General features: G+C 51.9%; 10 protein-coding genes and 2 long non-coding RNA genes across 65 annotated transcripts; 7 read left to right on the top strand and 5 right to left on the bottom strand.

Annotated features, from left to right (window-relative positions):
- Positions 1–34,214: 34,214 nt before the first annotated feature.
- LOC127035135 (nuclear receptor subfamily 1 group D member 1-like) lies at positions 34,215–67,405 on the top strand. Of its 3 annotated transcripts, none has more exons than XM_050924621.1 (9): positions 34,215–34,328; positions 38,450–38,714; positions 54,533–54,823; positions 55,385–55,473; positions 55,697–55,841; positions 61,298–61,806; positions 63,462–63,647; positions 64,602–64,812; positions 65,502–67,405. In XM_050924621.1, the coding sequence occupies exons 2-9, from the start codon at positions 38,699–38,701 to the stop codon at positions 65,696–65,698; spliced, it is 1,644 nt and encodes a 547-aa protein (XP_050780578.1). In that variant the 5' UTR covers positions 34,215–34,328; positions 38,450–38,698; the 3' UTR covers positions 65,699–67,405. The 3 variants fall into 3 exon arrangements, with proteins under 3 accessions (XP_050780578.1, XP_050780576.1, XP_050780577.1); XM_050924619.1 differs by having other exon boundaries at positions 34,215–34,390; XM_050924620.1 differs by lacking the exon at positions 34,215–34,328 and having other exon boundaries at positions 38,273–38,714.
- A 6,742-nt stretch (positions 67,406–74,147) lies between these two features.
- On the top strand, positions 74,148–76,115 carry MFSD5 (major facilitator superfamily domain containing 5). Its single transcript, XM_050924599.1, has one exon. The coding sequence runs from the start codon at positions 74,196–74,198 to the stop codon at positions 75,552–75,554; it is 1,359 nt and encodes a 452-aa protein (XP_050780556.1). The 5' UTR covers positions 74,148–74,195; the 3' UTR covers positions 75,555–76,115.
- A 919-nt stretch (positions 76,116–77,034) lies between these two features.
- On the top strand, positions 77,035–107,229 carry ESPL1 (extra spindle pole bodies like 1, separase). Of its 3 annotated transcripts, none has more exons than XM_050924623.1 (31): positions 77,035–77,118; positions 81,042–81,134; positions 81,575–82,690; positions 83,562–83,666; positions 84,754–84,874; positions 86,556–86,692; positions 87,046–87,239; positions 88,634–88,876; positions 89,646–89,790; positions 90,329–90,473; positions 90,950–91,089; positions 92,105–92,239; positions 92,879–92,998; positions 94,109–94,280; positions 95,093–95,221; positions 95,880–96,036; positions 96,379–96,488; positions 97,225–98,375; positions 99,474–99,900; positions 100,597–100,767; positions 101,304–101,517; positions 102,209–102,396; positions 102,909–103,036; positions 103,322–103,444; positions 103,673–103,828; positions 104,147–104,317; positions 104,401–104,505; positions 104,997–105,112; positions 105,352–105,435; positions 105,985–106,149; positions 106,665–107,229. In XM_050924623.1, the coding sequence occupies exons 1-31, from the start codon at positions 77,116–77,118 to the stop codon at positions 106,864–106,866; spliced, it is 6,666 nt and encodes a 2,221-aa protein (XP_050780580.1). In that variant the 5' UTR covers positions 77,035–77,115; the 3' UTR covers positions 106,867–107,229. The 3 variants fall into 3 exon arrangements, with proteins under 3 accessions (XP_050780580.1, XP_050780581.1, XP_050780582.1); XM_050924624.1 differs by lacking the exon at positions 77,035–77,118 and adding an exon at positions 78,931–78,979; XM_050924625.1 differs by lacking the exon at positions 77,035–77,118 and adding an exon at positions 78,994–79,045.
- Positions 107,230–113,445: 6,216 nt separating this feature from the next.
- On the top strand, positions 113,446–117,707 carry PFDN5 (prefoldin subunit 5). Its single transcript, XM_050925728.1, has 6 exons — positions 113,446–113,705; positions 114,158–114,260; positions 114,857–114,888; positions 116,118–116,192; positions 117,143–117,248; positions 117,368–117,707. The coding sequence occupies exons 1-6, from the start codon at positions 113,634–113,636 to the stop codon at positions 117,445–117,447; spliced, it is 468 nt and encodes a 155-aa protein (XP_050781685.1). The 5' UTR covers positions 113,446–113,633; the 3' UTR covers positions 117,448–117,707.
- Positions 117,708–119,840: 2,133 nt separating this feature from the next.
- LOC127035637 (zinc finger protein 629-like) lies at positions 119,841–132,652 on the bottom strand. Of its 9 annotated transcripts, none has more exons than XM_050925720.1 (5): positions 132,473–132,606; positions 124,968–125,215; positions 123,774–123,908; positions 122,580–122,693; positions 119,841–121,355 (listed from the first exon to the last, which is right to left on the bottom strand). In XM_050925720.1, the coding sequence occupies exons 2-5, from the start codon at positions 124,990–124,992 to the stop codon at positions 120,496–120,498; spliced, it is 1,134 nt and encodes a 377-aa protein (XP_050781677.1). In that variant the 5' UTR covers positions 124,993–125,215; positions 132,473–132,606; the 3' UTR covers positions 119,841–120,495. The 9 variants fall into 9 exon arrangements, with proteins under 9 accessions (XP_050781677.1, XP_050781676.1, XP_050781679.1 ...); XM_050925719.1 differs by lacking the exon at positions 132,473–132,606 and adding an exon at positions 127,709–127,763; XM_050925722.1 differs by lacking the exon at positions 132,473–132,606 and adding an exon at positions 127,709–127,763 and having other exon boundaries at positions 122,580–122,690.
- Positions 132,653–134,657: 2,005 nt separating this feature from the next.
- Positions 134,658–144,453, top strand: LOC127035781 (zinc finger protein 501-like). Of its 2 annotated transcripts, none has more exons than XM_050926049.1 (4): positions 134,658–134,816; positions 136,378–136,481; positions 138,222–139,365; positions 142,770–144,453. In XM_050926049.1, the coding sequence occupies exons 2-4, from the start codon at positions 136,412–136,414 to the stop codon at positions 142,822–142,824; spliced, it is 1,269 nt and encodes a 422-aa protein (XP_050782006.1). In that variant the 5' UTR covers positions 134,658–134,816; positions 136,378–136,411; the 3' UTR covers positions 142,825–144,453. The 2 variants fall into 2 exon arrangements, with proteins under 2 accessions (XP_050782006.1, XP_050782005.1); XM_050926048.1 differs by having other exon boundaries at positions 138,219–139,365.
- Positions 144,454–147,410: 2,957 nt separating this feature from the next.
- Positions 147,411–159,954, bottom strand: LOC127035510 (zinc finger protein 774-like). Of its 3 annotated transcripts, XM_050925478.1 has the most exons (5): positions 159,823–159,954; positions 157,420–157,522; positions 156,973–157,138; positions 154,348–154,462; positions 147,411–152,988 (listed from the first exon to the last, which is right to left on the bottom strand). In XM_050925478.1, the coding sequence occupies exons 3-5, from the start codon at positions 156,988–156,990 to the stop codon at positions 152,306–152,308; spliced, it is 816 nt and encodes a 271-aa protein (XP_050781435.1). In that variant the 5' UTR covers positions 156,991–157,138; positions 157,420–157,522; positions 159,823–159,954; the 3' UTR covers positions 147,411–152,305. The 3 variants fall into 3 exon arrangements, with proteins under 3 accessions (XP_050781435.1, XP_050781436.1, XP_050781437.1); XM_050925479.1 differs by lacking the exon at positions 159,823–159,954 and having other exon boundaries at positions 157,420–157,532; XM_050925480.1 differs by lacking the exons at positions 156,973–157,138; positions 157,420–157,522; positions 159,823–159,954 and adding an exon at positions 156,028–156,151.
- A 2,125-nt stretch (positions 159,955–162,079) lies between these two features.
- LOC127035513 (uncharacterized) lies at positions 162,080–163,087 on the bottom strand. The gene is made up of 2 exons (XR_007769867.1): positions 163,019–163,087; positions 162,080–162,752 (listed from the first exon to the last, which is right to left on the bottom strand). It is a non-coding gene; the product is annotated as an uncharacterized LOC127035513 (long non-coding RNA).
- Positions 163,088–163,638: 551 nt separating this feature from the next.
- ASB8 (ankyrin repeat and SOCS box containing 8) lies at positions 163,639–173,080 on the top strand. Its single transcript, XM_050925477.1, has 4 exons — positions 163,639–163,754; positions 164,970–165,131; positions 169,447–169,551; positions 170,318–173,080. The coding sequence occupies exons 2-4, from the start codon at positions 165,015–165,017 to the stop codon at positions 170,948–170,950; spliced, it is 855 nt and encodes a 284-aa protein (XP_050781434.1). The 5' UTR covers positions 163,639–163,754; positions 164,970–165,014; the 3' UTR covers positions 170,951–173,080.
- A 3,548-nt stretch (positions 173,081–176,628) lies between these two features.
- PFKM (phosphofructokinase, muscle) lies at positions 176,629–222,675 on the bottom strand. Its single transcript, XM_050925472.1, has 23 exons — positions 222,550–222,675; positions 213,801–213,899; positions 207,403–207,476; positions 204,689–204,766; positions 201,903–202,092; positions 200,375–200,540; positions 199,765–199,809; positions 198,300–198,408; positions 197,016–197,111; positions 196,350–196,442; positions 194,462–194,587; positions 193,705–193,769; positions 192,970–193,033; positions 192,084–192,230; positions 191,006–191,076; positions 189,827–189,914; positions 188,570–188,722; positions 185,206–185,370; positions 183,440–183,501; positions 182,496–182,607; positions 181,406–181,505; positions 177,831–177,936; positions 176,629–177,249 (listed from the first exon to the last, which is right to left on the bottom strand). The coding sequence occupies exons 1-23, from the start codon at positions 222,671–222,673 to the stop codon at positions 177,102–177,104; spliced, it is 2,481 nt and encodes an 826-aa protein (XP_050781429.1). The 5' UTR covers positions 222,674–222,675; the 3' UTR covers positions 176,629–177,101.
- Positions 222,676–227,131: 4,456 nt separating this feature from the next.
- Positions 227,132–264,468, top strand: SENP1 (SUMO specific peptidase 1). 6 transcript variants are annotated; one of them, XR_007769829.1, is made up of 19 exons: positions 227,132–227,238; positions 235,153–235,297; positions 235,680–235,729; positions 237,129–237,259; positions 238,404–238,488; positions 238,987–239,146; positions 241,241–241,400; positions 241,966–242,069; positions 242,162–242,412; positions 243,829–243,883; positions 245,481–245,519; positions 247,075–247,159; positions 248,490–248,642; positions 249,336–249,467; positions 250,331–250,534; positions 251,057–251,136; positions 254,615–254,681; positions 261,052–261,136; positions 261,868–261,963. XR_007769829.1 is itself a non-coding variant. In XM_050925474.1 (19 exons), the coding sequence occupies exons 2-19, from the start codon at positions 235,284–235,286 to the stop codon at positions 262,804–262,806; spliced, it is 1,947 nt and encodes a 648-aa protein (XP_050781431.1). In that variant the 5' UTR covers positions 227,132–227,238; positions 235,153–235,283; the 3' UTR covers positions 262,807–264,468. The 6 variants fall into 6 exon arrangements, 3 of the variants coding, with proteins under 3 accessions (XP_050781431.1, XP_050781432.1, XP_050781433.1); XM_050925474.1 differs by lacking the exon at positions 254,615–254,681 and adding an exon at positions 262,744–264,468; XM_050925475.1 differs by lacking the exon at positions 261,052–261,136 and adding an exon at positions 262,744–264,468.
- Positions 227,584–235,146, bottom strand: LOC127035512 (uncharacterized). 34 transcript variants are annotated; one of them, XR_007769841.1, is made up of 10 exons: positions 233,902–235,146; positions 233,436–233,525; positions 233,178–233,267; positions 232,227–232,268; positions 231,680–231,768; positions 230,815–230,862; positions 230,683–230,724; positions 230,080–230,127; positions 229,851–229,892; positions 228,512–228,569 (listed from the first exon to the last, which is right to left on the bottom strand). It is a non-coding gene; the product is annotated as an uncharacterized LOC127035512 (long non-coding RNA). The 34 variants fall into 34 exon arrangements; XR_007769842.1 differs by lacking the exon at positions 229,851–229,892 and adding an exon at positions 229,566–229,607; XR_007769846.1 differs by lacking the exon at positions 229,851–229,892 and adding an exon at positions 229,297–229,338.
- Positions 264,469–276,684: the final 12,216 nt, after the last annotated feature.

Genomic DNA, 276,684 nt, shown 5'->3' with positions numbered 1-276,684 from the left:
ATGTGGAGAAACTGAGGCACAGGGCCAGCCCCTGACTGGCTTGAGGTCACAGGCGGAGCCTGCGCTGGAAATGGCACCCAGGTTGCTCAGGTCCCAGGTTCACAACTCACCACAGCCCTCCCCACTGACACTTGGGCAAAGGTGTGATCTCTTCTCTTCCACCAGCACACTGCCCCTTTTCCCCTGCCCCTCCACCAGTGGGAGACTAGACAGGCCCACATCAGAGCAATCCTCCAAAGCCTAGAGGATTTCCAGGGCAGGTTGGGAGTCAGGACTCCTGGATTTTAGTCCTAGAGTCCCAGTGGGACCTTTGGCTTGGCTTGTCTGGTAGCTGGAGCAGGCTAGGGGACGAAGTCAGGACTCCTGGGCTCTGGTCCCCACTGTTTCAATCTTCCCCAATCCTCAGAGCTAGGTAACAGAGTGCGACTCGAACGGGGACATGGAGACCCCCAGGTTTGGCCAACAGCTCATGAGAGACGCACGGAGGCTGCTCCAGGCAGCAGGAGCTGCAGAGGCGATGACTCTCAATCTGCTTTGCAAGGACAGGAGACCAAGTCCCTGTGATCCCTGAATGGAACCTTTGAGCTGGCCCCTCAGAGGAATGGGGAGCATGTGGGGCTGTGAGCAGCCCCCTTGAGGGGCAGCATGGCCTAGCTGATGGGGCCTAGGCACCAGGACACCTGGGTTCTAGCCCCAGTTCTGCCTCTTCCCCCGTAATAGCACGGAGCACCCCAGTGCACTGCCTAAGCAGGGGCCCTGCATGCCAGGCTCTCCCCAGAGCAACAGGAAACAGCTGGGTGGCTGCTCATCGCACACCTGGGGAGCGGGTTCCCCCCACCCCACTCACACAGGCTGTGCTTTGTAGTCAAGATGGAGGGGGGAGGCCCAGCTGCAACAAATAAAAGCAGATGGGAAGACAGCAGAGTGAGATTGTGCAACACACAAACCACCCCCCCTGCCCCCTCCCCTCACGGATGTTACAAGGGACGGGCGCGGTCCCTCAGTCACAGCACAGAAGGGTGAGCCCAGGAGCCCTGGGCTCTGCCCCTGACTCGCTGCGTGGCCTCCGGGCAGCCACTTCCTCCCCCACCACCTCTGTACCATGGGAGATAAAAGCACTGAGCTGGGGGAGCAGAGGGTGAGGCTGAATATTAACGAAGCTGGGAGGAAAGGTGCTAGCAGGCGGCACATGGGGCTGTTGGGGTGAGGGTGAGTATGTCACTGCCCTCTGCTGGAGGCACTCAGAATGGCTCAGCTGTGTGCACTAGACCCTGCACTGCTAAGAGCAAAGGAGGAGTCTCTGTTAGCTCACTTGGGAGGGGTAAGAGGATCACTGTTCTAGACCAGCTGCTGATGATAGCGATGAAGCTCCCAGCTGGCTGCAGGTCTGATACAATATTTGAGAACGCAGCTGTGCTGGGTGAAGAATCCCTGTATAAACAGCCCCCACCCCAGAGGCAGCTGCATCTCACTGCTATGTGAAGGATCCCTGTATAAATCACTCCTGCATCCCACCCCAGAGGTGGTTGCATCTCAGCACCAACCGAGGGATCCCTGTACAACCATCTCTTCCCCCCCGACCCCCAGAGGTGGCTGCATCTCAGTTCCGGGGGAGATGACTCTTCTGCTGAGCCTGAGAGTCTGTGAAGTGGGGTTGCTATGGAAACACAAATTGCCACTAAGGTGGTGTGGAGAGGGGAGGGGGGGGAACAGAGCACTCCCAAGAGGGGCTGGGGAGCGAGACCCTTGCCCAAAGGCCAGGCCTTTTAACCTGCCATCCATCTCCATCAGGGCTAGGATCTCCCCGCCTTTAATGGGGCATCATAAATCGCGGGGCTGTCACAGGCACACGGCGGCCTCCCATGGAAAGACAAACACTGCTGCCACCTTTAACCCTTGACACTCCATCTCTCCGGCAGGGCCGCTGTCTCACCCTGCATGGGGCCGGTGACCAGGAAAGCCCCGGTGAGCCCAGAGCCTGTGGGAAGGGGGATGCTGGACGCACTGGGGGCCTTGGATGGGCTGAGATGGGGGGTGACACACAGACAAAGGCCAGTCTGGATCAGCCCAGTGGGCCCATCTAGCCCGGTGTCCTGCCTGCTGCAGTGGCTGAGAGCAATGGAGCTGCTGGGCCCCTGCTAACCCCCAGCCCTGAGTGATCTGCTAATGCCAGGCAGCCGGCCGGGATTGGCGGGCTCCCCATGCTTGCCCCACTAGCCCGTGCTGCCTCAGACATGGAAGCCAGTGCTCCCTGGCCTCAGGCATGATTTCTGATTAGCCACGGCCCAGCAGCTGACCTGAGCACGCTGGTCTGCGGCCATGCAAGGAAGGGCAGAGGCTCTGGTGGTAAGAGCATGGGACTCCGAGCTGGCAGCTATGGGCTCTGCTGCTGACTCCATGCCTTGCTGTGTGTCTCAGTTTCCCCCAGGGTCTGTACAGTGGTAGGCAGCTGCCTCCTAGGAAAGCTTTGAGAGCCCACCTCCACGCCAAAGGGCTGGAGGATCCTGAGTGTGAATCCTGGCGCTAGTGCCTGGTGCGTGTCTCCTGGTGGGCCAGGCACATGAACCCTGATGCTGGTCCCCAGCACCTAGGCCACGCAAGAGGATCCTAATAGTACAACAGGACCTTGAGCCCCCACCCCAGAGGCAGGCCTCCAATCCCTGCAGTGCACCCCCTTCCATGTGTGCGGACTTCAGGACAGGACTTAGGGAGACTCTACGCAATGACACGAGGCAGCCCAGCAGGGGGAGCTAGGGAGCCAGGGGGAACCACCCTGGGGTCCCCTGTGTCCACCAGCACAGAACCCCCTTGGTATTCACTGCAGCTGCTCCCTGCTGTTAGGGGACACTGCAGCCAGGGCCAGGGTAGGGTCTGCACAGGAGAACAGGACCCCCCACCCCACACATTGCACAAGAGCTCTGTGCTGAGACGCTGGCACATGCATTAATGCTCCTCACGCACAGCCTAGAGCTTTCCCTTCAGCCCTATGGACTACCACAATAGCTGGCCCCGTGGGCCAGTTAACCCTTGACACAGGGGGGAGAGACCCAGTCACCCAAGGGGGAGAAGGGGTTAAGCAGGAGGCTTCTGTCTAACCACCCCGCTCCCTCTATTCTGGCATCCAGAATTAGCCCCCTGCTGGGGTCTGTCCCAATGCCACACCAGGTCAAGCATACTATTATGGAGCCCCCCAACCATAAAACACATGCCGCTCACTCCCCCCGTCTAGCAACCGGCTCACTAGCAGCAAACACCCTACTATAGCTACTAGCTGGTGGAGCTGCTCCTTTAGCTGGAAGTGGTAGAGATGTGTGCAGCAGGGCTGAATACCCTGAGTCCCAGTCCTACTGCAGAGGGTACTGGGGGTCATTGCATTAGCAAGACCAGGATGTGCATGGAAAGCAAGGCTGGTTGGGGGGGGCAGTTTAGGGAGGAAAGAGACCCCAGATGAGGCTAAAGTAGTCACAGACCCCATGCGCTAAGCAATATGGAAAATCCAGCCTGTATCAATCCACCTTCCTGTCCCCCCACATCACACCCCCACTTCTCTAGGGCCAGCCCAGTGTCACTCTTACCCACACTAGGCAATCACTGAGAACTAGGACATAAACACACTAACCATTGCATCAAGCAGCGGTGTCAGCCAGGGGATGCTCAGTGTTTGCCCAGGAAGTGTTTCCGGGGGGCCCTGGGACTCTGCTAGAACCTCAGCATCTATTGTGTCTGTAGAGAACTGGAAAAACCATGACCCAGATGCACCCTACCAGCTCCCAAACCAGAAGAGAAAGAAAACAGAACCCAACAGTGGTGTGTTTTTTTTATAGGACCCACCCAAATCCCCATGCTTACCTCAGCGAAGAGGCACTTGCTAGGGTACAAAGCTACAGCTTCCAAATTCTGCACAGCCCCTTTTACTTTAGGAGCCAGGGGGCCGCTGGTTTATATAGAGGGAGGCGGAGCTTGGGCACCCCGCAGATCCCGCCCACTCCTGGAGAGATGGTATAAAAAGACCCACCCCACATTGGCTCACCTTTTTGCCTGCAGGTAGGGTGGGAGAAGGAAGAGGAGGCAGTGGTTAGCTGCTGTGGCTGGGGATGCAGGGTGTGTTTGAGGGGGAGGGAAGGGCTTTTTCTGAAGCTGCTTTCAGGAGACAGGTTGTGCTAGGCAGGTTTAGTGAGGGAAGCAGGGGAGAGGGCTGTTTTGAGCCTGGATCAGTAAGGGTTTTTTCAGGAGATCGAGCGGGGCAAGGAATTGAGGAGGGGCAGGGATGGGTGACTAGAAAGGGGGGGGTGCTTTGCATGGGTCACACACACTCCCCACCTCCATCTGTTGAGTTCATGGTAGTTATTGCAGCCAGGCTGGTGCTCAGGTGGGCACCTGCTCAGAGACGTAAAGGCTGGTTGGGACCATCATGATTGTCCAGTCTGATGTTCTGCATGGGCAGGCCACTGAGCCTCCATGCCCCCCATACCTCCATCATAGGCCCAGAACCTCTGGCTGAGCTGCCACTGAAGTGCTGTATTAGCACCTGGGAGCTTTCCTGGGGTGCTGTGAGGGGACCCTGATGCCTGGTGATGTCTCCTTAAGTCATGACTGGGTTAATGACTGGTGAAGCCCTTCCCCTCCCCCAGACAGCCCTGTGTTGGGGTGCTGCCTGTCCCCCGCTGCTGTACGGTGCCTGTGGCAGGGAGGGATTGATTGCCCGACTGCTGTCTGCACTGCATGAGGCCCTGAGCCCTCCCAGGTAATGGGTAATAGCATTACCTGGCAGTTCCTGGGGGAGGCACCTGCCTATTGATCTCCATTAGCTCCCACATTCAGGTTGCCCTGGGGTCATGGGCCCAAGCCTAACCCAATCAATGCAGTGCTTCAGAGGGGAAGGGGTCTCTGGCAGGGAGCGGGCTAGGGGGTGTCAGCCACCCTCTGTAGGCGAAAGGGGAATCACAGTCCCTGTCTGATTCAGGTGGAGGGAATTGTATCTAGGGCTTTATAATTCTTGGCCTGGTCCCCCACAATGGCTGACGCCCCCCCCCACTAAGCTGACAGAAGTGGGGTGGGTCGTGGAAGGGCAAAGAGGATGAGGGGTGAGCTGTGCTGGCAAGGTGGGGAGGATTGGGCAGGGAACAGGCCTGCTGCTGTCTGAGAATCAGAGTGGCTGTGTCCTATCCCCCTTACTGCTGAGCACTAAGGGGGGTTCTCTAGCTGTGGAGGCAGGAGCAGCTGGGCTTTTGGTGTGGTGGCTGCATGAGTCTGAATCCCTGCCAGGGTCCTGAGTGCCCCCTGCTGATGCCCCTGAGCTGGACACGAGCAGCAACATCATGGGGGATGGCCTGGGACTTGGACCTAGAGTTTAGCCTTTTATAACCAGCAGGGTCCCTTTGCCAAAGGGATTCCAAACACGGTGCCCCCCCAGGCGGAGTAGGAGCAGCATCTGGGCATGGTGCAGCTGAAGGAGAGGTATTTGTCTGGGGCATTGAGTGAGAGGAGCCTGGGGTTCTCCTGGGCTGGCCCAGCTCCTAGCCTGGCTGAAGTCTGGAGAGGGGTTTGGCCCCTATGACTCTGAGGGTGTTACTGTGGATTTACCCCAGGGTGCGCGAGAGGAATTGGAGACACTGCTCAAGCTAACACCCCACCCCATCGGTAACCGGCTGCCCCCCCTTTCCCAGAAGCCAGCCTCTCCACCTCCAGGAAGAGCTCCCTTCCGACTTTCTTCATTTCTCCCAATTGAATTTATTTCAGGCGCGTGTGAAGTCATTGGGCCGCCTCCTGATTTCATTAGCCGGCCCCATGGCCCGCGGGGCGGCTGGGGCTGTCGGCTGGATGGAGATCTATAGGCCAATATCGGGTGCGAGAACTAGCCAGGCCGGTTCCCGGCAGACACATTACGGATGGGACAAACGCCTCGCGGTCTCGGCGCACCTGACAGATTAGCGTATAAATCCTCCGACAGGCTGCTGAATGTGTGTGTCGGGAGGGGGGTGTTATCTGGGGTGGGGAAGGAGGCTTGGAGCATCTTTGTCTGCAGTGCCCAGGCCTGGCCGCAGAGCAGGGTGGCTGGAAACTTGTCACCCAGGGCCTGATCCTGCCCCCAGTATGGCAGTGCCACCGTGCCCACTTCAAGGGTGTAGGAGCAACCCCCTGCTCCCACCATGCTGGCTGCATCCACTGTGTCTCCCAAGTTAGCCAGCAAGTAGGAGGGGAAACTGAGGCAGGAAGCGGCAAAGGGACTTGCCTGAGGTCACCCAGCAGCCAAGGCAGGAAGAGAACCCAGGCGTCTTGCTGCCCAGCCCAATGTTGTACCCATGAGACAATGCTGCCTCTGCCTAGTCCCCATTTGTCTGGGCATGGCCCATGTCTTGTTAGTGCCCTAAAGTCCCTCAGGCTGCTGCATTGCTGTGCTCGGCATCAGCCCCAAGGAGGTGGCATCCCTGCAGGTGAGGGCTGGCACGAGGGGGAAACATGCCAGGAAAGATCTGATCCTAAGCAAAAACTCCACACCCCAATAACCAGCCAGCCAGGCTAGGCATGCACAGGCGAGGCAGAGGGGGGCTGGGAGGTGGGAAAAACCGGGCAGGGGGTGGGTGGTCTAGTGGTCAAGGAGGGACTTGCCATCAGGACTCCTGGGTTCCATTAGTAGCCCTGGGGTGCGGTGGGGTGTAGTAGTTATGACAGGGAGTCAGGACTCCTGGCCAGGGTACTAGGACCCCTGTATTCGATGTCTGGGTCTGCTGGTCATGTAGTCTTATAGCTAATGTGAGGTCAGGCTGCCAGGACTCCTGGGTCCCATCACCAAGGAGGCCCTGGGGGCACAGAGTTGACTCGCCCCAAGAAAGGGAAGAAGCCAGGTCCAATTTTCTCGTTACAAATCTCTGGACCCCATGGCTTAGATCTATCCAGGTCTCTGTCTGTCTGTCCCTTCCCCCTATGGAGAGGTGACATGCCCCTGGGAAGCCCTGTCACCTTGCACACCCCTGAGGGGCCCATCTCTCCCTGGCCTTGGCTGCCCAGCACCAGCCCCGCAAGCTGGGACAGGGCTGTGTCTGGAGCAGTCAGCTGCCGTGTCATGGGATGGGGAGATGAGATGAGCAACAGCAAGCAGGAGCCTGCGCCAGGAACGTGGCCTCCTCAGCCCCACTCTCAAGGAGGAGGAGGCTCCCCCTCTCAGTGCTTTGCTGGCATGAGCCCATTGACCCCCCACAGGGAGCTGTCCGGAGCCTTATCCCTCATTGGCCTCTGGGGAAACCGAGGCATGGAGAAGGAAAGCGTCTCATCTAAGGCACGCCTGCTTGTCAGCGAAGGAGCAGGGCTAGAACCCCAGAGTCCTGGCTCCCAGCAACCCCTGCCTCCTTAATGCACTAGACCCCACTCCCTTCCCAGAGCTGGGGATAAAACCCAGCAGTCCTGCCTCTTGCCCTGCTCCCTTTCCCCAGTGTAGATGCAGGGTAATGCTTTTCAGTGGATTTTAGCTGGCTGGGACCCAGGCTGGGCAGGAGCCCGGGATGCTGGAAGCCGGGGAGGTGCCAAGAGAAGCTCTCTGCCCCAGGGACTGCTGCTGTGTGCACTAGGGTTCTGACCCCAATCTCCCTGGCTGTCACCCCGAGGAGGAACTGGAACAGTGGAGTACACACATCACTCTTTATAGTGTGGTAGCACCGAGATCGGGGCCTTGTTGTGCCAGGCGCTGCGTGGACCCCACTCAGACCCCTAAGAGATAACTACTGGGCTAGCAGGGGGCTGTGGTTGGGATTGAGGGGCACTGGGAGAGCTGTGGGGGGGAGCCCAGGGCTGGGAGCACAGGGGGCTGTGGGTCAGGAGTGAGGGGCACTGGCAGAGGGGCTGTGGGGAGCTCAGGGCTGGGAGAGCAGGGGGCTGTGGGTGGGGAGTGAGGGGCACTGGCAGAGCTGGGGGGGAGCCTGGGGATGGAAGTGCAGGGGGCTGTGGGTCAGGAGTGAGGGACACCGGCAGAGGGGCTGTAGGGAGCCAGGGCCTGTGAGAGCAGGGGGCTGTGGGGAGCCCAAGGCTGGGAGAGCTGGGGGCTGCGGGTCGGGAGTGAGGGGCACTGGCAGAGCTGGTGGGGAGCCTGGGGCTGTGAGAGCAGGGGGCTGTGGGTCGGGAGTGAGGGGCACCGGCAGAGCTGGTGGGGAGCCTGGGGCTGGGAGCACAGAGGGCTGCGGGTCGGGAGGGAGGGGCACTGGCAGAGGGGCTGTAGGGAGCCAGGGGCTGTGAGAGCTGGGGGCTGTGGGGAGCCCAGGGCTGTGAGAGCTGGGGGCTCTGGGGAGCGCAGTGCTGGGAGAGCAGGGGGCTGTGGGTCGGGAGTGAGGGGCACCGACAGAGCTGGTGGGGAGCCTGGGGCTGGGAGCACGGGGGGCTGTGGGTTGGGAGTGAGGGGCACTGGCAGAGCTCGTGGAGGAGCCCGGAGCTGTGAGAGCAGGGAGCTGTGGGTTGGGAGTGAGGGGCACCGGCAGAGGGGCTGTAGCGAGCCAGGGCCTGTGAGAGCAGGGGGCTGTGGGGAGCCCAGGGCTGGGAGAGCTGGGGACTGCGGGTCGGGAGTGAGGGGCACTGGCAGAGCTAGGGGGGGAGCCCAGGGCTGTGAGAGCAGGGGGCTGTGGGTCGGGAGTGAGGGGCACTGGCAGAACTAGGGGGGGAGCCCGGGGCTGGGAGCACAGGGGGCTGTGGGTCGGGAGTGAGGGGCACTGGCAGAACTAGGGGGGGAGCCCGGGGCTGGGAGCACAGGGGGCTGTGGGTCGGGAGTGAGGGGCACTGGCAGAGCTCGGGGAGGAGCCTGGGACTGGGAGCACAGGGGGCTGTGGGTCGGGAGTGAGGGGCACTGGCAGAGCTGGTGGGGAGCCTGGGGCTGGGAGCACGGGGGGCTGTGGGTCAGAAGTGAGGGGCACTGGCAGAGCTAGGGGGGGAGCCCAGGGCTGTGAGAGCAGGGAGCTGTGGGTCGGGAGTGAGGGGCACTGGCAGAGCTGGTGGGGAGCCTGGGGCTGGGAGCACAGGGGGCTGTGGATCAGGAGTGAGGGGCACTGGCAGAGCTGTGTCTGTACGATGGGGAGGAAGCCCAAGACTGCAACAGTGGGAGGGGGCTGCAGGCCAGCGAGGGAGGAGAAGGGGGGGTGGTTTCCTGCTCAACACGAGGGGGGGGCCGCTCCAGTGGGCTCCCTGCCCCGTTGCCATCCAGCCGCAGCAGACGCTGAGCTCCCCGGCACATCTGCAATCGGTTTAGAGTGAAAAGAGGATCTGTGCAGCCCTGGCATGCAGGCTCCCCCCCTTCCCCTCTGGGCCCCCCCCTTCCCATCCACAGCCAGGGGCTTCCAAGATGTTAAGCAAACAGAGCTCTCTGGGGGAAGCTGGGTCCATGTCCCGTGGCCTGATTCTCCCTGTCAGTGCCCGGGGGGGGAGGGAGCAACCCGGGCACGTTCCCCACATGGGGACTTCCTCCCGGCTGGCCAAGGGCCCGGTGCTTTGATTCACGGCAGGCACTCTTAGACCAGGCCCCATGTGGCACAGGCATGGCACCCGGGTGGCACAGAAACCCTGCTCAGGCGCCAGGCAGCGCAGTGATGTCATGCCGCCCACTGGAAAATAACCACGGGCCTCGGCCAGACCCCCAGCCTGGGGGCCGGGACGCTGGCCCCAGCTACAGGCCCCAGCCCTCCCGCGCTTACCGGGATCCCCACCCCAGGGTGCCAGGATTCTCACATCTCAGCTTCTCCCTTCACCAGGGCAGCCGGAGTCTCTCCCCTGAGTGCCCAGATGCCGGGGGAGGGCTGGGGTCCTTTGGTCAATGTCCTCAGCTGAACCCGGGCAGGGACCCCGGGCTCTGCCCAGACAAGCGAGGGGCGAAGCAGCCCGGGAGAGGACCCCTTTCAGAGCTTTGCAGTAGGTCCCCACCTCCCTCTGGCCCAGCCAGGCCCCCTCTCCCGGCTCCGCTTCCAGGTGGTTTCTGTTTCCTGTCGGCAGGTTGGGGGGAGAGCCCTGGGGAGAGAGTGGGGGTGACTGGTTAGCTCAGAGGCTATAGCAGGTTCAGACGCGGTGCAGCCACTAGAAGGAGGCGGAGAGCAGCAGGGGTGGAGCGCCAGGTTGGCGCAATGGGCTCAGGTGCTGACATGGGGCATTGGGTGCCCCCTGGTGGTAGCCCTGGGTAACTACGCCACCCAGCATCCTTAGGGAGGCCTGTGTTTCGGGAGTGAAGGAAAACCTGGGGATTGCTGGCTGCAGAAAGCAAGGTCTCGATTTCCATCCTTTCTGTGTGCCACAGCCCGGACGCCTGGGTTCCATGTCCAGTGTGGGGAGGGGAGTGGGCTCTGGTGGTTAGAGCCGGCAGCCAGGGTGTCAGGACTCCCTGATGCTGACCATGGATGAGTCCCCTCCCCCACTCCCTGACTCAGTTTCCCCACCTGTACATCTAGGTCCCAGATGTCCTTTGGGGCTGGATGGGGACACGTGCCCCATTCTTCCCAGGGGATGTGTTTTGTGGGGTGCAGAAGTGGAGTTCTTGGGGAGCTCACACCCAAGGGCGGGGAGGCAAGCCCCCCCGCCCCAAGCTCCCCATGCCCCAGCCCTGCCCTAGGCAGCCGCCATGTGAGGCAGAGAGGGGCATTCAGTTGCAGAGGAGGGAGAACTCCCTTCTTGCTAGAGAACAGGCTGAGACCTGCTAACTCTCCCCACGCCCCTGAGAAGGGAACTTTGGGCCACTCCACTGGGGGGCACCCTAGAGCTCACGGACTCCCTCCTCTGCTCCTGATTGCCCCACCATGTCCCAAAGGCCAGTGAACCAAGGGGCTGGGAGGAGGCCTAGGGACCTGCAGACTCCAAAGCCCAGTTCATCCCTACCCTGGCACAGCGTCCCCAACTGGGTGCACGGCAGGAGAGAGGGATGGTGAAAGCGGAGCCGATGGAGGGGTCAGAAAGAGGGATGGTGAAAGCAGAGCTGATGGAGAGAGGGATGGTGAAAGCAGAGCTGATGGAGGGGCAGAAGGAGGGGGGAGCTGACGGAGGGGCAGAGAGAGGGATGGTGAAAGCAGAACCGATGGAGGGGCAGAAGGAGGGGGGAGCTGACGGAGGAGATAGAGGGATGGTGAAAGGAGAACCGATGGAGGTGCAGAAGGAGAGGTACTGCCATCCCAGCCCCTGCTAGCCTGGGGTGGGGGGGCTGGGGTCTCTCTGGGTTGAGGGGAGAGGAAACAAAGGGCCCCATTAATGTTTCCCCTTTGCTAGGAGTGAGTCAATATTTTTCTGCCACCCCCAGCCCCCCGCCCCTAGCCCTGGAGCACAGCCCAGCTGCCTCTGGGCTGAAATAACCACTTCAGAGCCGTGACTGGGGGGGCGGGGGTTTCCCATGGAATGAAACCCAGGCTTTGTGCTGCCCTTTCGGAGGGCTGGGCCTGGCGAGCCCAGCCTCGGCTGGGGGCTAATTACAGCAAACCACGCGGGGGAGGGGGCTGCGGCATGTTTGGGCCACATGTAGGAGGTAGGCGTGGGGGATGGGGGGAGAGAGTGTGTGCACTAGTGTATGTGGGGGGTGTGCTTGCAGCAGGGTTGACCTGCTGTGACAGCCAGCAGGACAGTACGGGGTGTTGGGGGGGAAGTGAGAGCCTGGGGACTGGAGTCTGCACTCACACTGGTGTCAATCTGGAGTCACTCCACTGTGCTGGGGGGCAGTGTCCTGATTTACACCAGGGAGATCACAGTCCAGCCCCTGCCCAATGTATGTGTGAGTGTGTGTGTGTCTGTGCACGCGTGTGCTTGTGCGTGTGTGTGTGTCTGTGTACGTGTCTGTGTCTGTGTGTGTTTGTGCACTTGTGTGTGTCTGTGCATGTGTGTTTCTGTGTGTGTGTCAGTATCTGTGTGTGTGTGTGTTTGTATCATGTATGTGTGTGTGTCTGTGTTGGAGGCGGCATGGCTGTGAGGCGGTTGAGGGTGCCCAGACACTGCTGTGAGCGAGGGTGATGGGATTGGCTGTGTGTGCAGATAAGGTGCAGGAAAGTACCGGGGGGGGAGGTGCACATGACGGTGCGAGGTGTATGTGCACGAATGGCCGTGCAAGACTAGGTGTGTTAAAGGGGCACATGTCAGGGCAGGACAGATGACACCCCACCGACCAGCCCAGCTCCCCTATCGCAGTCTCCCCTAGGGGGCCGGTCCAATGGCACCTCCACCCCACCCCTGTCCTGGGGCAGAGCAGGACCCTGGGCAGGCAGGGGTTAACACTCAGCATTCTCAGCCCTGGCACCCTCCCTGGGACTTTCCATTTTAATTAACTTCTCTTTTAAAGAACCTCCTGAGGGCCAAAGCATGAGCGGCTCCTCCTGTGAAGCATAGGGACCCCCTCCCCCACTGCCAGCCCAGCTCGGGGAGGATGGAGGGGTAGTAAAGTCAGATTGGTGCCCCCCACAAGGAGGGGGGGTGTCTGGCACAGAGTCCTGAGCCCGGGGCAGCTGATGGCTGAGGAGTCAGACCTGTGAATTGAACTGGCATTAGCCAGGGAATCTCCATTAGCTGTTAGTCATGTGGAGACTAGGACACACAGATGAGCACTTCTCATTCAGGCCTGGAGAGGGCAATGGTGCATATGTCCATTGGAAGCACAGGAGGGCATGCACACGTATGTATGAATGCACATGAATGCGCACAAATGCACACACATCCACACACACAGACCTCATACATATCCACACATACGTACACACAAATACCTGCATGCAGATACACACACCGATGTATGTGTGCGCGCACACACAGAGGAACCAACTCGACTTTCTGCAGCTCCCTGTTGGGTGAGGTGCCTTGAAGCAGCCCCAGCCCAGAGATGTTGCTGTATTGACACAGGACCATGCCAGCAGGAGACCCTGGGGGGTGCAATGGAGTGGGGGGGGGGCCTAGTCTACACCTTGCAAGAAATTTGTCTGGGCTCTTTTTAGAGCTAGAACGTGCCCAGGGCAGACCCAGCTTGGCCCATGCATCCCGAGTGCCAGCTGGGCTGGCAGCCCCAAGGGCTCATGATTCTGTGCACTCTGGCCAAGTTCCCCAGCACAGCTCTGCCAGGGGTGCCCCTCAATCCCAACCCACAGCCCCCTGCTATCCTAGTCCTGGGCTCCCCCTCCCCACCAACTATTCAGGTTTCACAACCTGGGCAAACCATCTACTAGGTCCAGGCATGGGGCCAAAGCTCAGAGACCCAGGGTCACCCCTCTGCTTCACTGCCCCCCCAGTGATGCAGAGAGGGGAGTTTTGGATAAGGGGGACACTTACAAACCAATTTTTGGGGGGTATCCCCCAGATCCCCCCACTCCAGGAGTCTCTCCTTTGTTCCCTGGCAGCACGTACCCTCTAGAGAAGCTGTGATGGATGTAGGGCCTAGCTCATTGCTGTTGGAGATCCCCCCCATCCCATGGGAATAGGCCTTATGCAGGGAACGCCCAGTTCCAGATGCCCAGGGACATGTGCCAGGGTGAAACTGCCCCCCATGATTCTGCCAGCCCAGCTGTCTGTGCCAGATCCTGCAGGCATGCGCCAATGTGGAGAAGCAGGACTAGAACCCACATCCTCGAGCTCTGGAGACACCTGGGTCTGCTGACACTGCCCCATGGGCCTAGCCACTGCAGCAGCTTCACTCCCACCAAAAGCTGGCCTGTCACATGGCTGTGGGTCTGTCTGTTTAGGGCAGCTTCAGAGAGGAACCGGGGGAGAGCCTGGTTCCTGCGGGCTGGTTATAGATTCATAGATTCATAGATTCTAGGGTCAGAAAGGACCAATGTGATCATCTAGTCCGACCCCCTGCACAAAGCAGGCCACAGAACCCTACCCATCCACTTCTATAACAAACCCCTAACCTATGCCTGAGTTATTGAAGTCTTCAAATTGTGGTTTGAAGACCTCAAGCTGCAGAGAATCCATCAGCAAGTGACCCATGCCCCATGCTGCAGAGGAAGGCGAAAAACCTCCAGGGCCTCTGCCAATCTGCCCCAGAGGAAAATTCCCTCCCGACCCCAAATATGGCGATCAGCTAAACCCTGAGCATGTGGGCAAGACTCACCAGCCAGCACTCAGAAAAGAATTCTCTGCAGTAACTCAGATCTCATCCCATCCAACATCCCATCACCAACCACTGGGCATACTTATCTGCCGATAATCAAAGATCAATTGCCAAAATTAGGCTCTCCTGTCATACCATCCCTTCCATAAACTTATCAAGCTTAATCTTAAAGCCAGATATGTCTTTTGCCCCCACTACTCCCCTTGGAAGGCTGTTCCAGAACTTCACTCCTCTAATGGTTAGAAACCTTCGTCTAATTTCCAGTCTAAACTTCCTAATGTCCAGTTTATACCCATTCGTTCTTGTATATCTACATTGGTACTAAACTTAAATAATTCGTGGGGGGAGATCCGGAGCCACCAATCCTCCCCGTAGGGCCCAGTGGTTTGATGCCAAGGGAGTTTGTTGCACAGAACTGGTGGGCAGCACTGCTTTGCAATGTGTTGTGGCACACAACATACACACACACACACTAACCCACAGAGCTGGGCACAGGACCCAGAAGTCCTGACTCCTAGTCCTACCTCCTCACTCTAACCACTAGACCCTCACAACCCTCCCCAAGATGGGACTAGAACCCAGGAGCCCTGATTCCCAGCCCCGCCCCACTCTAACCAGTAGACCCCACACCCCTCCCCGAGCTGGGACTAGAACCCAGGAGCCCTGATTCCCAGCCCTGCCCCTCGCTCTAACCACTAGACCTCACACCCCTCTCAGGAGCCCTGGCTCCCAGCCCCTGCCCTCTCTAAGCACAAGCTCCCTCTTTCAAGTAGCAAGAGAGCAGCTGGGGAATGAGGTCAGCTGGCTGCAGGGGGCCCCAAGTCCAGCATCCAGGGGAAAAGCACCTCCTGCCTCCACCTCGCGCCCCTCCCTCTGGAGACCACTGCTCCCCAAACAGCAGCGCCTGGCTACCTACTCCAGAGCCGACTACAATCCGGGCCTTGTGCTGCTCTCTTGGCCACGGCTCAAGTCAAACACCAGGGTTGATTTGTTGCCGTCAGTGGCAGGGGATGGAAAGGCGCGCACAGGTCTGAGGGGCCGCGGCCGCCACTCCGGGCGGTGCGGGAACAAGGGGGGCATTGAGGGAAGAGGTGATTCCCCCAGGCTGTTTCCCGGCAAGCTCTCCCAATATAGAGATTTGGGGGGGAGGGGTCTGACACAGAGCCCCGCAGGGAGTGATGGCTGGTGGAGGAGGCCGGAGCTGGAATGAACTGGAGCTCGTGTGCCGTGCCCACCGGGATGCCCCCTCTTGGAAAATTTGCAAGGGGTGCCCTGACCTCAGGCTGGCTTGTTCCCCAACCCCCACCCAGGGCGCTGTGCAGAGAGGGGGCAGCCCTGCGTTTCCCCCTCCCCACAACCTCCCAGCCTAAGGGATGGCATAATGGAGTTTGCACACCCCCCTCCCCCCCCCGCTCACTACTGGCCCCTTGTGGTGAGTTGTGGCTCTGTAGCTGGAGAGTGCCCCCTATGTTCACCAGCGGATCCTGCCGCTCCCGGCCCTGAGTTAACACAGAATCTTCTTGTGTTGATTCCAAGGCCAAGGGACCGTTGTTATCATCTCGTCTGACCTCCTGGGTAGCCCAGGCTTGCAAATCTCCCTCCAAGAGCCCTTCCTTTCCCGTGGATCCTCCCCGGGCCAGCCCCTGAGAACATTCACTAGCCTCCCATTCGGCACAGGCTCCATTAGCAAGTAAGCCTGAGAAGCCCAGATGGGCCATCAGTCCCCCTCCCTGGTTTACCTGGGCTACTCAGGGGTTGACTGGAGCCAGGCGCCCTGGGGCAGCTGGTCTGCCAGTGCAAACCGGTGCCTCCATTCTTGTGCGGCATAAAGCGAGTGAGTCTGGGGAGTGTCTCTCCCTCCCGCCCTGGTTCATGAGGATACAAAAGGCTTCTCCTGCCTGAGGGGTCCCAACAGCCCCCTTCACTGTTCGGCTCCAGCATGGGGTTGTTTATCACCAGCTCCTGCCTCCCTTCTCCCCCTCCCGCCCCAGCTCTGTTGTTCCCCCACTCACATCTCTGCAGCAGACTCCAGGGTACTAGCCAAGTGTTACCAACCGGATGGTGGGGAGGGGAGTCCCCAGGGGTGGGGAGTCCCCAGACCAGTGGCTTGGATATGGGCTGAAGCATTGAAAAAGGAGAGAAGACTGGGGATCAGGACTCCTGGGTTCTCTGCCTAACCCCAAGACTGTGATCCAGGCATTAGAGCAGGAAGATTAGTAGACGGGACCTCGGGGCTCTCTTGTCACCTGTGTGTAGCCTAGTGTAAATCAGCACTACTAGTTGTTTGAGCAGGATGTGGGAGTCAGGACACCTGGGTTCTGTCCCTGGCTCGGGGCGGGAGTGAGGTCTGGTGGGTTAAAGCAGGTGGGCTGGGAATCAGGACTCTTGGGTTCTATTCCTAACTCTGAGAGGGGGATGCTGGCCAGCAGTTAGAGCAGAGAATCAGGACGCCTGGGTTCAGGAACTCTGCACCCCAGGACGTTGGGCAAGACACTTCCCCTCTTTGTGCCTCAGTTTCCCCCATCTGTACCACAAGGATAACATTCGTCTTGCCCAAAGCAGGGCCTGCAGGGCGGGAGGCTCCATCCTGACAGCCCTTCAAGGTCCCTGGAGGACAGAGCTAGAGAAGGGCCCAAGGTTCCCCTGGAGTCCCAAGCCCCAGTGACTGCATCTCACTGCAAGGCAGCGCATCCCCCACACAGGCAAGCAGTGAGGGCCTGAGTGGCCAGTGCTGCTCCCAGCAACTCCCCAGCCCCAGAGGAGCAGGAGGCCATGGGATCCAGCCACACTTTCCCCAACGAAGAGCTCCAGGGACTGGCGTGAAACCCCAGTTTCTTATGGAGACATGGGGCAGCTCCTAATGGAGAGTAGGGTAAACAGCAGCACAACCATCGTTCGGAGCTCTCAGCTGTGTGGTCAGGGACCTGATGCAGTTCAAATGGATCAGGGCTGTCTTGGAGAGGTAGCGTTCTCTAGTGGGTATGGCCGGTACTCAGGACACCAGGATTCTACTGCCACCCCGGCTGGGTGACCTTGGGCATGTCACTTCCCACCTCCGGGCCTCAGTTTCCCCTCCTGACCCTGGTCTATTCCAATTGGGCTTTTTTGCTCTGTGTCTGTGCAGTGCCTGGCCTAATGGGGCCCTGACCTCCAATGGTGCCTCTCGGCATAACTAGTCACTTCGGTGACTGCATACTGCCAACCGAGGGACTTCATGCTTCAAGTCGTTTCCCAGCTGTGCAACTGTTAAAGCACTGCTGTGTTCTGCACCAGAGGTGGCTGCTCTTCAGTGCTGGGTGAAGCCAGTTCAATTTCTCTATGAGAGATACAGGAGCCTGGGGCTTTTGGAGCAATTGGGATCTGACTTTTAGCCTTGAGCAAGAATCTGGGAGTCAGGACTCCTGGGTTCCATTCCCTGATCTAGTCAGGAGTGCGGCTTGGTGGTTAGCCCAGGGACTGGGGATCGGGGCTCCTGGGTTCTGCTGACACCCTGTCTGATGTTCAGCAAGTCACAGCCTGTGCCTCTGCCTCAGTTTCCCCATTTGCAAAAAGAGGACAAAGACCAAATTTGGCAAATGCTCAGAGATGCTTGGATGGCACAAACGTGCCAGCGAGAGGGGGGAAACCTGTGTCCTGTTGAGCCCCGGGTTTCCTGTGAGCAGAGCCAAGAGCCCATGTCCAGCCACCTCTGTGTGGTAGGAGGGAGGCCAGTGTTTCTGCAGGCTCGGCGCACGGGGATGCTGCAAGCACCTTACGTGTGGGGAGCAGAGATTTCCTGTTTCTAGGCCTCGGGGATGGCAGCCGCAGACCAGCAAGCTTCCGACGGCTTAAAATACCCTTGCCCCAGCAGCAGCGTTTCCTGCCAGCAGCTGCCTCTCGCCCTTTCGAGGTAGCAGCAGCTGGGGCTGGGCGCTGGGCGGAGGCGGGGGAAGGAGATCAAGCAGCACCCCCACTGGGGACGGAAGGAAGCCCCCCCCTTGCTCAGCAGCAGCCCCTCCAGCCAAGGCACTGAAATGGGTCCCAACTAGGCCATCAGGGAGGGAGCAACAAGATGGTGCCTCCCAGCCAGCAGGGCGGGGTAGGGGTGGGGGTTGCCCTAGATCCCCAAGCATGGGGGCTGGGGACTGTAGATAACTCCCCCCTCCAGAACCAAGAGACCCCCGCCTCCAGCAGGGCAGACGCCATGGCAGAGCCAGCCTCAACACCCTCTGTTTCATTCAGCCTCGGGGGTTCAAAGGCCCTTCAGCCCCGCTCCAGGGCAAAGCCTCCTGGCCTTCCTGCCAAGCGCTGGATGGGTGCGGGGTACGGGTGGAGGAAAGAGAGATGGAGGGGCGCAAAGGGAGAAAGCAAGTGTAGCAGATAGGAGATATATGGGGGGGAGTGTAGGAGGATAGATAGATAGATAGATGGGATATGTCTGGGGACAGAGAGAGAAGATTACATGGAAAGGGGAGATGGATGGATGGATGGATGGATGGTTGGATGGATGGGTGGGTGGACGGATGGACAGGGCACACACCCATCAACCCTCGCTCAGTCTGTCTCCCCTTGACCTCCCCCCCAAGTTTCAGCCCTGGCCACACTGGGGGCGGCGATGGCATCTTATGCCCCCCACCCATCCCCTGTTCAGTGAGTCCCCAGGGCTCTCGGGTGACCCCCATCTCTCGGGTCGGGAGTACGTTTAGCTGAGCTGGGTCCCTCCCTTGTGGTGCTTTTCAGCCCCCGGGGTAACCCGCCAGGGGTGTCTCCAGGCCTGATGCCAGCACGTGGGGGAGGGGAATGGCCTTAACGGAGTGGGGGGCGGGGGAGGTGGCAGCACCGAAGTGTTTCCCATGTGTCCCTTCTGTGCCTGAAGCTGAACTCCGGGGCGGCTGGGTTTGGAGTGAGCCACGGCGCCCCGCCTGCCCACAGCACCCCCTGGGGGGCAAAGGAGAATCAGGTCATGATGAGTGGCCAAGGGACTCTATTGAGGGTGCTGGGCACAGACAGGACCATGGGGTTTGCCAGCTCCCAGCCTGCACGGCCTGCTATCACCAGGAGGGGTCTCTCTAAGCACCAACCTGAAGGTGACCCCATGTTCGCATCGCCTTCCCCATGGGGGGCAGAGACCCATGGGCTCTGGGCACCACCTCAGGGAGACACCTAGGGAGCTGGCACCCCTTAGAGTGAGAACCAGCCCTGCCCATCTCCCCACCCGGCCCCAGGGCAGCGCTTGACCTGTCCATGTGTCTGTCTCTGCGAGTCTGCCTGGGTCCCTGTGATCAGGGGTGTGTCTATATGTCTGTTGCCGTGTGACTTTGTCCCCCTGTGTGGCTGTTCCTCACTCTGTCACTGGGCAGGTGTCAGGGTGTGTGTGTGTGTGTGTGCATGTGTCTGTGTACGTCTGTGTGCGTATGCATATCTGTGTGTGTGTGCATGTATGCCTGCCTGTCTCTGTGTCTGATTGTCTGTGTATGTCTGCATGTCTACATGTGTCTGTGACTGCCTGTCTCTATCTGTGTCTGTCGGCATCTCTGCATCTCTGCATGTGTGTGTCTATGTCTGCCTGTCTCTGTGTCCACATCTGCCTGTCTCTGTGTCCACATCTGCCTGTCTCTGCATGTCTTTAAGTGTCTATGTCTTCCTGTCTCTGCATGTCTGTGTGTCTGTGTGTTTGTATCGCTGTCTGCCTGTCTCTGCATGTCTTTCTGTGTGTCTGTATGTCCATGTCTGCCTGTCTCTGTGTCTACATCAGCATGTCTCTGTGTGGCTATGTCTGCCTGTCTCTGAAAGTCTCTGTGTCTATGTGTTTGTGTCTATGTCTGCCTGTCTCTGCATGTCTCTCTCTGTGTCTATATTTTCAATGTGCCCCTAGTTGCCACAGCAACCCCCTGGCGTGTGACGAACCCTGCACTGATGTAATTCACCAGGGACGATGCAGCCAGCGGCCACGGTGCCAAAAAGCTACATGAGCCCCGCAACGCTGTCCCTCCCCGGCTGCCCCCCAGAGATGGTGGCCCATGCCAGGGCAGCCATCGCCAGAGTGGGGGAGGGGGCCTTGGGGGCTCTGCCCTGCTCCATCTCCTCCCCCCGCCACTCTGCTGGCAGAGACAACTCGGGCTGGCACTGGGAGCGGAGCCCCTGGCCTGGGCCTGCGCGGCTCGGGGAGGCACTGATGGGGCTGCTGGCTCTAAAGGAGAGAGGGGCCTGAGACACGTGGGCCCAGATCCCAGTGCAGTGTGGCCCATTTCTCCCATAAGCCATGTCAGCTTTCCTCCCCTGGCTGCCACACATACCCGGACATGATCCCCGTTTTACAGGCAGGGAAACTGAGGCACGAAGAGGGGCATAGACACAGAGTCCATAATACAGCCCAGGATTCCTGGCCCCCAGCCCTTCCTTGCACTAACCACTAGGACTTACTCCCCTCCCAGAGCCAGGAATACAACCCAGGAGTCCTGATTCCCAGCCTTTTCCTGCACTAACCACTAGATCCCACTCTCTCAACGTAAACATTTCCCAGAAACGATGGCCCATTTCTCACAGCCACTTCCCGTACTGCCCAAGACACCCACCCCACCCGCTGCTCCATCCCTGGCCCTTTCCCGGTGTTCCCCATCCTCCAGCACTGTACCTGTCGTACTCCTCCTGTATCACTCAGTTTCTCAGCCAGGCACTGGCAAGTGCTTTCAATGAGCACATGAAAGGTTAGGACTTTAGGTCAAATCCCTGCCATGCTATAGTACAATGGCAAAGGGCACCCCGTGACACAAAAAGGCAGGGGTGCCTGGTTCTCAGGGCAATACGCCCCGTTTGCATCACCCTAGCTCTACCTAGGGCCATCGACGTGGGGGTGAATATCACCTCGAGGCCCCTGTGCACTGCTAGAGCAGTGCACAGGGGCCTCAGCATGAATCCGATCCAGGCCTGGGGTGCGCCAAATGGCGACGCAGCTCAAATGCAGCATTAACCTGCGGAACTCACTGCCACAGGTTATTAGCCAAGCTAACGGCTCTGTGAGACTAGACCTCAGTGCCTCTCACCTACAATGCTACCAGGGATTCTCTTTTGGCTCTGGGGGTTCTGGGTTCTAGCCCGCCTGGTGCCAGCTAATAGGGCTCAGTCCCAGGGCCCTTTCTTTTGATGGCAATATGGCTCATGTGCTTTAGCCATGAGTGGCTAATGGTCCAACATCCCGATGACTCTTCTTGGCTTGATGGGGCCCACCTTCGACCCCGGAGGGCAAATGGTCATTCCCAACTGCATGGGCTCTCTTTGATGGAGGAGGGGGTGACAGCAGAGGGGCTGAGCGATGCTGGGGTCACCCCTACCTCGAGTGCCCAGCCACGGCATCTCTCTGGGGGACAGAGATACAAGCCATGCCAGACTCAACTGCCAGGTGTTGATGCCGTGGGTCAGGTCAGATCTCCTGCCCCATAGCGGGCAGCTCATGGGCTACCAGCTCCTACAATGAGCAAATCATGCCATATCTAGCCCCATAGCTGCCCAGAGCCGGATGGGAAGGGGAGGAGTGCCCCCTGCTGGCAATCCCAGGCTGGAGCAGGTATGGATTGCTGATCTCATAACATTATGGAGAGTAAAGAGGGGGCATATCTGTCCTTCAGTTCACCCCACCTGGTGCTGAGGGTTCCCACCCGGTTCCTTCTATTTAAACCATAGGGCATGAATACACAGCTCCCCCCCAAGCCGCATCCCAAGGGAACTAGCTGTTGATGCAGGTGAGAGTAGCCCTGGATTTAAGTGTGTCACCTCAGGGCCTGGTATTTGCAAAACCCACAAGGCTTCCAGTTTCAGAGGCGCTGAGTGCCCCCAGCTGGAGTCAGGAGGAACTGCAGGGCCTTAGGGCTTGCTCAACCAGGCAGGTGGGTAGCCAGAATCAGTGGCTGCCTCCGAGCATTGGGTGCGCTGGCCCTGTGCCCATCGCGGCATCCGTCGCTCGCATCCAGCGCCCTGTGAACTTCTGTATTTGTCCTGCCGGGAGAGCAAACGCCGAACGTTTCTGTGAGTTCCTGGGGACCGGGGCCACACCTGGGGTTCCTGACTGTGACAGCAATACAAATACTGCATGGACTTTGTACCTGGGCGCCTTGTTTTAACCCCCAGCAGAGCACCCCTCAGAAACGCCCGCTGGATTTGCAAAGGGACCAAGGGGCTGCAGCAATCGGAGCTGGGTGTCTCAGTCCCAGCCCGTAGTCGGGGAAAAGGAGCAGGGAAAGGCAGCTGCTTTCCCTCCCAGCCCTGTTGAATGGTGAGCTTTTCACAGCGGACCTGGTAAGATGACACGGCGGGACAAGGCACGTGCTGGCTCCGGGACTTGATCCTGGGCGATAGAGCCTTGGCTGGACGCTGTTGGCATCTCGCTGGTGAGCAATGAGTTGGCTGGGCCTCAGCTCACTGGCAGCCGAATGGGTCTGAAGATGCCACCTCATTGCTCAGCACTAGGTGGCAGCAGGAAGCCACCAGCTCAGCCCCTCCAGTGCTTCTTAACCCAGCCCTGGGCCCACGGGTGCCCTAGACGGTGGGATTAGCTAAAACCCCATCAATGCACAATGGGCTCCCACCCGCTCCCCTGCGGTGCCCAGCCCCCCCAGCAGTGCTCTCTCCTCCTGGACGGGAACCCCTCGCCCAGCAGCTCTTCTGCCAGGGTTTGGGGGAAGGCACATTCTCCGGACACCGGGGATTCCACCTCGTCCACTCCCAGCGCCTGGCCCTGAATGCTGCCCCACCCTGCAGGAAGAGCCACTGGAAAGCAGGAGCTAGGGCTGTGTGGTCTAGTGGATAGAACGCTGGCCTGGGCATCAGGACGCCTGGGTTCTGGCCGTGGCCCAGCTATGCGATCTTGGGTAAGTCAGTCCCTGATCCCGTTGTTCCTCAGTTTCCCCTCCTATCCTTTGTGTGCTTTTTCAGGGCAGAGGCTGGCTGTCCCTGTGTGTTTGGGCAGCGCCCGGAGGAGTGGAGCCCTGTGGGATGCTGCTGTGACAGATACTAATGAAGATGGGGCTGGCTGAGTGGTGTGGGAGGGATCCAGGAGCTTTCTGCCCTCATGAGGAATCCTGTGCCACAGAAAGTTAAGGGGAGAAGGGGGACAGCAGCTCCTGCTTTTGCCCAGAACCGGGCCAAGGGGAGCAGACAGGCTGGTCTCTGCAGCCTGTTGGGTGAGATGAGTTGAGGGGGGGCTCAACCCATGTCCTACGGGTTGGGGTTGTTTACAAAGCTTCCACCCCGTGTCAGCACTCGGCAGACAGGCTGTGCGCTCCTCTCTGCCCCTGCCACAGCAGGACTGGACACGCCAGCAGGGGGCAGGTGGGCCCGGGCAGCACTGCTTCCAGAGATGGATGGCGGCTGGCTGGGTCCCTCGAGGCACCGCTCACGTCAAACAAGACAGGAAGGGGTTAGGTTCCCACCACAGCCTGCTTTGCAGCCGCCTCTGCTGTTCCTGCCTGACCCAGATTCATGCTCTGCCCCAGATATATTTAGACTCCTCCAGCGGAGTGTGGCGACGTGATGCACGTGCCAAAGCCCAGGCTCCCACGGTGCCCTCAGCAGGGGTCCCACACACGCCACCAGCTCTGTGCTGAGTCCCGGGGGGTGCAGATGGAGCCATGCTGGCATAAAGTCCCTAGTGGAGAGGCACCCGGATGGTGCAATGCAGGGCGTGCGATGGTGTAATATGGGCAGAGTAGCCTGTCTGGGTGAGTCACAATGGTGCAAGCCCCATTTTGCACTAGTACAGTGTGTTTGCACGCCAGCCCAGAAAACCTTCCCCCTTCCCCTCCCCTAACCTCCTCATCACAGGAGCCTGAGAGCTGCTCTGTCCTGCAGCCTTGATTGGTGGGTGCGAATCACCTTTCGTTGGTGTCCCCCCGTCACAAACACACAGACATGCGCACAGCCCTTAGCATCTCACCCAGAGCAGAGAGCTACATTTGAAGACCGCCTCATAGGTCAGGCTTGTCCTAAGGCTGCTCTCAGCAGCTTTTACCCCACGTGCTGCAATTCCTGCTAGAGAGGGAGAGAGAATGGGCTGGAGCAGGGGGCTGCAGAGTCAAGACTCCTGGGATCTATTCTCATCTCTGAGAGGGGAGTGGGGTCTAGTGGTTAGAGCAGGAGGCTGGGGAGATAGAACTCCTGGGTTCTATTCCTTGCCCTGTTGCATACTCACTCTGTGACCTTGGCCACGTTGTTTTTTCCTTGCCTCAGTTTCCTTGGGAGGGGTGAGGGTTTAATTCATTCAGGTTTGTAAAGTGCTTTGAGATCCTTGAATGGCAGGTTCTAGAGATGGGCAAAGTCACTGCCAGGAGTTCCCCTAGGTGCTGGCTCAGCCACCCGCAGTTAACAGTGCGGGCAGCCGCGGGGCTGGACTTCAGATCTTTCGGCTCCAAAAGCCCAGCCCCGCCGCCCACTTGAGCTAAACCTCCAACAGCTTTCAGCAGTAGAGGGGCCATGACACACAGCTGAGCTGCCATTCACAGGGGGCAGGGTTGGGACGCACACACAAAGCAGGGCTCATCCCCACTATCTGAGGGTAGCAGGGACACACACCCAAGAGGGCAGTCCTGGGATACACACATGCACATACTCTGAGTATGTGGTCTCCTCCAGCAGGACGGACTGTCATAAACAGATAGCTAAGGGTTAATGTCTCTTTCACCTGAAGCACCTGACCAGAGGACCAATCAGGAAACCGGATTTTTTCAACTTTGGGTGGAGGGAATTGAGTGTCTAAGGTCTTTGTTTTCTGGCTGCCTGCCTTCTCTGAGCTTTGGAGAAGTAGCTCTACTTTCTAGTCTTCTGTTTCTAAGTGTAAGGACAAAGAAATCAGATAGTAAGTTCTATGGTTTTCTTTTCTTTGGTATTTGCATGAATATAAGTGCTGGAGTGCTTTGATTTGTATTCTTTTTGAATAAGGCTGTTTATTCAATATTCTTTTAAGAAATTGCCCTGTGTTGTATCATCTTAATACAGAGAGAATATTTGTACTTATTTTTCTTTCTTTTTATATAAAGCTTTCTTTTAAGACCTGTTGGAGTTTTTCTTTACTTCAGGGAAATTGAGTCTGTACTCACCAGGGAATTGGTGGGAGGAAGAAATCAAGGGGAGATTTGTGTGTTGGATTGCTAGCCTGACTTTGCATTATTCGTATCATGGCCCCCAAAGTTCCATTGAACCTTTCAACCAGGCCATTGGTTTGATGGTGGTACGGGGTGGCAACCAAGTGATTCACCCCATGAGTTTCCCACAGTTTTTCCATGGTCCCTGCCAGGAAATTAGACCCTGAATCTGTAAGGATGTCGGAGGGCCAACCTACCCTGGCAAAGATGTCTGTTAGGGCCAGGCACACAGTGTTAGCCCTGGTGTTGCCTAGAGCGACTGCTTCTGGCCATCGGGTAGCAAAGTCCACTAAAGTCAGTACGTACTGCTTTCCTCTGGGCGTCTTTTTTGGGAAAGGGCCCAGAATATCCACAGCGACTCGCTGAAATGGGACCTCAATTATGGGGAGTGGCTGGAGAGGGGCCTTGACCTGGTCTTGAGGCTTTCCCACTCTTTGGCATACCTCACAAGACCGGACATACTTGGCAACATCCTTGCCCATCCCCTCCCAGTGGAAGGACTTCCCCAACCGGTCCTTGGTTCTGTTCACCCCAGCATGGCTACTGGGATGATCATGGGCTAAGCTTAAGAGCTTCCCCCGGTACTTAGTTGGAACCACCAACTGTTTTTTGCGGCTGCCATTCTTCCCGGTGTCCACCAGAAAGAATTTCCTTGTACAAAAGTCCTTGGTCTATAACAAACCGGGATCGATTAGAAGAGCTGAGAGGCGGTGGGGTGCTCCGTGCCGCTGCCCAAGCTTTCTGAAGGCTGTCATCTGCTTCCTGCTCAGTCTGGAACTGTTCCCTTGAGGCTGGGGTCACCAGTTCTTCCTCAGACTGTGGACTTGGGCTTGGTCCCTCTGGAAGCGATGTAGGTGATGGGGTTGTTTCCGTTGCTGGTGAACCGCTTTCCGCTGGTGCACCTGAGGGTATTTCAGGCTCTGGCTGAGCCTTTTGGGTATGGCTGTCTTGTGCTTCTGCCAGTTTTGGCTCGCTGGCGCCCTCTGGCGTTGAGTTTGAAGATGGGGTTGCAATGGCTGGTGCTGGTTGCTGTTCCAGTTCCGGGCCTGGGACTGGAGATGCTGTGGCTGTTTCAGTGGTAGGCATGGAATCCGGGTCCACTACCTCTGTCTGGGTCTCTGGTAACACAGACGGGGCCTCTGTGGACGGTTCAGGAACAGAAATGGGTCTGGAAGCTTGCCTGGTTTGGCTACGTGTAACCATTCCCACTCTCTTGGCCCGCCTCACCTGGTTGGCCAAGTCTTCCCCCAGTAGCATGGGGATAGGATAATTGTCATAGACTGCAAAAGTCCACATTCCTGACCAGCCTTTGTACTGGACAGGCAGTTGAGCTGTAGGCAAGTCTACAGCTTGTGACATGAAGGGGTAAATTGTAACTTTGGCCTTTGGGTTGATGAATTTGGGGTCAACGAAGGATTGGTGGATAGCTGACACTTGTGCCCCCGTGTCTCTCCACGCAGTAACCTTCTTTCCGCCCACTCTCAAATTTTCCCTTCGCTCCAAGGGTATTTGAGAGGCATCCGGGCCTGGGGATCTTTGGTGTGATGGTGGTGTAATGAATTGCACTCGCATGGTGTTCTTGGGACACTTGGCCTTGATATGTCCCAGTTCATTACACTTAAAGCATCTTCCATCTGATGGGTCACTGGGCCGAGGTGAGTTACTGGAGACTGGTGAGGTTGAAGGGTAGGGTATCTGTGGCTTTACTTGGGTGGTATGTGGGGTCTTTGGCTGTCCTCGGTTGTAGGGTTTATGGTCTGTGTGCCCCCTGGGGTAATCGTTCCCCTTGACAGTAGCTTTCTTGCTTTCTGCCAGTTCCATCCATTTGGCTCCAATCTCCCCCGCCTCAGCGATATTCTTGGGGTTTCCATCTTGTATGTACCGCGTGATGTCTTCAGGAACACCATCCAAGAACTGCTCCATTTGTATGAGGAGGTTCAGTTCTTCCAAGGTTTGAATGTTGTTTCCTGTTAGCCAGGCCTCATAGTTTTTTGCAATGTAGTAGGCGTGTTTGGGAAATGACTCCTCTGGTTTCCACTTTTGGTTTCTGAAACGCCGACGGGCATGATCTGGGGTTATCCCCATCCTGTATCTGGCCTTGGTTAGAAAAAGTTTATAGTCATTCATTTGGTGCTTAGGCATTTCAGCTGCCACCTCTGCTAAAGGTCCACTGAGCTGTGACCTCAATTCTACCATGTACTGGTCTTCGGGAATGCTGTACCCAAGACAGGCTCTTTCAAAATTTTCCAAGAAGGCCTCGGTGTCATCACCTGCCTTGTAGGTGGGAAATTTCCTGGGCTGTGGAGCAATATTTGGCGCCGGGTTGTTAGGGTTGGCTGGCACAGGCAGCCCAGCTTTTGCCAATTCCAGTTCATGTTTTCTCTGTTTTTCCTTCTCTTCATTCTCTTTTTGTTGTTTTTCCATTTCTTTTTGGTGCTTTTCCATTTCTCGGCGGTGGGCCACCTCTTCTTCTTCTAGTTTTCTTCGGTGGGCGAACTCTTCTTCTTCTAGTTTTCTTTTGTGTGCTGCCTGTTTGATTTGTTCTTCTCTTTCTTTCATCTCCATCTGTCGCCTGTGTTCAGCTTCTTTGATTTGTTCTTCGGCCGCAATTTTTGCCTTAGAAGTCATGATTCCTGTTTTCTGGTGTTGGGGTGCCCTCCGGTGTTTATCTTCTGAACTGCAGGTTCTCTGTTGCCTCCTGAAGTCTGCCTAGCAACAGTGTTTTTTGTCCTTTTCTCTCTCTAGCTAATGTTCAATGAAGGAAACCTGAAAAACCACTTTATTTGCATTCATATAGTGCTGGTATGACTCTCAATGGGAGTGCTATTGTGTGACAAAAGACTGTTAATAGTCCTTAACGACTCCTGCTTAACATGCAAGCCACAAACTGCCAGAGAGAGCAGAAAAAAAAATTTCTCTCTGGTTCCCTTTTAAAACCAACTGCTTCTCTCTGCTAAAAAGCCCTTAGCAGAGAAAAGAAAAATACAATATTTCTACTGGCTTCTGGATTCTGTCTATATCCCACCGCTGCCACCATGTAATAACCTTAGTCCCAGATTTGGACCTTAGCGTCCAAAATATGGGGGTTAGCATGAAAACCTCCAAGCTTAGTTACCAGCTTGGACCTGGTACCTGCTGCCACCACCCAAAAAATTAGAGTGTTTTGGGGCACTCTGGTCCCTCTGAAAAACCTTCCCTGGGGACCCCAAGACCCAAATCCCTTGAGTCTCACAACAAAGGGAAATAATCCTTTTTCCCTTCCCCCCTCCAGGTGCTTCTGGAGAGATACACAGACACAAGCTCTGTGAATCCAAACAGAGTGAATCTCCCTCTCTGTTCCCAATCCTGGAAACAAAAAGTACTTTCCTATTCCCCCAGAGGGAATGCAAAGTCAGGCTAGCAATCCAACACACAAATCTCCCCTTGATTTCTTCCTCCCACCAATTCCCTGGTGAGTACAGACTCAATTTCCCTGAAGTAAAGAAAAACTCCAACAGGTCTTAAAAGAAAGCTTTATATAAAAAGAAAGAAAAATAAGTACAAATATTCTCTCTGTATTAAGATGATACAACACAGGGCAATTTCTTAAAAGAATATTGAATAAACAGCCTTATTCAAAAAGAATACAAATCAAAGCACTCCAGCACTTATATTCATGCAAATACCAAAGAAAAGAAAACCATAGAACTTACTATCTGATTTCTTTGTCCTTACACTTAGAAACAGAAGACTAGAAAGTAGAGCTACTTCTCCAAAGCTCAGAGAAGGCAGGCAGCCAGAAAACAAAGACCTTAGACACTCAATTCCCTCCACCCAAAGTTGAAAAAATCCGGTTTCCTGATTGGTCCTCTGGTCAGGTGCTTCAGGTGAAAGAGACATTAACCCTTAGCTATCTGTTTATGACACGGACGCACACACACGCAAGCCCATTTCAACACTTCCTTAACTCACGTCTGGCAGGAGAGGGGAGTTTGAGGCTTAAGCCAGTCGTGCTGCTAAAGCGCTTGGGGATAGTGGTGGTGTGTGGATGGGGCTAGTGGGTGATCAGAGTGAGTATTATCATGTGTCTTTAAATATTCCCTGCCCTGCTCCCCGGGCCCATATGAGACAGCTGATGTGATTTGTGAGCTGCTGAGGGAGGAAGAGGAGCCTGCCCAAAAAACAGCCCGAAGGTGAGACGGGACATGTGGAACTAAATGGTGACTTTTAAAAAACAAATCCGAAGTCGTGGCCAGAGTTCTTGGTGTCCCCCCAGTCTCAGCACAATCTCCAGCCTGGCCATATTTAGTGGGGGTTGATCCTGCTTTGAGCAGGGGGTTGGACCAGATGACCTCCTGAGGTCTCTTCCGATCCTAATCTTCTTGATTCTCTGATAACACGCTGGAAAATGCTGACACCCCGGGAACTGGAACCGTAATAAATCCCCATCAGCATTGATTTTATGGTGCTTCAGAGCTGTGCCCAAGGGGGGTGTGTGTGTGTGTGTGTGTGTGTGTGTGTGTGTGTGTGTGTGTGTACACACAAGCCCAGCTCTATGTGCATTTACGGTCCCCTGGTGATGGCCCACAGCTTTCTGCTGCGGCAAACCTAACCCCCTGTAACATTTGATTCTAGGTTTGTGGGGTCTGCTCACTATGGCTGTCTTGAGCGGGCATTGTGGGGGCAGCTTGACCTGGTGGACTCTGTGCCGAGCTCTCTGCCATGCCAACCTTTGCAGCTCACCTACGGAGCGTGCCAGCAGGAATCGCAGGCCGGGACCCCCTGGTCACGTTTGCCCATGGAGCAGTTAGGGGATGATTATTTCTGGGACATCTCTGTACTGGCCAAAGCTCTAGTGTAGACACAGCTACGCCGGCAAAGCAGTGCTCTTGCTGGGGTAACTTATTCCACTTGGGAAGCTGGTATAAGCTGTGTCCACACTCGGAGGGCTTGCTGGGATAGCTGTACTGGAGAACCCCTCCTAGTGTAGCCCTAGCCTTTTTAATGGAGCTGTGGCCACCTGGCACTATAACTCAGCTCCTCCCAGTCCACAAGCCCCTCCCGCTGAGCTGAAGGGGAATCACCACTGGCTATTAGTAGCATAGGGGGCTATGCCACAGAAAAGCAGGTCGTATAAATTCCATCCAATAGGGGGCAGCGATGGCACATCTGCACGTGTGCGCACACACGCACCCCATCCAATAGCTCCCCCCATTCCACATGCCACACACACGTGAACCATATCTGGTATTTCTCTCTTTCTTTCAGCCCCCCATCCCCGCTCCAATAACACCCCACCCCCGGATCGGTATGCCTGAGCTGCTGCCTGGGGGTACCATGTCTCACTAGCAATGGGACTGAGAGCCCCCCTACATTTAATTCCCAATCCCCTGGGGCCCTCACAGCTCTGCACTCTGAGCCGATGGAGCAGTGGGTGCTGGGACCTGTCCCATGCTGTGGGGGCTCTGTGGATCCCGGAGGTCTCCACCCGCCGTGCTCAGAGCCGTGACTGGAAAATTGCCTGGCGCGAGCAGGCTCAGAGCACAGATCTAGCACTCTACCTCCAGGGACCTCAAAGCCCAGTGTAAATGGAAATGGGGAACACCGTCCTCATCTTACAGAAGGGGAAACTGAGGCACAGAGCAGGGCCCTGACTTGCTCAGGGTCACCTAGTAAATCAGTAACAGAACTCCATCGAACCCAGGAGTCCTAGCTATCTCCTTGTCCCTGTAATGTAACCCACTACCCCACCCTCTTCCCAGAGCTAGCAACAGAAGAATATTGTCTTCTCCACCCCCGCTCTAACCACTGGTCCAAACTCCCTTTCCAGCACCAGTCTGACCTATAGCCTTTCAAAGTGTCCAGCTCCCAGGTTGCCATCATGCTCCTGGAAATCAATTTCCAAGCTCCTATGGGGGGCGGGGGTCTACGTGCCACTCCCTTGGGCCAAGGTCTGCCTTGCAGGGGGCGGGGGGATTTCCCCTGCCCCACAGCTGGGTTCCTTGGAGACTGAGTGTGGGCACAGAGCAGCCTGGTGAGCCCAGGCCCCGTGCAGGGCTCAGCTGGCTTTAGGAGCCAAGCGTGCTTGGCCTTATGGAGCTATAAATACAGCCAAGGCCACTTTGCGGCAGGACCCGTGACCTGGAATATGGTGAGAGGGGGCAGGGCCCGTGAACCACGGGGCTTTCTTGCCGGGTGCAGCTATTCGGTTGCAGAGCTTGGTTGGGCAGCCCAGGAGCATCTTCCCCAGGATCTCTGCTGTCTCCCTTCCCTGCAATTACCCCAAGTGCTCTGTGCCCTCTCTTCCCCCATGTGCAGCTCTGCCTGCTGCCCCCCCTCCCTGCCCTATGTATTGCCCCATCTGTTACCGCTGCCCCACCTGTTACCCGCCCCCTTGCTGCCGCCCCTGCTGCCCCTCTCCCTGCCCCGCCTGCTGCCGCGCCTCCTGTTGTGTGAGCTGTTGCCACCCTCCCTACCTCCCCTGCTGCCACCCTTGCCCCCCCTGCAGGTGCCTGGCCTGTTGCCCCCCTCCCTGCCACGGGTGCCACCCCCTTTCCTGCTCCACTTGTCGGAGGCCTGGAACCCGGCTCACCACCAAGTGACCAGCGCTCGGGTCTCTCCAGATGCTGCTGGATTCGCAGACCCGGGGGGACCGCCCCATCTCCGCTGCAACCGCGGCTCTGCTGCGGTAAGTTACCGGGGTCCCCCCCACACCGTGACTTACCTGCCATGAGCAGGGCCGAAGGGACTGTGCAGGCCAGGACACCAGCACTTTGGACACATCCCTGCAGCCTGGCTGGCCTCTCACCCTGCTCCCACCAGCTGATGTGCCCACAGAGCTGGGGAACATTCACTGGGAGGGTCGGAGACCACAGGGGCTCACACCAAGGCCTGGGACAAGGGAAAGTGAGGGAGCTGTGTCCCCAGAAATCCCTGAAGCTCTGCAGTGGGGTCCATTTGCAGGACTAGTAGCCAATGCTGTGAGCTTCCCCAAAGCAGTGCCCAGCCAGGACACCAGTGCTGTGAGCTTCCCTGAAGCAGTGCCCAGCCAGGACACCAGTGCTGTGAGCTTCCCTGAAGCAATGCCCAGCCAGGACACTAGCGCTGTGAGCTTCCCTGAAGCAGTGCCCAACCATGAACCCCAGCGCTGTGAGCTTCCCTGAAGCAGTGCCCAGCCAGGACACCAGTGCTGTGAGCTTCCCCAAAGCAGTGCCCAGCCATGAACCCCAGTGCTGTGAGCTTCCCCACAGCAGTGCCCAGCCAGGACACCAGCGCTGTGAGCTTCCCAGCAGCAGTGCCGCACTGGGGCATTGCTGTCAGCCTGACACAACCCGTGGAGTTTCAGCTGGTCCCCAAGGCTTCAGTAGGAGCTATATCCCCTAGCTGCCTCTTGAATGAGGAGAGTGGTAAAGTCTAGTGGTTAGAGCACAGACCTGGGTGTCCAGTTCTGGGCTCTTTTCCCAGCTTGGTCCCATTACCCAGCCCTTGTATGCTGGACCAGAACCAGTATTCTGATTATACAGGGGAAATTGTGGGACCTGAGCCCAGAGGTCCCAGCCCCTGTCACGCAGATACCCAGAGCTGCTGAGTGCTGGAGTAAGGACCTAGGGCCCCGGTTTGCTGCTGCTCAAGCCTCCCAAACAGGAGCCTGGGCTGAGAGCTGCCCCAACGATGCCAGCACAGCAGCGAAGGTGGCAGGATGAGGAGCAGGGAGCTGAATCAGGGCCGGGGGCACAGTGCGTAGGTTGCTGGGGCTGACTCCCAGGAAGCAGGGACGAGGTGAGACTCTGGGCATTGACTCCCCTGGTTCTCTGAGGACAGGTGATAACGCAACCACTCCAGAGGCACTCAGAGGACGGTGGGGTAGCCCCTGAGACAGGAGGTAAGGGAGCAAGCCATTTGTGCAGAGACAGAGATAATCCCAATGGGCCGTGCCACTTGCCTGAGGCGGTGGACCAGCATAGTGGCAGAGGTATTTGCACGAGCACAGGGGTATTTGCACGGGTGCTGGGTATTTGCACAAGCACAGGGGTAGTTGCATGGGTGTTGGAGTAGTTGCACAGGGACAGATGCATATTCTTGAGCATGAGGGTGGTTGCACAGGGTGGGGTATTTGCACACATGGAGGGATATTTGCCTGGAGGAATAGGTACATTCTTGAGCACAGGGGTATCTGCACATGCACATGGGTATTTGCACAGGTGCTGGGTATTTGCACAAGTACAGGGGTAGTTGCATGGGGGTTGTGGTAGTTGCACAGGGACAGAGGCATATTCTTGAGCACAGGGGTGGTTGCAGTGGGTGAGATATTTGCCCACGTGGAGGGGTATTTGCCTGGAGGAAGAGGCATATTCTTGAGCACAGGAGTATCGGCATGAGCACACAGGTATTTGCACAAGTGTGTGTGGGGGGGTATTTTCATGACCACAGGGGTAGCTGCACGTGGGCTAGGGCATTTGCACAGGCACAGAGATAGTTGCACAAAGGCCTAAGACAATTGCATGAGCACAGGGGTAGTTACACAGGGGCTGGGGTAGTTGCACAAGCAGAGGGGCAACTTGCACAGGGGCTTATGTAACCCATGCCTGCCTGGTGTGGCGCTCTGTCTGGCTACAGTGGCACTTCGACCGTCCGGCGATTGAGGCGTCTGCTACAGCTTTGGCTAAGAGCCGCCTGGCTTTTGGCTCTTGCCCTAAGGCTCATGGATCCCCGGTTCAATCCTGACGACCAGCATCTGTCAGCGTTACGCTTGCACTGAAGTAGTGATACGGCTCGGGAGAGTGTGGGAACATGGATGGCTGAACCGCGGGGGAAGGTCCCCAGATTAGCTCATGCCTCCCCACCCCCGGCTTTTTCTTCCCTTGCACTGTGGGATGTCTTGGGAGTGCTTTACAGCTGGCCCGTGTGTTTCCCCACTTACCCCCTAGCCACACCCCCGCTGCCCACCCCCTTTATCTGGGGTGAGCCATGCTCACATTGTCCCGGTCCATGTGCTACCAGGAAGTCACGCTGTGCCCCTCCCCCTCTGCACATGCCTTAATCGCATTAATCTTCGCCTCACAGAACCGTGCCAGGGCCTCCAGGAATTAGCGGGGGCCTGGGTTGTCCCGAGGGGCAGGAACAGCTGGTGCCCGGCTCCTGTCGCTGGGCCGGGCGATCCCACGAGGAGGCCGGGCAGCTGGGTCTCCGGTGCACTTCACGTGACGCTCCTAAGGTCGATTCGGGCAGCGACGGAGGGTGAACCGGGCCCCCCTGTGCGACGGTGAGCCCCCAAAGTGCAGTTCAGTCCTGTGCTGGGGCCTCCATGGGGGGGCCATGGACCTGATCTTGGGGAGAAGAGCCCTGTGTGCAACCCCCACATCTCCCACTCACCTGCAGGGAGAGGGTTGGCAGGCAGCCTGCGGTGTAACAGATCGGGGCTGGAATCTGGGTCAGCGTGGGCCTGCGGGAGCGGCACACCCAGACTGCCAAGGGCGATTAGAGATGAATCTCCCAGGATGGATCGGATCAGCACCTGCTGGGTGACCCCCTCACCCCACTGGGAAGTGGGGGGGCACCAGGCACCCATCTGTTGCCCGGGTCACATATGTTTGATACTGATCTTTAACAATACTCGATGGATCTGTGGCTCGGGAGGCTGAGGGGTTCTGCTGCATGTGTGTGTGGGGGAAGGGACAGGGCTGATGAGAAGGGGGCTCTGGGGGCCCAAGCTTATGGGATCTCCCATAATGTCTGTGACTGAGGCGAAATGTGTGGGGCCCCAGTGAACAAGACGTACCAGTGCCCCAAATTTCTCTCGACTGGCCTGGGAGAGATATGGAGCTGGGGAATCCCCCAGTTGCCTCCCTCCTGTGCTCTGGGCAGGGTTCAGGGGGTTCCACTGTGTAGGGGGACAGGGATCTGGATTGTGGGGACCCCCCCTTAGCCCCTGTGTGCCAAAAATCACATCTCCGTGGGGGTCATTGTGCCCTGGTGGGATTCAGGGGGTTCCACTGAGTAGGGGGAGGGATCTGGATTGTGGGGACACCCCCACTTTGTCCTCATGTGCCAAGGATCACATCTCTATGGTGGCTTGCTGTCCTCCTGACTGGGTTCTGGGCGGCACAGTGCGAGAGGATCAGTTGCAAGATCGCCAGCTGTTCTTTGCGCAGAAGGGGAGCCCCCAGGGCTACTGTGGCTTGGAAGGCAGTAGCCGCAGTGTCTCTGCTGGTTCCACGCAGCGTTAGGCGGAGGAATCCGCCCCCCCCAATCATTGAGAGCACTGCAGGACATAGCCCTCATTAACTCAGCCTCACACCCTGCCCCCCTTCCCGAGGAGCTCACACCCCTTAGCATCACTGTCTTATTGCTGCAATGCTGGACAGGCAGGGATTAAAGCAGGTTGAGTGGGGAGAGGGAAGGAAGCCACTCAGCAGACCCCCTCCTCCTCAAACTATGCCACAGCATTGCAATGCCAGGGGGACTTTCACTGGGCAGAGACCAGCCCCACCTCCTGAGTTACCCTGTAGCGTGGGGAATGTGCACTGAGTTGGGAACCCGGTGCTGATGAGGTCTAAGCTCTTGGCTTCCACTCAGCGCTGTCTATATCTGTGAGCCCCAAATCTCTTCCCATAAAGCAAGATCTCAGACCCCCCCAACATTGGTCCCAAGCAAGTATAATTCAATTCTACCCACTCCTTGCTACAGATCTGTTAACTGAGCTTGCTTAAATAGAACCCTGATCTCTAATACAAGACAGCCACGCTGCCTTTGCGAAGAGACGGGCCAAATTTCTGCAGCGGGCTTGTCTGTAGCCACTAGCCCACACTCCCCTCCTAGAGGCAGGGATGAGACCTCACATTCTAGTGCTGCCTAGTGGAGAGCTGGGTAACCCACTGGCAAGGTGTGTGTCTTACCCGTAGGGTTTGTGCTGGGGAGCTGAAGACGTGGGCCCCAGATCTTGGGGACCCCTCGCAGTTGCACGTGAGGGAATTTCTACCATCCCAGCTTTTTTTTAAACAGATGGTGTCAGGGTTCCCTCCACACTCTGAACTCTGGGGTAATCCTCTGCTCCTATACAGCCCCCCTCCAGCCACAGAGCTCCCTTTGCTAGCCAGACTGGGAGGTGGCTGCTCCTTCAGCTCAAAGGCTTTTTTGCTGCATAAGGTCCGGGGTTCAAGTCAGGCTCTGGTTGGGTCCATTTGGGCACCTGTAACCTGAGGCTACTTTACAATCGTGGTGTTGGCCCAGTGAGGGGCAGTGCTCTGGAGCTTCCTGGCCAGGGCATGTGGCTCATTAGGGTCCCTGAGCCTCCCTCTCCTGTCCTATCTGTTGGGGTCTCTAAGCCCCGCCTCCATGGCCCATCTTTGTCGGGGTCTCTAAGTTCCACTCCTTGTGTCCTGTCTTTGTTGGGATCTCTAAGCCGCACCCCCTGTGATCCAACTTCATTGGGGGTCTCTAAGCCCCGCCCCTCATGTCCCTTTGTTGGGGGTCTGTAGGCCCCGCCCCTCATGACCCATCTGCATTGGGGTCTCTATGCCCCGCCCCTCATGTCCTGTCTTTGCTCAGGTGAGGCCAGGGGGCGACAGAGAAGAGACGCTCTCCCCCCACATCCTTGCCCCTGGCACACCCCCGATTCATTCCGGGTTCCGCTCCCGCGTCTCGTTCCATCAGTTTCCCAGTTCCCCACACTTCAGAAATGTCCTCCCTTTCCCATAGCCTTTCTCTTTTCTGATTGCCCTCTTCTCACATTCAGTAGCCCCTTCCCCACCCCCCACCCTACCTCTCCCCTCCCCCTCATTTCTAACCCTCCCCACCCTCGGGTCCTCCTCTTCCATTCCCCCAACACACGGGCTCCATTTCTGCCTCTCTCCATTTCTCCTTCCTTCTCTCCATCCCCTCTTTCTTCCACTCTCCCCACCCCACCCTCCGGGGGTGCTTGGCACAGGACACTCCTGCCCCCTTTGGAAAACGCCTGGGTGAGATGCCAAGGGAGGAGAGGGGAGAACAGAGGGGAGAGGTAAACATGAGGAGGGAGAGGGGCGCAGGGGGGGGAGGGGTGAATTGGGGGGGAGGGGACGAATCGGTAGGGGAGGGGAAATGAATTGGGGATAAGTGAATAGCTGGGGAGAGGGGATCATGGAGGAAGGGGGTGAATCAGTGGGCGAGGGTGATAACTGGGGGGAGGGGTGAATAGTTTGGGGAAGGGAATCAATCTGCTAGGGAGGGGGTGACTTGGCAGGGGAGTGGTGAATTGATGGGGGAGGGGAATGAATTGAGGGGAGGTGTGAATAGGTGGAGGGAGAGGGAAGAAGGGGGAGGGGTGAATCAGCAGGGGAGGGGGATGAACTGGGGGGAGGGGGAGAGCAGGGGAAGGGGTGAATAGGTGGGGGATTAGGGAGGACAGAAGGAGGGTGAATCGGCAGGGGAGGGAGATGAACTGGGGGGAGAGTGAATGGGTGGGGGAGGGGGATGAATTGGGGAGGGGCGAATCGGAGGGGAGGGGAAGAACAGGGGCAGGGGGATGAATTGGGGGGAGGGGCGAATCTAGTTGCCAGCTTTGGGGCTGGTGCTCCAAATGGGGCTGGGCCAGTGGGAGGATGACGAGGGGGTGTAGCCTGTAGACACACAAATGGGAACCTGGCAGAGATGGGGGAGCGGGGCGGGGGTAATCCCCTCCCCCAGCCATCATTGCTTCCGATCGGCCGGCTTTTCCCGGAGTGGGTAATTAACCACAGGCCAGGAGCGGCCTAGCTGGCAGGGCTGGATTCGGTTCACCGCAGGGTCGTGAAGATTCGCCCTCCCGTGGTGTCCTTCGGTCAAGTTTTCCCTCCAGCTCACCCAGAAGTTCGGTGCCGGAGGCAGGGCTGGCCGGGGACCCTCCCCAACCTGTGCCAGGCTAAGCCGATCCTTCTTCTGAAATCTAGTCACCCCTGGATCCCCCGCCAGACCTGCCCCGGGAGGGGGAAGCCAGGGGACATGGGAGGTGACCCAGGCCGGGAAAGGCCGCCTCTCCGCGCCCCAGCTGGGCCTGAGCCAACAAGGCCGGCTGGCGAGCCTGGCGCGGGGTGTGCTGCAGCGTGAGCTCACTCCGCGCTCCGGGGAGACATGTTTACTCGCCCCCAGCTCCTCCCCTTACCCATGTGCTCCGCAGAGCTGAGCTCACCCCTTTCTCCTTGTCTGAAATGTGTGTCAGTGGGGCATGGCTGGGGCTGTGTCACATGCCGTCAGCACATGAGCTGTCTGCGAAGGCATGCCAGCGCCCGACTCCTCCGCTCCCCTCCTGGCTAGGAACCAAGCGCTCGCTAATCCCTGAGTGAACAAGCAACCCTCACCCACATAGATACAGAGAAATCGCCAACCTGAGCAGCCCCACTTAGAAACACGTGGAAGCAAAGACCATCACCGGGGCTGCCTTCTGGAATCTAAAGGCATTTGGGCAGCTGGCGGCTCAGGAGTGAATACACCCGAAGGAGCAGCGGAGGAGAAAGCTGGGTGGCCAAAGACAACCCCCCCTCCACACACAGCCCCCGACACTCCTGCCTGCCTCTCCGAAAGGGTGAAATTAAGGACAAGCAAGACAGAGATCACCATGGATAACAGTCCTGGTAAGAGAACAGCTTTCTGATCTGCAAACTCTTAAGCATCACGGGCATGGATTGCCGTAGGGAGCCGGGATTTGTTTGGCATTGGGGTGGGGGGGAGTGTTGCAGACAAAAGCTGACGCACCTGGGGAGCTCATCGGTGCTGTATTTATTTCAAGGAGTCTCTTGCAGCTTCCAGAATGGGCTAGCTGACAAATAAGCTACTTTATCTCTGCTGCAGCTCAGGGGTGGGGAACAGGACAGACAAATAAATCAGAATCCCCCACCACCTTTGCTTTATTTCCCTTCTCCCCACAAAACCCACTTGCGAGGGGGGTGGGGGGAAGAGGCAGGTGGAGTTTTCAGAGGCTGGAATTTGTAAACTGGCAATATCTTTCTTTTTTTTTCCTTTTGCACAGCTGAAAAGCACAAAAGGTTAAACGTGGGGGGGAGGCTTCGTTTGGGGGGGGCCCTGAGGGTGGGTTCCAGGGGAGGTGCTGAGCCTGGGGAGGGGGGTGAATGGTTCCATAGATGGATGGAGGCGGAGGGAGGATGGGGATCGGCGGTGCATTCTGTTTGATGGGAGAGAGCCTGCAATCCTCTTCTAACCGGTCTCCAGTGATTTCCCACCATGGGATCAGCACCAGCCAAGGTGTGTGATGCCAGGTCCCTCCAGACATGGCCCGGCTCTCGGGAGGGTGGCAAGAGATGCTGGCTAGCTGGGAATTGGGTGAGTGACGTGGGAGGTATGGCATTGACCTATTAATGGGGAGTTTGGGGTCGACTGAGGTTCGGGTTGGGATTTCAAGCGGGTGCTTGAGATAGTGGGGGGGGGCTGTCACCACTCTCATTTCCATGACTGATGTGGGTGGCGCGACTCCAGATTGGCACTGGCATTGATCGAGGGCAGGATATGCCCATGGGAAGTGGGGATAATACAATGCAGTTCTACCCCTGCCCCACCACTAGCCCCTTAGCGAACGCTTCTGCCCTGTGGCTTGTAAACAGAGTTCACATGGGGGCTTTTCTCCCTGTGTGCCAGAGGCACAGGAACTCCCTCCCCTCTGGGACAGGGAACCCCTCTTCCTGTGTTTGATCCTCCTGTGTAAATCACTTCTAAGCCGCTTGCAGCACTGGGGGGTGGGGGGACGAGGGAAGCAATTGAGGTAATTAAGGTATAATGGGCCCCTCTGAAACTCAAAATCTCTCCCATTAAGGCCCCCAACCCAGATGCCATGTTACCAGCCGCGGGCACCTCATGCTCATTTCTGGGATCGCCCAGGGCTGGCTCTAGGTTTTTTTCCGCCCCAAGCAAAAAAAGCCAAACCCCTCCGAGAGCGCACTGCCAAAGGAAAAATAAAAAATACCTCAGGGAGCGCAACTGCCGAAGTGTCCGGAATGCCACCCCTGAAATTGTGCCACCCCAAGTGTGTGCTTGGTTTGTTGGTGCCTAGCGCCGCAGCCTTTGCGGGTCTTGGCATTGCTTCAGTGGGCTGAGGGGGATCCACGCGATGGCATTTGGACATTATGCCATTGTGGCATCTTGCAACGTCACCATGCGGTGTGGCGATATCACGATGGGTCACACTGGTGTCTTGATGTCACGCCAGGGTGCGTTGGCATCTTGAGGATGTCACCGTGCTGCCCAGTGATGTCACACTCAGGTCGTGTCGGTGTTTCGAGGCAGTGCTTTGAGACCACTGTGCCATGGGTGACAACACACCAGCTCACGTTGGCATCTTGATGATGTCACACCAGTGCTTGTCATGATGTCACATTTGGGTCACATTGGTCCTTTGAGGTCACTGTGCCATGTGGTGACATCACGCTGGGTTGTTTTGCGTTTTGACGTCATCTTAGTAACATCCTGTCCTATCGAAGGCCCCTCGTGGCTGTCAAATAGGGGTATGCAGGGAACTGCACACATCCAGCGACTGAGCCGGTGCCAGGTGGGCAACAAGTGGGAGAAAGTGGGAGAGGAGGGAAAAGTCTGCAGCCACTGGAGTAAATCGAAGCAGCGCAGGGGGATACGACAGCAGATTTATGTGAAGGAATGCGGCCATGAATTTTCCCCCCAAAAATCACAATTTTCTCCGGCCCCTCCCCATATCTATCTGTCCATCCATCCCCCATCCCTGCTCATATCCATCCCCTTATCCATCCCCCTCTCTGCCCATATCTACCTGCCGATCCATCCCCCCTGCCTGCCCATATCCATCCCCTTATCCATCCCCCTCCCTGCCCATATCTATCTGTCCATCCATCCCCCCTCTCTGCCCATATCCATCCCCTTGTCCATCCCCCTCCCTGCCCATATCTACCTCTCCATCCATCCCCCCTCCCTGCCAATATCCATCCCCTTATCCATCCCCCTCCCTGCCCATATCTACCTGTCCATCCATCTCCTTATCCATCCCCCTCCCTGCCCATATCTATCTGTCCATCCGTCCCCCCTCTCTGCCCATATACATCCCCTTATCCATCCCCCTCCCTGCCCATATCTACCTGTACATCCATCCCCTTGTCCATCCCCCTCCCTGCCCATATTTATCTCCCAATCCATCCCCCCTCCCTGCCCATATCTACCTGTCCATCCATCTCCTTATACATCCCTCTCCCTCCCTCCCTTCTATCTATCTCTCTCTGAGGCACCCTCTGTGTCCCATAGGATCCTAGCTGTCTCCTTTTGCTGTCCACGTGTCGCTCTGTCTGTCTGTCCAGTCCATCCCAGGGCAATGGGACTCACACCACCTGGTTTGAAGTGGTTTCCCTCCTATCCAGGGTTTACAGTTTGGTTCAATGGCTCTCAGCGCCCCTGCTCTCCAGTGGCCCCTTGGGCCACGAGGCAGCTCACAAACATGCCCGTGTGCTATTCTTGCCTCTTTCCCCCTTCCCCCGGCGGTCAGGGCGCAGTGCTGGCGGCTGTGTCTTCTGACTGTAATTCACTCCAGCTGAGCTGTACATGCCCGAGGCTTCCCCGGTAAATCACGCATCGGGGAAGATTGCCGGTGACTCATGCAGGAGGGTGGGTGTGCGGGTGTGAGTGTGTGCGCACCCAGCCCCCAGCCAGGTCATTAAACTTTGGTGAGCTGGAACGTGAGTGTTGAACTCACCAGCCTGTCTTAGGCAGATCTTGTTTAGGAGGCTAAGGGCCTCAATCTTCTCCTTGGGGTCACGTGAAGTTCAAGGTGTTGGACAGGTTCCACAGCAGCCGGGGAGGTGCTTATCCAACCGGTCACAGCTGTTGCACCCACCGGGGTCACAGTACTGTTTTCCCAGGAGGCTCCGCTTGTCAGGAGATAGGATGGTCTTGGAGTGGCACTTGAGAGAGTTGGTAGGGGTGCTATGCACAGCTCTGCCACCGATTTTCCAGATGAGCTTGGGCGCGTCATTTAATCCTCCCCCCGTGCCTCAGTTTCCCCCATCTGTAGAACGGGGATGGCCCAGCCCTTCTTCGTGGGGGGCATTAAATCCGTTAAGAATTGTAAAGTGCTCAGACAGTACAGTAGGGACAGTTCAGTGATGGGGACCTAGAGAAGGTGGGATGGGAGATGCCCATTCGCCCACTGGCAGCGAGAGCTCATGGAAGATGGCAGCTGAAAGCTACTGAGATACTTGTCTGTACCTGGTGCACTCTGAACAAGACAGAGAGACCCTGCCCCAAATCTAAATAGACAAAGAGTGGGAGGGGAAACTGAGGCACAGAGAAAGGCAGTGACTATCCCAGGGCAGGACCTGATCTGTGTTACAGTAAGACCAGACTTGTGATTGGCCCTTCCTAATAGGGATTGTTTACCAAGGCAGCTGATTTGTAGTGGGTCAAGACAGTTGGTTTATAGTGGCACCAGATGCCTTGGTGATGGGCACTGCTCTATGCGGCTAAGTAAAATCCCAGGGCCGTGCTCATTACTGGGGTGACTGCATCCCTCACAGGTGCAAACTGGGAGCAGCAGTTCTGAGTGCCTCCTAGTGGCAGTCCTCATTATCGCACCGCTTGGTGCAAGGTGAGCTCATTGGACTGCACTGCCCTGTGACCTGCATGAAAAATGGCAGGCTGGAGGTTAGCTGCAAACCTCGCCGTCTGCTGCCTCTTGGTCCAAATCTCCCTGTGCTGCAGCACCTCTTGCTCTCTGTCTCCTCTCTACACCTCCCTTCCGGGACCTACATGCACGGTGCCTCACGGGCGAGCAGCCCCTGGGGTTTTAAGGAAGGATCGCACCGGGCCTCTGACAATTCACAGGCAAGCGGGCATGCCCAGTTCCCAGACATTGTCCATCTCCCTGCAGGCAAGGGTGCCCACACAGCCTATTCCTCGCCCAGAATCTGGATTTGGGATTCTTACAGGGCACAGCTGAGGGTTAATCCCAGGGCTTTGATTATTTGGCTTGACAGTGCTCCTCTCCCTGGGATGAGGCTGCTGCAGCCTGTCATGGGACATCACATGACAGCGAGGGGGGTATTTCTGCAGCAGGGGGTGATATCACGGGCATGCCTGAGCCGGCCTTTGGAAGAACCAAAGCAACAGCTTCTGGGTTATCCATCCAATACTGTTTTCTGATGCTGCTGAGAGCCTGGGCTGGGATTCTTAGAAGTGCCTAAGGGTGTTAGGCTCCTACATCCAGTGGGATTTAAGCACACGTGAGGCACATGGGCTGAATAGGGCCGGATTGCAGGATCAGATGCATCCTTGGGCATGATCCAAAAAGACCCATTTCTGTTCCCCAATAGCCAGATGTTTATGTCCCCAGGGTGTGCTCTCTGCTCAGCTCTGCATTGTTATTACAGGCAGCTCCCCAGGTTAGTGGCTTTGTTCTTTGTCCAGCACCTAGAGAAGGTGGGAGATGCCCATTCTCCCTCTGGCAGCGGAAGCTCATGGAGGACGGGATCTGAAATCTACTGGCAGGTCTGTCCGTACCTGGCACACTCTAAGCAAGACGCAGAGCCCCTGCCCCAGATCTACATAGACAAAGAGACGGCGGGGAAACTGAGGCACGGAGAAAGGCCATAGCAAAGCTGGGACTAGAAGCCAGGTCTCCTGCGTCCCAGCAAGGCCCTAGATCCACGTGCTCCCCTCGGCGCTGATGAATTGCACACCGGTGGCCACTAGCCCAATCCCTTTGCCTCCTGCATACCAATCACCCGGGGTTGTAGACACCAGGGCTGCCCCTCCCTGCTCATAGCTGAATGGAGGAGTGCCTTATCCTCCCAGGCACCGAAAAAGAAGCGAGGTAGCTTGGCAGTTCTCCCTTGAAGCACCCAGGACGTTCTCCTCGTTCACTAATCAGCACGTTAATTAGGGGAAAAGGGAGGTGGGGGGAGTGGGAGCCAGTGCTCAAAACAAATATCTCCAGGGGGGCACTGAATGTTGCCTGGGCGGCAGGGTGATTTTTTCCCCCAAAGCTGAGCTGGGACCGGAGGAAAGCAGATGGCTTGATTGTTATCTCGGCCAGGATTTCTGCACACTCTTTGTTTCAGGGCTCTTTCATTGTGCCAGAGCGTGCTGGGCTTGTCTCCCCTCCTGGAGCTATCCAGCTAGTGGGGAGGTGCGAGGGTGTATGCGCAAGGATGGGGGGTTAGTTCTGGGCTGCCCTAAACCCCCCAGTCTCTGATCCAGAGGCTGCGTCACCACATATATCTCTTCCACTGTCACGGTGACACTGACCTAAGTTGCTCTCTCTGCTGCTTGTCTGCAGGCGTCAATGGGACACCCAGGTGTCAGGGAGGCTGAAACCGGCTTGAAAATGAATTGCGGTGGGCAGGGAAGCTGGCCCTAGAGAAAAAGAGGGGGTCGCAGTTGGTTAGGCTGTCTCGTTTGCATGGCAACTGGAAAAGCCCTCTTGTCTCCAAGGCGAAAGGGAGGGGTTGTCTCTTGCTTGGTTCCTGCTGGCCAAGGAGAAGCACCTGGCTCTGGCCTGGGCATCAGAACATATGACCCAGCTCATCCCCAAGATATGGGCTGGACACAGGGATCACCGAGGGAGGGTCTCTGGCTGAGGCCATGCAGGCGTTGTGGGAGTGGATCTCTGGCCTGGGCCAGGCAGGGAGCTTTGGGAGGGGGTCTCTTGCCCGGGCCATGCAGGGGTGGCTGGACAGTCTCTGGGTTGGACTACACAGGGGATCAGATTAGATTATCGAAATGGCACCTTCTGGCCTCAAAATCTGCACCTCTGAAAAGAGCTTTTGCTAGAGAACAAATTCCAGAGACTGAGTGACTCTGTCTCTCCAGGGAGAGCTGCCTGGTTCTCTGTTGCTTCCATACCTTCCCCTGTGGGCCCAGCAGGCTTTAAAACAGCCCCTCCAAACAGCTTTTTCTTTCGTTGCTATGGCTGCAAACTACAAAAATCTAGAGCCAAAATTGGGAGCATCAGGGCCCATTGCACAGAGCACTGGACTGGGATGCTGGATCCTCTTGCCAGCTTTGCTAGTGGCTCTCTCTGTGCCTCAGTTTCCCTCTCCATACAAGCAGGGATAAGGCTACTCACCTGGGGACCTGGGTAAAGCGCTTTGAGGGCCCCAGATGGGATTATGTTTGCAGCCCCTTCCCCAAAGTGTGGGGTGGGAGTAGTGGTGGAGGGGATGGGATCAGATCTCTCTCTGCTTGGAAGGGATCCCCCATCCTGACTTTCATGACAGGCAGAACCAGAACGCAGATCTTGGTCCAAAATGGGGAACTCTGCTCCCCCATTTATTGCTACCCCCCTCTGCTCATGTGCAAGGGGGTCGCTCTGAACGGTGACTCCCCACTCAACTTTCCAGAGACCCCCCTATCCTGTCCTTGCCCCCCCTCTCCCACACGCCAACCTCTCCCATCCCCTTGTAAATCCAGCGCAGTCAGGCACCCCTACAGCGTGGGCTCCCCAGTTGCTCAAAGGAAAGAGGCCTTTCCTTTTGTGGCAGGGGGCTGCTGAACACGGGAGGGGGTCCTCGAAGCCAAGGCAGGGTGGTCAGCTCAGCTGCTGGCTTTTGCTGCTCCCCCCCTTGGTAAAGCAGGGTTTTCCACTCATCTGTCTTGGAAGGAAAGTCTCCCCAAAAGCAAGAAATGGACTGGTTGAAATCCACCTGCGTCTCAGCTGGGAGCGAGAGGATGCAGGCTGCTTTGGGTTTTGCCCAGGACTCCTGGAGCTCTATGCTGGGGGGAGGGGAAGCCCCCCCCAGCATCAAGCAAGCCAGAGGCCAGGAGGCCAGAATATCAGCTCCGATGTAGGCACTGATGCAAGTAGCTGCAATTTGGATGTGTTGGATGCTGGAGAATCTGGCCCTGATTTTGTCCCAGTGTGAGTTGCTGGGTGAGGGGCTCTCTGGAAAAAAAATCAGTGCCCCTGTGCGAACTGAGCCCATGGGAACCCTGGCCTTGGGCTGTCTTAGAAAGTCCAGCCCTAGATGGTTGGAGATTTTGGTGATGGGACTGTGGAAGTAGTTAGACTGGGGGTCAGGGGGGAGTCGTTGAAATATGGTGCTCCTGATTATTATTATTCGTTATTGTAGTGCAGATGTGCTCAAGAGTCCCAGGCACAGAGCAGGACCTCATACCAAGAGAACATCGCTCCCCTACTGCTAAGATGCAGCCACCTCTGGGCTAGGGCATGGCAGCTGATTCTTTCTCCCAGATCTAAGCCAGCCCCAGCCCCTGAGAGCTGGCGATCCTTGCTGCCTGCCCTTGTCCCCTGACGCCGGACACTCGAGCTCTGCGGGGCTCGCTTGCCCTGCTGTCTGTGTTCCCAGACTCGCTCCTGTTCGGAAGCTCCAGCCAGCCTGCAGATGCACTCTGATTTGCTTAACCTACTTAAGCCAAAAAAAGCGCGAGGCAGTTTCCTCCCCCCGCCCCTCGCTCCACTGGTGAAGGAACGTGCTGGAAGATTAACGTGCTGCACGAGTAGCTAGTGTCTCCTGGCAGCGTAGCTAGACGCGTGTTCCCTTTCTGGGTAATCTCATTTATTTACACTTTGCCATAGGCAGGGACACAGCATCCCATCTTGCGGGGCTGTCCCCCCCCGGGGGGGCCAGCTTCTCCTCTTTTTGCAGGAAGTTGCTTAGAGCTCAGGTACCTGAGACAGTTGCAAATGGAGATTTGTGCTGGGCAAGAAATTTGGAGCTGGATTTTCAATGCCCTTAAATGCATCTGACGAAGTGGGTATTCACCCACGAAAGCTTATGCTCCAATACTTCTGTTAGTCTGTAAGGTGCCACAGGACCTAGGGCGGCAGGATTTGGGGGGCAGCATTTTGCCGCCCTTGGCGGAAATTCGTTGGCTGGGAGGCCTTCCGCTCTGGGTCTTCGGCGGAAATTCAGCGGCGGGTCCTTCACTCGCTCCGGGACCCGCCGTCGAAGTGCCCCGAAGACGCGGAGCGGAAGGACCTCTGCCGCCGAATGCTCAGAGGAGGAGCGTTGCTGCCTAGGGTGGCAAAAACCGTGGTGCCGCTCCTGGCTACCCCTCTGATACTGAAATTCAGGGTTGTTCTGGTCTGGGCCCAGTACGATGGGGCCTGAATTGACAAAGGCTTCTGGGCACTGTCCCAGTGGAAAGGGACAGATTGAACTGAAGAACCAGGTTGTATCTTGGCTTCTGCTGGGGGTCAGGAACCCCAGATTCAACCCACGCCCCCAACAAACTCCAGGGCACTGGAGATACAGCTCCAAATGTCTCGTCTTGCTCCAGCGAGGAGTCCTGAGCCGGGAACCCGAGATCTGACCTTCAGTTGCCCGATGCGACAAGTTATTTTACTGTGGGTGAAACTGACCCACTTTCTTGCTCCAGATCAGTGACAGATATCAAGATCTCGCAGAGTCACGGGTATGTGTGTGAAACCCCCACACGCTGGCATGAAGAATAGGCCTGCAGTCCAAGGCTTCCCCAGTGTGGAAAACACAAAGGCAGAAGGGACACTGTGGGGAGGGGGGTCTGATTTTCAGGGCTGCCCACCCCCTTGACTTCAGCTGGAATTGTGGGATCCTCAGCACCTCTAAAATCTTAAGCAGTCTGCAACATTGGGGTACCCAGAGTCAGCGAAGCCAGGATCAGAAAGGGGTCAGCAGGACCTTCCCCCCCCATCTTTGTTTACCCATGAACCTAAATTTGTTTCTGAGGGGTTTTTTGTTTGGTTTGGTTGGTTGGTTTTTTTGGGTATTTGGCTGCAGTTCTGGACAGATTGCAGGGGGAGGCGGGGAGAGTTTAAGAGACACGTGTGGGACTGCAAAGGCCAGCTTGGAATCAGCCTCTAAATAACTCCGAAAGCCAGGCGCGCACACAACACACACACACACGAATGTGCTTCCCGTGTCTGGCGAGAGAGGATAATGGGGTTTAAATGCTGCAAACGGATGGCGGCGAGCCGGCCCAGACTGTGAAATGTTGCAAGGACTCCCCCAGCTGCCGGGAGCCGGGGAAGCTGCGGAGTGTGACATGCCTTATAAATATGTTTGAGTGCGCAGTGGGATCTGCCTTTGTCAGGAGAATTCAGGTCACCAGGTACAGGAGGCAGCAGCTGCCTCCAGCCCAGCGCGAAGGAGAAGGTGTCTTTATGATTGATTTCCCCCCTCTCCCCCGCCCCCCCAGTGCCGATGAAACACACACTGCGGCATCTTAACCTCTGCTGCATTCCCAGCTCCGGTAGCTCCATTGAAATCAGTCCCCCGGTAGTGATGGGGTTTTTTTTATTTGTTTTCCCTGACACCCCTTTTCTGAAAGCAGCGGGTCCCCTTGTCAGATTGTCAAGTCAGCAAGGCTGGGACAGCGCTGTTGTGTTAATCACCGCTCTGGGGCGGCAGGTGCCAACCGGGCTGCAAATGGCTGCAGCAAAACAGAGCCGGGGAAACTCAGAGGCCCTCGTGTCCATGGCTAGAGTATTGAACTAGGGCTCAGGATAGCTGGGCTCTTCTTCAACTCTGCCACTGCTCACCTGGGTGACCTTGGCCAAGTCACTTCCTCTCTCTTGGCATCTGTTTCCTCTGCCACCCTTTGTCTGTTTAGACTGGGCACTTTGAGGGGCAGGGAGCCGCTCACTCTGTCTGTGCAGCGCCCAGCACAACAGGGCCCTGATCTCCACTGCTGTGCTAATGTGAACAGTGGCTCATTTATCAAAGAGAAATGGACTGAGGAGTCTAAGGGGAAATGGCTCTAAATCTGAAGGGGGGATGTGCCATTGGGGGCTTCCCTTGCATTCCCAGCGCTTGAAATCCACAGGAGTTGTGGGTTGCAGGACTGGGTCAGTGTCTGGTTTGGGATCCTGCAGTGTAAGGTCCTGCAGTTGGATGGGGCCAGGGCTGTGGGCTGTGCAGTATTGCAATCTGCCCTTTGGGGATCCCAATCCCTCAACATCCCCTGCCCAGCCACCGTTCCTGTAAGATGCCAACAGCATCAGAACAGAAAAGCAGGCCCCTGTCTGTATCGGACCTCAAACCCAAACCACTGAGGCTAGTTCAGATCCAGGGTTGTCGAATCCAGACCTCGCCTTCAAGGGGATCCAGAGCCAGGGGGCAAGTTTTGGCCCCGAGAGGAGAGAGCTGAATTATAGGCTGCTTCTGCATTGTGGGGCTCTAACCCCCTTTGGAAGGGGCCATGATAGGGAAGCAGGAAGCACCAGGCCTGGGGCTATTTGCTGATCTGCCGGCTGCAACAGCAAGGCCCTGGGGGGGCGGGTGCCCTCGCAATGGGACGGCCCGTTCTGTTAAAGGCCATCAGACGAGTCCAGGGTACCCAGCAGTCGATGGGCCATGGGAGTGAGGGCCCCAGCAGTCCCCCTCTCCCCTCCAGCAGCCCATTAACACTTCCAAACCCTGGCACACACCAGTAGCTCCACTGTTGGGAGAGCAAGGCCTTAGAAAAAGTCCTGGGGAGAGTCCTCGGGGCAGCATGGAACCCTGAACGGAACCGCTGGATCCAGATCTAATCCCAGAACCCAACATCTGCATCCCAACCTGGATCCAGAGCCAAACTCAGAACCCGACAGCTGGTTCTGGTTCCAGATCCAGCGCTGAACCCCAGCAAGTGGGTCTGGAGCCAAACCCAGCATTGGCTTTAAGATGTAAGAAACCCACCATCCAGCTTTGCAGAAGGAGTTAACTCCAGCAGGCTGACAGTCCCAGCTCCTGTCCCTCGCCCAGACATAGACTGGACCCACTGCCGTGTACCAAGCGGCGGACAGACCCGAGCCGAAGGGGAGCAGGGGAATTTACACCTGGCTCAAAAATAAATGTTTAAAGCGTTTTCAAGATTTTGGATGAATGTCAAGGCCAGGCATGGGCAGGAGCATCTGCCTGGCTGCAAACCCTCAGCATGGTAATGGTTAACCGCTGGCACTGCAGTGTGGGGGCAGACCTGCCCCCCACCCCCAACTGTTTGCATTAGTGCCACTAGAAAGCCTAAAGGGTTTTATTTATGTATTTTAAGAGGTGTTAATTTCTCCCTCCTGTCTGGGAATGGACATCTGGGTACTGGTCCCAGAACTGGGAGGGGAGTGGGGACTAGTGGTTAGCGTGGGGGGGGGGAAGGGGGAGGGTCTGGGAGCCAGGACTCCTGGGTTCAGTTCACAGTTCTGGGAGTAGGGGCAGTGGTTAGGGCAGCCAGGACTCCTGGGTTCAGTTCAGAGGTCCAGGAGGGGGAGTGGGGTCTAGTGGTTGGGGGATGGGCTGGCAGCTAGGACTCCTGGGTTCTATTCCCTCCCCCCTCTGGGCACAAGGGGAGGGAGAGGGTGGGTAGCTTTGAGATGCAGCCCCCTGGGGTGGGTGGATCGGTCGGTCGGTCTGTCCATCCATCCCTTTGCAAGCGGGCACTTTTGCTGCTAATCCCCCTCCCCCCATTCGGGGGTTAGGGGCGTCTGAAGGAGGCAGCTTTGGGTGCCCCCCCTCCATCGCATTGCACCGAGCCGGAGCGATCGCCCGCCGCAGCCATGTGAGCAGCCGGTCAGGTGTCCCCGGGGCTGGCGCGGAGCCCGCCCGCCCGCTGCTGTTCCCGGCTCCGCGCCCCGGGCGGACACGTGCGCGCCGTGACCTGATTGTGGGTGGCGCGGGGGGGGGGCGGCCGTGTCCTCTCCTGCCCCTATGGCCGCATCGTCTGCTGCCCCCTCCCCCCCGGCGTGCCCACTCCTGCCCCTGCCCCTCCCTTGTGTCCCTTCGCCCCCCGGTGTCCCCTCCCCTGCCCCACCCCTCCCTTGTGCCCCCTCGCCCCCCTGCGTGCCCTCTCCTGCCCGTGCCCTCCCCGCCCCCCGATGTGCCCTCCCCTGCCCCACCCCTCCCTTGTGCCCCCCCGCACCCCGGCGTGCCCACTCCTGCCCCTGCCCCTCCCTTGTGTCCCCCCGCCCCCCGGTGTGCCCTCTCCTGCCCGTGCCCTCCCCGCCCCCCGGTGTCCCGTCCCCTGCCCCACCCCTCCCTTGTGTCCCCTCGCCCCCGGTGTACCCTCTCCTGCCCGTGCCCTCCCCGCCCCCGGTGTCCCCTCCCCTGCCCCACCCCTCCCTTGTGCCCCCTGCTCCTCCCTTGTACCCTCTCCTGCCCCACCCCTCCCTTGTGCCCCCCGCTCCCCAGTGTGCCCTCTCCTGCCCCACTCCTCCTTTGTGCCCCCCCGCCCCCCAGCGTGCCCTCTCCTGCCCCTGCTCCTCCTTTGTGCCCCCCGCCCCCCGGCGTGCCCTCTCCTGCCCCACCCCTCTCTTGTGCCCCCATGCCTCCCCTCCCCCACGGCATGTCCTCTCCTGCCCCTGCCCCTCCCTTGTGCCCCCTCTGCCCCCCTTATGCCCTCTCTAACCCCTGCCCCTCCCTTGTGCCCCGACCCCTGTTGTGCCTTTTCCTGCCCTCTGCCCTGTGCTGATCCCTTCTGCCTCCCTCCTGTTGTGCCCACTCCTACCCCAGACCCCCCACCCCCCGTCGTGCTCTCTCTCCTACCCTTTGCAAACTCCGGCATGCAAAGCGGGACGTACTGGTGTGTCTGCATCCCAGGCATCCTCTCTGTCTGCGCATCCCTCTGTTAGCTGGATAGAGGGGTGTCAATCCTCTCATTTCTGCTGCCAGCTTGGATTTTAATCAACTGCACATGAGGAAGGGGGGGGAATTAAAAATTGCACTGGGCTACTCCAGGGACAGCCCCTCCCAGCAGGGGGCGCTGTGGGGAGCGGGGCAGGAGCGCAGGCTTGGGGGCAGAGCACCCAGGTACTCCAGTCCCAACCCCTCCCAGCAGGGGGCGCTGTGGGGAGCAGGGCAGGAGCGCTGGCTGGGGGGGAGCTCCCAGGTGCTCCAGTCCCAGCCCCTCCCAGCAGGGGGCGCTGTGGGGAGCAGGGCAGGAGCGCTGGCTGTGGGGGGAGCTCCCGGGTACTCCAGTCCCAGCCCCTCCCAGCAGGGGGCGCTGTGGGGAGCAGGGCAGGAGCGCTGGCTGTGGGGGGAGCTCCCGGATACTCCAGTCCCAGCCCCTCCCAGCAGGGGGCGCTGGCTGGGGGGGAGCTCCCAGGTGCTCCAGTCCCAGCCCCTCCCAGCAGGAGGCGCTGTGGGTGTCAGGCTAGGAGATAACTATTCCCGGGCTGTCTGTGTTTTCCGCACACTGAGCCCTGTGGGCAGAGAATTTGTTGGGACTCTCCTGCCCTGGGAGCTGGGGAACCCAGGGGCAGGCCAGGAGGGTGGAGATGAGCCTTTGGTCTGGGGAACTTGCTAGGAACAGGGCTGGGTGGAGAGGTGACTAGGAGGGCACCTGTGCTTACGTGGGGGCAGGCCACACTGGGATGCAGGGGGGCTCTTGCACGGAGAGGGCATGGTGCAGTATTCCTCGCCAAGGGCAGGGGGCTCATTTAGGGGGCAGCAGGCCACCCAGAGGAGGGGGGCAAGTGGGGCAAATTGCCCCGGGCTCCACAGGGGCCCCGCGAGCCCTGGCCCGGCGGCAGTCCAGCTCTTCGGCGACATTTCAGAGGCGGGGGGCCCTTCAGTGCTACCAAAGACGCGGAGCGACTGAAGGGCCCCCTGCTGCCAAAGACCCGGACCGCCGCCGGGTGAATACAAGCGCCACAGCTCCCTCGCTTTGCCCCAGGCCCCCTGAAGCCTCTGGCAGCCCTGGGGAACAAGATCTACCTGCTTTCAGCTCTAATGAGGACACCCCAGGTCTGGTACCTAGGCAGAACCCAGCAGTGGCTACCAAAAGTACTGGGCTGGAGTCTTGTTTTGCAGTGGTGGGCATTGGCAGGCTGAGCTGGGGGAGAGAAAGAGGCTGGCGTGTGGCTGTTATGCACATCGCCCCCGGGGCTGGGTTACCTCGGGCGCCAGGGCACACAGCTCCCCAGGGGCAAGGTGGGAGCAGACCCTGACTGCAGCCCGATCTCTCTCTGCCCCCCAGGCCAAATGGAGCTGATGGCAGGAAAGGGACAAATCCCTAGATGGCTTAGGCTAGCGCCTCCTCCCATCTCACATCTGATTTCACCCCATAATTTTCAGGGTGCAGACAGCAGGAGTGGGGCTTGGCTACAAGTATTTGCTCTGAGCTGGAATTTGGGCGGCGGCGGTTGAGTCCGGGCAGCACCTGCTAGGTTAAAAGACTGGATCTGGCCTTCTTAAAATCACAGGCACAATTCCAGAAAATCCCAAGGGAGGGAAGTATTTATTTTGGGTGCTGGTGGGTTTAAACGCCCTGGACTATTGCGGAGGGGAACGTATGTCAGTTCCGACTGCGGAAGAACCAGTTCCTGCCGTTTGCAGGTAATAATAATGAGCTAAGATCTTTGAGTCAGAAGAGCAGCTCTCTTCCTGATATAGGTCACCAGGACCGTGCGCGCGTGTGGGTGCCCACGTGCCCAAGGGGGCGAGGTCTCCTCCCCGCCTCTGTGGGCTCCCTCCACAAAATCTTCACGCAGTTTGCAGAGGGGCCTCTGCTAATGGAAAAGGCAGAACTGGGATGGCAGGAGGGGGCTTGTGGGTGGGGACTGAGGGGCATGGACAGAGGCTGAGTGTACGACCTGGATTTGGCTCAAAGCTCTCGCCCAGAATGGGCCTGCGGGGACATGGAATCTAGGCAGCTGGTGCCCCCCCCCAGCCAGGGCAGGTCCACACTCCAGGTGTCCCTGGGAATCTTGGCACGACCCCTGTCGTACCCTTGGACCCCTGGGCCGGCTGCCAGCGGGATGACCCGGGTTTGGCATTTTGTCCTCTGTTTGTTTGCCCTACTTTCCGCAGCACGTGCCTCACTGCCCCACATTCCCCGCAGCCTCGTCTCAGGGCTGCCCGGCGGCTGTGTGTGTACGTGTGTGTGTATGCATGTGTGTGCGAGCGTGTGTGTGTGCATGCGCATACGCAGGCTGACACTGTGTTCCTCCCCCACACCCCCATGCTGCAGCTCCATGTGAGACACTGGGATAGCTCCAGGGGACTCCGATTTCCCCGGCTCCCAGCCAGGTGGGCTGTAGCGGCTCCCTGGTCCCGTCCCCTCCAGCTGCCTGTGGCCAGGGGAAGGGCAGACCCTGAGTCTGTGCAGGGGTTCGGAGGCTGCATCTGCCCTCCCACGGGTGATGGGGTTCGTCAGTTGCACAGATTTCACCCTGCCCTTTGTCTCCATGTCTTTCAATGTTCAGCCTCCCATTTCCTTTGCCCTGCCCCCTGTTCTTTTGTTCCCCCAGGAACACACCCTTGTGCCCCCCAAGATCACTCCCCCATCTCCATCCCAAACATCCAACCCTGCCCTGATAGTATTAAAGCCTGGCAGGCCAGAGCCCTGGGGGATGGATGCCAGCCTGGGTCCCCCATATGCAGCTCCCCTGCCCCTACAGGAGGCTGCAGACCCTGAGCACCCTCAATCCCAGCTGTTGCTTCCAGCTGTTTTCTGCAGCAGGACTCAAGCCAAGATCCCCATCTGACCTCCTCTCCCACTGCTCTCTGTCCCCAAGGCGGCGTGATCCTCTACGTGGGCTCTACGGCCGGCTCCAGCCCCACCCCGGGCAGCCCACCCGGCAGCTACCTGGTGCCCTCCCCACAGCACTCCCTGCCCTCATCGCTGGAGGAGCTGACGCTGACTGAGATCGGGGCCATCAAGCCGCAGGGCTCAAGCTCGCCATCCTCACCTAAGGTGGCCTTCCAGTTCCCGGAAGGGGTCAGGTACCCCAGCAAGGGCCAGTCGCCCCCCACCCAGAGCAGAGTTGCCACGGCCAAGCAGAACGGCGTGACCAGCACCTTCACTAGTAAGTGAATCATCCTCCTCCTGCTCCAGCTGGGGAAACTGAGGCACAGAGCGAGGCAAGGACAGCAACTCAGCAATAGAACCCGGGAGTCCTGACTCCCAGCCCCTCTGCTCTAACCATTAGACACCGCTCCTCTCTCAGAGCTGTGGATAGAACCCAGGAGTCCTGACTCCCAGCCCCCCTGCTCTAACCACTAGACCATCCAAAGCAACAGGAATATTGGGGGGGTAGGGTACTCTCACATGAAGTCACAAGGGGCCAACCTGACACACAGCTGGGACCATGCACCCCCTCTTTGGGGGGTCCCCAGTCCTGTGGGGCTGGCAACCTAGTCTGGCTGGAAATGGGCGTCTCCGAGAGGCTAGTTAGTGAGTCTGGTCAGCAGTGGGGAGGGGGATGCGTCTTAGGGGGCCCGGTGGGACCCTGGGGCTGGGCAGATGGTTGAAGGGAGGGGGTGGCACTCCCATCGGTCGGCCCCTCGCTCTCCATTGGGGAGGCTGTAGTGGGTTGGGCAGGAGGGGACCGAACGAGTGTGATGCTCACCCCCCCCCCTCCTTGCAGAGACGGGCGGGATGGTGCTGCTGTGCAAGGTGTGCGGGGACATCGCCTCCGGCTTCCACTACGGCGTCCATGCCTGCGAGGGCTGCAAGGTGAGGCGGCGGGGCCCAGCGCAGGGCTTTGGGGGGACCCAGCTGAGGCGCGGAGCCTCCTAGCAAGCCGCGGCGTCGCCATGGCGCCGTTCCCCGGGGCGCCCCAGCTCCGACGGGAGCTGATGGCCAGCATGAACAGCGGGGGGCTGGCGGGCAGGGCGGGGGGGCACAGAAGGGGCAGGGTTTGCCTGGCACTGACTCCTCGCCTGTTGGCCCCCTCCAGGGCTTCTTCCGGCGCAGCATCCAGCAGAACATCAACTACAAGATGTGTGTGAAGAACGAGCACTGCATGATCATGCGCATGAATCGCAACCGCTGCCAGCACTGCCGCTTCAAGAAGTGCCTGGCCGTCGGCATGTCCCGCGACGGTGAGCGCAGGGATCCCGCCCCCGCCCCTGCTCCTCCCCCGGCCTGCTCTGCCCCTGGGTCTGCCCCCAGCCTGCTCCCTGCCAGTGCCCCTCAATCCCGACCCGCAGCCCCTCTGCCAGTGCCCCTCAATCCCGACCCGCAGCCCCTCTGCCAGTGCCCCTCAATCCCGACCCTACACCCCTCTGCCAGTGCCCCTCAATCCCAACCCTACCCCCCCGCCAGTGCCCCTCAATCCCGACCCGCAGCCCCTCTGCCAGTGCCCCTCAATCCCGACCCGCAGCCCCTCTGCCAGTGCCCCTCAATCCCGACCCACAGCCCCTCTGCCAGTGCCCCTCAATCCCGACCCGCAGCCCCTCTGCCAGTGCCCCTTAATCCCGACCCTACACCCCCTCTGCCAGTGCCCCTCAATCCCAACCCTACCCCCCCGCCAGTGCCCCTCAATCCCGACCCGCAGCCCCTCTGCCAGTGCCCCTCAATCCCGACCCGACACCCCCTCTGCCAGTGCCCCTCAATCCCGACCCGACACCCCCTCTGCCAGTGCCCCTCAATCCCGACCCGCAGCCCCTCTGCCAGTGCCCCTCAATCCCGACCCACAGCCCCTCTGCCAGTGCCCCTCAATCCCGACCCGCAGCCCCTCTGCCAGTGCCCCTTAATCCCGACCCTACACCCCCTCTGCCAGTGCCCCTCAATCCCAACCCTACCCCCCCGCCAGTGCCCCTCAATCCCGACCCGCAGCCCCTCTGCCAGTGCCCCTCAATCCCGACCCGACACCCCCTCTGCCAGTGCCCCTCAATCCCGACCCGCAGCCCCTCTGCCAGTGCCCCTCAATCCCGACCCGACCCCCCCTCTGCCAGTGCCCCTCAATCCCGACCCTACCCCCCTCTGCCAGTGCCCCTCAATCCCGACCCTACACCCCCTCTGCCAGTGCCCCTCAATCCCGACCCACAGCCCCACCTGGGCTCCCCCGACACCCCCTCTGCCAGTGCCCCTCAATCCCGACTCACAGTCCCACCTGCTATCCCAGCCCTGGGCTCCCCCCACACCCTTCTGCCAGTGCCCCTCAATCCCGACCCACAGCCCCACCTGGGCTCCCCCTACACCCTCTCTGCCAGTGCCCCTCAATCCCGACTCGCAGCCCCACCTGCTGTCCCAGCCCTGGGCTCCCCCTACACCCCTCTGCCAGTGCCCCTCAATCCCGACCTACAGCCCCACCGGGGCTCCCCCTACACCCCCTATGCCAGTGCCCCTCAGTCCCAACCCACAGTCCCACCTGCTGTCCCAGCCCTGGGCTCCCCCTACACCGCCTATACCAGTGCCCCTCAATCCCAACCCACAACCCCACCTGCTATCCCAGCCCTGGGCTCCCCCCACACCCTTCTGCCAGTGCCCCTCAATCCCGACCCACAGCCCCACCTGGGCTCCCCTTACACCCCCTCTGCCAGTGCCCCTCAATCCCGACTCGCAGCCCCACCTGCTGTCCCAGCCCTGGGCTCCCCCTACACCCCCTCTGCCAGTGCCCCTCAATCCCGACCTACAGCCCCACCGGGGCTCCCCCTACACTCCCTATGCCAGTGCCCCTCAGTCCCAACCCACAGTCCCACCTGCTGTCCCAGCCCTGGGCTCCCCCTACACCCCCTATGCCAGTGCCCCTCAATCCCAACCCACAACCCCACCTGCTATCCCAGCCCTGGGCTCCCCCCACACCCTTCTGCCAGTGCCCCTCAATCCCGACCCACAGCCTCACCTGGGCTCCCCCTACACCCCCTCTGTCAGTGCCCCTCAATCCCGACTCGCAGCCCCGCCTGCTGTCCCAGCCCTGGGCTCCCCCTACATCCCCTCTGCCAGTGCCCCTCAATCCCGACTCGCAGCCCCACCTGCTGTCCCAGCCCTGGACTCCCCCCACACCCCTCTGCCAGTGCCCCTCAATCCCGACCCACAGCCCCAGCTGGGCTCCCCCTACACCCCCTCTGCCAGTGCTCCTCAATCCTGACCTGCAGCCCCACCTGCTGTCCCAGCCCTGGGATCCCCCTACACCCCCTCTGCCAGTGCCCCTCAATCCCGACCTGCAGCCCCACCTGTTATCCCAGCCCTGGGATCCCCCCACACCCCGTCTGCCAGTGCCCCTCAATCTCAACCTGCAGCCCCACCTGCTATCCCAGCCCTGGGCTTCCCCTCACACCCTCTAGTCTGGTGCCCCTCAATCCTGACCTGCAGCCCCACCTGCTTTCCCAGCCCTGGGCTCCCCCCACACCTTTTCTGCCGGTGCCCCTCAATCCTGACCCGCAGCCCCCCGCCCCTCTATCCCAGCCCTGGTTCTCTCTTGTGCAGACTGTCTGGACTGTGCTGACTGTTTCTAATCTGCCACCAGGAGACCCACCTCGGAATTTAGCTGGGGATGGGGGAGGCGGCTTGGGGTGAAAGACCAGTGCCCTGCCCCCCTGCGACAGGACCCCACATCCCCCTGAGGCCCCCCTGTTCTGCCCAGTCAGCAGCTGCCCCAGCTGATAAATGGGAGCTCGGTGCTGGGGGCTGATTTATGGCTCTGAGCATGGATGTGGGGAGGGGGGGAGGTGCAGTGGCGTGGGGGGATGCCAGGGCCAGGCTGTGATGAACTGCTGGAGATTCTCCCCCTGCTCATGATGGATTTGTTAGACTTTGAAATGTCTTGTCAGCATTAGCGTGCCAAGAATGGCCGGGAGGGGGGAGGGGCGCGGTGCGAGGGGGTGGCAGAGAGACCTAGAGGTGGGCTGAGACCGGACCCAGATCCGTGGAGGTGGGCTTGGATCAGCACCAGAACCATGGAGAAGGATCAGGATTGGGGCTGGGACCACACCCAGGTCTGTGGAGGTGGGCTTAGATCAGCACCAGAACCATGGAGAAGGATCAGGATTGGGGCTGGGACCACACCCAGGTCTGTGGAGGTGGGCTTGGATCAGCACCAGAACCATGGAGAAGGATCAGGATTGGGGCTGGAACCACACCCAGGTCCGTGGAGGTGGGCTTGGATCAGCACCAGAACTGCAGAGATGGGCCGGACTGTGATTAGGACTGGAACTTGAGCCGTCGAGATGGGTCGGGACTGGGACCAGAATCAGAACCAGGGGGGTGGACTGGAGCTGGGACCAGAGGTTCCCCACCTGGACCTCTTCACTGGGACTCTTGGCTCCCCTGGCTTCCCTCCTCCCTGCCCCGATGGTTCTGGCTCTTTGCTGGTTTGGGCCAGGGATGTGTGAGAACCAGCTCCTTGGATCTCAGCACCACTGACACCCATGGGTCCCACACACCCATCCAACCACGAGCCAGGGGGTGGGGGCAGCAGGGGCCAGGCTCCTGGGTCCCGCCCATCGCGTTGTGCCGGGTAAAGCTCGCTCACTGGCCCAGAGTGCAGGGTGGAGGGGCACACAGAGGCAAAGTAGATCCTAAGGGTGAGCAAACAGCCCAGGGATCTTGCCTCCCTTGGGCCGGATACTCACGGGCAGGAGGGGGGAATCAGGAAGGGAACTAAACCCCAGGACTGAGCAGCAGCCTCATGGGCTCCCCAAAGCCCCAGCTGCCAGAGGCTGTAGGGCAGGAAAGGCCACGGGCATTATCCAGGCTCACAGCTGCTGTGTTAACAGGGGTGGGGTGCAGAGAGGGACGAGGGGGGGGAATAGGGAGAGATGTGGTATAGAGTGGGGGAGGAAAGGGACAGGGATGGGGAGTTGGGGGTACGGGAGAAGGGGAGGAATCCCAGGGCGCTCTCGCCCCCCACAACTGCCAGTTCCAGGCCCATCTGGGGCTTTGCGGGGACAGCGGGATCCTGTGTGCGGGAAAGGAGGTTTCTAGGTCACGGCTGCCACGTGCAGCCCCCGCTCCAGCTCAGGTTATGGCAGCAGCTCCCAGAGCAGGCGTCAGCCTCCAGACTCTCGCCCCCTCCCCCACCCCGCACGCTGCTCCCCACAAAGCCCCGGGTGGGCGTGAGAACCAGGCTCTGTCCTGCCCAGCACGGGGCTCATTCACCTCCCACACGTGTCCCCTCGCGTGAGGCTGCAGCACTGGGTCCCGATCCTGCTTCCGTTGCCATGTTACCGTGCAGAATCGGGCCCCTCTGTGCTATACCCGCTGGGGGCACAGTGTGGGGAGGGGGGCATCCCTGGGGATGCTCCTCCCCCTCCCCTGTGATACACCCCTTCCCCACCCAGCACAGCCAGAGCTGGAAATCCACTGCCGGGAAAGTCTCTGATTGCATCAGAGTTATTCTGCTGTCAGGCCTCAGTGGGACAGGCGGGGGAGGAACCAGTGGCTGAGGAGAAGGAAGATACTTGTTATCATCAGCACCAAGGTCTCCAAACACTTGGCAAAGGTGGAGCAGTATCACTCTCCCCATCTTAACAGATGGGGAAACTGAGGCACAGAGCAGGCAAGTGTCTTGCATAGCAAATCGGAGTTGGTATGAGAACCCAGGAGTCCTGGTCCCCTTCCCTTCCCCTGCCCCAAACCACTAGATCCTCACTTCTTAGGGCTGGGAATAGACCCCAGGAGTCCTGACTTCCCTTCCCCCTGCTCTAACCCTCTAGTCCCATGCTGCTCTCAGAGCTGAGGATAGAACCCAGGAGTCCTGACTCCCAGCCCCACTACTCTAACCACCACCCCACTACCCTCCTCCACCCAGGAATAGAACCTAGGGCCAGAGATCTGATCTGACACCAGTGCAGCCACATTGACTTTAGCGAGTTTCTCCTGATTTACACCAGCCTACGTCTGGCCTCTGGTCGGGACTTGGGGGGAACCCCTGGGTGGTGAGACCTGTGGGCAGGAGCAGAGGGAGCCACGCGGTCTGTCTGTCTCAAGTGGCCTTGATAAAATCTCATACTGCCCTCCCACCTCGTCTTGGCCTCGGCAGAGGTGCTGGACGGTCCTATAGCAGTAGATTGCCCCCGCCCCAGCCCCTCTGTGTGTCTCCTATGGGCCTTGGTGCTGCTTCTGACCCACTGACCTAGTTACGGAGAGAAGTGGAGCAGAGACGTGCCAGGCAGGGGGTGATCTGGGCGGGGGAAGGGGGGTAGGCAAAGGTGCCTGTGGGGCCACTGGGGGGGGAGAGGGAGACATCAGCCAGTGGTGTGGGAGGGGCGCATGGGGGCTTATATAGGGGGTATGGCGTGCAAGGGGGGCTGGCTGAGCCGTGCCAGTCTAGACACACAGACACACAGGGAAACAGCTGCATCATGGGAGGCAGCGCTGCAATGCAGTGTGCTCTGGGGTGGAGTGCAGCAGTCAGCGCGGCCATGTAGAACAGGACATTTCTGTTACTACCTGCCACGAGTGGGGCCCTGCTGCATGCGCCACAACGGGAACTGTGGGTGGTGACAAGCCCCTCGTGCCACCTCCTCCTGCCTGTGCTGCTGGTTCGGGGGTGCTCACGAGTGCACGCCTAGTGTTTGCCCAGCTCACGGTCTCTCTCTTCCCCACCCTGCAGCAGTGCGCTTCGGGCGCATCCCCAAGCGGGAGAAGCAGCGCCTACTGGACGAGATGCAGAGTTACATGAACAGCCTCAATGAGGCCCCCATGGACATGGGGCTGGGGCCCGAGGGGGAGGCACCCCCCAGCCCCGATGCCCAGGAGGAGGAGGCCATCGGCGCCATCTCGCGGGCCTATCATGACATCTTTGTCAGCGGGCAGGACCGACTGGGCAAGCAGGCTGAGCCTTACCCCTCGCTCAGCTACGCCGACCAGCAACTCAATAACGGCTACGCCTACGGGCAGTACGACTCAGCTGGCCTGCCCCTCTCTGGCTACGGCACCTGCCCCCAGGAGGCCCCCAGCTACGTGGACAACGGGCCCCGCCGCTTCGGCAACGACATCTACCAGGCCCAGCAGGCCGGGTACCTGGCCAACGCCGGGCACTACCCCACCTTTGAGTACGGCTACTCGGAGGGCAGCCCCCAGAGGGCATGCCCCTGGCGCTCCACCACCAGCAGAGGCATTGTAAGTAGCTAGGCAGGACCCCCGATGGCAGGGGTTATGGGGGAGGGCATAGGCCCTCACCTGGGGGGAAGCAGGACTGGCTCAGCCGGGTGTCCAGAGGGGAAAGTGAGGCCTAGAGACAGGGAGTGACTGGCCCAGGCTCACTCAGCCAAGTCAGAGTTGGGATGAGAACCCAGGAGTCCTGGATCCCAATCTTCTCACCTTGTCCTAACTACTAGACCCCACTCCCTTCCCAGAGCTGGGAATAAAACCAAAGAGTCCTGACACCCGCATCCCCCTGCTCTAACCACTAGACCCTACTGTGATGCAGTAGGGAGCAGGGCAGATTGACCTGGAAATGGCTCTAGTTTTACTGGGACTGTCTGCATGGAGGATGGGAGAGCCTGTAACCTGAGCTGGGAGGGGGATGGGGCCAGGTGACACCTTTGCCCAGGAAACTGGACCAAGGCTGGGTGGGGTTTCACTTTGGAGTGGGCGAGGGAAGAGGAGGGAGCCCCCAAGTTTGGGGTTTAATCTCCCTGCCCCCCAGAAGGACCTGGCTGTGGGGTCCTGTTTGTGCCTACAAGCTCTGGTTTGGTGTGTGTTCCTGTCGTCTAATAAACCTTCTGGTCTACTGGCTGGCTGAGAGTCCCGGTGAACTGCAGGAACTGGGGGTGCAGGGCCCTGACTCCCCATCACTCCATGTCACTACCCGCCACAAAGGACCAGGAACAGAACCCAGGAGTCCTGCCTCTCAGACCCCACTCCCCTCCCAGAGCCAGGAATAGAACCCAGGAGTCTTGACTCCCAGACCCCCCCCCACTCTAACCATTAAACCCCACCCTCCCCTAGCCAGGAATAGAACCCAGGAATCCTGATTCCCAGACCCCCCGCGCACGCACGCACACGCACACACTAACCATTAGACCCCTCTCCCCTTCCCTAGCCAGGAATAGAACCCAGGAGTCCTGATTCCCAGACCCCCCGCGCACGCACACACACACACACACACACTAACCATTAGACCCCTCTCCCCTTCCCTAGCCAGGAATAGAACCTAGGAGTCCTGGCTCTCTCTAATTCCTAAACTGTTGCCATCTGATTGTATTCAAATCCCTCCACCTCTCCCTGCCCCGGAGTACATTCGGGTTCCCAGTGGAGTGAAGGGTGCTCTGCACCCCTCCGGATTGGGCCCCAGAGCCCCAGACCTGCGGCTGGATTGACACCAAGAAGCAACTTGGTTCTTAAGGGTTGGCTCCCCCTGCTGGGCAGCAGCGACGCGGCAGCACCCTCCAGGGCGGGTCTATCTCTTCAACCCCATATGTTGCCCCTCGGGCTCCCATACAATCTCCTTTGGGGAGACTCCCCCCACCCCAACAGTCTGAGAGGCCAGATCCGGCCAGCGGCAATCCAGAGTCACTGAGCCCCGCAAATGTGGACCCCCTTCCAAATCTGGATCTCATTCCTCCTACTCCCCCAAATTTCAGTCTGATTCTCCTGCCCCCCAGATCTGGCTCCAAGCCCCCCCAAATCTGGATCTGATTCCCCCATCCCCAACGTTTTCAGGGTGTTTCCATTCTGGAGTCCCAATCCAGGCCCACCCTGCCCAGGTTAGGAGGCTGGTGCTCCTCTTGCCCCTCCCTGTGTTGGTGACCCGCCTCGCTCTCCCCACCCAGGCGTGCCCGCTGAATGCCAGCCCATACAGCAGCAATGGGAACAGCAGCCAGCAGGTGTGGGAGGAGTTCTCCCAGTGCTTCACGCCCGCCGTCAAGGAGGTGGTGGAGTTCGCCAAGAGCATCCCAGGCTTCCAGTCACTCTGCCAGCAGGACCAGGTCATGCTCCTCAAGGCGGGCACCTTCCAGGTCAGTCAGATGCCCCGCCAGCCTGAATCTGGGCCTCTCCTGCCTGGAGCGTGGCCTTGGGTTGCACCTGTAGCTGTGGCCCCTGTGGTGTCGGGTCTGGTCTGTTCCCTTCACCCTGAGCTGATGCACACTGACTTGCTGGGGATATCAGAGGGAGCTGGGCGGCCATAAAGCCCGCAGGGAGAGAAACGCAGCTCCACCCAAGACTGGTGATGTCTGGGAGCCAGAAAGTGGGTGCCCCAGAGAGACCCCAGAGGAGAAACACAGGCTCAGTTACCCAGAAACTGTGACCTAAACTAGACAAATGAAGACTTGAAATAAAGCACAGATTGTTATGTGAGTGTAATTAACCATCGGCACAACTTTTACAGTCAATAAGTCCCAACATGGGGAGCAAATATTTTGTAGCGGGCGCTTCAGTCTAGCAGAGAAAGGTCTGACACCGGCCAATGGCTAGAAGTTGAAACTAGACAAGTTTAAACTGGAAATCAGGTGTAAATTTTTAACAGTGAGAGTAATTAACCGTTGGAACAATCTCCCAAGGGTCATGGTGGATTCTCCATCACTGGCAATTTTAAAATCAAGACTGGATGTTTCTCTAAAAGATCTGCCCTAGGAATTATTTGGGGGAAGTTCTCTGGCCTGGATTATCCAGGAGGTCAGACTAGATGATCACAATGTTCCCTTCTGGCCGTGGAATCTATGTGTGTGTCCCTGCTGCTCTCTGCTGGAGGGAGAAAGCCCTCATTTTGTGTGTGTGCGCCCCCTGCAGTCTGGAATCAGAACTATTGACCTGTGTGTCATAGTTCCCATACTGCTAACAACCATGGGGGAGTCGCCTCTAGCTCAGGGCTTTTGCAGCAGGAGGATTCAGCCAGGTTCTGCCCCTGCTGTCTAAGTGGCCATGATATGCTGAGCACTCAGGCTCAGCTCTGACCTCCTCCCCTCCCGCAGGTGCTGATGGTGCGGTTCTCCTCCCTCTTCAACCCCAAGGAGAAGGTGGTGACATTCCTGAGCGGCGAGACCTACTCGCTCTGCAGCCTGCGCTCCATGGGCATGGGCTGCCTGCTGGACGCCATGTTCGAGTTCAGCGAGAAGCTCGGCTCCCTCGGGCTGGATGCCCAGGAGATGGCGCTCTTCATGGCCGTCGTCCTTGTCTCAGCAGGTGGGTGCGTGCCCTGGGGCCAGTGAGGGGATCTCTGAGGCCGTGTCTCTCTCTCTCTCTCTCTCTGCAGACCACAGTGGGGAGAAGGCCGGCCCAGCCACAGCCACGAGCCACGTCAGCTACAATCCCCCTGCAAAGCCCGTCCCCAGTGTTTTGGGCCAGGTGTTCTGCACTAGGCAGGCTGGACCGCTGCTAAATGCCCTGCTGCCTGTTCTCTATGCTTGGTCCTGGGGGCAAAGACAATGACAGAGCGGGAATGCCCCATGCCCCTCGGGGATCCCACGTCCCAGTGCATGCAGCATGCTGATGTACATGGAGCTCAGCCTGCCTGGGACCTTCCAGATCCCACAGTGAACAGAACTGACTGTGGCAGCTCCCTGGGCTAGAGCTTTACCCAGGGAATCTTCTCCAGGTGTTCCACAGCCTGTGGGTGTTAGAGGTGGGGAAAGACCAAACTGGGCATCACTTTGTCCAGCCTGGTTTTAAATGCCCCATCCCTTCCCTCTGGAGACTTTTCCCCAGGCTGAGATCTGGGCATTAGGAAGCTTCCCCTCACAGTTTGTGAGCAGTTGTGTGTGTGTCATATGCTCTATACCGTTGTCATGGAGGGAGAGTCCCCTGCAGGGGGGACCGGTTTCTTTTTTTGGAAGCAGGTTGGGTATTAATGTCATGGCTCATCTGATTCATAGATCGCTCTGGCATCTCAGATGTGGATGCCGTGGAAATCCTTCAGGAGACCCTCATCCGGGCCCTGCGGACTCTGGTGACAAAGAAGCACCCCGACGACTCCACCCTCTTCCCCAAACTCCTCCTGCGCCTTCCCGACCTGCGGACCCTCAACAACCAGCACTCGGAGAAGCTCCTGGCCTTCCGGATCGATCCTTAAGCCAACCGGAGACGCCCGCCCTCCGAGCCTAGGGGGAAAAGGATCAAGAACAGTCACCGGACCCAGCGCCTCAGGCTGCATTTAGCTCTTTCGAAGATGAGGAAGGAGGGCTCTGGCGCTGCCAGGCAGCACGTGGCCTGTCGGAGCCGGGCTCTGCCAGCGCACGTCCCCCGACCCGGGGCGAGCGGGTTCAGGAGAAGAGTTCACACCTCCCGCGTGGCGCTCTCTGCAGCACAGCAAGGCCTGGAGAGCGAAGCAAACATGCGTCCGAACTGACCGCACCAACAAAGACAGAGTGTATATATGTGTATAGAATTCTCTCTCTGTATTGTCTTGAGGTTCTAGTCTGTATATAAGAACCTGGATATGTTGTACATACAGCGCATCAGTAGATCTTGGGGGGACGGCTCACCGCACTCATGTTTCATTTGATGACCTGGTTCCTTCTTCGGGTGCACGCTGTTTTATCCCATTCCTCTCCGCCTCCACCCTCCATCCGTACCAGCCCTCTCCTATGGAGAAAACAGCACAGATGGCTTGTGGAGCTGCGCTCTGTGGATGGCATAAGATAGACTGGATCAGGAAGTGATATGCAAGGAGCCTTTTTGTCAGGGATGGTAGGAGCACTCGTCTGGTCCCCAAATCCCGACCTGAGGCCAGACATAGGATGGTGTAAATCAGGAGAGACTCACTAAAGTCAATGCTGTGCTTTTTCCTGGCTGGTATTTTTTTAAAATGTCTCTTGCCATCAGGGCTTCCAGGGTGTTTTTGGAAGAGGCTTGGCTGGGCGGTGCTGTCTCTCAGAGGGGAGAGGTTGAAGGAGGCAGCTCTTGAGTGCAAGCACACTTCCATTAAATAAACAAATGGCTCTGTTTTGCTCCCATTCAGCCCTGCCCTAACCACTAGACCCCATCCCCAGGCCAGGAGTACTGGCTCCCATTCCTCACCCCATGGTCTAACCAGAATCATAGATTACTAGGGTTGGAAGGGATCTCAGGAGGTCATCTAGTCCAACCCCCTGCTCAAAGCAGGGCCAATCCCCAAATGGCCCCCTCAAGGATTGAGCTCACAAGCCTGGGTTTAACAGCCCAATGCTCAAACCACTGAGCTATCCCTCCCCTCCACTCCTCTCTCAGAGCCACAGTTACAACCCAAACATCCTAAATCCCATTTCCCTCATCCCAGCCACTAGACAATTCCCTCACCGCAGAAGAGAATGGCTCTGGTTTTGTGGGAGAGGTGGCACTTTAGACTGTTACAAGATGGAGACAAGTCTGGGGACCAAAAGTGGGGCCAAAGCTCCCCGGCATTGCATTTCGATACATATCAAATCCTGAAGGTCCACAGGGAGAGGGAACCCGCACATCAGAAGGGAGCACTTTATAGTTTGTGTTTGGTTCTTTGCCGAGCTCAGAACATCTGCAGGACGAGGGGGAGCCGGGTCGCGCCTCGGCTCCTGGCCCCACCGCTCTGTTCTTTGTTTTTTTTAAAAAAGAGCAACAAAACTTTGCACTTTTCTGAAAAATATAAATGTACAGAAAAAAATCAACTATCCCCTATCCCAACTCAGAGCATATCAGCAAAGGGATGCCCCCTGGGGCACGGCTGCTAAAAGCCCTAGTGCCTGGCAGTGGAAGAAGAGAAACGGTTTATTTTTGGTCTAATATTGAAGTGCAATAAATAAAATAAAGACTTGCTTAACGTTGAGCTGAGTGTCTACAGTTTGGTATTGTTGCTATTCCAGGTGCACCCCTCGCCGAGACCAGATCCACCTTGCACTAGGTGCTGTCCATCCATAGCCCCAAGTCCCCAGCTCCTGGAGTCATGGGAATCTATGACAATTTCAATTTTTCACAGTTTCTAGCTCTTGTGGTTGGGGAAAATATGACCTCCTAAGGGTCTGAATGCCTTACTGGCGAGGGCCTTATTATTTATGTTCCCACATACACAGGTGTAAATCTGGACTCACTCCAAATATTCACTGAGGTCGTTCAGATTAGCATTGGGCTTAGAGTGCAATTTTACCCTGTCGTGGTGATTTCTCTTTTCTCCCTTCTGTTCATTCCCTTACTGATTGGCCTACAGAGCCACCTGCTGGATGGCTGGCCATCAATCTATCCTCATGCACCCCCTCCTATCTATCTAGCCCATGGTATGGTATCTAAGCATATCAGTTATTCACTTTTGGGCTCAGTCTCTCTCCATTCCAGGGGGACAGAGTGCACTGAGTGATCCCCATTTTAAGAAAAGACAATCGATTGTGCAGCAGTGTGAATCTGGCAGTGTGGCCAACCCCAGCCATTCAAGCATCAAAGAGTCCAGCCCTGCCAAAATCATGCAATCGGCTTAAAATGCCTGAGGTTTTAAAAATACAATCATTTGGGGATCCTTTAGTTACTTTCAGGTTTTGTAGCCTTCAGGGATCCTGTTTTCCAGCTTTTCTCCTCAGCCACAAGGTGTTAGATATTGTCCAACAGCTCCGTCTTTGGAGGACACTGGCAGACATGGGGATTCCAAAGCCTCTCATTGAACTCATCGCAAGTTTCTACCACCAACAGGCCAAAGTGCAACCAGCAGGTTTTCCACCTGGTGCAGGTGAGACAAGGGTGTATTTTGCCCCTAAGGGTACGTCTACACTACAGGATAAATTTGAATTAGCTTAAACCGATTTTATAAAACAGATATTATAAAGTCGATTGTGCGCGTCCACACTAGGCACATTAATTCGGTGGTGTGCGTCCGTGGTCCGACGCTAGCGTCAATTTCTGGAGCGGTGGACTGTGGGTAGCTACTGTAAAATAATGAGGCCAATAACGTTGATTTGCGTCCACACTAACCCTAAATCGATATAGTAATATCGATTTTAGCGTTACTCCTCTCGTTTTGTAGGAGTACAGAAGTCGATTTAAAGAGCCCTTTAAATCGATATAAAGAGCAGTGTAGTGTGGACAGGTGCAGCGTTAAATCGATTTAACGCTGTTAAAATCGGTTTAACAGCGTAGTGTGGACCAGGCCTAAGACCCTTTAACATATATGCAGAATTTGTGATGATAGAAATGTACTTTTTTTTTTTTTTAATGAAGGCTGAATTCTCTCGTATTCACATGACTTCAGGAGCTGAGACTTTAAGAAAACACAAGAGTTGGTAACACTGCCATGAAGTCAATGGAGCTATGCTAGTGTCAAACCAGTGTTGGTGTGAACAGAATCAGGAGCAGAGATGGGTCAAAACCAGAGCCTCAAAGCTGGATCCCTCTGAATTTTGTGGGAGCGGGTTCTGATTCCAATACTTTCATCTGACCTTACCTTCGTGGCTTTGGTTCCAGGATGGGAATACTCCCAGTGCAGGCGCAATCTAGGACTGGGGTTGGCTGCCCTCCTTTGCAAGCTAAAATCCCAGGTGGGATGGTGGTGAAAATTCACCTTTGTTACCCCTCCCATGCCACACAGCAGAGGATCCAACCCTCCCACTCTGCAATGTCTCTTTGTCCAACACCCAGTCTGCAGGGCCAGCTCCAGGCACCAGCTTAGCAAGCAGGTGCTTGGGGCAGCCACTCCGGAGAGGAGCAGCAGGTACAGCTATTCGGCGGCAATTTGGTGGAGGGTCCCTCACTCCCGGTCGGAGCGAAGGACCTCCCGCTGACTTGCCGCAGATCGTGGCTTTTTTTTTTTTTGGCTACTTGGTGCGGCAAAACCCCTGGAGCCTGAAACCTTCACTGTCCTACTGTAGCGTCAGGGATCATTCTGCTGAGGAGGAAAACCAGGTGGTTTGGGAACATCTGCTCAGCTGTGAATGTTGCCCAGGAAGTGATTATCTGATGAGAGTACGTAAGCCCTGGTGGAGCCCACCCTGCAGACAAACATAGCAGCAATGGAGCCACTGACACACACAGCCAAATTCTGCTCTCACACTGGTGTAAATCTAGGTTAACTAGGCAAATCTAGGCTCACAATGAGGCATGCAAGGAGCCTCTGCTTCCTGAAAAAATGTCCCTTAATCTCTTTAGCTGGTTTTAGCCCAGTTTTGCGTGCCACTGCTGCCAATGCACTAAAACGGGTTGCTCTCTCCCATTTCTTGCGATTCTTAATGACATCTCATTTCCTGGCTCCAAAGAAGGGAGCATGATGCCACACCCGCCCTTTGAGTTGCAGCATTTGACCCCAGGGCAAAGAGACAGGCAGCCCCAATGGAGCTGGAGTCAAGTGCCCTAGCACACAGCAGCCAAATGGGGCTGTGCTGAGGGGAAAGCGCTTCGGAAGAACAAAGAGGAAAGACACTGTATGGTCCAGCAGCACGGCAGAGCAGGGATGGTGGGCCACAGGGTTCGATGTTCGCTGTCTGTATCACGGCCGAGCTGTTTGGATCTGAGGAGTCTGTGCTACTCCCAGGGGAAAGGAATCGATGGGACACTATTTAAGCTACATTTTTTAAATCTATTTCTTTACAAACGTGCTGGGTGAAGCCCTGGGGTCATACAGGGATCCTGATCTCTGCAGCACTGGGCTAGCAGGGGCTGGGAACGCTGTGGAAATATCTTCAGTCCCAGGAAGAGCAAGGGGCAGGCCTGGTGGTAGGCTGGAGAAGGAAAAGGATGAATGACGAGGTCCAGTGGTTATTATGGGACTAGCCCTGGAGATTCAGATTCAAGTTCTGGCTGTGTCGCTCGCTGGCTTCCTGTGTGACCTTGGGCAACTCACACAGAGCTTGTCTCTATGACCACGTACTGTGCGGCAAGCTGAGGTATAACTCTACAGATCTCTAGTCTTTAGCCTCTCTGTGCCTCAGTGTCCCATCTTTAACATGGGGGTAATAATACTTCTCAACCTCTTGGAGGGGGCAAGGTGGTTGTGAAGATAAATCCATTAATGATTGCGATGTGCTCAAAGGCTGCAGGAATGGGAGCCACGGAAGTACCTCAGGCAGATAAAAGGGGAGCACTCCCTGGCGGATCTTCCTGCTGACAAAATGCCGGCCTTGTTGCTATGCATGAGTAGGGTGACGTCATGACTCCAGGAGGCTGCGTGCTGCGATGGGAGGTGGTGCTTTGCTCCCTAGCCACTTATGTGCACCACACGGGCATTTTAAGGCCTCCCGGCCCTGCCACGTCACTGGGCTGCATCACGTGGCCACATTTTGATGGGGTCCTCGCTGGGCCAGGTCATCCCATTTCGGCGTCACATGACCACAGCTGTGGTGCCAGATCTGCACCCTGCTTTGCCCCTGCCCATGTTTGGACCGGGCCATACGGTGATGTCCTGCACCAGCAGCACCACGGCGACACTAGGATGTTGTGCGCCGTCACCACAGCGACGTGAGGATGTCATGAGCCATCACCATGGCAACGGTAGGACGTCATGCACCAGCACCATGGCAACGCTAGGCCAGCCTCATGGGCCCAACCCCCCACTCAGGCCCTGCAGGGGGGCGGGGCTCCTTGGGGAAGGGGTCACGGGTGGAAGCAGCAATGCTCGCCCTGTGGGCGGGGCCAAAGCCTCTCCCCCATCACGTGACCGCTCTCCAATATGGCGGCGCCCTGGGCTGCCTCGGACGGAGGCCGGTGGGGTGTCGCGGAAGCGGGTCGATCGGGGCCGGGCGCGTGTGAACGAGGCGGGAGGGCGCTGGCGAGGAGCCCCCCCCCCCCCCGAACGACCGGGGCAGGTGAGGGGCTGAGCGGGGAGCTGAACGCAGGAGAGACTGTGGGGAGGGGCTCGGAGCCCCTGGGAGGAGAGGAGGGGGAGTGGGGCCTCTGCGAGGAGTGGGGGGCTGGAGGGGGTTCTGGGGGGAGGCTCTGTGAGGAGTGGGGGGCTGGAGGGGGCTTTAGGGGGAGGCTCTCCAAGGAGTGGGGGGCTGGAGGGGGCTCTGGGGGGAGGCTCTGTGAGGAGTGGGGGACTGGAGAGGGTTCTGGGGGGAGGCTCTGTGAGAAGTGGGGGGGCTGGAGGTGGCTCTGTGAGGAGTGGGGGGCTGGAGAGGGTTCTAGGGGGAGGCTCTGCGAGGAGTAGGGGGCTGGCGGAGGGCTCTGTGGGAGGGAGAAGCTGTGAGGAGTGGGGGGGAGGGGAAGACTGGGAGGTGTGGGGAGCTGGAGTGGGATCTGTGGGAGAGTAGGCGGGCTGGAGGGAGCTCTGTGGAGGAGGGGAAGGCTCGAGGGTGCTCTCAGGGAAGAGAGAGACTGAGACTTTGGGGGGAGTGGGGAACTCGAGAGGGAGCGGAGCTGGGGTGTACGTTTTGTGTGGGAATGGAGAGTTAATTGGGGGTTCTGAGACGAGTCCTTGTGGGGGATCCTGGAATGCTGTGAGTGGAGGGGTTGGAATGGGAGGGATATGCTATGAGGAGTTCTGGGGATCCCTCTGAGCTGGGTGGAGCTGCCTGCCAGTGGGGGCTGTGGCCCCCAAGTGCTCTTGATGGGATTGAGACCATAACTCCACATGGTTCCCTGGCTCAGCTTTGCCCTTTTCCCAGGCTGGCTTGGGGAGATGCTGAGGTAGCTCCTCCTCTCCCTTCCCAAGCCCCCGTGTAAAGTGCTCTCTTCTGTTCAAATGTTTCCTGATGCTAACAGGGTTGCTCTTGGCACTTTGACCATGTTTTCAGCAGACTGTTTTTCTATTCTAGTGAGTTCCTCCAGAGCACAGGAGTCAATGTGGTGATGAACTGAACACACTGGCCCCCTAGCAACTGTACTAAGAGCAATCTCAAGCTCTTTCACATTTGATCTGTCCTCTGGCTTATCTTTGAGCTCAGCTGGGAGAGTGTTGGTCAGAGGAAAGCTTTGATGTCCTGTATGAATTTGCAGGGGGTTCTGAGACCAGAGCATAGACATCATCATTACAAGTTGCAGGTCTCAGCCCATAGGCTTAAAATTGAACAAAGTATGCAGGCTAACCTGCTCTTTCACTCCTTGAACAGAAGAATCCCTTCAGGTCAGTTTGGAGGCATGTGGGCAGAGGAACGCGGGTGATGCTAACTCTGCCCCAGCCTACGCTGTTCTTCCTCTATGACTAAACTGGACTTTTGCCTCCAGAGTTTTCAGTCTGGCACCTTTCACCATTGCTTTACGCGCCCCCCCCCAAAAAAAAGTCTCTTTAAAGAGCTACAAAGAAACTCAACAAGGGCATTTGAAGCACGGTTTAGAATAACATGAAGGAATGCAGATGCAAGGGGAGGCTTTATCGTGCCATACTCAGATTAAAGGAGTGGATGGTTCCAGGCACTTTCTGGCTATCTTGTAACATACAGGAGACCTAAAGGAAGCCACTCTATGGTAATCTCTGTGAGGGTTGGCTGTGGAACTGGTGCCAGTTATTGTAGTTTTTCTTTAAAAATGTGCCAAGTTGAGAGTTAAAATCTCTGATTTAAGTGTCTCCAGTGGATCTTTCTTTCAGGAACCCAGTCGTAGAGCTACAAATATCACACAGCAGATTACATGTTGTTGTTGTTGTTTTCCTCACTGTAACTGTTATCCTCCCATGTGACTTGAGGCTAGGAAAACAGAATGTGATTTTTTCCTGGCATTGATTTGTGGCTTTAGCTACTCTGTCCAACAGTCTGTTGGTACCAAGACCGTTACATCCATTCACAGTGAAGAAGTATCAAAGATCATTAAACCAATTGTACCATCTGTGGCCTTGTCTCCACTACCGTATGTTATTGTGTTACTACATAATTGCATAGAGTCAAGTTAGCTGACAGTGTAAGTCCCATGATTTTGAGATCAGTGTAGATAAGGACAAGTTGGAGTCAATGTTGTTGCTAGATGAGGTTAAACCCCGGGGGTACAATGGGGGGAAGGTCTTTATCACACAGAGTAAGAAGGCTGATCTAGTCATGTGTGGTGAGGCCACTGGCCTGGGATTCAGGAGACCTGGTTTCAATTCCAGCTCAGACACAGACTTCTCGTGTGACCTTGGGCAAGTCACTTAACTTACATCAAAGAGATCTGAACTGCTGTTGGGATTTGAGGGCCCTTATCGAGAGAGGGATGACAGAATACAGCAAGTTCAGATGATGGTTCATATTTTGAATATTTGCAAATATGCGGTTGAAGGGAGGCAGATGAAACAGCCAGAGGGAATCCTAGGAATTACCCCTGTAGGATGGTCTAAGTGCCTAAATCACCTAGTCAATATCTCTCAGTCCTTGGCTCATGCAGGATAGCTCCCTGCAATGTATTCACTGGGTTTTATCCTGTCTAGTTCTAAACATCCTAAGCAATGAGGCTTCCAGTACTTCCCTTGGGGAGATTCTTCCACAGCCTGAGAGATCGCAGTCCCAGAAAGGTTTCCCTAATTCCCAGCCCAAGTTTCATGGGAGCCTGAGGTTAATCTCCAAGCAAAAAGCCTGTTCGACAGCAGCGCAAACTTTGCGCTCAGGGCTGCTGCTCCTGCTGACAGTCATAAATCCAGTAAAGGTGGCTCTCCCGTCTGTGTCTCACTGCATGTTATTCTCTTCTTTCAGGTGCTCTGGAGTAGACCCCAGGGGATGCACATGATGTTTTGAGGCACCATGCTATTCACTGCATATGTCGCCTTTGCTGTCCTGCTGGCAATATGCATGGGTTTGGAGTTCTCCGCCTGCCGCGCCAAGCTCGCTGGCAGCACCTGTACCAACCCTGCCTTCCTGCAGTTCCAGCTGGACTATTACCAAGTGTATTTCCTGGCCCTGGTGGCTGACTGGCTACAGGGCCCCTACCTCTATAAACTCTACCAGCACTATCACTTCCTGGAAGGCCAGATCGCCATAATATATGTCTGCGGCTTTGCCTCCAGTGTGCTCTTTGGACTGGTCTCCACTTCCTTGGTTGACTGGCTGGGCCGCAAGAAATCCTGCATCCTCTTCTCCCTGACCTACTCAATCTGCTGCCTCACCAAGCTCTCTTGGGATTACTTTGTGCTGGTAGTGGGGAGGATATTAGGGGGGTTGTCCACAGCCCTGCTGTTCTCCGCCTTCGAGGCGTGGTACGTGCACGAGCATGTGGAACGGCATGACTTCCCAGCAGAGTGGATCCCGGCCACCTTCTCGAGGGCTGCTTTCTGGAACAATGTCATTGCGATCGGAGCGGGGGTGACGGCCAACTTCTTTGCTGAGTGGTTGGGCTTGGGCCCCGTGGCCCCATTCATGGTCTCCATCCCCTTCCTCATGCTGACAGGCATCTTCGCCATGAAGAACTGGGATGAGAACTATGGCAAGAAGCGGGCACTGTCCAAGACTTGCGTCAATGGTTTGAAGTGTCTCCTGTCTGACCGGCGTGTCTTGCTCTTGGGCACTATCCAGGCCTTGTTTGAAAGCGTCATCTACATCTTCATCTTCCTCTGGACACCCGTCCTCGATCCCTACAACCCATCTCTGGGCATTGTCTTCTCCAGCTTCATGGCTGCCAGCATGGTGGGGTCATCGCTGTACCGTATTGCCACCTCCAAGAGGTACCACCTCCAGCCCATGCACATTCTCTCACTCTCTGTCTTGATGGTATTCTTCTCCCTCTTCATGCTGACCTTCTCCACCAACCCTGGGCAGGAGAACCCTTCTGAGTCCTTCCTGGCCTTTTTGCTGATTGAACTCTCCTGTGGGCTGTATTTCCCTGCCATGGGCTTCCTCCGGCGGAAGGTGATTCCAGAGAAGGACCAGGTGGGTGTCATGAACTGGTTCCGCATGCCCCTGAACCTGCTGGCTTGCCTCGGCATGCTCATCCTCCATGACAGCGACTACAAGACGGGTACCAGGAACATGTTCACTATATGCTCTGTGATGATGTTGATGGCATTGCTGGCCGTTGTTAGCCTCTTCACCGTGGTCCGGAACAACGCAGAGCTCAGGGTGCCTAGCCCACAGGGGCATAATGAGCTGTCCTCCCCGGAGCTCTGATCACGTGCCCAGCACGACTGCCCCCCTATCTCCCCCCCAGTACAGTCTCCAAAAGCTTAACACTTCAAATACCATGACTCTGGGCTAGAGGGGAGGACTCTGTAAGTGAGAGAGAGACTGTGGAAAGGACAGCTGCTCTGAGGACTGGTCTTTGGGTATTGGGGGCGGTCCTCTGTTTTAACTTTCACTTGGGAAAAACGTATTGTTTCAAACAAAACTTGTATAAATCACAAGCAGCCTGGTGATCCCCCAGCAAGTATCGTTTGTTCCTTCCCACCCTGGAGTGCCTGCATCCAAAACTTCTTAACCCAGGCCTGCAAACCCTGGGAGTCTCCTGCATCCTCTATTCTGTAGCTGCCACGTTTGGAGGTGGCGAGGAGAGGCCAGGTGGGAGCACATGTCATAGCTGCTTGGCTCCTCGCTTTTGCCGGTGGGAAAACAAGGAAAGAGACTCTCTTCACATGTTGGAGGTATTGACCCCAGTTACTGCATGAGCCAAACTCCTTCATTCTATTTTTTTTTTTAAATAAAAAAGAAATAAAACTCCTTGGAGAAAAACTCTCCTGCGATTTTATTCCTTTGTGTCCTGAACGGAATGGAAATTTAATTATTCTTAAGGTTGTTGGTTCAAGGGCTGCAGATCCACCTTCGCTTCACTTGGATTTGTTGGGGCCAAGTGATGACGCGTGGGGGGGGGGTAGGGGGCTGCTATTGATTAGGATTTTACTTCAGGCGGATATTAACCCCCCTTTCCCAACACCCTGTTAGATAGGAATTGAGAACTGAGTTTGCCGATGCCTACGTTCTGTATGCAGCTGGCTGTGATGGAGTACCTGGTTCAGGAAGCATCTAGCTCTCTGCCACAGCATGAATATTGAATAGACAGTTCCTCTCAGCAACTGCGACCTCAAACCCAATCTGGAGTCCTGAGCACGCTACATCTTAGAACAGCGAGTCTGACGTGTGTGGTGGCATGGTTGTCTCTGAACATGCCTGGGTTCCCATGGAATGTGGTTAAGACTTGATCAAGAGCCAAGGCAGCTGATGACAAAGTTGCCCTTGCCAGTCAGGCAGGCGTATACTTGTCTGCCTGTATCCAGTTCAGTAGTTTCAGGTGAAACTAGTTTGGCCAGTCCTCCATGGCCGAATGCGTTGCCCTGTGGGTTGCTGGTGCTGCTCTTTGCCTGTCCTCTGGGCACTCTGCCCCCTTCTGCGTTAGTTTGGGATAGATGCCCATCTATTCCCAGAATGCGCTAATGCAAATAGGCTTTGGCGGGGTGGTAGGTGTGGCCACCTAAACAAGGTTGAAGTTGTGTTGGGGACATGGGGGGAGGGGCAAGAAAGATGCCAGGACTCCCGATTAAACCATGTTTGTAAGTGGACTGGAGGAGTGTCAGGAACTGATTACAGAAACATGACTGTACTCAGAGCCTTAAGGGTGCAGCGTGCTGGTCCATCTTAGTTAAAGGGGCACTGTAGTCTTGGGTCTATCAAGAGTAAAAAGTGAAGCCTTGCTCCAGCAGCTTGCTTTCCCCTACAGGGAGCGCCCCCTTCCTGTTTCATGGTGAGTGACAAGTTAATGATCTGTGTCACCCTGAAGTGCTGTGCACAGAACGACTCTTGCTAATTTAAAACTCCCATTGCAGCTCCCCCTACCGGGATGCGTCACCATGCGCTTTTCAGTGCCCCCCTGCCTCTGAAGGCGACCCCTGTATGATGAAGGGGAAGGGTGGCTAGGACAGTTCAGTTCCCTGCTGTGCCACAGACTTCCTGTGAGACCTTGCCGGCCCGTAGAATGGGGATAAGAGCCCTGCCCTGCCTCACAGGGGGATTGGGATGTGTCCTGGATCCCCAGGAGCTGTGCTACGCCCCAGTGTTTAAACAGTCCCTTGAAGGAGCCCCTTCAGTTAGCCAGACCCCCAAGGGGTCCCATTCTTCCTTAAGGATTGGCCATGTGGCCTCAACACCTCTGTGTAAGTATATCTTAGCGGTGGTGGATTTTTCCACTAGATACCCTAAGGCAGCTGCTCTGTCTGATATAGAAGCTGAGACAGTGGCAAGAACCCCGCTCACTATAGTCAGCAGAGTTGATTTCCGTAAGGAGATTTTGTCTGATCAGGGGGCAAACATTGTGTCACAGTTATGGAAGGTATGAGGCATAAAACAACTTAAGACTGTCCCCTATCGCCTCCAGGCCAATGGGTTGGTGGAAAGGTTCAATGGGACCTTAAAATCCATGCTGGGAATCTATGCCAAGAAAAGAAGCCAAAGTTGTGATGAGTGGTTGCCATTCCTGCTGTAGGCTTACAGGGAGGTACCCCAAGAATCCATAGAATTTTCTCCCTTTGACCTTCTATATGGAAGAAAAGTGAGGGGACTCCTCAATCTCATTAAAGACATACGGAAAGGGTGCCCAGATTGGCATAATAGGCAGGCTCAGTGGTATCTCAGCACATCAGGCGGCATCCCGTCACTGTCTGTATTACAAAACTTGTGCTATGCTTCTGGGTGACACGCCCAGATAGTTTGGCATCAGCACAGCCTAGCCTGCTTGATGGCCCATTAAGGACCATGAGCTATACAATTGACCCATTGAGAGAAAGCAAGAGATATGCCTTATGACTCAACAAGGCATATGATGGGGTATGCCCTGACCTTGGCATTTCCAGTGAGGACTGCTCCAGGCATCCCGGTCACAGTGGGGAGATGGGAAAGGGACGGGGGAATTTGGTGGAGGAGGGAATGGGTGTGTGTGCACAGATCCTCTGGCATGCGGGTAATGGAGGGATCACAGTGACCCAAGCATGGGGAGGAGGGTTTGGAGTTGTACAGAGCCCCTGGCATGGGGGAAAGGGGAAATGTGGGACATATAGAGCACAGGGCACAAAGTGGAGAGATTCCCTGAAGTAGAAGTGGTTGGGAGATTGGCAGGCAGGGAGTTTATGGGGGCCGGAGGGAGGGATGCAAGGAGCCCCATGTGTGCAATCAACTCGGCTTGCAGGAGTGACAAACTGTGTCCCCTCTAGTGCTATGTATGAAATATGGACCAGTCCCTACAGCTCCTATCCCAAGCCTAGCGGAGATCTGGGGGGAAGGGGACACATTGCACACTCAGGTTTGCACAGTGGTAGGCCCGGCTGATGGTGCTGGTGCACACGATGAGTTTGCGCACTCGAGCTTTGCACGGGGCACACACTGGAAGGAGTTTAACTGCAAAACGCAACCCGCCCCTCCCCCCGAACTGCTAACTCTCCGCCACAGCGACCCTGAACTACGATCCCCAGCATGCAGCGAGGCAGGAAGGGGCGGGGCACGGGGCGCCGCGGGCTGCTGATTGGCTGGGGCGGAGATTTGAACCGGCCGGGCGCGGGGGTAGGGAGGCTGCGGCTTCGGTTGCTCTTACCCTCAGCCCCTCCCGGCTCGCTGTGGGCGGGGGCCCTCGAGAGGGAGCGCGCACCGTGGGGCCAGCGGGCGCTGGGAGGAGCCCCGTGGTAGGGCAGGAAGGGCCAGGGAGCTGGCTGGGGGAGGGTGGGAGTGGGGGGAGGTAAGTGGGGGGGCTGGAGACTGGGGAGGGGTGGGAGTGGAGGGGCTGGAAATTGGGGGAGGGGTGGGAGTGGAGGTAGTGGGGGGAGGGAGGCTGGAGACTGGGGGAGGGGTATCAAGAGTATGTGGGGAGGGGTTGGGGTGGGGGTAGGTAAGTGGGGGGGGCTGGAGCCTGGGGAGGGGTGGGAGTGGGGGTAGGTAAGTAGGAGGGGGGCTGGAGACTGGGGGAGGGGTGGGAGTGGAGGTAGTGGGGGGGGAGGGGGGCTGGAGACTGGGGAAGGGGCTGGAGACTGGGGGAGGGGTATCAAGAGTATGTGGGGGAGGAGGGCTGGAGACTGAGGGAGGGGTATCAAGAGTATGTGGGGGAGGAGGGCTGGAGACTGGGGGAGGGGTATCAAGAGTATGTGGGGAGGGGTTGGGGTGGGGGTAGGTAAGTGGGGGGGCTGGAGCCTGGGGAGGGGTGGGAGTGGGGGTAGGTAAGCGGGGGGCTGGAGACTGGGGAGGGGTGGGAGTGGGGGGGCTGGAGACTGGGGAGGGGTGGGAGTGGGGGTAGGTAAGTAGGAGGGGGGCTGGAGACTGGGGAGGGGTGGGAGTGGGGGTAGGTAAGTAGGAGGGGGGCTGGAGACTGGGGGAGGGGTATCAAGAGTATGTGGGGAGGGGTTGGGGTGGGGGTAGGTAAGTGGGGGGGCTGGAGCCTGGGGAGGGGTGGGAGTGGGGGGGCTGGAGACTGGGGAGGGGTGGGAGTGGGGGTAGGTAAGTAGGAGGGGGGCTGGAGACTGGGGGAGGGATGGGAGTGGAGGTAGTGGGGGAGGGAGGCTGGAGACTGGGGGAGGGGTATCAAGAGTATGTGGGGGAGGAGGGCTGGAGACTGGGGGAGGGGTATCAAGAGTATGTGGGGAGGGGTTGGGGTGGTGGTAGGTAGGCGGGGGAGGGGGTATTGGGGTCGGTAGGTGTGGGGGAAGGGGTGGGGTGAGGGGGTACTGGGGGTAGGTAGGTGGAGGAGCGGCATCTGGGAGCGAGGGGAAGGATGTGGGGGGGCTTTGGGAGGGAGCTGTATAGGAAGGGATCTCAAGGAGCTGGGTCTGAGTGTATGGGGGTATTGGGAGAAGGTGTAGGGTGAGGAAGACCCCACTGGCTCTCAGCAGGCAGTGCAGAGCCAGGCAGGATTTTGCTCTGGTGGTTCTCAAAGTGGGCCGGGATCCCATTTTAATGTAGTTGCCAGGGCTGGCTTAGATGTTCTGGGGCCAAAGCTGAAGCCTGAGGGCTTCAGCCCTGGGTGTCAGGCCTCCGGTTCAGGCTCCCTATCTGGGGCTGAAGCTCTTTGGGCTTTTATGGTGAGGCCCAGGCTTTGCGCCCCCTCCCCCACAGGCGGCAGGGCTCAGGCAGGCTTAGGCTTTGGTCCTCTCTCCTGGGGTTTGTGCAGTAATTTTTGTTGTCAGAAGGAGGTCTCGGTGCAATGAAGTTTGAGAACCCCTGAGCTAGGCTGCTGGCGGCTTAACAAGGGTCAGTCACAAGGGATAGTTGAGAAGGATCTCCCTGGGCCCACTCATAAGTGGGTCTCAGGGGAACTAGGGTGATGGTGGGGAGGTGGGAGCAGGATGGTACTTGGCAGGGTCAGTGAAACGGCCTGATGAGACAAGCATCGTCATTCAACACTATAGAAGTTCTGATCTAGCTTGCTGCGTACTGGAGTGTGGGAAGATGAGAGGGCAGTGAGGGATAAGAATCTCTGAGTATAGAGAACTGGGTTGGATGTGTTGTTTTCACCCACATTAGGCCAGCATAGGAAACCTAGAGAGGCTCTCTGTGCAATGGGTCTTTACACACACTGGCGTTTACAGAATTAAGTGGCTCACAGAGTTCAAGGCCAAAAAGCATGACTAGATCTTTTAGAGAATGCGATCCAATTACTCCAGTATTATGGTTCATTCTTCCTTGCTACAGGCCAGAAGTAGGATGAAGCGCCTAAAAGGAACCGATTTTATGGCACGAATCAGCAATTGGGAGGAGACACGGATGCTGCTGTTGGAACTGAAGGTGAGACTGCAAGAGAAGACCTCTGAAACCTCTCTCTGTGGGAGAAGTGGACATCTAAACTGTTCTCTGGGTCAGACCCTTAGTGAGAAGTGTGGGCAGGGGAAATGTTTGGCATTAACTACCAGAACCAGAGGAGGCATTGTACATGGATGCACAGTTGAGGAATGCGGCGTGTTCCATACTCCCTTGTTGTAGGAGTGCTTGGGGTCACAGCAGTGGACTGGGGGTCAGGACTCCTGGGTGCTATCCCCAGCTCCACTGCTGACTCAGTGTAACTTCTCAATGGAAGCTGCTTTCCTTCTGTGCCCCAGACTCTCCATCTGAAGAACAGGACCAATATTGTCCTGGGACGGGGGTTGGAAGGCCTAATATGAAAATGCTCTGAGATCATCCAATAAAAGGTGCATATCAGTTGCACTAACCATCTTGTTTCCTTTCAGGAAAGCCTTGCCTGTGCCCCAGAAGACCCAGCCAGCACAAGCAAGCTCTCCTGGCAGAGCACGGTGTGTGATAAAATCCTGCGGGCTTGCATCCACTGGCTGGGACTAAGCAGGAATTGCCTGGCACACTTTGAAAGCCTCTTGGACCTGGCTGAGCTGGCATGCCAGGGTTATATAGCAGCCGGCCCCCAGCATGTTCCCCTTTACCTGGAGAAAATCCTCTACCACCTGCTGAGGAACATTGCCACCCAGGGAGCCTATGATGCCTGCTTAAGGTTTGCTGGTCTGCTCTATGCCAACCTGGCAAGGTGCCGGCCCCCAGAGGTGCCTGCTGAAGACTTTGAGGCCATTGCCAAGAGCAGTTTCAGCGTGCTGTGGAAGAGTGCAGATGCTCTTGCTAAATCGGGCCAGGCACCAAGGGAGAGCAAGGTGGTGCTTTCAGGCCGGCTGCAGGCCGTGCGCTTTCTGGTCTTTCTGGAGGAAGACTGCTCAGCCCAGCTGCCCTTGGAGCCCCCATTCTTTACCTCCCAAGTAGCTCGTCAAGCTGCAGCTGCTGCTGTGATGTTTGAGGCCCAAAGGACCCCCCTGACCAAAGAAGATGCCTGCTTCTTCAGCAAGCAGCTTGCTTGCCACCTGATCGCAGCCCTACTGGATGGGAGGAGTGCAGGGGAGCCCTTACCCCTGCAGCGGTCCCTGTGCCTGTTCGAGCTCACCTTGGAGCGATGCCGGCGTCTCTGCAAGAGCAGCTGCTTTGGGGAAGGCAAAGAAGCAATAGACCAAGCCCAGGGCTTCCTAGAAGGAGCTGGTGACATCAGGAGGGGCTTTGGTGCTGCTCTGGGTCTCGTTCGTGCCGGAGTCCAGCTGAACCAGGTGTTAGCACTGGGTGAGAGTCGGGCTGGGCTGCCCCTCTCCCAAGCTGCTGCAGCTCTGAGCTGTGCGTCTGGAGTCCCTGAGCCCCTGCCCAGGGTGCTGGGTGAAAGCTGCCAGTTCATTGTCTCCTCCCTAAATGGGTACGTGAAGAAGAGCAAGCGGAGGCTGTTCAGCCTGGAGGACATCCTTGGCCTTTCCACTTTCATGGAGGGTTATTCCTGGCTTCTCCATAGGCTGCTGGATAGCGTGAGTAAAGCTTGTGATTTAGGGGCTTCCCTAGGTGGGGTGGGGCCTGAGACACAAAGGGTTGTGCCAGGGTTTCATCTGGGTTTTGTACACAGCCTGGGAGTGCAGCAAAGATTAGGCCCATTGGCAGCTGGGATCTTTCGAGCTCCAGGGCTCTAAAGCCCAAGCTGGCATTAGGCTGGGGATTGCGTGTGACTGAGGTGCCACTTCTGCAGTACACTAGCATTGCACCGCAGAAAGGAAGCGTGCTCTTTGGGTAAGTCTACGCTGCAGCCAGAGGTTTAAGTTTGAGCTCAGGTAGATGTACCTGCACTTGCTTTGATCGAACTAGTGCACTAAAAATACCAGTGTAGCCACAGTCAAGCTGCCTCAGCACAATCCTGCCCGAGGCCCTAAGAAGTATGTATCTGAGCTGCTAATGTCTGCTGCTGCCCATGCTGCAGCAACGCTGTTTTTAATGTGTCGATCAAAGCTAGCGTGTGTCGGTCTCCCCAAGATGGAAATTACACCTCCAGTTGCAGTGTAGATGTCTCCTCTGTCTGGGAATCTGCCTTCCAAAATCTAACCTGCTAGGGTGCACAGGGCTGTCTCCATCTGCTGACAAATGCAAACTTCCCTCCTCCGTGAGCTAGCTGAGGACTAATAAGGATGCCCCACAGGTGAGTGGGGTGGGCCTGCATCCACATACTAGCCAGTTGCTGCTGCTATTTAGTAGCTCATCTGTCTGCCAATTAAATGACAATGCAACCTTTTGTATTGTTTCTGTGGGGCCCGATCCATGTGTGCTGAGCTGGAACGGATGCTCCTTGGGGATGCCAGTGTGAGTTCTCCATGCTGATCTGCCTATTGCATTTTTGTTTTCCCTCTTCAGATTCCCCCTGACAATGTGAAACAGCAGCAATCCGTGAAACAACTACACTATCACAGCCTGCAGCTCTACACCACAGTGGCATATGATGCCTTCCTGGGTTCCCAGGTACTGGCAGTGGAGGGAATAGCGCATGCCACTAGGAGCTGAGAGTGGGCAAGGGAGATCTCCAAGAAGCGTGGGTGCAAAAAAACCGTTAAGCTTCTCATTGCTGGACTGGTTCCAGTTTGAGGCCAGTGGACTCCCATGAGGAGCCTGGTTCACTGACCTGACTCAGCAGGGCTCCGAGTGCTGTAACGGCAACAACACTCCCCCTCTCTGAAATTGCTCAGTCTCATCCAGCCTACCCCAGAACAATATGATGGATGCTTTATGCAGCCTTCCTTTGTTACAAGTTCTCCGATTAGACTGGGCTGAATGTGCCACAGAGCATCACTGAATGGTCAGTGGGAGATATCCTCTGGGAGCCATGGTACTTGCAGGTTGCTATTAGCATAAACTACATTTATTACTCCAAGGTTCCCTCTTGCCAGTTGCTTTCTGCTCCCACCCAAATGAAGGAAGTGTGGTCATGTGGTTAGTGTTAGGAAATCTGGATTCTGTTCCTGAATCTTCCCTTGACTCCCTGTAAACCCTCAGCTAGTAACTCTGGGCTGCACCATCAGAGTGGCCTAGTGGCTAGGGCAGTGGACTGGGACTCAGGAGACATGGGTGCAGTTCCTGACTGTGACTGCTTTGCTGGGTGACCTTGGGCAAGTCACTCTGCCTCCCTGTACTTTAGTTTTCCAAGCTACAAAATGGAGATATTTATCTTTGTAAAGTGCTGTGAGATCTACAGGTGAGAAGTATTCTGCAACAGCTAGGTAGTGATGTTCCTCTTTATGTGGTGTGAGACTTTTAACCAGTATTTTGAGAGACCAGTACTTGGTATATTTATCTGCAAGTCACACTGCTTTGCAAAGGCAAGTCAATTACCACAATCACCACTCAATAGCGCTAACCAGCAATAGCCACTCCAGGTGTGGTGGTGACCCTCTTAGTTCTGAGCATAGCTGGCAGATGAAGTCTGTGTAACAGTGGAAGAATGCTGCCTCATGCTGTTAATCCCTGATTATTTCTTTCCCGTGCAACTGCTCAAATGTCCTATCACTCCTGCTGCATCTCCCTTGCTCCCCAAACCTCTGACTTTCCACAGGTGGCAGGGGCGGCTGGACTGGAGCAGCTGGTGGGCTCTTGCCAAAGTGTCATTACCTGGATGCTTGATGCACTAGAGGGCCTCTCCGAACAAGACCAAGTGGAATACCTTGATGTCACAGGTCAGTCCCTGAGCCTCTGAGCAGGGTCCCGCTCCATTGTTGGTTACAAGGCCTGCTGTCGGTGGGCTGGGAATGGCCTCCCCAATGTTTAACTGCTCTGGGCTGCTGTGTGAGAGGATCTGGTCCGTTACCTTGAATGCAGAACAAACTCAGTGTGAAAAAAGTGCAACATTCACCAATGCCCCACAAATATGCTAAGCACCACTGGGCTGCCAGGGAGAGAAACTGACCGATTTCTCCACTGAGATCCCTGTGCCAGGTCTGACTGAGACCTTTCCCTTCCAGGCAGGGAAGCATTGCTGTTGCTCTGGTGCTCCTCCCTGTCCTGCAAAAGCTCTAACCTGTAGTAGCTGGAACAGGTGTGGCTTGTGACCAGATAGCCCTGGTTCTTTGGATTACAAAGTCCTTCCCAAAGTAACCCGTGCTGCTGCTGGACTGGAGCTAACTATGGAATGTGGTACTGCAAAGTCTTGCCACTTAATGGTGCTAAGACTCCCATGTGAACGGAACAAGAGCATCATGATTGATGCTTCTACTCCTGTCTCTTGCCCCAAGCCCCTCCAAAGTTCTGCTTCTTGGCTCCAGTTTGTCCTGGTAATCACTGCTACTAGAGAGCAGTGGCTCCACTGCAGTCTTTCCTGATGAGACCCTAAAGAAAATGTTCTTCCTAGACCCCGTGAACCATTCTTTTCCTCCTACCTCAGTATCACTATCAACTGTTCTGTTCAAATCACCTGTCACTGTATCTTCCTCCTCTTCCCCCTGACGCAGTCCCAGGCAATGCTTGTCCTGCTTCTGCATCTGACTCCTCCCACTTTCCTCTTCCTTAAATCTGCACTGCAGGGAAATGACTGAGCATCTTGTGGCCCAAAGAGCGGTGAAGGATCAGAGAGTGTGGGCTTGAGACCTCACAAAGCCCAGCCTGGGATTGAAGGGGCAGGGGTGTTGCTGGTATCAAGTATCCATTGGAGGAATCGATAGCCATGCCTTGCACATCACAAGTCCTAGGATTAGGGGGATGGTCAAATGGGAATGAGGAGAGAGTGGGCCCCAGAATGGTGACGTGAGGCTGGAGGCTTTTATACAGCCCTTCCAGTCTAGAGGGAATGGTCTCCTTCCTTAACTCAACTCCTGGGGCCTGATCACTTGTGCAAATCTCCAGCAATTCAGCTGAAGTCAGTGGAGTAGCACCTGGGTAAGTGAGGAGACTTGGATGCACCAGTTTGATACTGACTGGTGGGTCTCCTCCTGCCAGTGTTTACACTTCCTCTGTAGACTGATGCTTTCGTCCAATGGGATGGCTGTGGGGAGTTTGCAACTGTAGCTCTCTAACAGAAAGTGCCCAAGGCAAACCCTTCCTTTTGAGACCAAATATGGTGCCTCCGTGACATGCTCGCCTTGCTGGAGTATCGGGGACAGTGTCTGAGTGGTTACACATGGCTGGAACTAGGCCAGTGAGATTCTTGATGCTCTACTGGAAAATCCAGATCTCTCCATACAAGGTCTTTGCTGTTGCTCCCACAGCTCATGGAGACAGATTCTCTTGCAAGGATATTGGTAACAAGGCTTTCAGAATGAGGGTGGTAGGCCCCCTATCCTCCATAGGGGAGCGGAGAGTGAGAGTACTGTAATCTCGTAACGAGGCAGCCTTTAATATTCATGCTTTTGTTTGCTGTGGTAGCCTCGTGTGCATTCAAGCTGGCCTATGGCTTCTACAGCCAGAAGCTGTATGTGGAGGCCAGCTCAGTGACTGAGGTGTTCTGCCGGAAGCTGGGGATGGCAGAGTCCTGTAAATATCCAGAGATGTCCACAGAAAGGGTGAGTAGCTGCCTAAGATTCTGGGTAGCTCACTGGGGACTCGGGGGTCTGGTGTAAGGGAGCCATGAGCTTGAGTCCCTGGGCTGTAGGAACCAGACTTCCATGAAGGCAGCATACTCAGGCCCTGAGTGTTGGGAGATGTAAGGCACTTCCTCTCCATCCTCTAGCTGATGTGGAGTCCTGACAGGCCCTCCACCAGGATGGGGGCTGCAACGTGGGGCTGGGGGCTCTAGGGCCCAGGAAACGGGGAAGCTTTTGCTGATGGTGCCTCTTTGCAGGGATTAGGTGGAAGTGACTCTCGTTCATCCTGTTCCAAACGGCTCCGTCAAGTTATGCTCTCTGTCTCTCTGCAGTTGCACAAATGCTTTAAGCTGCAGGTGGAAAGCTACAGGAAGCTGTGCTGGTTTGAGAAGGGCCTTGAGTCTGTGTCACTCTGGCTGGCCGCACTGCATAGCAAGATCACGGAGCAGATGGCAGAGCCAGTCTTGCTCTGGGTCAGAGTCAAAATGGATGCAACAAAAAATGGAGATGAAGACTTGAGACTAAAGTAAGGAAGGGGCTGAAATCAGGGGTGGGAGCCTTTCTTTTGGCCTGTCATTTCATGGAGCATGGGACTGGGAGTCAGATTCCTGGGGTCTATCCTGGTTTGGCCACTCATCTTGTGGCCAGACTGCTCTCTGCCTCAGTTTTCCTATCTGTAAAATGGATGGATATTTCTCCTAGTACCCCAAGACAGATCTGTTGTCACACACAACCTGGTCACTATCATAGCATAGACCAGGGGTCGGCAACCTTTCAGAAGTGCTGGGCCGAGTCTTCATTTATTCACTCTAATTTAAGGTTTCGTGTGCCAGTAATACATTTTAATGTTTTTTAGAAGGTCTTTTTCTATAAGTCTATAATATATAACTAAACTATTGTTGTATATAAAGTAAATAAGTTTTTTAAAATGTTTAAGAAGCTTCATTTAAAATTAAATTAAAATACAGAGCCCCCCAGACCAGTGGCCAGGACCCAGGCAGTGGGAGTGCCACTGAAAATCAGCTCGTGTGTCAACTTCGGCACACGTGCCATAGGTTGCCTACCCCTGGCATAGACAAAGCTGTGTAATTAATTATTAGGGCCCTACCAAATTCATAGTCCATTTTGGTCAATTTCATGGTCAAAGGATTTTTAAATTGCAAATTTCATGATTTCAGCTATTTAAATCTGAAATTTCATGGAGTTGTAATACTAGGGGTTCTGACCCAAAAAGCAGTTGGTGGGTGTGGGGGTCACAAGGTTATTGTGGGGGGGGGGAGATAGTGGTACTGCTACCCTTACTTCTGCACTGCTGCTGGCAGCAGCGCTGCCTTCAGAGCTGGGCAGCTGGAAAGCGGTGGCTGCTGGCCAGGAGCCCAGCTCGGAAAACTAAGCTGCCGTCATCAGCAGCGCAAAAGTAAGGGTGGCATGGTGTGGTATTGCCACCCTTCTGCACTGCTGGTGGTACTGCCCTCAGAGCTGGGTGCCCAGCCAACATCTGCTGCTCTCTGGCCGCCCCGCTCCGAAGGCAGTGCAGAACTAAGGGTGGCAATACTGTGACCCCCCACCCCCCAAAATAACCTTGTGCCCCGTACAATTCCCTTTTGGGTCAGGCCCCCTTATATGAGAAACGCTGGTCTCGCCAATGAAATCTGTGTAATATAGGGTAAAAGCACGCACAAGACCAGATTTCATGGTCTGTGACGCACTTTTCATGGCCGTGAATTTGGTAGGGCCCTACTAATGATCAAAGCTACTGAAATACCTAAAGACTAACCTGATGCTTCCCAGAAGAAATGCTACCCTGGCTAGAAAACTGGGTCTGTGCTGTAGTGCCCAGCTATGGTGGGGCTATCGGGAGCCCTAGCAGCCATTTTGAGTGGCCCACCTCCAAGTGTTGCTCCTGCGTGTTTGCTGCAGGACTCTGAAGGATGGCTTGGAGGGGCATGACCTGGATGTAGGGACCCTGGTGTCTGTGCTCTCTGAAGAACTGAAAGCCTACAAGGCTACGCGGGCTGACACAGGGCAGGAGCGCTTCAACGTGATCTGCGACCTGCTTGAGATCTGCTCAGAGGAGAGCGGCCGAGATCACGAGCGGGCGGTGAACCTGGTGGAGCTGGCCCAGGTGCTGTGTTATCACGACTACGCGGAGCAGACGGCCTGGTGAGTGGTGGGTGGGGTGGGCCTCATCACCCTCCTATCTGCCTGTTCCTCTACTACCTGCTTCCTGCAGTGGTTCTGATTGGCTGCCCTTCCCCCAGGAGGCAGCCACAAGGGGAAAGCAGCCAGTTGTGGGGGTTCCCCAACAGTACTGAAAATGTGGGGTCCCTTAGTGACCCAGCTTGTGTCTTACAAATGTTGTTTCCAGCTCTGCAGCCCCTTGCAACCTGGCACCCTGTAAGCACTGGGGATTGCTCCAGGCATGTGCAGGGCAGGAGATGTCTCTGTTACACTAATGATCCCTATAGGAGAGCTACTGAATAAAAGGGGCCATGTCCTTTTCTATTGTGCCTACCACCTGGGAGGTTCATCTTCTGCTGCCCTGTAGGGGCGTTCCATAGAGTTCCTCTAGAAGACTAGAGGTGCTAAGACTCCAGAACTGTCGGCCTGCCCCTGCTGTGAATTGTCATGGGGTTTGGCCTCACATGACGCCTCTTCCCTGGTTTGAATCTCATGGTGCCAGACGATAGCCCTGGGGACTGAAGGCCTCTCTGTACAGTACATGCCTTATGGAGATAGTAGTGGTGAGAAAAGGGACCGGAATATGGGAGACCTGGGTTTTGTACCCAGCTCTGTCACTTAATTGCTGACCTTTGCCCATTTCCCTTCACAAAAGGTGGGAAAATATCATCCCCATTTAAGAGAAGTGCTGTGAGATCCTTGGGAGTGAGATGCTGTTAGTCTGGCTTATAACCAGTCTCCTCTCCTGCAGCTCCTCCTTGGACTCCGTGCGGGAGGCCCTGCGACTGTTGGACGCTGTACCTGTTAGTGCTGAGAACCAGGAGCAGCTCCTGGATGACAAAGCACAGGCCTTGCTCTGGCTCTACATCTGCACCCTCGAAGCCAAAATGCAGGAGGTAGGTGGTGGCAGCAGTGTGATGCAGTGCTGGTGATTCTGATCATACCTCCCTGCCCCATGGGAGGTCTAAGCTCTGGAGCCACCTCAGCATTGCAGTGGGGTGAGGACAGGGTTCTGGGTGGCAGGGGTAGGTGAGAGGCTGTGGCACAACAGTCATGGTGCCGTCTTTGGGGAGTTGTTCCTGGGTACCCCCCATATCAATGGGGCCAATGAAAAGCTCTCCAGCTGCCTGATCTGCACCAGGATATACCAGGTGTCTTTCTAGCAGCACATCAATGGCCCGCCTGTAGAGAATGGCTGCAAAGCACCAGCACCTGAAGCAGTGAAATGGCTGTGCAGGAAGGACAGGGAAGTGCCCATGCAGTTGTCTGGGATGCTGTCTTTGGGAGCCTTCCCTGTGTCTGGCCCATCAGACTGTCTGCCTTCCCCCAAGGGTGAAAACCCAATGGTGATGGAGCAGACCCACACTCTCCTCCCATCGGACATACCATCAACAATGTGCTGTAACTGCCTTGGCTTCTTTCAACCTGCTGCAGAGCATTGAGAGGGACCAGAGAGCTGGAGACGAGGGGCACAAGAACCTGGAGGATTTTGAACCCAATGACCTCAACTATGAAGACAAGCTCCAAGATGACAAGTTCCTGTACAACGGCATTTCCTTCAACCTGGTGGCAGATTCTGGTGAGGACCCTCTTAGAGGTGGGACAATTAAATGCCAACAGTATCTTGGAGCAATGCCTAACTCTTCTCGTATGGGTTAAACCGACCCATTGGGCCCAGGAAAGAGAATCCCTGAAGTGGGGGTGAGGCACATGGTCTCCCATTCAGTTTTCCAGGGTGCGAGGGGGTGGGGAATGCTCCCATTGGGAGCAAGGAGAATGTATCCCAGAACTCTGCTGCTGCAGTGGGGGTGAGATTGGTCTCTCCATCATTTAGTTGAGCACATTGGGCCTGTCTGGATACTGTCACCTGCAAACTTACAACACCCCTGTTTGCATGTGGTGGGGGTCATTGACTCATTCCCTCTGCCTTCTCTCAAGAACCGTTCGGTCACCACTGCTCTAGAGGTGGATTTTATCCATGTCTGATGCTCTGGCCCTGGAGGAGAGGGATCAGACCCCTGGTGGCTAAGTGACACTGCATGCCTTGGTTTTTAGCACAGGCCAAGTGCCTGGATGATGCCCGTGCCTTGTGGAAGAAGCTCCTGGCCAAGAAGGGCGTCCCAGCAGTGCGCAGTGTCGAGCAGACCATGGTCTCCCTGCACATCATAGCAGCACTTTACAGAATGATGGCAAAGGTATTGGGAGCCTTGGGCTCTGATGGGCTGGGGAGGTGGCTTCGTCATAGCCTTGTGGCGTTGAGAGGGTTATCTAAGTGCAAGAGGGCTTCAGGCTAGTACTAACCATAGGTCATCTCAGGAGCTACCTACGTTAAAGTTACCTGTGTCTGAACCAGTGGGTAAAAGTGAGCCAGTGTGTTGTCTTATGTGACCCTTCACATTTTAGTCGAGCGCCTGTGCTGCTCTAGCCAAGGGGTGGCTTGTGGGCACTGCAGCCCCAGCAGTTGGTGCTCCCTGACATGATCAGTGATCAGCTTCTGTTGATCCTTCTTCCTCCCTAGATTAGGACCATAACCTGACCTACAGCAGCACTTCCTATCAGGCCGTATAATTGGGTATCCTGTCTCAACAGTAGCCTGTTCCATATGTTTCTGAGGAAAGTGTCACACCATTATGGAAATCTCTTCAGTACTTGGCCATGGGGGTTTCATTCCTGACCCTTGGCCATTGGCAGTGGGTTTATGCCCTGAAGCATGAGGATTTATGTCCTTGCACTTTTATCTACTGTAACAGAGGGGTGTGTGTGGGCAGTGTTCATATAAACATTCAACTCATGAAGCCGATTAAAATCTTGTCTTTGATACCTTGAGGCAGGGAGTTCACAGGCTAATTATACGATGTCAGTTTCCTGTGTCGCCTTTTCTGATCTAATTGTGAGGGTCAATAGGAGCCTCCTGGTTGACCTCTGTAACAATCCCTGTTTGTATCTAGTTCTTGTGTCTCCTCTTTAAACAGTCCTAATCTCTTCTACTGTGGCTTCCTGTGGTCCCCTCTCTATTTGGGTACTTGCACAGCCCTCATTGCTGTAGGAGTGTTTGTCCTGTCCCCGTCCCTCCCTCCTCCACTTGCTGCCCTGAAGAGTCGTGTAACTATTAAATGGCTACAATACCTCATCCTGAGGTGGGTGAAGTGATGGCTTTAAAGTATGTGTGGCATATCTAGGATGGGTGTATTTGTTTTCCTTGTCCCACAGCCGCTGCAGTCCATGGAAAGCTATCTCCTGATCAGAACCCTCTCCAGTGCCCTTGGTGACTGGCTTGGGACAGCCAGCGCTTTGTGTCAAGTGACTAAACTACTGTTCCTGCTGGAGAGTCCCAGTGAGGCCAAGGTAAGTATCAGGGGGAGGGTGGTGGTAAAAAGGTGACTTATAGCAGTGGTTCCCAAGGTGGGGTCTGTCTGGGCTTACGTGAGGGTCAGTCCTTTGAGCCAGAGCCAGGCCAGAAGAGCATTCTAGCACTCTTGCTGCATGGAGGACGGCATTTTGTTCTCAATGGCGTCCTTCACACACCATGCGTGAGGGGTCACGCTGGTGGGGTTTGTTTTCAGTACTACTGGAAACAAAAGGGGTTTGGGACAATTGGGCAGACTCCAAAAGGGTTGTTGGCGGAAAGGATTTTGGGAGCCACTGATGCACAGGCCGATAGTGCCATTCTCTGCTAGGGTGGGGACACTTGATCTAACTTTCGTGGTCTGAACTGTCAAGTCTGGAGAGTCGTACACTGGGTAGGTCTTTCAGCTTTTCTGTGTAGTGTTGCTGTCTTCTAGAATTGTGAAGGGGAGGTGAAGAATCTGCCCAGTACGTAGGAGTTCAGTGGAGGAGCTGGTTTCTAATGTGATCCTAATCTTCCAGCTTTTGTGGTGCTTTGTGCCTCTTAAGATTTTACCATGACCGTGGCTGAGCTGAATTCAACTATCACTCTGTGGCAATCCCTGGACTGCACATGCTTCATTTGGCTTCTCTTTTCAGATCTTCCTGGAAGAAGCAGAGTCCTGCTTGCAAAAGGCTGACTGCAGCAGTGACTCCTATCTGCTGCTGAAGCAAACGTGCCTTATACTCCATAGCCAGCTGTGCTGTGCAAACCATAAGGTAACCAGCCCTTTGAGATGTAGCTCCTGTGACTTTCTAGTCCCTTTGTTTCAGGCTTCAGCTCTGCAGAAATCATTAATCTGACCTTTAAATATGGGTCTACTAGAGCTAGTTGGAAAATGGGGCTTTCCCCACCCACAGAAAACTCTGCATTTTTTTGGTTGTAATAGTTTGATTCTGAAATACGCTGTTATGCCTCATGGGACATGTAGTCTGGGTATCTTTAGTTCCCATTGTGCTATAGACTGGGCCTTGGTTGGACTCATCTCCCATGGTGCACCATCACGATGCACCTCCCCTCTCCATTCCTCCTATGCATGGTAGTCACATGGCCCTGGAGCATCATAGGAGATGGAGTCTGGTCAATAGAAGAAAGTAGAAGCATGAAGTGCCTCAGTGACATTTCAGAATTGACATTATTCATTTTTCAGGCAGAAAATGTCTTTGACAAAAAAGCAAAACTCCCCATGGAATGCAGATACTCCTTTTATGAAAAGCTCCATTTAGTTGAAACCCTTACATGTTTAATAGAAAACTTTTTTGATTTGCCCAATATCCACCTTGTTTAGGATTTGAGTCAAAGCCCACCCTGGCACCAGTGGGAAAGGAAACTTTGAAGATCGGATGCCAGCATGGAAACCTTTCTGCTCAGCTGTGAGAGGACTTAGAGCAATGAGTCCTCTTCAAGCCAGACTGTTAGCTTAAATTCTCCTGGGGGAAGGTGCCAGGTGGAGATTTCTGGATTTGCCCTCTCCAGGAAAGGGTGAGCAGAGGCAGTGTAAATACCTTGCACACTGCCCCCTGCCAGTCTAAGGTTTTTCCATAGTGTTCCTGACTAGCAGGATCTTAAACTCATTCTGCAGTGTCTCAGTCAACTGATCTTGCATGGAGGAAATCCCGTCCTCAAAAGGAATGAAAGAAGTGATTGTTTCAATGACCTTGTTGTTCTTGAAACTACTTCCTTGTATTTCTAATCTTTCCCTCCAGTCTGTTCCATGGACTACAGTTACTTGAATCAAGCTGTAACGCTGAATTGATAGGTCTTGGTTCATATGGAGAACTGTTTTCCAGGTCACTGTACCCCTCAGTCCTCATCTCTATCACATACAGGTTGAAGAAGGCCTCACTCTGTTGCTGGAGGTCCTCCAACACCCAGCCCTGCAGAAGATCTCAAAGGTTTGGTACCTGCTCCGAGCCCATGTCCTCCAGTTGATGGCAGTTTATCTCAACCTTCCTTCAACCAGCCTTTCACCTGAGCTCAGGCAACAGCTCTGGGCTCAAGGTGAGCATGGTGACATGGCAAAACCCTGACTGCAGTCCAGAGTGTCTCAGCAGCATGGGAGATATTCTGATGGCAGCGGGGTTGTGGGCCTATACTGGGTGGCATATGCTACCTTGGCAGACTGTGGGGTGGCTTGGGAGTTCACAGATACCTAGATCTGGCTTTCTCTTGGCCTGCCAGTGATGACCACCTGGCCCACAACGTTAGTGACATGCTAAACTTGGGTACCTTCTACCTTTCTTATCACAAATGTGGCAAATGCCTTTCTCCACCCCTCCTGTGTGGGAAGAAGCAGAGCAGCCTACCAATCTGGAGCTGTCCTCCAGAGGTCTGAGAGCATGGACTCTAATGTACCAGTGGTGGATCTAGTCCTGTGTCCATCTGCAATGACAACCGGTGCCAAATCTATTAGTGATATAGAGCTCCCATAGCATACTTTGTTGTATAAGGCTAGACAGGGAGAAGGATTGTTTCCTGACCCAGGCTGGGGATCAGCATGTGACCTGGAATAGGAGGGCAGTGGTCCAAGTAACTTCTATCTGAGTTTCATTGCAGACGCTCCTCTTCCTAAAAATGTCCCTCAGTTGCCTGAGGGCTGCCTGCTTTGATCTCCCTGTCTTGTGACACCACCCTTCCAACTGAGATGGGCAGAGAGCAAATGCTGGAATTTGCATGCTTTATAAGTTCTGCTGGAGTTTCTGCAAATAACTGGAGTCATGCCAAGCATGCTGCTATTAATGGCACTGGGGGAATTAACTGCTTTCTGCATGGGTAGGCAGATGGTGCTAATGTTCATACGCTCCCTTGTACAGGATGGAAGACCCCTGAGACTGCTCTTGCTGATGCTCACAAACTCTTCCGCAGCATCATCCTCCTCCTGATGGGCGGTGACTTGCTGTCCTCTCCTAAAACTGTCACAGAAACTCAGTTTGTGGATCACGGTAAGCTGCATTTGTGCATAGACGGTATTGTTAACAGCCCTGACTAAGAGGACTTGGCTGTCTTAACTGGATCTTGCTTTTGTGCACAGAAGGAAATGAAGAGGCTGATTCTCTAAATTGTGTTGTTTGAAGTCTGCGCCGGGATTAGCTGCCACGTGGAAAACTTCAGGCTGATCTGATTTTTGGGTGGATGGAAACGCATCTTCCTGTTTTTTTAATCTAACTTCATCCTTGATGTCAGCAGGCCTAGTGTCTCCTCATAGAACTAGGAAAGTCTTATGCCTCCATATACAACAGTCTAGCTTCCATGATCAAGTGTCCACAGAGAGCAATAAAGGGGCTGGGAGCAAAATACCAGTGAACGCTGAGTTGAGGAAATTTTAACTGTTGTGCTAGGGATACAGAGCCTGTCACCATGGTATCTGGCTGCCTGCCTGCTGATCCAGTCCCTTCAATATCAACTAGAATGACTTTACATTGCAGCATAAACTTCTGTGTGACCTACCCTGACCAGCCTCTCCAGTAAAGAGCTGGATGATGTTAATGGTCTGGAGTAGTGCAGTGTCTTGTAGACGTTTAATTACCAAGTGGCTTCCCCTTAACTTTGTAGGTACAGTGCAAAAGAGGATCCCTATTCACCTGTTCTCTTCTCATGCAGGGGAGAATCTCCTGCAGAAATGGCAGGTGCTAGCGGACATGCTGGTCTGCTCGGAGAAGCTCATTGCCCTCTTCAGCCAAGTGGAGATGGTGTGTGAAGCTAAAGCTTTCTGCTTGGAAGCCCTCAAACTCACCATGAAGCTGCAGGCCATTCGGTGGTAAGGGGCTTTCGGTGGGAAAGACTCTGTCACGGGGCACAGCATGCCCATTTCAATGTGAAGCAACTCTGTCAGTGTCATGTCTCAATGCCTGTGAAGGACCTCCATGTTTCTGGGAGCTGTTCAGCTCTGCTTTCAGGCCAGCCCTAGGGGACAACTTCCTCATCACAGATGGGGAGGCCAGGTGTTGGGTCTTGTCCAAGCTGCTGCCAGTGCAGGAAGCAGCATTGGCAGTGGGGTTTGCTGATCCTTCCCTAGAGAAAATTTGGTCTTCGTGGACTGCTAATCAAGCTGCCATCTTACCTCATGGGATCCAGGTTGTTGATGGGTTTCTCTTCCTAGGTGTGCTGGGTTTCTGGTCTTGAAGGCCAAGCTGGAGCTGCAGCGAAGTGAGCTGGAGCTGTGTCACTCAGACCTCCAACAAGCCCTGTTCCTGCTAGAATCTGGCACTGGTGAGGTTTTTTCCTTCTGATTTAAAGGAGAGCAGCGGGGAGGGGAAGAGGACTTTATGCCTCCTGAAAAGGAAATGTGACCAGTTCTTCCCATGGCATTGTCCATTGGTGGCAGTGGCCGTACAGCTTGCGCTTCAAAGACAGATGGTTAGGGATAGAGAAGGGTCTGCAGACACCAGGGTTCTGCTTTTCCTTCTCTGCAGGGTGTCTCTTACAATAGTTTTAATGACACAACTGAGGACACCCTGAAATCCATGAACCAGAGGGGCTGGAGGAAGGGGGAGGTCTTGAGACTTGGCACTCATAATTGCAAACCAAATCCAGTTTAGCTCACTGAGAGCGACTCCCAGTGGCCAGTAAAGAAAGGAGTGTGTCTAGTAGCTTATTTATTTTATTTTTTTAGCTGCTTCCTGGAAAGAGGAAATGTTAATATAGGAATAAAACTAGATTATTTTGGGGGAGGGGGGGAGGGGAGTGTCCCATGGTTACAAGTCTGACTCTACAACCCAAGATCAGTACTGTCTTGAGGCTGTGTAACTACTTTCCACTTTCTAGGGTGGGGTGGTGGTGGTGGTGGTGGTGGTAAGCATTCTGTCCTATTGAGGGGAAAAGGCCTCCTACAAAGGACAGTAATAATTGTCTTGAGTCTACCGTGTGTTCAGTATAGCACAGCAATGGTTGACCGCAAGTGGCGACACTCAGATAAGTAACCACACTCCCTCTCTTCCACCTCCAGACTTTGAAACGAAAGAGAAGCAGAAAAGCAAAGTGAAGATCAAACCCAAGAAGGGCAGGTCCAAGGGTAGCAAGTGCCAAGGCCCCAGTGCCGAGCCTGCCGGGGAAGAAGACGGCTTCCTGAAGGGCCCATTGCTTGAGTTTGTGGACACAGTAAGCAGACAGGAGACTGAGAGTGTCCTTACCACCTCCCCAGTGCTGAAACCCAAGAAAAAGAGATGTTTGAACTTCCTGAGCCACTCTGCCCTGTGCTCCTGCTCCCTTTGTTCTGACGTGACCCTTTCGGCTGTCTGCCTCCACTGGGCGGTCTCCTATGCCCAGTGGGAGCTGGCATCAGGGAACAGAGCAGAAGGGTTAGGTCTTCTCCGGGCTAGTCTGGAGCGCTGTATGGTCATGACTTCACGCATCTCCACCATGGTGCAGGAGGCATCCCAGCACAGTGGCAAGAAGGCTGCTGTTCGGGACCGATCCGTGCTTGGGCTGCTGGACGATCTGGTCGCCAACATCTATGCCACCGTGGCGGCTCAAAGCATGGGTGACCACCGGCCAGAGAAGAGGCTATGGGAGCTCCTGGAGGCCGGTCTGACATTCCTGTCTTCCAGAGTGCCCTGTCTGCCAGGTCTGGAGTACCACAAAGCCAGCTTGCTGCTCACCAAAGCTGTGGCTACCATCTATAGCCTGGTGTCCAAGCACAACAGCTGCATGGCCCACATCTTCTCCAGCGCCTGGGCCTGGAAACCCCCAACTGTCTCCTCTGAGACCAAAGAATCAGCAGTGACCAAGGCAATCAAGAGAGAGGAGAGAGTGCCCTTGAAGAGTAGAAGCAAGAAGATTCCAGTGGCAGCCTCTGGCCCAAAACCCAAAGCCAAGAGAGGTCAGGGAGTCAAACCTCTGCCTCTGATAAAGTCCAGTGATGTCTTTGCCCTGGGTGACTCAGATGGAGAGGTGCCCCCGATCGTTATTAGACCTGTAATGGATCCCTGCACCCCAGTGCAGAAATCCTTCCCTCCCACCAAGGGTCGTTCACACACTAAGCCAACCCCTGGTCCCAAGGCTCCATTTATGGTGTTCAATGAGATCTCCCCTCCAGGGACGAAGTCCCAGCTGCTAAAGGCTCCCAAAGCCTCCAAGAGAGTCAGATCTCGCCTGAAGGTAAGTGCGGGGGGTGCAGCACTCATTGATGGATGGTATCTTTGGGGTGGAAGGTATATTGGGGATCCCGGGACTACTTTGTGCCTGGGCAACTTCCAGAGCACCACCTGCTGGTCAGACCCGAACAGCTTCTGATCCCTTGGGATAGGGAGATGGCCTACTGGGTGGTGTCCACTCCATCTGTCCCCTCTCGCACTCCTCTGATCAGTGCAGATTGCTCTCTAGGGCATTGTCCTGGCTAGTTCTGCCATGTCCCTGGTGATAGGGCTTGTACTCCTTCCCTGGGGAAGACCAGGCCGCGGCCTGTCCCAGCTCACTGTTGCAGAATTCTTCAGTAATCCAACCTAACTTGGGTCTCTCTTTGCTCTGTTACACCCCCCTGCTGCTAGTGACATGAGTTAAATACAAGCAACTGGCCATCCTCTGCTCCAGGAACCTGATCCCTTCATGAGAACTCTGGTCTTACCACCTCTTTGCAGGGACTGAAAGGGTTAATTGTAAGCCAAAGCTGAAATTGTCCCAAGGCCAGGTGGAGACTCATCCAGATTTGTAGGCAGTTAACCCTTCCATTGCTAGTTCTCTGGTGCGTAAGATGCCCCTGAAACTCCTGTTGGCTCACAAGATCCACAGAGCCTTTCGCTTTTAGGTTAGTTGGCCCAGTTCTATAAGGACTGGAAATCACTAGTGTCTAAGAGCCAGGCTTGTGAGCAGAGTTGAGCGACACAAGCCAGTTCTAATGGGGATGTCAGTCCTCCTAGACCTTTCAGCCGAGAATGTCATCAACTGCATACTGGAATTGTCCTCCCGCTCCTCCTCCCCTTGGGCATGGCCCAGAGCTTGGGCTAGAGGGGAGGAGAAGCTGAAGTTGGTGCTGCTGGTGTTGGAGACAAACTCAGGCCGTAAGATTCCAGGGCTACTGATCCCCTGCTTAAAAAAAAAAAAAAGGCCGTTCCCTGCAGTCCCATCCTGGTGCCAAGAAGAGCTTGATAAATCTCTCTCCACATGCGTTCTGGGCACTGCCCAGAGGGGGTCACTAGACTAGACTGGAGAGCAAGGAGCTGGAATCCACCCTGGAGAAAACTGTCTCCCTGTTCCCAGGTGGTCTTCAGCGATGACAGTGATGTGGAGGATCCTGCTGCAGCAGCCCAGGGGCCAGAGAACAAGGGGCTGGCTGCTCACAAAGAGCCAGGGCCTGCCAGCCACAAGACAACACGGGCATCGGCCTATGGCAGGAAAGCTTCACGGCCGAAGGCCTTGGTTGCTGATGCAGAGGGGGCCCAAACCAGTTCTTCAGATAACTGCCCCCAGAACAGCAAAGCCAAGCCCCGGAGAACACGAGCGGGCAACAGGAAAGCTGCTGGGCAAGAAGAAAAGGAGGGAGCAGCCCCAAGAGGCCCCTCTGGACAGGTGCAGGAGGAGGAAAGGGAGCTCCTAAGAACCATCAAGGAAGAGAAGGTGATGGAAGAGGGATTTGAGATCAGCTTTGAGGTCTTGCGAGGATCTGATGAGGAAGAGCCAGCGACAGGTAAGTCTGGCTTTCTGGGGTGGAGGAGTCAGCAAGAAGGGCTTGACTACTAGACAGCTTTGTCCTGCGTAATGTGTCGTGGGCAAGCTGTATTCTGGATCATGTTAGATCAAGGGGCATAGAAACCAGGGAGGTCTCAAACTGAGAATATAGGCAAAGGAGAGAGTGCTTGCTAAAGTCTGGTCTGAGCCCAGATTTGGGAGGTACCCAAGGTCTAACCTTGACTTGCCCATGGTTTGCAGGTGCAAGTCCCTTCACTCTTTGCATCCTCTGTCTGTAAGACTGGCCTTGCTCCCAGGAGTGGAGTGAAAGTGCTCTGGACACTCTAGCCATGTGTCCTGGTTGGCTGGTGTAAGCCCATATAGGGCCTTGCAGATGAGGGGAGGCCTGTGGAGCTGGGTCCTGAAATGGATAGGGAAGCCTCTGGGGGTTAGACAGCAGAGGCAAGGGGGAGAGCTCACTGAGGAAGTGGGAGGGGGGGCGGATCTGAGGATGCTGCTTTTCTCACTTGTTCAGCATTGTGACAACTGAATCCTGCCACGTTCTGGATCCAACTTCTCCCGCAGAAGTGTATCTTTCCAAGTTCTGTCTGCAGAGACTGGGCTTGAGCAGACCCTGATGGAAGCCAGAGCCCTGGTGTGGTCTGAGGGAAGGTCTGAGGCGAGGTTTGAGGGAAGTGTCTGCTTTTGTCTGCAGGGAGGAAGAGGCTCTTGGCCTACAGGCAGGATGGTGTCGAAGGGGAGCACGAGGTTCTCCGGCGAGATGCCAGTGCTGATCTGGAGGAGAACTTCCTGGTGGCAGAGAGGAAAGGCAGCCATGACCCATTCAGCCTGCAGGCACTCTCCTCCTCCCTGGCTGCCGCTGTCAGTAAGTGCCCTAGGAACCCCACAATACCTGGGTCTCCCTTTGTTGCTTCCCCTCCTCATTGAAACATCAGGGCCTTGTGGCAGTGGCAGGGGACAGAGAGGTGAGCTCCTGTGGGAATTCAGGGACCATTGTATAAGGAAGGTATAGTTGCACTCTGCCTGGTCTGTCCTTAACCCTGTCGTTCCAACAAGCCACAGTAGCAGTGTGGTGGGCCTGGATCGGACACTGGCAGTCCTCCTCCTGTCTCTGCTATGATGCTTCAGCAGCTAAGCCTGCTGGAGGTTGCCTCCACTCTTCCCTGGGACAGCCAAGGCACTCCACTCCACCCTGCCTGCCAGCTCCCCAAACTTGCCAACTCCTCTGAAAACATGCTCGCTGCCACTCCAACCCCCTTCCAATCCACTCTACCCTTCACACCCCACCTGCTCCCCTCTGCTCTGATCTCCACCTTCACGCGGGGCAGGAGGGAGGGCCGAATGAAGATGCTCTTATCACGCCCTGTCTGACCACAGGGTTATCTGCTCTGACTGTTCCAGGCGTCTCCTCTCTGGACTCTGTCAGCAACTCCCTGAAAGCTGCCTTCCAGGCCATCAGCCACTGCCCTCCAGGCACCCTCTACTGCCAGCTCTGCCGGCTCTTAGCACTGTGCATCGGCAGTTGGGACCCCATCACTACTGCCTACCTGGTTTCAGAGTCTGTCTCTATCACTGTCCGCCATCAGCTGATGAGCAACGTTCACAGGAGACTCTAGTAAGAGCTGCTCGCCCTCGACTGGCGGGTTCATACAGTAAAGGGGAAACCCTTGTAGATCCTGCAAAGGCTGCCTTTATAGCTTCTGTTTACATGGGGCATAACAAGCCTGTGGAACCCACTGCCACAAGGTGAGACAGCGTTAAAACTGTCTGTGAGCTGTACAAAGCCTCCGAAAGTGAGACCAAGCAAAATAACTTTAATGCTGAATTGGAGGTGGGAAGGGAAGATGGGCTGGTGGCTGATTGACCAAGCTAGGAGCCAGCTCTGCCCCACCTCTCCTGGTGCTGCCAGAAGACCAGTGTGTGACCTTAGGCTGTTTACCCCATCTATAATGTGGGGATAATGCCTCGCTCGGGCATGGGGGCTTAATAATCCTCAGGAGCTCCTGAAATGGAAGCTACTGTGAGGGTGGTAACATCAAACTAGAAGAAGCATTATCAGGACACTCGTCCTAGTTTAAACGCTCCCCACTCAGAGCTCTAGCTCCCTTTTGTTGCTGCCCTGTAGCCTCGTGCCTCGCTCCTCCACCACCTGGCGCTCAGCTCACTGCTCTGGGAACTTGCCTGTTCCATCACCCTCGGTTCAGAACAGCCTTTCTGAACCCGGCCCCCGTCTATGCCTCTCTCCTTTCTGGGTCCTGTGGGTCTCTGCTGTACTGACCCTCCCTGCACGCTGCTTCCGTCTCCAGCAAAATGAAGAAAAAGTCAGCGGCCGACGTTGCTGAACAGCTACAGGAGCTCACCCTGCAGGGAGGGGATGCCGATTTGCAGCTCCAGCACTTCTTGCAGCTCCAGAGCTTGTTCGAATTCAGCTCGGCAGGGCTGGGCCAGGGGGAGACCGAGAGCTTCAGGGAGCAGCTGCAAAAAATCCCCACTGGTATGTGCTGGGAGGGAGGGTCCCCTTCAGCTGGTGGTAGCGGGTGGCTTTTGGCTTTCCCTCTGGGAAAGGGCATCTCGCAGCTAGGTGCCCGGTCTGGACCCGCTGGGTCTGTGGTGGCTGAATGTTGTTACACCACATGGCCATAGAGCAGTGCCTTTGCTAAATGAGTTGTCCTTGGTCCAGTTCCTAGTGGGCAGGCATCCCTGTGGCAAACAGCCATCCCAGCTGGGGGACCTTGTTTGCAACCTGAGGCCCGAAACAAGGAGTGAATGGGCTTGGGGAACCAAAATCTCCTCCTCCCCCATGGAGGGGCAGGGCTTTTGGCATATAGGAGGCTTGCACTGTTCTCAGTCCATGCCACAGCGCAGGTGGGGCTCTCCTGCAGGCTGCCTGCTCTCTTCCACTGGGGTGGATTCAGAATGCATCCTCTGACACCAAAGAAGGGCTCTTAGCTGGGTTCGGCTCACTGATTGACTCCCCTAACTGCTCCGTTGCTGTGCTCATCCCAGGTGTAACCGTATGCCTGCTGACCCTGGTGAGCCTTCAGCCTGGCACCCTTGGGGACACCTTACTGATAACGCGGCTGGAGAAGGACAGCACCCCAGTGACCATCCACATCCCAACTGCACAGAGCAAGGTGAGGAGCAGGGTCGATGGGGCACCTGGACAGCGGCAACTACACCTCTACCTCCATATAATGCTAGCCTTGGGAGCCAAAAAATCTTACCACGTTATAGGTGAAACAGTGTTATATTGAACTTGCTTTGATCCACTGGAGTGCACAACCCACCCCCCTACCCTCGCCCCAAGAACACTGCTTTACCGCCTTATATCCAAATTTGTGTTATATCGGGTGGCGTTCTATTGAGGTAGCAGTGTATGTGAGCTCAGGGCAGGGGTCATGGCGCTGTGTCTCATGCAGGCGCCCCTAAGCTCGGTACTTGGCGAGTTTGACGCCATCCAGAAGGAGCAGAAGGAATTCAGCAACTGCACGGACAAGAGGGACTGGTGGCTGGGCCGGACGGAGCTGGACAGGAGGATGAAGGTGGGTGGGCACGCGGGAACAGCTGCTGACTTGGCCAAGTTGGAGACTTGGGCTTTCTGGCATCCCACACCTTCACCCCACTCTGCTGACATGCCTCCCCTGGCCCTAAGGGGGAGCTCCATCCTCAGGAGCCAGCCCTTGGCCTTTCCACCGAGGGGGCCAGTGGTTGCCTATGGTGGCTAGTTCTTCAGTGCCCAGGGACTTTAGACTCCCTCTTCCATTCTGCAGGTCCTGACCGAGACCCTGGAGAAGGAGGTGCTGAGCTGCTGGAAGGGAGCCTTGCTGCCGGCCAGCCAGGACTCTGGTGTGGCCAAGGAGGCCTCCAGCCTGCAGGAACAGCTCAGGGAGTGCGGCTGGGAAAATTCAGATCTGGCTCTGCTGAAGGTGAGAGGTGGTCCTGGGAGAACCAGCTGAGAAGCCCCTAGCATGACTGGGCTTTTTGCTGAGCCTGGGCGGGACAGATGTGGATTGGTCTAGCTTTAGGCTGCTGAGCTGTTGTTGTGACTGTGGTAGGAAAGGAGCCAGGTCCCTCGTGCTCTCAAGGGGTTAGGAAGTCCCTTGTACACGCATGGAGGAGGCATTTCAGTTGAAGCCATTCCCCTGGGGCATGGATGGGGATTTGCTGTGCCCATCACCTTGCTGGTCCCTGCATGGGGACACTGGCACAGTCACGCGTGCCTCAGTCTTCCTTTCTTCCCTCAGCTCGTGTTGAACAGCTCTCATCTCCTCACCCCTCAAGATGTGCAGTGCCTGGCGTCTGGGCTGTGCCCAGCGCAGCCAGATGCCGCCCAGGCCTTCCTGCAGGAGGCGGTGGACAAGCAGAGATCCCGCAGTGGGCAGACGAGCGGTCACTTGGTTCTTGTGCTGGACAAGGTTAGTGGTCCTCTCCCTGAAACATGCCCCTGCCAGCCTAGCGTCTGCCTCTCCAGATAATTCCTCCTCCTCCTCCTCTCTAGCACCTGCAGAAGCTCCCCTGGGAGAACATCCCCTGCCTGAGAACCCTGCCAGTGACCCGGTTACCCTCCCTGCGCTTCCTGCTCAGCTACTCCCTTGCTCAGAGGGTAAGTCGGGGAGGGGGGGGGGAAGGGGAGGGCGGAAGGAGGCGACTGTCCTGGGATGGCTCTCCTGTGCCTTGGGGAAGAATTCCCCTGCCTGTGTGAGAGCGAGGCTGGTAGGTAGCTCCTATGCTCTCAGATCAGCTGGGCCCTTCCTTCGGTGGAGGAAGAACCCACTTCCCCCCTGCATGACCTGCTCAAGTGACACTGAGCTTGAAAGGGTCAGCCAAGAAGTGCTGTCCCCTCTTCCTGCTAGCTGGAGGGGCTCTGAGCACCCCTAGCCTGGCAAATGGGTGCGATGGGGCAGGTGGAATGATCTCGCAGGCCAGCCAGGGGCTTCTAGCTGTAGCATGGACTCTCAGTTCACATGGCTGGACTGGATGGTGCCCAGCACCCATAGCTCCCAGTGAGATTGTGGCTGCCCTCATGGGTGCCAGGGACTCTGCAGGATGCTGCACTTAAGGGTGGGAGCAACATGTTTTGTGTCCTCGTTTCAGTATCGGCGAGGGTCCATCCTCACCTGCGGAGTGAATCCCAGCAGTGCCTTCTACGTCCTCAACCCACATGACAATCTGCCTGGGACAGAGGAGCGCTTCCGAGCCTGGTTTGAGAGGTGGGTGCATCTCCCTGCCCCCACATGCCCATGGGGGTGGGGTTCTGCAGGGCGTGGTTGCCTGTATCCCTGCATGGCTTGGCTTTAATCAGCCTCCCTCAGTAGAGTGGGAGATGTGTCCTGCTGCTGCCTCCTGCCTGGAGCCATGGGAGCGTTGCTGAGCAATGCCGTTGGGGTTTGCCCTTCATTGTGGGAGTGGTGGGTGTTCCACTCTGTTCTCACCCAGTGTCGTCTCACAGCGAACCCGGCTGGACGGGGGTGACAGGAGAAGTCCCAAGCCAGGGGCAGATGCAGTTGGCTCTCACACAGCGTGATCTCTATATGTAAGTGATTCTGGCATGAGCCAGCTAGTGTCTGAGGGTGGGTGGCACTGGCAAGCAGGACTGACTACGTCTCCCTAGAAGATGGGCGCCTCAGACCTCCTGGGATCTGTTCCCAGCGCTCTGCCTGATTTGGGGTGTGACCTTGGACAAGCTACCTCCCCTTCTCGTTCCTGTACAGTGAGGATACCTGCCTCACTAGGAGATCCCTCTTACAGGATGCTGATAAGTGCACATTTTCAGTAATCGTCAGGTCCATAGCAGGTGGCTCTTTCCTGTGGCTAAAGACCAACGCGTAACAGTCCTGGGGAGAGACGTTTCCGCTGCTCAGGGATGGGAGTGCAGCTAGATTCAAGCATTGGGGACCTGGGGGGAACAATGGCAGGGTATTGGATCAGTCCATGGAAGCGCAGAGCATTTGCCCTGCAAGTCAGCCTCATTAGAGGCCAGGGAGCTGAGTGAGGGAGCAATGACCAAGATAGCTGCAGCCACCCGTAAGCTGTCACAGAGTCCCCTGCAGTGCTGTGAGCTTACCCACAAACTCTGCCTTAGCTACGCCGGGCATGGAGCCGGTGCCCGCTTCCTGGATGGACCATCAATCCTAAAGTTGGACTGCCGTGCTGTGGCCCTGCTCTTTGGCTGCAGCAGCGCCGCCCTGGCTGTCCGCGGCAACCTGGAGGGAACGGGTATCCTCCTCAAGTACATCATGGCAGGATGGTGAGTCTGCTGGGGATGAGATCTCGAGTGTGGGAAATCTGTGCTCTGGCTACTATCAACCCACTGGCCCATGCACCCCCACCCCCCCATTCTGCTTTAGAGGAAGGGAGATGCCAGCATTGTAGGTTTCCTTCCTGACTCATTTAGAGGCTCTGTGCCCTTAAGCATGAGGTCTAGTCACCCCTGGCTTAGCCCATAGAGCTTCAAACACTAATGGCCATAAATCACATCGTTTCAAATCCCAGCCACGGCATTCAGCTCTGCTGTGGGGAAGCCCGATGCCCACACAGGCAGAGTTCTATGGCTCTGGTACTTGCCTGATGCCAGTCCAAGCTATACACACTTTCTCAACCAGATCTAATTAATAGTGGGAGGGGGTTGGGGGACTGAATCTCCCCACCACCTGAACCCAGGCTAGGCTTGATCCAGGCATGGCTGTGCTGGGTTAAGGTACTGGCTAGAGCCCTGTGTCTGCTGGAGGGGAGACAAGTGTCTGTCTGTTTTTCCCTTTGCAGCCCTCTGGTGTTGGGAAACCTCTGGGACGTGACTGACCGAGACATCGACCGCTATATGGAGGCGCTCCTCCAGAGCTGGCTCAAGGCAGGGTCAGGCGCTCCTCTCCTCCAGCATGTCGCCCAGTCCCGCCAGGCCCCCAAACTCAAATACCTCATCGGCGCAGCCCCCATAGCCTATGGCCTACCTGTGTTTCTGCAGTGAGGGCCCTGCCCACTGGGCTCCCAGGGGTCATGGGACTTGGATCATGAAAGGGATCCAGCACCTCATCCCTCCAGGCTCTTGTATGAAACACTTGACCTGAAAACTTCCTCCCAGCCAAACTTTTTCCTCTGGACCACAGTTTCTCTGAAAGTGCCTTGCACTCAGGCGCTGCTTTCAGCCTTGTCTGTCTGACTCTCAGCAGAAGGCCCCTGGGTGGCTTCTCATTAGGACTCATGGATGGATTTTTGTTTTTTTAATCTTCACTGTGACATGTCTGAACAGCTGCAGTGACTTGCAGAGGGGCTGGTCCAGGACAAGAATCGTATACATGTAAATTGTCAAATCTCTATGAATATAACTTATTTTAATTAAAATAAATCTGAGTTTTTATATTGCACATGCTTGCTGAATATGTAACGCTTGTACAGCTATAGTAAAGCTGGTGGAGCCATAGACTTGGACCATATGGATCTCCTGGGTCCTTGAAATAAGAGGACCATGCACTCCCCCACTCCTAACCCTGTTACCTGCTCTGCTAGGCTTTCCTTTTGGGGCAGTGCCACTCCGACTGTTGCCTAGGCTGGAGGGTGTAACTTGAACCATTCTCTAGACCGGGGTGGGCAAACTTTTTGGCCTCAGGGCCACATCGGGTTTCTGAAATTGTGTGGAGGGCCAGTTAGGGGAGGCTGTGCCTCCCCAAACAGCCAAGTGTGGCCTGGCCCCTGCCCCCATCCAACCCCCCCCGCGCTTCTCACCCCTTGGGACCCCTGCCCCATCCAACCCCCCCATCCTCTGACCGCACCAGAACCCCTGCCCCATCCAACCCTCCTTTCCTTCCTGACTGAACCCTCAGAACCCCTGCCCCCTGACCACCACCCTGAACTTTCCTGCCCTCTATCCACCCCCCCGCTCCCTTACCGCACTGCCTGGAGCACCAGTGGCTGGCAGCGCTACAGCTGTGCCACCCAGAGCACTAGGAGAGGCAGCCGTGCTGCCCAGCTGGAACCAACCACGCCACAGCACAGTGCACTGGGTCAGGCTGCGGCTGCGCTGCCCGGCAAGAGCTCCTAGCCTTGCTGCCCAGAGCACTGTGCCGGCAGCGCAGTGAGCTGAGGCTGCGGGGGAGAGGGAACAGCGAGCCTCCCAGGCCGGGAGCTCAGGCGAGGCAGGAGGGTCCCGCAAGCCAGATGTGGCCCGCGAGCCGTAGTTTGCCCACTTCTGATCTAGAGCAATCTCTTCTGGGTAAACTGACGCAGTGATTATTTGGAAGGTTAGATGCCACTGTTGCCTCTCATCAAAGGGCCATCTTCCTACACCCCATGTGCTGGTAGGGGGCCTGCATTGGACAAAACACCTTACGAGACTTGGCTTTTTTTCCTTCAGTCGCTTCCATTCTATCCTCCGACTGGGGGTGGGATGTCTTTTTGCCAGTATCAGTCAGGATGAGAGAGGGAGGATCTCTTAGTCTTGGGTGCAGTTTTGCTGGTAATGGTGGGGGTGGAGTGGGGGAGAGCTGTTTTATGGTATTAAAAAACCACCATGGGCCTCAGAGTTGGTTGGGGAAGGGGGTTGTTACAGCAGCATAGCTGACTAAAGACCTCAGGTGGAGGCCTCTGCACCAGGAGGGTTTTACTGGTACAGCCATTCCAGTAAACACTGGCAAAACCCTCCTGGTGTAGAACCAGAGAAATGCAGGGCTGGAAGGGATGGCAAGAGGTTATGTAGCCCATTCCCCATCCTTCATGCTGAGGCAGGGTGACCTAGATCTGATGGGTGTTTGGGGGCTTTTAAGATTAGATTTCCTGAGTAGACCAGTACAAAGCCCAGACTGGGCGGGGGGCAAGCCCATCAAGGCCTCAAGTGTGTTGGAGTCCTGTTGTAGCATTTAACTGCAGCTTTGTTGCCCTAGATTTGCAGAGGTCCCTGCTTCTTTGCTGGACCAGTGGAGCCACTGGACCATTGAGATGCTAAAGGAGCACTCAAGGACAACAAGGCCATTGTGGAGAAACTAAATGAATTCTTTGCATCAGTCTTCGCAGCCAAGGATGTGAGGGAGATTCCTATGTCTGATACATTCTTTTTAGGTGACAAATCTGAGGAACTGTCCCAGATTGAAGTGTCAATAGAGGTGGTTTTGGAACAAATAGATAAACTAAACAGTAATAAGTCACCACGACCAGATGGGACTCACCCAAGAGCTCTGAAAGAATTCAAATGTGAAACAGCAGAACTACCATCTGTAGTCTATAACCTATTATTTAAATCCGCTTCTGTCCCAAATGACTGGAGGATAGCTAATGTGATGCCAATTTTTAAAAAGGGCTCCATAGGTGACCCTGGGAATTACAGGCAGGTAAGCCTGACTTCAGTACCAGGCAAACTGGTTGAGACGACAGTAAAGAACAATCTTGTCGGACAAATAGCTGAACATAATTTGTTGGGGAAGAGTCAATAGGGTTTTTGTAAAGGGAAATCATGCCTCACCAATCTCCTAGAGTTCTTTCAGGGGGTCAATAAGCATATGGATATGGGGGATCCAGTGGATATAGTGTACTTAGATTTTTCAGAAAGCCTTTGCCAATGTCCCTCACCAAAGGCTCTTAAGCAAAGTAAGCTTTCATAGGATAAGAGGGAAGGTCCTCTCATGGATTGGTAACTGGTAAAAGATAGGAAACAAAGGGTAGGAATAGATAGGTAAATAGTGGTTTCCCTCAGGGGTCTGACTAGTCCTATTCAACATATTCATATATTATCTGGAAAAAGGAGTAAACAGTGAGGTGGCAAAATTTATAGATACAAAAGTTCTCAAAATAATTCAGTTCCCAGCAGGCTGCAAAGAGCTACACAAAGATCTCACAAAACTGGATGACTGGGTACCAAAATGGCAGATGAAATTCAATGTTGATAAATGCAAAGTAATGCACATTGGAAAACATAATCCCCACTATACATATAAAATGATGATGAGGTCAAAATTAGCTGTTGTCACTCAAGGAAAAGATCTTGGCCTCACTGAATAGTTCTCTGAAAACATCCACGCAGTGGCAGTCAAAAAAGCAAACAATGTTGGGAATCATTAAGAAAGGGATAGATGAGACACAAAATATCATATTGCCCCTATATAAATCTATGGGATGCCCACATCTTGAATACTGGGTGAAGATGTGGTTGCCCCATCTCAAAAAAGATGTATTGGAAAAGGTTCAGAAAAGGGCAACAAACGTTATTAGGGGTAAGGAATGGCTTCTGTCTGAGGAGAGATTAAATAAAATGGGAGCTTTTCAGCTTGGAAAAGAGACTAAGGGCTATAAACTCATGATTGATGTGGAGAATGTGAATAAGGAAGTGTTAGTTACTCCTCATAACACAAGAAGTGTAGGGGTCCCCAAAAGAAATTAATAGGTGGCAGGTTTAAAACAAAAGGAAGTATTTCTTCACACAACACAGTCAGTCTGTGGAACTCTTTGCCAGAGGATGTGGTGAAGGCCAAGAGTGTATAATAGGGTTCAAAAAGGAACTAGATAAGTTCAGGGAGGATAGATCCATCAATGGCTATTGGCCAGGATGGGCAGAGATGGTGTCCCTGGTCTCTGTTTGCCAGAAGCTGGGCATAGGTGACAGGGAATGGATCACTTGATGATTACCTGTTCTGTTCATTCCCTCTGGGGCACCTGGCATTGGCCACTATCGGAAAACAGGATACTGGGCTAGATGGACCTTTGGTTTGACCCAGTATGGCTGTTCTTATGTCTCAGGGGAGGCTCTGGCTATGTCACATGCAATGCCAGCTGCACGCTTCCGGCAGGAGGGTTTTCAGGAGATTTAACTTTCAGAACTGTTAACAGTGGCTTGGGTTTCACTCTTTGCTTGGTAGTTTGGATTGTGTCAATACACAAAGTCAAGGAGGGAGAGTAGCATGAAGCATGCCCATCAGGAGAGCTGGAAGTGGATCTAGAAGCTGCTGTAGACACCTCCAGGAACAAAGTGTGGGGGTGGTGATGGAGGAATTCTCTCCTATCCCCAGAAAACTTGATAGGGCTGTGGGACACCTAATGTTTCGTAAAAGGAGGCCATGACCTTACTTTGTCTAGAGGGGAAACAGAGTCAGGGCAGATTAAGTGACTTGGTTGATGGTTCCACAGACTGAGTGGAAATGCTGGTCCTAGAATCCAAATCTCTGGCCTCAGCATCCTGTGCCCTATTGCAACAACTTATTCTGCCTTGCTTGGGAGTAGCCCCCACACTACAGGGGGGCTTGGCTGTAGTTCTGCCTCTAGTTGACTGAGTTATTTTAGTGGCCAAATGCTGCCTAATAACTGTCTTCAGCACCAGCCCCCTCATTTTCCCTCTATGTAGGATGGTCTCTAGAGGGTAGGTGTGCCTCTCCCTTCTAACCTGCACCTTAACACCAGCGTGTATGTGTGTGTGTCTGTTGCTTTAGTAGGTAGTGCTATCACATCAGAGTCTGCCTCTGTGCTTGGAGAGTCCCAGCTTAAAGCCCGTTACTGCCTCTATGAAAAGCATCACGCTGAGGTCCTCTAAGCACCCCAAGGAGCAACTTGGATGTAAAATGACTACTCATGGAGCTGTGTAAAACCCAAAGAGCTGAGGCTGTCCCCTCTATCTGATGTTCATCCAACCTGCTGTCACTGATTACTGGACTGGCTTCTTTATTTGATTTGTATTGTGAGCAGTGCCTAGGAGCAGGTCCCCATTGTGCTAGGGGCTGTACAAACTGAATGAAAAGACCACCCGTCCAAAAAAGCTTACATTGCACATTTATTTTAATGTGAGTTTATTACATTGGTAAGGTGACAGCCTCTCTCGGCGAACACGCTGTGGGTAAAAAGGGGCTGGGGTCTCTGTGTTAGGTTGTTCTCAAGTTTCCCTCTGTCCCCCATGATTTTCTGTGCCCTGAGTAAACTTAGAGCAGTCCAATAACCTTGACTGACTTGTCTTGCTACTAAACTAAGAGTCAGGCATGATAGCAGGGGATCTGTAGTAGAAATGCCATCTTTCACTGAACTCCCAAAAGCAAGGTCCTGAACCCATCTTGGAAAATCTTATTAAAAATTAGAGCCATTAGCACCCATGACCTTGGCCTTAATTCCCATTCTGTCTAACTCTGCCAGGTTAATGTCCACTGATACACTGCTCTAGCCTGCTCCACAAATGACTAAAGTGACCCTTGTGGAGCTGATTTAGAGGAAAATTGGATCTTGCAGAAATATTCAGGATAGGGGTTAAATAGTATGGAACTATTTAACCTGTATGCAAATCAATCTTAGCTGTTCATTTACATGAATTAGTTTTGACCTGCAGTTACTATGTGCAGGTCTTTCTGTACATATGAAAATAGCTTACAGTGACTTTATGCTGCTAATAGCAATTTATCTGCTTTAATTATATTTATTTGCCTCTCCTCTGAAGCCTGGGAGGTCAGCATCAGGTGATTCCAGTTCATAGATTCCAAGGGCAGAAGGGACAATTGTGATCATCTAGTCTCACCCTCCATATGACGTAGGCCATAGAACTTCCGTGCAATAATTCCTAGAGCAGATCTTGAAGAAAAACAGCCGATCTTGATTTGAAAACTGCCAGTGATGGAGAATCCATCATGCCTCTTGATAAGTTGCTTCTATAGTTACTCTCTGATAAAAATTGACACCTTATTTCCACTCTAAATTTATCTAGTTTCAGCTTCCAGACCGTGGATCATGTTCTTCCTTTCTCTGATAGACTGAGGAACCCATGGTGTGCTGATGGGTAAGGAGGGGGAGGCAGGGGGATTCCGGCATCAGTCTAGGACAGTCATTCTCAAGCTTATTTGATCGTGCCCCCTTCTTTGTGCCTCTAGTAGTTTACACACCTACCCCCGCCTCTTGCCACACAAGTACAGATACCGCTTTAACAAAAATCAACCTGCAGCTCTCCCTAGATATTAAGAACAGTAAGGCGTTGATTCAAACAGAGCCAACGATCCATTGTAATAAGAGCAAAAGCCCAAAACTGATTGTAGTTGCTGCTTACAATTAAATATGCACAAAGGGATTAATGCACAGAAGGCACCGACTTTATATAATGGTATGCAAGCTCAACAGAACTCCAGCAGGCTGCCCGCTGAGGACCTGATACCTCTGGAGGAATCAGCTTTGCTAGTTATTCAGTGCTGTGGGTAAAATGGGTGCAGGACAGTTTTTTTCCTTAAATTTCTCCACCCCCTCTGCCTCCTGATACATTCCGCCCCCCACCCCATCCCCCGTTTGAGAATGTCTGGTCTAGGAGTTCAGTGCTGTTAGGACCATCCCCCTGGGGTATAAGAACGAGACAGACAGTGGTGGACTGACTTTGTAACCTTGTAGGCCACCTTGACCTTGAAACTGAGCAAGGCCTCGCTTCTGAACTCCTCAGCATAGGCTCTAATGGGGATTGATCCCCACAGAGCAATGGCGACCGGAAGTAGAGGATAACCCCCACGGAGCAATGGCAGCCGGAAGTAGGCTTGACGTTTATCCCCACAGAGCAATGGTGACCGGAAGTAGGCCAGACGTTTATCCCCACAGAGCAATGGCGGCCGGAAGTATTCTAGACGTTTCTCCCCACAGAGCAATGGCGACCGGAAGCAGGGCAAGGCTTAGCCCTACAGAGCCATGGCTGGCCGAAGGAAACCATAGAGACTGGAGTCCAGAGGAGGTGTCGCGTACCATAGAGTGGCTCCGTGTCCGGCCCAGAGCGCCCCCCGGCCCGCTCATTGACTCTCCCCCAAGATGGCGCAGCAGGTGAACATCACGGAGCTGACGCTGCCGCAGCTCGAGGTGCTGAAGAACCAGCTGGACCAGGTCAGGGCCCAGCCCCGAGAGAGACACCCCCCCAGCCCTGTCTGAGGGGCCCCGCCCCCCCCGCGAGACCCCCCCCCACCGCAGCGCGCTCCAAGCCTCATCTGAGGGGCCCCGCCACCCCGGACTCCCACCGCAACCCCCCCCAGCCCTGTCTGAGGGGCCCCGCCCCCCCCGCGACACCCCCCCCAGCCTCATCTGAGGGGCCCCGCCCCCCCGGACTCCCACCGCAACCCCCCCCAGCCCTGTCTGAGGGGCGGGGCCCCGCCCCCCCCGCGACACCCCCCCAGCCCCGTCTGAGGGGCCCCCGCCCCCCCAGCGAGACCCCCCCAGCCCTGTCTGAGGGGCCCCGCCCCCCCAGCGAGGCCCCCCGCCCCGAGGCTCTGTTCCCCTGCCCCCCCAGTGATGCCGGGTTCTGCCCCGCCCCGGGGGCGCTGGGCTGTGCTCTCCCCCAGGAAGTGGAGTTCCTCTCCTCCTCCATCGCCCAGCTCAAGGTGGTGCAGACCAAGTACGTGGAAGCCAAGGACTGTCTGAATGTGCTCAGCAAAAGCAATGAAGGTGGGTGCAGACCCCCCTGCACCTCAGCCCCCTTTCCACCCCATTCCCCCCAGGCCCGTCTGGGAAGGGTGCAGTCGCAGAGGGCCCCCCTTGGCGTTTGCATGCGGTTGTTAAGCCCCTCGAGCTGCTCGTATCCTCCAGCTTTGTGCATCTGTCTTGGCCACCTGGAATGGCCTCCCTCATCCCAGGGACCAGGTCCCGAGGGGAGGGAGGTTTCACTAGTGGTTAGAGCAAACCACTGGGAGCCAGGACTTCTTGATCCTGATCCTGGTTCTGCCACTGACTTGCTGCGTGGCCTTATGCAGGCCACGGTCCTGGTTGGTGCCTCAGTTTCCTTACAGGGTCTGTATGTGTAATTAATTCAAGAGCTCTGAGATCTGGATGAAGGATGCTATGGAGGGGCCAAGCGTTACTATTAACTTGACCCAACTGTGCAAAGCCTCTGAATGCTGATGAGCACCCCATAGTCATGGGTGTCCCAGGCAGCTTTGGCACCCCCCACTCCCACACTGCTGTTTGGAGCCCTCCTCCACCCCCCATACTGTGCGGTAGCGGGTAGTGTCTGGGTAATAACAGGCATTTGTTTCTGTCTCCAGGGAAGGAGCTGCTAGTCCCGCTAACCAGCTCTGTATCCTTTACCCACCACCTCGAAGATGCTGCTGACATTGTGCTCTGGCTCCTTGCTACCCTGGCATTTTGATTCTCACCCCAACGGGGAACTTAACCCTCCGGGCCCAAGGATGCAGCCTGCTCTGCCTTGTATGCAGCCGGCAGCTAGCAGGCTAGAGCTGAACATTTCCAGTCAGGGGACTGGAGGCTGGGAACAGTCACAGGGATCCTTTTTGTCACTAGTCTAAATCCTGCCTGGATTGAGGGTGACCAAAGCTGCTCCCATTGGACAGCTGTTTCAGTGTCCTCTCTGTTAAATGATCTGTGCTGTTCCATGTGGCCTGCCATCCACATCCCAAACCCACACCCCAGCTGGCCCGTTAGCGCCCTCCTTGCCAGAGGGGCCAAGAACCAAGGAGGCTGGTAGAGCACGAGCTCCCCTCTAACTCCGTGGTAGGGCTGAGGCTTGTTGGCCAAGATGCACTGGGGGCACTTGCCCTGCAGCTGCTTGGGTTGCCCCTGCTCTGGGAATGAACAGGGGCTTCTAGTTCCATGCTCAGTCCCTGCTGCCTCCTCTGCCAATTGATTTTTCCAGCAATACTGGGATATTGCAATGCTCTTGGTATCTCTCTGCAACCTCCTCCCATTAATCCTGGCTTGGGTTTCTCCTCTGGCCAAGCATCACCTAGGGGCTTTGGGACTGATCTGATCTTTTGATTCCTGTTGAAATTGGTTCTAGTTGTTCCCATGGGGCCTGCCCAGTTCATATCTAGCAACATGGTCCAGTGGTTAGGGCACTGGCCTGTGACCTGGATTCTATTCCCAGCTGTAGCACTGACCTGCTGTGTGACCGTGCGTGAATCACATCCTTTCTCTTTGCCAGTTTCCCATCCCACCTTCTCTGTCTTGTCTGTTTGGACTGTGAGCTCTCCAGGACAGAGACTCACTCTCTCTCTACGTTTGTGCAGCACCCGGTTCAGTGGGGCCCTGAGTTTGGTCAAGCCTTCAACCTGCAACCACAATATAATCTAGTAAAACACTGCTTTATTAAACTGAAGCTGTGGGCAGATTGCACTCTCAGATCTGCCTGTGCTCAAAGGCACTCTGTTGCTTTATAGCAGCTCAGGATCTGCCCCCTTCCAGGAGGTTTGGAGCTAAGATGCTTTGCCCAGGACCTATCACCATAACCTCGTTGCTCTCTTATGGTTCCCCTGCTGGTCTGGTGTTTTCCCTTGACCTCCCTGGCAGATGTACGTCCCCGGAAAGCTTTCCGACGTCGGCCACGTGCTGGTAGACGTGGGGACAGGCTACTACGTAGAAAAGGTAGGAGGCATTCGTGAGCCAACCCACCGTGACAGCATTAGACTTGGTGTGCTCCAGGGAGCGGCAGGATGCGCTTTACCTGCACATAAAATGACTTAAAGCCATCTCTTCCCCACCCCAACCTCTGTACAAAACGCACTCACTCTTTGAGCACAGAATTCCTGTTGTACACCCTGCAGGTCCTCCCCTGGGAGTGGCAGGCTGTGTGTGACAGCAGGCTAGGTAAATGGCCAGCGAGGTTAGTGCACTGCACTTCTCTGCTTGGGGATTGGGTTGCATTCCCTTAGCCAGACCTCCTTGGTCTACGCTGCAGTTGGGTCTTGCAAGCTAAGCAGGTGGGTTCTTTGATGAGAAACCTTCAAAATCCAAGCAGGTACCGCAGGCATTGGTGGTGCACTCTTCCCCTTGAAGCAGTGCCTCAGCCTGCTGGGCGACTCTGCTTCTGGGTGCTACCATCTGTCAGGGCAGATGTAAAACCAGCCTGCTGACCATTAACACTCCAGTGACCCTTTCCCCAAGTATCAGGGGTTTAGCCCTGGCCAAAGATGCATGGTTATGTGCTGTCGCCTCTTGCTGCTTCAGTCAGAGACAGTGCCATCAATTTCTATCTCGTTTTGTGGCATTGGGATGCGCCGTTGGACAGCTGTCATGTTCCACCCCAGAGGTGGCTGCATTTCAGTAGCAGATGAGGTGATATATAGGTACACCTACAACTAAGGCATGCTGTGAGGCTTCATTACTTAGTGCTTTGAGGTGCTCTGATGAAAGGTGCCGTAGAAAGGCTAAGCATGTTACTGCCTGAGCAGCCAAATATTGGAGCAATTCAAGTATTTACCCTCTGTCCTGTGCATCGCTTCATTGTCACTGCACTTCAGGCAGGGGGTGAGCCCCCTCCCCAGGTGCCTGCCTCTCCTTAGGGTGGGCATATCATGCCACCTTTCCTCTTGCAGACAGCAGACAATGCCCGAGATTTCTTCAAAAGGAAGATCGACTTCCTGACCAAACAGATGGAGAAAATTCAGCCGGCACTGCAGGAAAAACATGCCATGAAACAAGGTACACATGTTGGCCTTTTTCTGGCAGGGCAGTGCCCACAGCTGGGACCCACCTATTAACAGCTAGGACAGCCCCTGGCCAACTCCCTTCAGTGTGTGTGCGTGTTCTCTCCCTTGCAGCTGTGATGGAAATGATGAGCCAGAAGATCCAGCAGCTAACGGCCATGGGGGCTTCACAGGCTGCAGCAACGAAGGCGTAGCCTGTGGCATCGGTCCCCCGGGCCCCGCACGCCGCGGCGTGACTGAGGCATTTTGTTCTGTTACGAGCAGCGTCTTAAAATCACCGAGGAAACAGCTGGGGCCGAAACCCTTCCGGCCGTCGGGAAGCATCTGCTCTTTGTGCTGGTGGCTGTTACGTGCGTGCAGTGTCTTAAATGCAAACCTGTGGGAAGCTTGTCCCCTTTTGAATGTGGCAGGTGATATCAATGTGTGAGATAAATTAAAACAGTGCTGAATGGTACTCGGCCACCTCTGGTGAGAGCTACATGAGGGGTGGGGCTAGGACGCCTTCCAGCTGTCAGTGTGGCCGTGAATCCACTGGAAGTTGTTGCCAGCTGATGTGTGGGGTGGATCTGTCTGTCTAAAGGTTCTGTCCATTGCCCTATTCTGAGCCCCTTCCACACAACAGCAAAGGCCCTACTGGAATGGTGGCTCTGGCTCCAGAAGAGGAGGGGGGGCAGGGGATGGAGGTGGGGGGTGCCTCTTCAGGGAGCCCTAGTCTGTAATTGGCAGGTCTGGGCTGGAGTGCTATAGGGAAACAAGGTGGTTCCTGTGTGAGGTGGTGTAAAGATTCCCTCATGGCATCTGGTGATCACCTGACACAAGGCAAGTCACTGGCACCTACCAGCACCCTTAACCCCTGGCTGGATTTCAAGCTGTGGGTATGTCTCTTGTCAGATACATGTACCTTCTGGTCCTACCTGGGGCCCCTGCCTGCCCTTCTCTTACCCCCCCGTTTCCTCTCCAGCCACTGAGCACTACAAGCAGGGACCCAGTTTCCTGCTAGGGGGAGGAGGAAGGGCTATGAGGAGCAGTGGCCATTCCCTGCTGCCCCCAAGTGCCCGTTTACCATTCTGAGAGGCAGCAGAGGCCAGGCCTTGATGTGATGGGTTTTTGATGGGCTGGATGTGACGTGGTTGGGGGTGGGGTAATACTGGCCAGGCTTCAAGCTGCATGTAGACCTTGAGCAGAGGGTTGCCATGGAAATTAAGCCCAAGCTGGAAGCAGGCATCTGGTCAGCATCTTATGCCACTGGCTCTTTCCCTACAGCTGCTCAGAGGCAGGAGAGTTCCCTCCCTCTTTGTCTCCAGCTGCTGAGAGGGGCAGGAAGGGAGATTGGTTCACCTCTGTTGTCCCTGGATGCAGTCCTTAGAGTTAACATTTTTAATGCTCCCCCTAGGATTCAGACACCTGGATTCCCTTTATGGTGTGTCCAAATCCCTTAGGTAACTAACAATCTCAGTCTCTGTTTGTGCACAGCTCCTCTGTCCATCACTTCAAAGGGATTCACACACAACATCCTCACAACCTAAAATAATGTACCTGCCTCTAGCTCACAGCCACCTGCTGCCAGGGATGGAGAATGATGGTGAACAGAGCTAGAGGAGAAAACCTCTATGACCAGCACGTCTACTGAGCATCAACACAGCTGGCCAGAGACATGCCAGCTGATGGTTCCTGCTGAGTTTCATTCCCAAAATAGACAGCCCTCATAGCTGAGCTGCTACTGGTTTCTATTCCCCTTGGCGGAAGCAGCCTGTCTGAAACTCCTGCAGGAGCTGGGGGCTACTGGCCTAGTGAAAACCAGGCCCTGAGGTCTTAACCCCATGTAGCAAGACACAGCTCATGTCAAGTCACCCAGAGGGGGAAAATGCCCTGTCTCCTTTTGCCAGTCATGCCCAAGAACTCCAGGTGTTGGAGAGAAGTGACCTGCAGTTTGGGATCAAGATCCTGGGGCCTGTGTTTCACCAAGTGCTGAGTGCCCAGGCTCTTTAAGGGGGGGGCAGTGTCCTCTTGAGTTGGATACTAATCAATCACTTGTGAAAACCTCAGGCAAAGGAAAACAGCTCTTCCTATCACTTGTATGCACTGGGTGCAGCCCCCATTTGGAGCAGCCAATGCAACTAGGCCAGGCCTCAGTACTGCATGGATGGCCAATGCCCTGGAGGGAGCCCTCAGGGGATTCCCTGCCAGCCAGGTGCCTTGCATTACGTCACCGAAGGGGCTTTCTCAGACCAGAGGGAACACAGACAGGCTGGGGGTTGGGTTCTGAGCTTCTGTTCTGCTTCACTCTTTCACTTCCACTGCTGATTCCTTATTTCAGTCTCCAACCGGCCCACGCCCTCGAAAGGGCAAGTCCTGTCCCACGCTAGCCCACTGGGGTATGTCCACAGAAAGCTGCCAGCTTGGCGGTGGGTGGGGGGATACGAGGTTCTTAAGAGTGACAAAGAACCTTTGATTAATTCATGCAATTTTCCCCTGCCCCCATTATCGTTATTAGCACAATATCTGGGGCCCCCCCACTATGAGCAGGACCCCAAATACGGAACCAAGGTGCCATTTCCTTCCCAACAAGCCCAAGCCACACAGAATCTACACCCCCAAAACAGCAGAATTTTATTCTACACACGAGGCACCTCCTCATCCACAATCCAGCTTTTAACATCACCCCCCAGGAGAGGATGCCCTCCCCTGCACCTAGATGCTGGCTTCCCTAGGATGGGCAGTTGCCTTGTTGAGTATTATGGCTTCTACCTTAAACATCCCCCACCCCCACACTCGGTCCCCGCCCCCCACCTTATGTACATCTGTAGCTCTGTCTCCTGTGAGTTTTTTTGAGGTCTGCTTTCCAAGGCTTTGACCACAACGTTGACACTGTGCTGGTGTGGGTCGCGTGTGGCCAATGTAGCAGCTGGCCATGTGACACCATAGACAGCCAGGTGCCTTGCCAACGCTAAGTTGCTTGTTGAGATCATGGAAGGTCACATGACGGGCCAGGGGCATGCTCAGCAACGTCATGGATGGCACAGGCATGCTCAACATGCGTCGATACAGTGGAGGGCCCCGCTCAGCACACACCAATACCGTGGACAGCCACGTCCCGCGATGCTGGGGCTAGTCACGTGACTGTTGTAGTCATGCTTTGGAGGCATCAACGCTGCGGCCAGCCACGCGCTGAACCACACGGAGCGCATCTTGATGCCACGCGTGGTCACGTGCCGGGCACGGCCCCACTCCACACCCGTCGCTCAGCGCACAAAAAGGGGCTTGTGGACCCTCTTGTGCCGGTTGAGCGTGGCGCTCTTGGCAAAGCTCTCCCCGCATTCCACGCAGATGTAGGGCTCATGCCCATGGGCTTCGGCCCGGTGGCGCTCCAGCTCGGCGCTCTCGCGGAAGGCCTGGCCACACTCGGGGCAGGCCTGGCTCTGGCGGGCGGCATGGAGCCGCTGGTGCTTGAGGAGGTTGGTGCTCTGGGTGAAGCCACGGCCGCATTCGGTGCAGCGGTGGGGGCGGGCGCCCGAGTGGGTCCGCTGGTGCTTGATGAGGTTCTTGCTCTGGGTGAAGCTCTTGCCGCACTCCCCACACTGGTAGGGCTTCTCGCCGGTGTGGATGCGCTGGTGCTGGATGAGGTTGGAGCTCCAGCTGAAGCTCTTGCCGCAGTCGCCGCAGCGGTAGGGCTTCTCGCCTGTGTGAGTGCGCCGGTGCTGCACCAGGTGCGAGTTCTGGCTGAAGCTTTTGCCACACTCGCTGCAGGTGCTGGGCCGCTCGCCGGTGTGAGTCCGCTGGTGCCGCAGCAGCTTCGACCAGTGGCTGAAGCTCTTGCCGCACTCGTTACAGATGAAGGGCCGTTGCCGGCCGGTGGCCCCACGGTGCCGCACCACCATCCCCCCCTCCTCCTCCTGCCCGCCAGCCAATTCAACCAACTCGCTGCCATAGTCAGGGGGTGGCCCTGCCGGGCTCTCTGGCCCTCGGGCTTTGGCGCTGTTCCCATCGGCTCTCTGGGAAGCCTTCTTCTTGGGCTTCTTGGCCAGCGGGCTGTGGGGTATGACAGTCTGGATGATCTCATGCTGAAGCTCCTCCTCGCTCTCGCTCACGATGCCGTCGTCAGCTGGAAAGCAAAGGGGAGCCAGGGTTGGCACAAGTGCACAGCCCTGGGGCTCCGTCTGGGAAGCCAGAGCTGAGCGCTGCAGAGCAGCCCAAGGGATTGGAGGTCCTGTTGCCATTAAAATTCACAGCAACCGGGTACTTGGATTCTCCAGGCAGCTTTGAAAGTCTCCCCCATAGTCCTCAGGGTGGGAGAGACAGCAGAGGCCAGTTCTCATTTCAAACCCTGCCCCTCCTGGCAGAGGCCCCAAGCTTCCCCTCAGCCCCACCCCTCCATGAGCTAGGCTGAGGTGAGAAGAGTGACCCACAAACCCCATGAGAACTGGATGGGGAAGCCTTTGGCTGGAAGTGTAGTTACAGCCCAGGACCCATGAGACATGGGAGCCAGCCATCCACCCTGTATGGAAGAGAATGGGCACGGGGGGGGGTGGGGGGGGGAGAGCCCAGCTGCCTCGCACCCTGAAGACAACCCTTTCTTATTCCCTGCAAAACTGGAGCACGCAGGGACCCCCCTCCTTAGCCAGCGGCACAGCACGACGCCCCCACCCATTGCAGGTGGGATGAGGCCCTCGCCAGAGAGAGGAATCTGCACAATGCAGGGAGGACAGGAGGAGGAGAGATCCCAAGGGGAGGGCACAGAGGGATGGGGCTAGACACCCTTTGGACGCTAGCAGTTTAATGGAGGAATTAAAGCCACCCAAGGGACCTGGGGTTCACCCTGAAGGTGGCTCCTTGAGGCACCAGCCTGCAGAGGATTCTGCACTCAGTAACCCCCGGGCACCCTCTTCCCTTCAAATGAAAGCCACCTGGTAAGTGAAAAAGCAGGTCGCTCTGAGAGGAGGGGCCTCCCAGGAGTCTCATGAGTGACACCTGCATCCACGTGGGAAGAATGGCCCAGTGGTCAGGCCACTAGCCTAGGACTTGGCAGACCCAGGGGGTTTGAGTCCTTGCTCTGCCACAGCCTTCCTGTGTGACCCTGGGCCTCAGTTCCCCCTCTGAACAATGGGGATGCCTGGCCCTGCCTCAGAGGGATGTGTGAGGAGAACGCCATTGACAAATGGAAGGTGCTTAGATACAATGCGAACGGGGCCAGATAAGTACCATCCATAACACGAGGCGCGCTAGGCTAGGACAGGTGGAACTAAGAGTCCCCTCTGCCCCTTGAGTCTCAGCTCCCTCCACCCACGCTTCACCGATCAGTGGCTCCTGGCTTTGTATCCGTCCTCACCTATGTAGACTCGTCTAACCATATCGGGGTCATCAGAGTCATGGAGCTCCACTACGCACGGCTCTTCTTGCTCCATTTGGAGGGGGAAGGAGACGTGAGGAGTCAGGAATCCTGCTAACGGGTGAGAGAAGAGAACGCAGCCTATTAACTCTCTGCCCCACGGCAGCGTCACCATTTCTCACACCCTACACAGCCCGTTCCCCACACATACAGCCCTTGAATCTGACAGGAGATGGAGTTAAGCAGTAAGGCCAGGAGGGACCACTGTGGTCTCACAGCCTGATCTCCTGCAGAGCACAGGCCAGAGAACCTCAGCTAGCGAGTCCTGCCCTGAGCCCAACGACAAGTGGGTGAGTTAGAGGACACCCGAGTCTTGATTTAGAGAGACCAACTGATGAAGACCTCACCATCCCGATGAAGCTGATCCAGGGGCTCACTACCCTCTCGTGTTGAAAATCCGCATCCTATTTTGACTTTGCCTTGCAGCCATCAGATTGCTGTGAATGGGAGGTGGGCATTGACCAACTGAGGCACTTCTTAGCCATCAGGTTTCCTGGAAAAATCTGCCCCTAAGTGACTTTGCCCACAGTCAGTGGCAAAGCAGGGAACTGAGCCCAGATCAGGCTGCTGCCCTGACCACTGGGCCATCCTTCCTCCCTTAAAGGGGCTACGACTTAAACCCAGTGCAAATCTAGCTCTTCCAAGAGCTTCTCCTGAGAGCTCAGGTTAATAGAACTGCTTCGGCAGAAGTCTAGGAAACACCCAACCCTTTGGTAAGGAGCCCGGGCAAAGGGTATCACATGGGCTAGTGAGAGACAAACTAACTAACCGCACTGTGGGCTAGCTCAGCTCCCATTTAGGCATCATTGTTTTCAGAGTTCAGGAACGCTCTTGGAGAACCCAGCCTCACTTTTGGGTGCTGAACCCCCGAAAACCCAGCCCTGTGTGCCTAGTTTCGAGTGCTGCTTCATCCCTGTTCTAAGAAGTAGGCATTGCTAGCCACAGGTAGAGTGCCTAGGCAGTGGCGATCTAGGTGCCAAGGCTGCAATTGCTCCCCAGAGCTGCCTAGGGGATTCAGACACCTCAATTCCCATTTGTTTTAGCCTAGCCTGACACTCCCATTCAGGTCCTGCCAGGGTTCCTCTAACAGGCATGTGCTGTACATGGCATACTGGGACATCTCTGCACCATTACCTGCACTCTGAGATGTGTGGGTCAGGGTTTCCTGCGCAGGCAACACCTTGGCAATCCAAAGGCTATTTTCCCAGCTTGCCCCTGCAGCCCCCGTCTCTCTGAACAGCGTTACTGTGGCTGGATGCACTTGAAGACCTAATGGAGAAAGCAAAGCAAGTAAGAACTCATTATTATCTTGTCATTGGCAGCACAGCAGCTTATATCCTTATCACACCCCTTTGGAGTAGGGAAGCATTAGTCTCATTGCAACTGGGGCATAGGGAGATAATACTTAGCTCTTATACAGCTCAGTGGGCTTTGCAAATGAGGTCACACCATCTTTAGCCTCATTTTACAGATGGGAAAACTGAGGCATGTAGCAGCTAAGTAACTGGCCTGAGGGGGTCAGACAGGAAGTCTGTGGCAGAGCAAGGATCTGAACCCTTATGTTTGGCGACCCTTCCTCTCCTAGTCATCTACACAAGGTGAGTCAGGAGGGACTGCACTGAAGTTTCTAGAGATACAGCAGCAGAAAACTGGGCGGGGGGGGGGGAAGAGGAGAATCCAGCCCAGAGTTTTCACTCCCTGCTCCTAAGAACTGAAGTCAACATCTTCCACAAAGCAGCTACTGATTTTGAGGGGCCTTGGTCTTTGGGAGTCCAGCTTGAGGCCTCCCCGCTCTGTTCCAGGGGGTACAGAATATTCTGACATGAGGCTTTTTCAGTAAGGTTAGATCTAGTCACTTCTCTTTGGAACACAAGACTGGAAGGAACCTCCTGAGTCACAGAGGCCAGTCCCTTGATACCGCAGGCAGCCCAGTCATACAATCCTGTCCATAAATGTATCAAGCTCCAGCTTTTAAGCTAGTTAAGGTGTGTCATGGAGTCTGGGGGAGTCAGGGCCCTATACCCCCCACTTCCTGCAATTCGCCGTGACTCTCAGCCAGCCAGTAAAACAGAAGGTTTATTAGACGACAGGATCACAGTCCCAAGCAGGGCTTGTAGGTACAAACCAGGACCCCTCAGCCAGGTCCCTCTGGGAGGCAAGGATCTTAAACCCCAGACTTGGGGTTCCCTGCCTCTTCCCAGCCAGCCCAAAACTGAAACCAAAAATCCCTCCAGCCAGCTCTCTCCTTCTCTCTCCCTTTGTCCAGTTTCCGTCGCAAAGGTGTGGACTGGTCCCACCCCCGTTCCTGGCTCAGGTACCGTCCCTCACCTAAAGTCATCCCCTGCTCTCCCATTCTCCCATGCAGACAGTCCCAGTAAAACTAAAACGACATTCCCAGGTCAATCCACCCCGCTCCCTACTGGGTCACAAGGTGTTAGCCTCCCGCTACGAGTCATGGAGGGCCAATTCCAGAACCTCCCTCCTCCGACGGTTAGAAACCTTTTTCGGATCTCCAGCCAGAAGTTATTTCTGACTACTTTCTCCCCACAAGTTGTCTTTTAAACTGAAGATTCAACCTGAAAAAAAAAAAAAAAAAGACAATCCCACTAATGTACGGCCATTCTTATGTTCTAATGCATCCAGGGAGAGGGAGGGGGGACAAAAGAATCCAAAACACAGTCTCTAGGGCTAAGACCAACCTTCTTTGTACAGCACCTAGCACATTGCGGTCCTGATTTGTAACTACAGCTCCTAGGTTCTACTGCAATACCAATATTAAGTTCTTACAAGGGAAGTAGTATGTGGGGGTGGATGAGTCCTTCAGGAAATGGGGCCTGTTTTCACAGCTTTTTAAAAAAATTATTAAGAAAGTAGAAAAAATTCTTACAAAGTCACAATTTTTGTTTTAACATAACTAATGCTTTAGTTTTCCGTTGTTCTGGTTTGCACTGCTGGACTGTCCAGAGACCTCTCCTCCCCAACCGAGATCATATGTCCCTATGCTCGTGGCCTGTTCCTTTGCATTGTAAGGGAATGCCTGAAGGCTGAAATATACCTGTTCCTGGCAGCTTTAAGTTCCAATTTCAGCTGGGAGGTGGCAGGGACAATCCTGGTAAAGAGTAAATGTCACTTGGGACAGATCTGCTGGGTTTGAGGGAGGAAAGGAGCCTGGTTTTTAGAGACTGTGAAACCAAAGGCTCACCCGGAGTGTCGCAATTGCCGACAGTTGTGCACCCAACAGAACAATTTCTTCCCCCTCCGGTAATTGATGGCAAAGTTCATAAAGGAGAACAAAGCGGTGGTGAATCACCCCCGGCAGGCAGGGAGACAGCTGGCAGGTCCCAGCTGATGTTAGCCACCCACTGCTCTCAAACTCGGGGGAGTGGGAACCCCAAGTCCCATCGGCGCTCAGGGGTCAGGATGGGCAGCGGGCCAGGCAGCCATGGATCACACCCACCCTCGATCACTCTCCCCCCCCCCCAAAACTGCCCAAATCAGGGCTCCCCCTCCAGCTGGCCTGATCTCGGCCCCCCTCATTGCCCTCCAGCTGTCCGGATCTCACCCCTCTCCCCCGAGGTGCCAGGATCAGCCCCCTCATTACCTCCCCCCCCCGCTGCCAGATCTCGCCCCCCCACCCCAAGGTACCAGGATCAGCCTCTCCCCCAATCACCCTCCAGCTGCCCGGATCTCGCCCTCCCCAGGTGCCAGGATCAGCATTCCCCCATCACCTCCCCAACTGCCTGGATCTCGCCCCCCTCCAGGTGCCAGGATCAGCCCCCCCCATAACCGCCCCGGACCTCACCCTCCCCAGGTGCCAGGATCAGCCCCCCCAATCACCTCCCAACTGCCCAGATCTCACCCCCCCATCACTCTCCAGCTGCCCGGATCTCACCCCTCCCCCCCCAAGGTGCCAGGATCAGCCTCCCCCTCAATCACCCTCCAGCTGCTCGGACCTTGCCCCCCCAGGGGCCAGGATCAGCCTCCCCTATCACCCCCAGCTGTCCGGGTCTCGCCCACCCCGGAGGTGCCAGGATCAGCCCCCCCCATCACTCCCCGCCACCCGGATCTAGCCCAACCCCATGGTGCCAGGATCAGCCCCCCCAATCACCCTCCAGCTGCCTGGATCTCGCCCCTCCCCCCCCGAGATGCCAGGATCAGCCCCCCCCCCCATCACCGCCTCGCTGCCCGGGTCTCGCCCAACCCCGAGGTGCCAGGATCAGCCCCCCCATCACCCCCCAGCTGCCTGGATCTCGCCCCCCCCCCGAGGTGCCAGGATCAGCCCCATCACCCCCTGCCGCCGGGGTCTAGCCCACCCCCACGGTGCCAGGATCAGCCCCCCCCATATCACCCTCCAGCTGCCCGGATCTCGCCCCCCCCCCCGAGGTGCCAGGATCAGCCCCCCCATCACCCCCCAGCTGCCCGGATCCCGCCCCCGCCCCCAGCTGCGCGGATCTCGCCCCCCCATCACCCCCTCGCTGCCCGGGTCTCGCCCAACCCTGAGGTGCCAGGATCAGCCCCCCTCCACCACCCCCCAGCTGCCTGGATCTCGCCCCCCCCCCCCGAGGTGCCAGGATCAGCCCCCCCATCACCTCCCAGCTGCCCGGATCTCGCCCCCCCCCCCCGAGGTGCCAGGATCAGCCCCCCCCATATCACCCTCCAGCTGCCCAGATCTCGCCCCCCCCCCCGAGGTGCCAGGATCAGCCCCCCCATCACCCCCTGCCGCCCGGGTCTAGCCCCCCCCCCGAGGTGCCAGGATCAGCCCCCCCCATATATCACCCTCCAGCTGTCCGGATCTCGCCCCCCCCCGAGGTGCCAGGATCAGCCGCCCCCCCCATCACCCCCCAGCTGCGCGGATCTCGCCCCCCCATCACCCTCCAGCTGCGCGGATCAGCCCCCCCCCTCCATCAGCCCCCAGCTGCCCGGATCTCGCCCCCCCCCGAGGTGCCAGGATCAGCCCCCCCATCACCCCCTGCCGCCCGGATCACCCCCCCCCCCGCTGCCCGGATCAGGACCCCCCCACTGCCCGCCCCCTGCTCGGCTCGCTCCCCGGATCGGGCCCCCCCGCTCACCGCTCGGCCCGGGGTCTCCAGCGCAGCCGGGCTCGGGCGCCGCCAGGTGCGGGGGCTGCTGGGAACAGGAAGGTCCCTGCGCGGCCCCCCGCCCCCGCGTTTCCTGGAGAGCTCTAGGCGCGGGCGGAGCCGCGGCTCTATGGTGGGGGGAGGGGTCAGGAGCCGCTCCGCTCCATGGCGGGGGGGGGGTCAAGCTCCGCTCTATGGCGGGGGGGGGGTCAGGCTCCGCTCTATGGCGGGGGGAGGGGGGGCGATCAGGCTCGGCTGTTGGCGGGGGGGTCACTCACAGAAGACACAAAGAGGCATTAAGGACCCAGCCCCCATCTCACAATGACTCGCACCCCTCCCCCAACTGGCCCCCAACTCCCCCGCCTCTCCTGCCCCCCCCAACTCCCAATCACGCCCCAACTCCTCTTGAAAAAACAATCAATCAATTTCCACCCCTAATATATGGGCCTGGACAACCCCAGCCCAGCTCCCTAGGAAGTGCCAGGCCGAATCGGCCCATCTAGCCCAGTGTCCTAACCTTGGCCAGTGCCAGGTGCCCCAGAGGACGGTGTATGTGGGATTATCTGCCCCCCAGTTTTAGGTCTCTTCCTGGCCTCTAATTAAGCTCTGGGTTTAATTTGCTCACCACAATTTCAATCGTCAACTCTTCTTAGTCCCAGAAATGTTCCAGCCCTTTCAGCATCTTGCTAATTTCTTGTGGCGATGAGTTCTGCAGGCTAACGAGGTGGCATGTGGGGAAAGTATTTCCTCTGCTTAGTCCTGAATTCATCCCTCTTTTGTATTGCTAAAAGTGTCCCCTTGTTTATGTGTCATGAGACAGGGAGAACAAAAGCGCCGGATCTACCTCCCAGTGACAATCATGCGATGTTTGCACAAAGATTGGGATCTGGCCCAACTCGAGGGTCACTATAAAGTGCTCAGTGCTTTACAGTCACATGCAGGACTCCTCAGTGGGGGGAAATCTGCTCCCTTGGCTGCTATTCCGACCTTTTGCTTCTCTTCCTTCTCCATTGTCCTTCCTCTTTTTCTTTCTCTCCTTTCCCTGTCTAATTCCTTTCTTCCCTCTGGATCTTCCTCTCTGCAGCAAATCTCAATCCTCCCACTGGGATTAACCCCACCCCCCCTTTGACATCCCATCTGGTCTAATACTCAGCAATGAAGCGTTAACATTGACATTTTAAATGAGTCATCATTAGGCACCAGTGTCAACACCCAAACGTTATGAATGGAGGATGGGAGGGTTACACTCTTCAGAGCCAATGTTTCAGGCTGTCTACAGACATCACGACATTGGGTTAAATTTCTAATCTTGAACAAAGTGTATCTTCACACTCACCAGAGCTAGAAACTTAATGTTTGTGGTTAACACAAAAACTGAGATCCTTAACATGTCTCACATGAACATAAGCACACCAGGCTAGCCTGGCCTGGACCATGGGGCAGGTGTCCAACACCATTACCTTAAATCACTACAGAGAAATTTTTGATAGTGAAAGCAATTAGGGTGTTGGGTTGCAAATTTCTGGGTGGGGGTGCTTCTCAGCCTCCTCCCACCTTAAAATCAGGTTGCACATAAGTTGTGTGATGTTATGAGTGTAATATAATATCTCACTGAAAGGTGACAGGGCCAGAAAGAGTTAATTACCTCACAGACCAACCTGACCCATGGCCCAACTTTAGAAACTGGTTAGGAAGATCTGTAAATGAACAGAGCTTTGAAATGCAAGTCTGCGTTGTTCGAGGTAGGTGTTTGCTCAGGTTTTGGGATGTCAGCAAACAAGTCTTGTCTAATGCTATAGCTTTGATTCAAAGATCAAAAAGGAATATTAACATTTAGGAAGATACTTGAGTGAAATAGTATTATTGTCTCTATGTCTCTTTGAAGGTTGTGGTAACCTGTATCTGAACTGTTTCATGGATAAGTTACCCTGTGCTAAGTGCCAGGATGTTTGGGAGAAGGAGAGTTAAGCCTATTGTTTTCTCAGGCCGAAAGGTTGCTGGAAATGTATAAGAACCCTGGGACACAATCCTGCTTCATCTCAGATCTGCTTTGGGTTTCAAGAAGGGGAAACCTTAAGCCACAAGGATTGGGATCCCCAGTCACTGACTGGAGAATATGGACGAAGTGGGTATTCGCCCACGAAAGCTCATGCTCCAGAATGTCTGTTAGTCTATAAGGTGCCACAGGATTCTTTGCTGCTTTTACAGATCCAGACAAATGAAATTAATAGGCAGCAGGTTTAAAACAAACAGAAGGAAGTTTGTTTGTTGTGTTTTGTTTTTTTCCCCTCACACAACACACAGTCAAGCTGTGGAATTCTTTGCCAGAGGATGTTGTGAAGGGCAAGATTACAACAGGGTTCAAAAAAGAACATGATGTATGATGTACCTGTATAAGAACATAAGAACGGCCATACTGGGTCAGACCAAAGGTACATCTAGCCCAGTACCCTGTCTTCTGACAGTGGCCAGTACCAGGTACCACAAAGGAAATGAACAGAATAGGGAATCATCGAATGATCCATCCCCTGGCACGCATTCCCAGCTGCTGGCAAACAGAGGCTCGGGACACCATCCCTGCCCATCCTGGCTAATAGCCATTGATGGACTGATCCTCCATGAACTCATCTACATAATTGTATTGGTACAAAAAAACAGTGTAGACCAGGCTCATGTTTGCATGATAATCACCATTTTCCAGTTGCTCAGACCTTTAAGCTGAAATCATCCCGGTCCAATTAATTTTTTTTTTTAGGAACAGTTTAGCAAAGCCAGTTCAGGCATTTGTGAAGAGGATGAGAAGGGACAATAAGGTACTTTTCCCACTAGGAAAAAAGAAAGTACTCCTTCGTTATTTAGTTTTGGAAGCATTAATACTTTGGGGCAGAAATTTGCACTGCAGTTGTTTTCTGAGATGCACAACATGAGAAGATCCAGGATTTGTGGGCTCGATACAGAAATGACTGGGAAGGTTTCAGCGTTGCCATGATGTTACCTGCAGCTCTCGCTGTCTCAGGTTGGAGTCGAACGCTGAGCGCTAGAGATCTGCGGCCTGACCCAAACTTCATGGGAAAAGTGTCAGGTTCAGGATGTCTCTAAAAACAACCCTACCCTCTCGGGGTCAGGTCAGGTCTTCTCTGATCACCTCCTTCTGCTGGTAGGGTTGACACAGCAGTGGCCCTGTGCCCTACTCCTGCCGGCCAACACCACCTTGCTGAGCACTGCAGAGGGAGCGTGCCAACTACCCTCCCTGGGCTGGCTGCCACTGCGGACAGATGGTGGGTGCTGGGCATGGGGAATGAGAAGCTCCCACTGTCCCAACCCCAGGGATGACGCAGCAGCGGTGCTGACATAGGTTTTGGGGGGGAAGTATCAGGTTTGGGTCGGTTTGGTTCTCGGTTCAGATCAGGCTTTAAAATTAGGCTCAAGCAGACTCAGAATCAGAGGTGGTTGGAAAAGGTTTGGGCAGGAGATTTCTAATACTTCTGGGTTTTCCTCCAAACTTTCTAACAATATTTTTGGTTTTAAAAAGCTGCATATTTTGTGGGGGGGGAGGGAGAAGAATCTGGTTGCGGGGAAGAGAATTCAGTTTTCAAAATCCAAATATTTTAACCAAAAAAAGGTCAATTCCTGTTTTTTTTGTTTTGATTCCTCTTACACAACAAAGAGCCAGAAACATTTGATCCAAGATCACTTTTTGGCAGTGAAAATTTACATTTCAGTCCTAAAAAGTTTTTTTTAAAAAGTTCTGATGATTAAAAAAAAAATTCAGCCAGCTCAACGCAGCACCTGTGAATGATTCCTTCTGAAAGTCACACTCATTTTCAAGACGGATCAGCACCAACTCTAAGGGCCAGATTCTCAGAGGAACATGATACGTGGGTTACCACGTACCCTTGCCATAAGAATACTTAGCACGTTACATCAGTAGATTTCAAAGCACTCTACAAAAGAGAGATTCCCCATTGATAGGTGGGCAAACTGAGGCACAGAGCAATGAAATGAGTTGCCAAAGGTCATTCAGCAGCCCAAGGGCAGAGCTGAGAATGCAACCCCACCTTTCCTCAGGCCACCTTTATGCACGATGGGAGCAATTAAAATAAAGAAGTACCAGCCCATATATTTTAAGCCCTTTATAGGTCACTTGCAAGCAGCCAGGGCTTTGCACTCGCATACAATCAGCATCCAAGACACTGGAGATACAGGCTCTAGCCCCCTCCCTGCCACTGACCTCCTGCTTGACCTTGGGCAAGTCACCCTCCCCCTGTGCCTCGATTTCCCCTCCACCCTTGCTCTGTTTAGGGCTCTTTGGGGCAGGGACTGCCCATGCGGGGCCCACCCAGCCCTGCTCTCCGTTGGGCCCGCTAAGCGTTACCGCAACGCGTTTAAACAATCACTGTGAGTTTTATAAGACCAAAAAATTTCTTCCGCCTGCAGTAACTGATTGCAAGGTTTGCAAGGCGAACAACGCTACGGTGAATCATCCCCAGCAAGGTGCGGCTGGGCCTGGTTGGTCCCAGGTGACAGCCACCCACTGATCTCAAAGCCAGGGGGGCTGGTGAGCCGGGGTATCTGCAGCCACAGCCCCCCCTCCCCGATCGTCCCCTCTCTCCATCCCCAGCAACGCGCTAGGCTCCCGCTCCCCGTTCTTGGCTCCGATCCCCCCCTTCACTCTCATCCCAGCCACGCCTCGCCTCTGCTGTTAGTTTCTGCCCTTCCCCGGGGGCTGCCTCTCCCTGCGCCTTCCCAACTCACCGCTCCAGCTGGGGAGAACAATCGATTCAGGGTGTCTCCACTGGGGCTGGGGATCCAGGAGCTCCCAGCAGACCGCAGGGTTAAATGGGTGGCTGGGAACAGGAAGGTCCCTCCTCAATCCAATCCCCCCGGCTGTGCTGCCTCTGATCGCTGGGACTGGCAGCTCTCTGGGGCAGATCCCTTAAGTCACTGGTTGGGGGAATTAACTATTTACTGTGGGATAAAGCGGGGCTGGGGCGCGCCTAAGGTGGGGCGTGAAATCTGCAGAGCAGCTTACATCATCGCTGGATCGTGAAGCAACCCCCTAGCGTTAAAACTCCTGCCTGTTTCCCCTGAAAGTCCCTCTTCCGGTTGCATAGAATTTGCACACTCCTTGGGTTGACATTTGCCAGGGCCGGGCTTGGCCCACGGGTGAATTTCTTAGGGAAGATTTAGCGAAGGTGGGGCAGGGGGTTGTTAGCGGCGAGGGAGCGGAGGTAAAACACTTTTCTAGCCAGGAAAAAATGCCACCACTCCAAACACTGGGGATTTAAAAAAAAAAAAAAAGGTTTGAAATCTGACCTAATAATTTCCACGTGCAAATGCAATAACGCTTTAAACACCTTATCCCGGAACTATATTATGGTGCAGGTGGGAGCAATAGGCTAGTTAAGGCCCTGAATCTGCAAAGAATTTCTTTTAATTGAGTTGTTCTTTTGTATTTGTATTACCATAGGGTGCAGGAGCCCCAGTCATAGGCCAGGACTGAACTAGCTATTAAGTGCATTATGGCAGCACCTAGGAGTCCTGGTCAGGTACCAAGGCCACATTATGCTGGGCACTGTACGTTATTTATTAGGGGTATTATGGTAAGGAGTAGAAGGCCCAGTCGTGGACCACGACCCCACCGTGCAAGGTGCTGTACAAACACAAAACAAAGAGATGGTCCCTGTCCATCTAAGTATTAAGATAAGAGGCACCAGATGAGGGAATGCAGCAGCCTAACTGTGGTTGAATTTAATACCGTGACTCATTGTTATAAAGTTAAGCACAAGCCTAAGGGCTTGTGAGATCAGTTTCTGACTCAGGTATTGGTATTGGCCCCCATTGGCGTAGTACTGGGGCACGGCACACTCTGCAATGATCTTCCCACCTCTTCTGGAATGCATGGCTATTGTTGGTGTTTTACAGGTGGGGAACTGGAGGCACAGAGAGGCTAAGGGACTTGCTCAAGGTCATACAGGGAGTCTATGGCAGAGTGGGGAATTGATCGCAGGTTTTCTCAGGCCTAAGCTACTGCTCTAACCACTACACCATCCTTCCTTTCAAGCTGGAAGTAGAGGGTTCTACTTCACAGGAGCATTGAAAACAGTGGTTAAAGTAGGTGCGTGGGTAGGGGAGGGTTTGCCAGGGGTCACAAACCCCAAACCAGGTCACTAAGGGGCACACTTTAAGCACTGTCTGACCAGTCAACTTCTCGTAGGTCCTGATAGAATTCCCTATCCTTTTTTTCCTGGTCACTTTAAGCACAGGATAAACCTCTGTTTTGTGAAATCAGCACTGCCAAATCCACGTGTTCAAAAATCATGGTTCAGGCCTGAAAAACCATGAGATTACAATTTTTTTACAGGTTCTTTTATTTGCCTTCTGGATTCAAGCCTTTAGGCATCATTTTTCCAGCTTTTCTCTGCAACCCTCAGGCCTAGGAACGTACCTTTAAAAAAAAAAAAAGCAGAGAGTCTCCCAAAATAACAGGACTCCAGGAGCTGGGGCTTTAAGAAAACCAGCAAATAGCATGTGGCCTGGGACGAAATTGCAGGAGCTGATAATGCCCTAAAAATCCCATCAAAATGCCAATACAGGAAAGATTGTGGGTAAAAACAAAAGTAACAATATTTGTTTTTTTCACAGTGGGGTTTCTAGAACTGCCACTTAAACAGTTTCCCCTGATATTTAGCCTCCATCTCCCGTGCTGTACGTCAAGGGCTTTCTCTTTAACTTCCGGTTTCTATGCTTTTTAAAGTTTCCGACTGGCAAACAGAAACAGGGGCCTGGCTTGGGAGGCTGGCACAGACCCTGACCCCCTTCCCCCAACGGATCCAGCTTAAAGGCAGCAGGGACCATTAGATCACCCAGTCTGGCCATTGTATTTCATCCAGTTCCCCCACCACCACTCCGCCCTAGAAGGATTAACCCCCCAGAGGAAATGTATTGCAGGGCAGGCGGGGATTTAATTCAGCAAGGACCTTCCTGTTGCCTGGATCCTGGTGGTGCCTGAGCTCTGCTGCCTGCATCCTCCAGCTCCGGTCGGGACGCCCCTCTGCCCGGGGAGCCCAAGACACTCAAGCATCCCCCAGCAGGAGCGGTGAGTGGGGCGGAGAGGATCCGATCCAGGGGGAGGCAGCCCTAGGGGAGGGCTGCTGCCTGGAGGAAGCAGCCAGAGAGAAACGGGATATGGCGCCTGGGTGGCAGCGAGGGGAAGGAGAAAGGAGGAAGAAATGAGAACACGTGGGGGCGGGCTGCGCAGCCTGCAGCCCCGTCGTTCCCTCCAGCCAGTCTTTCCGTGCCTCAGTTTCCCCGCCAGCCACGCAGGGATGGTAACGTCGCCCTCACACTGGGTGGTGGTGTGGGATTGGTAAAGGCTCTGAGATGCCCCGGTGGAAGACGCTGCAGCTGCAGAAACTGCAGGATCCTGGTGAAAAAGGACGTAGGCAGAAATGATTGTGTATTACAATACGGCCCTGAGCTCAGGGTCTTGGTCCCAAAAAGAGCACCTTCTAAAGTGACAAGACAGGCAAAGGGTGGGAAGGGAAACTGAGGCACGAGCAGGGAAGTGACTTGCCTAAGGTCACGCACAACAGTTCGGTAGCAGGGCTGGGAGTGGAACTCAGGATGCCTGGGATTCAGCCACTAGACCATGCTGCCTCCCAGAAGTGCAAAAAGCAGCCATGGCAAATATGTTGTTATAGCAACTCCTCTCCTTGCTTATTAGCAGGATTTGAACATATGATCATGTGCATCACAGGACTGAACTGCAGTCACTCAAGCTGAAGGTGTAACTCTGCTAATTGTTATTAATAGCAGGGAGTTATCCTCTGTGGACCATTCACAGAGCCAAACACATCATACATTGTTATTAGGGCTACATGCACCCTGGAGCAACTGCTCATGGCCTGACAGCTCCTTATGGAGCAGCAGCTGTGCTCAACCCCAGAGGGGATGCAATCAGAACAGAGAGACTCATGACTACCCTGTATGGCTAGATGGTGGCGGTGGTAATGTGGGTTGCAGTATTGCAAAGCCTGAGAGCCAATAGATAGATCTGGATCACAAAGGGGGAAGGTGACTGGCTGGCCCAGTTTCTGTAGAATCGATTATTTAAACACTGGTGAGGTTTTAATTTCACTGTTCTTATTATACAATTAATTATATTAGGGCGCCTAGAGCCTTCTGGTAGAGTTGGGTGAATTTTTCAGCCGATTTCTAGTGAAAAATGCAGAATTGGCAACACCAAAACTTTTCACAATTTTGTGTCGATTTTACCAAATTGTTTGTCAAAAAAAAAATTAAAAACAAAATTTCCTTTCGACCTTTTCAAAACAAAAGGTTTCAATTTATCAACATTTTCTTGAATTTAATTCAAGCAATCAAAAACATTAAAAAATGCTTGAAAAAACCCCCACTTTGGTCAACCTGCAGTGATCATATTTTCAGTTTGTCAAAAATTTAGAAAAAAGTGTCCAACCAAAACTGAATTGATTGATTGATTAGAATGGCCAGAGAACCAAAAAATCTATTTTGTCAGCCAGCTCTGCCTTCAATAGGCGTCTTTGTTATCTTCAGTCTAAATAAATATATAAGCCGCTGCTCTGCAGATATTTAACAAGTCACAGCGTCTCCTATTTTCTCCCACCCTCCTTTTGCAGGTTGTGTGATCCTAATCCTGACACCATCTCTCACATGGAATGCAAGAAAGAACCCTGTGTCCCGGACCCCAGCGAATGGCTGAATCAAAGAGATGCCTGCAAAGGTAATGAATAATCAGAACTAGAGGGAGTGGGGGTAAAGTGTTTGGATTGTTTCTGGAGGATCCCAAGTGGCAGTTAGGCTTCATCTACCATCATTTGCTTTTCTGGAGCTCTTGTGTGCGCGAGGCGGCCAGCACTGGGTCTATGGACTACTTAATTCCCCCTTCAGCCCTAGTAGCTCAATGGGTCTTGAGTGAGCCTCTGGATTGCAGTGAATTTCACCCACTGTGAATAATGAATGCTTGTCTGAGTATTTGCAGGAAGTTCACAAGTAACAGTGATTTGAGGGCTGGAAAAATTGCTTTGGAGTAGGGAGTTGGTAGGAAGGTAAATTTACCTGCGTATATGGCATTGGGGAGACTGGTATTGGAATACTGCATCCAGTGCTGGTGTCCACATTTTAACAGACTTTGGACGATTGGAGAGGGTGCAGAGAAGAGTCACAAAAATGATTTGCTGGCTGGATAAAATGCTTTACTGTGAGAGACTGACGGAGCTGGTCTGTTCAGCTTAACAAACAGAAGAGCCATATGTGACTTGATTACAGTGTCTAAAGTACCATCCCAGGGAGAAAATGCAGTATACTCAAGGTCTCTTTAATCTAGCAGTGAAAGGCAGTGGTCTGTGGTCCAGTGGCTCCATTCTTCGCTATCTCCTGGTGGGCGTGGGCATTCCTGGTGCTCTTACTAAAACCGAACCGTATGCTCGCCTTGCACCAGAGATTTTCCAAAATCTGGCTGTGTTCCTGGGAGCAGCACACTTGGCAAAGCATTTATTCTGCTTGGTGGTGATTGCAAACGCAGGAGGCGGTCCATGGAGTTTGCCGCTCAGGGGTCAGAATGAAATGGAAGCGTTCAGTGCTGAGCTGCTGTATTTGAACCAGAGGATTGCTTCCATTTCCTGGGAGTCAATTGGCTACTCTTAGGATAGCAAGGTCAAAGAGCCCTGGCCCGTGGGATTGTGGGATAGGATTGACCGACTCAGGGTCTGAGGGTCTAGCTGCGTCCTCACTGCGAAATGATGGAGTTTGGGCCAGAGTCCCAGCTGGACCCACAGGCTCAAACCCATCCCTCAGTGGGGTCCTGGGGCCCAGGCTTGAGTCTGACAGAATTGTGTGTAGATGGAAGTGGGGGTTCAGCTCAAGCCTGAGTATGCACTCAAGATTACATTGCAGAATAAATGTACCCTTGACAATAAAATATCCATTCCACCGAGTCTCAGAGCCTGGGTCAATTGTCTCGGGCTTGCTGGGCTCAGGCTGCAGGGCTAAAAATTGTAATGTAGACGTTCGAACTCAGGCTGGAGTCTGAGCACCGAGAGCCAACCTCCTTGTGGGGATTCAGAGTCAGGCTGCAACCAACCCATGTCTGACCATCTACACTGCAGTTTTTAGCCCCACAGCCTGAGTGCCGCAAGCCCAAGTCCAGCCGTAGCTGTGCCGTGGGTCTTTTATTGCTCTGCAGATATACCCTTAGTCTCGGTGCCTCAGTTTCCCTATCTGTACAATGCTGTAATAGCGCTGCCCTGCCTCACCAGGGGTTGTGAGGATAAATGCATTAAAGAGTGTGAGGTGCTCAGATACAGAGGTGATGGGGACCATAGTAAATACCTTAGGTAGGCTGGGGTGGGGAAGTTACCCTGGGGTCATCAGGAGTGGGGGGGGGGGTTGTAGTTTCAGGGAACATGTCAGTACTTTAAAGAGCAATGTAGCCATGTCTGGAGTCTCCTTTTCATGCCAGCAGATCAACAGATCCTGAGCCAAATTAAAGAGGAGACCCCACTGCAGGAGGGCGCTGGGAAAGCAGAGTCGTGCGAGGCGTCAGCAGAGAGAGCTGGAGGGGACGTCTCACAGCAGATCCAGCCTGGGACAGGGGGAAACCCTGTGGAGCACGATCACCCTACCTCCACCACCCGACTGAGGGCCAGGCGACCCAGACGGGCTGTCACCCAGCAGAGTCGGCGGGCGGCTGGGGAAAACCTCACTGAGCGGGATGTCCTAGACCCACCGGCATCCCGGCGTCCCAGCACCTGCACCGCCTGCGGGAAAACCTTCAGGCTGAGCTCGAGCTTGCTGCGTCACCGTTGCATCCCGCTGGGTCAGAAGCCTTACCGGTGTGATGAATGCGGCAAGGCCTTTGCCCAGAGCCAGAACTTCCTGGCCCACCAGCGGGTCCACACGGGCGAGCGTCCCTTCCTCTGCACCCAGTGTGGGAAGAGCTTCTCCCAGAGCCAGAACCTGCGCACCCACTGGAAGATCCACGGGGGCCAGCGGCCCCACCAGTGCCCCGAGTGCGGGAAGAGGTTCAACAAGACCTGCAACCTCCTCAAACACCGCAGAGGCCACCAGGGCCACAAACCTTTCCGGTGCGCCCAGTGCGGCAAAGGCTTCGCGGAGAGCTCCTCCCTGATCCGCCACCAGCGCACCCACACCGGCGAGCGGCCCTTCCGCTGCCTGGACTGTGGCCACGCTTTCACCCAGAGATCCAACCTCGTCAAGCACCAGCGCGCTCACACCGGCGAGCGGCCCTACCGCTGCGAGCAGTGCGGCAAAACCTTCGGCAAGAGCTGCTCCGTCATCCTGCACCAGCGCATCCACACCGGCGAGCGGCCCTACCGCTGCGAGGAGTGCGGCAGGCGCTTCAGTCAGCAGGGCCACCTGGCTGCCCACTGCCGCATCCACACCGGCGAGAAGCCCTTCGCCTGCATCGAGTGCGGCAGCATCTTCAGCCAGAGCGCCACGCTGATCCGGCACCGCCGCCTGCACCAGCGGGAGAGGGAGCAGGCAGGGCAGGCGCCGCGGTCGGGAGAAGATGGGGGTTCGGAGAAGGAGGCACCGGGCAAGAGCAGTGCCCGGCGGGGGAGCGCGCGGCCGGGGAGCACCAATACGTAAGCATTGGGGTGGGGGGCGACGACCACAGCAGTTGTTGAGCCTTGATCCAGGGTAAAATGTGTGGACAGCGCTGGGGGGGTGGGGGGAGAGGACAGAGAAGCTCTGGCATGGGGGCGGAGCTAATGGGGGGCATAACAGAGACCCTGGTGGGGGGAGAGGTAAATAGGGAACTGTCATAAACAGAATGTTAAGGGTTAATGTCTCTTATACCTGTAAAGGGTTACAAGCAGGAAACTGGACACCTGACCAGAAGACCAATCAGAAGACAAGATACTTTAAATTCGGGTGGAGGGAAGTTTGGGTGTGACTTCTTTGTTCTTCTCTGGGGGGGGGGGGGGGGGGGGGGGGGGGGGGGGGATGGTCTGAGAGAGACCAGACAATACTACAGCCTCTCTAAGTTTCTTTTCAAATAGAAGGTAAAAACCAGGCGGCTTAGGCTTTTTAATTGTTTTACTCTATTTGCAATTGTGGATCTGGCTGGTTAACTTTTATATGTGTAGTTGCTGGGAATATTTTGATTTGTATTGGTACTGGGGGGAAAGTCTCTTTCTGGTATCTGTAAGCTATAGGACCCTGTATATTGACATCTTGAAGTTACAGAGATAATTCTTTACTTTTTCCCTTCTTTTATTAAAAGATTTCTTTTTAGAGAACCTGATTGATTTTTTTCTTCTGTTTCCCTTGTGTTATTCCAGGGGATTGGGATAACTCACCAGGACGGGTGGGGGAGACAGAAGGAGGGAGAGAGAAAATCTCTCTCTGTTTTCCTTAAATCTGTTTGCCTCTTTGTGGAAGGGAAGGGAGATGCTTCTCTGTATGGTGATTTAAGAGGTTAGATCAGTATCTCTCAGAATAGCCCAGGGAGGGAAATTCTGGGAGGGGAGAGGTGGGGGAATGGCTTATTTCTCCTTGTTTTAAGAACCCAAGGGATCTGGGTTCTTGGGGTCCCCAGGGAAGGTTTTGGGGGGACCAAAGGGTATCAGGCCCTGGAAAATTCCTGATTGGTGGCAGCATATCAGACCTAAGCTGGTAATTAAGCTTTAGGAAACTCATGCTAGTACCCATATTTTGGACACTAAGGTCCAGAACTGGGAAGGAATGCTATGACAGGAACACACAGAGCTCCTGACGGCAGGGAGGTTAATGGAGAACATCCATTAACCCAGAGCCCCTGGCATGGGGGAGAGGGGGAAATAGGGGGCACATGGAGCCCCTGGCATGGGGGTGTCATGAGGGATGCTTAGAGCCCCTGGCCTGGGGGAGGATGTGAAGGGGGGTGTTGCAGGGAGTCCCTGAAACAGAGATAATGGAGTGGCTGATATGGGACTAGATTAACAAGTTAAAGGAGGGTCATATAATTAATGCCCATCAACATGGATTTATGGACAATAGATCCTGTCAAACTAATGTGTTGTATTACACGTCTGATTGATGAAGGTAACAGAGATAATGTAAGTGACGTAGACCTCTGGAAGGTGTCTGAGTTGGCAGTGCATGACATTTTGATTAGAAAAAATTGAATGCTATAAAACAGGAGTTCTCAAACTTGGGGTTGGGACCCCTGAGGGGGTTGCGAGCTGTCAGCCTCCACCCCAAACCTTGCTTCACCTCCAGCAATAGGTTTATTATAGTGTTAATTAAAAACACTTTTCAATATATTTTATAAGGGGAGGGGGTCACACTCAGTGGCTTGCTGTGAAAGGGGTCACCAGTACAAAAGTTTGAGACCCCCTGCTATAAAATGACCATGGCCCACATTACATGGATTAAACACTGGGTAATTGATCGGTCTGCAAATGCAGCTGTAAACAGAGAATCATCATCATCAGCTGAGTCTAGTTCCAATGGCGTCCCACAGGGATCGAGTCTTGGCCCTAAGCTGTGTCATGTTTTTACCAATGCCTTGGAAGAAAACGTAAAAGCATCACTGATGATATCTGCAGATGACACACACTCTGCGGGGAATGGCAAATAATGAAGGAGACAGGTTACTGATACAGAGGGAGCTGGGTTGCTTGGTAAGCTGAATGCCAGCAGACAATGTGCATTATAGTAGGGCTATATGTAAACGTGTGAACAAAGACCGTTGGCCATAGTTACAGGATGGGGGACTCATTTCCGGGAAGCAGTGAGTCTGAAAAGCCTTCGGGGATTGTGGTGGATAATGCAGTGCTGTGACCAAAAGGGCTAATACAATCCTTGGATGCACAAACAGAGGAATCCTCAGTAGGAACAGTCGTGGTGTTTTACCTCTGTGTTTGGCACTGGTGCGAGAGGGCGGCCAGATGTCTGGTTTTTCAACCGGAAAGTCCAGTCAAAAAGGGCCCTGACAGTGTCCAGTCAGAGCTACTGACCGGACACCTAAAGTCCAGTTACTGCAGGCAGGGACCTGCGGCCAGGGTGACCAGACAGCAAGTGTGAAAAATAGGGACTAGGGTGGGGGGTAATAGGAGCCTATATAAGAAAAAGACCCCCCAAATCAGAACTGTCCCTATAAAATCAGGACATCTGGTCACCCTACCCGCGTCAGCCCCTACTCAGCTGGGGCCACCTCCTACCTGTTTTGGGCAGCTGCAACTCCCAGCCTCGGCTCTGCAGGGAAGTCCCACCCGGGCTGAGGGAGAGAAGAGGGGAAAAGCCGTGAGTGAGGGGGGGCTTGGGGAAGAGGAGTGAATGGGGGCAGGGCCTTGGAGGAGGAGGCGGGGCAGGGGTGGGACCTCCGGGGAAGAGGCAGGGGAGGTTCCAGCACTCCTGATGGAGTGTCCGTTTTTTAAATATTACAAAGTTGTCAACCCTCTGGTGCATGCTGCTGGAATCCTGGGTCCAGTTCTGCTGTCCACAGTTCAAGACGGCAGTTGATAAATTGGAGCTGGTTTAGAGATGAGCTGTGAGAAGACTTAAAGGTTTAGAAAACATGCCTTATGGTGAAGACTCAAGGAGCTTGATCTGGTTAGCTTAACAGATTGATGACAGTCCGGCTGTACCTACCCGGGAAACAAAATCTGACAATAGCCAGCTATTCAATCGAGCAAACTACATAAAAGGGCCAGTGGCTGGAAGTTGAAGTGAAACAAATTCAGACTAGAAATAAGGCAGTTTTTTTTAACAGTGCGGGTAAGTAACCATTGGCTCATCTTAGCAGCTCGGGAAATTTCAGCTCGCAAGGTTTAAGTCTGGTAAAGTTATAAGCAACTGAAAACAGGTTCTTATAATGAGAAGCATCAGGCAACCTTAACTAGACGTCGCTGACTGATGTGGCTGAAGAATACAGGTCAAAATCCTGCCAAGGAAATAGGAGGGTCTTGTGGAAAATGATGTATTCCAGATCATTACTAATTATACCTGCAGGCTGAATTTTTAAACATCTAAAGAATTGTTACTCTTGTCTGTATCTCTGCAGGGCTACTCCGGCCTGTGACATACCTTGGGCTGCGGAAACAGAGTCGCAGATGTAAAGACCATGTAACCTCCCAGTTACCCCTAGAAGGCACCAGCCCACACTTTGAGTGTGGGTTAAATCAGCTTCTCTTCTAATGATTGATTTAAAGCAGCAGGCCACAGGGACTTAAACAGAAAGACTGTGTTAGGTAATATTCCTGGCATTAAAAAAAAAAAAAATCAACTACAGGGCTGGACTGACTGATCGCCCAACACCTCTGCAAGCTGCTGCCACCTGCAGAGATGGCGGAGGCGAGGGGTGAAAAGCAAAGGAAACAGACCCAGCGTGAAAACTGGCCCAGTTCTTCGTCTTTCCTCTTGCATGCGTGGGTCTGCGGTGTGGCACTAAGAGAGGAGGGTTACGGGGCAGCACCATGACACCCCCAGTGGGGTCGTCATCGGGGCTGGGATCCAGCATCCTGATGTTAAATGGGCCGGTGTCTGCTCCCGAGCGTAGCTGGCCCTGCCGCTAACTGGAGACGCAGCCGCACTGCCTGCCAGGGTGGGCTGCGACAGGGATCACAGACGGCGTTTCATTTACTGACCAAATGAGCTGCAGTTTTGGCCGCCCAATCAGCTGTGCCCCAGAAAGCTACCGGCCGCCCCAGCTTTTAAGCTAATAAAACACGTCCAATTATCACCAACCAGACCCTGTTTATTTGATTGACATAACCGGTCTCTGCTTTTCTACTGCCCCTCCCCCTGCTCCCCAGACAGAGCAGTAACGGTGGGGGCCTGCCTGGGCGCAGCACGTTGCCCATGGCATTGCATTAATTCTGTTCATGTCACAGGGATGGTCAGGGGGACAGCACCTGCTCCCAGCTCAACCTCCAGAGTTGCTGCAGGGGAAACAGCAGGATCCTTAGCTACCCCTCCACGGGCACGCTTCACTCACCTCTTTAAAAATCCCAGGGTCCAGATTGGGGCAAACATTGGAAATTCCTAATCAAATACAAATTTCTTAGGGGCACTGGTTGGATGCCATTGGCAACAGCCACCCTTTGAACCCACTGATCTGAGCCAGGTGCGGCACGCCTGGCTTTTGTGGCCTGTCGTGCTGGCAGATTGCAGTAGGTTTTAAGTGGAACGCTCACTTTTAAGGCTGTCCCATGGCGGGAAGCAGCTAAACCAGATCTGCAGCCTGTAAAGGGTTAATTGGGCTGGGGAACTTGGAATAAGGTGTGTCATAAACAGATGTTAAGGGTTAATGTCTCTCTTACCTGTAAAGGGTTAACAAACAGGGACCCCAAACACCTGACCAGAGGACCAATCAGAAGACAAGATACTTTCAAATCTCATGGGAGGGAAGCCTTTGTTTGTGGGGTTTGGGTTTGGCTTTGGCTTTGTTCTCTCTGGGTCCTGGATGGGACTAGAGGTGTAACCAGGTTTCTGCCAATCTCCCTGCTACAGTCTCTTATCTATTCAGAATTGTAAGTAAGAAAAGGCGGTCATAGTCTTTTTAATTTGTTTTTTTTTTCATTTACATATGTGTACCTGCCGGAAGTAGCTTAAATTGTGTTTCTGCTGGAGAAAGTTTCTTTCTATTGTGTATAAGTTGAAAGACCCTGTAACTTTTTACCATCTAAAGTGCAGAGATAAACCTTTTACTTTTTCTTTCTTTTTTTATTAAAAGTTTTGATTTTTAAGACCTGTTTGATTTTTTTTTCTCCTAGTTAAGGTTCAAGGGAATTGTGTCTGTACTCACCAGGAAATTGGTGGGGGAGAAGGGAAGGATAACTTTTCTCTTTGTGTTAGATTCACGCAGCTTGAATCTGTATGGCCTCTGGGTGAGAGGGAAGAAGGGAGGGGGAAGGTAACACTCCTCTCGGTGTGGTGATTCAAGAAGTTGAATCAGGCGACCTCCTAGTGTTCCCAGGGCGGGAAGGAGCTGGGAGGGAGAAGGGAGGAGGAAAGGGAATGGTTTATTTCCCTTTGTTGTGAGACTCAAGGAATTTGGGTCTTGGGACCCCCAGAGAAGGTTTTTGGGGGAGACCAGAGTCTATCAGGCGCTCTACTCTAAGTCCTGATTGGTGACAGCCTACCAGATCTAAGCTGGTAATTAAGCTTAGAGGAATTCATGCTAGTACCCATATTTTGGATGCTAAGGTCCAGAATTGGGAATTATACTATGATAAGGTGACCCCAGGAGCTGGAGGAAAACAGCAACGACTGCACGTCTGTTCCTGTGAGCCCTAAGCTTCCCCAAGCTTGCCCTGTCAGCCAGTGGTTCTCAAGCAGGGACCCCCTGGGGGAGCCATCAGCAGGTTTTAGGGGGCTCGCCAAGCAGGGCCCAGTGTCAGACCATTGGCCCAAGCAGTTGCCCTGCTTGCTATCCCCTAATGCCAGCCCTGGCTTTTAGATGCACAAACCAGGGATTGTAGCCCAGGTGGGCCATGGAGTTTTTACAGCTTGTTGTGGGGGGGAGGTGGGGGGGAGAAAACGGTTGAAAGCCCCTGCACTAGGCAAACACCCTCCCGTCCCCGTCGGCTGCCTGGCCCGCTATGCAGCCTCGGGAGCTACTCCCACGTGCAGGGGGAGGCTGACAAGGTGCTGCCAAACCCTCTAGCAAAGAGCTGCCTGTGAGATGTGTGGGTGGGGAGGGAAGGGGGCCGAGAGCCTCCCCAGCCTCCAGCACCAAAGGGGCCTCGGTGGGCCTGACGTGTGTGGCAACTGGGCTCGCCCAGTTCCCACCCAAATCACTAGGGCCATCGCTCAGCCCATAAATATAAAGCCTGGAGCTGCGTCTTGCGCTGGCCTGCAGCTGGCAAACGCTGCGCAGGTGAGTGTGCTGGTACCGTGCTGCTCATTTCCCACCTACGTGGTATAAGGCGAGACGTGCCGCGATGGAGAACTGAGCTGATACGGGGGTTCTTTCTCCCTCTTTCCTGTTTTTTTCCCTTTGCACGTTTTCCACTAACTACGTCCAGTCCTGCCCCTCCTCCCCCCCCCGTGCTCTTTGTGGCAGGTTCCGGCAAGAGCCCTGCGTGACAGGGACAGGAAGAAAAGGGCTGAACTCCAAATCCCCCTCTCCGGGAGAGAGGAGGAAGGTGCTTGACTTTGTAATATGTGAGGGCAGCAGATAACGGCAGAGGTGTAACTCCCTGAAGTGTGTTCAGGGCCGGCTCTAACTTTTTTGCCGCCCCAAGCAAAAAAAAAAAAATGCGCCACTTCGCCGTAACACCCCCTCCTGCGAGCGCTGCACCTCCGAACCCCCACTTCCCCGAGTGACGCACCGCACCACTGAAACCCCCGCCCCCCCTTAGCGCTGTGCCGCCAAAACCCCCGAATGCCACGTTGCTGAAACCCCCGCCCCTCCCGAGTGCCGCACCGCCAAAACCCCTGCCCCCCGAGCGCCACACCGCACCGCTGAAACCCCGGTCCCCCTGAAACTCCTGTGCTCCCTTAGCACCACGCCAAAACCCCCGAGCACCGCTCTGCCAAAACCCCTGCCCCTCTCGAGTGTAGCGCCACCGAAGCCCCCGCCTCCCCAAACGCTGTGGTACCCAAGCCCCTGCCTCCCCAAGCACCTCCAAAACACCCCCTCCCTCCGAGCGCTGCCCGGCTGAAACAAAAACCAAAAAAAATCCCTCCAGCGCCGCCCCACCGAACCAAAAAACCAAACAAACCACGAGCACCGCCCCGCCCCAAGAACATACTTCGTCGGCTGGTGCCTGGAGCTGGCCCTGAGTATGTTGCACGTCTCACCCAGTCTCTGCTCCACAGAGGATGCGTGTCCATTACAGAGCTAGGCAGAGACTCGCAACTCTTTAGCTCACGCCAGAGCAGCTCCTGCTTTTCGCGCTGGCGTCCCTGGTTCAATCCCCCGTGTGGCAGCTCTCACAGAAGCTATAATGCAGAGGAACAGGGAAAGCAAAACCCAAACTTCTCTGTGATCTGGTGGATGGGAGCGTACAGGTGCTGCTGCAGCGCTGGCTTCCAGCCACACAGTCGGGGTGAGGGCTTCTCTACACTTAAAATGTTACAGCTGCACTGCTGTAGCGGTTCAGTGTAGACACTACCTACTCTGAGGGGAGGGTTCCCCCACTGGCGTACGTAATCCCCCTCCCTGAGAATTCTTTCCATTGACCTAATGCTGTCTACACAGGACTTAGGTTGGCTTAACTATGCCACTCAGAAGGGTGAATTTTTCACCTGTCTGAGGAACACATTTATGCTGACCTGTCTAGTGTAGACCAGACCTGAGATTTTGAAGTCATATGAATGGATCTGGAGACCCCACTCCTATAAGAATGAAGGGGAACTTGGACTCAAATCCTCACAGCCTTTTCTGCAAAATCTCATCCCAAGAGAGCTCAGTGGCACCTAGTCTCACAAGAGTTATTTTCCTTAAAGCCCCACCTCCACAAGTCATGAGGGTCAGTCTCCATTTCAAAAGTCAGTGTCTAGCTCTTGTGGTTGTGGAGAAAAGCTGGTAAGCAGGACCCCATATGCCCTGACAGCAAATTAAAAGTACAGGTACAATTTATTATTGGTTTTTATATCTCAAAATTTTTAGGCCAATCTGATGCTTTTTTGGGGGAAGGGAGGCTCATGATTTGTGATCACTCGGGGCAAAGACAAGAATGAAACCAGACCCCATGGAACAGATTTTGTTTTGTTTTTAATTAAAAAAAACAGTAGCCACTAGTTTATTGAAGTGAAATCCTACAAGTTATTCAACATCTACCAGCAGCCGTTTTTCTGCAGTTTTATCCCGGCTTCTAGGGCAACACTCAGGCACAGGATGGTGCAATGGATGTTACTGAGCGGCATGCCAACTGCCCTGCTCACAACAGCAGCAAACTCTCCACAAGAGAGTTTTAAACTGACCCCAGCTGCCGGCTGGGAGCAATGGAAATGGAGGCTGCTCTTTCTCCAGCCGTGGCCAGGCGATTGCTCTTGAAGACCACAGATGCGAGTAACCTACTGCTCATTGAAAACAAAAGAAAAAAAGAAAAAAAAAAAAAAGAGATACCGAGATGCTGCAGAAGTGCCTAGCATATAAATGCGACTACGCTTGTCTTAGTTTTCCTCTCTCATTAAAGAACAGGTCGGCTTCTGCTGCTCCATCCCCTCCACAAAACATCTTGAAATTAGAGGAGTATGGAGTGGAGATGGGGGTTGGCTGCCTATACATAGACTGACACGGTGCAATCCCATGTGGACACTCTTAATTCAATTTTGTCCAGAGCATGGTTAGTGGGAACCAGATTAATTATGGGTTTCGGGAGGAAGGATCATGGGAGTTTGACCCCATGCCCCATGATCGCATTAGCCACTGGCAAGTATCCCACAATCTATTGCAAAAATTCCCAGAATGCCCAGCTGCAGCTTGGCACCCTGGGATGCTCCGTTACACACTTACATCAGTACAGGGCGGACGCAACACTTTGCGAGCAATGTAGCTCAAAGCAAGGTATGTACATAAGGTCTAATCAGCTTAAACCAAACCCAAACCTATTCTAGCCTCTGCTGCAGTCATTCCTCATCAGATGCTGGGATTGGCAGTAAGTGCATAAGGGAGTTGGGGCCTGATTCTCATTGGAATCAGGCCTCTCACTCAGCTTCCCGGCCTTAAACTAACTGGCTCTACTCTGAACTGGAGATGAGTCTTTGGATAGTTTGGATTGGGATTTGAACCTCCAGAGTTCAGGGTTTCCACTGAAGAACTTCTCATCCCCATGTTACTTTGTATCTACCTATGAACCTATTCTACCCTAGCTATATAGTTAACCATGCTACTCTTAAATCCTATGTACACTGACACTGTATTTTATAGTTCTCTAAGCTAAATTTGCCTCAGACATTAAAAAAATCTGTCTCTATTACAGTGATATACATATGTGCATGTGGGAAATACCCTCGTTCAAGATCACGATCTCGGTCTTTCACCAAACAGGTACCAGTTCGACACAGCGTCGGTATCCCTTGCCATCAGAATTCGAATCTCTTCTGCTAGTGATTTTGTCCATCCTCCAAAGTTTCAGCTAGAGTCTCCATTTCAGAACTTTGGTTCACGACGCAATTGATGTTTTGTTGGGTTTTTGGACAGTTAAAATCTTGGGATTCCGGTGGTTGTTTTCATGATCAAATTCCAGTTTTCTCCAGGGCATGTGGCCATGACAGTAGTCATCAAAGGCTGATGTTTAAGGACCGCACCGTTCTCTACTTATGCAGTCTTGTTTCACGAGTTTCCTAGAGTTGGGGTTTTCCCCTGCCTGTGTCTTCTTCTAAATCTCCAAGAAACTCTTTTACTTTTATCCCCCAGGAGCTTCTCAACTTGCTTGTCATTTTGTGCTTGGATCCTATGGATTTCTTTTTGCTTTGACAGATGCCACTGAGTTTGGATGTGAGCTAGTTCAGACTGAGTAGCTATCCTGAGTAGCTCAGTGAGATCCAAGAACCTTTGAAGGTTCCTCTTCACTCACTGTGATGGTCTCCAGATTTCCCAGAGACCATCTTAAGAACATTCATCTCATGAAAAGACTCTACCTTTTATTTAAAAAAAAAAAAAGGAAAAAAAATGTTTTTTCTTCAGTTCCAGCCCTTTTTCAAAGGAGTTGTCCTTGTTTAAATATTTACAGCAGGTCTCAGCATTCCTGGCGATCTTCCTTGACTTGTCCCATCACTCGGACCACTTTGGTTTTGCTGCGGGCACTGCATGTTCCTGCACCCAGATCCTCATTTGTTTGGAATTTCTCTGGCCTGTGTCATGCAGAAGGTCAGACAGGAGGTTCAGGTTGGTCCCTTCTGACTTTAAAATCGGAATCTATGACTTCCCAGCCTTCTGCTCTGCAAAGTCCATAATCAGATCGGTGCCTTTGCTGCTACTCTTCCTCGGATTTCTTATGGCTCCCTTTACACCAGAGGGTCTCAAACTGGGGGTTGGGACCCCTCAGGGGGTCATGAGCTTATTACATGGGGGGTCACGAGGTGTCAGCCTCCACTCCAAACACCGCTTTGTAACCAGCATTTCTAATGGTGTTAAATATATATATATATAAAATGTTTTTAATTTATAAAGGGGGGGTCACACTCAGAGGCTTGCTATGTGAAAGGGGTTACCAGTACAAAACTTTGAGAACTACTGCTTTACTGGAGAGAATCTTACTAAAAATTTGGTCTTTGCTCCTTGCTCCGCAGTCCTCTTTGCTTCTCTGCCTTCCAGGACTGCTCTCCCTATCCTCTGTTTGCAGCTGGGGGCCCTGATTCTGCCACTTTTCGTCCACTGGATTGAAGTGACGTTCAAGGACCCTTCATCCCTGGCATCAGCTCCTGCTCTCTCCACTTGCAATCTCTCTCCATCAGCTAATCCTCCATTCCACTTCCTTCAGCCTCATCTCAGCAGGTGGACCTACTTTTCTGCTCTAATGATGGCAGGTCTTTATTAAGCTGAAGATCATCACCATTCACCTGAACAGAGGTGTGGTGGAGACAACCACGTGCAGTTTTATGAGCTTCTGCTTCCATCTTGGGTAAGATCTATTTTCACCTCATTCACATGTTCATCGACCTTCCTTTTCAGCCTGGATTTTACCTCCATAGAGAATCCAGCCTATCAGTGTTTCCCAAAGAGTGAAGTGTATGTCCCAAATGGGACGTGTGAAGAATTAGTAGGCGGAAAGGGCGGGTGGACCTTGTAACTCTTCTCTAGATTCTCAGCTTTCACCTGGTCATTAGCTGTTATGGTTGCGAAGAAAATCTTGGAAGCTGATGCAGCAGCAACACCTACCTGAGTTTGAAGAGAGCCTGAAACAAAAGCTCCACGCCCAGTTCATTTCAACAGGCACTAGCTCAGAGGCCAATGGCGATGCTTTAAATACCAGTGTTGTGAGCTATTTCGATGCTCACTGAAGTATGTGAGGCAAGGCTGGGTCAGATGATGAAGATCAACAATTCACTGCTCATCTTGGGTACAGCTTCTAACAACACATAGTGGTGGTGGTGGGCAGGGGGGCACAACTGATTTCATTTTGCTAATATAGGGGCTCAACTTTCACGTGTTTTGGAAACACTGCACTATACAATGGTGATTGCTCTTGGCTTGTGCTGTTTCCGTCATTCTCCATCAGCTTCCTCTCTATGTTCACGTGGACCTTCAGCTCTGGTCAAGAGAGATCTCTGTCCGTTCTCCAAGCCATATTCAAAACCTCAGTCTCCAGCTGCTTCCTGCTCTTTTCAGGCCACAGATACACCTTCCATTCTTTGGAATGGCTTCAGAAGAGGAGAGAACCTTTGAAGGTTTCTCTTCACTAGGTGGATCTTGAGAACGTCTTTGGATATTACTTCAAGAGCATTTGCCTTATGCAAAGTTTTGTCTTTCCGAAAAAGAAAAAAAAAAAAACCATACCAAAAAACATCTTTCTTTCTTGGATTTCAGATCTTGTTTGAAACGCCTCTCTCAAAACACGTTCTTTTCCCTTGCTCTGCTGTTCCTTCAGAGCCATACTCATCAGCCTGCCTCTGCTCAGTGACGTTTTGGGACAGTGCGTGGACCATCTGAGAAGGCTGGCATTAGAACAGAGCCATTACATGCACCTCGAGAGAGAGGAGATGTGACAATAGCCTGTACATGCCTGAATCAGGGCTGTTAAACTGTTAGGAGGCTGGGACGGCGGCTTCTCTCTCACTTCAGTGGGACTTAAAACACAGCTGAGCATATGCCAGGACCTAGTGCTATGTGGTGCTAATGCTAGAATGTATCTAAATAAACACTATGCACAGCTGCTCAATATGCTACATAGACACTCATGTGCTCCTGATCCAGCCATGGCTCTGACTTAAGCCTGGTGATTGACTCTCTAGTCTTACATTGAATTCCCACCTTTGGATGGATGCTAGGAATCTCCATCATGGATCCCAGGATCCTGGCGTTCTTTGCAATGTCAGCATACCCCTCTCCTTCGGGTCTGCTGCTCACCGCTGCCGGGTGCTCCCGATGCCCTCTCGCTGCTGCTTTGTCGGTGCAGTTTGCGCCGCCTTGTTGATTTCATTCTCGGGACGGCTCGGCATTGTTCAGTTTCACCAATAAGGCAGTGACAGCCCCTGGGTGGGGAGTCTCTCTGGGGAAACTGAGGCTTAGATTTTTCAAAGGCGCCAAAGGGAATTAAGCACCCCTCCAGGCTGTGATTTTCAAAGTCATCTGAGGGATTTAGGAGCAAAGTCGATGAGGCTTAAAGAGCCATAAGCTCCACTGTCATTCAACCAGATGTAAGCTCCTAAATCCTTTTGGCATTTTCAGAATTCTCTGACAATATAACAGGAATCACGCACCCAACTCACCTAGGCCTCCAGCCTTGGTCAAAAGAGCATAAGTAAATAGGAACTGTCTCCCATCTAATCCCACCGCCAGCTGTCCCTAAGCAACAGAGCATCCCCCAAGCCATCCATGCCACCCCCCATCCCCTCCCTGCAAGGAATCCCCCATCTCACAACCCCCCCACACCCTACCCTACCACCTCTTCTGTATCCGATCTATCCCCCTCTCCCCGCCGCCTTCTATGCCACATGCAGCTTCTGGTGCCGTCTCAGTTGCGACTTGTGGCGGAAGCTCTCGCCGCATTCGATGCATATGTAGGGCTTCTCGTCGGTGTGGGTCCGGCGGTGGCGGATGAGGTTGGAGCTGACGCTGAAGCGCTTCCCGCACTCCCCGCACTTGTAGGGTTTCTCACCAGTGTGGGTGCGCTGGTGCTGGATGAGGGCGGAGCTCTCGCTGAAGCGTTTCTCGCAGTCCCTGCACTGGTAGGGCTTCTCACCGGTGTGGATGCGCTGGTGGGTCACCAGATTGGAGTTCTGGCTGAAGCCTTTGCCGCAGTCAGCACAGGTGTAGGGTTTTTCGCCCGTGTGGGTGATCTGGTGCCGGATGAGGTCGGAGCTCCGGCTGAAGCCTTTGCCGCACTCGCTGCAGATGGTGGGTCTCAGCCGGGAATGGGACCGCCGCAGCACCAGGATGTCCTTGAGTTTCCGGAAGCCTTTCTCGCACTGGGTGGCGGATTTAACCAACCTCTTGCCTGGGGTCTTTCTCCGCTGCCTTTCCGGCCGGCCCTGACTCTCGCAAGCTTTCTCCAGATTGGGACTCTGCGAGACAGCCTCCCTGAGGCTTTCAGAGACGGGCCCCTGCGGTTCAGCGCCTCCCTCTTGGGGCGTTTCCCCCTCGTTCTCACTCGCACTTCCATCGGCGGCTGGAACAAAGAGAGAGAATCCAGTCCCAGGCTGAACACAGAGAAGGCTGTGCAGACTAGTGGGCAGTGCTGGACCGACACTTGGAGACATGGCTTCTATTAGTGCCTCTGCCACCACTTTGGGCAAGGCACTTTCCCCCTCTGTGTTTCTGTTTCTCCTCCCACCTTTTGTCTAATTGGACCCAGATCCTCACATGTATTTAGGTGCCTAATTCTCACCGGATACCAGGAGGCAATGGGCCATTATAAACTCTTCAGGGGAGGGGGGTGCTGGAGAAGGAAGGTGGCCCAATGGTTAGCGCATTTGCTAGCATGCAGGAAACCTCAGTACAACTTCCTCCTCCACTACCCGTGTACAAGTCCTCAGGCTCTCTGTTCCCATGTGTACGCTGGGGGGGGGACGGCCCTGCTCTGCCTGGGAGGATGACTGCTAACGGCCATGTCACGGTGATGGGAGCCGTATCAGTACCATAGACTGCCTCTCCCTTTTGTACAACACCTCCCACCAGGGGACCCTCCGCTTGTTTGGGGGAATCATTACAAGTAATAAACTGGAGAGAGATTGTTGTAAATATCCAGCATAGAATATCAGGTTTGGAAGGGACCTCAGGAGGTCATCTAGTCCAACCCTCTGCTCAAAGCAGGACCAATCCCCTGATAGATTTTTACTCCAGTTCCCTAAATGGCTCCCTCAAGGACTGAACTCACAACCCTGGGTTTAGCAGGCCAATGCTCAAACCACTGAGCTATCCCTCTCCCAGCTCCCCCTAGACTTGGTCGCTGGGACCCTGGGATCACCTCCAGAACAGCTGGGTGCAGAGAGGGGATAGAATTGGAAGTCAGTGAGGACAGGTGGAAAGCTTAGAACTGACACCTGCCATGAGGAGAGAAATGGCGCCTGTAGTATTGAACTAGATGAGAAGCAGCTTGTTGGAAGACACTTAGCTGGAGCTGCAGGGTGCTGGATAATACCTAACTCCTACACAGCACTTATTCCCTCAAAGCGCTTTACCAAACGGGTCAGTATTATTATCCTTTTTACAGCTGGAGTAACTGAGGCGCGGTGACTTGCCCAGGGTCACCCAGAAGCTCAGTAGCAGAGCCAGGAATAGAAGCTAGATCTTCTCAAGCCCAGACAACTGCTCTATCCACTAGGCCACACTGGCTCTTAAAACAGAAGCCCCTACACAGCCTGCTCTAAAGAATCAGGCCCGTCAGCGCAGAGGCATACCGCAATACACGTTGCAGCCGCTAGTGGGAGACAAAGCCATCCTTTTATTGCTTGCAACAGCTGTGTTGGGATTTCCTCTCTCTCTCTTGCAGGCTGATGTCCAGGGGCTGCTTTGACATCTCCCTTACCTGCACAGGTGCCTCCTGGCAGCTGCGCTTCCCTCAAGTCTTGGGAATCCCGGACACGTGGCTCTCCCTCTTGTTCCATCCAGACTATCACGTGAAGCTCAGGAACCAGGAAATCCTGAGCCCAAACGAAAGACACAAGGCAAATAGGCAGGTGAGAACAGGGTTTGATAACCAGTCACTGAGGCTTTGTTAGAATGTGTCCCCCCCCGTACCCCTACAGGATGGGGAATCCCAGCAGATCGGATACGGTGCAGGGAATTTCTTCAGGATCCTAGGATACTTGAAGGGCAGAGGGTGGCGAGCTCAGGGGAAGGACCTCCATGCACAAGGGGACTTGGCTGGCTCAGAACCAGCCTCTGTCCTGAATCAAGCCTCTTGCTCTTTCTGGGGAAACAAACCAGCAAAATCAATTAATCATGGTCTCGGGCTATTCCTGGCCCTGCCATGAGCTTGCTGGGTGACTTGGGCTAGTAACCGCCCTGCTCTGTGCCTCAGTTTCCCCTCCCAACTTTGTCTTTAGCCCATGAGCTTTTCAGGGCAGGGACTCTGCCTTGCGCCGCATCTGCGTAGCACCTGGCATGATGGGGCCCTGATCCTGGCTGGAGCCCCTAGGTGGTAATGTAATATAAAGTAATTGGAATAATACCATGGGAGAGAACTAAGCTAAGGTTCACCAGCGACTAACCCCAGATCCTGGATCCCAGCCCCTGCTCCCCTGCAGTAACCCCAGATCCCTCCCTCTGCTCCCCTGCAGCACCCTCCATCCAGAATCCCAACTCCTGCTCCCCAGCAGCCCCTCCCTCCCTCCCCCCACAATCCAGGATCCCCTCCCCTGCAGCCCCTTCCTCCCCCCACCATCCAGGATCCCCTCCCCTGCAGCCCCTTCCTCCCCCCACAATCCAGGATCCCCTCCCCTGCAGCCCCTTCCTCCCCCCACAATCCAGGATCCCCTCCCCTGCAGCCCCTTCCTCCCCCCACAATCCAGGATCCCCTCCCCTGCAGCCCCTTCCTCCCCCCACAATCCAGGATCCCCTCCCCTACAGCCCCTTCCTCCCCCCACAATCCAGGATCCCCTCCCCTACAGCCCCTTCCTCCCCCACAATCCAGGATCCCCTCCCCTGCAGCCCCTTCCTCCCCCCACTATCCAGGATCCCCTCCCCTACAGCCACTCTCCCCCCACCATCCAGGGATCCCAGCCCCTGCTCCCCTGCAGCCACTCTCCCCCCACCATCCAGGGATCCCAGCCCCTGCTCCCCAGCACCCCACTAATCCACAGCTGCACTACAGTGCAGCTAACCACTAACCAAAGAAGGGCACACTCCTGGGTGCCCCCACCTTGGCACGGGGCACTGGGGTTTGGAGCCCAGCTGCCAAGGTGGCCACCGTCCCTATAACCCTTCTCTCCCCTGGGAAGCCCAGCAGGTCCGGGCACACGCCCAGGAAACTCGGTTGCTCAGATCCTCCAGGCCCCGGGGGCGGGCGCGTTGCAAGCCCCTCGGTAGCCTGCTGGCCCCTTAGGCCGTGCCGCCTCCCCCCCGCCCTTGCAAGGGGCGGGGGTGCAGCCGCCTTGGCCTTGTTCCCCGCCCTCCAGGCTCCAGGGGCAGCAATTTCTCGCCTCCCGGGCTGGCGCTTCCCTCCCCCGGGGCAGCCTGTCCCTGCGCCTGCCCGGCCCCGGCTCACCGCAGCGGACGGGCCCGGGCTCTCGGCTTCGGGGCGCTCTCCCGGCCGGCGCGCGGGGGCTGCAGGATGAGGCTCCCCGGGGGCTGCGGGCTGCAGCGAGCCGGAGGAGGCTGGGAACAGGAAGGTCCCTGCTCAATTCGCTCCCCACCGGCCTGTGAGCTCCAGCAGCGGGCGGAGGCTGCCGCTCTATGGTCGGAAGCCTGCGCGCAGCCCGGGGACCCGCCGAGGCTCGGGGGCTGCCCCCCGTGCGCAGCGCCCGGGGATGGGGGGGGAGCGCGTCCCGCTGTCACAGCGCCCGCCTAGCGCGGGCACAGCGCGCTTCAGCCTCTGGCGCACGGCGCTGTACTAAGGGGCGATGCTGAAATCCGCGGGGCCAGAGCCCCGGCGGGTGGAAATCTGCTATAGCGCCATTGAACTCGATGGGGCCAGAGCCCCCAGCTGCTGTAAATCAGCCAACAGCGGCGCTGAAATCCGTGGGGCCATAGCCCCAGCGGTTATAAATCGGCCACAACTCCATTGAAATCAGTAGGGGCCTGATCCCTAGCTGGTGTAAATCACCCATAGCGCTCTTAACTTCAGCGGAGTTACAGCTGATTTACACCAACAGAGAATTTGGCCCACTTTAACGTCCTGCCTCAGGGGTTGGCAACCTTTCAGAAGTGGGGGAGGGGGAGTCTTAATTTATTCACTCTGATTTAAGTTTTCGTGTGCCAGTAATACATTTTAACGTTTTTAGAAGGTCTCTTTCTATAAGTCTATAATATATAACCAATCTATTGTTGTATATAAAGTAAACAAGGTTTTTAAAATGTTGACGAAGCTTCATTTAAAATGAAATTAAAATGCAGAGCCCCCCCGGACCAGTGGCCAGGACCCGGGCAGTGTGAGTGCCACTGAAAATCAGCTCATGTGCCACATGCCATAGGTTGCCTACCCCTGCCCTACCTTGTTGCTGGTTCTCATTCATCTTCTCTTCTGTATCCTTGGAGAAAGTCTGGGCTCTCTTGTTTCTCTACGACGCCGTGCCTGGAAGACCATAAGAGCTGGCTTTCCAAGGTGCTCCCCTGGTTCCACATAGCAGCTTCCCCATGATCTGAAGAGGAGCCGGTTACTGTTGGGGATGGAAGGAAGGAGCAGGCTGACCCAGAGGCAGATTCTTTATTCCGTTACTTGTTCCCCTCGACCCAGTTGTCGAGTAAGCCCCAAGTTAATCACATGACATGCTTTTATCTAAATTAATCTGCAAGTACCCACATTTACTACAATACCCTCAAAACCCTTATTTAATAATATGAATGCCCAAATAATGAATATTAATAGCTATATACTGAATATAATTATCCCCTCCCTTTACTGCTTACAGCATTAAGCGTAGGCTACAGACATTTTTACCTTGAAGATACATTTCTTTGCAGTAACTGTAGCCACAGGTTCCCTTAATCAGCCGTTCACTGGGGAGGGAGAAGGGGCCATGACCCCAAGCTCGTTTATATAGCTGGGAGAGGAAGGGAGGGAGGGAGGAAGATAACACGTCTTCATACACACAGGATCCTTCAGACAACCGCATTCCTTATGCAGCTGCAACGCTTATCTATCCTTAACACGCAGAAGGGAAGGGGGAAGGATGGCACCTTTATCAAGCGAAGAAATAGTGCCTGCCTGTGCCTTTACTCCCTATTACCATGATAGCCGATACCCAAGTCTTTACCTATCCCTATCATACCCCAACAGGGCAGGGAGGAGGCGATTAAGGTAACAATGCAGTGTGCAGAGACTCATCCGATAGTTGGGATTTCTTAAAGCCCCAGCTCTTGGAGTCATGGGGTTCGGTGTGAATCTCAGTTTGCATTAAAAAAATTAAGTTTGTTTCTAGCCTTCACAGTAGTAGAGAAAAACTGAAAAACGTGACCCCTAAAGGTTCTAAATTAACCCTAATTTTTTTTAATCCCAGGATTTTTTAGCCAATCTCACGATTTTGGGAGGCACTTCCCTTCCCCTGGGTTGGCAAGACTGGATTTAATGTGAGCCCCACACCAGCTGTCTAGCCTTTGTCTAGTGTTCCACAGGCATCACAGGAGAGGAGCATTTTAAGGCTTTGCTGATTTTTGGTCGAGCAAGCTCTGTACACAACCAGTGGCATTTCCCTATTTGTCTTTCCATCGGTCACGTGATAGCTTCTGAATGCAGTGTCTCATCTAGTCCAGACTCTCAGTGAATGTTCTAAGTGCAGAATCCTATTGATCTGGAGGAAATCTGGAAAACCAGAAAAGTCTGATTTCCACTCGTGTAAGTAAGGGGAAAATTTGGGGTCCAGTCCTCTACTGGGAGGATCATGTTATCCCACAAGAGCTGGTCCAGACGGGAATAAATTATACTGTATACAGCACAAAACTGAGGCACCCAGATAAGGGCCAGGTTTTACAAACCGCAACGAGCCAAATTTGCAAATGAGTAAAAGACTCAGCGTGCACCCAACACACTGAAAATCTGGCCCCCAAATATCCTTGTCGTGTGCCACCTCAAAACCATCCCGATTGGTTCATTTGCTCTGCATGTCTGCCGTACTCCATACAGCTGAGAACAAGGGGGATTGCTTTGTTCTCTTCTCCCTGGTCCAGTAGAACTTTACCCACAGTCTGGTGACAATCTTAAGCGTGACTGCCCAGTTTTTGTTAAGATCTCTCTGTTTTTCTGTCCTTTCAATCACTTACAAGCCGTACGCCCTGGTCTGTAAGTGACCAGTTCCTGGTATTCCAAAATCCTGGACCCAGCCATGTTTTGGGTCTTCCTGCTGTTGACTCTTTATTAAATGGTACACCAGTCTGGCTGCCCACCCGACCACCCTTGTGGTTCTGCTTTCAGGTTTAGCCCTCCCAGAAATCACTGCTGATCTCCACCCACCTGGCTGCTAGAGAGAAAGGATCTAGATACACTCCTCTGCTGCCCCTGATTTCCTGGGCTGCCTTATGGGCTGATCTAAATCCCCCCCACCCCACAGCTCAGCTTCTCTATGGGAGCAGAAGACAAGAAACCAGAAGACAAAAATGTTCTAAAATATATGGTCAGGAGGAGATTTTCAGAAGCACCTAAGAGATTTAGAAGCATGAGTTCCACGGACTCTCAGATGCTTTTGAAAGCTTCCCCCTAGGTGTCCAAATAATACGGCCCTCATCCCCTTAATGGGAGGGCCGATTATCCCACATCTCCTGCTGTGGGGTTCTCGTGCTGGCTACTGTCAGAGACAGGGCACTGGGATAGATGGACCTTGGGGCTGATCCAGACTGGGAATTTGCTACATTAAGGAGGGGAATCGGGTTCCTCATCCACATGGATCCATCGATGTTGGATCAGTTTGGAGCTCTGACTAAAGCACTTTCCACACTGGGTGTGGACCATGTTCACTTATTTGAACCTGTGTGAGCTAGTGGACATCACACTGGACTGGGCCTTGGGAAACCTGGGATGACCTTGGGCAAGTCACCTCTCTGCTGTGCCTCAGTTTCCCCAGTGGTAATATGGGAATCATGCTATTGCTGTCCTCTGTAAAATGCTTTGGAATCCACTGACAGAAAGCGCTATAGAAGAGCCGGGGATTATTATTATAGACAGCACGCTACAGGGCGTGACTAGGAAAAGAGTGACAGCCACCTCTGTATCCTTGCCTCTTAGCTCACCTCATTAAGAGGTGCCTGGCTCAGATTTCGATAGCACAGGCAATGATTTTTTTGCCTCCCTTGTTTGCTTTTCCCAGGGGAAGGGCCATCTCTCTCTATGCCTGCCCTCCTCCTAACTCACCGGCTCCTGCTGCAGGATGGGGACAAGTTACTCCCCTTCTGGGGTCATCAGTGGAGAAGGGGATCCAGCCATTGCAGGCAGAAGGAGCTGAGAGCTGTCCCAGCAGCAAGGCTCAGCCACTTGGTGTCAGGGGGAGGCTGAGAACAGGAAGGTCTTCGTTAAATCTCCCCTCATCTCCACTAAGAGCCAGATGATTTGGGAGCTCTATGGTTGTAACCCTTTCATTTCCTAGCTAGGAAGGAAAAATCCATAACAATGGAGCAATTAGAGTGGAGCATTGCAGGCCAGGGGCTTTATTTGTGTGATTAAACCTGGAAAAAAAGGTCTCATTTCTGCCCACTGAATGCAAAGTGCAATACCAGGGACATGTGTTTGCTGAGGACGCAGGCAGTACCACTGGCTGATCAAGGAGCCAGTGGCTAAATCAAGGCTGGTTGCCCAACCACTGGCTTCAGTTGCCCACAGGTGTTCCATGGCTACCATCACAGATACGGTTACCAACAGGGCTGCTGGGAAGCCACTAAAGCCCTACAATAGTTATTATTTCTTTTATGTATTATGATAGTGCCTAGGGTCCCAATTAGGAATTGGGAGAGCCATTGTGCTAGGTACTGTACATACAAGATTGTACATTACAAGACCCTGCCCCAGATTACTCATGGTCTAGATTGATGACAAGATGCAACAGGTGGATAAAAGACAGAAACTGGTTGTGAGGAGGGGGTAGGGAGACACAGGAAAGAGGCAATGTAATCTAGTGGGTAGTGTAGCAGTCAAGAGACCATCAGTTTAGTCCTGGTTCTGCCACTGATCTGCTGTGTGACCTTGGACAAACCACTTCACCTCCTGTCTGACTTGTCTATTTAGATGATATGCTTGGCAGAGCAAGGACTGTTTCTCTGTGTTTGTCTAGTGCCTGGCACAATTAGACCATGGTCTTGGTGGTGTGATTTTTTTCTTAAAGCCCCAGCTCCTGGAGTCATGAGATCATGTGAGACTCTCTGCTCGGTAAGTTTCTAGCCCGCATACTTGCTGAGATAAGCTTGAAAATGTGAAACCTAAAGAATAAAAAAAAAGCCCACCATTTATTGTTAAAAATTTCAGTATTTTAAAGCAAATCTCATAGGGGCCTGACTTATAATTTTGAAATCCTTGAGGTTGGCAATACTGTTGGTTGGGTCCTCTAAGCTCTTTTGTAAGACAAACAATTAGCAGTAATAAGCAACGGCAGGATGAACGAGTCTGACATATGTGACAAAATGGGCTTTTTCTGTAATATTTCCATGAATGATATGGATGGCAGTGACTTGACTATGGATTGCTACCCAGTGGATGCAAAAGAGCTAAACAGATGCTCCTGGGGCAGAACAGGAGGCTTGAGATGCTTGTGTCACATAACAGTCGCTGACTTGAATGGGTCAGGAATAGCTAAATCTGACCCATATCAACGAAGGATCCCAGACAGACAATGGGAACCCCAGGGACTGAACAACGGCTACCTAACAAAAGGAAACTCCAGCAGGTGGAACACGCGAACTCCACATGGGTCTGCTGGAGGAAGGAATGGACCGAGAGGTGACAGGAGCCTAGGATACAAGCTGGCCTCTGGAGAGACACCGAGGCTCATCTGGGATTGACAAACAAAAGGATAGAGACAGAGAGAGGAAACCAGGATGTTCTCTTCAGCAACATGACTCAAACAAGCCCTGGCTTGCCCAGCAAGGACTATGTCTTAACCTTTGCATCTCTGTGCTAACCTAAGGACTTCCTGATGCTGGGTTCCCGATGACTAATAAACCCGACTCTGTTTTGAAAAGGTTGCCTGGTGTCACTGTAAATACTTGCTGAGGTGCTTTGGTCTCTGAAGAGTGGAAAAGTCTCTGAGCAGGAGTCTGTCTTGCTGGGCAGAGCTCCTGGGACGAAACAGGAGTGCTGGAGTCCAGGGGCTCATCTCAGAGGCATTGAGGCTGCATGGCTGACACTTAAGGAACAGTGGGACCCTGGGGAGTCTGGCACACCGAACAGGTTCCTCTATGGGACACTTTAAGAATAGCACAGGTCCAGGCACCTTAAAAGGGGCTAATTTTTAGAAAGTGCTGAGTTCCTGCCCTCTGAAAATCAGGTCCCTATTGGGCATTCAAAATAACTTGAGACACTATTAACCAATGTATTTTTGTCACTTTTGTATGGTCCAGCTCACATAAAACATTAAGATCTGCTATTGCCCACAGCTAAGGAATTACTTCAACTCAACTGGTAAATGCTCAGGCTTTTATTTCTGAAGGTGCTGGATTCAAGCTCGTCTGGTGACCCAAGTGTAGGAGGAGTTGTTACATTGCATCTGAGTTCCTTGGAGAAAGGATCAGCTTCTCCGCACAGACAGCTGGAGGAGCAGAGACAGGGACTGACACAGAAAATCAGACCAGGCACTCAAGCTATATAAAAGTTGACAAAACGTAGGAAGACAGACCCCCTTGGGTGACTATAAGGAGCAAGTATGACCCACCCAGAATAGCATGTGCTTAGACTTCAATCCCATTTCCGTTTGCCATGATGGTCCATTCCTGATCTGGTGGCAGGTTCCTTTGTAGCGTAGCACCAACTCTCTCCTTTCTCCCAGGGTCAGGCACCATCATTCCTCCTTGCCCTCTAACCGGATGTCTTTAAGATCCCATATACCTTGAGCAAATCACTGTCTCACCCTCTCATGTTTGGGACACTGGAGTAGGAAGTGCTTATGCTTCAGCCTCGTCTCTGTCTTGCCGGCTGCAGAGTCGCCCCTCTCAGGGATCAGGCCGTGCTTGGTGTCTCCTGATTGCTCCCTCTAGCTAGTGGTCACCAGCTTGGTATTTGGCAAGCCTCTGCCTTAGCACCAGCTCCTTCAGTGGGAGGCACGAGAAGCCCTCCTCCTCTCCGAGAAAGCGGAAGGCCTGTGTGGAGGGGGCAGGGGAAAGGAGCAGAGGTGATTATGGAATGATCTGTCCACAGGGGACTATTCCAGACCCTTCCCGTCCATCCCCCCCAGTCAGGGGCTGGCTGAGCCTTGAACCAGGAGGGTTTCTACACCCCCAGCCCCCAGCCCCAGATTTTGGGGTTCTATTCCCACCCTTCCCTGGCCCCCAGGGCTTATGCAGCCCAGCACAAGCCACCCCCAACCCCCCACTCGGCCAGGGCCAGCGAGGGGGTCCCCCAAAACCTGACACCAGAACAAGGGGCCTCCAGGCTCCCAGACCCACTAGGCCCAGCTGTGCTGGGGGGGGGGGGGGTTTGGGCCAATAGGATTGAGCGGGGCAGGATGAGTGAGGAGGGGATTGGAGCAGAGCAGCGTGAGGGGCGGGCCTTCAGGGGAAGGAGGAGGGGATTGGAGCAGAGCAGCGTGAGGGGCGGGCCTTCAGAGGAGGGAGGAGGGGATTGGAGCAGAGCAGCGTGAGGGGCGGGGCCTGTAAGGTGAGGGAGGAGGGGATTGGAGCAGAGCAGCGTGAGGGGCGGGGCCTTCAGGGGTGGGAGGAGGGGATTGGAGCAGAGCAGCGTGAGGGGCGGGGCCCGTAGGGTGAGGGAGGAGGGGATTGGAGCAGAGCAGCGTGAGGGGCGGGGCCTTCAGGGGAGTGAGGAGGGGATTGGAGCAGAGCAGCGTGAGGGGCGGGGCCTGTAAGGTGAGGGAGGAGGGGATTGGAGCAGAGCAGCGTGAGGGGCGGGGACTGTAAGGTGAGGGAGGAGGGGATTGGAGCAGAGCAGCGTGAGGGGCGGGGCCTTCAGGGGAAGGAGGAGGGATTGGAGCAGAACCGTCGGGTCCTTCAATGCGCACGCGCGTTCTTTCGTCATTGCCTCAGTCGATTTGTCTTCGCTTCCGACCGATGAGCTTCCGCCTCCGGTGGGCGAGCGCGGGATCCAGCTTCCCCTATGCCCGGGGCACAGCGGCGCTGCGGGGCTTGGTGAGTGAGGCCAGGCCCCGCGTCACCTCCTCCCCCCACTGCCCCGTCACCCCTCCCCGTCATCCCCTCCCCCATCGCCCCCTCCCCCACTGCCCCATCGGTCACCCTGTCACCCCTCCCCCACTGCCCCGTTACCCCCTCCCCGCGTCATCCCCTCCCCCATCGCCCCCTCCCCCACTGCCCCATCACCCCTTCTCCGTCACTCCTCCCTCACTGCCCCGTCATCCCCTCCCCCCACTGCCCTCCCCCGCGCCTCCGTCACCCCTCCCCGTCATCCCCTCCCCCACTGCCCCATCGGTCCCCCGTCACCCCTCCTCCCAACTCCCCCGTCACCCCTCTCCCAACTGCTCCGTCCCCCCACTGCCTCATTGGTCCCCCTGTCGACCTCTCTCCTCACTGCCCGTCACCCCTGCATCATCCCCACCCCTGCCTGTTTCCTCCTCCCCCTGCCTCCCATCACCCTTTCTTTACCTTCCTCTGCTGTCCCCCTTCCCGTCCCCCTTCCCCCTAGCCAGTCCTTACTTGTTCTCTCCCTTCCCCCTGTTGGCCCCTTTGGCCATCACCCCCTCTCTCTAACCCGCCCAGACTAGTGTTGGGTGAAGGCAGCGGTGTGAGAGAGAGTGAGTGAGATTAAGGGCTCAGGCTGGAAAGTGTCACTCACTTGTGGTGTCCTTTCCCTTGCTGCACGATGCCGTGTTTCCTAGTTCCCAGGTGTGCTGCGGGCTGCTATGAAGTTATAGATCCTGCCTCAGAGAGCTACTTGCCATCAGAGGAAGGAGTGGGGTGGGGAGATGGTAGGATTGGAAGCTTTTTAGGGAAGGGACGGTAACTTTGCTCTGTATTTTACAGTGTCTAGCACAGTGGGGTCCTGGACCATGGCTGGGGCCCGTAGGCGTTACAGTGATAAAAATGACCAATAAGTGTCTTTGGCTTTATAAAGAACTGCGAACATAAGAAGGTCACAGACATGCAGCTGTTAAAATTCAGGGATAGAAGTATCTTTGTCTGAAGGGGAAACATCGGTTAGTTTTGAAGTTCTCACAGAAAGAGAGCAAATATTGTTGAGATAAATGCTGCTAGGAAACGAACCGAGTGGAGTCTGGCCAATCTCGTGTGCAGACTGAGTCGTCTTACTGAGATGAATAATGCCTGGTGTGTGGCTTGCAGGGGAGTGAAGAAATAATTTGTTTAAAACTTTTTTTTCTTTCTTTCCAGGCAGTTTAGAGCATGTGAATTAACTGAAGGAGCTTGAGTTCCAGTATGTGGTACATTATGCAGAGCATTCAGAGTAAATACTCCTTGTCAGAGCGGTTGATCCGGACTATAACAGCCATACGATCTTTCCCACATGATAATGTTGAAGATCTTATCAGCAGGGTATGTAAATGCTATGTTGCTTTAGTGTTGTGTTTTGAAAGCTCGTGCTTCTCTATCTGCATATCTCTGTATCTCCAGCTCATCTAATGTATGTGCGTGTGAATGAGAGGCACTCTAGGGCATGAACCTGGCTTTTGTTTCTGGCTCTTCCACTGTTGTGTGACCTGGGGCAAGTCCCTTACCCTCTCTGTGCTGCTCTCTCCCCTCATTCTTTGTCTTGTCTGTCTGGATTCAGGGCAGAGACTGTCTTTACGGTGCCCAGAGCAGCAGAGCTCTGATTTTGTTTGGGACCTGCAAATACTATGGTAATAGAGGTAATGTATAGCTTGATTGGTTAGCTCGGCGGATATCAAGTCATACTGCCACAATTCAGGGAAATTATAGAGGTAAGGTTCACACAACAAATTTAACTCTGCTGCGTTGTGTCTAATACTCAGCGCCCCATAATTATGTTGCAGAGCTCATCCAGATCTTCCACCCTCGAAATCCTCTTCTGTTGATCTGTGTCTCACCTCTGAGAGAAACTGCTTCCCTAAGGGCAGAGGTACTGTGAAGACAGATGCTATATAAAGACCTCCATAGAGGGTTCAGACCTTTCCAAATCCTATATGGAGGTATAAAACAAGGGATTGCAGCAGGCAATTTGCAGCCCTGCCAGAAGCCTGCTTGTAACTGGCGTTTACCTTAACCTGTCAGAGAATGCAGCCTCCGGCAGGAGGCGGAAGGCGCTTTGTTTTCTGAGCTATATGCTACTCTTGTTGCATTTGGTTTCTGTATTACATGTATCCCTGTGCCAATACAGATTGGTTTCACACCCTCATATTGCCAGAGGCTAGAACAGACAATGTTCTATAACTAACTGAAGTGTTCAAAAGTCAAAATTCAGATTGAGATTTTTTTTTTTTTAATTGGGGTTCGTTCTCTCTCTCTCTCGCCTTGTATTTCTTCAGCCTGGAGGAGTATGTTTTTCAAGCTTTTTCTCCATAACTGTGAGGGCTAGAAATGTTTTTTTTTTTTTTTTTTTAAAGAAAAGCTGAGTGTCTCACATAATTACAGGGCTCTGGGAGGTGGAGCTTTAAGAAAAACACCAACTAATCTGAGAACTTGTGATTTGAAAACAAGAGATGACAATGCCAATGTTTGACCTTTAGGGCTGAAAGTTTTCCTGCTTGGTCTCTACCTCCAGGTGACTTAAGAAAGAGAGAAAAGTACGACTGTACTGGAACTGTCAACTAAAAATTATCCTGAGCACCTATTTTTCATGGGGGGGAAAATTCTCAGAACAGCAGAACTTCAAAGCTTTAGACTACATTCAGCCTTTAATAGTGTTAGAATATTTGAAAATACGTGGAAAGCCTGATGTCCTGTATCCTCCTGCTCAAATTTGGTGTAGGCAGGTTTGTGAAACTTCTTTCTCATTAACAAAAATCCCCACCATCGTCATCTCACTTACCATAAAATGCCTCGCTCTTCCCACAACATTTAGTGAACGAAGCCTTCAGCTTTTTCTTCTGCCCACTGCTATTGTCAGTGTTAAATACCATCATTCTGAAATTTCTGCCCCCTTGTAAGATAACCAGGGAAGCACTCCTGATCCAGTGCGTTTGAGCAAAATATTCGACTAACGAATGCAGTATGGTATGGATTGTAATTCATTCTATTTAACGTAATAAAAACCTGCGGCTTTTTTCCTGTCATTTTGGGCTGCTGCAGAAGTTCTGTGGGTGTGTGTGTGTTGAGGGAGACGTAGAGAGAATATGAAGGGCCCTTAGAAATGTATCAGGAAATGGAGGGGTGTGGAAGGAATATGAGTCAACCATATAATCAATGAGACGGAGAAGAATCTTTCTGCCAAGCAGACTCCTACGCACCACTGGCGATTACTTTTCTCCAGCATTGATCAACAGGAATGTCATGTATCAGAGTGGTAACTGCAGGGCTGACGCAATCCATTGGTCGCCTAGGGGGTGGCGGCTGCGGTGGCCGAATATCCGGCCCCACGGTCATCGGTGGTATTTTGGGGGCAGGACCTTCCGCTGCCTCTGTCGGGGGTGCCATTTTGGGGGCGGGACCTTCTGCTGCCAGCGCTCCTGGGTAGCCATGTTAGTCTGTATCCACAAAAACAACGAGGAGTCCGGTGGCACCTTAAAGACTAACAGATTTATTTGGGCATAAGCTTTTGTGGGCAAAAACCCACTTTTTCAGATGCATCTAACGCCATTTGACAGAGGCCAATGATGTAAAATGGGCTGGAATAGATGCATTTACTAATGCAGTTTGCTATTCCCTGTTTTTTACCCATGAAAGCTTATGTCCAAATCAATCTGTTAGTCTTTAAGGACCACTGGACTCCTCTTTTTTTTTAGGAATGTCATGTCACTTCTGGCTGCATGGGAGAAGGGGAGAAAATTGGGGGGGCTGTTTAATCTCCAGAAAAGGCACCTAGAACTGAGATTCTGTATATTGTTCAAATGCTTAAAGGTTAAACTCTTCCAAACCTTATTCTTAAAATTACACTGAAAAATATGCTCAGCCCGCTGCAAAGGAGAAGGCTAAGCACTTGTCATAGTTTCAGATTACTCACTCTCTTCTAAATGGCAGACGGTCCAGATGAGCCTTGACTGATTCAAGCAGCTGCTGAGTTTTTTTTACGCTCCAGATATTTCGAGGTTAAGCAAGCCCAGCAAAAGTGCCATAAATCAGCTTGGTGGTTAAGGAAGCCCTTTGAAGTGGGCAGAAACCCTGGCTTCATGCAGTGTATTCTATAGCTGAAGAGTACTTCAAAATCATACAGGTGTAGGACACACCTTAACCTGAGATTAGCTGGGAGGCATCTGCGTTATATAAATACGTTTGCCAGTCCTAATGTGTCAGATGCCTAGATGCTGCTGGCAAATGGCTGCCAGTGATCAGGTGCAGTATTGAAAAGTAGGAACAGGGCCCACCCCTGCCTTTTGCTAGAACCTCTATGGAACCAGAGGCTTCTCTCTAAAAAGCAGGGGGATCCAGGAGTAGAATTTGGAGCTGCAACTGAATTTGTCAAGGGTTAACTAACTTGCTGCCAGCTTTCTCAGCGTACAATAAAATTGCCACCAATGATTCTTGAGTCCGAAGGAAACGTCAGCTGATAGAAGTTGCTTGCCCGTGTTTGTTTGGAAGATGGCTCGTATACCAGTAGTGACTGACACGGAGCTGATATGTAATAATGTTATGAACACTGTCAATGACCGGTCAGAGGGGAAGTTATTGTATAGCACATTATTAGAATTTCCTGGGTGATCGTATTGACCTAACTTATAGCGGGGGTAGTGCAATGTTCGTTATATGCCTATAATGCTTAAATTCAGTGGCGTTTGTGCATGAGTGCACACCGATGGCTTCTCAGCTAAGAACTCCCAAGTGCACACGCTAAAGCCAGTGGGGCAAGCCGCTAGCTTCAAGGATCCTGCTTTCAACAAGTTGCAGACCTTGTTTTGCCGGAACTGGAAGTCGCCCGTTACAAAGGGTTAAACTGGACCTGAATATACTCTGTTTTATTGTTTTAAAGATGTTTTCTCTAGGACGCTCTTGTTTTAAGTAAATGATACTTAGCTTTAAGGAGGCTGTTTGGTCACTGGTTACCACTCTTGATGCTTTGAAGGGAACAGAACTGCAGCATCTGAGCCCAAGTCAGACCTGCTGAGGCAACCATGGTTAGTACCAGGAGACGGTGACCCAGAGCCTGCTCTTGATAGTGGGAGAATTGTGTGATTCCATCCTCAGCCAGGTCACTGCTAGAGGCTTCAGGCCTGAGGGTGGGGGATACATTCAAAAGGATCAGATGATGTTAGAGGTGCAGTGCTCCTGGTAACTGTGACACCAGTGGCTAGTGATCCAGGTTTATTAGGGCCATGGGTTGCTAAGATGTTGATCTGAACTTTTTCCTGGGCTTGAGATAAGGGCAGCTGTTAGGATGCGGGAGGGAACCCCTCTCCAGAGCCATAGTAGCAACAAAGGGGAGTGAATTACAAAGACACTGACAGAAGCTGCAAGATTTGTGTCCTGGATATGAGGATCTAGAAAGTGGTCCGAGTTGCAGGTTCTAATACAAAAATTTACCTGATATTACTCATGAGTGTAATATGCTTGGGACATCTGTTTAGAAACACTGTATAATAAGGTTCCATTGATACTGTAACCATCTCAGTGTGTAGCATCCGGTGTGGGAATCTCTCACATTTAACTGGTATGTGTATGCAACAGAGGCCATGATGTAAAATGGGCCGGAATAGATGCAATTTACTAATGCCATTCGCTATTCCCTGTATTTCCTCAGGGAGCCGACGTTAACTGTATGCATGGCATTCTGAAGCCGCTACACTGCGCTTGTATGGTTGCCGATGCGGATTGCGTTGAACTATTGCTGCAAAAAGGAGCGGAGGTAAAAGGGTTTTAAAAACATTCCTTTAAACTGGATACAGGAGAGCCATTCAGTTGGGAGCTGATGCAGCCACAGTAAAGACGCACTGTAGTTTGAAAGAAAATCAGCTTGCAGCCAACCTATCAAAAATACCTGGAAAAAAAAAACCAAAAACAAAAAATTTTCGGTTTTGTGTGCGTCTGGTTCTCAATGAACCATAGTTACTGTACCATGATCTTGAAAGGATGTATTTTAACTCCGAAGGCTTAAAGTTGTGTAGATGTACAGCACATGTATATAGTTCAGTGACTTGTATTAATGGCATCTGCCTTATGCCCTAGTCTGGCAAATGTACACTTACAGAGCTGCACAGCTGATGTTATACAATTCGGGAAGTCTTTCTTTACCTTTTTTGGGAGGTGTATCTGCAGTTTGACCCTCACACACACATCAGTTTGGGGAGGAAGGAGGTTTTGTGGCTAATGCCTAGGATTGGGTGTTTGAAGATCTAGGTTACGTTATTGACTTTAGCACACGCTTCCTGTGTGATCTTGGGCAAGTCACTGACCCCCCTGTACCTGAGTTTCCTTTTCTGTAAAACAGAGGTAAAAATTCCCTACGTTGTCAGTGTTGCAATGCAGAGTTAATGCTGCGAACGCTGATAAAACTCTCACCAACTTCAGTGGGAGCAGAGTTAGGTTGATGCCGAGTGTTCTGCAAATCCCACTCAAAGATCTGTTAATGTGTATTACCCGTCTCCCAAGAATCCATTCCTCTGTCTCTGCAGGTCAACGCCCTAGACGGGTACAACCGTACAGCCCTTCATTATGCAGCAGAAAAAGATGAGACCTGCGTTGAGATCCTCTTAGAATATGGCGCAAACCCCAGTGCGTTGGATGGGAACAAGGACACGCCCCTCCATTGGGCTGCCTTTAAAAACAATGCGGAGTGCGTCCGAACGCTTTTGGAGAACGGCGCCTTGGTTAATGCTCGGGATTATAATGATGACACACCCCTGAGCTGGGCTGCCATGAAGGGAAACCTAGAGAGCGTGAGCATACTCCTGGATTTTGGAGCGGAGGTCAGGGTGGTTAATTTGAAAGGCCAGACGCCGATATCTAGGCTGGTTGCGTTGTTGGTCAGAGGACTTGGTACCGAGCGAGAAGATTCTTGCTTTGATCTTCTTCACAGAGCTATTGGACACTTTGATTTAAGGAAAAATGGTAATATGCCCAGGGAGGTAATGAGAGATCAGCAGCTGTGTGAAAAACTTACCCTGCTCTGCTCCGCCCCAGGTACCTTAAAGACCCTGTCTCGCTATGCGCTGCGGCGTAGCCTGGGTGTCCAGTTCCTGCCGGATGCAGTGAAGGAGCTTCCTTTGCCTGAGTCCCTGAAAGAATATCTGTTGCTCCTTAGTTAAGCGAGCGGTAAAATTCTAGGGGAGTCTGTGCTTGATTCACTGCCCCCCATTCCTTATGCTTTATGGGGATGCCAGTAACATAACTAGATTTGTGACTCGATCTGTGACATCACAGACACTGGTTTCCTCCTCCTCACTCTGATGGTCAAGCAGATGACCAGTCGCCATCCAAGATTACTCCAGGCTCTAGGGCTCCCTCTCCTGTCTCACCCAGAGCACCATACAGGACGGTGACCTCTGTGGTGGCAGCTGGCACTACTGGTGGCTTAAAAAGTGTGTGAGGGGAAATTTTTGTGCTGTTTCTTCCTGCACGGGCCTGTTCCCCATCTCCACCCTCTGGATTGCTCTCTGAGTTCAGTACCAAGCCACCGGCCGTCTCACAAGACATTGCTGAACAGAATTCGTCACCTTCCCTGCCACAGAAAGACAGATTATCATCCTGCTTTCTGGAGACTAGGTGTGGGCTTTAGCGAGAGAGATGCCTTCTCAGTTAGGTTTGGAGAGCAGGCAAGGGGGGATCTGTTCCTGTTGGAAGGAATTAAGTACAGGAGGGAGTCTTGGAGCATGGGAAAATCCCATATGGTTGCTCTTGTCTGTTGGAGGAAGTGAGCTGGTGCCACTCAGCTTCTGTGCTGTCTCGACTGAGTCAACCAGGCAGCAAGCAGCACTCCGGCTTGCAGACTTGTTAGTTTTAGTGATAGCTCCCACCCCAAGCACATGTATTTGGTTTGTATTTTTTCATAGACCTTGGAAGGAGAGCTCCTTCCTACAGAGTGTTTGTATCTCTAATCAGTGCTTTCCGCACTGCACCTCCCCAAGCCTAAAGCACAGCACAGCACCCAGCTCTCTGGATGGAGGGAGTCATAAACAGAGTCATAAACAGAGTAATGAGCAGAGATGGAGAACTGTAGGGAAGATAAGCCCTGTCTGGGGAGAGACCAGTTTTTCCTTCACAACATGCACTGGAGGATTTCCGTCCCCCCACGTATTATTTCTAAGATGCATCAACTCTTAATTGTGGGGAAAGGAGATATTTTAAATGTGTTCCTAACAAAGCAAGTAGCGTGAACGCCGACGTTTTCCGAGAGCAGGGTGGGGTGAGTATGAGACGCCTTGGTGCTCCTGTAGCACCAGGAAGAGAGGTCACCTGGCTCGCTGCTGCTGCGGGATCGTTAAGGAAAGAGTAGCACCCAGCACTGCTGCTGGGATTCAGCAGCACTTTCTAGAGCCGCTGAACTGCATCGTCTCTGGCTGATTTCAGAAAGGCTTCAGTGGCGCTGTGCTTGCCCACGATTGCAGTAACGGTGGCTATTAAGCAGTGCTGTGTGGGTGTGATTGTAGGGCGGGGGGGAGGTATTAAAATGGGGAGAGTTATGGGATTCTTACAATATAAAGGGTTTGCCCTCTCGAAAATACAATCGGCACAACCACACTTTGTCCTAATGAACAGTCCCTCTCAAAATCCTGCACTTCAAATGGTTCAGGTCCTGTGGTGAAAGAACTAGATGCCAAAGTGTGGTGTGGGTGTGCTCCGTGGTGAGGGCTGTTCTATGCTTCAGTAGATCACACTGCTGAGAACATGCTTTTCGCATCTCCCAGTGGTGGTGGTGCCCTGCGCTACTGATCTCCATCCTGCCTGATGTGAATGTATTCTGGAGTGGGAGGGACTCACCGCTTGTAACCCTAGGCACTTGGTTTTTGTGACACATTCACTCACAGTAACACGTTTGAAGGTGTTTTGGTTAAAGTCTGACACTTGGTTTTATGCTATCCCACTGCCATTTCACTGTTTGTTTTTTGTTTGTTTGTTTTGTTTTTTTGAGAGCAGCATGTGTGAGAGCTCGCAGCACTTCCAGGAGGGAGAACTGATCAGCAATTCCTCAGGCAGTGCCCTGTTTTTAACAAGACTCTGTTTTCAATGAGGCGTTCCCTAAAACACAGAGTGACAACATCCAACTAGGGAGAATGTTCCAAAATAGGAAAAGGAGCTGTTGGAAAGGTCTTCTGTATATAAAACTCTGCCGGGAACTGTGAAACACTCCCCCCCTACTTCTGGTTTCTGTAGTGATTTGTCTTGTTGCTCTCTGTATTTTATAGTTACAAAAATAAACCACTCAAGACCAGCTCTAAGCAGCTCCTGTGTTAGCTCTCTTTTCACTGATGCTGTCTGGGTACTATGAGATTCTCTCTGTATTAAACTGGCTTTGTTACTCAGGCCTGGGCTACGCTACAGAGAAGTGCTGTACATCGACCTAACTGTAAGTGTCTACGCTAAAATGTTGCTCCCACCAATGTAACTCGCTCACTACACCGACCTAATAACTTCACCTCCACAGGAAGCGTAATGTTTAAATCCATGTTGTTAGGTTGACGCAGTGAAAGTGTAGGCACTGCATTGCTTACATTGCCTGTTGCCCCATGGGGCTGACAGCTGAAGCCCCGCCACCCATTGAGGGATTAGGGGGCAGGAAGGAGATTCTGAGCCTGACCTGCTGCTTGGTGAGGGATGAAGGGGGGCAGGAGGAAAAGAAGAGCCCAAGCCTGGGCTACCTCCTGGTGAGGGATTGGAGTGGGAGTGGAGAGTCGGTTAAATCAGTGTATGTGCTCCTGGTGAGGACGCACACTGCTGACTGAAGGAGCTACTGTGGACCTTAAAAATGGAATGAACTACTGCGGTGGCTGTATGTCGACTTCATTTTGTAGTGTAGACGTGCCCTGAGACACTTCACAAATCCTTTTTGTGTTCTGGCAAGGATCGCAGCATTTCTAGGAGACCGAGTTCGGCTCTAAAATGACTCCTCTCTGACGAGTTCTCATGGAGAAACACAGCGAAAAGCAGGCTGCCTGTGAAAGCTTTCTGAGCCTTGCTGTTAGTGAGCTGCAGAAAGGTGGCTTGGCAACATGGGGATGCTTAGGAGAATGAGTGACTGTCCAGATCCCAGCCAGTCCTTTAAGGAATAACAGGAGTAACTCAATTTCTCCTTGCCACTCTCTGGCCGTTCCAGTGACATTCGCTTGGTCTCATTGACATTTGTGCTTTAATCCTTCTTTACTCTTCTTGGTGACTCTGAGGTCTCCAGTCCTACATTATACCTCCTCCAGCCATTAAGCACGCTCTTGTGTCTACTGTCCTTAAACTACTTGCTCCAGGATCCCTCCTCATCTCGGGAAACTGCTCTCTTCTGGCCTCACTACTCCATTCCTTAACCAGCTGCGTTCAGCGGTGTGCCTGCCGCTGATGCGTCCGGGATCAGACTCCTGGGAAGTGCTGTTCTCAATGGAGAGCCCTCGCTTTAGAATTAGTTCAGTGCTAAAACTTGAGATGTGCTACAAGACCCATCTTGTTACGCTGGTCTCCTTGCCAATATGAAACTAGACGGTAGGCCAGCCATGTTCTCAGAAGAACCACCCAGAGTTTTGCCCTGTTTGGGAAGCCCCTGAAAATGGAGCGGAAGGTAGCCTTTGTCCTTTGGATGATGGGACCTGCTGGGTCTCAGTACGTCAGAGGGTATTTAGCTACTGGTCAGAAGAGTCATGAGGGCCATCAGCTTAGCTAGTGCCAGGAGAAGCCAACCTTCTCAGAGCTGGTTGAAAAAAGGTAAGTGTGTTTTGGGAAAATCTTTTTTGGGGAGAGGAACCCCAATGTATAGTTTTGTTGGGAAATATTCCACTTGTCTTAACAAAACAAAAACTCCCCTCCATGACAAGATGTCAATTTTTCCCCCGCACTCACTTTATTTACTCTTTTTTTCTAGAAAAACTTATTTTAAAAACCAGACCCTAGTTCAAAATGAAAACAAATTTCAACATTTTGTTTTGAAATTTTTTGTAAAAATTGAGCAGGGGGCGGAATTTTCTGCCACACTGTCAACTCTCTTCTGTTTTTTACCAAAATAAAAAGCTTCCACCATCTCTTCTCCTCACCTTGGATTTCCCTTCTCTGGCCCCTCCAGAGACCAGGATTCTCTTCCTGAGGAGGGCTTGTTTAGCGCAGCTGTGGGTATTTGTCCAAGTATCTGATCCGCTAGCACCTCTGCTGCAGTGTGACCTTTCAAATGAAGGTATTAGCAGCAGTGGAGGGGATAAAAGGCTTGAATTCATGTGCGTGTGACGAAGCTGATAGAGATGGTATCTGTAACATTCTTTGGTTCTGGCCTCAGCTCCTGCAAACTACTGGCTGCTGTGTGTTGTGATATGGAATTATCATCCCAGAGGGGGAGGGATCGTGGGGGGGGGGGGCATTATAGGCTAGGGGACTAGGACTCAGGCCAGGTCCCCATTAGACACTTCTGCCAGTACAGAAATGTTGGTTAGAGGAGTGACTCTTTTGGTGACCTTTCTGTACCGGCAAAAGCCCTAATGTAGATGCAGTGATACCAGTTTCAAAGTGCTTTTGCTGGCATAGGTTATGTCACTGGAGGAGCTGGTATAAGCTATCCCAGCACTAGCCACTATGAGATGCATCTGCACTAGGAAGGTTTGCCAGCTATACAGGTAATCCTTTACTAGTGTAGACTAGGCTTCTGGAGAGCTGGGTTCCATTCCCCACTGGGTGACCTAGTTGACCCTGTGCCTCTGTTTCCCCAGCTAGGGGGCTCATAGTTCTCTGCTGCAGAAGGGTGTTGAGGAGAAATTCCACTCGAGAACGTGAGGTGCTCAGAAACTAGTGCTGTGTGAAGCATCCAACTAGCTGGATGTGAACAGATGATGCCTAGTGTGTGTTCGAACCGTGGCATTCATAGTGCATTGATCGGTTAAGTATTTGATTGAAGTAGTTTGCTAGAAAAGCAGGATGCTGAAGTAGAATCTCACCCAGACCCTGCGTACATACTCCAGTAGCGAGCCCATATCCCCGCCATGGCTACGCTGCTGCTTTAGTAAGCGATCTCAGGGATGCCTATGTGTGCTGCAGTCACACCTCTGACTGATTGCAGTGTAGACAGAGCCTTATAAGCTCTTTGGGGGAAGGGACTGTCGTTTTGCGGTGTGTTTGTACAGCACCTAAGCTCAGTACTGATGTGGACAAAAGAACAAATGGATATAAACTGGCCATCAGGAAGCTTAGACTTGAAATTAGATGAAGGTTTCTAACCATCAGAGGAGCGAAGTTCTGGAACAGCCTTCCAAGGGGAGTAGTGGGGGCAAAAGACATATCTGGCTTCAAGAGTAACCTTGATAAGCTTACGGAGGGGATGGTATAATGAGATTGGTCCTTGACTATTAGCAGTAAATATGCCCAATGGCTTGTGATGGGATGTTAGATGGGATGGGATCTGTGTTACTACAGAGAATTGTCTGGCTGGTGAGTCTTGCCCACATGCTCAGGGTTTAGCTGATCACCATATCTGGGGTCAGGAAGGAATTTTCCTCCAGGGCAGATTGGCAGAAGCCCTGGGTTTTTTCACCTTTCTCTGCAGCGTGGGGCATGGGTCACTTGCTGGAAGATTCTCTGCACCTTGAAGTCTTTAAACCATGATTTGAGGACTTCAGTGGCTCAGACACAGGTTTGATACAGGAGTGGGTGGGTGAGATTCTGTAGCCTGCGTTGTGCAGGAGGTCAGACCAGATGATCATAATGGTCCTTTCTGACCATAAAGTCTATGATTCAGACAGGTTGATGCAGACGATTCCTGTTCATTCAAGTGTCTGGAGAAGTTAAAACCATAGAGGTGCTCTAGTAATTCTACCCATAACGTTTATTCTCATTTTTCGCTGGCACTTCCTGCCATAACACGAGCTTGTTCAGAAACACATCGGGTTTCTTTTAAAACTGTTACATAAATTAGACTCTAACGTTTTAAAATAATTAACTCGGATGTAAAAGAAGCCTGATCGACGCATCCGTTTAAACTACCCTGTGGAAGCTAAATCAGCCCCAGAGAGTGCATTTCAAAACTTTTTTAACCAGTAAATTAGGCAGTTTTATATACCAGGATCTTGCATTGCCATCCTGTGAGTTGTGTGTCTTGTTTTCATACACACACATGGCTGGCTGCAGCCCCAGCTACTGTATAAATGCTAGACTGCTGCATGCTGAGCTGGGGACGTGAGCTAAAACTGTGAGAATTTTTATTTCAGAGGTCTCTGATGCCAAAAGCTATTTTCAGAGGCAGATCTGCTCTTGTTCCAGCTGTTTTGCCTCACCAGTGGTTCAGATGTTGGCTTCCACAGGCACCCCCTTGCGCGTGATGTGTTCCAGGTGGGCTTTCTCAGAGATATCCAAGTCGGCCTTGTATTTGGCCAGAATCTTTAAGATTGGACGAAGTTTTAGCCACCACTGTTTTTTGGGGAGGCGGTGCCTGTTGGGGAGAAAGGAATGTATAATGTAAAAACCACTCCTGAACATGGGACACACGTTAGGCATGTCGCTTGATGCAATACTGGAAGGTGCTTTATGGCACAACTGCTCTGTACCCTTCACAGAATATCAGAGTTGGAAAGGACCTCGGCAGGTCATCTAGTCCAACCCTCTGCTCAAAGCAGAACCCATCCCCAGACTTTTCCCCCCAGATCCCTAAATGGCCCCCTCAGTGATTTTTAACTCACAACCCTGAGTTTAGCAGGCCAGTGCTCAAACCACTGAGCTATCCCTCCCCCCTTACTCTGTCTTCTCCTGGTTTCTTAAACGAGTTGAGCAGTGAGGCTTCCACCACTTCTCTTGGGATGCTATTCTATACGCTGAGAGATCTGCCCAGTTGGAGGACTTACCTGATGTTCAGCCTATGATATTCCTATGTCTTAACTAGAGACCTGCCCTCTACAACCTCCCTCCTTGCTTCCTAACCCTTTCAAATGTTGTTTTCGTACCCTCCCTTACTTGTCAATTTGTCACCAGTGTGGTAGATGCACAGGAAAGGGGGAGAATATTTGGGAAACCTACTCAAAATCTGTCTCTTCTTCGAGTTCAGCGAGTGGCTGGAAGACGAGACTCCGTCTGCGCATGCCCAAAAGGCAGGCTGAATCCGCGGTGTTGGCAAAGATACGACCTGCAAGGAATTGGAGTGGAGCCATCTTAGTACTTCAGTGCCCATCCCTCCAGTTCATCTGCAGCTCGCTGATTGTGCGCCCCACTGCATGTGCAGAGGAGGCAAAAACCTGGACAAGGAGGCAGAGAACAAAGCGAGGCAGCCTTAGGCCACCCTCATATGTGACAGGGAGGCCTCTTGCTGAATACTATGGGATTGCACAGTCCCCCTGAGCCATTCATTCTGCCTGGAAACAGGTTCCACCCTGCCCAGTGATTGCATGGGGTGAATATCCCTGAGGACACGAGGATTTTGAAATCTGTATGTTCCTGGGGACTGACGCTAGGTGAATTCAAAGTAAGTGAAAAGCACAACTGGATGCAAGGATCCTTCCTCCTCAACCACATTTGGTGAACTTAGTGGTCCCGGCAATTCATTTCCAGGCACCTCCTCATGTACTAAGCAGCCTGCTGCTCCCTGTTCCATAATAACGCCTAGCTCTTTTCATCAGTAGATCTCAAGGTGCTTTACAAAAGTCAGTTTTATTATCCCCCATATACAGATGGAGAAATTGAAGCCCAGAGAGGGGATGTGACTTGCTCCAGGTCACCCAACAGGTGCCCCCATGTTTCTGGAGTCCGCCAAATGCTCTAAACTTTAGACCACACTGTTTTGGTGCCATAAGCCTCATCCCAGCTTCTGTTACGTTTTTGCTCGGCAGTTTTTGAACGGCCAAATTCTCTTCTCCCCCAAATGTACCCTAGCTGTCTGTGACTCAGGCTCCTGCAGTTCCTAGGGCCAGTGCTGGTCCTAGCGCTTGTACCTGCATCTGTGTTTCTCCCTGCCCACCTCCAGCAGAAATGAGGAGTGGCCTCCCCACCCAGCTGCTCTCCCACAGTTTGAAATATCCTCATGGCCTCTGAAAAACCAGGTCCTAAAGGCGCTGCGTTACCACCTTTGTGAGAATGCACTGAGAACTTACAGTTCTCAACCTCTGCCACTAGGTGGCGGCAGCGCCTTCACACACTCTACTGTAACTGCAACACACACTCACCCACCTTGTCTCAAATCTCCTGAGACCCACACAGCTACAGCAACACTGCAGGCTCCCCCAGCATGGATTGCCAAGTGCTTTTAAATCCCTGGCTTTAACCCTTGATTTAATAATCCATTTTAATCTTCTTTTGCATTTGTACTTTTTAGTTATTTTCCTTTAAAAAAAAAACCAACCTGATTCTCATTAGTTGATAACCACTACATAGAATATCAGGGTTGGAAGGGACCTCAGGAGGTATCTAGTCCAACCCCCTGCTCAAACTAGGACCCATCCCCAGACAGATTTTTACCCCAGTTCCCTAAATAGCCCCCTCAAGGATTGAATTTACAAACCCTGGGTTTAGCAGGCCAATGCACAAACCACTGAACTATCCCTACATGTTAGTTTGTAACTAAATGCAGCCTTTTCACTACATTTGGTGCTTCTTTTTGTAAACCAGGAAGCTGTAATGACTTCTATTTATTCAAATTCTTAATTTTTCCTTTTTTTTTACTCTTAGAAAACGGCAAATGACGCATTTCTTATTTACTGCATTAATTTTTTACTCAAGATACTTTAAATGTGCTGAATACATAAGAAAATGTTTTTATCAAAACCAACTGATTTATTAAACAAAGCATGGCTGTAGTTGGTGAACTGAACTGATTGTTTTCTGGTCATTATAGCCCAGATCCACACACAGTTAGCACCTCTGTTGGGGGTTTAGGCACCTAAGTCCCTGTTTTGGCATCACTGCAATTCACAAAACTCAGAACCCATAGGCCCCTGAACTCACTCAGGCCTAAGTTGTCAGGGTACCTTGGTGCTTATGTTTCTGCCTCTGGGCATGCACCCTGCAGCCTCCCTCTAGCAATCCAGATGTCCATCTACCACCTCGGTCCCAGAGTGATTCACAAATTGGGAGAAGACAGGTGAAAGGCCACCTGCTGGATCAGGTCTCGTTCAACATGTTGGTGGAGGGATGGTGCCTACTCTTAGCCCAGTGGTTTGAGCACTCGCCTGGGATGTGAGAAGGGAGATCCCTCAAATCTTACCTCTCCAAAAAGTGCTCTAGCCACTGAGCTATGGGACAGGCTGGTGGGGGGCTTCCTCAGCCTCTCTTGCTGAAGCTGTTCCACTCTGGATAAATAATTGACAGAACAAGAAGTAATGATCTCAAGTTGCAGTGGGGGAGATATAGGTTGGATATTAGGAAAAACTTTTTCACTTTTTTTAGGAGGGTGGTTACTGGAATGGGTTCCCTAGGGAGGTGGTGGAATCTCCTTCCTTAGAGGTTTTTAAAGTCAGGCTTGACAAAGCCCTGGCTGGGATGATTTAGTTGGGGATTGGTCCTGCTTTGAGCAGGGGATTGGACTAGATGACCTCCTGAGGTCCCTTCCAAGCCTGATATTCTATGAATGGAGCAATTGGAGCAAGGGACTGGATGCTGGGTCTCCCTCCTCCCAGGTGGCTGCCCTAATCGCTGGCTTACAGAGCCATTCTCTCTCTCTGGCCCAATGACCATCCCACTGTGGATAAATACTTAAATAGTCATTGGGCCAGAGAGAGAGAGAGTGGCTCTGTAGGCCAGCGGTCAGGGGGCAACAGGAGGGTGATAGGAGATCAATCTTCCATCGACCTCGCACTGTCTACACCAGGGATTAGATTGACTTAGCTATGTCTCTTGGGATATGGATTTTTAATACCTGAGAGGTCGCTCTGCCAATACAACTTTTCAGTTGTCCTTCAACATTTTAGAGCCAGCAGATCTCTTCTGCTCACACCTCATTTAGATGGAAATAGAGTAACCAGATGTCCTGATTTTATGGGGACGGTCCCTATATTTGGGGCTTTGTCTTATATAGGCCGCGGTGCCTATTACCCTGACCCCCGTCCCAATTTTTCCCACTTGCTGTCTGGTCACCCTAGATGGAAAGAGGAAAACAAACGTTCCTGTTTTTTTCAACTCCCAATCAGTTCCTCAACTTCAGATGAACTAATCATGGAGCTGAACTAGTTGAATAAATTGAATTGAAGAAAATAGTCTCTCTACGCTTGCAGTAGAGGCCATGGCTGTTAAAAGCTGGTTTAGCACATCAGCAACTCTAGTTCCAGGTGCTTTTCCCCTCTTCAGTGGTTTGACTTTCTTTAAAACATCGACAGCAATCATGTACTGTTTGAATATTTTTCATTTAATTTAAATGATTTAAAAAGATTATAGTAAGTTTAGGCATTAGGTAGGTTATTTGAAATTAATTTTAAAGGAAAATGGATTTAATTTCAATAACAAATCCCGTTTAAATAAAAATCAGATATTTTTTAAAATCAATTTTTATCCACCCTGAATGTAGCCACGAAAGCAAGTGACGTTCACCCAACTACTGCACAGAAAGGTAGGTGGATGGCTCTGCCTGGGCCATGGGGGGTCTCTTCCCACTGTGATGTGTAACCTACCATGCCTGGAGTATTCCTTGATTTTTCCGGTGAGCCATGCCACAGACTTCACACCCATCTTCGTTCCAAAGTTCCTGTCGAAGGGAGTCGGCGTCCCACCCTGCCATTTGCACCGAGAGAGTCAGTTTGGTTTCAGGCAAGAAGAGTCATGACAACAGGGAGAACTCGCTGCCTTTCAACGGGATACCTGGCGCATCACCGACCCGGAAGGCAGAAAAATTCGTACAAGGGCTATTGCTTCTGGACACTGTACCAACCCCAAATTCCAGCACCTGTGATCAACACCAAGACCCTCAGTGCTTGGCCCAGTAAGGTGATGCCCATCTAGAATGGTTCTCTCCCAGCAGAGGATTTGGGAGCCCAGAAGAGCTGCTATTGGCTCTTTAAGGTGGCAGGGCTGCCCAAGGATTCAGGGGGCCTGGGGTCTTTAGCAGCGGGGGACCCCTGCTGCCGAATTGCCGCTGAAGACCCAGCACTTTGGCGGCGGGTCCCAAAGCAGAAGGACCCCCCCCCCCCAGCCGAAGACCCGGAGTGGAAGAAGCTCCAGGGGCCCGGACCCTGCAAGAGTTTTCTGGGGCCCCCGGAGTGAGTGAAGGACCCCGCTCCAGGGGCCCTGAAAAACTTTCATGAGGGCCTCTGTGTGGCCCGGGGCCTAGGGCAAATTGCCCCTCTTGCCGCCCCCCCCCCCCCGCGCAGCCCTGTAAGGTGATGTTGCTGGAAGCCAATCCAACTGCTCCTTTCCAGAGGTTTGGGTCACTTGGATGAAGCAATAGGGCAGAGGAAAGATGGTACTGAAGTGAGAGGGGCTTTGCTGTCTAGAGGAGAGTGTCCTCTGTTATTTACCATATTATAAAGGCCCTGACTGAGATCAGGGCTCCATTGTGCTGAGCGGTACCGAGACAGGCCCTGGCACGAAGAGCTCAGTCTAAGCAGCCAAAAGGCGGGACATGGAGGCATCAAGAGGGAAAGGGACTTGCACAAGGTCACTCACCAGCCGAGAGGCAAAGCTGGGACCAGAACTCGGGTCTCCTGGGTCCCCGTCTAGTGTCCCATCCACTAGGCCGCACTACCTCACCAGCTTCATGTGTACCTGCTGCATGTGTCCCAGCACGTTCTTCCTGCTCTCGAAGATGCCTTTCCCTTCTTCTGAATACAGGTTGAAGATGAAGTCGGTGGTGTAGTTTTCATTGCACTTCTCATTCCTGTGAGGTGCAAACATGAAAGCCCAAGTGAACGAGGGGTGGACACGACAGACGGAGACAGGATACTAAAATAAGTGGCTTTAAAGCATTGGGTGATTGGGAGAAAAACTGGGGAAGGAAGGAGATTTCACGAAGAGGGAAATATAGACTGGTGAGGCAGAGCTCGATGGCAGCTCAGGGTCAGCCCTTTGGAAGTATGCTGGGCCTCTATTGCCTACAGTTTTCATTTATGAGTGTGGCTGGAAGGTTTTCACCACTGTTATGCCAGGGCATGTCATGCAAGGAGATGAGCAGATCTTTTCCCTAGACAGATCTGGAGAACGTTCCCTTAATTACTTGGGTTCTTAAATCCTATTGAAAGTCAATGGAACCTGCCTAATTCCTATTGAAATCAATGGACACCTAAATACCTGTGCAGATCTGAGCCTAAGTGGTTTAGGTGCTTTTGAAAATGTTGCCTTCTAGACTGTATTTTACGAATCCCAAGATCCCTTATTGGTCTTTGCACCAGGATTCTGATTGCTCTCCATCCTCTCATAGCACCATTGTTAATACAGGCTGTGGAATATACATCCCACGTAAGAGGTGTCCAGTATAATATGGACTATCTAATGCCATTCATGGAAAAGTGCTTTACGAGAGGGGAAAGTCTCATCCCTGAGGAAATTGCTAGACAGAGAAGGCAAGTGACTTGCCATAGGTCAGCCAGGAGGGCTGTGGCAAAGCAAGGAACAGAACCCAGGTCTCCTAAGTCCTGGTCCAGCACTTCAGCCACTGGCCCCTGCAGCAGCCTGTGCCTGTCCCCAGCCTGACTTGTTTTGATGCTGGTTACCTCAACACCAGGCCTCTCTTCACTGTGGTCTTCATTTTCTCACACAGATGCTCGACGTTAACCTGTTAACGTAGAAAAGAGCAGGAGGCTTCTTAGAGTCCTGTGAATTTTTTTTAAAGCAAACCCAGATATTTTAAAAGCAAACTTTTAATGGAGTAAACGCAAATCCCCATTGCGGGGAGCAGGAAAACATCTCCAGTCAGTCGATAAAGCTCAGCGAAAGCGATCAGATGAGAGCAATAGCAAAGCTAACTAGGCTGCTGAAATGCCTGTGTGATGTCTACCTTGCCTGCAGTAACTGAGGGTTCAGAACTGTCAGTGATTTTAATGGGACGTTACAGCCAATAGCAAAACAGTGGTGCCTGCGTGGACCCTTGGAGGAGTAGATGCCCCTAGCCCCAGCGCTGGGTGAGATCCTTCAGCCTGTGGGATGCAGGAGGTCAGAGTAGATGACGAATGGTCCCCTCAGGCTTTAAAGTCTATGGACCGGCTGCTTCTTCACTCTGTTGTTGTCTGTGATTTGAATTCTGGCATGGACCAGGATCCCCTTGTGCTAGGCGCTGTACAGACACAGGCCAAAAAGCCAGTCCAGGCGCCAAAGTGCTCACCAGCTCCAGTTCCTTTGCATTGCCAGAGCCGTGGAAAAGGGCATTGGTGTAAGTAAAACCCAGGCCCTACGCAAGGCGGAATAACTCCACTGCAGCCTAGGGCCTTGCTCTGGATTTAGATCAGGGTCGCTGAGAGCAGCATTTGCTCCCTTGCCTGACACGAGCCTTTCCAGCAGGAAGTGGGATAAGTCCGTCCACACTGACCTCCATGGATTCCCCAGGGATCCCGCTACACAGAGACCCTCTGATTAGTTTGCATCTCTGCCCTCCAGGATACAGGCCAAGGGCTGAATTAAGCAGGCACTGCTCCATTGCCTTTGGCGGACTTGCACTTGTTTCTGCCGGGGTGAACTTGCCTTGAAGTCTGTGGAATGCCATGCCCCTGGGTGGCTCATCAGCAGTGGGGAACAAACCTGGGGCCTCTTGACCGCGAGACTCCACTGGCTGAGCTAAAAAGTCCATCACTCTTAACCAAGTCTGTAGCAGGCTCATCAACCTGTATGTGGTGCTATCCCATCCACTGCTCCAGGGAGAGCAGAGCACCACACTGAATGGGGGTGGGTCAGACCATTGGGCCCTGTTGGTTCTCAGGGTACGTCTACACTACAGGATAAATTCGAATTAGCTTAAACCGATTTTATAAAACAGATATTATAAAGTTGATTGTGCGCGTCCACACTAGGCACATTAATTCGGTGGTGTGCGTCCGTGGTCCGAGGCTAGCGTCAATTTCTGGGGCGGTGCACTGTGGGTAGCTACTGTAAAAGAATGAGGCCAATAATGTCGATTTGCGTCCACACTAACCCTAAATCGATATAGTAATATCGATTTTAGCACTACTCCTCTCGTTTTGTAGGAGTACAGAAATCGATTTAAAGAGCCCTTTAAATCGATATAAAGAGCAGTGTAGTGTGGACGGGTGCAGTGTTAAATCGATTTAATGCTGTTAAAATTGGTTTAAGAGCGTAGTGTGGACCAGGCCTCAGTACTACACCCACTGTGCTTTCTAGGTACATACCTCTGTGCAGCTGCAGCTCCACACCTGTCCAGTGGAGGATGCTTGGACTCCAGGTGAAGAAGTCCATGCACAGTGTACTTGTGTTGTCTGCTTGAGCACAGGGGAACAGAAGAGTTGTTTGTAGGTAAGGAGACTCTCACCTGTAAGTCACGGATGGTGAAGGGATCTTCAAAAATATAAGCCGCATCCGCCCCTGAAGCCAGGCCTGCCATGGTGGCCAGGTAGCCGCAGTACCCTCCCATGGTCTCAATGATGAACACCCGCCTCTTGGTGCCAGCTGCAGATTGTTTGATACGGTCACAGGTCTAGGGAGGGGATGGGAACAAGATTTACTTAGAGCTGCTTAATAAAGGAGATCAAAGCTGGGGTGATACGAACGAGGGTTAAAAAACTACTCCGGGGGCGTGGGGATGGGGCACGTCTGTGAAACACCCAGTGAAATCTTTCATCGGAAGCGAGGTGGAGAGACTTGCCACTCATCCCAGACCAGGAAGGCTTGTGGGGTGGAGGAACTCTCACTTTAATAGCAGCGAGGTTGAAATGCAGTTCTCTGTTAACTGCAGAATTCCACAATGCCTCAGAGTCACTGGGCTCTTGTTCTGCTGTGGTGACTTTGAGAATCTGGGCCAAGCAGGCAATGGTAGCAGATAATGGGGGCCTTTGGGGTGGGGGGTGTCACACTGAAGTTTAGGGGTGGATTGGCACCTTGCAATCCGGCCTGAGTTATAGTGGCACCATGTGGCTGCATTGCCCCAGGGACAGGGCAGAAAGTAAACGGAGACTGAGCATAGCAGTTCAATCACTGCTTCTCCATCTCTCCATGGGAGGGGAGTTAGCTGCCAACCCTTTTCCTGGCATAGCTTACGCCTCCTTCCATTGGCACAGCTGCATTGGCTGGTGCATTGGGAGGGCGGGGCACTGCTTTGGCTCTGCCCACTCCCCACCCCTGCCCACCTGTCTGCAAAGCAAGGGGATTAGCAGCCCAAAGGCTGCGCTCTTCTTTGCCCAGTGTCTGGCAATCATGGTATGCCATGCAGGGGAAGTGGGCTCCTCATGAGCATACAAGAAGGCTCATAACTGAGGCCTTAGAAAGATGCAGCTGTTATGGATCAACTCATGTACATTTTATATTTGCAGTGGCGCTGAAAATGCAAACAATGCTCGGAATTTTGACTGTAATGTAGCCTGGAGCTGGGCTGTGAATTAATCTAATGGATTCAGCCCTTGGAAGAGAAATATACAAATCAGGTCATTTCTAGAGTTCATTTGGCGGGAGGTTTTGAGGTTTTTTTCATGTTCTGTTGGAAAATTTGAGAAATTTTGTAAACTTAAAATTTCAAGAAATAAATAAATTTCCATCTCCTCTATAATTTCATCAACATTTTTTCCTGATTCCCCCTCCCTGAGATTTTTAAGGCAGGAAGGAACCATTGTGATCATAGAATATGAGGGTTGAAAGGGACCTCAGGAGGTCATCTAGTCCAACCCCCTGCTCAAAGCAGGACCAATCTCCAACTAAATCATCCCAGCCAGAGTTTTGTCAAGCCTGACCTTAAAAACCTCTAAGGAAGGAGATCGCACCACCTCCCTAGGGAACCCATTCCAGTGCTTCACCACTCTCTGAGTGAAAAAGTTTTTCCTAATATCCAACATAAACCTCTCCCACTGCAACTTGAGACCATTACTCCTTGTTCTGTCATCTGCTACCATTGAGAACAGTCTAGAGCCATCCTCTTTGGAACCCCCTTTCAGGTAGTTGAAAGCAGCTATCAAATCCCCCCCATTCTTCTCTTCTGCAGACTAAACAATCTCAGTTCCCTCAGCCTCTCCTCATAAGTCATGTGCTCCAGCCCCCTAATAATTGTTATTGCTCTCAGCTGGACTCTTTCCAGTTTGTCCACATCCTCCTTGTAGTGTGGAGCCTAAAACTGGACACAGTCCTCCAGATGAGGCTTCACCAGTGCTGAATAGAGGGGAATGATCATGTCCCTCGATCTGCTGGCAATGCCCCTACTTATACAGCCCAAAATGCTGTTAGCCTTCTTGGCAACAAGAGCACACTGCTGACTCATATCCAGCTTCTTATCCACTGTAACCCCTAGGTCCTTTTCTGCAGAACTGCTGCCTAGCTACTCGGTCCCTAGTCTGTAGCAGTGCATGGAATTCTTCCGTCCTAAGTGCAGGACTCTACACTTGTCCTTGTAGAACCTCATCACATTTCTTTTGGCCCAATCCCCTAATTTGTCTAGGTCCCTCTGTATCCTATCTCTACCCTCCAGCCTATCTACCAAAAAATAACCAAGGTATTGCCTTAATATCTGGGAAATATACAGGTAAGGAATTGTGAAGTAATTTCCTTTCCACATAAAGAAATATTTTAATCTTTTTCAGCAATTCTACCTTTATTTTTACCTCATTACACAATTCCTTTACTGACACTAACTAATAACTTCCAATATATTTTTAACCTTTACTATGGACTTGTTGCTGATCTTTATATAACAAAGACAGCAAACATTTGTATTCTTTTTGAGAATTAGTAAGAACATAACATAAGCGGTGCCCCCTCTTTTAGCCCCCCCCCCCATAAATTTTAGTCAGGGGTATATAGTAAAGGCATGGACAGGTCACAGGCTGTGAATTTGTTTAGGGCCTGTGACCTAGCCATGACTTTTACTGAAAATACCTGTGACTAAAACATAGCCTTGTTTCTAGTGATAGGGTACGTCTACACTACAGGATAAATTCGAATTAGCTTAAACCGATTTTATAAAACAGATATTATAAAGTCGATTGTGCGCGTCCACACTAGGCACATTAATTCGGTGGTGTGCGTCCGTGGTCCGAGGCTAGCGTCGATTTCTGGGGCAGTGCACTGTGGGTAGCTACTGTAAAAGAATGAGGCCAATAACGTCGATTTGCGTCCACACTAACCCTAAATCGATATAGTAATATCGATTTTAGCGTTACTCCTCTCGTTTTGTAGGAGTACAGAAATCGATTTAACGCTGTTAAAATCGGTTTAACAGCATAGTGTGGACCAGGCCATAGATTCAAGCAGCTCAAATATTTAGCTTAAGAAAGAGAAAGTTAAGGGGTTGCTTGATCACAGTCTGGGACCTAGATGGGGAACAAAAACTTGCTAATGGGCTCTTCAGTCTAGCAGACAAAGATCTAACAAGATCCAGTGCCTGAAAGCTGAAGCTAGACAAATTCAGATGACAAATAGGCTCATGTTTGTAAGTGTAATTAACCCCGGAACAATTTACCAAGGGTTGTGGCGAATTCTCTATCACTGGCAATTTTAAAATCAAGATTGGATGTTGTTTCTAAGAGATCTCTCTAGTTCAAACAGCAGGTACTTCAGGGAAATTCTCCGGCCTGTGTTAGGCAGGAAGTCAGAGGAGATGATCACAATGGTCCCTTATGGCTTTTGAATCTACAAATCATGCTGCTGGTGGAACGGAGGTTTCCATCGCAGGAAGAAGATTTCAAATGCTTTACCGTGGTGATAGTATTGAGGGCGGTGTCTGCGCCGATGCTGAAGTCAGAGCCAGGGACATTGTTGGACACGGTGGCTGGAATAACACACAGCGGGATACAGAGCTCTTCGTACTTGCCACGACCTTCCACGAGCTCTAAGCTCCCAGTGAAAGCCTACGGGATGCCCGGAAGAAGGGGAGAGCAGCATTGAAACACCCCGCGTTTGTTTCTGGCTGGGGCCATGTTCACCTCTAGGGGCAGGGAGGATGGTGACTGAGTTGGAAGCTTTTCCTACCACTTAGTAGTTCGGTAACATAATCCTGGCCCCACTCAAGATGGGTGTTTTGCCATGGACTTCAATGGGGCCAGGATTTCTCTTGGTGCTGCATCTGGAAAACGGTCAGTGTGAAGATAGGATTAATGGTACCCAGAATGAGACAGTTAGGTATTTATTATTTGTATTATCATAGAGCCTGGAATCTCCAGACCAGGTGGTAGGCACGGTACACAGGAAGGGTATTGTGCTGGGTCTAAGGCCTTTTGGGGTGGGATCAAGATTGGTTCCATTTGATTCAGGGTGGGGTAGCAGTGGCCCTATGGGTTGCTCCCCCCCACACCCTAAAAGCCTGAAGACAGGCAACGTGTCCAGCAGGTGCCCAGTGTGGTGTTTTGCACAGAGGGGCAAAGAACTGACACCAGTGCCCTGCATCTCCATGAGAGCTTTGCTGAAGATCGCCCAGTGTCCCACACAAACACGTTCTGGTCCTCTCGGAAATGGAGAACCCAGGAGCTTTATGATCTAGCTCCAGCAATGCCACCCAGACACCTAATGAGGGGACCAGCCATTCTAGGAAGCCGTAGGGAATGGAACCATAACAACTCCCCTGAGCCTGGGGAAGGAAAAAGAGATGGGCCTGGAAGGGATCAGCCCACAGGTTGAGTTCCTTAATGCCCTGGTGGCTGGAGCCCCAGAGGCTGAGCCCTGCTCTGGATGAGACTCAGCACTCAGGCTGCATTGGGATGATCTTTGCTCCTGAGTCACCGCAGGAGATTTCCAGCATTTTCAAGGCATTGACAAGGCCTGGGAATGGTCAAGTTCCTCCAGTAACGACCCCCTATTCTCGGTGAGCATCTTTGTACCCAGCCAAGCAGCTGGCCTCACGTCTCCCAGGATTCAGATCTCCTCTGGGGTGTTCCGTGGGTGGAGAAAGGTGGCTGGCCCCCTGCTACCCCACAGGCCCCAGCCTGTAAAGACTCACTGCAGTCTGCCTGACTCACCTCAAAGCCCCCGATGATGATCAGCCCGTGAATGTTAAAACTGCTGATGGTTGCGCTGATTTCCTCCAAGTATTTCTTAGGCAGAGTCCTGTTGGAGGCAGAAATGCCAGAAAAAGCATCAATGCACCCTCCTGGGCCTGTAGAGTCCCTGGATGTGGAGAGCGCTGAGTCTGGGGTGGAGGGAGATGGCACAAGAGGAATTTGCTGGGAGGACACAGGGGGATGGGGCTCAATTTGCTGAATGCAAGGAAGAGACTGGATCAATTTGCAAAGTGCCAGACTAGTTAAGGGCTTAACACACTTGCCATCTGATCATTGCAACGGTCGCTTCAGTCTTCTCCATTGAATGCACGTATGTGTGATCACGTCAATATCTCTCCCCCACCCCCCATCCACCAACACATCATTCATGGCATCCTGCTGTGTTTTAGAACAGGGAAGTTCTCTCTGTGCTCAGGATACCATCGAGCAGCTCTCGCTTCCAGGCTGAGGTCAAGTGTGAGAAGGAACGGAAAGAGGAAAAGAGCGGCTCAGAATGGCAGGGCCATCTCGGCTCCCGCTTGCTACAACATCGCTGTGGAGACATGCGGGTCACGATCCTGCACTGCCCCAAGTGACAGCTGGTTGCAGCTCCCTGATCTCCAGTCGCCTGGGCCTGGAAGAAGGAAATGCTGCTTATGGGGCTAATTTAACTTCTGCTGCTTCATGGCAGAGATTATGTCAGTAGTAGAGCTCAGATCCATCATGCCCCCTTTTCACTCAGGGTAAGGATGCACCTGGGTGAATTCTCCAGTTTGTATCTCTGGTTGGTTTCAGTCTGTGCTGCACATGTTATTTATGTGTGTTACATAGCACCTAGGAGCCCCGTCGTGGCCCAGGACCCTATTGTGCTAGGTGCTGTACAAACACAGCAGAGACAGTTTCTGCCCCAAGGAGTCGAAGTGATTTTTACATACTTGGTGGACCAGAGAATGTGGCCCCTGAGACCTAATCTCCAGAGGTGCCGAGCGCCTGCAGTGAACGCTGATTTCACCTGGAGTTTCGGCAAGTGGTGCCACATGTCTGAAAATCAGGCCTGCGATGACGCTGATCAAAGCATGCGTTTGATACTGCTCTGGTAATAGTATCTTGAAGGACACGCATGTTGCTAGCTAGAGGAAGAATGTTTTAGTGGGTTACCTTTTTGTTCCAAGTTTCGACCCACCAAGCCCAGTCCAGCCACCTACATCTCCCCAGCCAATCTCTTCCACCTGGTGAAAAGGGAAGAGAAGAAAGGAGTTACAAAGAGTGGGGCTATTTGATTTGCCAGTAACAATGGAGGGAACAATTTCCCTACATGGTAACAAGGTGGAAACAGTGGAAGTGACTCGCAATGGGAAATTGCACCTACTGAGCCCAAAGCACATCTTGAAATAACTATTCCCCAGTTCAGAGAGTAAGCAACTGATGTTGGTGTGAGATTGTGCGTTGGATTCTCCAGTGCCCTGCGTCTTGTGATGTCATTTACCCCCAGTGCTTCAGAGGCAACAGACAGTGAGGCTGGTCTGTGCAGAGCAGCTCTTACCGGACAGAACTTTCCTAAATAATTTGAATCACGTCCTGTGGGACTGCACCCGACGTCCCCCACGTATGTACAGAGTTAAACACCTTTTAGGCACCTTCAGGAAGACACGTTCAAGATCATTATGTATAGTTCTCAGTGCTGCATCTAACTAGAATCCACATCAGAGCGGACATTCTTTGGGACACACTTATGTCTTCCGGAGACAGAAAGGCACCACTGGGCTGAGAGACAGATACTGCCCACAGCAGCCTTTGATCTGGTTTCCCTGTCCACGGTGCCTGGAAGCCCAGTACTAAACCATGAGCCTTTTCTCTTTCACCATGATTGTTCACTCCATAATCCTGCCATGGTGAACATGACCTGACTAGGGCTGGAGCCTCATCATAGGCTCCCCCGTTCAGTTTAGGATCCATAGCCTCCATGGGCTTGCTTCAGCCTCTCTCTAGACCTCCACATCTCGAGCGCTACCCTTCTCCAGACACTCTTGCCACGTGTCGTGGAAGAGCCTTCTCTTCTGCAGCTGCCGCTCTCTGGAACAGCCTCCCTATCTCATCAGTCCCCTGTTCTGCCTCAGATTTCCCTCCTCTCCATGGCTCGGAATGTTTCTCTCCTCCTGCTGCTCGTCAGGGCTCTTCGCATGGAGACTCTGTCTGGAGGAAGGATGCTATAGAGCTGCCTTGTCCTAGATGGTACCTGTCCATGGGCGAGACCATCAAACCCATCGTGCACAGCCAGCATCTTGTGCCCATGGATCAGCCCAATCCTGACGGCCGCCCTCACAGCTGCGTTCATCCCGGAGGCTGGAGCGCCGACATTCATCACGGCCAGGTTATACCCGCTCTGCAGTGGGGGGGAGCAGGAGATGGCATTGAGAAAGAAACAGAAAACAAGAATGTTCCCCAGACTGCCAGGCCTGCTGAAATAAGTGGGGAAAGGTCCCACAGCACCAGGACAGCAAGGCCTCATGGCACTGGCACAGATGTACAGCTTTGGGCTGGCCCATAGTACAGACCCGTAGCCTTGCATTGGCACAGCCATGTGGCCCCACAGCATGTGGAGGGTCGAGAACAGCGCTGGGCAACCTGTGGCCCATCAGGGTAATCGGACTGTGGGCCGCAAGACATTTTGCTGACATTGACCATCTGCAGGCATGGTCCCCCACAGCTCCCGTTGGCCAGGAATGGCGAACCGCGGCCAATGGGAGCTGTGGGAAGCGGCAGCCAGCACGATCCTGTGACCCGCCACTCCCCGCCGCCCCCATTGTCCAGGAACGGCGAACTGCAGCCAGTGGGAGTTGCAGGGAGCCGTGCCTGTGGATGGTTATCAGCGGCAAAATGTCTCACAGCCCACAATCAGATTACCCTGATGGGACGCATGCAGCCTGCGAGCCACAGTTGCCTATCAATCGTCTAGACTTTCATTTTCAAAGGGGCCTGGGGCATTAGCCATTGAAAACTAACAGGGTGGGTTGGATGCCTATCTCCCTAAGCCTCCTTTGGAAATGCCAGCCCTGATGCATACACAGCTGTGCAAACCATAAAGAAAACAGACGAGGAGCCACCTGTCGTTTGTTTCATACCTTTGTAGAGGGTGGGCGCACATGGGCCAGCAACTTGTAAACGTTCCAGTTATTCTGGAAGCTCCTGCAAGAAAAGAAGGGAGTCAGATCTCAAGGCCAGAAGGGGCCATTCTTATCATCTAGTCTGACCTCCTGCATCACACAGACCAGAGAACCAATCCCAACGAGTCCTGCATCCAGCCCATATCTGGTGGTTGAGCTAGAATATTTTTCATTTCAATATTCCAGCATTGATTTAAAGACTCCAAGCAATGGAGAATCCAACACGTTCCTGGGAAAGTTGTTCCAATTGTTAATTCCCCTCCCTGTAAAAATCAGCACCTTTCTTTTTTGTAGTAGATAAGCATCTGCATGCTGTGGAGGAGGCTGTTCGCTTCGCCTACTTGTACATCTCTCAATTAAGCACCATTAGAGGAACGCTGGTTTCTTTTCAGTGCTGTGTGACTTAGTAGCTAGAGCAATGGACTGGGACTCAGGAAACTTGAGTCGTGGCTCTGCCACCGGCCTGGTGTGTGACCTAGAGCAAGTCACTTCACCCCTCTGTGGCTCAGTTTTCCCATCTGTAAAATGGGGGTCATAATACCAACCTGCTTTGTAAAGCACTGTGAGATCTGCTAATGAAAAGTGCTAGATAAGAGCTAGGGATTATTTATTAATTATTATTATAGTATATTTAGAGCCACAATAGGTCCCTGACCCTTTAAATATCTTATTTTAAATAGCACATTCGCTCACCTTCCCCTCAATTTAACGGCATCTTCAAATCGTCCCTCATTCATTGCTGTCGTGACATCTTTGGTCTGTGAGGAGGAAGCAGCAGGAAAAAGAAAAGATCTAAAGATCTGTCTCTAAAAATCTCATTTTAACTCGACAGCAATCCCAGATGGAAAATGAGGTTAAGCATAAGCAGGTCTGGAGCAAGGCATTACGGGCTGGGCCGTATGTTAAAATCAGAATCTGTTTTCATTTAAAAATACTATTCCTGGCTCTCATAGATGCACAGAAGAGCTTGGAAGTGTGACCTGAGACTGACCGAGGCCTGCTGGAGTCTGCAAAGAGCCTGAAACAAGAGCTCCAAGAGGTGTGAACTGCTCCATTTGTCTTAAACCTGATGCCTTCCCTAGGAAGAGTGGGGCCATGCCACAGGGCTGTAGGGACAGGACATGATCCTCAGACACTAGATTGCCTTAATTCATACCTGCTCTCCAGCAGTTCAGCCAGTCAACATCAGGAACACTATGACACCTAGAGAACATGGCTGCTGGTGATGTCTAGGTGGATGGCAAATTGTGATCTCTGCTACTGATTGGCTCAGAACTGCCCATCTGTTTTAAAGCATCTATTTGTATTATTTCCGTCCACCCTATTGTTAGACTCATCCACCAGTCTTTTAAACTGTAAACTCTTTGGGGCAGGGGCTGTCATTTACCATATGTTGATACAGCACCTAGCACATTGGATGTGGTTGGAGTGGAAGGAGGGAAATACTCACCACTTGGACACACTCCATGAGAGGCAGGCGGACAGCTTGGTTCCCGGACAGGCTGACGACACATGCTGGGGTATCCGGGGTCCCTTCCAACAAGGCCATGACTGCTTCCACCCCCATTCTGCTTCCCTGAGACACACAGAAGGGGCTTTAATCCTTGATGGCTCTATATTTCCTTGGACATCCATATCCCATGCTCCCACTTATATCCTCAATACAGATTCCCCTGAATCAGTCCTTAGGAAGAACTTAAAAAAACCACAGTGTAACGCATGGATAAGTAGATCTCGTCCTCCAACCCTACCATTGGTAGCTAGTCTACATCGAAGATAACAGCCTACTACTGCTATCAGGTAATGGGGCTACTCCTTTTGTTCTTTCATTTGGAGCTGGAGATCACAGGTTCAGTCCCTACCGATGAATGGAGGCTGGTGGCCCTTTTTAGGACTGGTCAAAATAATTGCCATTGAAGCCTTTTTTTTTTAAAAATGTAAAATCCGTTTTTCAGCTAAACTAGTTTTTTCGTAAAAAGTGTCTGCTTTCCAGGAAAACGTTGATTTTTCATTGAAAAAATTAAATATCCAAAACGCAACCATGGTGCTTCATGGGCGCTGTAGTTTGGGTGTTTTATTCCTCAATTCCCTTCACTGGGCTGGGCTCGCCAACCGGCCTATATTTCCCATGATGCACCAGAGAGTCCTGAGGAGAGCAACAATAAAGATAAGTGGTTTAGAAAACCTGACCTCTGAGGAAAGGTTGAAAGAACTAGGCATGCTTAATTGAGAGAAGAGAAGGCTGAAGGGGGTCATGAGAACAGCCTTAGCACATAACATAAGAACGGCCACACTGGGTCAGACCAATGTTCCATCTAGCCCAGTGTCCTGTCTTCCGACAGTGGCCAATGCCAGGTGCTTCAGAGGGAACGAGTAGAACAGGGCAATTATTGAGTTATCCATCTCATCACCCAGTCCCAGCTTCTGTCAGTCAGAGGTTTAGGGACACCCAGAGCACGGGAATCGTGTCCCTGACCATCTTGGCTAATAGCCATTGAAGGACCAATCCTCCAGGAACATATCTAGTTCTTTTTTTAACCTAATTATACTACCAGTCTTCACAACATCCCTTGGCAATGAGTTCCAGAGGTTGACTGTGCGTTGTGTGCAGGGGCAGAGCGTGAAGCTGCCCCTTGGGGAGGGTAGCACCCCCTCCCCGCCTCATCCAGCCAAGGCCCTGCCCCTGCATCCTGCTCTTAACCCCCCCCCAACACACCCCCACCATGGCCCTGGCTGGGACTGCAGTGGAGCTCTCAGCCCTGGCCAGAGCTCCAACCCCGGAGCCCCCCCATCTGGGGGCTGCAGCTGTGGAGCTCTGAGCCTGGAGCCCCCCTGTGAACCCCCCATTGCACCTCTTTTCCCTGAGGACCCCCCTCCTTTCTGCCCTTACCCCCCTCTCCCCCTTGCCCCCCGCTGCGGCCCCGAGACTGGAAAAGCTCTATGCTCTTGCTGGAGCAAGAGCCTCTCCAGCCTGGGGGCCGGGGAGATTTTTCCGGGGGCCCCAAATTGGTCAGGACCAGTGTGAAACACTGGTTAAACAGTGACACACTGGAACAGGTTCCCTAGGGAGGTTGTTTTTAAGACAAATCCCAGTCAGGGATGATCTAGGTGGGGGTTGGACTAGATGACCTCCTGAGGTCACTTCCAACCCTGATATTCTATGTGTGCTTAATCCTGCCTCTTGAGGCCCCTTCCAGCCCTGTGTTCCCATGACTCTATGCTCTGCTCTGGAGTCCCCTGGCTCTGTCTTGAGGGAAGGCCACAATGGGGGTCATTAGGGTTTGTAAAAGGATCTCAACTAGAAGGAGAAGCATGGAGAAGATAGCAAATGTTCATACCAGGATGCGGTCAAAGGCAGAGGGGGTCCCACCACGCTGCACGTGCCCGAGGATGGTGACTCTCGTGTCATAGCCAAGGCGTTTAACAACCAACTAAAGGGAAGCGAGAAAACGGCAGAAGAGATTCATCTTTATCTCAAGAGACTGTGACATGAGTGAACATGCAACAGCAGAGACCACTGGAGACTAAGATCTGGGGGCCAGATCCTCAGCCTTCAAATGGAGCCGTGCTGGGCGATTGACGCCAGCTGAGGCTCTGCAACTCAGGGTGGTTTTAAAGCTTTCTGCTAGCAGAGCCCTGTCTTGCCCAGCCATAATGTTTGGCTAGCTGTGACCCAGCACAAATGCTGGACAGCAAAGAGTACCAGCAAATCTTTAAGGCCTCCAGGCCCTGCAAATCTCGTTACGGCAGCCACGTGGAAGGCCACAGGCTCCTCATTCCGTTCGGGCCTCTCGGGCAGCAGCAAATGGGGATGCACTTTTGGGGCCATATATGTAGCTGGGGTAAATCGCCAACACTCCGTCAAGCAATGCTGCTTTACCCAGCCGACGAGCCGAGCATTCGTGGTAATTTGAAAGCAGACAGGTGAATTCTGGTAGATCACGAGAGCACAGGAGAGACATATTCTTGGGGCCGAGCACAGAGCTGACCCCAGCCCCACTCACGTTTTTGATGTCCTCTGAGGTGATGGGTTGGCCCTGTTTGTTGATGGCTCCTTCAGCCACAATAATGATGTTTAGTCTCGATCCCCGGCCTCTAGTCTGAAGGAAAGGAAAGGAGAAAGCAACCCATTGATGGAACGTGTAAAATTGCACACTGCGGATTGGATTCATCTGCACACAGGGGACAGAATAGGGCTAGTGCACTACTCTCGTCCCACTTACAGCAGTGGGGTGAAGCAGGATCTAAGCAGAGCCCTGGGTGCTAGTGAGGGCTGGCTGGAAAACCAGAAGTCCAGTTTTGAGCTGTCGACATTCTTGTTCCACGTCAGAACAACGGCGAGGCCTTGCCTGTTTTTTTGTGAACACAGACTGATCCCATGATCAGCATATGACAGCACACTCACCACTGTGGCCAATCACCTAGTGGTTAGGGCACCCAGCCCCCTCGCCTTGGCTATCTCTGCAGCCTGCCACTAATTAACCTTTGCCATCTCAGGCCTGGGATATGGAAGAGCCTCGTTCAAGACCCTGCTCTGCCAGATTCTGGCAGATCAGGTCAGTGGGCTACTCTGGGGTGTCTCTCTCCAGAAAGGTTTCAGAGTGGTAGCTGTGTTAGTCTGTATCAGCAAAAAGAATGAGTAGTCCTTCTGGCACCTTAGAGACTAACAAATTTATTTGGGCTAAGCCCACAAAAGCTTATGCCCAAATAAATTTGTTAATCTCTAAGGTGCCCAAGTACTCCTCGTTCTCTCCAGAAAGCCCATCCTAGATGCGAGAAATGTTTTGTCACAAAATTCGTGACCAATTAGCCTTCCTGTCCCCGGGAACTCCATCCAACAGGAGACCGGACCAAATGGAGAGGGGAAGGCATTGAGCTAAATCTAGCTTCAGTTCGCATATGGCCCTCCACTACCACGGTATCTGAGCACTTCACAATCTTTAAGTAGATTTATGCTCGCAATCCTCCTGTGAGGTGGAGCTGTGCTATTCTCCACGTGGGGAATTTCAGGCACAGAGAGATGAGGGCTCAGGTGTTTCGGCATCTAATTCCCAGTGATGGCAGTGGGAGTTGGGCCCAGTTCTTCAGAGATATTTAGGTGCCTAAGTGACTTGTCAAAGGTCAAACTGAAAGCAGTGGCAGAGCAGGGCCTTGAACCCAGGATCTGACCAGTATCCTAACCATTAGACCAATGTCCTTCTCAGAGCTTGACTCTCGAGCGTCCTGGCATCCCAGTCCAGGATCTGTGCAAAGCAGGAGTCGCCTATGAGAAGTGTGGCTGGGGTTACCTCGATTAGCCTCCTGCACAAGTGTTCCTCCCAGTCGTCCTCGGGCGGAGATTCAGGAATGAAAACCCAGTCGGCACCACAAGCCAGCGCCGTTATGAGAGCTAGGTAGCTAAGGCGAGAGAGAAGGAGGAAGGTTAGTGAGCAAGGGGTGTGCTGCGAGTTTTAAAGTTCATGCCTTGTGTTTAGCAAGCGGAGAAGCTGCCGTTGATGGCAAGGGCTGGAGGGAGCCGTTCTGGAAATAACTGCTTGCCGGTTTCAAATTTGCATGCAAAAATAAACTATTCCATGCAGTTCTGTTGTTTGCCCTGGGGCACCCCTGAGTTCCCTGGTGCTCTGTTTCTCTTCTGAATTAACTCTGATGAAATTTCAAACCTCCTGAAGTTTTGGAGGTTGTGGGGGGACCACACTGCAGACTGAACTCCCTCAGCTTCCCCTGGGGGACAGCTACCTTGGTGCAAAAGGGGCCCGCACAAGGGGCCCTGCCCAGCTGAAGGGCAATTCAAGCCCTATTATGGGGGCATATGATTGCAGAGGGACACCAGTCTTGTGCTAGGGGAGAATTCCACCTGAAGCCAACTTAACAAAACTCTGATACAGCCACAGATCTCAAGGTCAAAAGGGACACTCCACTAGGCTGACCAGACTGCAAGTGTGAAAAATCAGGACGGGGAGTAGGGGGTAATAGAAGCCCATATAAAAAAAAGCCCCAAATATTAGGACTATCCCTATAAAATCGGGCCATCTGGTCACCCTACACTCTGCTGAGCCCCAGAATTCCAGCCTTGATTTCTATGGAGCGACACCATTTTACACCAGCTGAGAACTGGCCCACTGTCTTCAATAGGAGTGGGACCAGCCCCCGATCCTCACGACGTAGGGACTGGCCGGTTTCCCTTCCCTGACTCAGCCTTTCTTCTCTCCAAACCGCAGGAGCTTGCCCCGCTGTTACGTTTATTAAACAGTGAGTGAGTCACAACGTTCACTACTGTCCGAACTGTAAGACTAATGCTTTGTGGTGGCGGCAGAGTGACTCGCCTTGGGCAAGAAATGCCCCTGCAGCCCGCGTCATCAGAGAATCCCATCTGAGGCTAGGAAGGTCCTAGCTGGAAAGAGGAGACTATTATAATAGTGGGTGAGAGAGATGATGCAGAGAGGCAGTACTAGGCCTAGGCACCACTTACATGTCACTTAAGCCCTAAGGGTGCATAGGCCTCATGCTGGCCCTGTGCATCAGGATCAGTTTCCCCCAGCTTGATTACAATTCATCCCTGGGTTTTCACTGGTTTCCTTGGTGGGAAAGACAGGAGGGATGGCTGCCCCTCGGACCCGTCTTTTCTTGTGATTGGCCCCTCTTTCTATCCTCTCCTCTTCCTGTGAAGCAAGGACACCACCTCCCCGGGCACTGGGCCAAAGGGTGGCGAAAATGCAGAACCATTAAACGCACAGAAAGGAAAGATTTACCCACCCGCAGTGACGGCCCATCACCTCCAGCACAAACGTCCTCTGGTGACTGCAAGAGACGGGAGAGAGAGTGCACCCAGCAGTTACCGCAGCGCAGCAACACCACAGATCTATTAGCCTAAGTAGTAACAAGGCCTTAATATTGTGGAGATGCAGCTGAGTTCAGTGGATCGGGGCAGATGACTGGGATTCAGAAGGCCTTGGTACTACACCTGGCACTCCCAGGTGACCTTTGGCAAGTCATTTCTCCTCCTGTGTTTGTCTCGACGTTGCAGATGGTGGGCAATTGAGGGCTGGGACTGGTTCCCGCCACGCATTTGTGCAGCACCTCCTTATTAGCATTATTAATAATCATCCATGTTGCATCAGTGCCCAGGAGCCCTAATCATGGAGCAGAGCCCTGTTGTGCAAGGTGCTGTACAGACACAGAACACAAAACCAAGTGCAGAAAGGCAGAAAGCTGCCTTATAATGACCCAGGGTGCTGGGCAGGCTGGTCCATCCCATGATTGCAGTGTAGACGTACCCTTAGGCTCTGGCATCCCAACACTCCTGCATCCCACCACTGATGCTGAAAAGAAAGAGGTGAGTTGCAGACCCACCCCCAGGCCTCACCTCTGTGCAGTCGTCGTTATAGCATCGACTATCTCCATTATCCTGTGAAGGGCGGAGTCTGTGCCGATCGTCATATCCGTGCCGCAAAAGTCGTTATCGATGGAGCCGACCATTCCTACAATGTTCAGGTGACCCGAGTTCTTGGCTTCCTCTGCCGTGACGCCCCCTGCAGAGAGATTCCACGGGCCCCTTGGAATGCGGACGGTCTGCGGTAAGGTTATCAGCCCTGAGCCAAAGCCCAGTGAATTCAAGGGGGTTTGGGTAAGGCCCAAAGTCACAGAGTTTAAGGCCAGAAGGAACCACCAGCCCATCTAGTCTGACCTCTTGCACGTCACAGGCCACAAAAGGCCATCCCACCACCCCTGTACCAAACCCAGCCACCAGACCAAAGCAGTACAGCCCTCAGGAGACTGAACTGCTGTGGGCCACAGGCAGAGACCAGGAGGGGCAGAGTTGTCACCCAGGCCCCAGGCCTCTGCAATGGCAGGGGACTGATTCAGTGAGATACAGGTCTGTTGCATCTGACGCTGGGGTTACGTTCTGCAGTCAGCACGTAAAGCGAAAATCGCGTATAGTCAAAATTACATTGAGTGTAATGGTGGGTGGAATAGCCCGCACTACAGGTACAGTACTGAAATTGTTGTTTTTCTCTTTGTTTTTGCCGACCGCGTAAAGCTGAAATTGTGCATGTTAAATGCGTGTAAGATGCGACAGACCTGTACACACAGATGATCCTAGCAAGTGACCTGTGCCCGTGCTGAAGAGGAAGGCGAACCCCCTTCCCCCAGATCCCTGCCAGTCTGACCACGTGGAAAATTCCTTCCTGACCCCACAAATGGCCATCATTTAGGGTCTGAGCATGCGAGCCAAGCCCCTGAGAAAGCATTCTCAGTACCACCTCAGCGACACTTCAAACCCTTCACTTCCTGCTAGAGCCGAAGGAGAAACAACATCTGGATGGAAAAACAGGGGAGGGGAAATTCACTAAGTGTTTGTGAAGTTTTTTTTCCACTTCTCAGCAAGCTCTGCTGTCTGGCATTTCCACACCCTCACCATCTTTGCTCCACTGTGGTCTGCTTGGGGATGTGCATAGGTGGGGAACACAGGAGTGGGTGGGCAGTAACACACATGGGCAGATGGGTGTCCTGGGACGAGACGGACACACTAGGAGGTGCCTCCGGGAAGGGAGTGCACTGTCTTGTGAGTGGGTGTCTTGAGGGCAGGAGCTGGGGAGATGGCATGCACTTGGGGTGTGCAGAGATAGGCCAATGTCCCTTGGGGAGTGCCTGGGGCTTCAGGGGTGGAGAAGTCATGGGAAACTGGGTGACGTCGCAAAGACAGCAGGGCCCAGATCCTCAAAGGGATTGGGATTGGGGCCCAAGTGACTGAGGTAGCCAGTTACTTTGTAACTAAGATCAGGGGAAGGAGGAGGCCGTGCAGAAGAATTACTGGGGCTCCTGGCCACACTCCGGCAGGCTGGAAAGCTTAACCCCCTCCCACTCCATCTATTGCTTTGTCACCACGGTACCTGTTTTAACCAGTTCCACTAGCAAACTGCTCCACTCGGCCTGGAAGGTGTTTGCTCCAGTCAGGCTGCCGTCGCCCCCGATGACACACAGGTTGGTGATGCCTCTCTTCACCAGGTTGCGGGAGGCTTTCAAACGACCCTCGCGCGTGCGGAAGTCCTGGCACCTGGCACTTCCAATTACAGTGCCGCCCTGGGATGGAGGCAGAAGGGGGGTCAATAGGGAACCCTCAACACCCACTCACCTAGAGGGTTGTGTGATCTGTCGCAGGAGCTGATTGAGGCGTGGAGGCCAGCAGGTTGCAAGTCAGAGGGGAGTCTCGGTGAGACTGACATGGGAATGCCAATAACAGGTCTGGTGTCCACATTTTAAAAAGGACGTTAACAAATTGGAGAGGACGCAGAAAAGAGTCACAGGGCTGGAGAAAAAAACTTAAACTCAACACATCAAGCTCTTTATCAGCAAGAAGATGGAGAGGTGACTTGATTACCGTGTAAAAGTACCTTCCCCGGGAGTGGGCTCCTTAACTAGCCGAGAAAGGCAGGACAAGAACCAAGGGCTAGAAGGTAAAGCCAGACCAATTCAAATTCAAGGTTAGGTGCACATTTCCAACAGTGAAGGTGCGCGCCTGCACGGCTGCACAGGAGGCCACCATGGGCTGTGCACCTAACTCCCCTAGCCCAGGGCTGTGGCGCAGCGAAGAGAGACGCCTCTTCTCCCCGTTCTGGGGCTGTAGCAGGAAAAGAGGACCGCCCTCAACCCTGGAGCTGCTGTGGTGGGGAGAGACACCTCTCCCACAGCCCCAGCCCTGGAGCTGCTGTGGTGGGGAGAGACACCTCTCCCACAGCCCCAGCCCTGGAGCTGTTGTGGTGGGGAGAGACACCTCTCCCTTGGCCCCAGCCCCGGAGCTGCTGGGGTGAGGAGAGAGGGCTGAGGGGAGTCATCTCTCTCTGCTTCAGCCCTGGGGCAGCCTGCACCCCAAACCCCTCATCTCCAGCCCCATCCCAGAGCCTGCACCTCCAGACGGAGCCCTCACTCCCCTGCACTCCAACCCTCTGCCCCAGCCCTGAGCCCCTTCCCACACTCCAAACCCCTCAGCCTCACCCTGCCACACATCACCTCCATATTGGTGCACATAGCATTGCCCTGCTTGCTACCCCCTAATGCCAGCCCTGGCTTTTAGATGCAGAAAACCAGTTGTGGCTCAGATGGGCCATGGATTTCTCACAGCATGTTGGGGGGAGGCTCAGAGAGAAAAAGATTGAGAACCCCAGCTCCAGAACACAAGCAGCTACTTATTCATGGTAGCCGTGTCCCGCTGCATTCCCCCTCGAGTCCTCTCAGAGGGCGAAGTTCACCTCTGTGCAGGAGGCCAGCACAAGGGCCTAGAAATTGTGTAAGTTCCACATCCGCCTTATTCTGAGGACTTAAAATGATGCATAGGGCTTGCGCTAGTTTCTGCAGAGGGGTCAGTTTTGCCCTTAGATACGGGCCTGAGAGTTAGAATCAGGGTTGAAACAACACCGTTTGCACATGTGGGGGGAGAGGGAGGTCTGATTTCCTGCCAGTTGATTCCGTCTCGAGGGTGGCACACTGCCTAGAGCTGGGCACTGCCTTGTCCCTATGAGCCCTCTGCAGTCCTTGTTTGTGAAACCCGACCCGAGGTCCCCGATCACAAGCAGGGCTGCTGGCAGCCTTCAGCTCTGCTTTCACGTTATTTTAGATCTCGGACATTCATTGTGACCTCAGCCTCGGGGATAGCGTTACCCGCAAGTTCCCGAGCCCTCGCCTGTGACCCCGCCGAAGAAAAGGGCAAGATGCTACAATCATTTTCCTCCTGGCAGGAATCCCTTCCATGAAATTGCAATGACCTTGAAAGTCTTTCTGAGAATCAATGGTTCTTCCAACCCTGGGAGGAGGACAGATGGGTCCAGTGAAGGCAAAAGCTGTGGTGACTGTGACTTAATGGCACGTTTCCCTGTCCCTGTTGCTAACCTGCTGTTCCCTGGGATGGAGACAATGGTGTTCTCTGGGTCTACTTTATGGTCCCCCATAGCTGCTTGCCTCCACTAGCTGATTTAGGATTAGATGGTGGGGTGAGCCTTGCTGTATGCCTCCAGGTGCTCCCTTCCTCTCCTGTGCTGGCTGTTCACAGGGCAGGTAGCATTGTGGGGAGGTGGGAAGTAGCTTGCAGGGCTTGTACTCCCAGCTCCCATGCATGTGAGTGGGCGGAGCCTGGATTCAGCCCCGTCCCTTCCCACTCAGCCAAACTGGCGCGGAAGGGGAGGTATTCTGTGCTGCCAGATATCCTGGGCTAATCCTAGGGCAGCCCAGCGACATGCTGCTCCCTTTGTTTGGGGTGTGTGGCACAGCCACGATTCATGAGAAACGTGTCTTATACGCTGGTTCAAAGCCAAGCGCTGTAAGGCAGGAGGAAAAGCGTTTTTGTATTCCCGCCTGCCAGAATCTCTGCCCACGGCCCCACCCCTGCCGGAGCCTTTCACCGCCGTGTGTAGCTACTACACGGGTAGCACCTGTATTCTACCTGTTGCTGTAAGTGTTGACAACGAGGAAAGCAGTTCGCAGCACAAGTCCCAGGGACTTTCACTAGGGACATATGTGCCAAAGCCCCTTAAGCACCTTTGAAAATCTGGCCCTTAGGTATCAAATCCCACTGAAATTCAGTGAGAGTTGGGTGCCTGGCTCCTTTGTAAAGCCCAGCCACAATAGTGGCCCAGGGCACTGGCTCCCTTTCACAGCCAGCAAGAGGATTCATGCCAGGACCTACCAGTTGAAGCATCATGGAGACACGTTCCCATGTGGCCTCCTGGATATTGTCACCACCGTCCACCAGACCTTGGTAACCCTAGAACGGAAGGCACAGGAAAGAGATTAGGGGCAAGTCTGAAGGCTTTCCTACGCTGGTTACCGCTAGGATAGATAGATGGACACTTATGGTGATGGATGGACAGAGGGCACCCACAGGAACTGGGGAGCAGAGTAAAGCAGAGTGAGCCTCAAACTGAATGGAACCATTAATATTCAGATGAGCACTCCTTACCCCTGATCCTCAGCCCCACACAGAGGTACTTTCTTGCCCATATCCCACCCAATCCATCGCAGGGTTTCAACAATCCCAGCAGCGACTGATTTCAAAGCCTGTATCTCACTGGCCTGTTGTTGACTCAGAGGATTGCACGGACCATTTTGGGTAGACCCAGAGAGGGTGAGAACTGAAGACAACAGTAGATCTGAGTTTGGTTCTGAACAAAGTACTCTGGGTAGGAAACACGTCCGTGGTCCAGGCACAATATAGCATAGTAAGCAAAGAACAGACTGGCAATACAGTGAGACACAAGGTGGGTGAGATGACATCTTTTATTGGACCAACTTCTGTTGGTGAGAGTAGGGTGACCAGATGCCCCGATTTTATTGGGACAGTCCTGATATTTGGAGCTTTTTCTTATATAGGCACCTATTACCCCCCACCCCCTGTCCCGATTTTTCACACTTGCTGTCTGGTCACCCTAAGTGAGAGAGACAAGCTTTTGAACTTAAACTGAGTAAATTTCCCAGACCTGAAGACAAGCTCTAAGTGTCACAGCGAAATAGAAGATGGAGCAGATTGTTTAGCACAAGTAGTTAACACATATTTCAAGGGACCATTCGAGGTGAAGTGGCCTGTTAACACCTCTCCAGTCACAGGGAGGAGAGCATGGGGGAAAGCAGTTGAGGGCGGGGGGGGGGGGGGGGGGGGGTTGTTACTGGGTTATAAATGGTAATAAACTAAAAATCCAGTGTCTATTCAGTCCCTGATTTTTAGTGTCTAGCAAAAACAATGAGGAGTCCTGTGGTGACTTAAAGACTAACAGATTTATTTGGGCATAAGCTTTCGTGGGTAAAAACCCCACTTCTTCAGTGTCTAGCAAGGTTCTGAATTTAAGCTCCTAGGCTCGTCTTGTGAAAGCGCGGCGCAGGTTTCCTTGGCAGTACAATGGACTTGGGAGCATTCCTATGCTTGAGTCTACAGCTTCCTCTGCTCCAGTCTGCTTTCTCCTATGCTTACTGCCCTCCCCTTCCACACCTGCTCACACCTTCCCCCTTAGCCCAGCATGCGGCATTAGTTACAATCACTAGGAAGCAGGCACGTGTAATGCTAAGTTCCCTCTAAGCTGCGTGGCCACGCAGCAGGCTATCAAGGGCCGCAGCCACAGGGCCTGGACTGGAGAGGTGCCTCTCCCTCGGCCCCAGCCCTGCCACGGCCAGGGAGAGGCAGCTCTCTCCCAGCCCCGGAGCTGCTGTGGCTGGGGAAAGTCACCTCTCCCTCGGCCTCAGGCTGCTGCAGTAAAAGAGGACTGAGGGGGAGTCCTCTCTCCCCGCTGCAGCCCCAGGGGAGCCTGCACCCCAAACCCCTCATCCCCAGCCCCAACTCAGAGCCCATACCCCCTGCCAGAGCCCTCACTCCCATCACCCCAATCCTCTGCCCCAGCCCTGAGGCCCTTCCCACACTCCGAACCCCTCGGCCCCAATCCCGCCACACATCACCTCCTTATTGATGCACATAACAAAATTCATTCTGCACATGGATGGGAAAAATTAGAGGGAACATTGGTATAACAGTCATCTGTCCCTGCTGCCCAGATAACATGATGATGGTCAGATTAGAAATGATGGCTAGGTGAGTGTATGTAGAAATGAATGGATAGATAAATGCATATAAATATGCTGATAGATAGATAGATAGACAGGGCAGTGGAAAGATGGGTACATGTAGGAAAGGATGGATGGACAGACATATGGGAACGTGGTAATAGATGGATAGACGATATTAATAATGAACAATAAGCTGCAGTTCAAGATAACTAATATATTCCCCGTTTCTCACTATTCCTCTTTCCACGTGGCAGATCTCTCCTCATACCTAAAGCCGGCTTCCTTTTCATACAAGGCAAGACAGTAAAACTAACACAGAACCTTTACGAGCAGTATGTCCCGTGGAGACATCACAAAATAAATTCAAAATATCAACTCCGGCCCTGACTCTGATTAAGTCAGTGAGTCTTGGTCTCAGGTGAGGTCCTGGTCTCTCAGTGGCTCTGTGTGTAGACACAGAATGGGTCTTTGAGGTTACTGCAGGGGTGCAGGCTGCTGATGGAATTGTGGGGCCTGGGACCAGAGGATTGGGATTTAGGGTAGCAAGTTCTGGTTTGGGGTAGTGGGCTGGGGTTCAGAGATGTAGGTTCTGGTTTGGGGCAGGGAGTTAGGGTGGAGGCCAAGCATTAACTGTAAGATATTATGTCAAGCACCCCATGAAAATCAGGAGAGATTTCCCTTTCTATCGCCCTTTGCCATAGGGATTAGTCTAGACACAATGGGCTACGTTTATAATGATTCATGTACTGTGGAGACATTACGTTACTAAAATCCCAATGAAAGCAAAGCTAGATGCAGTTCAGAGCAGAGGTGGGGGAGGCCATTCGAGAAGAAAACAATCGTACCAACCTCATGAACAAAGTACACCTTGGCTCCTGTGAAGATGCCCACTCGAACCACAGCCCGGACAGCTGCATTCATGCCTGTGCAGAGAGAGAGAGAGAAATCACTCTTGCATGCAAAACACCTGCCATCTCATTCCAAAATGGAAGGGAATCTCTGCGGGACGTGGCTTTCTGATTCAGTAGCATGCTCCAATTCAATCACAAACCGCTGGGCTCGACGGAGGAATCGCCAGGTAACGTTCTCTGGCCTGTGCCATGCAGGAGTTCAGACAAGGGTTGGGATCTTCAAGAGTGTGTAAGTGAGTTAGGTACACAAGCCCCACCAAAAGCCAATGGGTCTAGTGCTCCTAAGTCACTGACATGCTTTTGAAACATCCTACTGCCTAGATGATCCCGATGGTCCCTTCTGGCCAACATGATGGAGCTCAGGGGTTTCTGATGCAGTAACAGGAAAGGGCTTTTTTGAGCAGTTCTGGGCTGCATAGATTCCTGCTTTCAGGTGACACTTGCAGGAGAAGGCTAGTTTTTCCTAAAGGACAGGAATGGTTTCAGCACTAGTCAAGCCTTTCCCCGACACGGCTGGGGGCACCCTAGTCAAGTGTCATCATGGGAATTCATGGAGCCATTGACAAGAGATGGCAGGCCCAAAATGAATGTAGGATGGTGCAACGGTATGATGCATGGGAAGGAGGCAGCATTATTCCAGGCCCTAGTAACTGCTGATCCTCCCCAGAAGCCCTCTTTGTCCTCTTCCAGCTCTGCTCTGGTGCCATGCAACTCAGTCTCTGGAAGGAGGATGCCTCAAAAGCAGGCTTGGCAGGGTTAGCTTTTTCTTAGTAAAGGTCAATAAATGTTGATTTTGCCATGTGCACACAAACCAATGAAAAAATATTTCCTTCTATGATCATTGAAATTCACCGAAAGGCAGAGCAAGAAAAACGCTTATTGGGAATGGATTAGCATTTGATTTAAAGCGCTCTGCTTTGCAGCTTTTGAGAAGTGATGTTGGCACTTTGCGTTTTAATGTTATGAAGTGTTAACTTTTTGAATCCCGATGTTTCTGGTTATTAAATAATTATCATCTGACCTCCCATAATTTCCTGCCAATCAATAAAATAAATGTTTACATCAATAAAAATAAAATTGCTTAAAATAAACATTATATTATCCATTAAAATGATAAATAACGTAAAAAAAATCTAATTCTGCCAAGCCTACTCACAGGGGTTGATGGACACGTCTCCTCTGTTGTCGGAGAGCCCCTCACCTTACAGATCTCTCTCTACTGCACAGAAGGCACATCAGGTGGCTACGGGTAACTAGGCTGATGCTACTCTTTGATGACAGACCTGAACCCTCCATTCACAACACACCACCACCACTCAAGTAATCACGGGATAAACTGTGGAGCAAATGTGACTTCAACCACGCAGCATTTCACTGCAACCTGTCCTTCCTCCAGCCGTTTTCTCTCGAGGCCCTGAGCCTGCAAGCAATCCTTGTGCTCCTCTGATGTGAAATTCTATCGAAGTCATCAACATTCAGAACATATTTGATTGGCCCAAATCCCATGAATCCCTGTGCTGCAGCGGGTGGATTTTTATGGAAGCATTCACCCTGAGGTGGGCAGGAAAAGCAGCCCTCTCAGCTCCAGCAGCTCAACCAGAAAAGGGCCCAATTCAGATCCCTCTACACAACTCTGGTAGCCTACAGAGGCTGTAATAGAGCCAGAAGGGGATGGTGGCAGGGCATCTGGCACAGAACCAGCAGAAGATTGATGTAGGAAGAACTGGGTAAAATTTTTCAACTAAAACTCCCCCTACCCCCGCCCCGGGGCAAAAAAATTGCTGTTTCAGCCACACAGAAACATTCAGGAAATTTGTGGATTTCGGCAAATTGTTTCAGTTGGGGAGAAAAAAAAAAAACCTAAAAGAAAACTCCAAAAACATTGAAAAGTTTCATTTCAACATTGTCTAAGCAGAATTTTTTGATTTTTTTATTTGAAAGGACTTTTTGTTTAGAATTTTTTGTTAAAAAATATAAAAACCTGAAAAAAAAATGCTCAAAATCGAAGCAAAATGTTTCATTTCAGGCCGAACAAAATATTTTGTTCAACCCAAAACAGGATTTCCCCCACAACATTTCAAGTAGCCAAAAACGTAAAAAGAATGTGTTTTCTGTGGTCCGAAAATGGATTTTCCCCTCCTCCAATTAGTCGGATATGCCAGTGAATTGAAACATCCGTTATTTCCTCAGCTCTAGATGTAAATGACCCTATGCCGCACCCCACTTGTGGGTCTTGGCATGGATGGGGGCATGACAGGAACGAATGTGCTCAAACCACTCTGTGCTACAGGGATTTTAGGCTGGCTTGAAGCTTGGGTAGCTGCTGTAAAAGTTAGCCAAGTCCCTGGGGCTGCTCTAACTTAGCCCAGGGATCATTCTGGTCCCCACATCAACCCAAAATCCAGAGAGTGCAGAGGTGGCTTAAAGAACGTGCCACTGTTAAAGAGAAATATCCACGGGTTTCATTTAAATTTGGATTCTGGCACACAGACTAATAGAACACCCACCAGAGCATGGGAACGGTTAGATTTCTCCAGACTCCTCCCAGACCCAGAAAGTGGCCAGCTCTAGAGGTGAACCCCCTCCAAGAGTTAACCTGGTGATGGCTGGGCAGGTGGAAAGCTGGGACCATTGCTACTGACCAGCTAAGAATTGTGCCCATCCTATTCTATTTATACATCACCCTGTCTCCCCCACCTCACCATGGGCCACTGGTTTGTCTCCTCCACCTGCTCCATCTTGGCTTTGAGGTTGGGTGCTCTTTGGGGCAGGGAGCGTTGTTTATCCTAGCTTTGTACAGCACCTAGCACAATAGTGCCCAAGTTGGTTGTGGCCTTTAGGTGCTACCGCAATGTAAATGACAGATATTATCTAAGGTGACCAGACAGCAAATGTGAAAAATCGGGATGGGGGTGAGGGGTAATAGGAGCCTATATAAGAAAAAGACCCAAAAATAGGGACTGTCCCTATAAAAGTGGGACATCTGGTCACCCTATCTAAGGTATTTTTATACCCTAGCATCTGGGCGCCTCATACTCTTTAATGTAGTGAATTAATGACAAACTGTCATGCTTCAGGGCATAAGCTTGCCCCAACTAACTGGTGGTCAGCAAGAAACTTTCCCTTCCCAACACTGCTCTGAGACAGGGCAATTATTCCCATTTTACAGATGGAGAACTGAGACCCAGAGAGACCAAGTGGCTTCCCCAAGGTCCCACAGGGAGTCTGACAAATCAGGGAATTGAACCTGCATCTGTATCAGCCTCACAACCTAACCACTGAGCCACCCTTCCTCTATACAAGACACCCCCACTGCAGTGCACAAACAAAGGCACTGGTTAATACAATTCTGCATTGTAAACAGACCTGCCAGCTGTGCATGGCTTGGGAGCATGCCTGCATCTTAAACCCATCAAATGGGTAATGACAGTGGGGAGGCATCTCTGCTCCAGCTGGCTAAGCCAGATGATCTAAAGAAAATACCCCGCTTTGTTTCGCAGTTAGAGGCAGTTTCCTTGGGAATATAATACAGCATTAAAGTGACCCCGTAGAACTAATACTAAACGCTCCATGAGAAAAAAAACAGCTGGGCTGCAAGGCTTTCAGCTAGAGATTTGAAACAATGGAAAGGTATCATTGTCCAGGTGGATGATCCTGTGGAGGGGTTAACTCCAGAATGACCAGTAGTTTCTCCCCCACAGGAGTGCTTAGGCTGTGCCTAGAAGCACTGGACCTGAACAAAGCAATCAGCTGCAAGCATTACCAGATGCTGATATCTGATGCAAACAAGTGAATGGGCAGATGCCCAGTTCTTCCAGCGTCCTTGATGCCAGCTATTGGCACTGGCAGGTAAAACTGGAAAAAGGGAGTTCTTTGCCAACCCTGCTGAATACAACCCGAGGGGCAGATGCATGCACTGGCTTACTCATTAATATTCACTCAGCCCCCGAAGTGTTTTGAAAGGGAGTAAATATCTCAGGAAGGGACGTACCGTGGCTGATATGGGTTTATGTCTGGAACTAACATGATGTCAATCAACGCAACCCAGGAGCAGCTATCCTGAATCAGTGTATCATTATTACTTATTTGTATTACACTAGGAACTAGAGGCTACACCTGAGATCAGGACCCACTTGCACCAGCTGCTGGGCACAGACAGTCCCTGGCGCACAGAACTCACAGTCTAAATGGAAATGAGAGACAAAGGGTGGGAGGAAAAACAGGCCTGACTTGTCCAAGGTCACCCCGAACTCCTGAGTTCCAGCCCACTGCCTTGGCTGCTGGACCAGCCTTTTTCTCTCTTTGTAGAGCTTCCTTGCTAAGTAAGAGCTTCTCTGTGGCCGTCAAGGGGCAGCACAAGGCCTATGTGGGTTGCTGTGTCACAGACACATCACGCTCCATCCCCTGAGTGGGGTGGTCCCCTTCAGCAGAGGACAAAGACCGCTTCCAGACCCTGCCGCTCCCTCTGCAACTCCACGTGTGGGCAATGGGCAGTGGTTCAGCACAGCTGCTGATGTGCCAGCCTAGCCTCTGCCCTAAGCCCAGGCCACGTTAAGACATGCAGGGAGCTGGTTCTGTGTCACCTGGGGGGCTCTAGGCTCCCCAAATTGTGCTCCATCTCTTTGCCCAGCAGAACCTCCCAGGGCTGCCTAACATAACTCAGCCCTCCTGTGTGCCTAGAGCCCCTTACTGCTGGATGATGCTGCCTCATGCATCTGATCCCTCAGATGATTTTCACATTTTATTTTTGGTCTGCTGACATTTAACAATAAATGCCTGCGGTTCTCCCTGGCACCCAGTGCGCCTGAAAATATCCTAGCCAGAGAGGCCTCTTCTGGGGACAGAGGAGTACTCTGGGATTGGATTACAACCCCTCTCCCACTGGGGTATTTGCAGCCACAGCTACCCTCCTCGTGCAGACACTGGCCTTGTCCGAAGGCACAATGCTAGTGTATCGGGCACAATGCAATCTTGGACGAGAGCCTACAGACACACTGTAACAGCAAAGCAGTGAGGGGAGATAGTAAGAACTGAAAAATGACCTCTTTTAGATTTTATATCTATATGAAATTTTGGACCCCTTGATTTTTGGAGATCTCTGTTTTAGACACCCCTACCCCACAACCAGTGGACTTGGAATGAGAGGCCCCATTTGCAAATCAGGTGGTAAGGGGCTTTATTGTATCTTTTATCTGATGGTTTGTGAACGCAATCACAGGCTCTAGGTGCCATCACAGATCCTCGCACTGCTGCCTGAGTAGTGGATAAAACCACAAGGCCTCGTGGCCACCTGAGCCAGGTTGGCATCTGATCCAAAATCACACCTTGTGATTTTATTGTGAGTCTCGTGATAGTTAATGTTCTCCAAGCCCCAGCTCCTGGAGTCACATGATGAGAATCTCAGCTCTCGTTTAAAAAAAGAAGTATGTTTCTAGCCTTTGTGGTTATGGAGAAAAGCTTGAAAATATGACTCCTAAAGGCTCAAAACCCAAAAGGCAAAGAAAATGCACCCACAATTTGTTTCCTTCAAGCCCCTCCCCATCCCCACCCTCATGATTTTTATGCCTATCTCATGATTTTTGGGAGGTGTAACTCATGATTTTAGATGCTCAGGGAATACCGCATTTAAGCACCAAAATAAGGATTGGATTTCCCAAAAGTATCTTGCCAACATATCTATACCACACACAGGTCACCATTTTAAAAAACAACTGGGGGTTTTTGAGTTCCCAACTGGAGACACCTTAAAGCAGTGGTTCTCAGCCAGGGGTACATGTACTCTTGGGGTATGCAGAGCTCTTCCAGGGGGTACATCAACTCATCTGGATATTTGCCTAGTTTTACAACAGGCTACAGAAACAGCACTAGCGAAGTCAGTACAAACTAAAATTGCATACAGACAATGACTTATTTATGCAGTTCTATATACTATACACTGAAATGTAAGTACAATAGTTATATTTCAATTGATTTATTTTATAATTAGATGGTAAAAATGAGAAAGTCAGCAATTTTTCAGTACTAGTGAGCTGGGATACTTTTGTATATTTATATCTGATTTTGTAAATTTTTAAGTGAGGTGCAACTTGGGGGTACGCAAGACAAATCAGACTCCTGAAAGGGGCACAGTAGTCTGGAAAGGCTGAGAATTACTGCCTTAAAAGGGACCTGATGCTCTCTGGGGGCGTGCTCAGCACTCCCTGAAAATCTCCAGAGTTCTCCTGCTGGGCTCTCCCAAAATGGAAGCAACCAGAACCTCTAGTCTCTTTTGAAAATTACACCCTTTGATTCAAACACACAGACTCCAAACACAAACAGTGCCGCTTATCTCCTTACCCTGCGCATCTCCTCCCGAGGTCAACACAGCGATGGCTTTCCCACTCCCCAGATTGCGTGTGCGCTCATGTTTTTCTGGTGGCTGCGACATTTTCTTAGCTGGAATATAAAAATAATATATAGATTGTTGGAGAGCCCCTTCCCGGGTGCCTCCTGCCTGCCCGATTCCCACACAGTCTCTGGGACCGGGGCAGTTTCTTGCACTTGAGGCTATCTCCTTTCAAAGCACCACCACTCGGTAAATAACAAGCCAAAATGTCATACGGTAAATTATACTCTGTGCAGTGTCAGCGGCACCTAAATCTGGATGTGCGCAATGAGCTGTCACGGTGTGTGACTGAGGGACCAACGGATACAGACTTCGGCAGAGCACCTAGGAATTGCTGCTTTGGGCCCTTTTCAACAGGTGATTTTTTGGGGGGTTGTTTGTTTGTTTCGTTGTTTGTTCTGATTGTACACACCACCGATCTATAGACACATCCCTGAAAAGTAACACAGCCACATGGTATGAGCTGAAATTTATGTTTGCAAAATCCCAACACAATCAGAACGGAAAAAATAATACTGTGCCTCTGCGGGTTTTTTCTCAGATGTCCCTAGTCACTGAGCTGCAGTGTGCACCAGCTGGTCAGCTAGCAGAAGTATCAGATCAAAGTGACCTGTTCTCCAAAGATCCTGCTGAGTCCACGGTTCGAAAGTTCAACAGTTTCTGCAAATACAAACATCATGGGCCTGATTCTCAGTTATGGTAAGGCCATTGTATACTGCTGTGGCAGTGTATAGGGCCTTACGTTCTGCCATTGACATGCCGGGTGAACTCAGGCAAGTCATTTCACCGCCCTGTGCCTCAGTTTCCCCATCTGTAAAATGAGGAGAATGATATGGACCCCCTTTATAAAGCTCTGAGTGCTATGGATGAAAAACACCATAAGAGTTGGGTATTATTAATTATCAGGGGAGTATAAATTACATTTATGTTCATTTTAAGGCCCCTTCACATCAGAGTGGTATAAAGCGACTTTAGGGTAATGGCTCAAAGGCACATTTAAAGAAACTTTCTCTGGTGGCTTAAGTCCCAAATTGAGGCCTTCTTAAAAAAAGAAAAGAAACTCAATTATTAATAGATTTTTTTCATATGTTCCAGTAAAAACATTTTAGAAAATTTTCCTGCAGCATCTGGACCCAAAACTGTTTTGGCATGATTTGGACCTCCATTGATCTACTGATGGAAAACTCTAGATAAGAGCTAGGTGCTATGATGATTATTGTTCCAGGCCACCAGAACCAACCCATGTAGCTGCCTAGAAAGTGACCAGAAACAAAAGAGAAACTGACCTGCCTATTTTCATCCTGGGGAGAGTTTTAAAGAAAAGAAGTCCAATATCATAAACGGAGATACAGCAGCTCGGTAAATTGGTGGCCCAGGTCATCCTCCTGTCCCTGAATATCAATCTCAAGATTTATTCAGAAAACCATGAAGTTAATTTTTTGCACCAATTTTCACCCATTTTTACATTTTTGTAATAAATACTGATAAATTCCTGGGACATTTTAAACAAAATAAAACCTTAAAACAAAGGACTGAGACTGTGGATAGACATCCCAAGTCCTTCGGGCACACGGCCTCGTGGAAAATTGTACAGTGTGGGATACCCATTCATCGCTCAGGAAATTGTGGGTATTTGGGGTCAATCCCCTCTGTTCTATCCCATGATCAACTGCACAACACTCTTCCTCATTGTAAGGACAGAGCATACAATCCTGTTGGATTTGCAAGGTCGCTAGATCTGTCTCTACATCAACTCTCCATTGGTCAAACTTTGCTTAAACTCTTTGGGGGACAAGGGCTGTTCCTATGTCTCTTTACAGCACCCAGCACCACACTGAAAGAAGACTATTCTACCAGGATCTTGGCTGTGGCTTTTAGAGGAATGCCTCTACCCATTTTGAAAAAGGACCGACAATCACCATTGCCTCTCTGGTTCCTTGGTATAGTACTTACAAAATCAATCTGCAAAGCCATCCATGAACTTTCATACACCTGAGATTGCAACGGTGCATTCTTTTTGGATGGAGTATTGCTGGTTTGGGCAAAAGCCAAACAGTTGTCACAACATTGTTGTACATCCAATCTAAGAAGTGGCAGTCAGGTAGCAAGCAGGTTTCAGGGGGTCCACCAAGCAGGGCCAATGTTAGACTCACTGAAGCCCAGGGCAGAAAGCCAAAGTCCCCACTGTGCAGAGCGGAAGTCCAGGCCCCTGAGCTCTGCCACCTGGGTCTGAGGTTGAAGCCGGAGCAACGTGGCTTTGTGGGGCCCCACTGTAGAGTGGGACCCCAGGCAACTGTTCTGCTTGCTACCCCATAACTCCAGCCCTGGCTTTTATATGCAGAAAACCAGTTGTGGTGGCACAGGTGGCCCATGGAATTTTTATAGCATATGGGGCTCAGAAAAAGGTGGAGAACCCCCGTCTAGGGCTTACCTAATTCTCTCTCCTGCCAAATCTCCATAGTCAGTGGACATTTGGGCCAGTCACCAAGGAGAACCCCCAAGTCAAGCCCCCTAACTAGCATGGGGCTAGATTATTTCAGGCCAATGGGGAGGCCTCCCCGACAGCGCTCAGTTCAGTCCCTGCTTTCCTCCACGGGCTGCTAGCACAGAACAGTCATTGTGATGTCACTGGAAAGCCCAGGCGACTGTTTCTCTGTTCACAGGTTATGTCATCTCCATGACCTGGGGGTCCACCCCTGCCCCATGAGGACTGATGGGATGGTCTCTCTGCTGCATCAGGAGGCAGCTAACCGGAGGGGGGAAATTTTTTTTAAGCTACCTCTCAACTTTGTCCCACAGTCCCCCGATTTCCATAGCCGTGCGGTCTACGTCAGCTCTGCTTTGCTGCCAGCTGCCCCGAGATCCCTCTGCTCCAGCACACTTGGCCGTCTCGCCTGGCACCGTACTCCTTCCGGTCCCAGCGTGGGAAGTGGCTCAGATGGAGTCCAATTCTGGCTGCCACGCTACAGTAAGTCATTAAGAACTGCGGGTTCTTAGTGTCTCTGAAGAGCAGGCCTCTAGGGCCAAGATCCTGATAAGCATTTAGGCATTGATTTAAATGAAAGCGAGGAGCCTGCATACCTTTGAGGATCTGGGCCTAGGTATCTCAGGTTGGTCACTGAAAAACTGAGGAACACGAATCAGTGGCCGCTTTAAAAAAAATATTGGCCAAAGCCTCTAGCTCCCTGCAGTTGTGAAGGAAACCTTCCCAAGGTGAACCAGCTGTTGCAGCAACCCAATTGTTGTAAGGAGCAATCTGAAGAAGGAGAGGGTTCTTCAAGACACTCTTCCTGCTCCACCAGCATCATGGTACACTACAGTCTTCAGCTACCTTATAGCAGTGTTTATTTCCCATTTGGATCCTAAGAAATCCTTAGAAAGCTTGTCTGGGGTTACTCATGCAGGGCCACTACCAACAACCTCCTTTCCTGCTGTGCCTACAGGGATAAGGAAACAAGCCTGCAAATGGGGTAAGTGGATGGCGATCAGATGCAGCTGGAGACAGAGGGCTGGATTTTGGCTATTGTGAGAAGGGGGAAAGGTTGTTGTAGTTGCCAGTATTGACACGGACAGTTTTGCACGGACTCTGGGAAGGCAGAGGGAGATGCTGTGGGGGAGCTAGGGGAGGGGGCAGAATGGGGTGTTGCTGAGCTGGGGGGAGCCAGGTGTGTCACTGGGCAGCTGGGTGGGGTAGGACTCGGAGCAGGGGTTGCTGGGATGGGAGGGGAATCTGTTGGCTTGGGAAGGTGGGGTGGGAGAAGAGGAGGAGTTGAGTAACAGGGGGAGTCAATGGGTGAGTGAGGGAAGCAGGATAGGCTGTGAGTCAACTGAGGGGACAGTGAGTCAGTCTGTAGTAGCATCCCATCCCCTCCCTGGAAACAATTAGTGTTGGCCTTAGAACAGGGCTGGGCAAACTTTTTGGCCTGAGGGCCACATCTGGGAATAGAAATTGCATGGCGGGCCATGAATGCTCACAAAACTGGGGTTGGGGTGCAGAAGGGGGTGAGGATTGTGGTTGGGGGTATGGGCTCTGGGTGGCGCCAGAAATGAGTTCAGTGTGTGGGAGGGGGGTTGGGGCAGGGGTGCAGGCTCTGACTGGGGGTGTGGGCTCTGGGTGGGGCTGGGGAGGAGGGATCTGGGGTGCAGGAGACTGTTTTGGGCTTGGATTGAGGGGTGCGGAGGGAGGAACGGGGATCAGGGCTGGGACAGGGGGTTGGGGCGCAGGGAGAGGCTCAGGGGTGCAGGCTCCAGGTGATGCTTACTTCAAGCAGCTCCCAGAAACAGGGGCATGTCCCTTCTCTGGCCCCTACACAGAGGCGTGGCCAGGTGGCTGTGCACGCTGCCCCACCTGCAGGCACCTCCCCTGCAACTCCCATTGGAGAATGTAGGCGCTGGAGGGGGGCCATGCCGCTGCTTCTGGGAGCTATGTGGTGCGGCCCCCGACCCTGCTCCCCGGCTGGAGCGCCAGAGTGGAGCAAGCCCTAGACCTCACTTCCCAGCAGGAGCTTGAAGGCCATCTTAAAACGGCTGGCGGGCCGGAGGTGGCCCAGGGTCTGTAGTTTGCTCACCCCTTTCTTAAAATACGTCATGAGCATATCCTTAGGGCTGCTGAGTGTTGTAATGAGAGCTATAGAATGGCATAGCGTTAGCTGCCAGCACTACTCCTGGCAGGGATGGAAGAATCCCCATCCCCTCCTGCTACATGGGCTGGGGTGGCAGCTTCCAAGAGTGGGCGTTTTAAGCCCCAGGACAGCCCTGGTCAAAACAGCAGAGTTGGGGAGAAGAGATAAGAACCGGGGGAAGCCCCAGCGTGTGAGATGCATGATCACACACTGTTCCTCCTGCAGAACCTGTCTCACAGGGCACATACTGAATAAAGCAAGGGGATACAGTGAATGATTCCTGCCTCGTTCTAACCCTTATTTGTTTAAACGCTGCGCAGATCCGCTGAGCGTTATCTATGGACTTGCTCTGAATTGACACCCACTGTCACTGAGCATAATCTGGATGGTCCATGGTGGATGTGCGTGGGGGAACTAAGTCACCCGAGATGGTAAAAGTAACTTATTGCAAAAACAGGAGTGTATTTCACAAAATGTAAATGTATTTAAAAATAAGTAATTTAACTTGATGCCAACAGAGAAAACATTTGATTTTTTGGTAGACAGGCACCACGTATCCTGCTTGTGACCTTTTCTCTTTACTCCTGATCGACTAAGTGATTTAAAAATACATGTTGCACCCTTCCCACATTCACGGCTGCTATTACTTGAATTCTAGCTGAAGCTCCTCACAAAATCGGAGCCCTGCTGTGCTAGATGCTGGACATACACTTTGTAGGAGATGGTCTCTGCCCCAAAGAGCATACTATTTCCCTATTTTACAGATGGGGAAACTGAGGCACAGAGCATGAGCCCATGCTTCTGGAAGGTAGCTAAGCATATGCATCACTTCCATGACTTCAGTGGGACTACTCACATGCTTAAGTAAGTGGCTGAATCAAGGTCTGCATAACTTACCTGAGATCAGATGGAGTGCATGTGGCAGAGGCAGGTCTCCCGAGTCACAATTCATAAGTTTAAAGCCAGAAGGGACTCCTGTGATCATCTAGTCTGTCCTCCCGCATATCACAGACCACAGGACTTCCCTGCATTAATCCCTGTTCAAACTAGTGCATATTTTTAGGGGGGGGAAAATCCAGTTTTGATTTTAAAATTCCCAGTTGAGGAGAATCGGCCACAGCCCTGGCTGAGTTGTTTCAATGATTAACTATCTTCACTGTTAAAAAATGGAGCCTTATTTCTAGTCTGAATTTGTCTAGTGCTTTAACCACAAGACACCTCCTCTCTCGCATTCAGCTTGGCCAATGAATGGGGCAGGAGTGCAGCAATAACACAATGAAAGCCTGTGTTGTGATGTAGACAGGATTTGCCTGCAACAGCTTGTTGAATAACAAATGCCCTTGTTAACAAACCAACCAAAATAATGATCAGTCGGCTAACGGTTGATGAACAGAGGAAAGTTAAATTAATGGGCTAACATTGGTGAACTGCAAATTGAGGGCTTGGCTTTAATCATCACACACATTCCTCTTGCCAACTGTCTTGGTTGTCTCTCAAGGAAGAGAGGGGTGGTTAGCTGAGGGAACTCTGCAGGCTGTCAAACCTGATGGTGTGCCTGTCATAAACAGATAGCTAAGGGTTAATGTCTCTTTCACCTGAAGCACCTGACCAGAGGACCAATCAGGAAACCGGATTTTTTTCAACTCTGGGTGGAAGGAAGTTTGTGTCTAAGTCTTTGTTTTCTGTCTGCCTGCTTTCTCTGAGCTTTGGAGAAGTAGTTTCTACTTTCTAGTCTTCTGTTTCTAAGTGTAAGGACAAAGAGATCAGATAGTAAGTTATATGGTTTCTTTTCTTTGGTATTTGCATGAATATAAGTGCTGGAGTGCTTTAATTTGTATTCTTTTTGAATAAGGCTGTTTATTCAATATTCTTTTAAGCAATTGACCCTGTATTTCGTCACCTTAATACAGAGAGACCATTTGTATGTATTTTTTCTTTCTTTTTTATATAAAGCTTTCTTTTAAGACCTGTTGGAGTTTTCTTTTCTGGGAAATTTCAGGGAAATTGAGTCTGTACTCACCAGGGAATTGGTGGGAGGAAGAAATCAGGGGGAAATCTGTGTGTGTTGAATTTGCTAGCCTGATTTTGCATTCCCTCTGGGTGAAGAGGAAAGTGCTTTTTGTTTCCAGGACTGGGAACGGAGAGGAGGAGTCACTCTGTTTGGATTCACAGAGCTTGTGTCTGTGTATCTCTCCAGGAGCCCCTGGAGGGGGGAAGGGAAAAAGGATTATTTCCCTTTGTTGTGAGACTCAAGGGATTTGGGTCTTGGGGTCCCCAGGGAAGGTTTTTCAGGGGGACCAGAGTGCCCCAAAACACTCTAATTTTTTGGGTGGTGGCAGCAAGTACCAGGTCCAAGCTGGTAACTAAGCTTGGAGGTTTTCATGCTAACCCCCATATTTTGGACGCTAAGGTCCAAATCTGGGACTAAGGTTATGATAGTGCCTTTATAACCCTTCTTTATTAAGATGATGCCATCAGCCAGATTTTCTCTGAGCTCCCTTCAGGCTCTGAGCTGAAGCACTGGGGCTGGTTGAAAGTTTTCCATTTAAACTCTTCTTTGATGGAAAATTGGGGCTTTGATTAAAAAAAATTTCTTGAAAAGTGTTGGCTTTCTGCAGGGAATTTTGATATGTAATGAAAAACCTGAACACCTGAAATCCAAAGAGGTTTCACATTTGGGCTGAAATATTTCAGGTCTTCCACCATCGTCCACTGGAAGAATACCAAGATAATTAGTCTTAGAAGCCAGACGGAAACTCCCTGAGCAGGTTGGCCTAGAACTTACCAGCATCTGCATGGTGGGGTGATTCCTGGGACTCACATACTAAGTAGTTGTGCTAGACAGCTTTCATTCCTGGGAAGGGGCCACCTCCTGTACCTGGGTCAGATGAAAAAACCCAGCCTTGCACCCAACCTGTCATGCCTGGGCTCATAACTGAATACCCAGTGGGGAAGAGTGTGCTAACACAGGACTAGCTGAGTCATCCAGCCAGATTTCAAGGGATGTACACAAGACCAGATCCCTCTTTATTATCACTGTGATTTGATGGCACTCATTTGTAAAGCACTTGTCACGCCTGGTCTGGTGGCATGATGGGTCCTGGTATCTAGGGAGCAAAAGGCCAAAGGAGCAGCAAACCTGTGTTTGCACCAATACGTAGAACTCACTGACTGGTTATTGATTTGTCAAGCACCAAGTACATTGTCAGTGCTCAATAAATAATAGGTATTTCCCACACCTGTACCTCTCCCTTTGCTGAAATCCCCAAACCCTCTACCTGACATTCCCACTACATCTCTCCCTGCTCATCCACTAAAGTGCCATCGTTTTCTACCCTCTGCTGTAATTCCCTCTCCTCCATCCAACCTCAATGAACTTTGCTATCAGAGGCGTAGCCATTTTAGTCTGTATCCACAAAAACAGTAAGGAGTCTGGTGCCACCGTAAAGACTAACAGATTTATTTGGATCTAAAGTTTTGTGGGTATAAAAACCCAACTTCTTCAGATGCATGGAGTGAAAATTACAGATGCAGGCATAAATAAATTGACAAATGAAGAGAAGGGTATGGTAATTCCTGCATAAATATACTGCCTGCATCTGTAATTTTCACTCCCTGCATCTGAAGTGGGGTTTTTACCCACAAAAGCTTATGCCCAAATAAATCTGTTAAACCTCACTGTTTCAATTAAAACCTTTTGATTAATCATTTTCCCCCACCCCCATTATTTGCAGTTCTCAGCACCAACGTGCCCACTGGCTCCAACCATCCCCCCCATGTACACCTAGACCCACTCCATCCAAATCCTCTTCATATCCCCAGCCTCTCCCCATCCCAGATGCATTCCACCCCATGTGTGCATGCTCAGTTTCCATTCACTTGTTAAAGAAGGGCTAGATTGTGATGTCCTTGCTCACTTTGGGTAGCATCTTATCCCATCATCAGCCCCATTATAATCAACCAGACGATGCCTGCAGGAATAAAGCACGACCAGGTGCAAGCAAGACTGTTACAATCTGATCCTAAGCATTTCAGCAACAAATTACTCATCAGTCTGCAAATATCAAACTCCACTAACCTGGTGGCTCTTTTTTTTTCTGGGACAACGGGAAGAAGGTGAAGAAAAAGAAAACCGCGAAAGCAAGTGACACAGAAATGAAAAGTTTGGACCCAACTACAGAGAGGTCCAATGGAGACCACATAACCGGAAAGTGCGTGCTTTCCTCCCTTGTATTTATAGACATTATATCAGCCCGCTGGAGCAGCTGCCTCTCCCATGCCTCCCTCTTATTGGCTGATATAAAGGGCATGGCCTTACATTGAAACGGTTTGAATCACATTGCCTTGCAAACTAATTTTAAAAATCAGGGCCTGATTCCCACTTACACTAAGGCCTCTTTATGTCACTCTAGCAGCATAAAAGTGCCTTGAAGCATGTATATATGTCCCCACCTCCCCACTGAGAGCACCCTCTGCACAGAGTGCCACTGTGGCTGATTCAGAACAGGGATAAAGGCTCTACGACAACTCTACCATTAGCCCGCAGCATAGGAAGTGGATAAGGTGTGTAGCCACAGTACACTGCACCAGCCCCTAGGAAGTAGAGTCAGGACAGCCCTACAGTTTCTCTGACTTACACCATGAATCAGGTCAGGCACAACCACAGAATACAGGGAATGCCAAAGTGGCTTCAATCTACCTTAAGCTCCCTCCACCCACACACCATTCCTGCCCCAAGTGCAGAAAAATAACAACACCAGGTCTATAAAATTAACTTTATTTCACTTATAAATGGTTAATTTCAACTGCTCAGCGAATTAAAGTTACAAACAGAATGGTCTCTCTTGAATTCTCACTGCAGAAAGCACCATCACGATTTGAATGAACAGCAGGGTCGCATTCTGCACGAACTACCACAAAGGCTACTCCAGTGGGAGTTGGGAGTTCTCCATTCATTCCATGAAAAGAAGCCCCGAGCTAATGGTATTACTTCTGGTTGAGCTAAGGATTTCTGAAGGATGTGAAGACAAATAATTAACCGGACTGATTCATGGGCATAGCTAAGCAACCAGAAATCACAGGGAGGTGAGGACAGCATCCCAATACAATGATTATTATCTAACGGAAGTGCTTTGTAGTGAATGGCCATATCCAAGGGTGCAGCATCATTAGCGAGGCTGACAAGTTCAAGAGGAATGCTGTAATCTTGCATGTACACAAGCTATGGCTACGAGTCCTTTAATGGCCAAGAAGTAACACAAATCTTTTACTTACTGCTGTGAGGTAGGTTTTAAATATAAGAAGACAAATGCTGGATGACAGCTAGGTCTTGTAGCGTCACTCATCAAAGCCAGAATACAACCTCAAACACAAACACATTTTGAATGCCAGGACAGGGTTGAGAGTAGGTGCCTTCAAACATAATTACTTCTATTCAGTGAGCAACACAATGCAATTCAAACAACACATGGCAAGATAAACAGGCCCACAGGATGATGGGAAAGGTTATAGGGAACAGGGAAAGACTAGTTCAAAAACACCCAAGGGAAACAGTAGCTCCCAAGATACTATATATTGCCTGATGCCAAAGACTGTATGTATCAATGCCTGGAGACAATATTGCGGCTTCAAAAAGAGAAAGCAGGTCCACAACCTCTTGTTCTAGTCCCCAATGAGACTGCCTTGTATTATTATTTGTAATATGGTAGACCCAAGAGACGCGCCACAGGGAAATATAGACAGCAGCCAGGGTCCCACTGTGCTAAGTTTGAAAATATAGTAAAAGACAGTCCTTGCCTCAAAGAGCTTGCAATTGAAATAGACAAGACAGACAAAAGGTGGGAAGAGAAAGAGAGGCACAGAGACAAGTGACTTGCCCTGGGTCACACAGCAGGGCAATGGCAGAGCTGGGAATAAAACCAGATATCCCAAGTAGACCAGGGTGACATTTTTCAGATGAATAGTTTATTTGCTGAAAAACGCAGTTTTGATCGACCCAAAACTATATGTGAATTTGCCCTGGTTGGTTTGTTTTTAGTCTTATAAAGCCAAAGAGAGTGACAAGGACACTTTAGTCTGGTGATTAAGGCACTCACCTGGAAGTAGATGTGGATTTAAATCCCTCTTCTGAATCAGGCAGGCAGAAGATTTGAATTCACATCTCCTACCTCCCAGGTGAGTGCCTTAATCACCAAGCTAAGCAGTTGTTTGCTTTCCCTGGCCCAATTTGGAACTATATTTTTATAGGTTTCAGAGTAGCAGCCGTGTTAGTCTGTATCCGCAAAAAGAACAGGAGTACTTGTGGCATCTTAGAGACTAACAAATTTATTTGTATATTTATTTATATATTTTTATACAAATTAGAAGACCTTCAACAGGAGAGCTTGAGACCAGACTAGGCTACAGCCTAGTGGTTGGGCTGCTCACCTTCGTGGGGGGAGATTTGTGTTCAAGTTCTACTGCAAGTGTAGGGATTCAACCCTGGCATTACCATGTACAAGCAAGTACCCTCACCACTGGGATAAAGGTAAACACAGTTTTCTGCAGCTGACTGAATTTTTTCAGTTAGTTTTTATTTAAAAGTTTGCTGGCCAGACCAAGTCCCAGTCTGGCATCCTATATGTACCAGGCCACGCTGCCTCAGCGAGCTTCACAGAAAGGATCAGGTGCACTCCAGGTTTCCCTCATTTTCACCAACCCCTCCAGCTGAAATATATTTTAAAGTAGTTTTTCAGCAGAAGTGGGTTTCTGAAAAGCAGCAGGGCTGGCCCACTTCCAACTGGAGAGAGCAGGATCATTTATAAAAGCAGGCTGAAAAATAATTTTTTGGTGAAAAATTTAGATTTTTCAACCAAATAATTTGATTTTTGAGGGGGTCAAAAATGTTAAAACTAAACAGTTTCCACAATACATTTTGATTTTGAAGCTGAAAAATCTCAACCAGATGTGTGACTTGCATAGCACCCAAATGATAGGTCCTTTGAGGACAAATATGAAGTCAAGAAGATAAAGTCCCTCTTCCAGAGTACACACCAGGCTAAAGGTTTGTCTACACTCAAATGTATACTGGTATAAACTAAGACATACCAACATTTATTCTGATCTCATCTCCTGTGTGGACACTTTTATTCTAGTATGAGTGCCTTCTTTTGGTTTAGTTTGTCACTGGGGAAGGGGCTTAAGATAAATGAAAAAAAAAGCCATGCTTATACCAAAATAAAAGTTTCCACATGGTATAAAGTTTCCTGGCGTAACTGGTAAATCTTGTCTGTGATAGACAGCATACAAAGTGCAGTGTTCTGTATGTGTAGGTGCTTATGGTGTCAATCACCAGGGCTCGGATGTACTGGAACGCCATGTCACTGAAGACGGATGTCTGCTGCTCATTCCCTTTAGTTTGGATTTTGTTCTTTAATGTCACTGTCTCTCTTTGTGGGGGGGGGGGGGAGGTCGGAAGAGATTTTTAAGGAAAGCTTGAAAGTTCCCTCCCCCCTAACTTTTCAATGTACCTGCATCTGCCACTGGTAGGGTGGCCAGACAGCAAATGTGAAAAATCAGGATAGGGGTGGTGGGCTAATAGAAGCCTATATAAGAAAATGACCTCAAAATCGGGACATCTGGTCACCCTCGCCACCAGCAGGCTGCATCACTCCCAGGTGACCCCCAGCTTGCTCTCCTCTATGGGGATTTTGCTCCCCTCCCCGGTTGAATGACCCCTCCCCCCCAACCAACCTACTCTGAGCCCCCCCCCCCAGAGCACACTGTGCCCCCAATCCCCTCCCACCCCAGGGTGATATCACCCTCCTCTGTTCCCCCTCAAGAGCCCCCCTCAATCCGGGGGGGGTGACACTGACTAACCTTCGCTCCTCTACAACCCCCCCCCCCGAGCGCACAGCCCGCCCCTGCCGTGACCCTCCCCCCAGCGCACCGCTCCACTCCTCCTCCACCCCCGCTGTGACCCCCCCGAGAGCACAGCCCCCCCATCCCCTGCTGTGACCCCCCCGAGAGCACAGCCCCCCCCTCCCCATCCCCTGCTGTGACCCCCCCGAGTGCACAGCCCCCCTCCTCCCCATCCCCTGCTGTGACCCCCCCCGAGCGCACAGCCCCCCATCCCCTGCTGTGACCCCCCCGAGTGCACAGCCCCCTCCTCCCCATCCCCTGCTGTGACCCCCCCCGAGAGCACAGCCCCCCCATCCCCTGCTGTGACCCCCCCGAGTGCACAGCCCCCCTCCTCCCCATCCCGCTGTGACCCCCCCAGAGCGCACAGCCCCCCTCCTCCCCATCCCCCGCTGTGACCCCCCCGAGAGCACAGCCCCCCTCCTCTCCATCCCCCGCTGTGACCCCCCCGAGTGCACAGCCCCCCCCTCCCCATCCCCTGCTGTGACCCCCCCCGAGCGCACAGCCCCATCCCCTGCTGTGACCCCCCCGAGTGCACAGCCCCCCTCCTCCCCATCCCCTGCTGTGACCCCCCCGAGAGCACAGCCCCCCCATCCCCCGCTGTGACCCCCCCGAGTGCACAGCCCCCCTCCTCCCCATCCCCGGCTGTGACCCCCCCGAGCGCACAGCCCCCCCCTCCCCCTCCCCTGCTGTGACCCCGCCCCCCAGCGCTCCGCCCCCCCCGGGGTGACGCTGGCCGCGTTTCCCGACCTGCCCCGCGCCGAGGCGCTCGCTCACCGGTCACTTCCGCTGCAGCCCGCCCGGTTTCCGGTCGCCTCGTTGCCGGGAATTGGGGTGAGGGGCCCGCGCGCTCCGCCTGGTTCCGCTTCCGGTAAGAGCGTCCTGCCCGCTCCCGGGGCGGCCCCCCCGAGACCTCGGTACCGCCCCTCCCCCCCCAGCTCCCGGGCCTTCCACAGCCCCCCGGGCCCCCTCCTCCGCCAGAGCCGCTTGCCCCTCCCCCAATCCCGCCGGGCCCCCGGTAACTCCCCCCCCCGCGTGCCTCCCGTCATGTCCCCTGCCCCGTTCCCCGTCGGGCACCCTGATCCTCCCCGCAACCCTGCTGGTGTCTGCCCCAGAGCCCCCCCCCGCTGGTGCTGGGCCCCCTCTCCTCGGTGTCCCCCCGCAGCTCCCCCCCGCAATTCCCCTGTCAGACTGACCCCTTCCCCAGATGTGTCCCCTTGTCCCTAACGTCCCCCTCCACTGCTGCCTCCTTTCCTGCCAGCATCCTTCCCAGACCCCATGGTGCTCCCTACCCCCCGTAACCTTTACTCCCAACAGTGCCTTGTGTCCCACCACTTCCACCCCCTGCTAACATCCTTCCCAGACCCCATGGTGCTCCCTGCCCCCCGTAACCTTTACTCCCAACAGTGCCTTGTGTCCCACCACTTCCACCACCTGCTAACATCCTTCCCAGACCCCATGGTGCTCCCTGCCCCCCGTAACCTTTACTCCCAATAGTGCCTTGTGTCCCACCACTTCCACCACCTGCTAACATCCTTCCCAGACCCCATGGTGCTCCCTGCCCCCCGTAACCTTTACTCCCAATAGTTCCTTGTGTCCCACCACTTCCACCACCTGCCAACATCCTTCCCAGACCCCATGGTGCTCCCTGCGCCCCGTAACCTTTACTCCCAATAGTTCCTTGTGTCCCACCACTTCCACCCCCTGCTAACATCCTTCCCAGACCCCATGGTGCTCCCTGCCCCCCGTAACCTTTACTCCCAATAGTTCCTTGTGTCCCACCACTTCCACCACCTGCCAACATCCTTCCCAGACCCCATGGTGCTCCCTGCGCCCCGTAACCTTTACTCCCAATAGTTCCTTGTGTCCCACCACTTCCACCCCCTGCTAACATCCTTCCCAGACCCCATGGTGCTCCCTACCCCCCGTAACCTTTACTCCCAATAGTTCCTTGTGTCCCACCACTTCCACCACCTGCTAACATCCTTCCCAGACCCCATGGTGCTCCCTGCCCCCCGTAACCTTTACTCCCAATAGTTCCTTGTGTCCCACCACTTCCACCACCTGCCAACATCCTTCCCAGACCCCATGGTGCTCCCTGCCCCCCGTAACCTTTACTCCCAACAGTGCCTTGTGTCCCACCACTTCCACCACCTGCCAACATCCTTCCCAGGCCCCATGGTGCTCCCTGCCCCCCGTAACCTTTACTCCCAATAATTCCTTGTGTCTCACCACTTCCACCACCTGCTAACATCCTTCCCAGACCCCATGGTCCCATGGTGCTCCCTACCCCCCTAACCTTTACTCCCAATAGTGCCTTGTGTCCCACCACTTCCACCACCTGCTAACATCCTTCCCAGGCCCCATGGTGCTCCCTGCCCCCCGTAACCTTTACTCCCAATAGTGCCTTGTGTCCCACCACTCCCACCACCTGCTAACATCCTTCCCAGACCCCATGGTGCTCCCTGCCCCCCGTAACCTTTACTCCCAACAGTGCCTTGTGTCCCACCACTTCCACCACCTGCTAACATCCTTCCCAGACCCCATGGTGCTCCCTGCCCCCCGTAACCTTTACTCCCAATAGTTCCTTGTGTCCCACCACTTCCACCACCTGCTAACATCCTTCCCAGGCCCCATGGTGCTCCCTGCCCCCCGTAACCTTTACTCCCAATAGTTCCTTGTGTCCCACCACTTCCACCACCTGCTAACATCCTTCCCAGACCCCATGGTGCTCCCTGCCCCCCGTAACCTTTACTCCCAATAGTTCCTTGTGTCCCACCACTTCCACCACCTGCTAACATCCTTCCCAGACCCCATGGTGCTCCCTGCCCCCCGTAACCTTTACTCCCAATAGTGCCTTGTGTCCCACCACTCCCACCACCTGCTAACATCCTTCCCAGACCCCATGGTGCTCCCTGCCCCCCGTAACCTTTACTCCCAATAATTCCTTGTGTCCCACCACTTCCACCACCTGCTAACATCCTTCCCAGACCCCATGGTGCTCCCTGCCCCCCGTAACCTTTACTCCCAATAGTGCCTTGTGTCCCACCACTTCCACCCCCTGCTAACATCCTTCCCAGACCCCATGGTGCTCCCTACCCCCGTAACCTTTACTCCCAATAGTTCCTTGTGTCCCACCACTTCCACCACCTGCTAACATCCTTCCCAGACCCCATGGTGCTCCCTGCCCCCCATAACCTTTACTCCCAATAATTCCTTGTGTCCCACCACTTCCACCACCTGCTAACATCCTTCCCAGACCCCATGGTCCCATGGTGCTCCCTACCCCCCTAACCTTTACTCCCAATAGTGCCTTGTGTCCCACCACTTCCACCACCTGCTAACATCCTTCCCAGGCCCCATGGTGCTCCCTGCCCCCCGTAACCTTTACTCCCAATAGTGCCTTGTGTCCTACCACTCCCACCACCTGCTAACATCCTTCCCAGACCCCATGGTCCCATGGTGCTCCCTGCCCCCCGTAACCTTTACTCCCAATAATTCCTTGTGTCCCACCACTTCCACCACCTGCTAACATCCTTCCCAGACCCCATGGTCCCATGGTGCTCCCTACCCCCCTAACCTTTACTCCCAACAGTGCCTTGTGTCCCACCACTCCCACCACCTGCTAACATCCTTCCCAGACCCCATGGTGCTCCCTGCCCCCCGTAACCTTCACTCCCAACAGTGCCTTGTGTCCCACCACTTCCACCACCTGCCAACATCCTTCCCAGACCCCATGGTGCTCCCTACCCCCCGTAACCTTTACTCCCAACAGTGCCTTGTGTCCCACCACTTCCACCCCCTGCTAACATCCTTCCCAGACCCCATGGTGCTCCCTGCCCCCCGTAACCTTTACTCCCAACAGTGCCTTGTGTCCCACCACTTCCACCAGCTGCTAACATCCTTCCCAGACCCCATGGTGCTCCCTACCCCCCGTAACCTTTACTCCCAACAGTGCCTTGTGTCCCACCACTTCCACCCCCTGCTAACATCCTTCCCAGGCCCCATGGTGCTCCCTGCCCCCCGTAACCTTTACTCCCAATAGTGCCTTGTGTCCTACCACTCCCACCACCTGCTAACATCCTTCCCAGACCCCATGGTCCCATGGTGCTCCCTACCCCCCTAACCTTTACTCCCAATAGTGCCTTGTGTCCCACCACTTCCACCACCTGCTAACATCCTTCCCAGGCCCCATGGTGCTCCCTGCCCCCCGTAACCTTTACTCCCAATAGTGCCTTGTGTCCTACCACTCCCACCACCTGCTAACATCCTTCCCAGACCCCATGGTCCCATGGTGCTCCCTGCCCCCCGTAACCTTTACTCCCAATAATTCCTTGTGTCCCACCACTTCCACCACCTGCTAACATCCTTCCCAGACCCCATGGTGCTTCCTGTCCCCCGTAACCTTTACTCCCAACAGTGCCTTGTGTCCCACCACTTCCACCACCTGCCAACATCCTTCCCAGACCCCATGGTGCTCCCTACCCCCCGTAACCTTTACTCCCAACAGTGCCTTGTGTCCCACCACTTCCACCCCCTGCTAACATCCTTCCCAGACCCCATGGTGCTCCCTGCCCCCCGTAACCTTTACTCCCAACAGTGCCTTGTGTCCCACCACTTCCACCAGCTGCTAACATCCTTCCCAGACCCCATGGTGCTCCCTACCCCCCGTAACCTTTACTCCCAACAGTGCCTTGTGTCCCACCACTTCCACCCCCTGCTAACATCCTTCCCAGGCCCCATGGTGCTCCCTGCCCCCCGTAACCTTTACTCCCAATAGTGCCTTGTGTCCCACCACTCCCACCACCTGCCAACATCCTTCCCAGGCCCCATGGTGCTCCCTGCCCCCCGTAACCTTTACTCCCAATAGTGCCTTGTGTCCAACCACTTCCACCACCTGCTAACATCCTTCCCAGGCCCCATGGTGCTCCCTGCCCCCCGTAACCTTTACTCCCAATAGTTCCTTGTGTCCCACCACTTCCACCACCTGCTAACATCCTTCCCAGACCCCATGGTGCTCCCTCCCCCCGTAACCTTTACTCCCAATAGTGCCTTGTGTCCCACCACTTCCACCCCCTGCTAACATCCTTCCCAGACCCCATGGTGCTCCCTACCCCGCGTAACCTTTACTCCCAATAGTTCCTTGTGTCCCACCACTTCCACCACCTGCCAACATCCTTCCCAGACCCCATGGTGCTCCCTGCCCCCCGTAACCTTTACTCCCAATAATTCCTTGTGTCCCACCACTCCCACCACCTGCCAACATCCTTCCCAGACCCCATGGTCCCATGGTGCTCCCTGCCCCCCGTAACCTTTACTCCCAATAGTTCCTTGTGTCCCACCACTTCCACCACCTGCCAACATCCTTCCCAGACCCCATGGTGCTCCCTACCCCCGTAACCTTTACTCCCAATAGTTCCTTGTGTCCCACCACTTCCACCACCTGCCAACATCCTTCCCAGACCCCATGGTGCTCCCTGCCCCCCGTAACCTTTACTCCCAACAGTGCCTTGTGTCCCACCACTTCCACCACCTGCCAACATCCTTCCCAGACCCCATGGTCCCATGGTGCTCCCTGCCCCCCGTAACCTTTACTCCCAATAGTGCCTTGTGTCCCACCACTTCCACCACCTGCCAACATCCTTCCCAGACCCCATGGTGCTCCCTACCCCCTGTAACCTTTACTCCCAATAGTGCCTTGTGTCCCACCACTCCCACCACCTGCTAACATCCTTCCCAGACCCCATGGTGCTCCCTACCCCCCGTAACCTTTACTCCCAATAGTTCCTTGTGTCCCACCACTTCCACCACCTGCTAACATCCTTCCCAGACCCCATGGTGCTCCCTGCCCCCCGTAACCTTTACTCCCAATAATTCCTTGTGTCCCACCACTTCCACCACCTGCTAACATCCTTCCCAGACCCCATGGTGCTCCCTGCCCCCCGTAATCTTTACTCCCAATAGTTCCTTGTGTCCCACCACTTCCACCACCTGCTAACATCCTTCCCAGACCCCATGGTCCCATGGTGCTCCCTACCCCCCGTAACCTTTACTCCCAATAGTTCCTTGTGTCCCACCACTTCCACCACCTGCTAACATCCTTCCCAGACCCCATGGTGCTCCCTGCCCCCCGTAACCTTTACTCCCAATAATTCCTTGTGTCCCACCACTCCCACCACCTGGTAACAGCCTTCCCAGACCCCATGGTGCTCCCTGCCCCCCGTAACCTTTACTCCCAATAATTCCTTGTGTCCCACCACTTCCACCACCTGCTAACATCCTTCCCAGACCCCATGGTGCTCCCTACCCCCCGTAACCTTTACTCCCAATAGTTCCTTGTGTCCCACCACTCCCACCACCTGCTAACATCCTTCCCAGACCCCATGGTGCTCCCTACCCCCCTGTAACCTTTACTCCCAATAGTTCCTTGTGTCCCACCACTCCCACCACCTGCTAACATCCTTCCCAGACCCCATGGTGCTCCCTGCCCCCCGTAACCTTTATTCCCAATAGTTCCTTGTGTCCCACCACTCCCACCACCTGCCAACATCCTTCCCAGACCCCATGGTGCTCCCTACCCCCCGTAACCTTTACTCCCAATAGTTCCTTGTGTCCCACCACTTCCACCACCTGGTAACATCCTTCCCAGACCCCATGGTGCTCCCTGCCCCCCGTAACCTTTACTCCCAATAGTGCCTTGTGTCCCACCACTCCCACCACCTGCTAACATCCTTCCCAGACCCCATGGTGCTCCCTACCCCCCGTAACCTTTACTCCCAATAGTGCCTTGTGTCCCACCACTCCCACCACCTGCCAACATCCTTCCCAGACCCCATGGTGCTCCCTACCCCCCGTAACCTTTACTCCCAATAATTCCTTGTGTCCCACCACTTCCACCACCTGGTAACATCCTTCCCAGACCCCATGGTGCTCCCTACCCCCCGTAATCTTTACTCCCAATAGTGCCTTGTGTCCCACCACCTAACATCCTTCCCAGACCCCATGGTGCTCCCTACCCCCCGTAACCTTTACTCCCAATAGTTCCTTGTGTCCCACCACTTCCACCACCTGCCAACATCCTTCCCAGACCCCATGGTGCTCCCTACCCCCCGTAACCTTTACTCCCAATAATTCCTTGTGTCCCACCACTTCCACCACCTGCTAACATCCTTCCCAGACCCCATGGTCCCATGGTGCTCCCTACCCCCCGTAATCTTTACTCCCAATAGTTCCTTGTGTCCCACCACTTCCACCACCTGCTAACATCCTTCCCAGACCCCATGGTGCTCCCTACCCCCTGTAACCTTTACTCCCAATAATTTCTTGTGTCCCACCACTTCCACCACCTGCCAACATCCTTCCCAGACCCCATGGTCCCATGGTGCTCCCTACCCCCTGTAACCTTTACTCCCAATAGTTCCTTGTGTCCCATCACTTCCACCACCTGCTAACATCCTTCCCAGACCCCATGGTGCTCCCTACCCCTCGTAACCTTTACTCCCAATAGTTCCTTGTGTCCCACCACTTCCACCACCTGCTAACATCCTTCCCAGACCCCATGGTGCTCCCTACCCCCCGTAACCTTTACTCCCAATAATTCCTTGTGTCCCACCACTTCCACCACCTGCTAACATCCTTCTATCAGATTTCTGTGTCTTCCCCTTCCTGTGTGCTCCCTCCCTCCCTGTTAGATACCGGTGTCTCTCCTCTTTTCCCCATTGGACCCCAAACACACATACCCCTTCTGTCTCCCTCTCTGGCTGGCCAACATCTCTCCTGTATCTCCATCCGTCACCCCTAACAGTTATTGTTTCCTGCATCTGCCACTATCCCCCTGTCAGGCACCCGGTGTGTTTCTCCCTTATCTAAGCCTGAAACCTGCTGTGGATTGCCTTTCCTCCCACTGACCTATCCCCTGTTCTCCACACCCCCACATACACACAGTAACCCCAAATAATTCTTAGTATTCTCTATCTAATCTCTAACCCCTTGTCATGTGTGTTTCCTTCCCCACTTGCTAACATACTTTCTGTTCCCCCACCATAACTCCTAACATCTCCTCATGTCTTTCTCCCTTCCATAGTAACATCTCCCTCTGTTATCCTCGCCGTAGTCCCAATGCCCCCTGTCCTGGTGTGTGTGCGTCCCATCTGCTAACATTTCTCTGTGTCCCCCATGCTCCTAACAACCTTGATATGTGTCACCCCCAACTACTGAAATCCCTTGTTCTACTTTGTAACCCCTAATACTTCCTGCTCACCAATTTACCTCTTGATTTCACCCCTTAATCTCCATCATCCCCTGATATAGCCCTCCTGTAAATCCTCCCTGTAGTTCCCCCGTAACTCCTAAAACCACCTAGTGTCCTCCATGCCTCCATCCCAGCCAAAGAAATTAAACACCATCCATGTTGTGCTTTGTACAGAATAAACAGGAGGAAAGGAAAATATTGTAATATCCTTGCCTTTTTATTAAAGGGAACAAGGAAAAAGTTCCTTCTGTTGGAAGCTTTCTCTTTACAAGAGCTAAAGGAGAAAAGCCCTAATGTGGTGTTTACTGTCACTGCAGGGGTGTAAGCCTCTGGATCTTCTCTTACAAAAAGTAGTGTAGGAACTTCAAGACTATATGTGATCAGGAGCTCAGTTTTATGGCTCATGAACCCCCTTTAACTGAGTGTTTGTGGATATTTCTGACTCTGAGGCAACAAGAATATCACTTATTGAACCTTGCAGCAGCTAACTGCAGGTCTCCCTTTCAAGTACTAGACCTGTCCGTTCTTTCAAAGCAAATAGATGGGAGATCAAATCCTCCAGCACTGGTTCCGTGGCCAATCTTATTCCATGCTGCACTGGGGAGCAGAGGCACTTCTGTCAGAGGGGAGACTGCATACCTGTGGGCTAGAGAGCCTGATGGCCTATGTCGTTGGTGATGTGAGTGCAATTTGTTGCATTTCAGAAGCATTCTATCGGAGTTTATATAGTGGTAGGTAACTCACCAGTCAATTGGGTGTCTGGCAGACCAGATGACAAATGGGACTGTCCCAGGAATGAAGGGGCGGTTCAGTCTCAGGCATGTAGGAAAGATGGCAGCTGCCAACGTTTAGTGCAGAAAAATGGGTGCACAGCGTAACAGACTGAGATGGAAGCTCTAAGACCTTTGGGTAGCAAGTTCCATCTCTCCTGCTGTCCTTGTGTTTTTTTCATTCAGGGAAAGCTAGTGTCTGCTTGAACATTGGGTTCATACTTGATTTGGCTATTTGAGGTCTCTTGTGTGAACTGTGTCTATAAATGTATTCTTTCTCTTCCTTTTCAGTCCCCTTGAGTTTGTCGTCAGCATCAGTGATGTGAGCAGTCTGGAAATGGGTAAGTGTGTGCGCATTTCTGCTAAACTGTGTTAGAGAGGATGCGCTGTCTCTAGGTGTGTACAGGACCAAACTCTAGGGTATCTGAGTGCTACCTTGAGGCACCCAGTCTCTGGAATTCTGTGTGTTTTGCCTGGGCCTTATATCTGTGTAACATCATGTAAAAGAAACTTGCAGCTAAAATGTTCTTGCATTTTTACTGAAGAAGCAAAATGCACAGTAAGCTGAATCTCATTTCCAGGCCCTTCTGCTGTCTCTAGCTTTTGGTATGAACTAGGAGCAGGCTTGATGCGAATGATATAGGACTTTCAGTCACGCGTTTGTTTATTCCTCATGCCATTTAAATTGTATTGAGGGATCAATATAAATTCTATGCTGTAGCAAACTTTAGAGGGGAAAAAAGGGCCAGATTCTGCTATCAGTTACATTAGTATAAAATGGGAGTAAGTGTACTGAAATTGGTGGTATAAGAGGATAGAAATGAGAGGAGACTCATACCCATAAATATAACTTAAGGATATTAGTGCAAGATCAGGACCAAATGTCTTAATCAGTGAGGCTTCCATTGCTTCATGTGTGAGACTGTTCCACAGTCAGTAGATAACCTAAATTTTCTGTCCCTTAATTTCCTCTAGTTATAGCCCCATGTATCATCCTAAATAATTCCTCTCCCTTCTTGGCATTTACGCCCTTTAATTAATATTAGTATTTCACTAGTGCCTAGAGACCCCAACAAAGTTAGGACCCCATTGTCCTAGACACCGGACAAACACATTATCATTTCTATTGAGATTGTAAACACTTCAGGGCAGAGAATCAGCTCTTACAGTCAAAGGGTAGGAGGGGATACAAAGGCACAGATTTGGGCAAGGTCACACAGCAGGGCAGTGACAGAGCCTGGAATAGAATCCCATTGTCTTGATTCCCAATTCCGTGCCCTACCGACTAGATTGGACTGCTTCTTGTATTCTGGCATGTACGTGGTTCTTACCTATCTAACAATTTTTATCATCTGCTGGTGAAAATTACATAGGAGCTGGGTGGTTTTTTAAATTATTATTTTATCATCATTATAAAACTTTTATTGGCTTCTTTACTATCTTTGTATCATTTATGAAGGAGGGATGAATGATCTCTGAGGATTAGAAGCAAAAAAGGAGGATACAAAAGTCAAGTATTTCCATGACATGAGGGGATGTTTTCTAGGTAAAGGTAAAAGGACCGTGCCTTTGTTTTGAGATTACTGTTTCTTCTTGCCTTTTGCAGTATGTTAGATGCTTTTACTAAACCATTCATTGGCATTAGCTGGACAGAAACTCTTTTAAACTGAGATTTCATGGAAATGTCTGCTTCGTGGAGAGCCCTTTGTGAGAACTGAATACAGAGCTGTGTTTTCTCAGATGAGATTGCTGATCCTATGAGGATGGAAGCTGGTGATGCAACGTTGGCTAATCATAACTCGATATTCAAGGCCTTTCCTCTACAACAGACTGCTATTCCAGGGGATCAGCTTTCACTGTCTGATGACAAGGTTTGGGATCGTTTCTCTTTACTCATTTACAACTTCACATCCGCCAATTCGAGTGCTGAAATGCAGCATTTTGACTGAATATTTCTGTTGGTCAAACTTACTTTTAATCTTCTGAAGAGTCAGTTTCAAAACGAAATCCCTCCTTCAAACTCTTTTCTGCTGTGATGCATATAAGACATTTGACGGTAATTAGGCAACTGATGTGCTCTGACAGCTGCTCTTCATGTTGACTGTTTTCTTCTCATTATGTCCTTGTATCTATCCACTTATGGTCTCTTGTCTCCCACTCAGATTGTAAGCTCCTTGTGGCAGGGGTTGTCTTTTTGTTGTGTTTCTGCAACACTTAGCACAGTGGGCCCTGATCTGTGATGGGGGTCCTGGGGTGCTACCACAATATAAATGACGATACAGTAATGCAGAGTAATCTTTGAATTCTAAAATCATGCACATTTGATATTGCAGCCTTTTTAGTATTTGTTTTACAGTAGCATCTGAGACCTTTTGAAAATATAACAAAAATAACCATAACTCCTACACCAGAGTGTACAGTCTGTGTTAGCTGATCAATGTAGAAAGCCACACTTGCATGTGTGCGCACACACACTAATATTAATATATCATGTGAAAGCTACACGTTCAGTCTGTGGAAGCTGCACACATCTATGGATACACACACATATATATTTTGTGGAAGCTACACCCTTATGTGTGTATACGCTCTCCCGTATATCTTATGGAAGCTGCACAAAATTACATGCACTTACTTTTGAGACAACGGGCACTTGCAAGATAGTTATGAAAATTTACCAGGTTAAGTACGAAATCTGGTTGCCTGCCCCATACTGTGGTGGTGATAAACTTAATGTTTTACTGACATCTCAAAAAATAAAATAAAAAAAACTATTCACCCCAGAAGGGTAGAATTTTGCAAGGCTGCTGGTAGTGGAAAGTGCCATCTCGAAAATTTGCCATGTTGTCAGAAAAGTGTTGACATACTATTGCAACTCATCCTATGATCACAGTCATAGATTAGTAACTTGCAGAAGATATTAGAGTAGCATAGCTTTATTGGTCATGCTCCAGTGTCATTTTTCTTTAAATAATAACCTTAACAGTTAATAATTTTGATTCTCTTTTTGTGTAGTTTTTACCAAACAAGTTTGGCAGTTTGGAGAGATCTTTTACATGCTCCACGGGAAGTGCGTCATTCAGTCCAAGTTACTACTCAGGTAAAACATGCTTACTTGGAGTCAGTTCAGTTACACAGAAAGTGTCTTCCTCAGTGCTCAGGAATTATAGCATTGCTTTAAAACACTTTTAGCTCAGGCTAAGCTGGCACTTCCTGCTCTGTCATGCATAACATTTTCTCAAATATTGTCTTAGGCTGGGATTTCCAAAGGGAGTTAGGGCCAGATTCCTTTGAATATCCCATTTTCTCACCCCAGGACTGAATTATGTTTTTGGAAAGTTAGAATAAAATCTCTACAGCCATTTGGGTTGTGCAAGTTTTTTTTTTTTCTTGAGGGGGGCATGGGGAGTGTGGGTATTTCTAAATGCATCCTTAAGGCCCTGATCCTGCAAGCTGTTCCATGTGGTTGGCTTCTTACACATGTAGACAGTCCCACTGAAGTCAAGTTATACCTGAGGTCCTCTAGTGTTTAATGCTTTATGGTTGGAGCTGAACATGTGGGCTGTTTATTTACTGTTTAATATTTCTCTCCTGGCAGAAATTCCATCCTCTGAGAGTTACCGGTTGTCGGGAGAATTGAGAACGTTTGGACCAAGTGCCAACGGACAGGGGAGGGGTTTGGTACCCACCCTGGGTTCTATGTTACAGAAATCTAGAGTGAATCGAAACTTGTATCTCGACACTCGTAAAACTCCGAGGTGGGTATGGTTCTGCTCCATCTTTAACACTCTTCCAAAGGGTCCTCATTAGAAACCAGTCATTGAAATCGTGTGTTGTGGAGTTTTTACTGCCCCCCTCTGACACCCAAACAGCATGACATCTTTTAAAAGCCTTTGATAAACAATCCCAAATCTTTCAATATCTTAACAAAATTCAGTATAGCATTGAATGAGTAATGATTTGGTGTCTAATGTGACTCTGCTTTTGCATCCTCATAGAGGCCAAGGTCCTCCTGGGCTCTAGCTGCTATCTTGCGTACATGGTAGATATATCTGAAAATCTTATCACCACAGCTGTATAATTTGTCATAGTCAGAAAGTTTGCATAAAACAGCCTTTTGGGGGGAGGGACCCATCACAGAGATCCTTAAAGTCTCAATCAAATAATAGCTGGAGAAACATTCTCCACGACTGCGCTATGGTCATTTTTTGCCATTCCATAGTCACTTGGCAGCCAATCGGGGAAAAGGCGGGAGCAGGGTGGGGGAGTAAGAGACTCAGAAGGGAACCAGATTTAAGCCAACTTTGAATGTGTTTAAAAATGCCTTTTTAGACCTTATCTGAACACACAAGTTGTGGCACTTTCACTATATCAATCTAGTTAAAACAGTACAACCCTCTTTAGAATGGAGGTATTTATGCCAGTATACCTTATTCCCATAGAAGGCAGCTTTATACTGGTATACATATGTCCATGCTAGGGATTTTACTGGTATGTTTATATTGGTTTAAAAAGCACACCCCTAACAAGGCTATGCCAGTACAAAACCTTAGTACCGTGAACAGATGGGAATTCCTATAGAGCAGCTATTGAAACTATGTCTGCATTGCAAAGTGAGTTCATGAATTACTGTACTCTCTGGAGCCTGAGATGAGAGAAATTGAAAAAAATATGACTAGGTGAGAACAAGACCAGTGAAGCAGCTGTTAATTCTGCTTCTCTGACCAATAGCAATGGAGACACTGATAGATGGAAGTTTTCACTGACTGGTCAATGAAAGGTAAGTTTCAATCTCAGGGGTGCTGGGACTCCCCTGAATACCCAGAAACTAGACACACAGCATTCAGCTTGTTGCTCCCTGTGTGAAATATCCTTGTCCGCAATAAAAAGAAAACACGCATGGCAACCGCACCTTGAAAATGATCGTGTGTGGTGAGCACCCGGATAAGAATGGAAAAAACTGATATACTACAAGCTAAGTTAGGTGGTAATAAATTAGAGCTTTGCAGTAAGACCCTATAGAAACTGATACTAAAAATATAGGGCCAGATGCTCAGCTAGTGTAAATCCTTGTAGCTCTGTTGGCTTTAGTGGAGCTATGACCTCGTACGCCAGCTGAAGAGCTGGCCTATTCTCTCTAGAAATATATGACTTCTTAATATAAAATCATTGCCATCTCAAGTTCAGATCTCATCCATCTTAACTTTCAAAATTATGTTTTAATCAGGATCATTATGCCATCTGGAGGCCAGACTTTTGAACTGTACATAGGTGTAAATTCAGCTTAAGAGTGTGTGTGTGTGTGTGTGTGTGTGTGTGTTCCTGTTAATTTTCAACAAAATGCCAGTTTCTGACTGATCTCCCTTTAAAGAAGATGGCCTAATATTAAAAATATATATATATATATATATATATATATATTATTAAAAGTTCTAAGGGTTTTCTTGCATCCCTGCTGATGTTCACAAGGATCTTTTGGGTGGGCCTGGGATCAACACTCCCAAATGGAGGCCAGCCCTCCCATCCCTCTGTATGTGCGCATGCCAGTGGCAGCAGTGAAATGCGGTCTCTGCACATCTAAACACCTTCCCAGGTCTTTGGAGAGAAGAGTGGAGAATCTAGTTTCCTGCTATGTCTCTAGGCTCTCCTTGCTCCCTGACCTACCTGGGGGGAGAGTTTCTGTTGTATTCGTGCTCCATATAGGAATCCAGAGAGAGAATAAAAAGGTTGCTCTAGCTCTGCATCGGTCTCCTTTTTCCCCTGACTCTTTGAGGGGGTTTCTGGGAAAATGTATACATGCCTGTGATTGTAATGCTTATTTTGTAGACTAACATTCTGTCCTCTTCCCACAGCGGAACATCAAATAGTTTTGTAGGGAAGTCAAACCATCATTGTCACGTGTCTGCATATGAAAAAACATTTCCAATCAAGCCCGTTACAAGTCCCTCGTGCCGTCGCAGCCTCCTAAGCCCCAAGAAAACCCAGAGGAGATTCGTCAGCACTGCAGAAGAGGTAAGAGCAAGCAGGGGAGACTTAAGTTTGAATACAAGATCTTCCACTGGATAGGACTGTATGCTGCTGTCTGGGATGTTCAAGTGCTGCTTTCTTCCTGAACTCCAGCCCAGATCCCTTTCAAAATCCTGCTGCAACTGGAGTGGGCCGGGTGGGGGCAACGTCCGCCTGAAATCTCAGGAGACCTGATTCAGCCTTGTGAGATGTGAAGAAGTTGAGCAAGGGTTCCTGTGCACTTTGAAGACTAGAGTCAACGTTCCCGTTTTTAGTAGTGCCTGACTCTGATGTACTGTCCGTTTCCATTAGGCAGAAGTTTGGACTGCAGCCTTGCTCCTGTGGAGTTGGCAAGCTCTATAATCAGTCTAGCCCTGGTAGCTCGCTGATCCTGTGGAGCTTAAGTTCTGTATGTTCCCGAGACCCCTGGTGGGTGGGTGTCTGCTCTAGCAGAGTGTATATAAACCACATATCTGTCTCTGCTCCTGCTCGCTTACTGTTATTGATAGTGTTTGTTAAGCCTGACTTGAGTCTTAGGGCAGTGGTGAAGTGTCTGGTTATTTCTCTACAGACAGTTCGAGAGGAAGAGCGAGAGATCTACAGGCAGCTGCTTCAGATGGTCACAGGAAAACAGTTCTCAACATCCAAGCCAGCGTCGCTTTTCCCCCTCCACCTGTGAGTATATGAAATACCCCCTCCAACTGAGAGTCAGTACCATGGTGCCAATTCTTCTTCTCTGGGAGCTTTAATCTTCTGTTTGTGTGTAGGCCCAGATGCTTGAGTTCCAGTAAAAACATAGTGAAAGAAACAGCATGCAAGAATGCAAAACCATTTGAAACATACAGCCTCGCTCCAGGCAGCCAGTCAGCTAGTATTCTGGGAACACAGGAGCAGCCATCACACAAGCCACCACCGTACCCTGTATCCAGTTATCCCTCAAGTGTTACTTTTGAGTCCGATAATACCTGCACTCAGCATCAGCAAGATAATCTACCAGCATCCAACGCCCAGCCTGAAGGTAAAAATACATTGAGATCAACTAAATGTATGGGTCAGAGATCACCTTTTTGTTCTGTATCCCCCTCTCCCCCAGCGCCAAGCACAATGGGGCCCTGACCTGTGACTGGGGCTCTTAGGCGCTACTGCAATACATGTAACTAATAATGGTTTGAGTAACATTTTAAACCAATGCTCACTGGTCGCTTTCATCCCAAGTTTTGCTTGCAGTTCACAGACAGACTTCGATCTAATTTATTCCCCTAATGGGAGAGGGGGGTAGGTCTTGATTTGCTGTCCATGTAGTGGCTTTGATGAATTGTAGGAGCAGAAAATTTTTGAAGACAGGTTAAATGGCTTCCTTGTTCAGAATGCCTAAAAGGTCAATGGCAACATCAGCGTATCATTGTGGTTGGTGGCGATTGCTATAGTGAAGGTCACAAATAGATTCTGTTTCCAACCCAAAAGATGTATGTTTCAGATGGCTGTTCAAAAATAAGCATATAATAGAAAGTGTTTGACAGCCAGTTTTAGCTGGCACTACCTATACACCTAATCATATTTGCCATTCTGTGGCACTCTTAATCCATGGGACTCAAAGCATGTTGCAAACAATCATGCATGTTGAATCTTCTCTCCTGAGAAATGAGCTGTAAATTGGGAAGTGCAAGGGAAGAAGAGAAATTGAGGAGTTCTATCATCATCCTATTCCCTGACCTATTCGTTGAAGTTTAAAGCTGAAGAAATTAATAATAAATATGGGGTTACAAAATTGCATTGTCCTTGGCATCAAAATCACAGGTCCCAAATGTAGTAGTTTCAATACAAATGTATCTAGAGAACCTGTTAAGTAACAAAACTCTTCCAGGTTCATTCCAAATACTCTGTGCATCCGATCAGTTTAAACACACAGCAGCAGCTATTGCCTCAAATACAGCAATATAATACAGCAAACATACAACTTACTTCTTTCTTTCCCTTCTTGCTGCTTATTTTATTTCCCATTGTTGTTCTAGTCTCCTCTGTTCTGTTCTCTCCTCTTTCAAGCCATTCATACTTCCTCTGCCTGTTACAATTTTATGTATTATTTTAGATTATTTTTATGGTTTGAGACTGTGTTAGTTTTCAACATTAATATCTTCTAGGATAACGTGAATGATTTGTAATCTTTTGTTTCTATAATCTAAAATGTAATGTATCTTGAAAGCGGAGCTTTCAAAGGAACCTAAGGGAATTAGGCACCCAAATCAGGCATCTGCTTCCCTTAGATTCCTTTAAACATCCCAGTCTGAAGTTTAAAATGAAGATCAGAATTTTGAACCCAGACTGAAAACCTGTTTTAAGTATGAGAATGGGGCATAGGGTACAGAAATTTGCATGGGGAGTATAGGAAAAACTAGTCAGGGTTTGATGAATATTCTTTTTTTGCTCTGAGTAGGATCAGACTCGGTCATTGTGCTCAAGGTAAAAGATTCCAGAACTCCGACTCCAAGGTAAGTTTGTAAAATGGAGCATATAAAAAGGGTGGTAATTACTCTCAAAATATCTTCCTGCCTCTGGTTAATTGGCTGTTTTCTTTGCTCTGTCCCTGCCAACTTCGCAGATTCTGCACTTTGATTATCTTTTCCATAAGACTAAGTTAGTCATCTATTCTGATCACCTCCATGTTGTAGGGTACCTCCCTCCACTGCTTCCGCTAACATCTAGCATGTCCCTGAATCTGCAGTGATGGTGCCTGGAGCACCTCCCTTTGGAGTTTGCCCAGTTGCTCTGTTGGGTACTGTTTCCTAAAATCTAGACTAAACAGTTCTCTGCTTAGCTCAGGCCATTGCTCCTTATATCATTATCTTCTGCGATTGTGGATAATTCCCTTCAGTGGAAACCTTCCCTGGAAGCTATTTCTAGACTGTGGCATTGTCTCTGAGTCTGCACTTGAATCTACATGAATTAAATCTCCCCCATTCTCTCCTTAGTGTCTGATGCACTGATCCTTGTATCATCTTTCTCACCTATTTTAATTTCCCCTAGTCTCTCTTTTCACTTCTTGAATTGATATATATGGGATTGGGAGGACCATTCCAGGTGGCAAAATTCTAGTGATGTGCCAAACAGTACTGTCACGTACCTAGTTCTACAAGCATTTCCCTACATATACATTTTTAAATAGCATTGTCTATCTTCATAATGGCACCGCACTGTGACCTTTTTAGTTTTCTCTCCCACTGTTTTTTTTCCCCCTGTGGGCTTGATATTTTTCATGTAACTGACTTCCCCCTATTTCCCACAGCTTGTATCGTAGCTGATGTCCTGCCAGAAAGTTAAATGTGGAAATGGTTTCTATACAGTGTATAAAATCTTAAGCACAGAATCTTAAGGGTCAGATTTTCCAAAGTGTATAGCAGTCCCCGTTGGAAAATGAAGGCCAGGGCTACTCTTAAAAGCTGTACTGGGATAAAAATGCTTTCGCTGATATAGTTTATGCCAGCTCCCTGAACTGGCAAAGGCATTCTGAGGTTGGAGTAGGTTTATCTACACTAGGACGAACATAGCTATATTGGTAAAAAAAAAAATCACATCTCTAACTGACATAACTATGCTGGTCTGACTTTTAAGTGTACTACTGTTATTATTCTATTACAGATTGCAACTAAAAGGCCCACTAACCCGATAATTTTGGCTAATGCTATATTAAGCTTTCATTTGATGGTGAAAGTTACTTTGATACTGAAGTTACTTTTAAAATAAAGTAGGGGGAAAATATTTGTCTTCTGAGAAATAATTCAGGTTGCTGTAGGAACTTATGTGTATTCCTATTTCTGTTGATACTTCTGTGGCGCAGCAGTCATGTTCTCATGTTGATTGATCGTGTTCTTATGTTGAACTTTCCTTTCCTCTCATGACTGGGTTGATGTGCATGTAACTGACTTGAACTTAAACTTTAAAGATGGTCTTAAATTTTTCACTTTTCATTCAAGGGGTCATGGCATTCTCAGATTGCAGTTGTTTGTTATGTGAGCAATTAAAGCAGTTGTCTGTTGTCTATGTAGAGGCAATATTCACATTTTGTCTTGTTTTCCTCCCCTCTTCTAGCCTCCCTTTCTTCCAGGCAGAATTGTGGATCAAAGAATTGTAAGTTCTTCACATTTCGATTCTTTTCCATTTGCTTTGGTTTGTTTTTATTCAGGTCAACAAATGACCTAACAGCTCTAAGATCTAGACCAGTTTTACAAGGTTTGTAGGCACCTAAAGATGCAGATAGGTACCTAATGTGATTTGCAAACTCACCTGTCTGCAACTTTAGTTACCTAAATAACTTCGTATATCTGGCCCCCACTCTGTCCAGATGGCTAAATTCTCATCCAGGCCCTTATCTGATGTCTTGTCTCATGTCTTAACTATTGCAGTCTTGCCTCCCTTCAGTCTATTCAGACTCGTGCCCTCTTCCTAGCTTCAATCATATCTCCTCTGTCATAGAATCCATCCCCTGGCTCTATCTTTCACATGCTGCACACAAGCTTCTTGACCTTTGCCATAAGGTGCTTTGCAGTTTAGTTCCTCTCAGCCTATCAGATCTATCACAGCATTGACAGCTACCTTTCTACCAGCTTTTTCTACCTGTTCGTCTGCTTTTCCCTCAAGCACCTCTGAGCTTTCTCCCATGTCATCCCCTTAAGCATGGTACAAACTTTTCCCAGTACTTATCCTCCTTCAGCTCCGTTCATAAGGTTCACTTTCTCTGTGATGCCTACAGAACATTTCCAGCTTATAACAGGGAAGCAACTGACAAGCTACGTTGTGCATGAGGACTGACTTCAATGAGAACACTCACATACTGTAAAGTCAAGCACGTGTTGAAATACTTTGCTGGATCAGAGCCAGAGGGCTGGGCACTTTTCAGGATTAAACCATGTGTTAAGTGCTGTATTGACACTGATTCCCATTGCTTTGCTTGGCTCTGGGCTGTGCTGTGGTTCTCTTTCTGTTAGATACACCTGATTCATCCCATTTTTGCCTTGAAAAACAAAACCAAACCACCACTGCTCCCTCTCTGGAAGTTGTTGGGCTGTAGTGAGATAGGTGGGCTGGGAGAGGACACAGCTGTCTTTCTGAGAGATGCTGAGATAGAAACATCTTATTGTTCACCACCTGCCTGAAATCTGCACTGTGGAGCTTCCCAGTGTTCTGTGCAGGTGGAAACGGGCACAATAAGTAACAGAAGGTGAACAATTCTCAGTATTTCAAGTACTTGATATCCATAACCCCTTTGTTGCTGCCAGAATATGAATGGTTTACGCCACCCAAGTAAACGTGAATGGCAGATAGACCTCTGTCCTGATATAACGCTGTCCTCGGGAGCCAAAAAATCTTACCACATTATAGGTGAAACCGTGTTATATCGATCTTGATTTGATCCACCAGAGTGCACAGCCCCAGCCCCCCAGAGTGCTGCTTTACCGCGTTATATCCGAATTCATGTTATATTGCGCGGCGTTATAATGGGGCAGAGGTGTAATACAAAGTATGTTCAGTGGTGCCAGAGCTGTGCACAGTGAATTTGTTAATGTAGACGAGAAGCTAACCCAGTGGCTGTAGATACTTTAATTTGACCTGTTTTTCCTTTTTTTTGGTCCTCTTTAACACCTGAAACAAACATGCTGTTTGTACCAATGTCTTTGTTTTCTAGAACCAGCGTCTACGATTCACGAGCCCGTGAGAGATTGCGTCAAATAGAAGAGCAGAAAGCGTTGGCATTGCAGCTGCAGAGCCAGGTAAAACATTTGGGCATGTCTAGCACTGAGCATTAGGATTTAAAGCTGCCTTCTCGTTTCTCCAGATAGTTGGTGGCTTAAAATATATAGAGTTGGAAGTAGCGTGGGCCAGTGGATATGCTGCTGGTCTGGGGATCACAAATAAATGTCTCCTAAATAGAGGGGATTGCACATTAAAATGTAAATCAGAAGGGGTAATGAGGAAACCAACAAACAAAATCCTTCCACCTCCCTTTTTCCATTTTGAGGCCATTGCTGTCTAGGGCAAACACTACCCATCTCTCTCTAGCCCCTGCCTGCCTAGCCAGCTGGCATTGTTGGCTTTATGTTGCTCCCTCGCTATACAAGGCATCTAGGTCTCCACAGCCAAAGGCTTAAGAGTGTGAACCGAAGCACTCCTCCCATTGTTACAGACTAGGGACCGAATGGCTAGGCAGCAGTTCTGCAAAAAAGGACCTAGGGGTTACAGTGGACAAGAAGCTGGATATGAGTCAACAGTGTGCCCTTGTTGACAAGAAGGCTAACGGCATTTTGGGCTGTATAAGTAGGGGCATTGCCAGCAGATCCTGGGATGTGATCATTCCCCTCCGTTCAACATTGGTAAGGCCTCATGTGGGGTACTGTGTCCAGTTTTGTGCCCCACACTACAAGAAGGATGTGGAAAAATTGGAAAGAGTCCAGCAGAAGGCAACAAAAATGTTTAGGGGGCTGGAGCACATGACTTATGAGGAGAGGCTGAGGGAACTGGGATTGTTTAGTCTGCAGAAGAGAAGAATGAGGGGGATTTGATAGCTGATTTCAACTACCTGAAAGGGGGTTCCAAAGAGGATGGATCTAGACTGTTTTCAGTGGTAGCAGATGACAGAACAAGGAGTAATGGTCTCAAGTTGCAGTGGGGGACGTTTAGGTTGGATATTAGGAAAAACTTTTTCACTCAGAAGGTGGTGAAGCACTGGAATGGGTTCCCTAGGGAGGTGGTGGAATCTCCTTCCTTAGAGCTTTTAAGGTCAGGCTTGACAAAGCTCTGGCTGGGATGATTTAGTTGGGAATTGGTCCTGCTTTGAGCAGGGGGTTGGACTAGATGACCTCCTGAGGTCCCTTCCAACCCTGATATTCTATGATTCTACGATTGACTGTAATGGTTTGGGGATTAGGGCCTTCAGTGCATGGACTCACCCACTACATTGCTCCTTTTGACTTTTTACGAGAAGCTTCAGCTTTAAAATGAGTCCCTGTGTCCAAGTCGCTGGTTGGGAATTGGGCTCCTGACACCCAGAAGGTGCTACAAAAATCCTCGGCTCTTGTGCTGACCTAAAGATCTCTCTTTCAGAGATTGCAGGAGCAGGAACACTTGATACAGGACCCAGTGGATTTGAATCTTCGAGTGCCTCTTGAGAAAGAGATCCCAGTCACTGTTCTCCCAGAAGAGAAAGAGAATGCTAAATCAGCTGATAACGAAGATGAATTCCCTGAAATCACAGAGGTAGATCTCTATAGATTAACAACACTTGAGGCAATTAGGAAGTCTTGAAGAAGCACTCTGTGTGTCAGATGTTGATCTTGAAATTGATTCAAAATACCATGGGGCGGAAAGAAAAATAGTACTCTAAAAGCTGTTTGTTAAGTAAAGCAAGGCGGGGTGTCTTTCTAAAAGATATACTGTAGCTCATACAGGAGTTACAGACTTGAGGCTGGCCTTGATGGATGAGGTTCTCTGGCCTGTGTGATACAGAAGGTCAGACTCCTTTCTGGCCCTAAAATCTGCGAATCCCAATGAAGCCAAAGAACAGAGAAGTTTCCACATGGACAGTCTCTGCCCAGTATTGTTCCTACTGCCATTGCTTCAAGCCAGTTTTGTATTGTTCCAGTGGGATTAACTAACCAGACACCCAAATCCTCATTGTGCTTCTGCAGTGTCACTGTCGCATCATTCAGAGACGTCTGGTGGCCTGTTCTTAACTTGGGCCTTGACTCCACATAGTTTTTGTGCCAGATTCCTGAGCTCGGCATTCCAGGTTCTTTTTGCTCGTTGGAGTTGTCATAGGACCAAGCCTTTCCCTTTCCCTTTTGGAAAGGGAAATCTCTTTACTAGTTTAGAGAGCTAGAATGCTTGAGTTTATGGGCCTGGAGTATCAGAAGCTCCTTTTTGTTCCCATCACAATTGTGTTCTCTGTAGGAAATGGAGAAGGAAATCAAGAGTGTATTCCTCAGTGGAAACCAGGATGAGGTCCTGAGTGAAGCTTTTCGGTTAACGATAACCCGGAAAGACATTCAGACCCTGAACAACCTGAACTGGCTTAACGATGAGGTAACTCCTTCACCAACATGACTGCGGGTTCCTTACTTCTAAAAGTGAAAAGATTCTGGGGGAAGCAGTAGCTACTCTGCAGCAACTCTTAATGCACACTGAGTGCCCTTAGCTAAACTGTCCGAGGGCCCTTGTAGTGCACACTGTGTGCGTCCACATGGAGAGTTAGTGCAGAATAGCCTATGTGCTTTAAATTCACACCCTAGTTTACTGCATGCAAACAGACCTGGGTAGTAAGTAGAGCCGAGCACATAATTAACTTTTCAGTGTAGTGGCCCCCCATAAAACGTTTGGATCCAATGAAACTTCAAATGTCAATTCCAATCAACGTTTTTGATTCTCTCCCCCCCTCCCCCCTTCGGTTTTGGCTGGAAAAAAAAATCCACCATATTTGACCCAAATTTGAAACTAGTTTCTTTGGTCAAAAAAATTCATTTTTCAGCAACTTGCTATTCAACTTTTTTTTTTTTCACTGCTCTAGCAGTAAGTTAAAGTGACTAAACTTGTCACCATTCTCTCCCCTCCTCCCCTTCTCTAAGGCTACTGGAGGAGGAGTGGGATGATGGTGGATAATCTGAATGGGGCAGTGTTTTGCTCTTTTGCTAAATTTTCACTTAAGTGATAGTTGTCCATAGTGCAGAACGGGTACCTATAGCTACGCTATAGGAACTCTGAAGAAATTGCTACTTAGTAGTGCTCAGGGCCAAAATTTCAAAATCCAAGTAATTAAAATTAATTCTGAAATCCATTTTTAGAAATATTCATTTGCTCAGAGAACTCACTTTTTCATGTGCATGCCAAGTAATTATTGTAAAGTTACCAGCAGTATAACAGTGATACACATGGATGCTTTTCCCTCCCAGATAATTAATTTCTACATGAATTTGCTGATGGAGCGAAGCAAAGAGAAGGGGTTGCCGACAGTTCATGCATTTAATACCTTCTTTTTTACTAAATTAAAAACTGCTGGGTACCAAGCAGTGAAACGGTGGACGAAAAAAGTAGATGTTTTCTCTGCGGATGTTCTCTTGGTGCCTATTCATCTTGGAGTCCATTGGTGCCTAGCTGTGAGTATTAATTTGTTTAATGTTGTATTAAAAAGAATGACTAGCTGGAACAGATGCAGCATGAATTCATTTATGTTTAAGCTGGAAACTTCCTCATCTCTTTTGTGGTTTGTGCACCAGGCAGATATGCCCTGAGAAATTCACATTCATGGCTAAAGATCAAGAATTCTATGGAGAGCCACAAAATGTGTCATTTTTAAAGCATCATTCTAACCTAAAAGTGTCTCTGTAAAAATGAGACGACCTCATTTTTGTCTTGCTGGGATTCATATCAGATGTGCTAATTTTTTGAATAAAGAGATTTCACCCCACTGATCCCACATACTCATACTCATTGCTCTGACAGCCAGTCAAGGTTTTTCACTCTGATTCATGATTGCCAGTAATAAAGGGTTCTGTGGGCCAAATTAAGCCCTCTGCTGTATCTGCACAACTCCGTGGTCCGTCCGAGACACCTCTTTCCTGGGAAAGAGGAAGTCACTTTGTTTACTGTATTATTAACAAGTCTTTCTCTTTATGTAGGTTATAGACTTCAGGAAGAAAACCATCACCTATTACGACTCCATGGGTGGCATAAACAATGAAGCCTGCAGGATACTATTGTGAGTAGCCGATCTGTATTTGAGTGTCACTGTTTTGTTTAAATGTTACAAATATTCCTAACTAAATGATAGAGTAATACACGAGAAATTTAAGATTCCAAGACTAGATGGAAAGCTGTGCTCTTCCACAGCTAGTGGCTGAACATCCAGAAGCAGCTAAGGATACAGCAGGAGCCCACTCCTACCGTGTTTTGGTCAATGGCACACCCTCTTAGCTGAGGGAGCAGGTGTTACCACCATTTCTTCCAGTTGTTTCCCCACTGTGTAACTTCTGTTTTATGTGGGGTTGGCCTAACCTCGCTAACTCTCATCCCAAAACCAGCCTCTACTTGACAATGGGGAATCTGAGCTTCTGCCACATCTGGGCCTAAGGAAATAAAGGCACGGAGCTGTGACACCTGTCTACTGAAGACATTGTAGCCCACTGCCTTGCTATCTTCTCTAAGCACCACTCGTGTTAAACAGAAAGGTGATGAAATAGAACTATGTGGGTGCACTAGATAAGAAGTCCATCAGTGCACCACTATTGCACAGTGCTACTCTCTGTGTCCAGGGAATGGAACCACTGGCCCAACCGTCATATAGGCCTGTCAAGTGCAGTCTTTTAATATCTTTCCTCAGGGGCATCCAGTGTTGTGGAAAATTGACCACACGGTTGATTTTGGATCAGACAGCCTGAGGCTCCTTTTATTGATCAATCAAACATGCATGCATAGGAGAGTCAGCCAAGGCAGCCGAACTCCCCCCCCCCCCCCCCCCCCGACAGATAAAATGCGAGAGCTTATATAGGATAAAACCACAAAAATTACATATACTTCCTTAAAGTTTTCCATCCATATAAGGAATAAAGCAAAGCAAGCCCTTTCTGTTTTTCCTTACTTTTGCCCTTTGGGGTTTCTTGCTCTGTCACCTGGCAGCTATTAATCATAAGCTGTTACAAAAGGTTAGTTCTGCTTTTATAATTTCTACAGTTAGTTCTGCTTTTGTCGTTTCTGTCTACCCTTCTCCTTTTACCCCCCACCTTTCCTCCTTCCTCCAGGCCACACATACAGTTCACCTGACCATACATACAGTTCACTTGACCAAAGTTTAGCCAAAGTTTAGGCTTTAGGCCATTTTCCTCCACGCCAGTTCATCAGAGACTCAGCTCCAAACAAGCACACTCATAACATGTTCAGTTGCTTTTTATACACTTCAGAGGTTTTTGAAGAGGAGTTTCCAGGAGCAGGTAGTATGCAAAGGATCTCTCTTCCCTGTGGCATATCTTCTAAAGGTTGGCTTTGGAGTGGGAAAATTTGTATTCTCCCCACCTCAAGATAGTCCACCTCTCGTGTAGTGTTCCATAAAGACCTTTAGACATCCTCATGCCTTCCAGAGATTAACGCAATTTTGTCTTTCTGCTACAGAAGTTCTGTAAAAGCACACAATAGTACATAAATATTTGCATTTGTAATACAATGATCTCCAAAACCACTAATTCAATAAGGTTTAATTTAATTCAATAACCTTAATCTTAACTTCATTAAGTTTGCTCTGGATATTACAGGATATTGTCAATCCTTCACAATCTTCTCTAAAAGAAAGAAAGCAGGACTGATTTTCAGATCAAAGAGATGGATTCTGGTCAAGAATCCAACATCCGCCTCTTTGAGAGATGGCACCTGTTGATATCTCCTCCAGGAAGGAACCTGATGTTTCCCCTCTGGACTTTGCAAACCGAGTGCCCATGTCCTTACCTTGGCCTGTCCATGGCAAATAGCTTGGTAACCTAGCTCCTCCATTACAGACTGACACATTCCTCCCGCTTTCCCTCCACCTCCTAAAAAAACATGAAATGTATCACACTCCCAAGAGGATCATTAAGACATAGTGAATGGTGACCATGATGACTTAGGTGGTGGGTGTTTTGTCTTGTGCTGAGCACCAGAGCTCCTGATGAAAGTCTGTGCATGTCATTTATGTCCCTGATGAAGCTCAAGGCATGAATGTACCTTAGCTACTGTTATCAACCTGGATCAGGACTAAGATATTTTCTCTTTCTGACTCGTGCTGAAAATCAGGTTCTGCCTTCATGGCTATGAGCATGACTCTAGGATATATGTGGAGCCTTCAGTGTGAACATGCTTGCCCAAAAGTCTGGAGAGTTGAAAGGGGCTTTCATCTGAAGTATTGCAAAGTCAAGAAAAGAAATAAGACAAAGCCATCCAGTTTGAAGCAGCCCCTGCAATTCCCCAAACTGAGAAGCTGGTTCATTAGAACAGGGTTACAAATGCAGCAGCATACAAAATGGGCAAAACTTTCAAAGGTTTCCACTTCCTATTTTCAGAAGTCATCGAGGTGCAGAGGTCCCCAAGTCTCATTTAAAATCAGTGGGACTTAGACTCAAGCGACTTTTGAAAATAGGACCCAGGCTCCTGTGTCACGTAAAGTATTTCTTATTCTAGAGTTAAATTGGTCTGGTAGCTAAATCTCTCTTTAGAGTCACAGCACTCTCAAGTGATGTGCTCCGGTATTGCAGAGGATGTGTTCTGTGCTTTTTCTGAAACCCTTTTTGGTTTCTCTCTGTGTTTGCACTGAGCGAGTCATATTTAGAATTGGAACAGTCGGCAATAATCTAAATTAATGTAAATGTTATGTAAATGAAATATGGACCTGAAATATAAATGCCTAGGTAGGAATCACTTTCAATATAATATTGATTATATTTAGCAGCTTTCATCCCTTAAGATCTCCAAATGCTCGCTTGGTTCCATGTACCAGAATCACTTCACTCACTACAAAAATAGCTCCATGGCTTCTCTTCCATTTCTAAGCAGCTAGGCTCAGAGATTCATAGATTCTAAGGCCAGAAGAGAACATTGTGATCATTTAGTCTGATGGCACAGGCCAGAGAACTTCCCCAAAATAATTCCTAGAGCAGACCTTGTAGCAGAACATCCAGTCTTCATTTAAAAACTGTCATTGATGGAAAATCCACCATGACCCTGGTAAATTGTTCCAATAATTGATTAATCTCACGGTTAAAAATGTACACCTTATTTCCAATGTGACTGAGACAAATCCGTGAGAGGAAGAATTATGAGAATAATGTAAAACCTCTGAAAATGACTTAGAATGGGCTTAGAATACAGTGGTCTCAGACTTACTGCTGTTGCAATAGCAAGAAGTCGCCAACATCCGGTAAATAACGCAACCATTGAGATGTGATCAAATAATTCAGGAGGTTCTGCCTAGCAGTGCATTTAGGGTTTGGGCTGAGGACCCAGCCCTTTAGATTGCTAGCTAACAAAACTGTTAAACTACAGCATAGTGGCCTTGGATTTTGGCCTATTGGCTAATGGGATAGGTGGGATTTGAGACTGAGACCCAAGATTTCAGCCTATTGGCTAACAGCACAGTTGGAATCGACAGTAGCAACCTGCGATTACAGCTCATTCTTGCCCATGCCATAATTGCTTTTCCCTTTGTTTCCTTTTAGGAGGCTTTTTTGGTTGAATGCACTGGGAGGATCACACCGGGAAGAGGGGACGGAGGTCCTATTCATGGTTAGTGACCCTTTCATGCTTTCAATCTTTAGAGCTTCCTGAAGGTGGTGAGTTTTTTTTAAATGATTTTTAGCCCCATTTTACTGATGGGGATGATTTTCAGGCATAGAGCGGGTCGGTGATTTGCTGAAGGTCACATGGCTAGGAATGAATAATGATTCCCCAGCTTTCTCTAGCTGGGTGAATGTTGTGGCAGTTGTGCTCTACGCTTCTGTTTGGGGGTCTGGAGTATGTGAATGTCATGCTAGCTGTGCATGAGACCTTGCAAGCGAGGTAGGGTTGAGCCTGCTCAGTATTTGGATGAGAGATTCTCCAGGAAGGTGATGCTGGTTATTCAGTTGTTTTTTTTGATTGTATCCCTCTTCATAAATCCAGTGCCTGGTAGCAAAGTGACCTGTGCTATACTAGCAGATTTTCTGTTTTGACTCAGGGTTTGTACACACTACCTCTTATGTCGGCATAACTGATGTCACTCAGGTGTGTGAATAAGCCACACCCTGAGCTTCGTAAGTTGCACCAATATGGACAGTGCTATGTTGACGGGGGAGCTTCTCCCACCGACATAGCTACCACCTCTCGCGGAAGCGGTTATGATGCCAGCAGGAGAGCTCTCTTATCAGCATATAGCATCTTCACTAGACACACTATAGTGGCGCAGCTGCATCAGTAGCACTTCTTGTGTAGACTAGCCCCCAGATGTAAAAGTAAGGTCCTAACCTCTTATGGTCATTACAAATCTCAGTATCATTTTCTCAAGAATAGGAGTGTTAAAGGGATGACTTAAAAATCATACTTATTAAATCTTTTTACCTGTGGTTACAAGTCTCATCTAGGAATGCCCAGAACTTGAAAGATAGGGGAACGTTTTCCTTGGTTTTTCAGTTTTTTTAACCATGTGCATGTAGCAGCACATTTGTCGTTGGTTTCAATGTTTTACCTGTAGAATCAGTCAGTTTCTTCTGTTAGTGAAGGTCTTGGAGGGAAAAATATATTGAATTTTAGATTATAAATCCACCAACATTTATTGCTGGGAGGAGGGTATTTAGGAGCTGAAGACTTAGCTATACTATTTTAAAAAAAACACCTGACTATATCCATTTGATTTATCCCTTTCAATCCCCATGTCACGACCAAATGCAAACTGGGAAAATTAAATTTCTGCCTCCATAAATTTCCTCATGCAGTTTCAACTGGAGAGATGCATCTTCTTTCCCTCCCTAAAAACTTGTTTTGGGTTGTTGCTTATGCACAATTGTTGCCATGTTTGTTTATTGTGGCTACATTCATGTGGTGCTGTGAGTGGTCCTTATATGTGGAGACTGTAAATCACCAAGGGATACTTCTGAAAAACAGCATAGGAGATGGTCACTGATAATGATATGTATGTTGCTTTTAATTCCCGTGCTGTTCTAGAAACCATAATGTAAAATTTCCTGGCCTTCGTGCATTTACCCACTGAACCCCAGCATTGCAGTAATATGGTTTTCCAATGACTCTAGATCAAAATTTCTAGATTACATGAGCCGCCGAATCTAGTTCTTCACTAGATCTCGTATGCTGTGTTTACATCTTTTCTGCATTCCCTTTACCCGCTACACCTTGATCCTGCTCTTGGCTCCCTAGGCCTGCCCAGAGTCTCGTGGTTCACCCACGTAGATCCAGTTGCAGAACTGATGTCTCATTCTGAAATACATTCCAGTTTATCTTGCGTGGTGCATTCTCTATCAATCTGCTATTTATTGTTCTGAATGGTATTCTCTTTAGAGTGTGTGCAGACCAGCATTCTCTTTGGTTATGCCATTATTTTACTAGGGATTGAACTTAGATGTGGAGACTGGTTATGATTTCTTCTTTTAAAAATAAAAAATATCCTGAAAGTGCTTGTGTAGTGCAGTGAAAGATACAAAGCACCAAAGAATAAGAGACAGGGGCAAGTTCTTGTTTTCCCTAGATCCTGACATTTTCCCCCCCAGCACCATAGGATTGGGCTGCACCTATCTGCCAGAATATACTGCGGGAAGCTCAGACTTCTACATGGGGGCTCTGCCACAGCTCCAGACAGTCTCTCACAAGATTCTCTTCCTCAGGCCAGCTGTACAGGGTGGGGGCTCAGCTCTCCCTTCTTCCAGTTTGCAGACCTTTTTTTTTGTGAGTTTGGGGCTAGTTGTGAGCGATTTGCCTCCCCCCGCCCACCCAACCTCTTTCCTTGTCTGGGGCCAAAACTTGGAGATTTAAAAAAAATCTCCAGCAAGAGAAGGCTCTTCTCCAGAACCGCACCACCTTCCAACCTCCTCTCATGTATTTGACACCATCCTTTCCTCACAGCCTGGCTGAGTCAGCCAGCTGGAGTAAGCAGAGGGCGAGGAGACCCCCTACTTAGAAGCCATTGTCTTTGCTTAGCCAAGTGAACGGGCTTGGAGTCTAGATAGATTATTGAGGCTTCTGCATCTCCCCCCCCATGCCAGCAGACACTGGTAGAAAATATATTGCTCTGAACAATCTAATTCCAGCTGATATCCAGGGAGCTAGACTGCCCCCACCAGACCCTGTTTACATCCAGACTGCCTTTTCTCCAAGGAAACAGACCAGTGATCACCAGGAATGGACACGTCGGTGAAGGAAGGTTGGACTAGCTCCCACTCTTCATTCAGGGCTGTTCCAAGTTACCTACCTGCTGTCTTCTTTCATATTCAGTGCCCATCTTGTGTAGATTGTTCTGATAGAAGCTTAAGTGACTTCCTGCCCATGACAGAATTTGCCATCATTTCAGCATGTAGATTCCAGTTTCTTGTAACTCCGTGAAGAAATACTTCTGGCACAATGGTCATGTTTTGGGACTGCCCCAGGTCTTATTCTTTCCACAGATGATCCTGGAAATCGGAGAGAGACAACTTGACTGTTCTTATCTCTAGGAAGTTGATGCCCTGGAGTCTCTCTGACCTGGACTACATTCGCCATGGATGGAGGAGCCCCATCTATGCTGCTTGTCTTGAGGCTGATGTCCATTGGCAGGATTTTCCAATGGGGTTTACAAAGGAAGAATTCTGCTATCTGCTTTCCTTTTCCCTCCAGCCAGGGGACGGAATTACTGAATGGCTTCCTTACCTTCCTTTATGTTGAGACTGTTTCCAGGCATCTAAGAGGAATCCTTGAAGGTGCAGCCTTCCCCATGAGATTATCTCTGTACAAGAGAGTAGGTGGGGGGAGGGAGGGATGAAAGTAAAGCAGAATGGTGAAGCTCTGCTTCTCCACACCTACAGGATTATGGGAAAATTCTCCTACTAGTACCAAGATGGTCTGATTGACTCCTGCTCTTATGGACTTCTTTACAGGGTGACCTTGAGCTGGGCCTCAAGCATCCTACCATTGCACCTCGTGTCTTGCCATGTGTCATCAACTCTGGCTTAGGCAAGTCTGCACCGGATCACATTTCCTTGGGCTGGCACCTCTGTCCAAACTGACAGCCAAGCCCATGTTTCTGAGCTGGGATCTTCCCACTGTGCTACTGGCTTCTGTGTTCCATCCATTCAAACCTATGGTATTTAATCTCTTATTTCCTTTCTGTGCTTCCTGATTAAAACCACCACGACAAGAAGAATCCCTGAAATTTCTGCTTTGAGAAGATCCAAGCCCTATGGGACCTTCCAACGGGACAACATTTTTCTTTCAAGTTCAGAGTCCTTTGTAACCAAGATTTAAGTCTGCATTCCCTACCTTACTGGAAACTAGTTGGTCTGTCCAAGGCAGCTGAAAGGAAAAGCCTGGCATGTGCTAGGCTACAGAAGAGCAGTGAAAATTTACCTTAGGAGAACCAAACAGCTGAGGGGAAATATCATTTGTTCATCACTGTGCAGCCTTAACACTTGGCTTGGTGGAGCATTGGAATTCCTCCCACGCCAGGCAGAGCTCTGCATCACCATGGCTTGCACAGATTCCGATAAACCCATTCCAGAATGGATCCCTGTCCACTTGCCCCAGAATCCTGAGCCGAAAGTGCCTTAGCTGCTACTGAGGAGACCAACCTGCAGAGCTGGCTCCTGGTCATCTGTCAGCACCTGCAGCAGCCTCCTTCAGCAGAAAGGTGCTCCCAGGAGCAGTCCCAAAATACTAATCTTTAGGGAAGGAGGCAATTGCATTCTTTGAACGTTCTTCTCTTCCCTCCCTGCCAGTGTTTCCATACCACTAGTTGTGCTCCACTTGCTTGGGGCTGGGGATGAGGTCAAGGTCCAGAACTGAAAATCTGATTTCCCTTTTTAGGAGTCACCTCATCCCCAAGTCCACCCAACCAAGATTAGTTCTTCAGGTGATTTTTGCGATGGCCTCTTTGGAGTCCATGCTTACGGCCTGCCTAAGAAGTTTATAATAAATCTACTGATAAGACATTTTGGGTTTCAATGCAGTGTGGAAGCTCTTGCCTGGAGAGGGATTGTTTTGAGGTGTGGCCTTCAAAGAAAGGTCTGAGTTGTCTCTGGGAGAGAGGCGCAGCCCAAATGTCTGACTGGGGCAGAGGTCCTTTCCAGAATAGAAATAACTAAGCAACAGATTTTCTGTTATGTCACTAGTACTACACTTGTCCTTTTCCAGTCCTCAGGCACCTGCCCTGATCTCAGTGATTGCTCAGAAGTGAGGGCCATCTTGTGAATAAATTCACAAGCCTATTCCTTGGCAACCCTAGGCTGCACTTTATCTGGGATTACTCTCTTGAATGGATTGTTTTCCTATTTTCCTTTACATTTTGTGTTATCAAAATAGAAGTCTTTGAGGAATTTCCCTGCAGTCAGATTGGCAGGGAACTGAGGGGTTGCATACTTCAAAGCACGGGGCATGGGTTACATGAGATCCTCTGGGCCTATCTCACCCAATCAGTTCTTGCCATTGCAGGGGCCTTGGTCATCGATGGCACCTCAGTCTCTCCTAGTCTCTGTATGTGGTACACAGCTTAGTCTCTGAGGACTGAAACGCTTTGGTCTAACTAAAAACTTTGGGCTTAATGTAGGAGTGTTTGGGTGAAAATTAATAGCCTGTGATATACCAAAGGTCAGGATAGTTGATCTCATGGTCCCCTTGGTCCTTAAACTCTGAAGATATTATTTCTCATGTTGTAGACAGATTTTATAGAGCAATTTTATAGCTTGGCCTCTCTAGACTTCTCTATAGGAGTTGTCCTGACTTAGTAATGCATCTACTTCGTTGCTACTATTCCTTTCTTCCCAATGGATTTGTAAAAGCCCTGTCTGTTCCCCTTTGGCGAGCAGTAGCTCATTCTGCTCCCCTGATTCCCCTGCTGTTTTAGCTAGTATAGCTGGTATATTCTTGTTGGATTCTCTCCTCTTTTTTCTGGTGCAAATTCATTTTTTCCCTGCACATCTTTGGAGTTACTTTGGCTACTTCTTGGTTTTTTGTATTCCCTTGATGGCTTTTGTGGTCTGATGCACCTTAATTTTGGTGTTTTCAGATGTCCCATTTCCCCAGTGCTGGACTGAGTGTGATTTACTTAATTTCCAAAAGATGCTTCCTTGAAATCTGATATCCTTGAGACGTTGCATTGTACAAAGCCCCCCTGCCCCTCCCCTTTCCTCCTGGTATTACTATGTTGCATTCAAATAACTCATGGCCACTAGTTCTAAGCTTTCCTATTTCTCTCTCATACACACACTCACTCTGTCTCTGTCTCTGTCTCTCTCTCTCTCTCTCTCCCTCCCTCCCTTCATATTGGTAAGAAGAAGATCAAACTTTGTATCAATGACAGAATGGAACCCTGGGTGAAGAGGTCTGGAAGAAAGAGTGCAGAGTTAGCAAGTTACGTAGTGTCCTTCAAAGTTTAGTGTCCAGGCTTCTATGTAACATCTATAGACATGCAACAAATTGCTGTTGTCCACATTCGCTGAGGATAGCAAATTAAAGTGGGAGGAGGAGATGCTGAATGAAGACAGCAAAATGTGAGGCAACAATCTACAGGAAGCTCTAGATACCAGAGAAGTGAATTCAGTCTCCAAACCTAAAGCTCATTTTGCAGGAGCGTTTCCAGCCAAGCCAGTGGCTATTTTGGCTCTTCCATGTCATGACTCTCTCCTGGATTAATCAGGAGATTTCTGCTGACAGTTTTGTGGCTTTGACAGTGGATATTTTGGGGATGAGTTTCAGAGCTCTGCTCAGTCCTCCTTTAGATTGCCCAGAACTTTAAAATTCTGTGTTAAGAAGGCAAGAACTGCCAAGGGGGAGAGAGGAAAATGTTAAGCTTCCGAAGCCCAGTTCTCAGAATTAATTGGAGATGGAAGTTTTAGGTTAACTGTGAATTAAAAACAATTGGGTTTTTGTTTGTTGTTTTTTTCCCTCTCTAAGCACATTCTCTGTCCCCTGTTTCCTGCAGGCAATACTTAAAACAGGAAAGTCTTGACAAAAAACGGAAAGAATTTGATGCTAACAACTGGTTGTTGCTCAGCAAGAAGAGTCAGGTACGTTGGTCTCATGCAGCTAGAGCCCATAGTAGGGGACCCAGAGAGCTGCACAAATTGTGTCGTGGCCTAATCATTCCCCATTGTTAATCTCTCACCATCACCTGATAGTCGTGCACGGGGAAGCTGCTTTTCTCCAAGACGAGTCAGCAGCAGCCCCAAGAGGGTTCGCTCTCCGTGCATAGCGCTTCCATCCCACCGGGGAAGAAGGATGGTCGTGTGGTTAAGGCAGTGGAATGGGAGTTAGAAGGACCCAGGTTCTGTTCCTGGTTCTGCTACAACCTTTTTATGTGGCCTAAAGCAAGTCATTGCTCTCTCTGCCTCCATTCCCCAGCTGTAAAATGAGGCTAATCCTCCTTGCTTCTCTACAGGGGTGTTGTCAACACAAGTTCACGAATGACTGAGGTCCTCAGACTTTAGGATGCCTAGATAGGCACGACTACCTGGAGTCCATGATGCACTATCAGTCTCCTCATTTCTGTTGCTTCCCAGAGTGGGTCGCTCCACACTTCCTTTTTTTATCCCCATTTGCCCAGGCTATTGTTGGCCCATCTGTTTTAAAGCTTTGTTTTGCCCCAACTCCCTAAATCTCAAGAACATGGAGACACCCTGGGGTTTTCTTACCCGCTTCATTGCTCATGGCCCTTTATCTGTGGGGTGTTTGCTAAAGTTAAGGGGAGTTTTGGTCTCGTCAAAATCTAGAGGCTCAGGGCTTGTTTTTATTATTAAAGGAAATCCCTCAACAAATGAATGGCAGCGACTGTGGAATGTTTGCCTGCAAATATGCTGACTGCATTACCAAAGACAGACCGATCAATTTCACCCAGGTAAACTAGGCACTGACATAGTGGTGAACACTGCGGGACTAATGCAGGCTCCCATTGGCAGCGGGTTGGCTCAGACGGAGCGATGGTAGGATGGTCAATAATGTTGCCAATAGACACTAAATGTCTTTATTTTCTGGATCTTCTGTTCCTTTCTCAGTTGTCCATGGCTTCTAATCATTTTCCACACTTAGCTCAATCATTCATTAGGTCCCTTAACACCCCAGGATCCGTAGGACTGGATGACACGTTTGTTTATCTTCAGATTTTGTTTTCCCCTTCATCAGTATCTATTTTAAAGGGTCCCCCTTGCTCCCTATTTGTTGCTAGCTGTGCTGTTCTCTTTACCTGGGGGTAAAGTTCACTCTTGTGCAAAGGGCAAGGTGTGTGCATCACTGAAGTCCTCAGAGTAGCCCTTACTGGGACTCCAGTGGCACAGAGGATTTCTACTGACCATACGAATTTGTGCCACCAAAAGCACTCCCATCCCCTCCCAGTATAAACTCTCTTTTGTACCTTTTAAGTGGTTAATAGTAGATTGGCTTGAAAAGAACATAACGATCACTGTTTCATCTCTGCTCACATGCAGAGATTTTCACAGTAGCTTAAAGGAGTTAGGTGCTCACATCCCACTGAATTTCAATTCAGGCACTTGGTTCCATTTCACGGGGAACAGGCACATCTGTAATGCACACTCTGTAGCGATCAGGCTTAGAAACCATCTATTAGGAAAAGGGACATTAATGTGTGTGTGTTCTCTCTCTCTCTCCTCCACCCCCCAAGCAACACATGCCCTACTTCCGCAAGCGGATGGCCTGGGAGATCCTCCATCGCAAGCTGTTATGATGACACTGTGCAAAAAGCTGGATCCTTGAGAGATGCCGTCAAAAGCGTCCAGACTCGCCCCTCTCAGCAAGCAGCAATCTCCACTCCAACAGACATGGAACTTGCACTGGTTTCCAATCAAAGGAATCTTAAATGACTCGATAAGAGTTTTTATGAACTCCGCTCATGGACCAGTGCATGATGGGAACTGTCAGAAGCACACTTGCCTTTTTTCTTGGTTTTTTTTTTTTGTATTTTGAAACCTATTTTTACAAACAACTTTGGACACTCAAGGAATTTATTTTCTGCTTCTAAAAACTCTCGCTGTCCGTTTCACAGGGCTGATTGCTCTACACTTACAGGTGTCTAGATTTCAGGGAAGGCAATGGCATGGGTTTCAGCATTCCCACTGTGAGCAGAAGAACTTAACTCTTAAGCTTCGTGGTGGATGGGGGTGGGATTTTATGGAATGGGAATACTTGGGGATGGAAGCTTTGTGGGCTGCCCTTAGAAGAAACCCTGTTAGATACCAGCAGATAGGAAACTGCGGCTCTGTTGATTGCCAGCAAATACATATGCTTGCAGCTGGTAGGAACTGGACAGAAAAACGTAAGCCCTTTGTGTTGATGGTCAGAAATAGTGATTCTAACAAGGACTCGTCGGTTCTTTGTATCCGTCCTGCTAGTGACTCCCATATGAACTCTCTCTTTCAAAGCCAGCATTTTTTCCTCCTAATGGCAAGCTTGGCCTCCTGTCCCCTGAAATCAGTGCCTACCTATCAGTCGCGCCTGTGGTGTCTGAGACAGAATAGGATATGGCATTTGCTTCTTGTAGAGCTGACAGGAAAACTACGAGAGAGTTTCTTTTGCGAACAAATGTTTAAGCAGCCAGGAGTCAGATGATCCATGGGGATGGATTTGTTTGGCTCAGGTGCCACTTCTGCCGCATCATTTTTCTGACCAAGGAAAACAAGTCTCCCGTTTTTTAATATAATATGTTGTTTATGGAATTCAGGTACAAATACAACTTCTTGTAGGTTAGTATAAACATATTGATTATGATTGTTTCTTATATTTATATTTTACAAGTGTTTCCCAGAGCAACAAAGAACAAACAATTTAATATGTATCTTGTTCTGCAGCTGTTTTCCTGCTTCCTTGATTTTTAAAGTCCTACCAAGAGACAGTGGGTTTCATTCTCGCCTATCACCTTCATTCATGGGCATACATTTACCGCTGAGCAGCGTGGGTGCGAAACACCCCCTATCTGCATTCTCCCCTCACTGCTTGGTGACATTTTGCCTAGGTATAAATGATGACACAGGGTGCGAAGCTGTGGAGTTGGATTCAGGCTCTGGATCGAGGTTAAAACGTGCTTCCAGAGGCATCCTTTTTAGGTACATTCAGGCTGAGATTTTCAAAGGAACCTAAGGGAATTAGGCACCAAAATCCCATTGATGTTCAGTGGGGAATTAGAAATAAAATTTTTAGAAGCACTTAAGCCTGTTGAAAGTCAATGGGATTTGGGCATTTAAGTCATTTAGGTATTTCTGAAAACTTTCCCCTGGGTGTTTGACTCCCTTACTATCATTTGAAAATCCCAGCCTTTGTTTTTGCTGATGCATTTATCCGTCTAATTTATTTTGAATCCTGGTGGTGGGTTTGGTTTTTTTTGGGGAAGGGGGAGGGGTAAGGGGATGGGGTAGGGGGGTTGACTACAGTTTCCCAAATCACCAACCCTAGTTTCTCTCTCCAACGTATGTACCTTTTTAATGATCAAGTAAAGAATTCAGTAATGTGCTTTTGTATTTTGTCTCCGAATAGGGAATATTTTATACCTTTTTTTTCCTATACCTGTATAAGCAGTAGTTTTGTACAAAATTTTCCCCCAACTAGGTTTTGTTCTTCATAGACTGGTTTGTAACTTCCTTTGTCTGTGTGTGTTTTATACCAAGCTCATTTAGTACCTTTTTTATCTTTGACTGCAAGTAAAGATCTGAAAACAAACTGTATTTTTTGTAATGTTTCACTGTTAAATAAAGCGGTCTGTGAAACTGTCTATCCTAATAACCAAGGGACTCCAATGTTTTTTCTCTAACAGACTTCATATGTATGGATGGCAAATCGACTTAATACATTTTTTTGTACTTTGAAATAAATATCACTTTCAATAAGCTGTCTACACTGAATAGTTTTAGTTTTTCCCCACAGCGCTTTCTTTATCTGGGGCCCTAAGAGGAAAGACGCATTTCATGATGAAAGATGCTTTTGGAGGATTCCCAGCTTCCAGCTCAAAGGTTCTTTCCTTTTCAGACATTTTAAATGATTGGCTCCTGTTCAACTGGTTTCTATGAACTATCTGCTCCCATCTGTGGCACATCCCCATTATTATGGTATCATGTAAACTCTGCTGTTTTGCCTATGGTACACTGCCTGTGTGAGTTGTACTTTAAGATGCTTTGGCCCTGATTCTCAGTAACCTCATTCCTGCATTTAAGCCACCCAGTCCAGGGACTATGAAGGCTCCTGCCTTGTGTGCACCCACCTTCGTTCCCAGTGTATCTTAGAGCAGCCTCAATGTTGCTCTAATTTAACTTTGGCTTCCCATGGTCCCTTGGAAGCAGAGGAAAAGCTGTAGTGCACTCTGGCTATCCCCCCTTCCAGGGATTGGGAGCAAGGCCCATCTTATACCAGTTCTGCACTAGCTGCGGGAGGACCATACATAGGTTATAGTCTTAAAGGCCGTTTCTACCCACCTTTAAAGCCCCATTAAGTCCTCTTTAACCTGCTATTGCAGTATAATGTAACAATCGATTGTCTTGCCAGGGGTGTAGGGTGGAGACCTAAACAGCTGACACCAAGTAATTTCATTAACTCCTGCATCAGTAAATCCAGGAGAAAGAGAGAGAGAAGGGTGGTTTATTCTTTGGAATTCTAGTTGGATTTTAATTCCTTGATACCCTGTATATGTACGTGCCCTTTACTTCCTAGGCATGTGGATCTGGCACCAAAGCAACTGTGCTTTTAGCTGACACAAACAGTACAGATGGGCTCCCGCTCCTGCTGGCTCTGACCTGGCTTTTGCAAAGACATCTGCACCTGACAACACGACACCTGGGTGTCGGTCCATTGACTTCCCTGGAGCTGCTTGTGGGGCATGCAGGTAAGCAGTTGTAGAAGTCTGCCGGGTGATCATACCTAACCATCCAAACTGCTGCAGTGTCAGCAGGTTTAACCTGGTGCATGTATTACACTGCTTTTAAGTGTCCCCTTCCCTCGCAGGCATCACAGAGTGGCTTACAGTACCTCGAGAACCCTAGCAGGATCAGGGTCCCTGTTGCACTAGACGGTACCAATATATCGTAGTCCCTACCGCAAAGAATTTACAAACTACATAGAGAAAAGATAGATGAAGGACCCCTGCCTACTACTGTGACCCCTGTTGTTTCCTAGCATTCCTCTGTCGCCTTGTCCATATCCCTCTGTTGTCTCTCATCTTTAGATTGGAAGCTCCACGGACCATCTTTTTATTTTGTGTTTGTACAGCGCCTAGCGTAATGGGATCCTGGCCCGTGACTAGGGCTCTTAGGTGCTACTCCCATACAAATAAACAACTTGGGTTTTCCAAGGTCCCAGCCAGTGCCCTAACCATTGAACTCCATGCGTCCTCATTTCTTATAGCCCTTGTAAACCCCACCAGGAATCCCAGCCTGGTTTACGGTGCTAATTCCCAATGGCGGGTGGGAACAAAAGTGCCACATAGCAATTCTTATGACAACTTTTAAACAGCTGGATTGTCCCAGAAAAAAATCAGCTGATAACGATGCATCAGTCACTTAAGCTACTAAAGTAACTTTTTTGAAAAATGTAAAGAGAAGGTTACTTCAAAACAAGTCTCTGACAATCTGGAAATGGAGTCACAGAGCTACCCGGTCATCCTGCCTGACCTCTACAGGACAGGCCCCCACCAGCACCCGCACACTAAACCCAGCCACTGAAAATTAGACTAAAGTATTACAGCACCCAGGAGATTAGACCATTATGGCAGAGCCTAGGGGGATTGAGGTGCACCAGTACCCAAGCCCCTGCAATGGCAGGGAAAGAATTAAGTGAGACACACCCAGAAAATCCTGGCACACGACCCACACCTGCATGCTGCAGAGGAAGGTGAAAACCCCACAAGGGCACTGCCAATCTAACCTGGGGAAAACTCCTTCCCGACCTCATCTGGTGACGAATTAGACCCTGAGCGCATGAGCAAAAACCAGCCAGCCGCACAGTGGACAAAGGGAATGCTTGGTGCCACCTCAGAGTCCTGCCTGCATCCCTTCGTCCCATGTCCTAGCTCCAGCTGTGGCCATCCTGGTTTCAGAGGAAGGAGTTAAATAAAGCCATCACCCAGAATGCACTGAGGTAGGGTTGGGGAAATCCCTTCCTGACCCCTGCAGGCGATCAGCTGAAACCCTGAAGCATGAGCGAACAAACAAACATGGGCCCATGCCCACCCTACCCCTGCATAGCACACATCCGTATGCAAAATAAGAGCAGATTCCCCACCCCACAGTAGAATGTCAAAGTGATGTACTGGTTTCTGACTTGCAGAGGAGACCTCTCCCTGTCCTTTACCTTGCTCCTTGTGAGCTGGGCCTTGTGGTGCTTTCTTTGTGGGTTTGTGAGCTGGATCCTTTAAAAAGGGAAGCACGTTGGTGACTGTCCACACCAGACAAGCAAAGGGGTTGTGTGCGTGTGTTCTGGGGCCTAACAAATTCCCCAACAAAAGAAACATTAAGGTGCAGCTGAGAGCACGTATTGGTAATTTAAGGTCAAATACGTTACAGGGCTGTGGTGATTCTTCCTCAGATCAAGGACACTCTGGTTTAAGGTTAAACCTAAACGAAATGTAAGTGTGGAAATGCAGTGAGAGCACTCAAGCAGCTTTAACTCTGCCCCATAATAACCCCAGCCACTAATCACACGCTTCAGCTACTTTTGTGTTTGTGGCTCCAGCTTAGATGGTACTGGATATTGTTTCCCTCTTGTCTCTGCCTCTTAGTGCCACTAGGGGGCAGTGTTAAGGTCATGTGAGCGCACTCTGCATTTTCATGGTCTGCTTTCTCCAATTCTCAGGCAGCCTTGTTTGATGGCTGCAGCACGGGACTAGGATTTAGGAGACCTGGGTTGAATTCCTGCCTCTGCTCCAGGACCCTGGGCAAGTCACTTCAGCCCAGATCCTCCAGGGTACTTAGGAGCTGAAATCGGGGAATTAAGCACCTAAATACCACTGAGGATCAGGGCCTTCCCTGTGTTTCTCCTCCCACCCTTTCCCCTGTCTTGCCTATCTAGGCTGTAAACTCTTTGGGGCAAGGACTGTCTCTCACTTTGTAGCATGATGGGGCCCCTGATCCCAGGTAGGGCCAGAATGACTATTAGTCATGGATAGATTTGGCCTCCCCAAAGCCTGGGTCTGAAAGAGCCTCTTCCAGGGTGTTGCTAACAAAACAAATAAGAGTCTATTTTATTTTCATTGGCTCGCCGGCTCCTAACAACCAATAGCAAACTGACGTGGCAAAGGCTGCTTGTGCCTTTTTTTTGCACACTTGCAAAGATTCTCTTGTAACCTAAAGAAGCTCCGTCCAGATACCGGTATGCAGGCTGGCATCTCTCCGAGCCCATGAAATATGCATTCAGCTTTTCTTCCTACCCACCCTCCTGCCTTATGAACAGAATAAATCATGTCACCCAGCCTGCCTGCCCATCCCTGTCTGGGCTTTTTCAGGTCATGTTGACTTGCTCCTTCCTGCATCCTTATTTCTAGACATGAGTGAGATTTTACCCAATGTTTCCAACAGGCCAGTTATTTGCATCTTTTAAACTCTGTACAAACACACACATGCAAGCAGCGTCTGTAAATGCCTATTTAGCTGCCTCTCACCTGAAGGCACAATGTTCCATTCATCTCTTTCTGCTGCTGCCACTTGCAATATTTTGGTCCCAGAAGCAGGGGATTGTATCTTCCATAGTTCATATATTTGAAATGAATTTAAGCACCTCCAGGGGCACAAATAGGGTGACTTAAATGTCATGAGTCCCTGATTTAGGGTGACTTATATGTCAGTAGTCCCAAGATCTACAGAGGCTGTGATCTGTTCCAGCTAGTAGCTGTAGGTACTTTTTCTTCAGCTCAACCTACTGGAGTTCACAATTTTTAGGTCCTTGGTTCAATCCCCAGTGTCGGCCATCAGATAAGCAAGGACTTATTCAAACTGTGAACTGTTGTGCATCTCAGATACTCATGATGAGGTTCCTATGTCACCCCCTGGCCATTGCATGTTCACAGCAGAGCTGAGCAAATAACTGATCTGTCTGTTTGGTGACAGGTCCAAAAACTAAGTCAATCAATCAATCAGTTCACGCTGAACCAAATCTGAAACGGTTCATCATTTTCAGTGACTTGGAAGAAGCTTGTGTTTGTTCTAGGAGAGGGGGTTGAACAGGGGTCCTCTACAGGGTTTGTGAGGCCCTAACCTCCGGCCTAAAGGTTATAAGGCAGCAGTGGGTCTGGGGGCAGCACCACCTCTTCCTTCCCCAGCCATTTTGTGACTGGCCAAAATGGTTCATGTCACCTTTGTGGATAGTTCCGGGTCCACCAAAAGAGCATTGTTTTAATCAAATAAATGATTCCTCTAGAAAGTTTTGCCCAGTTGGTAGCTGAGCGGTTACAGGGCTTGACCACAATCCTGATGCTTGTGGGTTTGAGTCTCACTTGATCTCATGCTGAAGGGTCACCTCCGGTTTACCCAGCTACCAAATGGGTCCCTGACCCCTGTCAAAGGTGGTGGGACACGCTGACCAGCACATCTCTCCCTTGTGTGCCGCTGGACGTGAAACTGACATGCCTTTTCCATGTCAGTCCAGTGAGCCATTGGCTTGACGGGAACTTTGACTAGTCATCAGTTCTTGATGCATTGAGAACAAGTCTGTTACTGGTGTGTCAGTGCTGGGGCTTAGTCTGTTAGCACAAGGTGTAGTGGCTGAGGTGTTTAGCTCAGCAAGCTCCCCTGGCATTGGCTATGTCATTGCTGGCTGGTGGAGGCTCACACTACAATAAAAATAAAAGCAGCTGCAGGTCCATTAAGAAAGAGCCCTTGTTAGGGTGGTGCAATTCACCACCGGGGGGCAAAATTGACAGGTTAGAAACTGGGAGGCCTTTGATTGTGTGGCCTACAGGAAAGCGGGGTGGCCCTGGAAAGACTTCTGATAGTGGCACCAGAGACTGACCCCTGCAGCAGATTCTACCATTGACCCCAGGAATGCCAACCTTAAGTGTTCAAAAATGACCAGCCACAAGCAATCAGGCCGCCTCCATCAATCGCGAGACCAGCTTAACAATCATGAGATCTTAAAATGACTAAAGAGCTTTTTTTTTACAGTGCCTTCTGGGTTTTGAAATGGAAGTCCTCACATTTTCTAGCTCCTCTCTGTGACCGGAAAGGCTAGATGCTCTTTTAGTTTGATAAGTAAGCCGATAGTCTGAGGTCATCCCATGACTCCAGGAGCTGGGGCTTTAAAAAGAACACCAAGCATCACACGAATAAAATCACTAGAGTTGGACGCACTGCAACGTTCTTCTGTTTTGTTAAAAAAGTTAGCTTGAAAAATGACAAAATAAGAACCTGCAATTGGCCGGTTGCTGGTTAGATCTGGGTCGCTGGAGGAATGTATTTGTATAACTGTTTATTTAAACTGTGGAAAGAAGTGCCTTGGGAAAAAGACAGACACACCTTTTCATGGCATGTGTGTATGAATTGAAAGTAAGTAATGAGACTGAGTGACCAGCCATGTCGAAGGGGCATTTCAGTTTTAATGAGCCCTACCAAAGTATTGGCCATATTAGGAAATTTTACCATAGTTATAGACTTTAAGGCCAGACCATGTTTAAATGCAATTTTTAACAACCAAGTTGCTTAACACAATGCTACCGGAGACCTCAGAGCAGGTCACTTGCAAACCCAGGAACAGAACCCAGATCTGAGCAGAGCCGGATGAAATGTTTCAGGCGCAACTTTTTTGCATGGAAAAATGCAGATTTGGGTTGACAAACCTTCAGCAAATTCATGTGAAATTGGCCAAATTATTTCATTCAAAACCAACCAACTGAAAACAACAAAATCAAAACGTTTAGTGTGGACGTTTTCAAAACAAAATGTGTTTGATGTCCTGAAGTTTACTTCCATGTTATTTTTTTTAAAAGGTTAACCAAAAAACAAACAAACACACCGTTAAATAACGAAACATTTTGCTTGGAGTTGAACTCAACTTTTCATTTGACCTGAAACAAACCTTTTCAGTTCACCAAAAAAGCTTCATTTCAGGTTGACTGGAAATGATTTCCCCCACCCCTCCCAATTTTTTCCGTTTGGCGAATAAACCGAAAAATTGGTTATTCCTACAGCTGTCCCAGAATCCAGTGCCCTATACATGTTCCCATATTGCTCATCATAGCATCTCCTGTGTAGACCCTGGTACCACGAGGATTTCACCATACCAAGTTGACATGGTTACCTAAGGAGATTGTGGAATCTCCACCATTAGAATGTTTTAAGAACAGGTTCGATACAGACCTGTCAGGTCTGAGCTAGGGGGCTGGGCTAAATGATCTCTTGAGGTCCCTTCGCGTTTGTGATTGTGCACATGACTTGCCCTAATCTGCAGGGTCAGCACGCTGCTGGCTGTGCAGAAGAGGCATTCAGGGGACTGGATAGATGGGAGGTTAACAAGGGACTGGCAGAGCCGATTGATTGATGCGAGGCCCAGATTAAACAATGCACTCTTGGTGCATGAGGATCCAACCTCAGGGGGCCGAACCTGAGTGATGCTGTGGCCGCCGTGTGCCGAGTCACAATGCCATTCACTCGGATTTGGCCCAGCCAACTCTTCCCTCCCCATGATGGAGGGGCAGCGGAGCAAAATTGGAGGGGACTCTGATTTCCATACTGCACAGTGCTCCAAAATTCCTTAATCCGGCACTGATTGGTGCAGCACCCAAGGAACACAGGACAGGACATCCAGGGAGAAATGCATTCTGTTCCCTGGAGATGGCTGTGCAAGACTTCATGGGATTCAACTATTTCCCTAGCAAGTGGTTTCAGACAGCATCGTTATTATGGCATCAAGACGGCATAATTTCTTCAGCATTGCCTTTGGCATTATTAGGCATCCCAACGTTTTCCAGAGAAAAATGATGGTGCTGTTGTAGTACTTGGAAGTGGCAGTCAACTTTTGGCCATTACCCCACCCAGCGAGATTGGTGCCCTGTTTTGCTAGGTGCTGTACGTTCACATAGAGAGAGAGGCAGCCCCTGCCCTGAGGAGCTGACAATTGAAGAAGGCAGTGGAAGTAATATCATCCCCTTTGCACATCTGGGGTTCTGAGTGATCAAATGACTTGCCCGAGATCTTACAGGAAGTCTGTGGTGTAGCTGGGAATTAAACTCACTTCTCCTGAGCACCATTCCAATGCCTCAACTACAGCTTTGGTTGGCCTTCTGATCTGTCTTTAGAAGTCATCTTCTTCTAGTGCATGGCCTAGTGGAGGCTGTAATTTCATGAGCTGCAGTGCTAATAAAATTTACGGATGACACAAAGGTGGGAGGTATTGCCAATAAGGAGGAGGATCGGAATATCATACAAGCAGATCTGGATGACTTTATAAACTCAAGTAATAGAAATGGGATGAAATTTAATAGTGCAAAATGCAAGGTCATGTAGTTAGGGGCTAACAACAAGATTTTTTTGCTATAAACTGGGGAAGTAGCAGTTGGAAGTGACAGAGGAAGAGGAAAACCTGGGTGTATTGGTTGATCACAGGATGACTATGAGCTGCTAATGTGATGTGGCCAATGGCTAATGCAGTCCTCAGATGCATCAGACGAGGTATTTCCAGTAGAGACAGGGAAGTGTTAGTACCATTATACAAGGCACTGGTGAGACTTCAGCTGGAATACTGTTTGAACTTTGGTCTCCCGTGTTTAAGAAAGATGAATTCAGATTTGAACAGGTGCAGGGAAGGGCAACTAGGATGATCAGAGGAGTGGAAAACCTACCTTATGAGAGGAGACTTAAGGAGCTTGGCTTGTTCAGCCTAATCAAACAAAGATTGAGTGGAGATATGATTGCTTTCTATAAATACATCAGGGGGATAAATACCAGGGAGGGAGAGGAGTTATTTAAGTGAGGGATAAATGTGGCTCCCTCAAGGATTGAGCTCACAACCCTGGGTTGAGTAGGTGAAGGCTCAAACCACTGTGCTATCCTTCTCCCAATAGCACATGATGGGGCACTATATGGTGAGGCCTCTGAGTTACCACAGAGAATTCTTTCCCCGGTGTCTGGCTGGTGGGTCTTGCCCACATGCTCAAGGTCTAACTGATCACCAGATTTGGGATCGGGAAGGAATATTCCCATGGGTCAGATTGGCAAAGATCCTGTGGGGTTTTTCGTCTTCCTCTGCAGCATGGGGCATGGGTCACCTGCAGGTTTAAACTAGTGTAAATGGTGGATTCTCTGTAACTTGAAGTCATGAAACCTTGATTTGAGGACTTGAGTGACTCAGGCAAAGATTAGGAGTCTACTGCAGGAGCGGGTGGGCGAGGTTCTGTGGCCTGTGATGTGCAGGAGGTCAGACTTGATCATGATGGTCCCTTCTGGCCTTAAAGTCTATGAGTCTAATATTCTCCATGTCTGTCTGTCGATCTATCCTTTAATAAGATCACCCAGCACGAGGTACCTGAGCGTAATCACCATCACAGTAACACTGCAGCAGCGCCTGGAGGCCACCAATCAAGGGCCCACTGTGCTCCATGCTGTCGAGACACGTGAAGAAATATGGGTCATGGCCCAACGAGCTTGCAACCCAAGTCATGTGACCATTCAGAAGAGGAACGAGAGAAGACGGTTCAGCACCATGGACACAGTTGTATCTGGTCTGCAAGGATGAAGCTTGGCTGGGGAGAAGGGTGGAACTGTCTGCCTCAGAAATAACCAGCTGACTCGGGACATTGCACAAATGAGACATGCTCAGAGAGAGTGAAAGCAGCTGAGGAAATGCAGCCTCCTGAATCTGATAGGGAATCGAAAGGAATGCTAGGTGTGGTGCATTCGCTAGGCAGTTCTACCCAGCAGCCTCTTGAAAAGCAGATGCTGGCCCATAAGTCAACAATCATGTTCATGAGGCTGAACATAAGTGAATAGCATAGTCTGGACTGGCTTCTATAGAAAGTGGAGGAAGGAATCTCACACCTGGTTTCAAGACCCTGGGCTGCTATGGATTCCCTGGATAAGTTACTTAGCCTTTCTGTGCCTCAGTTTCCCAGCTGTTCGATGGTGGTTCTGAGACTGAGAGGTGCTTGGGGGGGCAGGCACTTTAGCTAGACCTTCTTACAGATTTTTCCATTGGATACACTGGGCTGGCGCGCCGCTCACGGACACCAGTGCCGCTCAGGAGTCACGTCTTCAAAGGCAACGTGGGGTCAGTGGAAGCAGTTCGTTGATCTGTTCAGAGGCAGGATAGCCTGCAGCTGTGCCTTATGGAGTAGCTCAAGCCAAAGATGTCTTCGTCTGCACGAAGTTAATTTCCTTTGCCATGCAGTGGGGCAAACGTTTCCCACTAACATTCCCCCCTCCCCATAAAAATGGCCTTTTTCTCTCAACAAAAGAAGTGTCCTGGGAAAATTTTCATGTTGTTTGGACTTTTTTTCACAGGTTGTCGATGAAAACTGAATGCTTTTCAGCTGAGGCACATTGAAAAAACAATACTTTGTTTTGCATTCCCCCCCGCAAAAAATGAAAATACGTCATCATTGTTTTTAAATCAACCTAAACATTTCCACAAATCCCCACCCCCCAACCCCTTCCTCATTTTCAATTCTTTGCAAATTTTCCCCAGAAATAACATACCATTTTCTGACCAGCTCCAACTTTTCAAAGGGTGTTTTTGTGGGGCTGGGGGGCATGTTGAATTGAACTAGAACATACACATTTTTGGAAAAGTTCCTTCCCCCAATGGATTCTGTAGGACCTGGAGGTTCTCGTTGCCCTTTCACTGAGAGCTGTATTTTTACTGACACAATGTCTCCTCAGAGCAATGCCCTTCAAGCTGGCACCTCCAGTTTCCAAAACAGGTTCCAGCTTTGCTACCTGTCTCCTGGAATAGCCGAATGGAGCCAATATTTACCTTGACCAGGTATAGTCAAATACAGGGGCAGCTGATTGCCAGGCCAGACTCAGGTCTCATTCCCAACAACCCCATGAACACGGCACCTTTATAAAGTGCTTCGAAGCCTGTGCCCGGTGGCGGATATTGGGTTGGAGGAGGGCAGCCAACCTTTTGGCTTCCTTCTCAATTTGTTGAGTAAATACAACATCTCCAGCTTTCTGCGGAGAAGTAAGACAGGAACAAACCTTTATTCACCTCTCTACGTGTCCCCTTCTGGTCTCTTTTGCTTCTGGTTGTGATTCCTGGTTCCAAATTCCTGCTCCACTTCCCCGTATTTCCTCATCCTGGACTCCTCGCTACCTGTCGCGACCCTGAACACTGCTGGGAGATACAGTCTTTAGTAGTCACACCCTGAGACCGAATAGGCCTGAGCGAACAGCTTTATAATACTGCTCCGCATAGCTCACCCTTAAGGTGTCACCAGAGGCGGCTCCAGGCACCAGCACGCCAAGTGCGTGCCTGGGGTGGCAAGCCACGGGGGGCGCTCTGCCGGTCGCCGCGAGGGCGGCAGGCAGGCTGCCTTCGGTGGCATGCCTGTGGAGAGTCCACTGGTCCCAAAGCTTCGGCGGACCTCCCGCAGACATGCCACCGAATCCGCGGGACCGGGGACCTCCTGCAGGCAAGCGGCCAAAGTCAGCCTGCCTGCCATCCTTGGGGCAGCAAAATACCTAGAGCCACCCCTGGGTGTCACATAAGGGTGCAGGGATTGTATTTAGAATTATAGAAGTGTAGGACTGGAAGAGACCTTGAGAGGTCATCTAGGCAGGACTAAATAATTTATAGACCATTCCTGACAGATGTTTGTTTGACCTGTTCTTAAACATTTCCAATGATGGATATTCCACAACCTCCCTAGGCAATTTATTCCAGTGCTTCACCACCCTGACAGCTAGGAAGTTTTTCCTAATGTCCAACCATTGCTTCTTGTCCTATCCTCAGAGGTTAAGGAGAACAATTTTTCTCCCTCCTCCTTATAACAACCTTTTATGTACTTGAAAACTGTTATAATGTCCTCCCTCAGTCATCTCTTCCCCAGACTAAACAAACCCAGTTTTTTCAATCTTCCCTCATAGCTCATGTTTTCTAGACCTTCAATCATTTTTGTTGCTCTTCTCTGGACTTTCTCCAATTTGTTCACATCGTTCCTGAAATGTGGTGCCCAGAACTGGACACGATACTCCCTGATCTTTTAAACACCCAGCATGCTACAATTAGCCTTTCAGCTTGGGACCAGGCCTGGACACTGAGATAAACTGAAGGAGGAAGAGAGTGTTGAAAGGATCAAGTGTCAGGGAAGGTGAACGTCTGTCTCTGAATCTCCCTCTCTAATTGTCTTTCTAGGTGCCGATATAAGTCCTGTAGCCCGAAGCTCTGAAGAGAAGGAAGGTCACTGTTGAAATCTGTTGGTGAACTGGGAGAAGAGCAGCCCAGAACTGCTAGCAAATGCCAGAGGGACAAAGGCTCCATAGAGGAGAGAGGACCCTGCTGCCATCTGTTGGTGAGCAAGGGGAAATGACTGAAGGGGCTTGGCTTCATTTGCATTTCACTTATTTGACAGTTTGGGGGCATTTTGGTTAAAATACCATAAAGTTTTGAGTTCAGGAGCAAGAAAATTCTATTGCCCCTG

Source organism: Gopherus flavomarginatus, chromosome 16 (assembly GCF_025201925.1).
Source record: "Gopherus flavomarginatus isolate rGopFla2 chromosome 16, rGopFla2.mat.asm, whole genome shotgun sequence".
Classification (NCBI taxonomy): domain Eukaryota; kingdom Metazoa; phylum Chordata; order Testudines; family Testudinidae; genus Gopherus; species Gopherus flavomarginatus.
The sequence above is the reverse complement of the archived record's forward strand: the minus strand, read 5'-3'. Positions and strand labels throughout refer to the sequence as shown.

Excerpts from the sequence above, each read along its gene's own strand:
- LOC127035135 (XM_050924621.1), top strand. Across the intron at positions 54,824-55,384 it reads CGTGACCAGCACCTTCACTA|AGACGGGCGGGATGGTGCTG; the intron begins GTAAGTGAATCA and ends CCCTCCTTGCAG. Across the intron at positions 64,813-65,501 it reads CGTCGTCCTTGTCTCAGCAG|ATCGCTCTGGCATCTCAGAT; the intron begins GTGGGTGCGTGC and ends TCTGATTCATAG.
- MFSD5 (XM_050924599.1), top strand. The coding sequence starts at position 74,196 with ATGCTATTCACTGCATATGTCGCCTTTGCTGTCCTGCTGGCAATATGC.
- ESPL1 (XM_050924623.1), top strand. Across the intron at positions 102,397-102,908 it reads GCTGCAAAAAATCCCCACTG|GTGTAACCGTATGCCTGCTG; the intron begins GTATGTGCTGGG and ends TGCTCATCCCAG. Across the intron at positions 104,506-104,996 it reads GCTACTCCCTTGCTCAGAGG|TATCGGCGAGGGTCCATCCT; the intron begins GTAAGTCGGGGA and ends TCCTCGTTTCAG.
- PFDN5 (XM_050925728.1), top strand. The coding sequence starts at position 113,634 with ATGGCGCAGCAGGTGAACATCACGGAGCTGACGCTGCCGCAGCTCGAG. Across the intron at positions 114,889-116,117 it reads TAGTCCCGCTAACCAGCTCT|ATGTACGTCCCCGGAAAGCT; the intron begins GTATCCTTTACC and ends CCTCCCTGGCAG. Across the intron at positions 117,249-117,367 it reads AAAACATGCCATGAAACAAG|CTGTGATGGAAATGATGAGC; the intron begins GTACACATGTTG and ends TCTCCCTTGCAG.
- LOC127035637 (XM_050925720.1), bottom strand. The coding sequence starts at position 124,992 with ATGGGAGAGCAGGGGATGACTTTAG. Across the intron at positions 122,694-123,773 it reads CCACACATCTCAGAGTGCAG|CAGGATTCCTGACTCCTCAC; the intron begins GTAATGGTGCAG and ends CTCACCCGTTAG. Across the intron at positions 121,356-122,579 it reads GGTTAGACGAGTCTACATAG|CTGACGACGGCATCGTGAGC; the intron begins GTGAGGACGGAT and ends TTTGCTTTCCAG.
- LOC127035781 (XM_050926048.1), top strand. The coding sequence starts at position 136,412 with ATGGAATGCAAGAAAGAACCCTGTGTCCCGGACCCCAGCGAATGGCTG. Across the intron at positions 136,482-138,218 it reads TCAAAGAGATGCCTGCAAAG|CAGATCAACAGATCCTGAGC; the intron begins GTAATGAATAAT and ends TTTTCATGCCAG. Across the intron at positions 139,366-142,769 it reads CGGCCGGGGAGCACCAATAC|GGCTACTCCGGCCTGTGACA; the intron begins GTAAGCATTGGG and ends GTATCTCTGCAG.
- LOC127035510 (XM_050925478.1), bottom strand. Across the intron at positions 152,989-154,347 it reads GCCAGGAGGCACCTGTGCAG|CCGCCGATGGAAGTGCGAGT; the intron begins GTAAGGGAGATG and ends TCTTTGTTCCAG.
- ASB8 (XM_050925477.1), top strand. The coding sequence starts at position 165,015 with ATGTGGTACATTATGCAGAGCATTCAGAGTAAATACTCCTTGTCAGAG. Across the intron at positions 165,132-169,446 it reads TTGAAGATCTTATCAGCAGG|GGAGCCGACGTTAACTGTAT; the intron begins GTATGTAAATGC and ends GTATTTCCTCAG. Across the intron at positions 169,552-170,317 it reads TGCTGCAAAAAGGAGCGGAG|GTCAACGCCCTAGACGGGTA; the intron begins GTAAAAGGGTTT and ends CTGTCTCTGCAG.
- PFKM (XM_050925472.1), bottom strand. The coding sequence starts at position 222,673 with ATGTGGTCTCCATTGGACCTCTCTGTAGTTGGGTCCAAACTTTTCATT. Across the intron at positions 198,409-199,764 it reads GTGATGGGCCGTCACTGCGG|CTACCTAGCTCTCATAACGG; the intron begins GTGGGTAAATCT and ends CTCTCGCCTTAG. Across the intron at positions 177,250-177,830 it reads GAAGAAGAGACAGATTTTGA|GCACCGCCTCCCCAAAAAAC; the intron begins GTAGGTTTCCCA and ends TCTCCCCAACAG.
- SENP1 (XM_050925474.1), top strand. Across the intron at positions 237,260-238,403 it reads TTTCACTGTCTGATGACAAG|TTTTTACCAAACAAGTTTGG; the intron begins GTTTGGGATCGT and ends CTTTTTGTGTAG. Across the intron at positions 243,884-245,480 it reads TCCAGAACTCCGACTCCAAG|CCTCCCTTTCTTCCAGGCAG; the intron begins GTAAGTTTGTAA and ends CCCCTCTTCTAG.